The sequence below is a fragment of the Diceros bicornis genome, chromosome 1 (assembly GCF_020826845.1).
Source record: "Diceros bicornis minor isolate mBicDic1 chromosome 1, mDicBic1.mat.cur, whole genome shotgun sequence".
Taxonomy (NCBI): Eukaryota; Metazoa; Chordata; class Mammalia; order Perissodactyla; family Rhinocerotidae; genus Diceros; species Diceros bicornis.
In genome coordinates, this window is record NC_080740.1 from 36,185,036 (window position 1) to 36,460,158 (window position 275,123).

Below are 275,123 nucleotides of genomic sequence, written 5' to 3' on the forward strand. Positions count from 1 at the left end.
GAATTCACAGGGTTTCCACTGTGTGGAAATTCAGTGAGCAATCATTAATATTCTTCAGCAAGAGACACTGATTCTGGCTAACTTTAGCAAGAATATACACTGTAAACACTATTAAAATAGCTTCTAAATTTTTAAAGATTGAAAGAACATGGGATCTCTTTATCACAGACCTTTCTCACTTCACAACTGAAGTTTTCAGCTATTAAAAAAGGGCACCTAACTTTTATATCCACGGGAAAAAAGTATTCAGAGCTCCAAATATTTGATGAATAAATGAATAGCTGTTGATCCCTGAGGGTCTCTTCCAACTTGGTGAGAGGTGAAATAGTAATAAGAGCTTATCTTTGCTGGCCTTCTTGTATAAAGTTGCTCTTCCTTAGATTCATGGTTTTGTATTGGCTGATTTAGGTATTTCTGTGTTTGAAACCAGGAGGTGGGCTAGGTGACACTGAGATTTATTCTAGTGCTGTAACTCTAGTATTTTCCTAATAAAATCCAACTTTTGTACACTCCTAATCCCCAGGGTCCATGCTCCCTGGTAGGGAGAGATTTGGAATTTTGGCCAATTTTTGGTTCTTTTATTCATGTCCAACTATGGCTGGAAAAAAAACAGGTCAACTCTAACTTTTTTTATGTATTTATTTAAAAGTAATAGAAGTACGGAAACTGAGAAATTATTGTCTAATACAAAATAAAATGTTGGCCAATGAAAGATTGATTTATTTATGGTCTTAGTTTTCTACTCTTGAGACAATGTCTTTTCCTCTCATTTACTCATTCATTCCTTCAACAAATATTAATTGAACATCTACTATGTTCCAAGAACTATACTGCATGTGTGTGTGTCTACCGGGGGGGGGGGGGAGTGTGTACAGCTGGAAACAATGGAGACATGGTTTCTGCTCTCATGGAGCTTTCAGCCTAGCAAGTGAAGCAATTAGGGACTTTGCTACTGTTTATTAGACGTGTGATCTCAGACAAGGCACCTGATGTCTTTGTGCCTCAATTTCCTCTAGTGTACAACAGATGAAATAATGCTCAACCAACAGCTGGTAGATGTACTAAATGAGCTAAAATATGTAAGGTTCTCAGCAAGGTGTCTACCACAGGAAAAGCTCAATAAATGAGGGCAGATATATGTATTGCCCTTTTCTGACTCTTTTGAACCAAAACAATCTATAGGACAATAACATTATGAGTAAACCTGAAGATAAATCACTCTGGAAATATTACTAAAGCAGCCCCATTGTCCAGCCTTCTTCCTGCAGAAGATTGCTAGTTTGCGTTTACCGAAAAATCATGATAGTTAGGAGGAGGGAATGAGGAATGACCTATATCCAGGACTTCTGTTCTCCTTTACTCCTTCAGTGATTGCTGGGTCCCTGCAGCAGGGCTAAGGTACGGAGTTCCACTCACCTGAAGGAGAATCCTCATCCAGGTCTGTGGCTGCCATGTTCCTTTCCAGAGCCACCTGGTGGACAAAATCCATCCATGCAACATGGCATGGTGAGACTCGCAAAAGAATCTGAGGTATAGAATATGCATCTGACAATTCCTCCTGACTTTTCACTCTGTCTCCCCCTCGTTTACCCCAATAATTGTGGGGTATAAAGAAAATGAACAGTCTTGAATTCAAGGAACTGGAAATCTGCTTGGGAGTGAGGAGAGAGAATGCATATACTCATGAAAAGTGAATAGCTAAACAAGCAACATTAAATAACAATACTCTATATATTTAACAAGTATTGTTGATTGGGCACTGTTAGGTATTAGGACGTAGAGATACAAATATTTTCTGCTCTCAAGGAGTTTATAGTCTAAACGGGAAGACAGGAATAAAGCAGCAGTCAAAATAAAAAGGCCAAATCTTACTATGTATTTAGCTGATGACAATACTGGAGAGATCATAGGAGAGTACAGAATAAAAGCTAAATATGAAAGAGAGAAATAATTACTCTTCAAGGGAGAGAGACATTGCACTAAGCTGTAACAGGCAGGGGAGGCTTGAGGTAGCCCCTGAAGCATAAACAGTTTAGATAGACAAAGGAGGGGATGTCCTCCATGCTGGTCCCCTCAGCTGATGAGAGAGGCAGAGCAGGCATGGCAGAAGGAGATAACATGGTTTTCAGAGGAAGCCTGAAATGCTAGTGAGATTGCTGTTGGGTCGGGAGCCCGGGTCTTCTAGTCTCGGGCTGGATATTAACTGCTCTGATGGTTTGTGTTAATCTCCTCCCTTCTCTGGGCCTCTCTTCCTTGCCTGTAAAATGAATGGGTCAGGCTAGGTGATCTGCGAATTCCTTCTCGCATCCATGATTGTCTAATTTCTACACTTGGAACACATGGATAATTCAAATGTTAAGAATTTGAGTGAGGAAAATTTTGTCAAAATTTGGAAAATACTATTTCTTTTTGTGCCAGAGCAAGCAATGTGGGAGAATCCACTATATCCTCTTAATGGTATCATGTTAGATGTTTCTATGCATAGGAAATTTGTTATTAATCTCTTGCGAATGTTTCACCAGTATGTCCTCCTACTCATTATATATTTCAGAAGGGACATTTCTCCCCCACACAGCACTTGCTCTTTGTAGTTGTTTTTATTTCCTAGGGAGCCAGTCATCAACTAGGCTTCTCTACAGACTTGGAGAAACAGCTCTGACTGGTGGTTTTATGGATCTGACATTTTGGTGGAACTTGCTCAATCTGGTCTACTTTGTGACAGAAACACTGTTCTTTAGACTTCTCAACACAAAGACTTTCTTTTAGTTTTGAAAGTTAATATACCATATACAGAAGATCACCGTGAGCTGGGGATTGGCTTGGCTGCTCAAAAATATACTGTGTTTGCAGTGATGGAACTGAAATCATAATTTTTGTAAAAGACTGAATTCTGTACTTTTCTCAGAGCACTTTTCTTCAGCAGCTTAAAAGGCTGTGTCTACACAGAATCAAATAAAGTGAAGATCTGTCCATTATACAACTATTCTGATCTTTGTAGATGATCAAAATGCCCAAAACCAAAAGGCTAAAATCTTTCTGTAGTTTTACTACCAGAATATCCTGATTGGTTGCTTGCATTGATTAGATTTAATGGGTGAGTAAAACTGTCCTTCTCTTGTTTTGTGTGATAGTTATAAAGTGAGCCCCATGACTTATTTCTTTCTGCAGTTCAGATGGAAGTGGGAAAAGTTTTCATCTAAGTACTAATAATAAAGGACTCTTTTGTCCAGCCAGGTTTTCTTTCTTTCTCTCCTGCAGTTCTGCAAATGTGAGAACGGTGGTGCTGCTGCCCTATTCTTGTTTCCCTGTTGAAAATAACTGAGCTCAGGGCTTTCCCCTCCCTGGATCATTAACAACTTTTGCAGCGAGGTCGAGGAAGAACAAAGCACCGTGTAACCCCGTGATTTTGGACACAAGCCCATGACTTCTAAGGTCAGGGGAGGACCCGCCAGCATCTTCCTGGCTCATGTGCCCAGTGTCCCACAAGGTTACCAGGTGCACTGGCTAGGACGGTGTCACTTCTACAGAGAAGCATCAGAGGCTGGCCTCAGCTGAGGAGGCAGAGCTGATTGCCACAGACTGATAGTCTAATCTGTGGAGGCAAACCCAGGGCTTATTTAATTCATTTCAGAAAGCTCTCCAATGTTCCCAAGAGCACAGATCAGGTCAGGGAAAACATGAATTGACTGTTGAGGAAAAGCACAAGGAGAGTAGAGCTTTATAAGTGAGTGGGGTGGTTAGGTGTCTGTATTCCCAAAGCTGAGGAATAGAGAAGCTACTAGGTATTTTGCACGGAGGCATTCCAAAGACAGACTAGGGGCGCGCATACTTGCCTCCAGGTGAAGGCTAAATGTGCCTTGGGTGGCCCAAACCAGAGGACAGTTGACTAATTTCTCCCCACTCTGAGGGCTCACTGTTGAATCTATTGGGTGCACAGGGCTCTTAGTATGCCTGGGTCCCCCTCCTCTTCTCTTCTGCAGTCTGAGGGAGGAGAAGTCTTCCCGACCCCGGTGCCCAGAGCTGTCATTTTGGCTCCACTTCTGTGAAACCTGGCCATCAGCAGGACAGGTGGCTTGGGGGCTTGTTTTTATTTACATCACATTTCCCAGTGATCTTTGGAGGGTCTCAGCTTAAGCATGGAGACAGACAGCTTTGGCTAGCTTCCACTTCCCATTAGCTTGTCTACAAGAAAGCATCCTTCCTTGTGTGTGTCTCTGAATTGAGGCAGTCAGTGCTGTTCCAGGGCTAAAATAATAATAAAAATTTCTGACAGCTTTGCAGGCAGACCCTCCCGCTAGTTTTAAATCACAGACGCTGTTCTCGGCCTAGCTCTTTGGAGCAATAAAAAGGAAAAATACAAAAAGGCAGGCTGGGAAGAATCGTGCGCTCCTGTGCGTGGGCGGAATCGTCTGGGGAGTGTTTCCAGGGAACTCTGGCAGGAGGCTTCTTGTTCATGAAGGATTTCCCCGGCACTGCGCCGGGGCAGGATAACAGATGGGCTTCTCTCTACTGCAGGAGGGAAAATACCTTTTATCTTCGCCAATGCCCTTCACTGCAGGCCAGCAAATAGCAGAGCCGTGCAGCACCCTTTCTGTGCCTGGATGCAGTCTCCCTGTCAGGAGGCATCCGATTTTTCTCTGTAAGAATAGAAATCATTTCACGATGTTCTGCTCCTGAAAGCTGTCAGCCGTGAAGAGCGCCCTGTCCTTGTTCAGAGGCGCAGCTTCTGGAAGGCTCGAGCGGAAAGCCACAGGCATGTTCATTTTTAGAAATTGTCAGAAATATTCACAGGCTGTGACCCCCACCCTTCCCGAGGTTGCTGACCTCATTCTTTCTATCTTCAGGCTTGTACCATATGTGGACACCAGAAACGCCAGGACGGGAGATTACAATTTGAAAACATTTCCCTTGTTAGAACCAGACTCTGAGCATTTGTTAAGAAAAACTCAGCCACAGCTGAAATTCTGCAAAGTAGCCTGCAGTTTTTATAACTTTATAATCATCTTGAGTTGTTTTATTTGTAACTTCATACACAATTTGCTAAAAAGAGTAAACCAAACCAGAATTTTTCATTGAATTCTCACAACTAGGTGAGGTAGATATTGTTAGTTTCCTGATTTTAGAGTTGAGAAACTGAGAGTCAGAAAGGCTCAAGTCTTCTGAAAAGGCCAAACGAAAGAGCCATTGGTTGGTGCATTTCAGAAAACGCAGACCCTTTTGTCTTCTGCCACATTATAAACTTGGGGTGAGTGCTGATTCTGCTCCCCCTTCATTTCCAGCTCCCTCCAGCCTCGCAGTTCCTTCCAGCGCTGGTGGTTCTTGATCCTCTGATTCTCCCGAGTAGACTCTAAGGACGAGTTCAAGCTGACCCTGGTTGTTTTTAGTGTAGACTTTGGGCTTATAAATGTGTTATATGCATGCAACATTGGTAACTGCTACCTCTTTTTGAGAGTTATAATCCTTTTCTGCCTTTCTGCCTCCCGCCCTTTCCGCTTCTTCTTTCTTGCTCTGCCTCTTGCGCCCTCTCTGCATGTCCTTTTTTGAGAACAGGGGACTATTTTCAATCCATCCCATAGGTTTTAAAACCAACAAATGACCCACTTTTTAATGTTGTTGTTATTTCTGAGATAGATGTTTTGGAGTATCTGGCCAAAAAAATAAAAGGCTGTATTCTCAAACTACCTGATTCTGAGTCTTCTAATCTATGTCTAATCTAATAGATCAAACTATGAGAGCAGTTTGGTCCTGAAACAGGTGATAAAAACAGCTTCCCCGTGTAGTCATTTGTTACCAGTGACATTATGTGCTTGTGCTTTTGTTAATATTGGGTAAACTGCTACACTGTACTCTCCCATCCTGAATGCTTCTTGGTGGCAAGGATGGTCTCCCTCAATTTTGTCTCCTCTCTGGTGGCTAGAAGACATTTTAGGATTTCAGCTAATTTAATTCTTACAGAAATGTGCATCTGTCAGAGAGCTGGGAGAAATAACTCAGATACAACTGAGAAAGGCAAAACCTTTTCATTTATGGATTTCTAGCTTCTAAACAGTTGATTGGAAAAATTAATCTTTCCAGATACTTATAAATTAGATGTAGAATTGGATCCAGGGAATAATTCCAAGATTCTGTTATTTCTACAATACTGCCAGGCATTTTTAGAGAACATCTGAAAACTCTTGGAAACTTACTAGGTTGTGAAAGGAAATGTCCAGAAAAAATGTTTTAGACATTTAAAACCTTTTTCTTAACTCGCATACAGCCTGATTGGAAAATAATATGTTTACTGCAAAAATGTTTACTGGGGCTTGTGATAACAAAAAGTAATAAGGTCAGTTTTTGAGAGGAACAGAAGTAAGAATTAGATTTTGTGAAATTTTGCCATTTGTATGAAGTCTTTCTATGTAGTGGAGAGTTCTTACTTTTTTCCACCTTCTCTGGTGGGCAAGATATTGAGGACTATGAAGAGAGGTACAAACAATGATTCATTAACTGCCATGATTTTATTATTAAAATTTGTGTTTTGCTTAGCAGCAGATTCCTTTCTAGAAAGAGCTGTGTTGGTTGAGTAAATAAGCTGATAAACTATTGGAGTGAGGGTGTAAGACATCAAAGGGCATGTTCGGGGGCTTAGGGCTTTTTGTTAAATAACTTTCACAGGATGGTGGGTTTAGGTAACTGCAGGGATTTTGTTTTGCTGACTGAAATTTGCAAGCTTGGTGCAAGAATTGAATTGCTTATGAAAAATATAGAATATTTTTAAAAGAATAAAGGAGAGAAGGGTGGATGAAGTGTTTAGTGACTAGAATAGAATGGAAGGAGGAGGAAAGCATTGTCTCACGATGAATTTTTTCAAATGAAATTTTGTTGTGTGTTGTAAATTCTCTTTTCTACCACTCTCTCCCCTCCCCCCTTCAGTCTTAGTAAAGTTTGTACTACTTATTAATGAAGTCAGTTTTGTTTGGTTGTGAGTATGACAAAAGGCTGAGTGTGGCCTCATGGTGGGGCCATGAGCCACGACTCCTCATGGAAGATGAGATATATCTGTATATTCAAGGAAATCAGTTCTTTTAATCCTCTGACATATGTCAGAGATCAGGAGAAAGCCAACTGTATCTATTTAACGGACATATTGCTAGCTACTATTGGATTCTAGTAGGCATCCATTACTTGAACCCACCAGAATATTCTTGTTATCTAAACTTTTGCAGAGAAGATGTGGTAGGCTGAATAATGTCCCCCCAAAGATATCAGGTCTTAACCTCTTAAATTTGTAAATGTTACCTTATTTGGAAAAAGTATCCTTGCAGATGTGATTAAGTTAAGGATCTTGAGGTGAGGAGGTTATCCTGGATTACCCAGGTGAGTCCTAAATGCCATAACATGTATCCTTATAAGATGGAGGCAGTGAGAGATATTCCACAAACACGGAGGAGAAGGTGTTATGAAGACAAGGCAGAGAGAGATTTGAAGATGCTGGCCTTGAAGATTGAAGTGATGTGGCCATAAGCCAAAGAATGTCAGCAGCCATCATTAGCTGGAAGAGGCAAAGAGTGGATTTCCTCTAGAGCCTCCAGAAGAAGCACAGTCCTGCTGATATCTTAGTTTTGGCCTGATTTCAGACTTCTGGCTTCCAGAACTGTGAGAGAATAAATTTCTGTTATTTTAAGCCACAAAGTTTATGATAATTGTCATTGCAACCAGACATTGGTATTTTGATGGTTGTCCTGAGTCTAGTGATTTTTGGCAACTTTTTACATGCAAATGATACACAGCTCAGAATAGTGTCAATAATATTAATTACAAAGTTTCAGACATATACTATCCCACCAATTTAGAACCTAAGCTGATTGCAAATGGCTTGGTTCAGTTCAAATTTTTAGAAGAGTTCATGTTAGTTGAAAGTGACTCCGTTGTCGAACCTAACATGTATAAAGGAAGTAGCTGGAGAAAAAGAATAAGGACAAATTGAAGGAGAGAACTTGAGGCTATACTACTTAGCGGTTTGATACTTTAGTGGAGTAGCAACCTAATAACTCTGTTGTATATTAATCAATACATGTCTCATTTTGGGCAAAGGTTTTTCAGAATTCTTGGTGGGGAGAGGCATAATTATCAACCACAACCCACACTAGAGTGAATGCTTAGTCTGCAATCAGATTCAGTTCAGCTCAAAATCATACTTATATATTGAGCATCTGTAATTTATCAGACATTCTGCCAGGCATGGGAGATACAAGATGGGTATCGCATGGTTCCATTCTTCAGAAAATTAGAAGAGAGTCACATATTGTGTCAATGTTAAGTTCTAAAGTCAGTGATTAAGGTGAAATAACACATGAGGTCAAAATTACACTTGGGAATTCCCTAGGAAGTCACCATGTTTGAAGTCAACATATGATCTCTCAGTCCAACACCGCATGTTTTTCTTCCAGCAATGAATCGGGTAACCATTTCATTAGATAAGCACTTGAAGAAATATTTGGCTTGCATTTAGGGACCATATCATAAAATGATGCTTTTTAACATGAGGGCTGTAGCTGGTGAGACTTGCAGGAATGGAGAGAGACTGGAAAAAGAGTGTAACGTGTCCCATGTTGTATTTACATCAAGGATGTGCCCACTGTGTGAATGAGGGCTGGGATCTCCTTGCCATGTGTAAATTGTGGTCTATCTCTCTGCTTTTTGTCAAGTGTGTCTAGTGAATCTGAGTTAAGTGCTCTGTGATGGGACAACACTTTATGTCATTTTATTTGTTCATTCATTCAACATTTACTAACAGCTAGTAAGGTAGAGAAGAAGGTATTGCTGAGGAAGTTAAAATTGGTAAGGTATGATTTATGCTCTGAAGGAGATTACTGTCTAATGGGGAGATAAAACATGTATGTATTTTGGTAGTGAACATTGTCAATGGAGTTCAGAAAAGGGAAGTTACTTCTGGTGGGGGATGCAGAAAAGACTTCATGGGGGAAGTGATATTTTAGCTGGGTTTAATCTGAAGGGTAGGAGTTGAAGATGTGAGGAAAAGTGGGAAATAACTTTCTAGACAGAGGTAAAGTGTGAGGAAGGCACAAAACGCAAGTAAACTTCAGGCTTTCTTGGGAAATAGCAATTTTAAGAGAGAATGAGAAATGTCCATTACCAGTTGAGGTCAAGTAAAAGGATAAAGTTTACATTTCCACCTGAAACAACTAATAAAGGGGACAAAATATGTAAAACAATAGTTTTCAAGACATCAAACATCAGGCAATGAAGGAGAGTGATCCTTGAGAGACGGGAAACCAGTGAGATGGTCCCTAAGATTGTTTCAGATTACTGACCGGAGAGAGTTTCCAGGCTGTAGTGCAGAGAGAGGTACCCAGATTGAGCCTGGCAGTCTCCTTAAATTGAGGAAATGGAGCAGTGAGTTCAGGGAGGCTAAGAGGGATAGAGTTCTCAAGGAAGAGTACTAGAAAGGAGAAATATGCACAGAGAAGAAACTCTGGAGCTCTGTAGAAATTCTCCTTAAGTATACAGTAGAGTACTGATCAGCACATACGTATAAGGGAACTATCATAGCCGAGAAAGAACCACCCTGAAGATCATAAGGAACAATACAGAAGCTCACCTTAGGGCAGGGAATAGTGCCTGTTCCTAACAGCTATATTGGAAAACCTCATAAATCACAGGGCTTTGGATCAAATACTCAGAAGGATCTTTCCCTGGTAATAGGGCAAAATTAACTTTAGATCACATGTTGCTCTGGTTTTTCCAAACAAAGCTTAAATGTAAGATCTGAAAGGATCAAAATGCTACTAAGAAACTTAACTGTATCCCAGAATAAAGCTCAAGAATATTATAGAAATGGAAAAATATTCAGCACCCAAAAAGGTAAAGTTGATGTCTTGTCCACTGTACTGCCAAATGTATCTCCTCCTCTGTCCTCGCCCATCTCAGAATGGTTCTAGCTTCAATGGTTCTAGCTTCTAGCTTGGCTGCCTGACCCAAGGAAGCCCCAGACTGATGTAAATGGCTTAATTTCAGAAATGGTGGCGCAGACAATTTCTGTGGTAGATATGTTTCCTGATTAATAGAATGAACTAACATTCTATCCATTTGTTCTTGACTTCTGCTGCCCTGCAGAATTTTATAAAAAGTTGGCCCCCAGAGGTGGTGTACTCTGACAATGCTCCAGAAAAGGAACATTTAATTTAGTAATTTATTGGTACGGGATGGAGGATGCTCTGATATAGCATTCTCATTTCCTTTTATTATTCCAATCTTACAAGCATGCAGACCATCTGTCTTCACAAGAAAACCTTAATGTAGAAACCTAAGCAATTATGAAGTAATGAAGATCTTATAAAAGAGCTATCAGTAAACCACAGGAGTGGCGGCACTTGTAAAACTAGAATGAATATGAATCAGCAAAGCCTGCATATGTGTGCTCTTCAATCCTAAGAATGCTACTTAGCTAATTTACAGACTCGTTGGCAATTCATTTCAAAAATATTATGGAAGAGAGAGCAGTTTGAGATATTTTTAAGTAGAATGGTTCTTGGCAGGTAGGTTCTAATAAATCTGACTCTATTGACTATGGGCACACATGAACAGATGCTGAGATAAAAAAAGAGGGGAAGGGGCCGGCCCGGTGGCGCAAGCGGTTAAGTGCGCGCGCTCCGCTGCGGCGGCCCGGGGTTCGCTGGTTCGGATCCCGGGCGCGCACCGAAGTACTGCTTGGTAAGCCATGCTGTGGCGGCGTCCCATATAAAGTGGAGGAAGATAGGCACCGATGTTAGCCCAGGGCCGTCTTCCTCAGCAAAAAAAAAAAAAAGAGGAGGATTGGCAGATGTTAGCTCAGGGCTGATCTCCTCACAAAAAAAAAAAGAGGGGAAGAAGTGCAGAATATAACTGGTGAGTCCAGCCTGGCTTTGAGTCCTTGCATTGTCATTTATGAACTGTGTGATCTCGGCCAATTTATTTAATCCAGCTGGGGCTCAGTTTCCTCATCTGTAAAATGAAGACAATAGTATCTACCTCAGAGTATTGTTGTGAAGATTCAATGAGGTACTGCAAATAAAACACTTAGCTGGAGCCCTTTAATATGTTATCTAATAACAATTATTAAAGGAGAAATCGTACAAGTCCACATTAATTGATATTTTTGGATGGAATTACAATAATAAAAGATAAGGGACTTCAAATAGTGTCTCATGTAATTTTACTGACATTGCCCAATTCAAATTCTCTTGGAACCTGGCTTTGTTACATGCACCATTATAAATAATATAGAAGGGGTAAACCCGGTGGAAGTGCTTTTCTTAAATCTTTGTTGCTTTGCTTTAAAAATTTCATCTTAAAATGCATTGTATTGTTGAGTGGAGCAGGTGTCTGGCCTGTGTTGGTGGCCTAGTAGAGATCCAGGACCTCAGAGATTCTTCTCAGGGCTTGTGATTCAAGAGGAACCTTGGCACATCAGTAAGATAGTGCTTCATCATAGGTGCCAGATTGATCTTTCGACAGTAATTCTGACCCAGATTAGAACTATGAGGAAGTGATAATATGAGATTTCTACTGAACAAACAAATTTCTACTGAACAAACGATTGCCCCTACAGAGATTCAGAAGGGACACTTTCATGAGAGAGAAATGAAAAAAACAAATGGGCCAGGGGACTTGGCATGAGAGAAGGCAGATAAAACATCAGTTTTAAATGTCCCCTGGCATGGTAACAGGTAAGCTTGATTTGGTTGGATCTCAATATGATTTTTGGAAGCTGGGATAAAACTCCTAGAAATTAGGTCAGTTAACTACTTATGTTCCTGGTTATACTCTCTTTCCTGTTTAATATGAAATGACATATTTGGAAGGCAAGGGAAGTTGACCCTTCACCTTTCCATATCTAATTATAAAAGGTTCCAAGGTGCTCACCTTAGAATGGAATCAACAGTGATTCCCTGGCACCTTGCTTCCAAAACTTTGCCTTGGCTGGAAAAGACTTCTGAGAAGAGCAATGAGATTATCTGGGAAATTAGAAAGGTTGGCCTGTGAGGACAAATGAAAAGGATGATTTATTTATAAGTTGTTAACAAAAGATTTATAACTTCTTGAAGTGAGGGAGAGGCATGATTTATTGTGCCAAGAACCAAAGAGCGGAGGTGTCCAGGAGGGAGTGCGGGTTAGTGGACCTGAGGCTGAGGATGAGAGCCTTGGGTATAGAGAACCAGAGTAAGATGTGGACTTCAGGAAACAGCTTAGGCAGTAACAGGACAAGTTTGGCCGGATGGGGCTTGTCAGCTATTTAGTGATGGCTTTGTCAGAGAAAAGCAGGCAGGATAGTAAGTCTAGGGGCTTGAGGACTAGAGACTGGGGCTCAGACTGTTTTGGGAGAGCAGTTCTGGACAGCAGGTGACACTGAAGTAAAGTGCTGCTCTGAAAGCAGAGGCTATTCACTCTCTGGGCCCTGTGTCCTACTTCCTATTGGTCATGACTCTGGGCCCATAGCTGTTAACTGTGGCCGGAAATGGGTTAGGGCCCTCAGAAGAACTTCACCCCTTATCAGGACAAGGGGGCAGAGCTGCATTCCTGCCATCTTTAAGAATCCTGGAATTTGTAAATGGCTCCTCCCTTGAGCCCAGGCTAAGGCGTAAGCGTTCAAGGTTCACTTTCAAGTACTTATATCCAGCTGGAAACCAGCTGACCGTTATTTAGGTCTGGAGTTTGGTGTTTGCAAGAAGGAGTGGAAAGTTTATGTATTTGTTTTAGGTTACAACTTCTATTCTAAATCTTATCTGGTCTGCTTATTATTGTTTGGGATTTCTGGTCCACGCATGTCACTCATGTTTTCCTGTAGCTGTTATTGGTTTTTAAAGAGCACATTTTTTTCTCCTAATTTCTAGGGATTTTAGATATGAGACAAGGTATGTGTCATCTTCATCTAATCTGTTTTAGCTGCTTAAAAAAAGTTTATTTGGAAATAATTTCAAACTTCAAAAATTATAGAAATACTACAAAGAATTTCAGTATATCTTTTACCCAGACTCACCTGTTGTTAGCATTTTGGCCCATTTGACCTATCTGCTCTATCATTTGCTGTCTCATATATTATTTTTTTGGACCCATTTGAAAGTTTCATATAGTATAATTGTTTACCTTTAAATATTTCAGTGTATATTTCTTAAGAATAAGACTGTTTTCTTATTTAATCGTGGTACAGTGATCAACCTCAGTAAATTTAGCAGTGATGCAATACTTTTACCTAATCTGCCTTCTTACAGTGCAATTTTGCCAGTTCACTCTATAAGGCCTTTTATGGTATTTCTGTACGTGTGTGTACTTTTCCATCTGCTTTAGGATCAAGTGTCATGTTTAGTTGTCATGTCCTTTTAGTCTCCCTAATCTGGAACAATTACTCAGCCTTTTTATGATATTGACGTTTTTGAAGAAGCAGTCCCTTTTTAAAGCAGAACATTCCCCATTTTGGGTTTGTGTATGATTTGTCATGATCAGTTTTAGTTTATGTACAACCAATGCGAGTACTAAGTAACTGATATTGTGTCCTTCTCTGTGTATGTCATCCAGAGACACACAATTTCTGCTAGCCTCTCATTTATGATGATTTTGATCAGTGTTGCCTAATTTCTCCAATGTATAGAAACTATTATTTTTCTTTGCTCCTAATACGCAATCTGTGGTGAGGAATTTTAAGATCATGCAAATGTCCTGTTCCTCATCAAAGTTTACTCCCTATATGTCTAGTAGAATGTCTAAAATAAAAAAGACTGACAATACTGAGGATGTGGAGCAACTGTAATTCTCATATGTTACTATGGGAATGTAAAATGGCGCAACCCCTTTGGAAACTATCTGGCAATTTCTTATAAAGTTAAACAGGCACTTCCTATATGACCTAGGAATTTTGCTTTTAGTTATTTAATGGAGATTTGAAAGCATATGTCCATACAAAGACTTGTGCACAAATGTATGTGCCAGCTTTATTCATAATAGCCCCAAATTGGAAACAACCCAAATTTCCATCAACAAGCGACCACATATACAAATTGTAGCATATCTGTATTATGGAGTACTAATCAGTAATAAAAAGGAACAACATTCTGATACATGCAACAGAATGAATGAATCCTAAAAACATTATGCTCCCTGAAAGAATCCACACACAAAAGAATATGTGCTGTACGATTTCATTTACATGAAATTCTAGAAAAGGTAAAACTAATACCTAGTGAGAGAAATCAGATCAATGGTTGAGGCTGGGGGTGGGAGAGAGACATTGACTGCAAGGGGCACATGGGAATTTTTAAGGTGATGGAAAAGTTTTTAATCTTGATTTTAGTGGTTACACACGTGTAAAAATTTACCAAAATTCATCAAACCCTACAAATAATGAGTGCATTTTCTTATGTTAAGTTTTGCCTCTATAAAGTTGGTAATTTCCCTCCTAGATTTCGCATCCATTGATGACTCTTCCCTGACCCAATCCCTATTGTGGTGATTACAAAATGATGATTTGCTAACTCCAACATTCACTCCATGTTTACCACTTGGTACTTGGCAATTCTTCTATAAGCAAGTGTCCACACTTCTCCCTGTATCTGTCTTTCCTTGTTTGTTATTGTTATAGACTCATGGACTTCCATTTCTTCCCCTCAAAGGCTTATAATCTATTAATGCCTTTAATTATTTTGGCACTTAAATTGTCTCATGTTTGGCCTGAGGTCGCCCTTTCAAGCTGGTGCCTGTGTCCTTGTGACATGCCCCATCATTCATTTTTGAGCACTTCCTTACTTTCTGGCATAAGATGAGGTTCCTGGCTCATCTTGTACCTTTTCTGCCCCACTCCTGGAATAGCCATTTCTCAAGATGTCCTGGTTCCTATCAGCTGGGAATGGTAATAGAAACCAAGATCCAGCTACTAGATGTGCTTGTTGCTTCTGGGGTAACTGTGCTTCTAGGCCTTTTGGGAGCTGTTTAGTTTGCTTTCTACTAGAGTCACGCAAATGAGAGGAACAGAGATTAATTACTGGAAACTTCTCCAAGAGGATGAGGAAGAAGAGTGAGAGTGAGAGGGGAGAAAATAATCCTTTAAAAAACTAATTTTCTTACAAAAATAATACATTTATTCTTAAAACATGGCAAATAAAAGAACTAGAAATCATCCAAATTGCAAACTTAAAGCAATAATCACTCAATATTTGCATGCTCTAGACTTTGATTTAGCCCCCTTTAGTGTCACCATCTTGTATTCCTCATTTACTTTGTGGATTTTCATGTTTACTCTCTTGATCAGAAAGCGAATACTGTGTTCCCGTTGGATCCCTGTTGGTCACTACTTCTCAGGAAGGCAGCCACCTCTGTGGTCTGTGTGTGTGTACGTGTGTTGGTGTATGTGTGTGTGTGCATACTCTGTGTGTGTCTTAGGAAGGAGAAGCAAAATGAGCAGAAAATGGAGGTGGGATCTAGGGAAAGTAGGCTTTGGAATTCTATTTCCAAGCAAGGCAGGGCAAGGGTAGAATCTCTTTCTTTAATGATCATTTTTAATTTCACAAGCTTCTACCTAGGTTTAGCAAGGCAGCCTGGCCAAGGCTATATGAATACTAAAAAGTGGTCTTATGATTTTCTTCTTGTTACTTGTTACTTGTTACATTAATGAGTCCAATTTATGGTGTCACTGTTGCTTAATTAGAATCTAGTGAGTTGTGGCCTGGCTGGAAGATCCCCAGGCAAGACCCTATTAGAACTCAATAATAAGGCACAGATGATCTTTCCTCACATTTTAGTGCATTTGTTACGCTGTAGATTCCAGAGAATGGTTGGCTTCTATAACGCGAAATAGATGAAACCCTGACACTTGAGTCATTTAATACTGAACTAAGAGAACCTAGGAGAATACTCTACAGGAAACACTGACAGGAGGTGGGGAGGACTTCTCCAGCTCTAATTTCTATTATTGAATAAGAGGAAGACAGGGATGCCCATTAAGTGATTGGAATGGCTGTCTCAGCTTATGTTTCCTGTTGTGAAATCAAATTTACAGAATGGAAACTCCATTATAGTATTTTCTTTGATTCATCCAACAGACACACTGAACATATTATAATGGAAATTCATCATGGTACTACTAATTTTTTCTCTTTTTCTTCTAATTTTCTCCTTGTTCTTATTTTTCATTTTGCAGACAATGGGCTGTATTGGTTTTGTAAAAAGTATATAAACTTTATAAGAAATTCATGTAATAAAGAAAAGGAAAAGGAAATGGAATGAGGCAAGAACCTGTTTAGAAATGATGTTCCTAATATTTGGTGAACTCTATTTTACAGGTGTTTTAATCCATATATTCAGACGTGATAGATAGAAATAATTTAGAAAACTGAGATCATATGATACATGCCAATTTAAATATATCAAAGCTTTCCTTGACTTTCACTTGACTTTGAGAAAAAAAGACACTAAAATTAAATTGGAGGAATTGCTAAAATCTGGTAAATATTTTTTCACTATATGGGATTTTCTTTCCTAAAAGATCCCCCTATGGTTAAGAAAAAGGATTTGGAAAAATTAAGATGTGCTCATATGTGCATGTCTGTGTGCATGCATGTGGTGCGTGATGTTGTATTTGCATGCGTGCATATTTTGCATGTGCACGTGTGAGTGTATGCCTGTGCGTGTGTGTGCCAGTGTGCAAGTGTGTTTGTGTGCATGTGTGAGTGCGTGAAGGTGTGTGCATGTGTGTGTGTGTTTGTAAAAATGAGTCTTTGGGGCTGGGATCCCTAAATCCTTACATAAATTGAGAAGTCTATCTTGTGAGAGGACGTCTTGATTCAAACTTTGTTTTCCTTGGAAATTTGTAGACATCACTACACTTTCTTTGGATTATTGGTGTAGAGAAATCTAAGAATAATCTGATTTTTTTTCACTTTGTTTGACTTTATTAGTGTGAATGTCTATATGATTTTTATATACTTAAAGCTAAGTGACTTCTTCAATATGTGTTTTAGTGTTTATCCCTCAGCATATCCCTTTTTCCTAGCATATGGTAAAGGCTTTGGAGTTGCAGATTCAAATCTTTCTTGATTTCAGGAGAAATGCTAACATATCTTTGATATATCAACATTGGTTTTGGTAGATAGTCTTTGTCTCTTATTTCAGGAGTTTCCTTCTATTCCTATTTGACTTGGGGCTTTTATTTGAAATGTTGTTGGATTTTATAAATGTTTTCTCTTTTAATTTGATGTTGTAGTGCATTATGTTCATGGATTTCCTAAAGGAATTTTCTTTGCATTCCTCTAATAGAATACTTCTTGGTAATGGTGTAATATTATTTCAATATACTGCTGGATTTAATTTGCTAATATTTTATTTTGAATTTTTGTATCTATATTCATGAGTGGAATTTGTGTACTTTAATCAATATTGGTATTAAGGTGATATTAACTTCATAAATAACTATCCTTTTTTGCACTTTTACTATTATAGGAACTATCTGTTTTATGAAGTTTTAATTTAACATGCCTACAAAGTCCACCCATAAAAATACCTGGGGCAAATGTCTTTTTAAAATGCAGATTTTAAAATTTCTTTTTCAATATCTAATATGTTTATTGGACACTTCATATTTTCTGCTTTTTCTTGGACCAATTTTGGCACCTTCTGTTTTTCTCGAAAAATCATCCATTTCCTCTAGCTTTTCAAAAACCTTAGTCTAGAATTGCAGATGATGTTGTTTTATAAGTCTTTTGATCTCTTCCATGCTTATGTCATTCTTTTTATACCTAATATTGTTAATTGCTTTTTCCTCTTTTTATTAATCAGAGCTCCAGGGGTTGATCTATTTCACTTTCTTTTTTAGAAGCAGCTTTTTAAAATTTATTTATCCTTTCTATTATTTGTATTTTCTCTTTCATTAAATTTAGTTTTTAAAAACTTTTTAAATTTCCTACAAGTTATGCTTATGTTGGATCCAGGTTATCTTTGTAATTCTTTTATTTTTTTCTTCCTCAAATTCTGCCTGCTTGATTTTTGTCGACTTATATTAACTCATAATTTCTTCTTTGAACCATTGAATCTCTTCTTTGAGCTCTTTTTAAAGAATTACTAAGCTTTCTGCAATTTCTTTGAGGCTATAAATGACTATTACTCTGAACACTTTTAGTGTTTCTTTTTGGCAATTCCCCTTTTAAGTGTGTCCTCTAATTGCTCATTGCTTATATATTTTTTCTACTTCCCTCTTTTTCTGCAGATTTTTAATGTACATGTCCAACTTGGTTCCTTTCTGATTGTTACTCATCTCTGAGTTTGCCTGGCCTGGTTTAGAGAGTGTAGGGAGGGAGTGGGTTGGTGGCAAAGAGGAGGAAGAATGATCTGGACAGTCCTAAAAGTCCACTTTGGTTTTCTGTCTTTAATCTCTCCCCTTAAATCTGTTATTTCCTTTTTCCCGTAAGTCTTTTAGGTAACAGACTTTCTGAATCATGATTTGGCAGCTCCTGACTCCTGCCCCTCCCTCATCAGCCTTACCTGTGAGATCTTCCTTGGCTAGGATGCTACATTGCAGGCAGCAGAAGGGCCTGGCAACAAGATTCTTCCTTCAGTCTCACCTCCTCTGCTTTTCTGCCTTGTCGGAATGGGTCTCTATAGGAACAGTCCCAGTTTCTTCAGAATACTGTGCATGTCTCTAGATCTCAGTAATCAATCACAGGATCAGTAGCAACACATGTGATGGCTGTAAACTCACTTTTGAGGAAATCTGTATCCAGACATGGGCCGGTGGCTCTGCACACTCCCTTGTCTTAATCCAGGCCGCACAGAATTTGGCTGGAGGATCACAGAGTTTGTAGTTAGTTGTTCTGGGTTCTTTCTCGCTGGACCTTTCAGAGAGCAGTGGAAAAATCAGCTGAATGTGCTTTCACTATCTGCTGTATTTTCTTTCTAGTGGGAGTGCTGGAGAGAAAGGTAGCAGTGGGGAAAAGAGGAAGAAGCTTGGAAAATCTACTCGCCAGTTCATCAGTCCTCAACTTACTGAGAAATCCGTAGTTACATTAGAATAGAGAGGAGAGGCAGACCATTTACATTGGGAGAAAATGACTTATTCGGATTGGTTTTGTTATTCTTTGAAGTCTCAGAAAACTACGACCCAATTTATATTTATATTTTTTCTGTTACGATGCTTCATGTGATCAAGGTTGTGTTTATTCATCTCTAGCGTCAGCCTCATTGCTTCTGTTAGCGGAGATTTAGTGGGCGACTTGTGTGCTCTGTTTCAACATTAATGACCAAAAGTCCATATCCGTTTCCAGAGGTAAACAAGGTGAATTCTTCAACCAAGCAGCCTCGAGTAGCTGCCAAGCTGGAGGCAGAGTGAACGTGTAGCTGAGCGCTGAGATCAAGTGGGAGAGGGCTGGGTTCTTGTTTCTCAGCTTCAAATCCACCTGTCTATACTCTGCTTTGTAATGCTGGGGCTTGCACTCGGCAAAACATCCTTGTCTTTTGCCTGCTGGCTTTCAGTTAGGTCTGCCTGTAGGAGGCCCCAGAGAATGACTAGAAGGCTGGAGTAGCGAGAATTGACATGCTCTGTCTGGTTTGCTCCCTGTTCCTGCCAGCAATGCCCCTTCATCCTGACAGTGTAGTTAGTTCAAGTTTCCAGCTTTTATTTTCACCTTCTAAGAACCAGCCTCATCGCATCTCCTTGGATGTAGTAGCACCAGCCAGGCAGCGCCCCCTCCTTAGAGGTCTGAGTTCTAAGAAGTAAACTTGGTATTCTGCACACACACACGACATATATATTTTAAGCAAAGTTTATCATTGTTTGAAGTCAATGATTTATCTTAAGTAGTCATGAGTGGGGAACCCTAAAATAGAAAGAATGAAATTAGTAAATATTAAGGGAGAAAGAGGAAGAGGGTTATAGGATTCTGATATTAACACTCTTCTCTTTGGATGTTCTTCAGCTGGTTGTGGTACAAACACAACTGGCAAAATCTTTTAATATTTTTTCTTTTGCTGATAGCTACTAACAATTGTATTGCTAGATTTCTAGAGTTATATTTAATTATACTATGAAACAAATACAACATTGCAGCTGAAGGTGAGTGTAACATGTAGAATAAGAGGAAGAGAAAGATCTAGATTCAGAAACAAAATCCTCATAAAAACTAAAAATATGAAAAGCGTCAGTAATTTCACAGGCCAACTCCCGTGTGTGAAATACTTGACTAAGCACTATAGTCCTAGATCAGGGACTACACATTCTTTCCGGAAAGCATCTGAGAAGCAAAGCCCACCATTTTGTGGTGGAACACTGGCCATCCAGAAACACATCTGTGATGTGAGAAATAATTTGAGGCATTAAGCCCACAGGCCTTATGTGCTTGGGAGTTTGATATTATTATCACTATTTTTTAAAAACATATTTTAAACATTATTCTTTAGAGGTCAATTCTTTTTTTCATCTTTCAGTATATGTGAATACTGCAATTCCACAAGCCTACACTTTGCTTAGTGCTTTTCTCTAGTAACTGGGATATACAGGTTTTATTCACAGTGAAACGTGCCAGATGGCAGTTTAAGGTTTTCACATAATTGGTGCATCTTTCCCTTCAGTATCTAGAATGCTATTGTATTGAAGTGTTGTAACTTGGAAATTCTTCAGTCTTGTATATATGCAGACACAAATACACCTATGTGTTTATTTAATGGCCACTTGATGACTTTCCCAATTGCCTTCCTTTGTTAATACATTGTTGTAATTTAACTTTCCTACAAGACATAGTATTTGCAGGATCCATTAAAGTAATTTCAATTTTATTTCTTTGTAATTTCAATTTGGTGGAAGTGATTTATAAAATGTTCACTTTTACAAAAAACATCCAAATTCAGTCTATGCTGATACAGAAAGAGGACCATCTGTGGTAGTTTCTTAGATCAGCTTGAAGTGTACAGACTAACTGCCTTCATCTGGCAAACCAGGTTATTTGTGTGGCTTATTCAGTGATGTCAATGTGTGGCTAATTTCCATGTCCCGCTCCACTTTGGAGCTTGGGGAGCTGATACCTCTGTTTCTGTATATTGACTCATCTAAATTGTTCAGCCCATGTGATTACATTTGAAATATCTGGAGGATATAGTTTGAATAACCCCTGCTTGTGGATTGTCTTGCTTATATGGATTTCTTTCTTTCTTTTTTTTTTTTTACTGAGGAAGATTAGCCCTGAGCTAACATCTGTGCCAGTCTTCCTCTATTTTGTGTGTGGATCACCGCCACAGCATGGCTGATGAGTAGTGTAAGTCCGTGTCCAGGTTCCGAACCTGCAAACCTGGGCTGCTGAAGCAAAGTGTGCCAAATTTAACCAGTAGGCCACAGAGCTGGCCCCCGATTTATTTCTTAATTTATGCAACAAGTAAGGTGAGTCACTGTCATGTGCCAGGCACTACGTTAGACTCTGGGCAATAGTCATAGTACAGATAAGATCCTTGTGCTCATGGGGCTAACATCCTTGTGGAGAGAGACAGACAATAAAGTAGTGAAAAGCATACTAAAAAGATTAATGATAATTGTAGTAAGTGCTTGGAAGGAAAATAAATAGGGTCATGTGACAATAATTGGTGTGTGAGTAAGAAGTGGTCCGAGGAGGTCTATCTAAAGAGGTAGCACTTGGACTGAGGCCTGGGAATAAGAAGGAGTCAGTCCTGCTGTAAAGCCTTGAGGAAGAATGTTCTGGTGTAGGCTGAAGGAAGAGCAAGCACCAAGGCACTGAGGCACTGAGGCAGGACAGAGCTTGGGCTACTTGAATAACAGAAAGGAAGTCAGGGGCATGGAGTATAGGGGGCAAGTAGGAGCATGGGAAATAATAACCATCATGTAGCGACTTTTAGAAATTTAGATTTTATTCATATTACAGTCAGATCCAATAAAGGAGTTTAAGCTGGTGAATGATAAAATCTGATATATGGCAGCAGTTATGTTCCTAATTGGAATGGTATAAAGTGGATATTTGTCTATTTTTTCATAATCTAGGAATATAATTTTTAAGTTTCTATTGCCTAAAAAGTGCTCAAAATTATTATTTCATTGAAAGTCTAAAATTAGATTAGATGAGATCCTGAAAAATTGAGGATTGCCAATAATACACCAATTGTTTCTTTTCATCCTCTACCTTCTGTCTTTTGTAAAGAGATCCATTCATTGTAGAGCAGTCATTGTTAATGCTTAATAATCATGAATCTGATCAGGACCCCAAGGACTCATACATTAGAGGCCTTGGAGTAAGAAGGCTTATCTGTGAGTTGAATGGGGGGTGGGGGAGGATGAGAAATGGCAAATTTGTCTTCTCATTGGCAGCTGTCCTGGTCTCAGAGTGGTCTCTGACTGGTAGGACTTTGGGTCAGGACATTATATTGACTCTCCCTTTCCTTCTTCCTTCTTCCTCCACTAGCCTGTGCCTAGGCCTTGGAAACCCTTGAACCTATGCTGCAGTGTAGAATGTCATGCAATGAAGACATGGTCTTGTAACCAAACAGTTTCCAGGAATTCTATTAAAAAAAAAATGAAGCTTATTTTATGTTTATTGTTGTCAGGCGTAAATATGCCAGCTGGGCATTAGGGTTAGGTTGTATTGGAGTATTGGGGAGCTGGGGAAAGAAAGAAAGTGACCGATAGTCCACCGCCTAGCTTCGGTATCATGGAAACATAATGGCATTATGGAAACTGTAGTTATAGAGATAGTTTTCTACTATGAAAATAATTTTCCATTATGGAATTCTTTAGTTCTACTTGTTGACACTGGTAAGGAGGAACCCAAAAGATAAACATTTCCAATATATTTAGGGGATGTAAAAGAGACAAGAGCAGTGCAGTTATTCTTTTAGAATAGGGCTTCTCAGCCTTGGTACTATTGACATATGGGGCCATATAATTCTTTGTTTGAGGGGTGAGGCTGTCCTGTGCGCTATAGGATGTTTAGCAGCATCCTTGGCCTGTACCCATTAGATGCCAGTAGCATTCACTACAGTTGTGACAACCAAAAATGTCTGCAGGCATTGCCGAATGTCTTCTGGCAAGCAAAAATCACAGCTCATTGAGAACTACTGTTTTATGTCCTCAGCCAGATTATCCCTAGGCCCTCTTTTTCCTCCTGCATCTTGACTCTGAGCAATCACCTGTGTCAGTGAACATCTAGACCTTTTCAACTTTTTTCATCAATCCCTTCCCTACGGGAATTGTGAAATATGTCTGTGTAAGTACCTGCAGTCATTCCAATATCTCCTTATTTAGTTTATTTTAAATGTTCAAAGACTTGACTTTGCTCTGATTATCAGCTAGGAGAACTTAGAAAAGATTGCTTAGAGAGATGTTGAGTGTTATCTGTGGTAAACATGAGGTGAGAGCAAAGATACCATCAAGAGAATGAGGCAGGGAAGAATCCTTTTTATCTTATCATATAAAGCTAACATTTGGTCATATAATCTCTCAGGGTGAGTAGAACCAAATTTTGTTTTTGTGGACTTCAGTTCTGTCAAATGACAGAAAGAAATAACAACTTGAAAGACATGGCATTTTAAGGTTCTAAAATAATGTTAATAAAACTAACCTTAGCATCCTAATTTTATAACAACAAAAAAATTCATCTATGAGTATGTTTAGAAATTGATGGCATTCAACTGATGACCTTAAATGTGTGCTTTGAGGATATTCTGGAATGGTGAAACGAGCAAAACCTGATTCTGATAAAATGTGATTTGGGCACTTAGCAGCTGGGTGACCTTGGGCTTTCATTCAATTTAGGAAAAAAATGGTTATTTATTAGACATGCATATGCATAATGCTTTCAATTGGGATAACCATCCTTTAAAGACCCTTATTGGAGGTCATATATGTGATATCATTTCATAACTCTTGAATATGTAATAAGATGGAGAGAAATATACATTCTCTATATTTCAGGAGGAGGAATTCAAGGATTTAGGGTCTCATTGACCAAACTCAAACATTGGCAATACCATAGACACAATTTTATTGGATCAACTCAATCAGATCAAACTTCAGTTTTACTACTAATTTTTTTACTTACTTAGTTATCTTAATAGGTATATGGATTTAACTGCTAAGTAATCCGGGTGAGAGATAAATATTTGCCAGTTTCAAGAAGAGGGGGTCCAGAGATACCTGGAGATGCCAGCTACTGTAGGTCATGGTCTCCATGAGGAAGTTTGATATTATGCAAAGGAAGTGTAAATATAAAAATGCCCCCTTCAAAAGCCATGGGGTCTCAAGGGATCTCTGAGGGAAGGAGCGTGAAGAGTTGGGGAGTGTCCCAGGCCCATCTGACGAAACAGAGCTCAGAGGAGAATAGCTGTGGAGACTGAGAGAGTGCAAAGAGAACAGAGGAAGGATTTTAAGTACTTTGTATTTTGTAATTTTGAAGTTTATGCCTTAAAAAAAAGCTGTTTATGTTTTATTAGCTAAATAGACATCTGTTTTTATAAAATTCTGGAGTGGCTTAAGCCCCTGGTCTTCAATGTTCAATGCTAGAAGAGGCTTAAGTTATATGCATTGATTACAGGAGAAACGAAGAGCTAGAGTCAGGGGCCTAGGAAGTGATTACAAGTTCTGTCCAGGACATTCCCTAAAAATCAATGGATGGAAACATGGTGTTTATGGGATACATTCAACTTTGTTAACAGGGAAAGCATCCCTTATTATAAATGCAGAGCTAAGTGCCATTGCGTGAAATAGCTAAAGCTTGCCCCCCTGCTGTGGTGACTGCAAGAGTCACATACCCCCAGGCGTCCACACCATGACCCTAAATATTAAGTTACTGATGGGATAATCTCCACAGTTTTTAAAGCAGACTCCCATACACCTGGAGAGCTATTTGGCCTAATCAGACTCATGACATAGTACTTCATTGATAATACTTTACATTCCAAGGTGCACAGGCTTCCCCTGGGCATAGTACCCAGGAAGACTCAATGACAAGATTCTCTTCTGGAGGCAAAGGGAAGTTCAGGGTCAGCTGATATGTTTAGTCTCCCGTTTCCTCTTGACATTTGAATACTTGAAACATAAAACAGATACAGAGCAGCCAGTGCTAGGCCCCTCGTGCTGCTTCCTCCTCGCGATTTCCTCCTTGCTGTGGCTGGTTCCGGTTCCGGTGGGGAGGAGAGGGCAGCTTGCCCACCAGCTCCTCTGGCGCTTCATTTTAGCATCACTCCCTCTCTCACTCCTCCCTGGAGATCACAATATTCTTGGAGATTCAAAGTAGCTCACAAATCTTCTTTAAGCCTATTCTGCTTTTTTTCACCAGGACCCAAACCACCTACCTCCAGTTGTCGAGCTGGCCAGTGCTTTGCTCTGTCCTCCCCCTCTCATTATGCCTTCTGGCGTTCCTGTTTCTTCTCTTATTTTAATCTCCTGTCAAAACTCGGGTCTGCCAATCAATTCCTCTCTAACTTATTCTGTCAGTCAGCTTTTCTCTTCTCTAGTCTGGATGAAATCTAATTTGTGTCTGAATGCAGATCTTGTAGAACATGTATTTTAAGGACCTTCCTCCCCCCCTTCATAAACCAGATCCTGGAAAAGTCAATTATCTATATATACTCTGCTCTCTATTTACAGCCTGAACCAATATGAACCAATATGCTGTATCATAATTGTTTTTAAGAAAACGATATATCAGTAGCTTGGTGGAATATTTTTTTCCGTCCTGTCAGCTCAATCTTCTGATGAAGCTTTGGATTGATTTTTCCTGAACTGTTATCTACAGATTTAATTACAAGTGAATCCTGTATCATTTTCTTCGGCCTTGCTTGTGAGAGAGTGATGTTTGCTGTCTGCAGGAGTAAAACCACAGGGAAATTCTCTGCTTTGAACAGTAGCAAGATTAGGAAAGGAAGCCACATGCTTTCCAAATCGCAGGAAAAAGAAAGAGAGAAATTTTACCAGACCAAGCGTTCATGTCAACATCGGTACAGTATTCATTAGAAAGAGGATATTTTAGTAGTATTTTTGAAGTTATTTTCTTCTTCATATAATGTGAAGGAATGTATCATGTACTCAGGAATCTGGTCTCTTTCTCCTTAGGCTTTTACAAGCTATGCTAGCTGCTTTTATGGTGATCCTAACAACATTTCCTAATATGTAAAATATTAGGCGATGTGGGAAATTAGCAAGAGAGAGACTATTTTTGGCTTAACCTTTCTGGCCATACAGTACAAAGAGCAGAAGACCGAGAGGAGAGGAAATGGAGTCTCTTCTTCCATCTGTCACTAAAATACTGTGTGACCTGGGTCAAGACATTTAACTTCTTTGAGGCACAGGGTTCATATACATATGAAATTCAAGCTTCCCAAGAATTCTAAAATTGCTATGACATTTGAAAGAGTTAAATTTGTTCTTCAGATCATTTATAGAAGATCTCTTGTTCAGTAGAAGATGTCAAAATGGCCCCTACTTTCAAATAAAAATGTCTTTCTAAATATACATACTGCCCAAGTTTTGGGGAACCCCTTCCCCTGTATCAGACTGCTCTGGTTTTTAAAATCTCATCAAGAATGAACTTTATCTTTTATTTCTTAGTAAGTGCACTGTCTAAATAATACTTAAATATTACCTCCTTGCTTTAAGCCTGTGTCTCAAGTGGAAAGTTTTAACGTTGTCAGCCCACAGCTGATCCTCTACAGGGGATTTCTGGTCATGGAAACTGGTATATTTTTATGATATTTTCTGGGCATCGGAAGGCAGAGTTGCTAGTTTAAAGTTGAAATCTATTCCCCTCCCCTTGGGCTTAAACCCACTGGACAAACACCATCCAAGGCAGTCTTATTGGACAAGCAAAGGAATTCATCTCTTCCTAAATAGAGTAGGGGAGGAAAACATCCCCTAGGGCAATAGTTTCAAATGTTTTTTTCTCATATACCCACTAAAATAATTTTGAAAAATTATGTAACTGCCCCTCAGCATTTTTAAGTGGATAACTCTATTTTTCAATGTAAGTTTAAAGAATTATAATTTCCGGTGCACTGTAATTGCTATATTACACTCTCGAATGTTGAACCACCCCTCCATACCTAGAATAAATCCCACTTGATCATGGTGTATAATCTTTTTAATGTATTGTTGTATGCGATTTGCTAGTATTTTGTTGAGGATTTTTGCATCAATGTTCATCAGTGTTATTGGCCTATAATTTTCTTTTCTTGTGTTGTCCTTGTCTGGTTTTGGTATCAGGATAATGTCGGCTTCACAGAATGAGTTAGGGAGCTTCCCCCCCTCCTCAATTTTTTGGAAGAATTTGAGAAGGATAGGTATTAAATCTTTCAGTGTTTGGTAGAATTCACCAGGGAAGCTGTCTGGTCCTGGACTTTTATTTTTGGGGAGGTTTTTGATTACTGTTTCGATCTCCTTACTGGTGATTGGTCTATTCAAATTCTCTATTTCTTCTTGATCCAGTTTTGGAAGGTTGTATGATTCTAAGAATTTATCCGTTACTTCCAGATTGTCGAATTGGTTGGCATATAGCTTTTCATAGTATTCTCTTATAATCTTTTGTATTTCTGAGGTGTCTGTTGTAATTTCTCCTCTTTCATTTCTGATTTTACTTATTTGAACCTTCTCTCTTTTTTTCTTGGTGAGTCTAGCTAAAGGTTTGTCAATTTTGTTTATCTTTTCAAAGAACCAGCTCTTGGTTTTAACTTTTTCTATTGTTTTTTGGTCTCTATTTCATTTATTTCTGCTCTGATTTTTATTATTTCCCTTCTTCTACTGATTTTGGGCTTTGTTTATTCTTCTTTTTCCAGTTTCTTTAGGTGCATTGTTAGATTGTTTATTTGAGATTTTTCTTGTTTGTTGAGATAGGCCTGTATTGCTACAAACTTCCCTCTTAGAACCACTTTTACTGTATCCCATAAATTCTGGCATGTTGTATTTTCATTTTCATTTGTCTCCAGGTACTTTTTGATTTCTCCTTTGATTTCTTCATTGACCCAATCATTGTTCAGTAGCATTTTGTTTAATCTCCATGTATTTGTGACTTTTCTGATTTTCTTCCTATAGTTGATTTCTAGTTTCATACCATTGTGGTCAGAAAAGATACTTGGTATTATTTCAATCTTCTTAAATTTATGGAGATTTGTGTTGTGGCCTAATATGTGATCAATCCTGGAGAATGTTCCATGTGCATTTGAAAAGAATGTGTATTCTTTGTTTTTTTGATGGAATGTTTTGTATATATCTACTAGGTCCATCTGTTCTAGTGTGTCATTTAAGGCCAATGTTTCCTTATTGATCTTCTGTTTGGATGATCTATCCATTGGTGTAAGTGGAGTGTTAAAATCCCCTACTATTATTGTGTTACTGTCTTTTTCTCTTTTTATGTCTGTTAATAATTGCTTTATATATTTAGGTGCCCCTACATTGGGTGCGTAGATATTTACAAGTGTTATATCCTCTTGTTGGATTGTTCCCTTGATCATTATGTAATGCCCTTCTTTGTCTCTTTTTAGAGTTTTTAAGTCTATTTTGTCTGATATGAGTATTGCTACCCCAGTGTTCTTTTCATTGCCATTTGCGTGGAGTATCTTTTTCCATCCCTTCACTTTCAGTTTGTAGTGTCTTTAGGTCTGAAGTGTGTCTCTTGTATGCAGCATATATATGGGTTTTGTTGTTTTATCCGGTAGGCCACCCTATGCCTTTTAATTGGACCATTTAGTCCATTGACGTTTAAAGTAGCTATTGATAAGTATGTACTTATTGCCATTTTTTAACTTTTTTTTTTCTCAGTGTTTTAGCAGTTCTTCTCTGTTCCTTTCTTCCTCTATACAGAATTGATGGTCTCTTTAGTTTGACCTCTGTCTGAAGGCTCTACTCTTTAACTCCCCTCCTCCTTCATTGTACGTTTTTGATATCATATCTAAATTCTTTTTTGTGCATTTGTATCCATTACCCTCTTATCATGGAAATAGATAATTTTTCCTATTTGTGGTCTTCTCTTTTCCTCTTAAATCAGTCCCTATAACATTTTTTGTAGTACTGGTTTCTTGGTGACAAACTCCTTTAAATTTGCTTGTCTGGGAAACTTTTTATCTCTCCTTCCATTTTGAACAATAACCTTGCCGGGTAGAGTATTCTTGGCTGCAAGTTTTTTCCTTTTAACACTTTAAATATATCTTGCCACTCTCTTCTAGCCTGTAAGGTTTCTGCTGAGACGTCAGCTGATAGCATTATGGGGTTTCCTTTGTATGTAACTTGTCTTTCTCTTTCGGCTTTTAGGATTCTCTCTTTATCTTTAATTCTGGACATTTTGATTATGATGTGTCTTGGTGTGGGCCTCTTTGGGTTTATCTTGTTTGGCGCTGTCTGTGCTTCCTGTATGTGGATGTCTGTTTCTTTCCTTAGGTTAGGGAAGTTTTGATCTATTATTTGTTCAAATAGCTTCTCTGCCCCTTTGTCTTGCTCTTCTCCTTCTGGGACACCTCTAACATGGATGTTAGTGTGCTTGATGTTGTCCTAGAGGTCCCTTAGACTGTCCTCACTCTTTTTAATTCTTTTTTCTTTTACCTGTTCAGCTTGGGTGATTTCTTCTAGTCTTTCATCCAGCTCGCAGATCTGTTCTTCTCTATCCTCTGCTCTGCTTTTGAGTCTCTCTAGTGAATTTTTCATTTCCAGTATTGTATTCTTCATTTCTGACTGGTTCTTTTTTATATCTTCCATTTCTTTGTTGACATTCTCACTGAGTTCATCTATTCTTCTCCCCAGATCAGTGAGCATCCTTAACACTCTTTGTTTGAACTCTCTGTTGGGTAGGTTGCTCATTTCTGTTCCACTTAGTTCCTTTTCTGGAGTTTTGTCCTGTTCCCTTACTTGGAATGTATTCCTTTGCCTCCTCATTTTGCCTCTTTCCCTGTGCTTGTGTCTATGTATTAGGTAGGTCAGCTACGTCTCCTGCTCTTGGATAGGTGACTGTATATAAATGATGCCTTAGGAGGCCTACAGTGTGCTTCCCTCAGTTCTCAGTGTTCCAGGAGTGACCCCTCTGTGGGCTACGTGTGTCCTTCTGTTGTGGCGTGTTTGGTCTCCCTGTAGGCGCCCAGGGAGGCTGAGTTATGCTCCTGGCTGGCTGTTGTAGTGCTCAGCTGCTTGTACTTGTTGTGGGCCTTTCAGTCTCTTTCGGGTGTGGGAAGCCCCAGCACAGTTGGCTGCTAGTTCTAATAGCACATTTGTGTTGCAGTATTTCTTTTAAGTGAGTAGGCCCCCAGCGTGGCAGTGTGTTAGGCTCAGGGGCTTACACTTGCTATAAGCCTCCAGCCTTTAGGTCTCTTGTCAGCTCTCTGAGGATTGCAGCTGGGTGGGGTTGGCCTCAGGCATGGGAGCACCCAATTGTTTCAGGCTTTGGACGGTGGGGCAAACCCCCTATGTGGGTCTTTGAGAAGCACAAGTCTTCTGCAGCTGACAAGCCCTGCCACCCACAGGTCCACACACACAGTCAACACAGTCCTACCCTGTGTGAGCACCCTGACCTCCTGAAGTGGACCCAGTCTCCATGGCGGGAACCCCACACACTCCACCACTGCCCCACACTCTCCACCTGCTCCTTGTGCATGCCCTGCCCCACTGAAGTGGGCTCAGTTGCCAGGCTGCAGAGAATCCAGTCACCAATCTATGCAGGCCCACAAGTTGCCTGAGGGCTTGTTGTTGGGTGGGGCCAGTCCCTAGGGTGGACTGCCAGCCCTGGCTGATCTGGCGTAAATTGGTGCTCTAGTGGGTGGGGCAGACCCTGGGCTAGCAGGCCCCAGGGAGAACTCCAATGGCATCTGTGTCAGTATGCTCATGCCAGGCCACGACAGTGGCTGCCGCCAATGTCCTAGTCCCTGGTGAGGTCTCACCTCTCACTGTGATGCACTCAGAGCCTATCAGGTGAGTCTCTTTTCACCACAGCACTATGCACCTTTCTTTCTGGTGATTTTAGTTTACTTTCTGAAACGGGTGAGTTTGCACATGGGCCCTTTAAGGACTGGTTTTAATTTCTTTGTGAACCAGCTTTTCTGGGGGTAGTCCCCAATGCTTTAGTAGCAGGCAAAGTCAGATATTCTGCCACTTGTCTCAATTGTGCTGGGTCCACAAATTGCCTACAGCAGGGCCACTCCCCGGCTCAGGGCCCTGCTCCTCCAGGGAGGCTGTGTACCTGTGGGCAGCTCCAGGGCGGCTGTGAAGCTGGCGGCTTGTGAAGGCAGAGTTTTTTCTGTCCAGAAGGGAATTTCTGCCTCTTCCACCTCTCTTAGGATTGTCGTTTGTTGCAGGAGTTCCTCTTATCCAGTTTTCAGTTCTCTCTCAGGGGTAATTTTTCCACGAGTAGCTGTAAATTGGCTGTGTCTACGGGAGGAGGTGAGTTCAGAGTCTGCTTACACTGCCATCTTGACTTCTCCTACACTCTCAAATGTTTCCAGTGGAATCTAAATTCCTTGGAGATTTGATACTCTCCCTCATATATTTACAAGATATGTAAGGATTTCCTTTAACAGAAATTTTACATCACTCTAATCTTGGACTTGTATTTCCATTCCACTTCCTGCAGAGAGTTTTATCCCAATGTAATATATTTTATGTTTGGAATTCTTTTATTGATCACTCTATCATATGTCTATGCAACAAAAATATTTATATAAATTGAAATTAAATTGTTTTTCCTAAATTTAACCTTATCATGATATTCTTTCTAAATGATTTTTGAAAAAAAAGCTTTCTCCTGGATTATTACCACAACAATGATTATTTCTGCACAATTAATCAAAATAAAATAATTAAAAATTTTGATGTGAGACTAAAACATAAAAGATAAAATTTTTAAAGAAATTTATCTCCTAATAAAACTAATGGGACTAATGTCCAGTTAGTTGATAAGTCCATAGATAAATACTGCTTATTGCTAGAATAAAATAGGGCTAAGCATCACTTTTATTTATATTTTTGTTTTCTAGATATAAGCACCAAAAGCCATATTCCCAGATAAATAAGTATATAGTGTAGAAGGAGTTTTGTTATATCAATGACAATTTTTGAACTTCTTCCAAATTATGCATCTGAATCACATAGTTATGTTTTATCAAAAATTATTTTTAATTATATATCAGCTAATAACTTGATTAGGACCTCCTTCAATTTTGTTGAAATTAAGGAATGGAAAAAACCACCTATTTTCCAAGGAGATTTGTTATCCAGTCATTAGAGCTAACCTCTTTCCCAGTTTCTAGAACGTACATCAAAAGTTACCAAATGGTTATTAATTATACCCATTATTCTTTAATTTTAGGGAAGCTTGCAGAATAGGATATACTCAGAAAGAGTTGGAAAACAGAAATATTAATGTTAAAACACTTTTGTCAATTCAATACTTTTTACTAAAATGCTTTTATTTCTTCTCGCACATAGATGTATGTGTATATATATATATGTGTGTGTATATACATATATATACACACACATATGTATACAATGTCACAACCTTGTAGCTTTAGATTTAGCTCCTTCAACTTATGGAAAATATCTACCCTATAACCAATGTTCAAAGCCAATTTCCACTGTCAAACCTGTCAAATCAGGCTTTTTCTCTGTAAAATATTTACATGGACTCTTTCATTCAAATACACTTTTTAAATACACATCCCAGGGACGACTATCTCCCTTCTAAATTCTGATTCTAAAATATATAGGCACTTGAGGCAGGAGTGTTTCATGGATTAATGCTCAGATACGATCAGGCTCTGGGATCTGCAGTCTTCTGTGACAGTGTGCTGGTAAGCACGTAAGGGTGGCTGGGAAGTGTGGAGGGAGACGAAAAGAGAATCAGCATGATGTCTCCACTACAGCGACATTCTCAGCTGACCCATTTTTTTTTTTTTTGTGAGGAAGATCAGCCCCAAGCTAACTGAGGAAGACTGGCCCTGGGCTAACATCCATGCCCATCCTCCTCCACTTTATATGAGATGCCGCCACAGCATGGCCAACAAGTGGTGTGTCGGTGCGCGCCTGGGATCCGAACCAGCGAACCCCGGGCCGCCGCAGCGGAGTGCGCGCTTAACCGCTACGGCACCAGCCGCCCCTCAGCTGACCCATTTTTAAAGAAAGAGATAAAAGTCTGGAATTGATTCTCTCAAAACGAACCATGCTTGTGTTCCCTTGGAAAAACTTGGTAGGCCCCCCCAAGCAAGTATGCATTTCCAAGTTTGAAGGTCCCCGCCCTAAGACAAGCTACCAATATCCTTATTATCCTTATTCGTTATTTGTTTTCCTCAATATAAATATGTAATTATCTTTCATAAAAATATTTCGTTTGACCTTTGGCATACTTTGCTTAGGAACAATGAACAACGCTAACAGAATTAATCTTCTCTTGTCTTATGAGAAGGAAAAATTGTCATAGTCCTGGCACAAGAGGGATTTCAGACTCCATGGGGGAAATTTACCCTGAAAATGTCCCTATAACAACATCTAAACTCCTCCCCTGAATGAATGACCACAGTTATAGATAGGAGAGCTCTGCCTAACAGTTCCGACCCTCAATTCCATTCGTTCTTATGACACCTGGGGAATCATAACAAAGCACAATGTCTGAGCAGGACCTCGGCCATCACCTGCCCAAGCCCCTCATGTCACACAGAGTTTCTCACTTGGCGAGTACTGTTTGCTGCGTGACGTTTCAGAAGACAAAATCTCAGCGACTGTGAGCCACTGTCTAGCCATTCTCCACTGCTCCTGACAATATCCTGGGTAAGCTTATTTCAATGAGCTTCTGATTCAGTGATTGTCGAAAATGTTTATTTTATTTTAGAGCAATCAAACCTTTTGTTTTCCCTTCACATGAATATTTGAAAAGATAAAAGTATCACTGTGTCGATGCAAATAATCCATAATCAAATTATAAATCAAAATTGGGGTGAGTTTATTATATGAGCCAGATCTGAGGACTGTAGCAGGGGGCTTCTTTCCACAAGGAAGGAAGCACACCAAAGAAGTGGAGTGTACAGACGGGTTATATACCATCTTGGAACAAAGAGCATACATCACATATGACAGGAATATCTTTTTTACTACTGTCATGAGATGCTTAGCTAGCACAGTAGGTCAGTGGTCACAAGATGAGCACATCAGGTCAGTAATTAATCCTTAGTTTCCAGGAAGAGATGCTTATCCTTAAAGAAATGCCAATATCGAGGAGAAGCTACATCCCTATCTTTAAGGGCATCGTTCTTGTCTTTGGGATATTGTACATGTTTAAAGCAGATGTGCTATGCATGCTCAACATGCCTGGTCAGGCAGAATTAGTTTTAAGCCAAATGGCTTCCTGATATACTCCAATATATCCTATTGCTTTTCATTTATTCATCAACTGCTTTATTATAATCATGGAAGTGGACCTGGAGTCCTGCCTACTTGTCTATCCTTGAGTTGTGGGTGACTAGGTTTAAAAAGCACTGTCTCAACTGGCCTCTCACCTGCCAGTCTCACTTTCTCCAGTACCTTCATCACAGATCACCAAGCAGTGGTTCTCATACTTGGATACCTAGTGAAATCACCCATAAGCTTTAAAAAAATACTGATGCCTGAGTCTAGAGACCCCGAGAGCTTCTGTTAAGTGATCTGGGGACCCCTGGCCTAGCTGATTGTAACGTGTAGCCAAAGTTGAGAATCACTGCACCAGACTATTTTTGTTGTTGTTGTGAATGTAAATTTGATTATGCCGCACTCACTCTTGACATCCTTAAGCCTCTTGGTTGTTCTCTGAGTGTGGTCCCCAGACCAGCAGATTCAGCATCACCTAGGAACTTGTTAGAAATACAAATTATCTGGCCTACCCCCAGACCTATTAAATCAGAAACTCTGGGAGTGGGATTCAGTAATCAGTACTTTAACAAATCCTACGGGTGATTCTGATTCATGCTTAAGTTTGAGAACCATTGACCTACAAACTAAGTCCAAACCTGGGACCCTGGTGTACAAGAATCTTCCCTGTCTGAATGTTGCCCATCCCCCATGTGAATGAACATTTTACTCTAGTCATACCGGTAGAGTACCCACTCTCCAGTCTCTGTTTTATGTTAATACGATTTTATGTTTGTTATAAAGATATTTAAAATCAGATCATCTAATGTAATCACAGGTTAATATATCCAACCTTCTAGTGGTTTCCAAACTTTATTGAGTAAAAGAATCCTTTGGAAAAGCTTGTTTTAAATGCAAATTCTTGAAGCCAGCTCCAGAGAGTCTGATTCAGTAAGTCTGAAGGGGGCTCAGAAGGGCATTTTTAGATGCACCACAGCAGCTTTATGGTTGTAGGCAAAGGCACCACTCTGAGGGTCACTGCTGGACACCACAGAAAGGTGTGGCAAGTTTAGCTCCGCTCTCCTGAAGACCACGTGGGCAAGTCTGTGAGTTAGAGAGAGGACATCTGCGTATCTGCTTCACCCTCTCCCCACTGGGTGAAAAAAGAAGCCTAAGAGGACATGTCCTTCAGCGTTGTAGTAATTGGTGAAAATACCTGGTTACTCTAGCATATTGCTTGAACTTCATTTTATTTGCATTTTGGAAAAAAGCAACAGGAGAGAATGTATGTAAAAAGACATTAAATGTCAAATAAGTAAAGCCTAGTTAAAAAACAAAAACAAAAACAAAACAAAGAAAAAGAAAGCAAAGTCTTTCTGTTTAAACTATGTGAGAGTCAGGTTTAAGGGATGTTTCTTAAAACGGGTTTGTTTTGGAAACAGATCAATGAGTGTGAGGTAAGGATCAAAGCTCTTTATTTTTATTTTTGGCATATCCAATTTTTACAGCATATTTTTGCATTGAGTTACCTTTTCATCTTGGTCAAAATCAATTGCTCAAATATATGTAAGTCTATTTCTTTCTTTTTTGTTTTTTTGTGAGGAAGATCAGCCCTGAGCTAACATCCGTGCTAATCCTCCTCTTTTTTGCTGAGGAAGACAGGCTCTGAGCTAACATCTATTGCCAATCCTCCTCCTTTTTTTCCCCAAAGCCCCAGTAGATAGTTGTATGTCATAGTTGCACATCCTTCTAGTTGCCGTATGTGGGACGCTGCCTCAGCATGGCCGGACAAGCGTGCGTGGGTGTGCGCCCGGGATCTGAACCCCAGCCGCCAGTAGCGGATCGTGCCCACTTAACCACTTGCACCGCAGGGCGGCCCCTGTAAGTCTATTTTTGAACTCTGTTCTGTTGATCTGTATGTCACATCCTCCCTTGATGCCAAATTGTCTTGATTAATGTAGCTTTTTCATAACTCAAATAGTGTAAGTTCTCCAATTTTGTTTTTTTTTTTTTTTTCAAAATTATTCTGGCTATTCTAAGTCCCTTACATTTTCATATACATTTTAGAATCAACTTGTCAATATCTACAAAAACAGCCTCCTAGCACTTTGATTGGAGTGTTGAATCTGTGGATCAATTTGTGGAGAATTGATACCTTAACAACACTAAATCTTTCAATTCATGAACATAACAGATCACTCCATTTATTTAAGTCTTTTAAATTTTCTTACAGAAGTCTTTAGTTTTCAGGGTACAGGTCTTGGACGTATTTTGTTAAATTTATCTCCAAATATTTCTTGTTTTTTGTGGTTGAGTATATTAATAGTATTTTTAAAATTTCCATTCTTAATCAATTTTTGCTAATATATAGAAATATAATTGATTTCATGAATTCGCCTAGTATCCAGTGACCTTGCTAACTTGTATAATAGATATAAGTTTTTGATAGACTTAGGATTTTCTATGTAGATGATATATTGTCTGTGAATAAAGACAGTTTTACTTCTTTCATTCTGATCTGTATGTTTTCTTTTTTCTTGACTTATTGCACAGACTAGAAATTCTAATAAAATGTTAAATAGAAGTGGTGAGAGCAGACATCATCATCTTCTTCCTGCTCTTAGGGGAAGAGTATTCAGTCTTTCACCGTTACATATGATATTAGCTGTAGTTTTAGATAGTCATTATTAGACTGAGGTAGTTCCCTTCTATTCCTAGTTTGCTGAGAGATGTTTAGCACTAATGGGTATTGAATTTTGCAGAAAATTCTCTTTCTGCACTCGAGATGTTTATATGGTTTTTCAGTGTGTGTATTTTTTATTGTTGGTGTTGATGATTTAACAACTTTGCTTGGGTAAGAGAAATTACCTCTGACATGAGGGGAAATTTAAAAAACTGAACTATCATTTATGATCAAAAAAACCCTTTGTGTCATGGAGTATTTCCCTCTGATGTACTTCATGGCTTAAACTATTGCAATGAATAGAGAAATAGTTGATTTTTCCTTTCATTTATGCTAATGCTTTCCATCAGGAATCAGTGAGATTGGATTATCTAAATTTAATACTTGCATTCTTCTAGGAAAAATAATGAAATATAGTCTTTATTAGGAAAGGAAAAGGGAATTAATCTTAAGAATCAACTATTCTTAGATAGGCTCTTTGCATGCAAGTTATCATTTAAAATTGTCCTTATATATATCTAGTAGCTAGGAGTCATCATTTTTCAAATGAGGTAGATTCAGAGAAATTTGATTACTTACTCATACAATGAATCAGATTCATGCATTTTTAGTTTTAAAAACAAAATTAAAACATTACAGAATATTTGGAGACATGAAGGAATGAATCCCTCATCATCCCAGTACCCTTAGGAAATAAGTATTTTTGGTAATAGATATTGATTATTTTTGTCTAAACATCTGTGGTGTCAATATGAAGAGCCATTTTATTAAGTGCTTGTACGTACTCTTCTAGTATTTACCACTTACCCAAGTGTGCATTGGGGAGAACTGTAGGTAAATCACCTGGTACCATATCCATCATGAAAAATGATAGCTATTGTTATCATTGTCATTGTCATTTTGTTTCTTGACCACAGTATGGTCTCCCCAAGGGTGTAGACAATGTTCTCAACACTTTCTGTAATCCCCAATAGTAGTCATCTGAGTGTAGAACATGAAGTAGGGGGTTGAAGGAATACTTGTGGGATCAATGGCTGGTTGATGAACTAGCCCAGGACCTTAGTTTGGCAGAGCAGGAACACAATCTGTCCAACCTGAGCATGAGGAGGAGGCAGAGGAATAAGAAAAACTGAGACATTCTGGTGATGGCAACAAACAGGATTTCGGAGCACATGATGTTGTCTCTTACACAGAATATCGAATTCAGGACAAAGGAAACGCTCAGCTGGTCATGGGAGCAGAACATTATAGCGTGTGACTTCATGCTCCCAACTCATTCCCAGTCCTTAGGTTCTTCCACGCCACAAGCATCATCCCTCCTCTGCTTGAAAATCAGTTCTCAATCCTGACCCACCAGTGAGAGTCCTGTTTCTTCCACAAAGGAGGAAGAAGAAATTGCACAGTGGGAATGCAAATGGGACCCGAAATCTGAAGGTCTGCGTTTGAGTTGTGGTTCTGTGTTTCAGGGCACTTTTAGGATGCTTTTGGTGGCAAGTTAAGATAAAAACTGTAACACACCAAAACTCTTTTAATTGGTTTACCCGTAAGGTAATTCCTCATCTCACAAAATGGGACTTCCAGAAGTGAGAAGGGCTCCAGAGGTGGTTGTTAGCTCCTCAAAGATGTAATCAGGAATCTGGACCCTACCATCCCTCTATTCTTCTGCCATTGTATTAGCTTCATCCTCAGGCCAACAGTAAGGTGGCCACAGTATTCCCATACATAGCATCAGATACAACAATGACCAGGGGAAGAGGGATACTGTGTATTTTTAAATTCTCTCTTAGGAGTCACAAACCCTCTTTGAGCAGGCCCTTGGAAGGCATCCCAACATTGGACAGAATTGGGTGAAGAGTCTGATCCTAATCCAGTCACCAGCAACGGAAATGGACTATCACAAAGTCAATAGGTCTACCCTGGACCTGCGGTGGGACCAGATTTCTCCTAGGTCCATCTATGCACAAATTCCTGGTGTTAAAGAGAAAAAGTGGAGAATGGATGCTGGATAGGAAAGCGTTGTGTGTACTACATGATGCCCCTGCTGAGCTGGGCGTACTTGGGCTAGAGTCAGAGTTGTAAGTGCTTTCGAGTTTCAGTTCATCCTGTCTAATGGAGATAATAACGCCCCTGATGTATGTTAACTAAGATTATGTATTTAAAAGAGCCATGAAAAGTGTTTTTATTGTTGTTAATTCCTTTAGCTCACACTGATTTCCTACCGAGTTTCATAGTTCAATAGTGGTTTTATGTACATTAGTCGTATCTCCCATTAGACTGTAAACATCTTGTGGGTGAGAACCATGCTTATCTTTCTGTGTTCTTTATTCTCTAGAATATTGGGCAGTTAGTATGTTCTAAATGTTTAATTGACAATAGTATTTTCCATTTAAAACATCATTTACAGATAAGAGAGAAAGAGTCTTTGTTAAAAAATCATTTATTCTAGAGTGTTGCAATCTTCTTTCCTTAACTTTTGCAATGTATTGATTCATTTATTAGCACTTTTGCAAATAAGCTCAAAATACATTCAGTTCTCCCGTGATTTTAATGGCTCTGTAAAATTTCCATTAGGGCCGGATGGAGGGGCTGGCCTGGTAGTGTAGTGGTTAAGTTTGTGCACTCTGCTTCAGCAGCCCAGGGTTCGCAGGTTTGGATCCTGGGTGTGGACCTATGCACTGCTCATAGAGCTAAGCTGTGGCAGTGTCCCATATACAAAAATAGAGGAATATTGGCACAGATGTTAGCTCAGATCTAATCTTCCTCAGCAAAAAGAGGAAGATTGGCAACAGATGTTAGCCCAGGGCCAATCTTCCTCACCAAAAAAAAAAAAAAGATGAAAGTACCAGATGGAAACAAGGATGAATAGGCTGAAAAATGATTAAGTTCAGGCCTGAGTATACGACACGGTAAGTTATCCAACCTCTTCTCTAACATTTTAATCCTGGTTAAAATTATGGTTGATGATAAATACGGCTAATGATAAATGTGATGCATAGCACTGGAGGGGAATGAGCTCCCAGAGGAGACCCAGCAGACTGGGGAATGTATGTGGACACAGAGTGGTGGAAGTCACTTTACTCTGTTTCTTATAATCAGAAAACCTTCAGGTTTTAGGCCTTGTCTCTTAAGCTTTTTGTATCAGCTGAGAGCGACATTTCTCCTCCTACTCTCAAAGTTACTATCCTAGTCCAGGGTCATCACCCCATGTCACAGTTTATCTAGTGTTTTCTGAGCTTTGGATCCTTTAAAAAGTTCTTAATTGTTTTTAGTCTAATTTGATACTTATTTTTCTTGGCTACTTTATAGAGCTTACTAAAGTTCCTGGGTACATGTAATAACAACTGCTACCATAATTAATGGAGAGCCTGTGCCAGGTTTGATGTTTAATGTTTATATTCATTTTAAAATGACTTCCACATTAACTTTTATTAGTTCCATTTTATAGATGGAGAAACTGAGGCTCAGGCATTTGAAGTAACTTGTTCAAATTGAGTGGTAGATGAAGGATGTGAATCCAGGTACTTTTGGCTTTAAATCTTCTGCTCTCCTTTGAGTATATCTCAAATGAGACCTTGCTGGGTCCCCATGTCCTTGTATATTAAACTAAAGTTAGACAATAAGATTTCCAAGACTTTTCCATGCCTTGAGACTCTATAAGTTTTATGAGTTCTAAGATTAACTGATCAAAACCTTGCAGGGAAATATAATTCTTTGCTTCCATACTCCTGATTTCAATATACTGGATTAGGTGGGTATCTTTCAAAGAAAAAGGGATTACTTACATGTGAATATGTACATCTATCTATCTATCTATCTATCTATCTATCTATCTATCTATCTATGAGTATAGATATATATATATCTTCTTTAGTATTGAATATTTAGAAGTTTAACCAAGATTTTAAAAGTTGTGAGGTATAGAAAGCCCCCCAAATGTGCCATTAACAGTAGCTTTCCTTGAAAATATAGAAAATATTTTGATTATTGTTTGACAATTGACATTATAAATATTAAGTACATTTCCCAAATGATAGGACAAACACTCTCATTAATGATCATTTCTTAATTGGGTTGATAGGCTTTCCTAAGGGCCAATATTTAAATGCTCTAATTAAAAAAACTAATTTATTTCAACAAATCATTATTAAGTGAATTTCAATTTTTCTGGAGTTTGTGTGAAATAAAATTACGAGCTATTGAGTTGACTTTGGTGGAGGAAGGCAATGTACCCTGCTAACCAAAAACCTTATCTTTCATTTTGAGAAGTAAGTTGGCGAGCAGAGCCAAATTTAAGCTGGAATAACTTCTGTAGTCAATGAAAAAGAAAATACAAATCCTGTGTCCTAGGGAAGTATATTTAGTGATGGCTCAGACGAATGCTGGGGCCTGATAAGAGGGCTCCTTCAGGTTTTTAATTGAAATGTGACTACTACAAGGGGTTGACAGAAATCGCCTCTGATTTCCAGATAAATGCACAAATCCAATGTCATTGAAAGCTGATAAGACAGATTTCCAGAAAAGAGATTTGAAAAGTACCTCCCACTGCCCTGCTTATTCTGAAATAGGACAACTCCAATGCAACTTCGTTTATCTGACAACTGAATTTTTAATGGCTGTCTGGGTGTCATTGGCAGTAGAGTAGGATTATTTCCATTTTCTCAGACTTTTAAAGCCCCTTTTCTCCCTGTAGCTATCTAAATGCGAAGTAATAAGGTCACATCAATAGCTAGTGTAAGGGCCTTTCATCTTAGTTATTAGAGCAGAACACACGTCTCTAAGGTTTTTGGTTCCCCATGGGCTAAGAAAAGTGTCTGTCTAAGCAAGGTCTAATATTTGCAATCATCTCACCCTCACCCATACACCTTGGGACAAATATTGCACAGCACGACATACACGTTGGGAAGGAAGTCGAGTGGGTCTCCCTACGATTTTATTACCCCAGGAATGAAGCTTCTTGTACTTGGTGCAAATCAGAACGAAACGTCTGCATGGTATTCTGTCACTTCCTCTCTTCAGTGTGGCCATGGAGACTACTTTATTTGCAACTGCAGGAAGGAAAATTCTGATTTGGTGGGAGGAGCTAGTTAACTCTGGAGGCCTAGAAATAGGATTCTATTTTGGGGAGAAAGGACTGAGGGCCTCAGAGCCTTTCTCTTCTATTACAAACTGGTTTTCCCACCCATGCCCAGCTGAGATGAATATTGGTGTGTAGATGATTTCTTAGGGAATATTCTCAGGATCAACACCTGGGGGAAGGGAAGGGAATGGAAGGAAGCAGGATTGGTCAGAGGAAGTTGGGCTGTAAGGCAATCTCAAGGACATTCTCTGCTGACTTCATAGGGTGTGCAGAAACTGGGATGTTATTCTGCATTGCAGCAAAGAGGCTTGACGTTTATGTTTCTGTATTGACCAGTCACTGGATGCAGGCTGCCCCCAGGAGGGAGGTGTGGCCTGGGGTAAGGACCTGTCTTCAGCTGAAACACTTTCTGGAGCTAGAGAACTAGTAGCCACAGCACTTTCCAGAGCATCAGATCCTTCAGTCCTGTAGGAAGATCTGTAGAGCATGCCACAGAGTTCAGTTCTCTAGGTTATGGTGGGGCTCCAGAGTCAGTAGTTTTGGACTGAGCCTCAAGGTGGAGGCTCAAGGTGAGTGAGAAGGATGTATTTTTTCCAGAAGATTCTAAATAAAAATCTGGAGATAATCATATATATGAATTACACTTAAGTCCTTTCTATCTTGAGATAAAAGGGTAGAACTGCATTTCCAGGTTTCCTTTCTAATTGCATTATTGTCCTTTCATGACTTCTTTACATTTTCAAGTCTAAGCTTGATATTTGTTTTAACCTAGCTTTACCTGTATGAAAATATTGAGGAAATATAGAGGTTTCTTCTGGGCTTCCCTCCATCCCCAGGGATGTTCTGAGGCCCCTTTGAAGATACTTAGGGGATCTTGGAGCAGTTTCTCATAGATTCGTCATTCAATACCAGAATGAGAAACATCTGAGGAGATAAAATTCTGATTACTGGAATCCACCTCAACACTAAAACATAATAACTTAAGAATGGTAACTGACACTAATAGAAGCTTATGTACATTCTAGGCCTGGGAATATGCATTTAACACATTTTCTAGCTTATACATGGTAAAGTTTGAAAACTACAAGCCCAGAAAAACACTATCTTCTTTAGATTTTTCTGAAATATACGTATGATGGTAAATTTTATGGCTCAATTGGCCATGGTACCCAGATATTTGGTTAAACATTATTCTAGATGTTTCTATGAAGATATTCTTTTAGATGAGGTTAACATTTAAATCGGTGGGCTTTGAGTAAAGCAGGTTACCGTCCATAACGTGGTGGACCTCATACAATCAGTTGAAGGTCTTGATAGGGAAAAGACTAACTTCCCTGAAGAAAAGGAAATTCTGCCAGCAGACTACCTTCAGACTCGAACTGCAACTCTTCCCTGGTTCTCCAGCCTGCTGGCCTACCCTGCAGATTTTGCTAGGTCACAAAGAAAACCTTGATATATTTTTTAAAAAGAAGAAATTGTTGGACCTTACTCTCAGGTCACAATACAATAAAAGTAGAAATTAATGATAAAAATAGAAACAAACAAAAAACCCTTCCAACCAGTTGAATATTCCAGAAAACCAAGAGATTTACTGACCAAGAAGAGAAAATTAAAACTAATATTACAATATTAGGAATACAGTTATAATTATAATATTACATACAGAAACTCATAGAGAAGTCTACCAATGAGTTCAGAGGAGAATTTGTATCCATAAACTCTTACCAAACACTCTTTTATTCTTATTTAAAAAAATGAAAATAAATTAAGCATTCAATTCAAGAAATTTGAAAAAAAAATACCGTGGGAAATCAGAGGAAAAGATGTGAAAAAAAATTAAAGCAAGCATCAATAAATTATAAAAGAGAAAATTAATGGAATTCATAAATAATTTTGAGAACTGTTTGAAAACAGAGAAAAGAAAAATATAATAGGTATTCAACTTGATAGCCTTAAAGAAAGAAGAAATGAATTATCAAACCTGAGGAGGGGATTGTGAGAACCTCTGAACTTGTAGCCAAGTCAGACAGAAGTGTGCGTAACCTGGGGACCGAGTACCTGTGACTGGCATCTGATGTGGGGCAGTCTTGTGGGATTGAGCCCTTAAACCTGTGCGGTCTGATGTTAACTCTAGGTAGTTAATATTACAATAGAATTGAATTCTTGGACATCCAGTTGGTGTCTGGAGAATTGGAGAATTGCTTGGTGTTGGAAAAGACACCCCGTATTTTAGGTCAGGAGGAACTAAACCCTGAATATGGAAATGCAAAAGGCCAAGAAGAGTGAAGAAAATCTTGGTGGTGAACATATGAATGTTTATTCTATTTTTATTTATGATAAAAGGTTGTTATTGAAGTTTTTAAGAGAAATAAAAGAAGAATGGTCTTCCAAATACTAATGTTACACAATAATTATATAGTGAAGCAAGGATCCAACACAATTTATTTTCCCAAATGTATAACAAACTACCTCAACATTATGTATTTAATAATTAATGTTTTTGCCACTGATTTGAAATGCAATCTCGCCTATTTTATATATTTAGTTCCATATATAGTCTCTATTTAACTATTTGTTGCTGTGCCAATATTACAGTTTCAATTACTGTAGGTTAGTAGTATATTTTATATTTGGTAGAACAAGTTATGCCCTATAGTATATTTTGATATTTGGTAGAACAAATATCAACAAATATTTGGTAGAACAAATATCAAACAAGTCATGCCCTACTTCCATCATTGTTCTTTTCAAAAATCCCTTGGCTACTCCTGCATATTTGCTTTGCCGGTTGAACTTTATAAACAACTTGCCCATTTCCTCACCAAAATATGTGTATTAGAATGGAGATTTTGATTGGAAATCTCATTGAGTTTTTAGATTATGATTTGGAGAAGTTTCTATTTTTACAGTAACAAATTTTATCACTTAGTAATCTGGTTCAGACATACTCAGAGATAAGCCTATTTAGGTTATGAGAATTCAACTTTATGAGGTATTTTACATAATAATCCAATTTTGGCTTTTGAGACGTTTTTTCACATTTATGAACAATAATTTGGATGTTGTACATATTTAGAGCGCTGAGCTTCCCTAAATGAGAGATTCTCTCTGGTTTTCTTCACAGATGTATATTGGCACCCGTTGTGTTAAATTTTTCTCCCAAAGTTCTGGTGGCTTACTTTCACTGTTTGCGTTCTTTTTATTGATCTCTGTTGTCTTTACTTTTTGCTGGAAAGTTTTTGGCACTAAAGTAAAATTATTTAAACATTGAATATCTTATGTATGTTTGTTAACTATTGAAATAATTTTGTGCAATTAATTTCAATATTACTTACATCTGTTGGCATGTGAGAATTTGTGTATGAAAGATTTTTCAGAAATGAATCCTTCTCCCGAGGCAGAGGAGGACTGTATATCTCTGCATTTTTCAGGTTGTATTATATGTTGTTCATTAAATTGTTATGAGTCTTCTTATATTGATTTTGTGTTGCATTTATTATCAATTATTCTTATCTCTTTTCATGAAGAATGTTTATAGGGGAACTGTGGGATGGTGGTTTTGAATTTGGACTTAAGTAAGGTGGATCTGGGCTCATATCTTAGCCTTGCCACTTCCTAACCATTAAGTAGCAAGCAAGTTATTTAACCATCAAACCTTCTTTCTCTGATCTATAATATGGGGTAATAGTAGCTTACTTATGAGGCTGCTGTTCTTGCACACACATCTGTGGAAATGAAGCAAACCGACTACAAGCAAGTAGTCTGAGAAACTAATAGAACTGATGGATATTTTGTCTTAAACGTGCCAAATCTTCCCAGGCCCTGCTAATAGGTCCTTAAATATTGAACTCCCAAGCAGACTTTTGGAAAGAAACCCCTTACCTTTTGTCCACTGGAAAAAAGATGTTCATTGGGTGGCGTATCAGTCAGGGTTTCAGGTTGAAATAGGTGGCATGTTCAGATTAGCATAATTAGGGAGAGTTTTTAAAAGAGTATATTTACAAGATGTGGCAGAGGATAGGAAAACCTTAAGGGATAATGCAATAATCTAGAGCTAGTGACAGTGGAGCTGTTCCAATCTCCAGAACCAAAAGAAAGAGGGAGAGGAGTGATGTCAACAAGACGGCAGAATAGGAAGTTGTGGATGCTTCTCCCCCCACCACAAACACACCAATTCAACAACAATTCATGGACAAATTCCGTTTGTGAGAAACCTGGAAGCTGGTGGAGAGGCTTCTGTACCCTGGCAAGTACAAACCAGACACATTGAAGCTGGTAGGGAAATTCAAGAGATATTTTCTGGGCAGAATCCATACCCCTGGCACAGTGCCATATGACTGCAAGGAAAACCCCCAGCTTCTTCCTGGGAAAGGAAAGAGTTGGCCTGTGCTTCCAACACCCCAAGTTTTCCAGAGGCTGCCCAGAGCACTGGCTTTTTTTTGCCAGTCTTGGAGCACTGACGGAACCCAGCATAATCTCGCCACTTGGGGCCAGTGAGAACAAAGATGGTGGTTTGATCTGGCATGCTACTAGTTGCCACAGCCCATCTCCGTGGCAAAGCACAGAGCAAACAGGCAAAAAACCCCCTAGATCTCAGCTTATCCCTGGGCAGGGAAAGGGTTGGGTCATGCATCCAGAGCCTCAACTTTTCTGGGGGCTGCCTGAGGAACTGGTGCCAGTTTCTCTTGTCTAGGAGCATTGATGGAACCCACTATGTGGGTGGTTAATGCGGGCATGGCAGCCCTTGATGTGATGTCCTTTCAGGCTGATGTGGCTTGTAATTGCCACATTTCTCCTCATATTAATTCTTTTAATTATGTTTTCCGGGTCCTTACTGACTATGACATTGGCTGTCATTTTGTCATCTTAATTTTGCAGATTTTGCCTTCAGGGAGATGCTTCTGCAATTTCCTGGTGCTTCTCTGAGGGCTAGACGGAGCCACGGTGATGTAGTACACAGCCAGGCCTCCGCCCACCTGAAGATTTGGTGGGTGGCCTCCTACATGGATTGGAGGCTGCTCCTCTGTATCTTCACACTTAGGAATACTTTTCAATTTTAAATGAAACAACTAAGCTTACCCAACTTTAATAATTTTATTTATTTATTTTTTCCCCCCAAAGCCCCAGTAGATAGTTGTATGTCATAGCTGCACATCCTTCTAGTTGCTGTATGTGGGACACGGCCTCAGCATGGCCGGATAAGCGGTGCGTCGGTGCGCGCCCGGGATCTGAACCCGGGCCGCCAGCGGTGGAGCGCGCGCACTTAACCGCTAAGCCACGGGGCCGGCCCTTACCCAACTTTAAATAAGCTGAGATAATGCTTTTAGAGTAACACTTTATAGAAACTAAATTCTGGGATATAATTGTAATTTGTACCGTGTTCAAGCCACAAAAAGATTATTATTTATTTCTGTTATTTATTATTATTTTATTAATAAGACAATAGATAAGATATTTTATTATTAAACTAATATCTTAATAAATGAAAGAATAACGAAAGATAATTTCTTTCATTTACAGTCTTTTATATTTGTGTCTGTAGTTGAAAAGGGAAGCTAATAGGTTTCTTTTTCTCACCCACAAAATCTCTCTTAGCATTGTGTTAGTCTATCCAGGTCTCTGTGCAAAGCAGGCATAAGAATTAGTTCTTATGCTGCCCTCTACTCTATCTTCTAAAAAAGAGAACCCCCCCTGGAAAATTTTAACTTCATGTGTCTTTGTCATGCATCCTCTCTTCCCAGGAAGAGGAGTAAAGTGCTCAGAGTCATATTGCAGGTGACCATAAATCTCCAGAGTCTTCTATGAATCCTAGCAAAGAATTTTACTTTGTTGTCTTAAATCTTTTTTACTTCTTTGAAAGGCAGTCATTGTCAATCTGTACACTTTGGTATTTTACCCATTTATTTACTTATTCCAGTAATATTTTTCCAGTAATAATATTTAATTATATAAAATAATTAAATATTTTTCCAGCACTTATTAGATGTCAAAAATTGTGCTAGATGCCAGGGCTATGAGTATAAGATGATATGAGATGGAATAACAAGAGGATCTAGCAGACTATTAGTCAGGATGGGCAAAATTATGTTCCAGAGAAAAATGCCCAGGTTTCAGTGGCTTAACACAACAAGGGTTTGTTTCTCACCTGTGTTATAGTCTTACAATTCTACCATCATGAAGTTCTTTGCTTTAAGCTACATAAATGAGAGAACGTGGAGAAGTCCTACCCAGTTGTAACTATTTCAGATGAGAGTGATGTGATCACTCTCAGCCAGTGGACTGAAGCTAGTCATAAAACTTCATCCTACAGCAAGAAAGGCTGGAAAAATGTGGGGGAACACTTGGAATATGTGGTGGACACTGCTGTCTTTGCCACACTTAGTGCAGGAATTGAGAGCTACTTCTCTGAGAAACAGACATTTATTTAAGCTAACATATTAAGCAAAAGAGTAGTCAGACAAGAAATAAGTGGAAAAGCATTTCAGGCAGAGGGAGCTACATATATGGAGGCTGTGAGGTAGGAAAGAGCCTGATACATCTGAGGAATTGAAAGATGATCAGCATGGCTATAACGTAGAGAGAAAGAAGGAGGGTAGTGAGAGCTCATGTTAGAAGATGGACAGAAGCAAGCTTAGGCAGAACCAGATCGTGCAGACGATGTTAAAGATTTTGAATTTACTACCTAGAAATTCGTTTAAGAGTTTTAAACAAGGGAGTGGCATTATGACCTTTGTGTTTTAAAATATCACCCTGACTGCAAGGTGAAGAATTTATTGGAGAGGGTAAGCATAGGTCTGGGAGATCAGTTAAGAGGTTTTTCAAAAGTCCAGGAGAGAGGAGACAATGACTTGGATAAAGGAAGGAGCAATGAAAGTGGAGAGAAATAGGTGTATTTGAGAAATCCAGGAAGTAGAATTAACAAGATGGGTGTCTGACTGGATGTGGAGGATGAAGGAGAGAAAATATCAGTGAGAACACTAGGTTTCTTGCAAGAGCGACTCCTGAGCTAGGAAATGTAGGAAGCACAGCAAGCAAATTTGTCAGGTGTAGGAGTGAGCAGTGAGGCAGTAAGGAATCATATATTCAGTCCTAGACATGTACAGTTGGGGTTGCTTGTTAGACGTCTACATGGAGATGCTGATGAGTAAGTTAGATACATTTTTATGGAGCTTCACATAAAATTTGTACTGGGATTACATGTTGGAATCCTTGGTCGACGTATGATAGTTAAAACCATAGAAGGGGCTGGGAGTGCTTCAAGTAAGAGAAGAGAAGTCCCAAGAGAGACTCTGAGACACTCTAAGAGTTAAAGGTTAGGGAGAGGAGGGAGAAGGGTGGGCAAAAGAGAGTGAGAAGGAATAGCTAGGGAGGGAAGAGGAAAACCCAGAGTATGAGGTCACGCAAGGGAAGGAAGAGTGTATTTCTAAGAAGTGTTCTTTTGGGGATAGCTGATGTGGGCTCAAGTAAGATGAGGTCAGAAAATATCATTAGATCAGGCACATGGAAGTCCTTAGTGACCTGATCAGAACAAGGTACCATTGGTAGACAGCTCTGCTCTCATTTTCAAAGTTAACTTTCTGCTGTGTTTGGTGGATTCCCTGAGCAACTCCTCTAAAAACTGGATTTTTTATAAACTAAATGTTTCAGAAAGTTTTCTATAGAACAGAACATTGTTTAACAGAATTAAAAATTTGCCTGTTTTTCAGCACACAAGAGATTCACACAATTGATATAGGTTTCCAAAGTTGAATATTAGTGAACAATGACATTTCTTAAAAGTTTAAAAATTAGTATGCTATTGGTACAACCGTGATATAAAACTGAAGTCATATATCGTCTTAGTGTATTTTTTATTGGTCCTAAACTTATTATCTCCAGTTTGCTTTTTAATTTAAAATTAGAAAGTGCAAAAAACCAGAGAGGCTAGAACAATGGAACTTATTGAAGAGATGAATTAGAAGAATGGTCCTCTGAGGCAAAATTAATGATGTTGTCTACCCTGTGTAAGAAAATGAGAAGGGGTCACCTAATAATCCTTTAGTCATGGCTATAAAGAAGTACGGAGAGAATGCTGACTAATGGCTCTTCATCCACATGGAGGGCCAATGGAAGAAGAATTGGGTAGAATTGTTGTAAGAGATAATTGGTTTGATAATTGGAGATTTTTTACAGTAACTGATTAAAAAACTGGAGATTATGAACAGAAGTGCCAGATTTCCCATTTTACAACACATTTAGCAAAAGAGTTGACAGTCATGTGGGATTCTGTCATTCTTTAATGGGGTTCTTTGGGAATGGGAGACAATCATACATCTCTGAGGGACATCACTGGTAAGGGATATAAGCAGGTGAAACCCCCGAAAAGGACTGCTGAGCTCTGCTGATTCTTCTCATAGCATCCTTCAATCATGCCTTTGTGAAGTTTAGAGACCCAGAGGGACTCGCTGAGACTCACTTTAAAGCATTTGGGAGGCCTGGGATTTGGGCTGTTGCTGATGCCCTTTTTAGTGAAGTTCGTTCAGTATGCAGTGGATTACATTATAACCTTCTCTTACAGAGCTTGATTATTGCCTTCTGTAAGAACTTTTCTAGTGTACCAATTTTCCCAAGATCTCTAGTGTTTTTGAGTTAACTCTCTCCTTTAATATTCAAATAACAGTAATCTCAATCTACAGCTCTTGTGAGCCAAGGAAGTCTACTCTCCCTTCCAAAGATTTCTAAGGATCCCAGGGAATGCTTACATGTCCTGGTTTTTTGCTGGCCACTCTTCCCTTTGAACCACTGCTCTGGGCATCTCTTGCAAGTTTTTGCTGCCTCTAGAAAGCTTTTCCATATTGTTGAGCTGCTTTCTTGCTCCCCTGCATGCTGTGCATGGATATTAGACCTTCCTTTAAATGTTCCCTACCCAATGGACACAAGAGGTTTTGAACAGACTTTACTGAGTTTCAGGGCAACAAGAGGGATGGGAGAGGTGGATTACACTGCAGAAAAGGAAAACAAACCTGGATATACATATTGCTGCTTCTGGAGTCTATCCACACACAACGTACAGGCCCTCTCCTGACCCTTTTTCTTTTTGGCTCCGGACTGCCACCATGTTGTTGGAGGCCATCCATTGACCTTCCTTTATGAGAGTCTCCTTTCTCATCCCCACTTTCTCATCTCCACTTTCCTGGGTCTTAGGGCCCCAACCTTTTTCTTATCTGCCTTATAAGGAAGCAATAAACAAGTCATCTCCTGTCAACTTTTCGCATTTGTTTTTACAGAGCAATTAAAGTTTAGCTCCTTGTTGACTCAGCCATGTGGTCCCAGAATAACCTTTGCTTTCCTTTGCAAAGTAAAGCACAGGCAAGTGTTCTGTTCATATTTTTCATCAGTAGAACCCTGATTCTTAAAAGGTCCTCAAAATGTTGATATGACCAATTATTCTTAAAGACTTGGAAGGTCCCAGACCAAATTATTAAGCAGCTATGTAGTCAAGTGCTTGAACTTTCCTTTCCCTGAGTCAGTTTCTGCCAGTTTCAGCTAGTGGAAAATTTGTTTCCAAGAAAATGTAGGTGTGTATGAATTTCCAGAAGTTAAAAAAAATTTCTCCCCATTATATTAATATTCCTGATATTACATAACTTACCTTACAGTGGTACTTAGTAGAGGAGAATGTGCAGACAAAAGCGTATTGATACAAGAAAAAGCATTTTCATACAAAAATTTCTAGAAGAAATTGGGGAGCAATTGAAGGGAGTGAACTTCACTCCCGATCTGCTGTATCCATCAATCCTCAAGTCCGGTTGATGCTGCCTCCTTAAGGTCTCTCAAATATGTCTCTTCTATCCCTTCTGCAGTTACCTACCTGAAGGCAGTCTCTGCTATTTTTGTATTCCCAGCTCCTAACCAAGACTGACAAATCAGAGGTACTCATTCGAAGATTGTTGCACCATTGGATGGATGAAGGAATGAACGAGAAGAAACTAGTGATGCTAGAAATTTGAGGGTGGAATCCTAGGTAAGCAGGACTGGAGGGGCTGCCTTTTTTCTCAGCAGAAAGCTGGAAGAGAGCAAGGAAGTAAATGTAGGTTTCACAAGAACAAAGTGAAATGGAAAAAGGTGGAATGTAAAGCCTGCAATGGATTTTTATAAATCAATTAGGCCAGAGAGGGGAAGTGTGGTTCAAGTTCCTGAGTAAAGATAGAAGGTTTTTATTTATTATAAAGCTAAACTTGAGCCATTAACAGGATGAGAGAATAAATAATAACCATTGTTTATTAGATGCTCACTAATATGTAGTATAATACTGAGCACGCCATGAACATCTCATTTAGTCCTTACATCAAGTTTGTGCAGGTGAATATTATTATTCTCATTTTACAGATGGAGAAATTGAGACTTGGAGAATTTAATTAACTTCCATAGGGTCACATGACTAGTGAAAGATGGAGTCAGGATTTGAACCCAGATCCGTCTAAATCTAGATATTGTGCTCTCAGCCTCTGTAGTATATTGTATATAAACACCTCTGGTAGGTTGTATCTCCCTAATCTTAGTGTGGTGTGGCTATCATGTGGAAGAAGGAAGCAGCATGAAGGTGGGAGTGTAAATTTAAAGAAAAATAAAAAAATGCAGGGAGAAGGGGCTCTGAGAAATCTTGACTCAATTTACAACTTTGCCTAGGGTTGCCTTAATTATTCTGGGGTGTGGGCTAAGTTTTTTATGGTGACTATATACCAGGCAAACACTTAATTCTCCCCAAAATTCGTTTCATAGATGAAGAAGCTAAGGTTCAGAGGGCTAGTACCTTGTACAGATTCATGTAGCTAATACCTTAAAACTGGGATTAACCCCCCACCTGTCAGTCTTAAGGCCATGTTCTTGCCATAACTCTGTAGTGACCTTTTGTGTAATTGCAAACATTTATCATAGTTAGATTCATAATATTTTACAGTGAAAGGGTAGCAGAGAGATCATGTAACTCAATTCCTTCATTTTGTACTTGAGGAAATGGGGTATTAAAAGAGGAAATTGACTTTACAGTGATCATAGAGCTAGTCAATCAAAAAGCTAGGCTGGGATCCAGGCTTCTTGGGTTTCATTGAATCTTTTTGACACCAGAATAAACTGCTTTTTAAATTTCAGGGACATTCTTTGACCAAGGCTAAATCTATATCTGTAAACCAACATAGTACTAGGGTGAGTCGTCTGTTGTGCTGGAGCAGCTCTTGCTTTCAGGGAAAGTGCAACACAAAGGCCCCACCCTGGGCTCTGATCCATTTTTTTTTGGTGGTGCCAGGTGTGGGGAACTAGATATAGTTGACTTGCCTGCAGGCTTTCTGTTAGACTTTTGGAAAAAATTTGCCTCTCAGCTGCTTAAAAATGAAGGCTAATTATTCTCCATTCCGCAGTGACAGATGTCGCAATGATGGTGTATTTGCATTCAAATACTGCAAATATTTAACATGCATTATATACTAAATATTTGAATTCACCCAAAGTGTGTTTCCCTGGGATACCTCATATCTGCTGAATTGTAGAATTCAGGGGTTTTATGAAGCAAAGGGGATCCTGATGAAATTAAACTAATTTGGGAACAACAGTCAGACTCCTTTTCAAGGATAATCCTCTGTGTCTAAATTATATACGTATTATAGTCCCTCATTTGCATGACCAATTATAGGGAAGTTCCCTATTGTGAGATGCAATAATTTTATATAATCGCAGCAGCCTCGGCAGTTCTGAAGGAGGTTTCCCTAGCAGAACAGTCTCAGGGAAAACAAATTATGTTGATTTACTAGCAATTCTGCAAATGGGCTGTCTGGGAGAATCAAGGGGAGTCTTTTTATGGAGCACAAAGCAACTGCTCGCTATTTGACACTTTAAATTGCTTGCTTGGAATCTGCAAAACTGCAGACATCTAATTGGGTGTTGTCGCCTCTGAGGAGCCACCATTTTGTGCTTAGGTTTGGAGACTTTCTGTGTGATGAGTAAGGGAGAGAAATGATTCTCATTTACCCAAGTCGTGGAGGGCAGGGCAGAGGCTATGAACACCCAGGCAAAAGCTAAGAAGCGCGAATTTATAGTAAGTTCCTGTTCCTAAGATAGCTCTAGTAACTCTGTGGTTTTACTGAAATAAGCTTATGTGAATGTTGTCACCATTTGAGCAGCATGAGAATGGAAGACACTTGGCAACCTAAAAATCTCCTAGTCTCATAAAATCCAGGACGAGACGGGTTTTAGAGATAATCTAGGCTGCGCTGCTGTTCGCTCTGCAGGCAGGAACCCGAGAGGTTAAATGCATTGTCCAGCAGGCACGCAGCTGTGTGGTGGAGGAGCCAAGGCTGAATCTCGCTGGCAGGGGTTTCAGGTCCCACCAGGGTGGACATTTCCCAGCAGTTTGATGATGTTGAATAGGGTTTTGCAGAATATTGTAAGCTCTGTATGGCATTTTATTTATTTGCTGTGAGATCCAGTGTGGGGGATCAGAACTGGCCACCCCAAAATTTGTCTCTTTGGCATGAGGACTATTTTGAGCTGGTTATTTTTTAAAAAACGGCAGACATGGGAGAAGTTCCAAAAACCAAGCAAAAGTTACCCTTTGAAAGGGACATTTACATTTGTAAGGGAAATCTCCATTTGTAAAGGTGGTTCCCTCTCTGTACCAGGAAGAGGGGGATGATCTTATCTCTACAAACTCTTATCAATGCAGAAGGCAAGGACTTACATCTGTGTAATAACCTTACTCTTGTTTACTGTCCTTTTCTGGTAATCTCCCATAACTAAATCTCCCCACCCCCAACATCCTCCTTTGTCTTTAGCTGAAGATGGTATTTAAGGTGGTGGCTTTGTCCATTCTGGCTGAGTTACTCAGTTTTCCTGGGTTTCTCCCATGTATACATGTTATAAAGCTTTGTTTGATTTTCTGCTGTTATTCTGTCTCATTTCAGTTTAATTCTTAGACCAGCCAGAAGGACCTAGAGGGTAGAGGAATTGTCTTCCTCCCCTACACAAGAAACTGACAATGTTGTTTTTCAGCTGGCCAATTGTGACTAGTTGCCAAAGCAGACCAGGGAGCTGCTTTCTTGACAAAACACCTGCACTCTGTAGATGCCCAGGGGAAGAGGCAAAGGTGTCCTGTGGCTCCCAAAGCTCAGAATGCCCTTCTGTTGTTTTGTACTGAAGATATAAGTGAGGGGATGAGGATTTGGGGCTGCTGCTCTCCTTCTGATTAAATATTTAAGACAACTTGACTTTCTTCAGGGAATTTCTGGCCTGGGCTGGTAGAGTACCAGTGAGAAACTGGTGCATTCTGTCTTTCTTTAACCAGAATCAGGTTTTAAAAATTAAAAAAAATTTTTTTTCATCTGCTGGATGATAAAAAAATGGCAAGCAATAGGATATATTGGAGCATATGAGGAAGCCATTTGGTGTAAAACTAATTCAGCCTGAGTTTATTTTTCCAAAAGGGCCTGTTGCCTTTGAGCATGCATTGTGTATCTGCTTTACCACGTCCCAAAGAGCAGAGTAAATGCCCTTAAGATAAGGATGCAACTTCCTGCACATTGACATTTCCTTAAGGATAAGCATTTCTCCCTAGGCTAAGATTTGATTGCTGCACTCATCCTGTGACCACCCAACTTGAGACAACAGACCTGCCACCAGCCACGCCCATCGAGACAGCAGACCTGCTACCTGCTGTGTCTACCAATAGCTCTGCTGACAGGGCACTCTGACAGGGTGATCTTGTGGCTATTGTAAAAGGGACATTGCAATCATATGTGATACATGCTCTTTGACAGTACATAACCGCTCTGTACACCCCACTTCTTTGGTGACCTTCTTTCCTTAGGGAAGGAAGGCCCCAGGGCTATGTGGTCCTCAAAAGTTGGCTCATAATAAACTCACCCCAATTTTGATTTATAGATTGATTATGGATTATTTGCATCAACATGGATGCTTTAACTTTTTATCTGAATTACTCATATGGGACCTCAATGTGACATTTTTTAATCCTATTTTTATACCAGATTAGAAAATTATAGAGGATAGAGTCTCAGTCTGAAAGAGCTTTCATCTCCTGCCCTGTTCAGCATGGCTGTGCCTTACACAGAGAAGGTTCTCAATATATGTCACTAGATCAATGGACACATCCCGGACCATCTCTGGGCCTTTCACTCCCTCGACATTTCCCAGTACCTGTGGCTGTATGAGTAGGGTGTCTGTTCTCAATTTCTCTTCCTCATAGAAGTGTTGAGTAATGGGCATGAGACCTCTGCTTTATGCCTGCCATCCCCTACTCACCAGTTTTTTCTTCTAGGACTTGTCATGAAGAGAAATCTCAAGGCTGTCCTCTAGACCTGGAGCTGTGTGCACACCAGTTTTCTCATTTCTAAGTTCAGAAACTCATTAAATTTTTTTTTCACTGTTCAAGTACTACAAGCTATACTTATTATATTTCTAGTGAGTTTGCTTAATAGAAAATATAACTGCCACCAATTTTAGAGAATTAGGCCCTTTTTTCATGGGCCTAATGTTTTGTTTTTGTTTTTTTCCTCAAGAATCTTGCCAAAACAATGAACTGTTTTTAGTTTTTCTGAAGCTACCATCATTCTTCTACCCTTAAAATTCAAAATATTATAGAGCCATTATTGTTTTTGGCACTCTCTCTGTGAGGTAGATTTAAGGCTAATATTCTGAAGGCCAATTTTGTTAATTTTATTCTTAAGAAAACTTAGTCTTAGATTTATAAATAAATATTGTAATGAAAAACATAATCTTCCCCAATTCTACATGTATTCTTGTGTACTCCTATTTCAGATGAGAGTCATTTGATGATATCCTTACTCTATAATTCTAAAATAGAATCTTAGTAAGTCAGTCCAATGCAGATGGAGTAGGAGAAATTAGAGGAGGCGATAGAGGTAGACCTGAAGACCAGGCTGGATAAACTAGTTACCAGAAAGAGAGAAGTGAAGAGAGAAACCTGAGATGGAAGAGAAGAGAGAACCAAATGGAGAACAGGAGGAAGGGTGACTGATTCAGACTGTGTGCTTAGGACATGTTAGGAATTACAGCAAGTGTAGGATATGTGATCTGGGAGAGGAAGAAATAAATTTGCCTCTGTTAGATAACTACTGAGGCGTGCAGTTTGAATGGAACCTGGAGGTTGTGTCCAGAGCTCAGCCAAAAAGGACCTGGCATCCTATTAGGTACCTGAGTGTTAAAAATGGTGCAGAACCATTGAAGCCTCTTAGTCTCTAAATGTAAGCAAGACTGAAATCACTCTGTTCTAATAATTTTATAAACCAGAGCATATAGGACTCCCAAAGAATAAATATTCACCCTTGAAAATGAGTTCATGTTTAAAAATTACAAATTACATAAGTGAGATCCAGCAGATGTAACCAACAGAATAATTAGTATCCTAACATGCAACATTTTAAATCAGAAAGAAGCGATAAAATGAGAATATTTATAATGATTATAGAGATAAGAGAATAAATATAAAACACAATGAAAGAATAAAATAGTATGAAAAAGAATAGGTGGATCAGAAAAGGAGAACTAAACAAATGTCTAGGAATAAAAAATACAGTCCTTGAAAGTCAAAGCATGAGAGATGAGTTAAATAGATGATTAGGTATAGAAGAAGAGAGAATTAGGTGAACTAGTATCAATAAAAGAAAATTCCTAGAGTGTCTGAAAAAGAGATAATAAGATGGAAAGATTAAAAAGCTGTTAATAGATATGGATGATAGAATAAGCAGTATAAAGTATGCAAGAAAGAGAATGGAGAAGAGGTAATATTTGAATAATTGAAAATATAAGAATTTTTTATAACTGAAGAAAGATGTGAGTCTTCAACTTGAAGAAAAATCACAATGTGTTCCAAGTAGAACAAAAAACCCTGTCCTTACTATATTTGTTATCTAGCATCATCATCCTCTTTATCACAAACCTCACATTTTTTATATATCCATGATATTGTACATAATGTATCATGAATAAAATACGGACTGAAATAGCCCCTATATTTGGGCAGGTCACAGTCATCATCATCATTAAAGTCACAGTCGTCCTCAACATCATCAGCAATAACAAATATCAAGGGTCAGAAACTGAACTAAGCATTTTAGGTCAATTACTTCATTTACTACTAACATTCTACTTTATAGCTCCACTAGATAACTGGAAGATGACATTCTATATATCTTCTTTTGGATAAGATAAAGGGATGAAAATTGAATTTGCAGTAAAATTTTATATCTTTTCTGACCTTCTATGAAAAAGTTTTTAATAAATATGTTAAATGTAATTCAAATGGATGACCAGCATAATTAGATTAATTTATTAAAAAATTCAGTAGACAAGGTCTGGCCTGGTGGCATAGTGGCTAAGTTCGGTGCACTCTGCTTTGGCGGCCTGGGATTTGTGGGTTCGGATCCTGGGCGCGGACCTATACACCGCTTGTCGGACCACGCTGTGGCAGCGTCCCACATACAAAATAGAGGCAGATTGGCACAGATGTTAGTGCAGGGACAATCTTCCTCAAGCAAAAAGAGGAAGACTGGCAACAGATGTCAGCTCAGGGCTAATCTTCATTACCAATAAATAAATAAATAAATGAATAAATAAATAAATAAATTCAGTAGACATTTATTGGTTGCCTGTATGTAGGCTAAAGTGTATAGATGCTTTAAGGCCTGAGGGTTCTGGCAATTATAGTTTGTTGTGTATCAATGTAACTCAAGATTTAGTGGCTCAAAACAACATCCATTTATTTGCTCATAATTCTGAAGGCTGGCAATATGGGCTGGGCTCAATTTGGGACAGTTCATTTCTGCTCCAAATGGTGATGGCTGGCCTCACACACACATTTGGGCTTTGGCTCGGATGTCTGGGATAGCTAGGATGGCTGGAACAGCAGACATCTCACTCTACATGCTCTTACATCCTCCAAGAAGCCGCCTGGCCTTTTTCATGTGGTGAAAGAGTTCCCAATAGACAAGCACTTTTCGAGCTTCTGTTGCATCATGTTTGCCAATATTCCTTTGGGCAAAGCAAGTCACATGGCCAAGCTCAGAGTCAATGTGTGTGTGTGTGTGTGTGTGTGTGTGGAGTACCCAATGGGCATGGATACAAGAAGACATAATTCACTGGGGCCATTACTATAACCGTTTTTCTCAAGGGTAATTAAAATTTTTCCTGGAGATGAAATCTCAATTAACAAAAGATTGTATGACAAATAAAATTTGAATCTTGCTATTCCTTTAAGATTATAAACCTTAGTGATTACTTAGATCGTAATAGTCCAACTGAAGTATTCACCAGGGGATTTTAGTCTAGGTGGGCAGCCAATCTGAATTCTTCAGGTAAAAGCAGGCTTCCATTAAAACAGCTTCTAAGAATATGCCCATTTTAGCTAAATGAATTGGTCTATGTAGCCCCTCAAATGTGTTCCTTCAGAGAGCTCGCCTTGGAGGCAGTGAATTATTGCTTCTGCGGAAGGATCAAGTGACTAACCTTCCATTCATATCTCACTGCCACAGGCAAAGAATCTCTTGACCTCTTTAGAAGCTGGAAGAAAGATGATGCCCTCTAGTACATTGGACAGTTCAGTCTGCAAGAATATAATTAATCATTACTTTCTGGGTCAGCTTCTGAAACAGCTCCTTTATCATCATCCATCTTTTTCTAGAAGAGATCTTTAAACTCTACTTTGTTAAAGAAAGAATAATGTGGCTGCTTTTTGTGGGGGTGGGATATGAGTTGGGAGGGTTTTTTTTTTTTTTTCTTTTGAGAAAGAGATTTTTAAACATCCGTAAGTATATTTGTGAAAGTCCTAAGGTTTTTGAGGATTCTTGTGTCTTCGGAACATTATCACTTGCACAGACTGTAATGGACATTTGCTGTCAACGACTATTGCTCCTTTATTTCTTCCCAAGAACTCCATATTTCCATGTGGGAATTTGTGTGTTTTCTGGAAAGCTGGTTCTCTCCCTAGCTTTAGAGCTAGAATCTGAGATTGCAATCAGACCATCAATGAATTTTATTCCACTGGCTTCAGTTCAGATGTGGGGAGGTTACCTAAACTATTGTAATTAGATTAGATTTGTGAAAATGTAGGGACAATTAAATTTTCTTTTCTACAAGATGAGGAAGAAAAACAACGTAGCCTGTGGAGCTGCTGATAGCTACATGTCAAGACCACAGAGGGGGCCAGCCCTAGATGAAGAAAACCAAGCTGACAGGCAGAGTGGCAAGACAGGAAGAGATGAGGTCCAAGGTGACATCAGTGAGCTGCTGAAGCAAGCTGTACCTGAGCAACTTTTTGGTCACATGAACCAATAAATTACCTTTTTGTTTAATCTAGTTTTTGAGTTAGGCTGTTATACTATTTGTAACCTAAAGCATCCTAACTAATGTACAGCTGACCTCCAACGTACAGCATATGAAATTCTCATTTTGTAAAATCCCTTGAAGGCTACAGGTTGAGGAAGAGTATACTTTTAAAGGATGATGATGAAGGTGAGGATGATTATATCCTAGAGGAGAAGAATTTTGTCTTATACACTGTTCCCAGCAGAGCCTTGTGTAAGAAGGGTCTCCACAGATGACATTTAATGGTGCAGGAACCATCAATGATGAAAAACATGCAGAAATGGAATTATGTTTTCTTACTGGATAAGAATCATTTTTTGCCTGGGACAAGTCTGCCTTGGCATTCCTTCTACATGCAGAGACATTTGTATAAAGATTAATTTAACAGACATTTATTGAACACCTATTATGTACCAGATGTGTGGAATACCAAGAGTAATAATAATAATCCCTATTTGCAAAAATTACAAAACAGTGAGAAGAAGATGAGAGAGATCCAGTAAAATAATTACAAGTCAATGTAGCAAATTGTACAAAGTGTTAAAAGACAATTAATGGAACAAACAATTCCACCCATAGTCTAGGACAGTCTTCCTAAATGCAAGTCCATGGCATCTTTTTTGTTTTCCTGTGGCAAATTGAGAAAATTAAGAACAACAAAATGAGTGAAATGTTTGTAAGACCAAACTCATGAAATTAAAAAACTTTCATTTATTCTGAGATTATATTCTTCCTTTTTTTTTCCTCTAACTTTTCCTATATATTATGATAGGTGTGTGTATATATGCATATGTGATCTTACTTGGCAAAGTAAAAGTGGATAATCCTATATTAGGACTCTCTTATTTTTTTATATTAATAGTGTCTGCATTATAAAACTTTGGTAATGACTTGTCTAGGATAGAGTTGGAGAAGGCTTTAGGGTAGAGGTTATTCTGAAATGGATCTTGAGGAACAAATACACTTTCAATAGGCACAGGGAGGGTGATGGGAACTCAGCATAAGCAAACACACAGAGATATGAAATGGTAAGGCCTCTTTGTGGAATGGCATGTATTTTGGTGTATTTTAAGAGGATAGTACATGCAAGGAATGGCAAGCACTGAAGTTGACATAATTGGCTTGATTCAAATATTAAGAGGCCTTGAAAGTAATGTAAAGAACTTAGTTTTGATCTAATAGGCACTTGGAGGCACTGAAGCATTTTAAAGTAGGGGAGTAACATCATCCGATGTACGATTTCGAAGGATAATAAAAGTAATAGGGAAATGTGTCAGTTACATTTTTAGTGTATCTAGAAGTAGAAGCTACATTTTAAATATGAAGAATAAAACTCTTAAGAGGGCTCTGATATTTATCAGCAGAAGGAATAGGTCAGTGATTCATGCAAAAAGGTGAATCACAAGCTTGCCTCTTGCTGGTTATTTTCAAACAATAAAGGGAACATCTCTCTTTGTCTCTCTCTCACACACACGCACATGACTTCAGAGCACAACTCCCTTTCCAGTAGTTTCCTTTCCTTCATTTTATCTTATGTTTAGGAGCAGTTTCTTGCCTGATTTGTTGTGTTGAAAGAATATCTGTTGGTCTTCACAGAAGCCAAACTGCGTTTCCATAGGAGCACCATGGGAACCTTTGGAAGGCATCTGGTTACTATTACGGGAAGCCTGGGAGAGACCAGCTCGTGGAGTCTCTAAGGAGACACTCTATTTGGATTAGGAGACAGTTGTTGGTTTTATTTTTCCCATTCTAAATGAAAACAAAATCAAAGAGCAACTAAGCTGCCATTGCACCATCTCGACAGTGGATTAAATTGAGGCATAATCTAGTGGAAAGAAAATACTTTGCAGTTGGAAAGAATTTTGTTGGAGTTCCAGGTCCTTGCTTATTAGCTATGTGATCTTGTTCAAGCATCTTAACCTCTTTGGTCCTCAGTTTGTTCACCTGTCTATTCAATGTTATAAAATTGCTAGGTTTAAGTAAAATGATGTTCCCAGTTCCTGGCCCGTTGTGGATGCTCATAGACTGGTGATTGACTTCTCAGATTCAAATGGCAGGCCATTCTCATTTTACATTTGCAGGGTCCAGCCAAGAGCGCAAGGGAAGCCTGTGTACCACACGTCTCAATGCTTAAAAGTTATAAACTGTTGGGGAAGAGGGAGAATCCCCCTCCGCCCTTTCCCCTAAGGTTCTTATGGCTGGCCAAATAATTAAAAGACAGGTTAGCAGGAGAAAATAATACCAAGTTTAATAATATGTATACAAGGGAGAAACCAGGGAAACTGAGTTTCTCGACAAATGGCGAAGGTTTTCACCGTAAATAGCATATTCAGGTAGACAAAGGAGGATGTTGGGGGGTAGGTAGTAGTTTGGGATTTCAGAGAGGAAGAAGACAATTTACATGGAGAGGGAAATGTAAGTGTTTGTCAGACAATTCTTTACAGGGCCTCCTATAGAGAATGTGGCCAGAGAGACAGTAATCAAGAGTATGTAGATTTAAGTCCTCTTTAAGTCCTCCTTCCGTACTGATAAGAGTTTCTACAGATAAGGCCATCCCCCCCTCTTCCCAGTACACATAGGGATATACCTTTACAAATGTAAATGTTTGGTAAACAGAACTTTGATAAGAATGGGCTTAGCGAGGACCCTGCCAGTCTGTCCATACCCAGAGTTAAATTCTTTTAGGCAGTTAGTGGAGGAGGTCAAATGTCCGTCAGAGAAAATAATCAAGGTAAAGAGATATATTTCAGGGTGGCCAATTTTTGATCTCCCACAAAATCAAGCTAACAAACTTGAAAATAAATGTTATATGCTTCTTGATTGGCAAATATACCTTTATAGTGAAAAGTTAAAAATTATGTGTAAAGCAATAGTTCATAGCAAATAACTGTGGAAAGTGCAAATTCAAATTAATTTTGTGTTTGCTGAAGACCATGATTCTTTCCAGGAAGACTCATTGGCAGCGACCGTCAGGTTGGGGCCAGAGGAGAGGAGGGGAAGGGGTTTCTCTTTCACTTGCTGGCTAGCCCATGTTCACTCCTAGACCCTCTCTGACTTTCTCTTCCTCTTTGTGAGGGAGAGACCCCTTTATCCCTTCCAAGGCTGAACTGTTTGCTCATCTATTAGCTCCACCCCATCCCACCATCCAGCTACCTTGTGTAGGTCCCGACTTTTGCAACTTCAGGATTTCTCTTCACCTCCCTAGTCCTATTCAAGTTACCTCTTACCACAAACTGCCATCAACACACCCACCCACACCAGCATTTCCCTTTTAAGTTCCTCAAAGGAACTTGAAACTGGAAGGCCAGGCTCTCACATCCCCTCCAACCTCTGGCCTATAGTGTATCCTCCTTGTATTTCCATATCTGACTCTGTCCTGAAACAAGGTCTCTTGTGAACGTAGGTGGACACACCAGCCCATAGGTCCCAGCTCTATCCGCATACATGGTAATAGCTGCCCTTGCCTGCAGCTGTATACAGAGCGATGGGTATACAGAGGTATACAGGGGTATACAGAGCGATGGTCTCTCAGAAAGCTGGATTAGGGGAGAGACCCAAGCAGGACCTGGAATTGGAATTAGGACCACTGGGGCAGGAATTTCAGAGCCCCGGTACCCCACGCAGTGTATAGAAGGGGAGGCACAGCCTGTAGGTGGGTAATCACCTTGGCCCCTGAGCAGGAGTGTGGTTGGGGAGGACAAGAGTGGGGCCCTCTAAAGCACAGGGCCCAGTGCAGGGGAGCTTCTTTCCTAGGTCTTAGGGGAATGCTGGTTTTGAGGGACAATTTTGTGTGCTCTCCTCTAACTTGTTATTCCAGGCCCGTTTTCAGTGCCTCTGATTGTGTTTTTCTCTTTGTTTTATCTCAATAGTGTTTTTCCCTTTCTCCACACCCCACTTGTCCTGACTCTCTCTTCCTCACTCCCTTGCACGCCCTGGACGGCTGCATGTTCTCCATCCTTCTGGACTCACCAATGTGGAATTTCTAAAATGATGGATCACTTTTCATAGAATGTTCATAGTAATTACTAAAATATCACTTTTCTTCACTCCTCGTCTCTACCTACAGCTGAGATACATGCTGTTTTACCCTGTGGCCCAGAAATTCCACTCTTAATTATAACACAGAGGGAACATATAGCAGGGTGTTCATTGCTGTGTTGTGTGTGACGTTGGTGCAGGGGAGGCAAGATTAACAAGATTAACAAAACAGGTTAACAAGAGAAAAATAAACAGTTTATTAACTCGCACAGTGCACATCACCCAGGAGAAAACTAAATGAAAAGTAACTCAAAGTGGTGGCTTAAAATTTCACCTTATATGGCATCTTCAACAAAGAACAATGCATTTGTAGAAAAATGACAGGACAAAAGGAAGTGATTTTAGGCTTCCAAGGGCAGCAAACTGTGGGAAGGTAAATATATGGGAGGAGACTAATAGATTAAGGTTTGTTTGCAGGTTCCTCTGGTGCCATCTCTGGACTGATAAAAGTCTGTCTCCAGTAAAAGAATTTATGACCTGCCTTTACGGAGAAAAGGGAGAGCTTTTTCTTTGTTTGCTGTTTCTTAATGACCTTCAGCTGAAAATAGTTTTTATGTCAAAGAGGCATCTTTTTGGGGTGACATATTCTGGTTTCCTTCCATGAGGAGTTGGAGGCAGTTTGAAGTCTATTCCTGGAGGAGTGGACAGACAGGCTGTGCTGGGTACACAGTGTGGTGCTGTGCATCACTTCAAAGTCGCGGCAGAGGTGTACACAGAGCAACATGTAGAGATGATAAAAGTGCCGCGATGCATGAAGAAGCAGCAAAGTAATATTGTTTATGTAAAATAAAACTTCATATATAAAAACAATATAGATTTTATAAGAGCCGGAACAACAGAGGAGCCTCAGGCAGACTTGAGGCTGCCTGTGAACTACAGGCTTGATTAATCAGCTGTTGGCACCTGAAATTCAAGGAAGACCATATCATCTTGCAACGGGCAATCCACATGTGGTCATTGAATTCTCATCTCCTCTGCCCACCAGCCAGGGTCTCAAGTGCTGCTTCTTGCTATTATAAACTCCTCTGCATTCATTGTGCCCTTGATCTTGCACACTTTCACAGGGGAAGTGGGCCAGATTACCCACCGCTGGCTCCCTGAGGACTCTGGGGGTGCTTTCCCCTCCCTGCCTGAAAAGAAAGAATTTGTAGATCTACGTACTGCAAGGTATGGGAATCTCAGGTCCTTGGCCCAGAGTGCCCCTCTTCTCATTTACTAGTTTTAAAATGGTAAGAATAGTTGCTTTGGGTTTCCCTTCTCTCTCTCTCCCTTCCACTTTAGCACTTTGCCCACTAAAATGAAATAAAAATAGAATTGTCAATGGAACCATGATGAGAGCCAACTGATTTAGATCAGTTCTGACATGGTTTTGGGCAGTGATCTCCAAGGTTGGGTGGGTAAGAGAATCCACTGAATTGTTAAGAGGAAGGTAGAAATGTCTATTTACTTTTTATCTTTTTAGTTTTTCAATTTTTAAAATTTTCTGTATTTTTTTTATAATAACCCTAATACATCAAAATATATTAATTAAAGGTGAAGCTAAAAGACAGTTGGAGACCACTGCTTTAAGTGGCCATTTGTTTGCCTGAACCTTATGATCTTTTAAATGGTAATTTGGCATTGGCCCACCACAGAGGAAAATCTTGGCCGTTTTCCGCAAGCTTTTTGGGGAAAATTTGTACTTTTTTGGGAGGTGGGTGAGAAGGAGTTATGCTCCAAACCATTGAATGGCTTGATTGCTACTGTCAGAAATGTAAACTCTTAGTCCCAGAACTTTTCCTCTCAGTCCTGTAATGTTTCTCAGTGGAGAGGAGCTGGTGGAGTTTTGGGAGGGACAATTCTCCCTAGTGTGGGACTTCCGGGTGTCTCCGGGGGGTAGCATCCCTGGCTTCTACCCACTAAAAGCCAAAGGGGCTTGCCCATTCTTGTCTATAACCCAAAATTCCCCCAAGCATTTCATCAGGCCTCTGGGGAGGAGTCATCACCTGCCCTTTTAAAAACAATTCTCCCTGATGCTTTGGCTGCCCTTTCTAGACTTTCTGTAACCACCCAATCTTCCCATACCTCCACCATGGTACCTTCCCTAACTGTACCAACCCACGAACACTACTGCCTCCTGTGAATGCACAATATCATGTATTTGGCCCTTATATATTATCTCGTGGTATCTGTTATATTGTTGTCTGTCATTATTTAGTATGCATATAGTTTATAAAATTTCATATATTACTTTCCCAATTAGCTTATAAACTGGGAGACCTGAAAGGTAGGGAAGGAAAAGAAAAGGCCTCTGCAATGTTTCCTGTTCTGATCAGTGCCTTCCACTAAACAGTTTGCTAGGTTAAAAGCTTAGATTCTAGGAAAGCTTGGAATAATCAGCCCCAAGCAATTTAGGAAGGACGTTAGGAATTTCATTGTGGATTGAGAACTTTACATTTCTGCTGGGGACTTCAGTTTAGCTTTGGGCCATTTTGATAGAGTGTGCTTCAATAAATCCATGTTGGATAAATGAATTAAAAGTTGTAGCAACCTACCACTTGTGAGAACTTGGTCAAAGCAACTTCCTTCCCTCACTATGGTAATTGGAAAATTTCCATCTCTCCATGGCAAGAGAGAAAAGAATGTTCTCTCCCAAAATATCTATGTCTTAACACTGAAAATCACCCAGGATTTTGGTAGCATTTTTGCTAACACCAAAAGCTCTTTTTCCCAGTTTGGTAAGTGAGGAGAAAGGCAGTGATAATTTAAATAATTTTTTTTTCATAAGCATCTTGGAGGAACCTGGCCTTGCTTTGAATGACCTTTCTACAACTTCATGCTTGTTACTTTGCATCTAACAGCCAATTAAATTTGCGTGGGGAAAGAGTCAATAGAAAGCTTCCTGTCGAAAGAACAGAAATGCTAGGGAACATTTAATAGATTGTCATGTATAAATCATAGACCAGGCCTCGCAAGCTTGTTAAGCTTAAAGCAGAATCAGCAAGATTTACTGAGTTTAGGGGTCCTAGCACCTGGGTCTGTGAGAGGCACGAGTCTGAATTGTTGAAGGTACAGCAACAGAGCAGTAGGGTTCTGGTTCTCATTCTGCCAGTGCAGGGGACCAGACTATGCCACCCCAAAATATCCATTTGACATAAGAATTTTGAGCTGGATGAACGAGAATTAACAGATTCAGAAAGATGTCTTCTGAAGGGAGATTCCCTTACCTGACTAAAAGTAGAAATTCCTGAAAAGAGGAGACTGCCATAAATCTCCTGTTCTGGAAAAGTTTTACGGCCACGAAGAAGGTGGAAAGTCTGTGCCAAGATGGACCTTACACAAATAATCTTTATTCCATTAGTTCCCTCTGTATATTTACCTCCCCACAGTTTGCCACCCTTGAAAGCCGAAAACCCTCTTCCTTTGTCTTGTCACTTCTCTGCAAATGTATTGTTTTTTGCTAAGATATAAGCCCAAGTTCTAACCACCCCTTTGGGTTACTCATCTCTTCATACTTCTATGTATGTGTGATGTATATGTTAATAAACTTCTGTTTGTTTTTTCTTGTTAATTTGTCTTTTGTCAATCTAACATTTTATTTTTGTTTTTCTGAGGAAGATTCGCCCTGTGCTAACATCTGTTGCCAATCTTCCTCTTTTTTTTGCTTTGAGGAAGATCAGCCCTGAGCTAACATCTATGCCAATCTTCCTCTACTTTGTATGTGGGATGCTGCCTCAGCATGGCTGATGAGTGATATAAGTCCACGCCCAGGATCCTAACCCACAAACCTGGGCCACTGAAGCAAAACGCGCAGAAATTTAACCGGCCGGCCTTTGTCAATCTAATTTTACATGGCTCTAGCCAGAGAACTTAGGAGGGTAGACGGAAGAAGAATTTTTTCCTTCCCTACACCAGCCACTGGGGTTGGGAGGAAGGGCCTGGGAGGGAGGAAGTGCCGGGTTGCAAGGACTCAGTGATTCTCTGCGTTGGCTCCAAACAGTGAAGATATCTCAAAACTCCCCTACTTTAAAATGTTGGGCCTTGAGGCAGTCTCTTTGTTGTGAATTCCACAGTGCATTTGTTCTATGAAAATAGGCGCACTACTACTAGAAATCACGCTGCCAGGCCAGCAGAGCTGAAACTAAAATAGCAGCAAAATTCTCAGTAGAATATGTATGAGTACAAAACAGTTCTGAATTCAGGGAAGCCAGTTAGTGTCGGCTGTGCTCCATCCGCGGTTCTCTCCTTTCCTAATCTGTCCCAGCCACACTGGCTTCTTTGCTGTTTCTCAGTGCCCCAGCCATGCTCCCACCTCAGGGCCTTTGCATTGTTTATTTTCTCTGCCTTGATGCTATTTGCCCAGATAATCACGTGGCCCACCCACTTCCCTCCTTTACTCAGACAACACTTTCTCAATGAGGCCATCTCTGGACATCTCATCTAAAATTGCCATCCTTTCTCCACTATTTTTCTCCTAAGCTTTTATAATTATTTGGCAAATTATAAAATGTACTCATTAATCTTTTTTCACCACTGTGCACTCCAAAATACAATATTAGCTCCATAAAAGAGAAGCTTTTGTCTGCTTAGTTCACTGCTCTATCCTCCACACTTAGAATAGTGCTGGGCACAGAGAATATTCCCAACAAACATTGAACGAATTGAGTGACTGGCCTCTGTAGCTCCGTGCAGCTCCCCAGTGGTCCAGTTTTCATTCTGCAGGCCTAGAGCCCAGCCTCCACCCCCGATTCACATCCACCTCACCTCGTCCATCTCCTGGGTTCTTAGCTCCCTGGGCTGCCCTCTTTGATGTAAGATGCATGCTCCCCAACTCTCCTACTCTCTCACCTCTGTCTCTCAAGTCACCACACAAGCTTTCAAAGAATTTTTCCTGCTAGTGACTACATAGAAGCACATGGCATTAGCTAAAATAACAAACAGTGCAGAAGTCACCAGTTATAACAAATCTCACAAAGTATAATAAATATCACCCCTGGTTTCCAGCAAAATTTATAGGATCTAGGCTTGCTTAGATCTGTTTTTCTGTCTTCCTCTATTTCCTTATTAGAAGAGTCTATGAAAAATCTATGTCCTTTTAAACTATTTTGTCTTTCCACTTTCTTTTTACCTGAAGTCCTCCAAAATCAGTTTCCCATTCTTCTCTCTTCTACAATCCCTGGGAGAGCCCTGATTATCTTGTTAGGTGAGAATACTAAGTGAAAACATCTCAGGGAAATGTTTCTAACGATGGTCTCTAATGTGAAATCCCCATCCCTCCTCCCCACCTTCTCTGACCCAGCAATTTGACTTGTACGAATCTGGTCTACACATGAAACAGAACATAAAGACATGGCTGAATGCTCAAAGCTTTTTATGGCAGAGTTACTTGCAGTATGAAAAATATGGAAATAACCTAAATGTCCATCAAGACCAACTGATTAAATAAATGATGGCACATTATAGAAATCTATATGCCTGTTTAAAACGAGGCAGATTTTCAAGAAATATTTAAATATCTTTGTCTCATAGATGTGTATCTGCAGAGAATAGCTCTGGAAAGGGAGGGGTATGGGTTGCCTCTGAGGAAGAGTACTGAGGGGTTGCTAGTTTACTGTGTAGTTTTTAAATTCAGGTCTTCTTTTATATCCTTCTAGACACTTATATAAAGTTCTCCGTAAAGGTTTGTACATGTGTTGTTAGGTTTATTTCTAAGTCCCTAAGAATTTTTGATTCTGTTGTGAATAATATTTTTTCCCTTTATCTTTTCTTATTGATATGCTGATATATAAGAATGCTATTCTATACATTTGGTCGATTTTGAATTCAGCACCTTTGGTAAACCCTGTTCTTAGTTCTAACAGATTAGTTCTAATGGAATACATGACTACATTCAGAGTCACTTGAATTTTCTATCTAGCCAATCATATTGTGTGTAAATGACAATTTAGCCTCTTTTCATTCAATCCTCCCTTTCTTTGCTATGTTTTTGTTTTCTTTTCCATTTTTGGCTGAATTAATCAAGTAGTCTGTACCCCTCCTCTTTTTCTCTTTGTTGGCTTGGAAGTAGGGATCTTTAAGTTTTTACTATGTATACTTCTTTATATAATTTCTTTTTTTTTTTGTAAAAACATCCAAAATGTATTTATTTAATATATTCATCACAAGGGCTCTACCAGAGACTTAATTTAAAAAAACAAAAAGAAAACAAAAATGACACCACAGCTTAAGAAACAGAGTCCTAAACATAAACCAAGGGAAGGACAGACCATCTAAGGAAAAAATAAAAAGACAACACAGGGAGAGAGGCTGGACAGCCGGGGTCAGGGCTCTTGGAGGGAGTCCAGCTCTGTGTAGATTTCTTGCAGGTACTTTTTAAAGGTGCAGGTGTTCCCAGATGTTGGCAATATGTGTGTTTGAAGGGCTGTGGATGTTGGGTTCTCCTAGCAGGCTCTGCATGGACAGCAGGATGGTCCTGACGTCACACAGGGCTGACCACTTGTCCTCCAGGATGTCCAGGCAGACGTGACCCTGATGTCCATGTGTCAGTGATGGCTGGGCATGAGGAGCTTTACCGTGGGCCCACTGTGACAGAAGCCTCTGGGGAACTCAGGAAGAGAAACCTCAGGTCTTCACAGTCTGTTCCTGCTGCTCCATGGATGGTCTCCACCCACTTGGAAAGGTTGTCTGGTTCAGGGAAGGTGGAAATTCCCTTGCCGCCAGATTTCATGGGGATCATCAGCTCCTGCTGGAGACTCTTGCTCACAGAGTCCCAGATGGCACCCCCACTGGGCCCATGCGGTTCTGGGATGCCATCCAGGCAGTGCCGGCAGGGAGACAGGAACTTAGAGAACACAACTGCAACTCTTCATTATATAATTTCTAATACAGTCTAAAGTTATTTTGCCCCAAACAATAGGGATTCAGAGGCAACAGCAAAAGAAGGGAACCTCCATCAAAGAGATGGGTCTTAAAGGATAAAAAGAATTTCCTTTGGTCCACAGTGCAGGTCCTTAAACAGTATTTAGGAGGGTCAATGCCTCTGTCCTTGCTAAAGATATTGCTAACAAGGGAATAGGTCGGTGAACAAGCTCACCTGGGTATACAGAAGGAAGCTTGGAAACCAAATTAAAGCAACTGAGATAAGACTCAGCTCAGATGCCATCTTCCCCTCTTCCAGCCACACTAGAATCTCCTTATTCCCATTTCCTGTTGTACTCAGGGCCCCACAGGTAAATCCTTAAGTGACTTCCCGTTGTCTAAATATGTTAGTTTTTCTCAGAGCTTCTTGAGGTTAGGAAACATGTGCTGAGCTTCTGTTTTGTTCAGGATACAGAATCAGAATCTGGAATCAGAAAGTGTATATGCTTTGTTTGAGAAGAGAACTGTGAAATGAAATTGCGTCTTCTTATTTAGCCCTGAGTAGAAGCCAATTATGGGTATTGAGGTTTGCAAAGGAAGCAATTACCTTGTGATGCAATCGCTTTGTGTTTTCAGGTGCTGTGCTGTAAATTGCCTTTCTGTGCACTGATAAGAATGGTGAAGGTTGAAGAGTGTCTTTGACTTAGTGAGCTAAACTCAGAATCATATTAATTGATTAATTAGGCTGAAGAGGTCTTAGATAAGATTAAATTTATCTCTTATCATAAGTTAGAGACTTTCTCTGGTGTTTTCCTGACATTCAGTGCAAAGAAGTAGACTCTTAAGGTCAAATTGTTTTATTACAGCAACAAGGCCTGTCTTAACTGGAGAATGTAGACTTTTAACCCCAAGCCTTGTCTAAAATCCAAAACTTTGTGAACATATATTTACTTGGAATAATAACAAGTATTTATTATAAGGAGTGGTATAATTTCATGAAACATAGATGCCATATTACACGTAAGCTGTACATGACCTACCTCTCTAGCTTTTTTCTCTTTCCCTTCTTTGTTCTCTAAATATATAACTATGTTCCATAAAACTCTGGGAGGAGAGAAATCACTTCCGCTTGCTCTTCTCCCCTGCAGCTACTGGTATTGGAATAAAGATGCCCCTGGCTGTTTCTGATTCAAATCCAACTCAAAGATTTCTTCCTTCCAAATCCTCATGTTAGGCACATGGCAGGTGTTCAATTCATACCTGTTGACTGACTGAATTGAAATTGATTACCTCTCTTTAATAAGGAACCTGGAGACCTGCAGGCATTTTCCTCTGGTGTTTTACATGAGAATATGTCTGCCCCTGCGTTTGGAGTAATCATCTCTACTGGACACAAACTCTGAGGTATGTGGTGAAGATACAATTTCTTGCCCCCAAAATTATACTGGATAAGGTTCCACGGTTCTAATTAAACTCTCTTTTCTGAATTTAAATTAAAGCGAATGAAACACAAGTAGTAAAAAACATTGAAGAGTTATTACCTTACAGGCTTTTATTTTTAACCTGAAGTTTTAGCCAAAAATCTTATGATAAAGAACGTCACTGAAATAGAGGCTGCTGCCACCTCTCTCTCCAGATTCTTGTTTGTTTCCTTAGGGGTGACATTTGGTGTGGCCCAGAGTCACTGTTGACAGCAGGATCCTTCAGGGCAGCAGGGCATTGTCTGACTTGTTTTGTCCAAAAGCTGTTCTATCCCCCTGAAGACTGACAGCAAATAGACTTCTAGCTGAATAACAAGTGGGGGGCGGGTGACAGGCAGACATTCTTCAGAATTTCTACAGTAACCAGTCAATCTGCTGTACCTTGGGCCCTGCTCAACCCACAGTAAAACATTTAGGAAAGCTACAGAAGCCCCGATCCCTGTCCAAATGGAGCAGAAAAGCTTGATTTCAGGAGTGACAGGCAGTTTAAAAATTCTCCCCGAAGTTCTTTTGTGAATTAAATGTGTATACAACAGCAGCTGATGCCCATTACTGAAATGGAAATGTGAAGAAATCAATTTGTTTCTGTTTAGAAAACACTTTCACTTTAGACTTTTAAAATTAAACCTGGGAAATAAAAAGTACTTATTTTTTTCAAGAGCTTGATGTGTCAGAGTGTTAGGTTGTAAACCCAAGGAGAGAGAATTCATTGATTTGGATGGAATTAAAGAGAATGTATTTGAAATTAGTGAGATGTAAATTACTTGAAATCACATGTACATGAAATCATATATATGGTTTTTTTTTTTTTTAATTTTTATTTATTTATTTTTTTCCCCCCAAAGCCCCAGTAGATAGTTGTAAGTCATAGTTGCACAGCCTTCTAGTTGCTGTATGTGGGATGCGGCCTCAGCATGGCTGGAGAAGAGGTGTGTTGGTGCACGCCTGGGATCCGAACCCGGGCCGCCAGCAGCGGAGCACACGCACTCAACCGCTAAGCCATGGGGCCAGCCCCATGTATATGGTTTTGATGGAGGAGGGACAGAGAAGCAGGGCACCAGGTGAAGAGACTGTGCCACTGGTTAGGGGAGGAGGAGCTGCTGCTGATGAATGTCACCTGTGGCTCAGGAATACTGGCCATCAGAAGGGAAGTGGCTACTTTGTGTCTCTTTCCCATTTCCTGATGTTCTTTGTGAACGCTGGGTAGAGAGACTCTACGCAAGAAGGTTCTGAGAGTCAGACTCTTGGCAGGCTGATGAATGAATGGAGGAGCCCCAGGGAATGCCTGACATGGGAAAGACAGGAAAAATCATTGGTAATATCATGTATCCAGCAGAACTTCTTCATAGGTGATGACTTTTTTCTTCTTTTGTAAAAAGATTCATTTAAACAATACTGGGGAGAGAAAGCAAAGAGTAAAAGTCTCTTCTAAAAGTCTCATCACCCAGATAAAAGCACTGTTTGCCTTTTTTAAAGATGGGGGATATTACAGCATGTTTATATGCTGGGATTGATCCAGTAGAGGGAGAAATTGATGATGCAGGAGAGAAAGGGGCAATCTTTGGAGCTTTGTCCTTGAGCAGGCGAGAGAAGTTGGGATCTAGTACACAGCTGGAGGAGCCTTAGATAGGAGTGTGGTCAGTTCATCCATAGAGACAGAAGGTGTATTAGTCAGCGTAATGCTTATTAGATGCTGCAATAATCAGTAGTCTATTCCTTACTCATATCACAATCCAGTGCTTCTCTCCTAGGCAGCACCCCTCTGAGTGGTAATTCTAGAACTGGGGCTCCTTCCATGGTGTGGCTCTGCTATGCTGGGATCCTTCACTTCCAGCTATGCCGGGGTGATAGAGTGTGAGCCAAGAATCTCAAGGTAGATTTTAGGGGGTAGGTATGAGAAGGGCTTATGTTACATTCACCCCTATTCCTTTGGCTACTCTTCATGCCCTAACCCAATGACAAGCAAAGCTGGAAAATGTAATCTTCTTGTGTTTTCAGGAAGGAAAGAGAGAATTAATGAGCTTCTAGCCAGTGTCTGCCATAGGAAGGAAGGCCGAACATACAGATGCACGTGATCTTTTGTTAGTAAATATAATTGTGGGAACGTGTGGAAGTTCTCTTCATTTCTCAGTGCAATAGGAAGTAAGGGAGTAGGGAGGCAGGAGACTTACAGGTTGGAGGAAAGAGGGAATGGTGTAAAATGGTCATCTAAGTGGGTGGGGAGGATATGCTCAGGGAGATGTAGTAGAATACCTCTGAGAGAATGATGGGTGAGCCCTGAGGGGCTGGCTTGTGGCTGCTGTTGGTCAGCAGGGTCAGTGGTGAGGAGATGAGCTGGAAGCTGAAGCCCACCAGGCACTTATACATCTGTCTGTCACTCTCTCTGACAGCCATGACCTTCAGAAGGGACTGGCCACTGCTTCATTTCTGCCTCCTAAATATCACACAAGTTCCTTTTTTGGTTAACTTTAACCAGAAGCCCTAGAGGGAAAGGAATTCTGGGAAATGTAGTTCCCAGCCTTAGACAATGTAACACCAAAGCACAATCCAGTATATTTGGCTTTATTTTTCACCAGAGCACCTATCACATATTATACATGTACTTCCTTTCTTTGTGTTTTGTTTTGTTATTATTATAAAATTTAACTCCGTGAAGATGTTGGTTTGCTTTGTCCTCTTCTATTATCCTCAGCCCCTATAACAATGTCTGGCATAGAAAGTATTTGTTGAAAGAATGAATGAGTTTTTTGAACATCCTTCCAGATGTCTTTCTATGTATGTATACACACAAACAGATATAAGAATAAAATTTTACAAAAATGGGATCATCCTCTACACTTATAGCCCTGTAACCTTTTTGTTTTTTTCACTTGTTATAAAGTCATAGACCTATTTCAGTAACAATAGCTATTGGTTACGATCACATTTTTAGATTGTTATAAAGAATTCCTTCATGCCTATCACAACCTAACTAATGAATTACATTAATGTAATTAACTGGTCCCTGATAGGTAGACATTGTGCAAGCCTATCAACCTGGCTCTAGGTTGATAAGGCGGACTTGATGGAAATCACAGAAGGGTCTCAGTTGGATTCTTTGAAATAAAACCAATACAGTATGACTTTTTCAATATAATCTCAGATTTATTAATCTATGCAAATATGGCTTGGACTTTTACCCAACCATAGATTCCTCTTCAAGGGTTACCTGTGGGCTAGAGGCTAGGGTGGGTAGAATATGGGAAGGTCTTTATTAAATGCCAGACTGGGTAAAGAAGACAGGACAACTTGTCCTTACTTAGCAACATGGTCTAACTTAAAACTTGGCGTGCTCAGACCCACAAATCCTCAGATGCCTACGTGTCTTATTCCTAGAAATTTTCTCCATTCCTCCACTAGTAGGATATCAGAGGAATGGGACAATAAAAGATGAAGCTTATGAGATAAGTGTTTTAGAGTAACCATTTGGAGCCCAACCATTCACAGTCTCCTACTGGGGCTTAAGGCTGGAGGTTTAAATTGGGGAAGTGATTATATAAAAAAGCTCGAGGAAGAAATATGCAAAATGCTCTGAGTTCAGGCCTGGGAAAGTGCAGAATCTCTTCGTTACTTAAGAAAATATCTGGGGCATCCCTGAAAATCAAGAATTTACAATCTTTATAGTGTATCCAAATCACCTAGTCCTCACCGCAGACCAATTAAATCAAGTCTCTGGGAAGGAAGAGCAGACATTGGCCTTTGCAGAATCGGAATAAAGAGAGCATGAAATTCACATATGGATGCATTTCTCCAATTTGTGTCTATGCTTTGAATCAGGGAGTCTGGGGGCCTGTGACTCTGTGAGGCAGAGGAGAGCTGTTTAAACACACAGTTGGTGGTGTCAGTGGCAGCAACTTGGCCAGGGAGTCTAGTTATCAGCTACCAGTGGGGACCTGCTGTCATCCACAGCTGGCACAGCAGCAGCTGGTCAGCTGAATCATGGGAAACAGATCCTCACAGTGTGCTGTGACCCTGGACTCATGATTGTGGCCACCATTCCCCTCAGCTCCGATGGTTTGGTCTCGGCTTACGTGCTCTTTATCTCTCTACTTTCCGCTGTCGCGGATGGTGGCTGGGGCTTCAACTAGCAAACATTTCTAGCAAATAATACACTATGTGCATAGTGCTTATTCCCTAGGTGGAAGTCACTGAGACCTCTTGTAAAGATCATCTTGTAATGAATTTACAGAAATATGAATTTTGTATGTTCTTCATGCAATTGTCCTAAGGTTTTGTTTTGTTTTCCCTAAGTGAGAAAAATATATTGTAGTAAATATATATAGTATAGTCCCATTTTTATAAAACTAAGATTACCAAAGCTTAAAAAATTACTAAATCTTGGTATTTTCATGGAGAAAGGCATGGAATGAAACACATCAGTTGTTAACAATTAGTGTCTTGTGGTAGGCGTGGGGAGCAAGTATGAGATGGGAGAGGGATAATTAAAAATTTTAAATTGCATTAAACACAAAGTGCACATTGATTTTGTAATTTTAGAAAAAGGATTTCAAAAACATTTAAAAATACATAGGAAGATTTTTCTGTCCCTTTGATCTCTTTTTAGCTTTCTGGCAAATACTCTCTATTGTTTCAGTGCCTATTCTGTGTTGTTCTTGGGCATGAGGAAGACAAATCTAAAGAGAAGCCCCTATGAGGTCATAGGTATGGACTGCTTGAAGGTAATACAACTGAAATGGATTGCCTAAGATTCTGAGCCACTTGGTTATGTAATTTATTCTTGCCTTCTGGACCTGCTCAAGCCCAATTTCAAATGTATCACTTCCATGGTACCATGGACTGCTGCTGACCTTATGACTTGGTATATCAGATAACACAAAACTGTTAATAGACACTCAAGTTGTGTAGTTAGTGGTACCCAGTGCTCAGGCCCATAGTCTCTACTGGGGCCTATTAGTTCTTTTTTTTTTTTTTTGATGCATTCATGTTATTTTATTTATTTATTTTTAAATTTTTTGTTTATTGCAGTAACACTGGTTTAAAACATTGTATAAATTTCAGGTGTACATCATTATACTTCTATTTCTGCATAGATTACATCATGTTCACCACCCAAGTACTAATTACAACCCATCACCACACAAGTGCTGAATTATCCCTTTCGCCCTCCTCCCTCCCCCTTCCCCTCTGGTAACCACCAATCCAATCTCTGTCTCTATGTGTTTGTTTATTGTTGTTATTATCTATTACTTAATGAAGGAAATCATATGGTATTTGACCTTCTCCCTCTGACTTATTTCACTTTGCATAGTACCCTCAATGTCCATCCATGTTGTCACAAATGGCTGGATTTCATCGTTTCTTATGGCTGAGTAGTATTCCATTGTGTATATATACCACAGCTTCTTTATCCATTCGTCCCTTGATGGGCACTTAGGTTGCTTCCAAGTCTTGGCTATTGTGAATAACGCTGCAATGAACACAGGGGTGCATGTATCTTTAGGCATTGGTGTTTTCAAGTTCTTTGGATAAATACCCAGCAGTGGAATAGCTGGATCATATGGTAGTTCTATCCTTGATTTTTTGAGGAATCTCCGTACTGTTTTCCATAGTGGCTGCACCAGTTTGCACTCCCACCAGCAGTGTATGAGAGTTCCCTTCTCTCCACATCCTCTCCAATACATGTTGTTTCCTGTCGTGTTAATTATAGCCATTCTGACGGGTGTGAGGTGATATCTCATTGTAGTTTTGATTTGCATTTCCCTGATAGTTAATGATTTTGAACATCTTTTCATGTCTCTGTTGGCCATCTGTATATCTTCTTTGGAGAAATGTCTGTTTAGGTCTTTTGCCCATTTTTTAATTGGGTTGTTAGATTTTGTTGTTGAGATGCATGAGTTCTTTATATATTTTGGAGATTAAGCCCTTATCAGATGTATGGTTTGCAAATATCTTCTCCCAATTGTTAGGTTGTCTTTTCGTTTTGTTGCTGGTTTCCTTTGCTGTGTAGAAGCTTTTTAGTTTGATGTAGTCCCATTTGTTTATTTTTTCTATTGTTTCTCTTGCCCGGTCAGACATGGTGCTTGAAAAGATGTTGCTAAGACCGATGTCAAAGAGCATACTACCTATGTTTTCTTCTAGAAGTTTCATAGTTTCAGGTCTTACATTCAAGTCTTTAATCCATTTGGAGTTAATTTTTGTGTATGGTGTAAGGTAAGGGTCTACTTTCATTTTTTTGCGTGTGGCTATCCAGTTTTCCCAACACCATTTGTTGAAGAGACTTTCTTTTCTCCATTGTGTATTCTTGGCTCCTTTGTCAAAGATTAGCTGTCCATAGATGTGTGGGTTTATTTCTGGGCTTTCGATTCTATTCCATTGATCTGTGTGTCTGTTTTTGTGCCAGTACCATGCTGTTTTGGTTACTATAGCTTTGTAGTATATTTTGAAATCAGGGAGTGTGATACCTCCAGCTTTGTTCTTTTTTCTCAGGATTCCTTTAGCTATTCGGGGTCTTTTATTGTTCCATATAAATTTTAGGATTCTTTGTTCTATTTCTGTGAAAAATATTGTTGAGACTTTGATAGGGATTGCATTGACTCTATAGATTTAGGAAGTATGGACATCTTAACTATGTTAATTCTTCCAATCCAAGAGCACGGAATATCTTTCCATTTCTTTGCGTCTTCTTCAATTTCTTTCTTTTTTTTTTTTTTAATAATTTTTATTTATTTATTTATTTTTCCCCCCAAAGCCCTGGTAGATAGTTGTATGTCATAGCTGCACATCCTTCTAGTTGCTGTATGTGGGATGCGGCCTCAGCGTGGCCGGAGAAGCAGTGCATTGGTGCGCACCCGGGATCCGAACCCGGGCCGCCAGCAGCGGAGCAGGCGCACTTAACCGCTAAGCAACGGGGCCGGCCCCCTCTTCTTCAATTTCTTTCAGCAATGTTTTGTAGTTTTCAGTCTACAGATCTTTCACCTCTTTGGTTAAGTTTATTCCTAGGTATTTTATTCTTTTTGTTGCAGCTGTAAATGGGATTGTCTTCTTAATTTCTCTTTCTGCTACTTCGTTGTTAGTGTATAGAAATGCAACTGATTTTTGTATGTTGATTTTGTATTCTGCAACTTTACCATATTCGTTTATTACTTCTAAAAGTCTTCTGGTGGATTCTTTAGGGTTTTCCATATATAAAATCATGTCATCTGCAAATAGTGACAGTTTCACTTCTTCCTTTCCAATTTGGATCCCTTTTATTTCTTTTTCTTGACTGATTGCTCTGGCTAGGACTTCCAGTACTATGTTAAATAGGAGCAGTGAGAGTGGGCATCCTTGTCTGGTTTCTGTTCTTAGAAGGATAGCTTTCATTTTTTCACCATTGAGGATGATGTTAGCCGTGGGTTTGTCATATATGGCCTTTATTATGTTGAGGTACTTTCCTTCTATACCTATTTTCTTCAGAGTTTTCATCAGAAATGGATGCTGTATTTTGTCAAATGCTTTCTCTGCATCTATTGAGATGATCATGTGATTTTTATTCTTCGTTTTATTAATGTGGTGTATTACGTTGATTGATTTGCGAATGTTGAACCATCCCTGCATACCTGGAATAAATCCCACTTGATCATGTTCTATATCTTTTTAACATCTTTTTAACATATTGTTGTATGCAATTTGCTAGTATTTTGTTGAGGACTTTTGCATCGATGTTCATCAGTGATATTGGCCTGTAATTTTCTTTTTTTGTGTTGTCCTTGTCTGGTTTTGGTGTCAGGGTAATGTTGGCTTCGTAGAATGAGTTAGGGAGCTTCCCCACTCATCAATTTTTTGGAAGAATTTGAGAAGGATAGATATTAAGTCTTCTTTGAATGTTTGGTAGAATTACCAGGGAAGCCATCTGGTCTTGGACTTTTATTTTTGGGGAGGTGTTTGATTACTGTTTCGATCTCCTTACTGGTGATTGGTCTATTCAAATTCTCTACTTCTTCTTGATCCAGTTTTGGAAGGTTGTATGATTCTAAGAATTTATCCATTTCTTCCAGATTGTCGAATTGGTTGACATATAGCTTTTCATAGTATTCTTTTATAATCTTTTGTATTTCTGAGGTGTCTGTTGTAACCTCTCCTCTTTCATTTCTGATTTTACTTATTTGTGCCTTCTCTCTTTTTTTCTTGGTGAGTCTAGCTAAAAGTTCGTCAATTTTGTTTGTCTTTTCAAAGAACCAGCTCTTGGTTTTATTAATTTTTTCTATTGTTTTTTTAGTCTCTATTTCATTTATTTCTGCTTTTATTTTTATTATTTCCCTTCTTCTACTGATTTGGGGCTTTGTTTGTTCTTCTTTTTCCAGTGCCTTTAGGTGCATTGTTAGATTGTTTATTTGAGATTTTTCTTGTTTGTTGAGATAGGTCTGTATTGCTATAAACTTCCCTCTTAGAACTACTTTTGCTGTGTCCCATAAATTCAGGCATGTTGTATTTTCATTTTCATTTGTCCCAGGTATTTTTTGATTTCTTCATTGACCCAGTCGTTGTTCAGTAGCATTTTGTTTAATCTCCACGTATTTGTGACTTTTCTGATTTTCTTCCTATAGTTGATTTCTAGTTTCATACCATTGTGGTCAGAAAAGATGCTTGGTATTATTTCAATCTTCTTAAATTTATGGAGATTTGTGTTGTGGCCTAATATGTGATCAATCCTGGAGAATGTTCCATGTGCATTTGAAAAGAATGTGTATTCTTTGGTTTTTGGATGGAATGCTCTGTATATGTCTACTAGGTTCATCTGTTCTAGTGTGTCATTTAAGGCCAGTGTTTCCTTATTGACCTTCTGTTTGGATGATCTATCCGTTGGTGTAAGTAGAGTGTTAAGTCCCCTACTATTATTGTGTTACTGTCTATTTCTGTTTTTATGTCTGTTAATAATTGCTTTATATATTTAGGTGCACCTACATTGGGTGCGTAGATATTTACAAGTGTTATATCCTCTTGTTAGATTGTTTCCTTGATCATCATGCAATGCCCTTCTTTGTCTCTTTTTACAGTTTTTGTTTTAAAGTCTATTTTGTCTAATATGAGTACTGCTACCCCCAACTTTCTTTTCATTGCCATTTGCGTGGAGTATGTTTTTCCATCTCTTCACTTTCAGTTTGTGAGTGTCTTTAGGTCTGAAGTGTGTCTCTTGTATGCAGCATATATATGGGTCTTGTTGTTTTATCCAATCAGCCACCCTATGCCTTTTAATTGGAGCATTTAGTCCATTGACGTTTAAAGTAGCTATTGATAAGTATGTACTTACTGCCATTTTTTAACATTTTTTTTCCTCAGTGTTTTAGTAGTCTTTCTCTGTTCCTTTCTCCTTCTATACAGAATTGATGGTCACTTTAGTTTGACCTCTGTCTGAAAGCTGTACTCTTTAACTCCCCTCCTCCCTCCTTTTATGTTTTTGATATCATATGTAACCTGTTTTTTGTGCGTTTGTATCCATTACCCTCTTATCATGGAAATAGATAATTTTTCCTATTTGTGGTCTTCTCTTTTCCCCTTAAATCAGTCCCTTTAGCATTTCTTGTAGTACTGGTTTCTTGGTGACAAACTCCTTTAATTTTTGCTTGTCTGGGAAATTTTTGATCTCTCCTTCCATTTTGAATGCTAACCTTGCTGGATAGAGTATTCTTGGCTGCAATTCTTTTCCTTTTAGCACTTTAAATATATCATGCCACTCTCTTCTAGCCTGTAAGGTTTCTGCTGAGAAGTCAGCAGATAGCCTTATGGGGTTTCCTTTGTATGTAACTTGTCTTTCTCTTGCGGCTTTTAGGATTCTCTCTTTATCTTTAATTCTGGACATTTTGATTATGATGTGTCTTGGTGTGGGCCTCTTTGGGTTTATCTTGTTTGAGGCTCTCTGTGCTTCCTGTACTTGGATGTCTGTTTCCTTCCTTAGGTTAGGGAAGTTTTCATCTATTATTTCTTGAAATAGATTCTCTGCCCCTTTGTCTCGCTCTTTTCCTTCCGGGACACCTATAACATGGATGTTAGTGCACTTGATGTTGTCCCAGAGGTCCCTTAGACTGTCCTCACTCTTTTTAATTCTTTTCTCTTTTACCTGTTCAGCTTGGGTAATTTCTTCTAGTCTTTCATCCAGCTCACAGATCCGTTCTTCTGTATCCTCTACTCTGCTTTTGAGTCCCTCTAGTGAACTTTTCATTTCCAGTATTGTATTCTTCATTTCTGATTGGTTCTTTTTTATATCTTCCATTTCTTTGTTGACATTCTCACTGAGTTCATCTATTCTTCTCCCCAGATCAGTGAGCATCCTTAACACTCTTTGTTTGAACTCTCTGTCAGGTAGGTTGCTCATTTCTGTTTCACTTAGTTCCTTTTCTCGGGTTTTGTCCTGTTCCCTTACTTGGAATGTATTCCTTTGCCTCCTCATTTTGCCTCTTTCCCTGTGCTTGTGTCTATGTATTAGGTAGGTCAGCTACCTCTCCTGCTCTTGGATTGGTGACCTTATATAAGTGATGCCTTTGGAGGCCTGCAGTGTGCTTCCCTCAGTTATCAATGTTCCAGGGGTGACCCCTATGTGGGCTACATGTGTCCTTCTGTTGTGGCCTGTTTGCTCTCCCTGTAGGTGCCCAGGGAGGCCGAGTTATGCTCCTGGCTGGCAGTTGTAATGCTCAGCTGCTTGTAGTTGTTGTCGGCCCTTCAGTCTCTTTATCGGGTGTGGGGAGGCCTAGCACTGTTGGCTGCAAGTTCTAATACCACATTTGTGTTTTAGTATTTCTTTTAAGTGAGTAGACCCCCAGCGTGGCAAGTTTTTAGGCTCAGGGCCTTACAATTGCTATAAGCCTCCAGCCTTTAGGTCTCTTGTCAGCTCTCTAAGGATTGCAGCTTGGTGGGGCTGGCCTCAGGCATGGGAGCACCCAATTGTTTCAGGCTTTGGAAGGTGGGGCAAACCGCCTGTGTGGGTCTTTGAGAAGAACAAGTCTTCTGCAGCTGACAAGCCCTGCGCCCACAGGTCCACACACACAGTCAAGACAATCCTGCCCCATGTGCGCGCCCCCACCTCCTGAAGTGGACCCAGTCTCTCTATGGCCGGAGCCCCACACACTCCACCCACTCCTTGCATGCCCTGCCCCACTGAAGTGGGCTCAGTTACCAGGCTGCAGAGAATCCAGTCACCAATCTGTGAAGGCCCACAAGTTGCCCGAGGGCTTGTTGTTGGGTGGCGCCAGTCTTTAGGGTGGGCTGCCTGCCCTGGCTGAGCTGGATTAAATCGGTGCTCTAGTGGGTGGGGCAGACCCTGGGCTAGCAGGCCTCAGGGAGAACTCCAATGGTGTCTGTGTCAGCACGGCCACACCAGGCCACAACAATGGCCACGGCCAATGTCCCAGTCCCTGGAGAGGTCTCACCTCTCACTGAGATGCACTCAGGGCCTATCAGGTGAGTCTCTTTTCACCAAAGCACTGTGCACCTTTCTTTCTGGTGATTTTAGGTGGTTTGTGAAACGGGTGAGTTTGTTCGTGGGCCCTTTAAGAGTCGCTTTTAATTTCTTTGTGAACCAGCTTTTCTGGGGGTACTCCCCAATGTTTTAGTAGCAGGCAAAGTCAGATATTATGCCACTTGTCTCGATTGTGCTGGGTCCACAAAATGCCCACAGCGGGGGCACTCCCCGGCTCAGGGCCCTGCTCCTCCAGGGAGGCTGTGTACCTGTGGGCAGCTCCCGGGTGGTAGTGAAGCTGGCGGCTTATGAAGGCATTGTTTTTCCTCTCCAGAAGGGAGTTTCTGCCTCTTCCACCTCAATTAGGATTGTCGTTTGTTGCAGGAGTTCCTCTTATCCAGTTTTCGGTTCTGTCTCAGGGGTAATTTTTCCACGAGTAATTGTAAATTGGCTGTGTCCACCGGAGGAGGTGAGTTCAGAGTCTGCTTACACCGCCATCTTGAGTTCTCTCCTGGGGCCTATTAGCTCTTCAGGAGCTCTTTTTCAAATGGTGAGTAGTTTTTGCTGTAAGGGTATGCCCCTGCTCTAGAATCCTGGGGATTTGTACTGTAACTCTCCTATTAGGGCTCGTCAGAGACATATGGCAGTTTCATCAGCCACAGAGGTCTCTAATATGGTCATGCTTGCTGGATCATACAGCCCAAGAGAATAGAGCACTTGTACAACAGCTTGGATATACTGCAGAGCTTTCTTTTGAATTGGACCTACAAGAAACTGATAGCCTTTAGTTATCTGATTAATAAGTGGGAGCAGTTTTCCAAAGCCCAGTGTATATTGCCTCCAAAATCCAAAGAGCCCTACTAAATGCTATACCTTTTGCTTGGTGGTAGGATGTATAAGGTACAATAATTTGTCTCTTACTTTAGAAGGAGTGCCCCAGACTGTTGAATCCCTGAAAACCTCACTGATGTGGCACTTCCCTGATGTCAGGTTTGTTGCCAATCCTGTGGCATTCATCTGCCTTACTAGAGCATCTTGGGTGCTTGTCATTGTCTGCTCATCGAATTCAATTAGCATGATGTTGTCAATATAGTAAACTAGCATGATGTACTTTAGGCTGTCAGGATGATTAAGGTCTTTAGAGACTGTGCTTTGGAGGAGACTGGGAGTGTAAACATAGCCCTGAGGTAAGAAAGGGATTGTGGTATACTTTCCTGGCAAAGTAAAGTTGATCTTTGTACATTAGAGTATGGACATCTTTGGGGGGAACAGTACTCTGCCTCTCAAGCCGTAATCCAGAGACTTCCTGCCAAGAGCATTCCATAGTTAAGGACTCTCCTCCTCCTAGCAAATACTATTAGTCTATCTACCAGGAAGATGGTCATCAGCATGATTATAAGCAGAGGAGTCTGGATCACTTATCTTCTTTACTTTCAGTGACTGGGATAGAAATAGACAATGGGCCAGCTGCTGTAACTTCTTCCTTCCCAGACTGATTGGCCTTACATCAGAGGAACCAGAAACCACAGGGGAGGGGGATTGGGCATAGTTGTCGATTGTGGCATCTAACGTCTTTCTAGTACATTTATTACTTCTATTATTTATGTATCTATTAACCTATCCATCAGCTCTCTATCCATCCATCTATCCACCCCTTCATCCATGCATCTACATAAAGTCACTCATAAATTATTTAGGATAATATACAAAGATTTTAGCTCATATATTAAGCATAAATTATTCATGAAACGAAGTAAAACCTGTTGGGAGAGGGAGGCTAGAGCACAGAAAAGTTAAAGGGACAAGGGAAAGGTAAAGAACTCCATCCTGAAGAGACTGTGAAAGCTGGGACTGGCAGCTTAGTGATTATTACTGTATAAGTCAAAATGCACCTCATGGAGGGGATGAAAGTGAGCCATCTAGGGAGAGGTGCCCACCTGAGAGTTCTGTCAGGAGCACACCCACTTCTATGCTATGTTCCCACAGGCGTGGAAAACTCTTACCGTTTGTGAGTTTCCATCTTGCCATCTAAGAACCACCCAAACTGGGCTTCGCATTATCCTTTTTTTCTTTTCTCATCTCTCTTTTATTATTGCGTTGTTTATCAGGTAAATATAGATGTAGGCAGGATGGATAAATCAAACTTGATAAAAGCCTTCCCTCTATATTTTATTTTTGCTCTTTTGTCAATTTTCTTTAGGAAATTGTTTATCGAAAAGGAAATAATCAAGAAATTCAATGAGGAACTTTGAAATTAAAACTTCACATATTGGTCCCAGGCTCCTTTAAAAACAATTTTAGGGGCCAGCCCCATGGTGTAGTGGTTAAATTTGGCGCGTTCTGCTTTGGCAGCCTAGGTTCACGGGTTTGGATTCCAGGCACGGACGTACGCCACTCATCAGCCACGATGTGGTGGGGACCCACATATAAACTAGAGGAAGATTGGCACAGAGCTAATCTTCCTCAGCAAATAATAATAATAGTAATAATTTTAAATATAGAATATTTCAAACATGCTGAAAAGCCAAAAGAAATAATGTATACACTACATACCCATCACTAAAATTAAACAGATGTCAAACTCTTGATATGTTTATTTCAAGTTTCTCTTTCTCTTTTATATTTTACCTTGTAGGAAATACATCATTACAAATGGATCAAAAACCTAATCCTGCTTTCCGATCTTCCTCCTACTCCAGAAGTGTGCTTTTGTCTTTTGCAAGTATATTTTTATGTTTTTATTATACATTTATATATTTATAAATACTATCCTTTTGCTACTTGCTTTCTGCATCTCACATCATGTGTTTTGAGTCTGTTCATGTTGACTCACAGCTCTCTTTTTAATTTTAATAACTATATAGAATTTCATTGTACACTTGAATTAGTTTATCTGTTCTCTGCCTCATTGGTATTTAGATTTTTCCAGTCTTTCTATTATAAACAGTAGTATAATGAACATAAAGACTCTGCTTCTTTGTGAATATTTGTGAACATTTTTCTAGGATAGACAATAGGAGTAGATTTCTGGTCACTCTGGATTATAATGTATATGTCGATCTATATATACATACATCTTCAACTTTGCTAGATATTATCCAATTCCTCTTCAAAGGGGCTCACCCAGTTTACACCCCACCCACAGCATAAAAGATTTGCTGTTATGGATCTGATAAGTAGTTTGTCTCAAACTATATATGATGGTAAAATAGGCCAAATTTGTCTACCAGCGGCCACTCTGCAGAATTCCCATTTTCTTGGTTTCCCCACTTCTGAAGTGCCCAAAACACTCTGGGCATGACCTCCTGATGTTATGCCTCTTAAAAATTTTTCTGCTTTTTCACACATCAATCACTAGGTTTATTAAACATTTTAATATTTTGCTACTCTGATGAATGTAAGTTGTATTTCATTTTGCCACTTTCATTCATTTTGATAGCTATATAGAACTTTCAGTGAATACAATTTCTCTGATTATTAGTGAGGTTAATCATTGTTTTGTATACTCATTGGCCATTTGGATGTTGTCTTCTGTGATTTCCAAGTTCTTATCAATTATACATTTTTCTCTTGGATTGTTTGTCTTTTTCATAAATTTTTATTTGGTATATGTATTATTAATGTCTTCTCACAGACTGTGACTTGCCTTTGTAACTTTGATTTGTCTTTTGTAATAAAGTTTTTAATTTTAATGTAGTCAAATTAATAATTTCCCTTATAGTTGTGGCTTTTTGTGCTGTGTTTAGGAAATTAATTTTTATCCTTAAGTCATAAAGATACTCTCCAAAATTTTAGAGATTTGCTTCTTACATTTAAAACATTAATTTTTACGCATGAATTGGAGATCTACTTTTATATTTTGTTATATGGATTACAAGAATATTCAGCCCCACTTATTGAATAGTGTATTTTTTCACCATTTGATTTGTAATCTCTCTCTGTACTGTACCAGCTGTGTTATGAATATGGACTCCCTGAGCCAATACCACATTGCTTAAATCATTATAGTCCATAGTAAGTCCATATCTATAAAAGGAACCTTCATTTATTCTTTCTCTTAAAAACAGTTTTTGCTATTCTTGGCCTGCTGAGTGAGTTTGAGGATCGGTTTGTCAAGTTCCTTAAAAAGCTATTGTGATTTTGGTTGAAATTATACCAAATACATTAACAGATTTTCTAATGTTAGATGACCCTTAAATTCCTGGAATAACCCTTGTTTCACTATGTTGTATTATTATTTTTTCTATATTGCTGTATTCGGTTTGCAAACGTTTCATATAGGATTTTTTATTTCTGTTTTCACAAGTAACATTGGCCTTTCTTTTTCTTTCTTATCCTTGCCTGACTTTGGTATTAAGGTAATAATTGTCTCATTAAATGAGTTGCAGAGATTCTCCTCTTTTTCTATCATCTAGAACAGGGGTTGGCAAACTATAACCTTCTTGCTGAATTTAGTCCATTGCCTGTTTTTGTAAATAAAATTTTGTTGGAACACAGCTTTGCCCATTTATCTATGTATTGCATATGGCTGCTCTTGTGCTACAGCACAGAGTTGCATCAGAGATTGTATGGCCTGTATGTAAAAATAGAAAAACAGAGTAAACCCAAAATAAATAGGAGGAAGAGAACAGTAAAATTGAAAGCCCAAATTGATGAAATAAAAAAGAAAGAGAATATAGAGAACACCAACAGAGCCAAAAGCTAATTCTTAAAAAATAGTAATGAGGGGCTGCCCCGGTGACGTAGCAGTTAAGTTCGTGCTCTTCTTTGGTGGCCTGGAGTTTGCAGGTTTGGATTCCGGGCACGGACCTAAGCACTGCTTGTCAAGTCATGCTGTAGTGGCACCCCATATAATGGGCATGGGTGTTAGCCCAGGGCCAGTCTTCCTTGGCAAAAAGAGGAAGATTGACAACGGATGTTAGCTCAGGGCTAATCTTCCTCACACACACATAAAAAATAAATAAAGAAAAACATTAATGAAAAAAATTAAGGTCTAGCAAGATTAACCACAAAAATGAAGGGAAAAATAAACATCAGTAAGAATGGAAAAGGGGACATAAAAATAAATGCTACAATTCAGGGATACAAAAATTACAATAGAATATAAACAATGGTATTCCAATCAAATTTGAAAACTTGGATGAAATAGATATTTTATTTAGAAAGTAAAAATTAATGAAACTATTAGTTTTGACTAAAGAATGAATAGGACATCTAATAGATATATAACCATTAGTGAAATTGAAACTGCGGTTAAAAATCGACTCAACACACACACATACACACACACACACACGTATGTACTAGGACCAGATGATTTTATAAGCAAGATCTACCAAATTTCAGGAACAGTCATATATAACGTGTTCTAGACTAGAGGTTGACAAATTAAGGGTATCATTATCCAATTACTCTTTTAAAAAATTATTATTATTAATTTCTAAGCTCAAGGCTTCTTGGGCCATAGCGACAGTATCAAATTAATTCCAAGCCTGTATGAGGCACAGGCTTGTGGTTACAAATTCTTATGGAGCCTTCCCTTCCTTATCTCATCATAATCCAGGTTGAGATAGACTTCCTTGTCGTCACCCTGTGATAGCGAGAAGATTATTTCAAGCCCACCTTTTCACTGAGGGTGTTGGTCTTCAAAGACCTTGGTTCTGACACTTTGCCTTGCTTAGGCTCAAGACCTCAACAGAGAACTTTGTTGCTGAGGCAAACACCCCTCCGGCCCGCTCAGGGCATCTGCCTCATCAGCTCAAAGACACTGACAATCATGGTTTCAGATTCTCTTTAGTTTTGCAAATTAGGAAATCACTTTTATGGGCTGAATTTTGTCCCCCCCTGCCCCCTACTCCCAAATTCATATGTTGAAGTCCTAGTCCCCTAATCCTTAGAATGTGATTGTATTTGGAGACAGGTCTTTAAAGAGATAAGTAAGCTAAAGTGAGGTCATTAGGGTAGACTCTAATCTAATGCGAATGGTGTTTTTATAAGAAGAGGAAATTTGGACGTGGACATGTACAGAGAAAAGACCATGTGAGGACACAGTGCAAAGGCAGCCATGTACAAGCCAAGCAGAGAGGCAGCCACCCAGTCTGTGGTACTTGGTTATGGCAGCCCTCACAAAATAATACACTCACTTTTCTCTGTGAGTTAAAATAATACACTCACTTTTCTCTCTCTGTGAGCTCAACTTTGCATTTAAAACAATATTTGTTATATTTTATCCAGCATTTCTAATTGTAGCTGGAGGGTTTTTAGATTAGTTAGAAAACACATTGTGGGAATGCAAGTCCCAGGCTCATTTTAAGGAGCCAGACTGTGCCTTTTGGACTCTGCCAATCTTCATTAAGGGTCTCACCTGGTGTCTAACAGTGACCACCAGACCAGAGGTCAGGAGCCCTCGGTTTTCATCACAGCTTTCCATTAACTAGCTGCAAGCCACTTAATTACTCCTTCTCAGCTTCAAGGTTCTCATCTGTGAAAGAGTGGTTTTCAAACGGTTCTCAATTTTCACCTCCTCACAACCCCCTCAGGAGGTGTGAGTGAGAAGGCAGAGGGGTGAGTTCTGTGCTGTCAGCCTCCTTCAACCTGAGCGGCTCCTCTTGTCTGTGTTTTGTCTTTGCATTCTGGAAAATATCTTATGTGGACAAAGCCTTGTGGGACTAAAACAAGCTTAAATACATTTTTTTGAAGATAAAATCTCAAGTTCCTGTAGCATCGTTGTAGCCTGTTCTTTTCCAACCATGGCCTGCGTCTCAGCAATCACGCTTGGAGTAGCCCACTGTCTGTAGATAAAACTGAGGGAACAAAGCCCCGGAGGTCAAGTGATTTTTCCAGGTCTTTCCAGGAGTCTGTGGCCAAGCCTGACACAAGACTATAGGCCCCTGATTCCTGGCCCTCTCTTCTCAAGCCAGCGCTCCGTCATATCACAGCATGCGTGTGTGACTGAGGGCATTTGTCTGCATGACATTTATGAGCATAGCACCCCAGGACCTGTTCAGGGCTTTCCTGAGAACTGTGGAGAGAATGATATTGATTCATTTAAAAGTACTGCTTGCCTTGTTATCCTTCCACTTTCCTCCCATTCTCTTGCACCTATGTCAGCTGACAGGACACCTGTCAACTGCTTATCAAGTGGCTGTGAGAAAGTGGTGTGTGACCACACCCAGTGAAAGGAGGCTGTGTAGTCACACGCTCTGGACAGTCATTGTCTGTTGGAGAAATAGTTTATGCATTTCTCTGACTACATCTACTGCCATGACTTCTGACAAGGACACTCACCACGCCCCAGTCTGTAGCCCTTTTGTGTCCCTGAGCCCTAAGAGCTCCTGTGGATCAGTGTCCATCAGAGGTATGGGTTGCAGACAGCAAATGTTTGTTTCACCAGATTCTCTTAGAGCAAAGCCTTTTTGGTGATTGTACAGTATCCAAAAACAAAAACCAAAAATCCCATGGACCATTTTTGGGTTCTAACCTCTTTTTTTTTTTTAAATATTGATCTCTCTCCTTTAATACCAGCCTCAGTTCTTTTAATTATCCTATTTTCTTCCTCCATAAATAATCAGCATCTAATTGCCTTTGGCGATTTTTCTGCTGGAGAGTTTTACCTCATTTTTGCTTTGCTGTGGTTGTTTCCAATAGTAAGGAGGAATGTTCCTTTATATCTTTGTTGTGGCATGGAGTTTGCCTCTCAGTGTCATAATATCAGGATCTGTCTAAGGGTTTTGCCTGAATTATTTATTCCAGAGGAATGCACGCGTTTGCTATGAAGTTTGCCTGGAGTTAGACTGTTGGTAACCGTTACATTATACCTTAGCTCTACTCATCATTCACAAGATATCAGTCTTAAATACTTTTCCTCTTTTAAGAATTCAAATTAATAAGATAAGATTTGAAGTATTAAATAAAAATATTTCACGTGTATTTCTCACCGTTTTTAAAAGAATCTCTTATGGAGTCATACAAATTTGGAACCAGAAGTAAAATTAGTAAAATCATAGTCTATATGGGATATTTCTTACTATTTTTGGTAAAAGCACCTAAATTTCCATTTTGGGACCCATCTCACTCTAACTCTCAACCCAGGTGGTTTGGAGGGAGTTGACTCTCTCTTTCCCTGGCTCCAAGGGTGAACACAAAGCTTAGGCATGGCTAATTAGCATGTTCTATCTCTCTGGCCCCATTAGTTGGCTCAAGGATGGGTTCAGGACTCTTGCTTTAATAGAGAGATTTCTTTTTGTCTCTGGACTTGAACCTGGGAGGATATAGAGTTGAAGCTGCTAGCAGCCAGCCGTCTTGCTCCAAGTTGGAGCCTGACAATGAAGCCACCGTGGAGTAGAGCTGAGCCAAGGAGTGGGAAGAGACCAGGTGTTGGTAGTAGATTAAGTTGTACCTAGAGCTGTTTGTACTCCTAGACTTTTTAGTTACATAAGGCAAGAAACAACCCTCCTCCCTCCCCAACGTATACACATACACGCTGTTGTTGTTTCTGAGCCAATTTGATTTGAATTTTCCTCCACCTGCACTGAAAGATTCTAACCTCTTCATTTGATAGACAAGGAAACTCAGAGTCAGGGACTGGAAGTGACTTGGCCAAGATCACTCAGTGAGCAGATTGATGACAGAGCCAGGACTAGGACCCAGTCCCTGAATCTGACTGTGCATTTTCACCACAGTCTTAGCTGAGTGCCTATCGAAGTGATTTTAGAAGCCAAAAGTGGCTCCTTTCAGATTGGTAGAGAAGTGGTCATAGTTAAATATAGGGCTGGGGAGCATTATGGTTGATGAATAAGATTGACTATCAAATATATGAGGATGTTGAAGTTGAAATAGTATTTTAGAAATAAGTAAGCAACCATTGAGATAAACCGGGCATGCACTAGAAACCACTGTGAATACAAGCATGGTAGGAAAATACATAGGTTAGTTAACTCCAGCAGATGTAGATATAACATAGAGTAAATAAGCATCTTGTTCTTTGCAAAATATGGAACATAGAAACATAATGTTGCTTGTATGCATTTGGAAGAAGACCAACTAATATTATGGTTATTACCAAAATAATGCTGTCTAGGTGCCAAATTTTATCATGGAATTAGGAGCACTGTGGAACCATCCCACCCTAACCACCCCCCTGCTATCCACCCAAACACACACACACACGCACACACACACACACACAGAGGATAGAACAAATTATTCTTACATGGAACTCACTGGAAACCTGAATAGACTCAAAAGAGGAAATAAAGAAAGGAGGATGAGGTTGATTCTGTTTAAAAATGTAAAAATATTATTATGTGTTTAAGAATCTCTCTGGGTATGACCAACTCTGTTGCTGAAAGTATAAGTAAAATTAACATTGCAGATTTGATTTGCTTTGCCCAGTTCCCTCCTAACATTTGCAGGGCCCAAGGCAGAAGTAGAAATGAAGACCAATACTATATTTTCACAATTTAGAAATGATAAATTAAGTGAACTATTCAAGAAATAAAACGTGTTCTATAGTTCTATTTTGGTATGAAGGTAGAACCAGTTTAATGTTGGAATTCTCAGACTCTTAGGAGTTCCATACCAGAATGTGGCATCATGAGGCCCTAATCCATGGCCTGATTCCCTAGCTTTCAGCAGCCCCTACTCCACTGCCTAGCCATAGTGCATGTCCAATGTAGTCTCAAGTCCAGCCCTGTCTCGTGTCGGGAGGGTCGTCCCACACACACATATGGACACCCAGTCTGTGTATCTATGCTCTGTCCTCAAAACTCCTGAAAAAAGCCATTCTTGGGCTGCCGCGTGGGCCCAGAGGTATACACCTAGATTCGTGTTTTCTCCTTAGATGGACAGATTGAGGAAGAGATCTATGCAGTCCCTGGAAGCAGGCTCAGAGAGAAAGATTTCTGGATCCAACATAAGAGGAACATGGTCTTGAAGGAAGGGGGCACAGAGCCTGGGGCACATCCCCGTGGCCCATGGCCTCTTAGCCCTGAGGAGAGGGGCAGGGCCAGAACATGGGGTCCCTCTTGCGTGGGCCTTCAGTGATGCTGGTTTTGCTTCCTCTACTCCTTCAATGTCTAGTTTTGTAAGAACTGGTTCTTGGACAGCGAGATGGGAACACAAAGCAGGGCTTGTGATTTGAATTGGAACTGCGGCACTGCTGACAGCCTGTGGTTATAACTAAACCTCTTTCCTTTTTTTAGGGGCCACCAAAGAGAGTGGAAGAGAGTGAGAAAACAGATTGATGGCTTTGCAGCTTCTGCTGCTTTTTGTTTGCATAATCTCTTCTCTTTCACAAATACATATTTGTGGTTAAACCAGTGGACTGGACTGGGTCTCCTTACTCTATTTGTATGTCACCTAACTACCCTGACTATTGTCTTCTTTAGCTGCTTCATTCTCACCTTTGACCTCTTCCGTCTTCCCCCACCCTACCTCTCATATCTGCATTTTCGGTGGCCTTTGACTTTCTTTGGGTGACCTTTGGAATCCACCTGTGGATCACAGCCGTTGCTCTAATCTTCTTTGGGCTGTGTACTCTTCTACACTGTTCCACCATATTTTTATATGCAGAGAAGTCCCTGGACATCATTCTGCAACCCCACCCCGTCCCTCACACGCCAGCCTGGACAGCCCCACCCAGGTCCACTAGTTCTAACCAGCTTTTGGCTTGGTTCAGTCTCCTAGCTCTAGCAGAAAATACAGATTTATAGCTATAAACATTTACATATACTTGTAGAAAAGGACATTAGAAGTCACCTCTAAGGTTATTCAAGCATCCTTCAGCCCAAATTTCATATTTTATAGAACAGGAATCTGAGCCCCATTGAGGGTCTTGTGAAATGTCACACAGCCCACAAAGGACATAGCTGGGACTTGCACCCAGGCCTTCTGACACTTACCCCACGGCCCTTCCCACTCCTCCGTGGTGACTCCCGTTGTCACATTGAAGACTTTCACTCTTTCTGCCAACCTGTAATTACTGGAACTAACAAAATGTGAGAAAATCCATTTCAAGCTCTGTATTTCTTGTTTTAGTTCTTCTTTATTAGCTCAAGTTTCTCTTCTTCTATGTTTATCCTTATAATATCTTCTGGTCTATGCATATGTGGAGGATCAGAATTTGCCACCCCAAAATGCATCTCTCTGGCATGATTATTTTTGGGAATAAAAGACTCAGGAAGAAACTTTGACCTTCCGCCTAACTGTCTTAAAGAATTTAAGATAGATGGCCTGTCCCAGGAAGGAGCTATCACCATAGAAAACTCTAGGTGTGGTAGACAGGAAGGCACTAGCAAGCCCGTTTTTATCAAAGTTCTCTCTCGGGGTCTCATTGTCTATATAGGGCCCAGCAAACATTTGCTTTTCCATCTCCATGTAAATTGCCTTTCTCTCCTTTGAAGTCCCAAACCACTACCCCCAACATCCTCCTTTGTCCTTAGCTGAAGACGATATTTAAGGTATTGGTTTCTGCCATTTTGGTGAATTTCTCAGTTTTCCTGGGTTTCTCCCATGTATACATGTTATTAAACTTTTTTTTTATTTTCTCCTGTTATTCTGTCTCATTTAATTTATTTCTTAGACCAGCCCGAAGAACCCAGAGGGTAGAGGAATAGATCTTCCTCCCCTACAAATACTAAAACAGATCTGTGACTTGGTTCATATTTGATTCTCTTTCCTTTTAATTTCAACCTTCTGAGAAGAAAAAAAGATAACTTTAAAAAATTTTTTAAATTTCGGAAGCCAGTCTGTGAGTCTGTAACTGCAGGCCCTCCAGGACCAGTTCAGCTGAACCAATCTCTTATCAACAGAGTGATTAAGAATTGTCTTTCAGAAAATGTGCAAAGTCACATAGCCAGAGCGTGTGCAGAAGAAGAAATCTTGACCTGAAATGACTGTAGAACCAAAGATCCAGAACCAAAGGACCGGGACACGACTGGAACTTGAAAGTTGGACTCGTACCAGAAGCCTTATTCAGGGAGAACAAGTGTTAAATTTCCTTCTGCACCTCATCATAAATGTTTAGAACCTCATCATAAATGTTTAAAACCTTACCATAAATGCTTGAAGCCCACCAATCAAAATCTGTCCCACCAGTGTTTCCAGCCTTTCCTCCTTAACCTCTTAAATTTTGCCCCAAATCCTGAATCCAGGAGACAGATCTGAGGGCACATGCCCCCTGTCTCCCTGCAGGTTGATCTCACAGAATAAAGCCGATCTCTTTTCCCAAAGGCTGATGCCAGACTTAATTGTCCATTTATGAGAATTGGGCAAGAGAACCCCAATTTTGGGCTGTAACAACTCCAGGATGGAGACCCGAGAGTAACCCTAGGATGTTAAAGCTGCTTCACATTGGCTTCAGAAAGTGAGAAAATAGTGAAAAAGGTGAACAGATGTTCATTTCTCTAGTTCAATCACTAACAAGTTAATTAATCACATGCTAAGGCCACCTAAGGTCAAGGATATTTTTCGTATTCCCTTACCCAACTTTGTAACACATACACACACATGCACACACACACAGAAACACACACACACGAACTGAATAAAAATAAGTTATAACCTTTTTCTGAATAATCAGACCATCTTTTCAAAGAATCATGTGTTCCATGACTGAGAGCAATCATAGTATATAGATAATAGTTTCTGGGCTGGCCCTGGGGCTTAGCAGTTAAGTGCACGCGCTCTGCTGCTGGTGGCCCGGGTTTGGATCCCGGGAACTCACCGAGGCACCGCTTCTCTGGCCATGCTGAGGCCGCGTCCCACATACAGCAACTAGCAGGATGTGCAACTATGACATACAACTATCTACTGGGGCTTCGGGGGAAAAAAAAAGGAGGAGGATTGACAATAGATGTTAGCTCAGAACTGGTCTTCCTCAGCAAAAAAAAGAGGAGGATTAACATAGATGTTAGCTCACGGCTGATCTTCCCTGCAAAAAAAAAAATATAATAATAAATAAATAAATAAAAAAGATAATAGCTTCTAGCATAATTCAGTTGCTCTGTGTTTATATGTGATACTGAACCTCTTAATCTCAAGTTTGTGTGCCCGATGTGCAGTAAGCCAAATACTGAGACACTTGTGCTTGGAGATGGAGAAAGTTTTATTTGAATTGGCCAAAACGAGAAGATAGGAGCATAGGTTCTCTCAAATTCACCTTAACAGGAGAAGAAAGCAGGGGGTTTTTGAGCTAAGTGGTGTGGCAGGAGGAGTTTCGGAGAAATAGACAAGCCCCTGGGAAATCTGACTTCTGGGTTTCAACAGCAGTTGGGGGGCTGGTTATCTGGTGATCCTTGAAGACATTCTGTTTCTTTTGTAAAACAAGCTTACAAATCCCTGTGACCCTTGAATTACCCCTCAGGTTAAACAGGAAAACAGCAAATTCACAAGATTAACTTCTTTTCATAACAAGGTTGAAAGGTAATCTTATTGAATATTTACAGTAACCCTCAGGCACCTGGCTTCACGTGTATCTTGTGTATGTGTGTGTGTTGCAATGTTGGGAAAGGTACACAATTTAATATGTAATTTATTCAAATCAACCAATTAGACAAGATTGTTTTCTTTGCCTCTGACAAGACATTTTCACATATTGAGGTATATGGGGTAACTGTTCGGGTTCAAAACTGATTCAGCTTGAACTAAAGAAGCCTGATTTATGGCCTGTCAAACATATATTGTACATCTACCTTAACCATTAAAGAATGCACTCTCTTAAGATAAAAATACATACGTCCTCTTCTATGCCTTGTTGGTAACGCCCTGTATGAGTCCCTTTCTCTACATCAGGGTCATGTTGACCCGCCAATTTGCAACTAAATATCTCTTTGAAACTTTGATGAAAATGTATCCTGGGTGTGTTTAATGTATATTCTTTGTTCTAAAAAGATATAAGACTGTACTGAAAACCATGCTTCTCCAGAATGCTTTCTTCCTTTCTGGAAAAGTCCTTCCTGAGTTATAATCCTCACTCTGGCTTAAGTAAAACTCACCTTATTTCTCTTATCTATAGAATGGTTATTGGTTATTTTGCGTCGACACCTCCCCTGTGACTAGTAGTCTCCATATTCTGTGAACCGTATCAGGTTTGTTTTTGCCCTCATGTGACTTGCAGTCTGGTTCATTCATATCTCAGTCTCCTGAAAATTTCAGGTATATAATAGGCACTGAATAAACGAAATCAGTAAACAAACACATGATAAGTTCAGTTAATAAATCTAGTAAGTGGATAAGATGAAATATTTACAGTCAACATAGTACATCAGTTGGTAAACTCATTAATGAGGCAGTCAATGTAAAGAGAATTAATATAATTTCCAAATTTAGATCGAGTGAGAATGGAAGAATTAAGACAGGCTAATTTTTTCTCTCACTATTTGTATAATTCTGGGATACTGGGTGGGAAAAAACCTTTACTGCTCTACATCTCATTTTATAGTTTCTTGGTTACGTTTGTTCATAATCTGTGTCCTTGTAGAATTTGATTAAATATTGGAAACATGAATGGGTATGCAATCTCCACTTCACATAACATCCGTCTAATAGTAAATCTTTATGCTTTGCTGCCCTCGCCAAGGGGAATTCTGACATTTACTGAGCACCTGTAACATACATTATATAATCCAATCATCACAAACACCCTGTGGAATGTGTATGTGTGTGCAATCATTTTCCCCATTTTAAAGGTGTGGAAACTTTAATTTGAGTGGTTCGAGTAAGTTGTGTTGGGTCACAGAACTAAAGAGTGATAGAAGTAGGACTCAGAACTTGATCTGACTGCTAAGTATGTGCCTCATGCATCAAATAATGCCACCTCTCTAAAAGGCTGAGGTGAGTGATACTCCTAGTTAAAGGCCTAATAACACTCTTAATTCTTTTAACTTCACCGTAGAATCCTCTACTGAATCTTCATTGGAAAAGAGAAAAAAACTGGTATAAACTAGGTGCAATGTTTCCTTTCCATAAAGTGTTTAAGCTCCTAGAAATATTCTTTAAACCAAGAAGTTTTTAGTAAAGCCCATCTTCTGGAACCTTTCTGAAAGCTCCACAATAGAAAAGAGCTAAACCTTTAAACAAGATTCCACCGTGCATTATTAGTCAAACAGAGACCCTTAACTGCCTAGCAATAAACATAGCTAATAACATCAATGATAATACCTACTTTGTACCAGGCATCATATTTTGCATTTTATAATAGTTATAGCAGCATTATTCGAATATTTATTAGGTGAAGGATGCTATTTTTTGCATAAATCATATTACATTTATTTTTTTCAATATTTGAATGAAGTAGAAATATTATCTCCATTTTACATATGAGGAAACACTTTCAGTGAAGTTAAGCTGTCTAAAATCACATAGCTAGCTAGTAGCAGAGCCTAGAATTGATTTTCTAACTGGATGATTTTTCAAAACTGGAACATTACAATCAATAGACTATGATTGTCTTCCAAAAGGAAGGGAATAGTTCTGTGGAATGCTCTTTTTTTTTCTTTATTTTGTGAGTAAGATCAGCCCTGAACTAACATCCATGCCAATCCTCCTCTTTTTGCTGAGGAAGACCGGCCCTGAGCTAACATCTATTGCCAATCCTCCTCCCCTTTTTCCTTTTTTCTCCCCAAGGCCCCAGTAGATAGTTGTATGTCATAGTTGTATGTCATGTGTCATAGCACATCCCTCTAGTTACTGTATGTGGGACGCCGCCTCAGTACGGCTGGACAAGCAGTGCATTGGTGCACGCCCGGGATCCAAACGCCGGGCCGCCAGTAGCGGGGTGCGTGCACTTAACCATTAAGCCAGGGGGCCGGCCCCTGGAACGCTCTTTACCAGAAGGAAAGCTCAGAGAAATTAACATCCTTCTTTCCCAAAGAATTTCTGAACACACTTCCTATGTGACAAGCTCTCTGCCTGTGAATGACTTTGGGGGATAGTCACACAGTGACCTTGTTCTAAAGGAGCTTGCAGCCTGCACAATGGAGATTGGACAAGCACACAACAGCCATGTCACAACACAGACAGGATCCCGTGGGAGGCTGAGACAGAACACAATGGGAGTCTACAAAGGAAGGGTCTTATTCAACTTTGTATCTCTCACTGGTATCTAGCAAAAAAAGAATTAAAAACAATTTTTTTTTTTTGGATGAGTAAAAGAAATTGGCAAAAGCTTTGAAAACTAGTTTAGGATTCTTATTAAATGTTTTTTCTGGTTGAATAAAAAATGCCAAAAGCTTTACAAGTTAGTTTTCTTAAAACTGGAAAAATATGAGAGATTCTGAAGAAGACAGAAGGAAAAGGAAAAGAAAGTGGAAAAAGCGAGAAAAGGAGATAGTATGGTGGGTAACAGTAACAGAGATAACAGCTATTGGTTCCAGTTTTAGAAGCAACAAAGAGCAGAAAACAGTACATGCTTGTTTGCTTTCTGAAGGAAATACTCTCAGAATGGCCAATTTTCTGTGAGCAGTAGGTGGCAGCCTTAATGTCTCCTGCAGTAACTCTAAAGCATGATTTAAGAGATGGAACTGTAGCCTTGGAGAAAAAGCCATGATACGAGGAAACTGGAAACTGATGATATTAACACTTGACCTACAATAGCCATTGCTACTTTTCTTTTTATTCAACTAATATCAACTGAAATATATCTAATTTTGTTCTCAATCCTCTGTGTTTTAAAGTAAGGTCAAAGTAGGGATTTTAAGAATGGTGATAAAGAGGGAGTGAAGTTTTGAGTCTTTAGCTTTCTACCAGAGGTTCTGTGAGAAGTGGGAAGAGAGTGTGTCATTTCAGGTAGAGTCATCTATATGCTTGGAATTTGGGTTGACATTAAACTCACATGTATGTACATAAGTGTGTATATACACGTAACTAAATTCTCTCTCTGTATCTAACTCTCTGTCAATATACTTTATATATAGATAGATAGATTTGGGGAGTTCCCAAGGCTTATTGATTTTTAATTCCATAACATCAAAGTTAGTGCTATGAATTGCCTTGCCTGCTTTTTACAGGAAAATTTTCAACTTCAAAAAGCTGGCATTTTACCCACTTCTCTGCACAAAAGCTGCTTTGCTAGTGATGTTCAGAGCCTTTAGAAGATGGCCAATCTTATAATAGCTTCAATGATGGATGAATGAGCTTTGACTATGTATTTAATCAAATTCTGTCTTGATTTCACATTGAAAAAAATATCTTTTTGTGGTTGAGGTCTTTACTGACAGGGGCAGCTTCATTATGGTGTGGCCTTATTATTTGTGTTACAAGGTCTCTATGTTGTGATTAGTTTGGATGAGGTTTGAAGGAGGATTTCCAAGTTTTTATCTGTGAAAACCCATTGTGCCCTATAAATACAACTAGGGCAGCATCAGGGCAGATCACTAATAGCATAGGCCTTGGAGCTTGAACAGTTTGGGGTACCATTTTTAAGAAAAAGTGTTCCCAAATTCCTTAATTTTGTAGTCTACAAAAGCAGATGATCCTGTGAACCTATTGCTAAGAACCTTCTCCCCTCAGAAGCGCCTGAGGAAGTGGGAGTTTAAGCTTCGTTAGCATCACAGTCAATTTGCCTCTGGTTAGCACTTACCACACTACGTTCAAAATGCCTTTTCCTATTTCTTTTGCTCTCGCTTAACTCCAAGTCCCTGGGGGCAGAGGCCATAGCTTTTTAATCTGTGTATATTTAGGATGTTAATAAAATGTTTGTCAAACTGAACTGAACTGGAAAGTGCATTAGGAACAGGCAGCGTTGATATTCTCACACCTTGTCCTGCAGAAACTAGGTCAAAGATCTTTAGTAATGTGAACGAATCCTCACTCATTAGCCTTACGGTGTTTCTTCCCTCGACAATTTAGGGCATGATCTTTTTCTGCAAGGTGTCATGGGTAAAATTTAACAGTGATTATTGTCATAGCAGTAGTGAACAGTAATGTAGAAGTCAAACTGTAAGGATGCTTACAGGGAAATTGTTTTACATAAAAGAAATAACTATGTCTTTGGGCTCTTAGCTGACTCTGTGGGTGAAACTATTAGGAGGAGCAGAACAGAAAGGAAAGAAGGAAGTGATTTACGAAGAGCTGGGATTTGCTTGTATATGAAGTCACCTCTAGCTAACCCTGAAAATCTAGTGGATTTCTGGAGACTAGAGCAACTGAGCCAGGTCAAATCAGGTGTGCAGATGGAAAGGGCTTCACCTCCCTACCGGTCTGCTAAGTTGATCTCACTTTCTGGGCCTTTTGTATGATGGTCCATGGAAGGGTAACCTAGGTAAAAAGTATGAAAGGTAAAAGGAATTTTTTACTACAGAAAAATAAACTGGTTATATTCCAAGATCAAAAGTGCCCTAACCTCACCAGATATACATATCTCTGCTCGATTGATCAACAAGTTATTGAGGGAAGAAGGTGTGAGGTGAATTAAGTGTGCTAATCAAAATGCTAGGTTGTTTAAAAGGATTCTGAGACTAGAACTTACTGAAGACATTCTGGTTGAAACCACAGAAGGTGAAGATGTTTTCTGTGTAATTAAGACCAGTGTGGGCGCCGGCCCCATGGCTTAGCGGTTGGGTGCGCGCGCTCTGCTGCTGGCGGCCAGGTTTGGATCCTGGGCGCGCATCGACGCACTGCTTCTCCGGCCATGCTGGGGCCGTGTCCCACATGCAGCAACTGGAAGGATGTGCAGCTATGACATACAACTATCTACTGGGGCTTTGGGGGAAAATAAATAAATAAAATCTTAAAAAAAAAAAAAAAAGACCAGTGTGGACCTCTCTGAATAGATTAAGCTAAACCATGAATTTTGTAGGAGAGTTTGTGGTATGCAGATGTGTGTACATAAATAAAATCTTATAGTGATTAATACATCTGATGAAAAGTGGAACCTCATGTCCTATGATACTTTGACTTAAAGTCTTATATCCTTAGGGAACGTATAGTATTCCTTTTTAATTTGGCACACTTTCTTTGGCTCTGCTCTTTCTTTCTTATACCCTGACTTCTTTGATCTGATTTAATGATCTGAGCACACAGAGATGTGGTAGATGTGTTTTTTCAAAACCAAGGGTGGTTGGAGGATGTAAGGGAGAAAAATAATTTTTCTTCTACTTTCTTATGATAAGTAATTGAGGCCTGCTAATTAAACTGACAAGACAGATTAACAGGAGAAAAGGCATACACATTTTATTTGATGTTAATCTTTTAATATTCATGTGCATGGACGCCTTCATAGATAAAAAATGAAGACCCCAAAAAGGTGATTAGATTCAGGAGCTTATATACTATTTTAACAAAAGGCAATAAATTTGTGGAGAAGTGACAAGAAAAAGGAAAAGGGGTTAGAGCTTCTAGGGGTGGTAAATTGTGGGAAGGTAAATATATGGGGGGAATCTAATGGAAGATAAAAGTAATTTTAGTAAGGTGTGTTTGTACAGACCCATCTCAGTACTGACTTTCTGTGATGTAGTGGAGGGAGCCCTGCCTGAGAGTCAAAAGACACGGGATCTGGCTCTGGTTCTTCTTCCAGCCCTGTGAAATGGAAAATCACTTTATTGGGGTGTGTGTGTGGTGGTCAGAATAGATTATCATCCTCCAAAGTGTGTTCTATGGAACACTAGTCCTGGGGGGAGCTGCTTCAAATATGGTTTCTTGGACACCTCAGCAAGCAACATCCCTTTTCTGGAGACTCACAAAGCACATTAACACTAAGAATTGCTGGAGTAATCCGTCAAATATTGTTTTATCCAGCATTGCCCAAAATTATTTGACCATAGACAAACTCTCCATTTTGCTTTTTTTCTTTTAAAATAGCAACTTTTAAGTACTTCTGGAAATACAGTTCCATAAAAAATACTTTGGAAAAACCTGAGCTTGATGATCTCTAAGACACTTTGCTGATCTTACCTTTTATAATTTTAAAATTTAATTCACTTTAGGAAATAATCCATTTACACATGTAATGTGTTGAGTACTATACAAAAGGGATCAAATAAAAATGCATTTGTTTTTTTTTTAAAGGCTTAAAGATATTAACACAGAAAAATAAATAATACGCCTGACAGTATACAACTGACATGGTAATATAGACAGAAAAATAAATTCAGCTAATAAGATATTTGCAATATGTTTAGAATTAGCATGCAATGGGTAGTTTGAAGAAAAGAATTATGAGAGTTCTAGTTGGGAGGTGTGTGGGATGTTAGTGGAAATATTCAGTCATATGGGAGAAGCTAGGGAGTGAGAAAAATGGGTGGGGGGAATTAGAGAGCATCTTAAAGAAAAAATCAACAATTAGATTTTGATATTAAAAAAGATGGTAAGACAGCCTTTGAAGTGAGAAATCAAGGCAGTGCAGTGGGCAAGAAGCATTTGAATCTCATAGAAGATGTGTAGTGCTGACAGAGGTAACTCCAAGAGGAGATGTTACAATATTTCATTTAGGCCTACCCGGTGCTGAGCTAAGACTTTAATTGTGGTTACACAGGTAGAGGTAGATGCAGACAGCACGGTGAGACAGAATACGTGTGAGAAATAATGGATCAGGAAGGGTCAGAGATGACCCGGGATGATCCATTGGAATTGGTCCCAAAGCCAAGTTCCCTGACACCAGCCAAGGGCCAACCTAGCATGCAGGGCCTTCTAAAGAGAGCAACTTTGGGCCTGCTAGGTTAACTTTTTCTTCCAGAGGGAGTATATGAGGCTATTTTCAATACAGGTATCTGAGAGGAGAAAGTGTATAGGGTAAAACTAGAATGGCTCAAAGGGATTAAAAAAAAGAGAGAGAGAGAGCAGTTTTCTATTAGAATTTAATGGAATGGCTCAGCTATTTGGCTGATTTTTAAAATTAGAGCCCTTGGTACTTATGGAAATTCTTCATATGACTTTTTGGTAAACGTCATGCACAAAAAGAGAGTAAAAACAGAGTTAAGCTTACTGAACATAAGAAAACTTTGATTTCCTAGGAGTTTTCTGTTTTTAGAAGTGTTTTTTAAGGTGGTAATTTGTCTAGTATAGAGAAATTCAGGACCGGTTATCTACCAAAGTCAACTCTGCAGCTTCTCTACTTTCTCATTTGCCTTCCCCAGGCGGAAATAATTATCAGTTGCTTTATACTTCCTAGCTTTTCCCCTTCCACTGAACACACAGGCCCGGTTATTTTTTCATGTCTGTTCCCCACTAGATATAAGTTCTCTTAGGGCAAAGAGCATGCCTCAGTCATCCTCATGTTTCCCCCAGTTGGTACAAAGGACAGTACCCAGCAATCAAAGAAATATTTAAAAAAATGAATTAAATAAATTAACATACAATTATATTGGATATATTTTATAAAAATTGAAAATTCAATTCTTTATTAATATAAAGAGACTAAAGCTATTCAGTGTTGAATTTCTCCTTATAAGCCATTGGTATATTTAACACTTGACAAAATTTTGTGCATGGGCAGGAATAATTACTACTACTAAATCTATTGAAGATACTTTTCCTAATATTTAATCTTTATTTAAACTCGAATACGTTGAAACTCACAAACTTTATATACCATATTTCCTTAAACCTTGAATGCTAAGCACAAAATTCATCAAAATTTTCCTAAACATTTCAATAAAATTACAAGTACTAGAGGTTAATTTCTCTTACATGTTTTATTCACCTTTAAATTATAATAATTATAAAAGTATAATTAAACCCATTCTTAACAACTGTTTAAAATATCAACACTATGGGTATGATTACTTTCTTCATTATTTGTACATCTATTTCTATGGCTAACTTTAAAGTTATACTTATCCTTAAGAGAAGCAATGCACTCTATAAGAGCTGAAGTTGCGCTTTCTGGGTTGATGCTCGGTGGGACACAGGACCTGGTTGCGTCCTCCAGGGTGATTTAAACCTGCACTAGCATTTTTTGAAGTGGCTTCTTGCTATGGTTAAGGTTCACCTGCTGTGTATGTGAGACTCATAAAGCCATACTTTTCCTTATAAGCTGGTGGTACCCACTTTGGCTCCATATTGGTCATGCCTTAGTTCCAGGATGTTCCTCTTTGGTTCACTACTTAATTCATTATGTCTTATTAGTATTAGACTTTTCACTTTTTTCTGTTTATGGTTGCTGCTACTAATTGCCTGTTTCTGCATATCATTGGCCTCACTCTAAAAGGCCTCCTTAACATGGAGAGAAGTCTAAGGTTTCAGGTTATGCCCCAAATCAGTGGGAACTCTCAACTTGGGGACAGACCTTATTTATTCTTCTAACTGCAAAGAGACAGTTATTTCTGGACCTCAAAGGATAAAAACTGAAAGAGTTTCACAAGGTGTTTTACTCCCTATGAAATGCAGTGTGTGAACAGCTTTTAGATATTACTTATGAAAGTGGGAGCCAGCTCTCATTCAAAGGGTCCTGCATCTGTATTGGCGGAAGGACAACAAGTACACAGAAGATGCTGTTGGCTCTTCTCAACAACTGGAAGGGCTATCTTGGTTACTTTTTATAAACTTTCTTGGTGCTGAGAGGCCAAAGTTTGTAGCTGAAGGAGGAAATCTACTCACAGCCTCCTTAGGTTTTAATGCCATTGGACCTTGCTGGGCAAAGTCCACGCCAGGGCGATCCCTTTTACTTTACATAAAGAAATGAGGCAATACGGCAAGGCAGCAGCCTCCTTAAACAAAGACTTGGCATTTGTATATATCATTTCCTTCCTTAATAAAAAACATATAGGGATATTTATTCAGAAGAGTGTTACTATCTTTGGCATATCTCTTTTAGAAGCAACAGTAAAAACTAATAATATTCTCTACTACAATAAAAACAGCATGTGTTACATTGCTAGTATCAGGGGAATTCTAGACCCCATTGGGAGTGGAGGAGTGGGGACTTACTGAGATTTTCCCAAAACTCCCTATATTCTCTAAGATCGTCCCTTACTTCCATTTTACAAAGGATTTCTGTTAGAGACCTGCGGACGTTTCTCTTAACTTTCTATCTCACTCATTCATTTATCCTTTTCTTCATTCATTTATTTATTGATTCAATTAGCCATTATATAACCAAATTTTATAGAGTGGAATACAGGTGCTAGACATAGTACTAATAACAGAACAGAATGTAATTGAATTTAAAACAAATTTTTCTTATAAAAGTTTCATCTATGAGCAGGGAGAGGGAATTAGAAAGCTTAATCTCTGTATTACTGAGCTTGGGTTACAGAAGGAATCCCATTATACCAGCCTCCAGGTTTAGGAGGCAGAACAGAGCCTGGGGTGAAAGAGAGGAGCTTTTTACCATCAGCAACATGGCAGCAGACACCATTAATCCTATGATTATTTTAACTAGACTCTAATCACCAGAAATATTGGACAGTACTGGACTGGCTTTAGGATAATAAAGAATATAAGTAATTAAAGTTAGAATGCTTTTATAGATTTGTACATTGTCAGGGTGACAAACTTGTTTTCTTATTTCCAGGGAGATACTTTCACAAATATATGAACAAATAGTTAAAGAAACTCAGGAATAAACTACCATGGAAAGATTGTGATGTTTTACTGTCTTCTCTGAAGAATATTTGTTATGTATTCTTCCTAACTCAGGGAAGCCATGGAATGAATTGTCCAGTATTGATAATTAATGATGTTAATGGTAGACATGTCACATGGGCGATGTGTGGGAACACAGGGCAGTATTCTGTTATCACCGTCTCTGCCTACCAGAATGGGAGCCGTCATCAGTTTAATTATAGTATAATCTACCTTTGAGCATATCTTTGTGCGTTAGTGGAGAACTGTCTTGAGTCTAGACCTAACTACATAATTTGTGGGGCCTTTTTTCATTTTGTACCAGTGCAAAATGAAGATGTGGGGCCTTTTTCAAAAAACAGGAAAGAAGTGCAACTAAAGATACTAAAATATAATAAATATATGAATAAAATTAAATTCTGAGTAAAGAAAAATTAAAATTTTAAATTAACATGAATTTTATCATTCATCTTTACATTGTGCAATGCTAGTTTTAAATATGAACATAAGAGCCTTTAACTAAGATGCAGAATTGCTGAAATTACACATTTTGTATTTTGTAGCTCAAACACGCACATGTATAAAAGTAATTCCTTCTGACATTTGGATGGGGTTTCACAGTTCATGGAAAACTTTCATGTATGTTATTTTGTATCCAAGTTAAGATATTAGCCACTACCATTGTTTTAGGGATGATCCAACAGGGGTTCAGAGAACATATTACATGTATATTGTACCTATCAAGATAGAGAATCTTATTTAAGATAATCTATTCTATTTATGCCATATTCCTACCTGTTAAATTATATTGCTATTACAAAAAGTTAGAAATCTATAAAACTGCAGTTAGTTTTCCTCTAGTCAGCACTTGATCAGATCATCTTTTCTTGTGTGGTATCAGGCTTTGGTCTTTCTTTGATAAGGAGCAGTAGTACAGTGTGTCAGAGCGCTGTGCACCCCAATTTCCAGCTCTGCCCCTCACTAGCTGCAAAGCTGTGGCAAGTCACTTAACTTGGGGATGATAATAAATAGCATCTAACTCCCAGGATTTTCATGAAGGTTAAATGAGATGCTGCATGTGAAGCACTTTGAACAGTGCCTGGCTGCGGTAGGCAATTAGTGCAGAAGAGTTAACTGTTAGTACTCTTCTGGGGGGTCGTTTGTTGTTCATTAGCACTTTTGTGGCAGATGGAAGATTAGAGAAAGGGAAACAAATCCAGTATTTATGCGTTTTTATGCTTTCCAGAAATATGGCAAAAGATTTAATTTGGGAACTGATTGAAATAAAAGAATATGAAACTTTTTTTTTATAGTTCAAAATTGCATTTTATTGGTTGAAACTCCACAGGCCAGTCAGTTTTATCTGTTCCAAGGTCCGCAGTTGTACCCCCACTTCATCTGGGAGCTGGTTTACCTCTGAGGAGTAGAAGCATTAGCCTCCTCTGGACCCTGACTCGTAGAAAGATCAAAAAGAGCACATTAGTGAAAACCTCTCATCCCTGGGAAAGAAACAGGCTTTGGGTCCCAGCTTTAGAGTGAATGGTTAAACTGCTCCTGTCCAATTTGAGGGATTTAGAAAGAGACGCAGGCCAAAAAAAAAAATCCCTTAACCTGGAATCATCAATTCTAAAATACACCTCTGAGAGAGGTTATTGCCTCAAATCTCCTCTTTATAATGCAGACACCCCGGGGAGCTGTGCCACTTTTAAGTTGCTAATTTACCCTTCAAAGCAATCAGTTTCTGAGCTCCTCTTCTTTCAAGCTGAAGGGGCTCTGTAGTTTACAGTGGAGAAGGGGTTGGAGCAGTGGGTAAGGCCCAAAATAGGAAATGGACAGTAGAGGGGAGCAGACGACAGGTTTTACCCTGAGGGAAGAGAGCTGATGCGGGGGAAGATCATGGGGCTGGGAGTCAGGCGACCTGGGTCTGCTCTTGTGTTGCCACCCTGAGAAGCCATGAGAAGTCAAAGGGCGAACTCTTCGAGGACCTGCTCTGCTCTGATGGTCTGTGATTCCCCGTCCTTATTGTGTTTAGTCTGGTACTGGTACCTCTCAGTCTTGAAGTGAAGAACAAGAGATCTCAAGAGGAGGTGAACAGTTTCAAACTTTCCCAAATATTCTAGAAGGTTTACTTTGCATGCTGTCTATTTCATCCATTCTAGCCCTCAGCATATTAATCATAGTAGGCATATTAATTATCAGTCTGATAATTCCAACATCCCTACCATAATTGGATCTGATACTTGCTCTATCTCTTCACGCTGTGTTTTTTGCCTTTTGGCAGGCCTTGTAATTTTTTCTTGATAGCCAGGCATGGCATACTGAGTAAAAGGAACTGCTGTAAGTACGCCTTTAGTAATGTGGTGATGAGGTGTCGGGGAGGGGAAGCATTCTATAGCCCAAGATTAGGTCTCAGTCTTTTACTGGACCTGTGCCTCTGGACTGAGATCTTCGCAGGTGTTTCTCAGGTTTTTTCCTCCTTCTTAGGTGGGACAGAATGGCTAAAGGGGACTGGAATTGAGTATTTCCCTCCCCCAGGTCAGTTAGGCTCTGATAATACCCCAGCAGGTTAGGCTCTGGTTAACTAGTTCCTCCTGAGGACAGACCTTATTAAGAACAGAATGCTCTGGTGTATTTCAAAATGGTTCCTTTTCCCCTCCCTCTATTGGAAGCACAAGAGGATTTTTCTCCAATATTTACTGTGAGAACAGGTTGAGCTCCTGGAGGTAAAACTCACAAAAGCGTGGAGGGCCTTTCTCTGACTGGGTCCCCCTGGAGTTTTTCACTCTCAGACTTGTCCACGCTGAGCTTCCAGCAGTTAGTTAATTACAGTTCAGGTTTTCCTGCGTCAGCACTAGTTCCCGCAGTGGTTTCTGCTCTGGTAAGTTGTGATTCTCTGTATTTGCCTGTCTGTCTCTTCAATTTAGAGGGCAGTGGTTTGCCCTGTGCTCTCAATTCTCTTACAGATTTAAGAAGAGTTGTTGATTTTTCAGTTTGTTTAGTGTTTTACTTCTTGTTAGGACGGAGTGGTGACTTCCCAACAACTTATTGTGGAACTGGAAACCAGAAGTCTGAAAGGTTTACTTTGGCATACCTAGTTTCTATTGATCCTAAAGTATGGCCCTGTATTCACAGGATGGTCTGCTAAATCCTCATCTCTGGGTTGATGTTGGGGAACGTAGAATCTCTAGTTTTACAATACCTCAAGGAGTCTCCAGTTTTTTTCTGGGTATGTAACCCATTTTTCAAGTTCTCTAAACAAATATGATAATCAATTTCATATTTAAGAAATAGTGTTTGTGGGTATCACTAACCACAACTTTTGTTCTGGGTCTTGAACTTGCTTGCTTCAGCCCCTGAAGAGCAGATATGGGGCTGCTCTTTGATCTTCTTTTTGGGCTTATAGCTGTTCAGGGACATTTTAGGAATGTGTCCATGTGTATTTCATAGATTCAGGACAGACCTAGGACCTGTGTGTGGATGAGATGTTGCTCCCTTCAAGTGGTAAGTTGTTGATGCACTGGCGCAGATGGGCAGAAGTGCAGAGTGGTCAGTTGTCCTGCGGCCTGTGGGTATTTGTACGTTCTCAGTGTGAAGGCTTGGTGGGTAGCTGTCCAGGACTGGGTCCAGCTTGGCTTTTGGTGCTCACCAGGACTCCCCAGGCAGTGCCCACCCTTAACCTCATTACCAGGCAGGGAAGGGCTGGTATAGGTACAGGACCTGACAAAACCTTTTCTTGAGTGTATTCCACATACTCTTCCCAGGATCCTCCCTTTCTTTTGCTCACACAACTACCCTCTCCCCAAACCTTCTTTGTTCCTTCCCACAAAAGCATTTGTCTTGTCTTTTCTTTTAGGGTAGACCTTCACAGCCCATTAAAACTAGAGCTGAGATCATTATAACCAAAAACCAATCCTCCTTTCCTCTTTCTTGAGGGCAGAAAGGACACAATCTTCAATCATTCCAAAGGGGAAGGCGGGTGACTTATTTACATTTTAGGCCCCCTCTCTATGAGTCCAGGTCTTCCAATAAGCGGGGAAAATTAAGTATCCATAATAAAGTGATTGAAATTAAAAATCTTGTCATTCATCACCTTATGGGGTCATAAAGGCCAAGGAGCACTAATAGGTTGTTAAAATATTTTAAATGTTGAGAATTATTGCTCAAAGACCTACTTTATTATTTTTGTACTTCTAGTAGTCCTCTATAAAAGCTAGGGGGTGATTTCTGCCTTCCAAGAATTGACAGAAGGAAAAAGAGGCTGCATCTCTCAGCTAGCCAGAATATTTTACCTGTATTTAGTTCAGTGAACATTTATTAAGCAACGCTAAAGCTAGATAGTGCTGGAGAATTAGGAAATGCACAGATAAAGAGAATATAATTCTTGTCCTGAAAAAGCTTATAGTCTAGAAGATAAAATAGATTCTAAAGATACATGCAGCATGGAGAGTATGGAACACAGGTGGGAAACATTATACCTTACTTTGTGAATGAGGAAGGACTCCATGAAAGGAGGTGGCATCTGAAGGATTGAAAGATGGATAAGATTTTGACAACTAGAGATACATCCTTCTACTTAGAAGACACTGTGATTGTCTCCCCAGTGTCCACCCCACACATCTATTGGGTCACAGTAATGTAGTTTGAATGAGATTGACCCTATCCCTGCTCCCTGAATATGCTCTGATTGGTCCAACGTAGCCAATGGAACCCTGCTCCCTTTCCATTGTAATTAGTCCAAGTAACCCAGACTTAAAGCACTTTGCTGGACCACAGACATCGGTTAAATTTGCACAAATCTCAGACATTTTTCTTGGAATTCCATGACATTTATGCTGTATTTCCTTCTAGTTGCTATAGTGTATTAATATGAAGCAGGGAACTATAGACTCCATCATGAGAAAAAGAAGCCTAAAGTTGATACAGACTGAGGGGCACGGAGCAGAAAGGCAGAAAAATGGAACTTCAATATCATCTAACCCATACATGAAACTTGAAATCCTTCAATGTCTTGTAGTTACTTACACTGTTAAATTCTTTTAACCCTTTAGGTTCGTTCAAATTAGGATTTCTTTATTTGGAACCAAAAGTATTGTCAATGAAACAAGATGGTGAAGGAGTGAGTATTTCAAGGAATCATAGTTTAGGCTCAAGAAACATCATAATAAGCAAAGGCTAAGAGAAAAGATGTGCCATAATTTGGGGGCACAATGGTCATGAATGGCAGGCTAAATTTGGGAATTAGAATTTTGCAGCTGAACAGAAATGTCAAGATCGTTTGTTCAGCACCCTCCTTTGTCATATGAAGAAAGGGAGGATCAGAGATCCCTAATGACTTTTCTAGGGTAGAGCTGGGAAGTGGCTCTCAGGGTTGGTAATAAAATCTGCCAATTTGTTCCCTGGATCCCATCTGCCTCCTCACTTCTTGCATGATCATAGTCCTGGCCTCCAGACCAGTCTAACTGCCTACTGGATAGCTCCTCTTCAATGTTCCACAATGTTTTCAAACTCAGCTAGGAAAAGATAGGGCTCATTATTTTTGCCTAAACACTTGTTCATCCCTCTATGTTTCCTGTCTTCAGTTGCTCAAGATAGAAATCTGATTCTTTTTCTTCTCATCTAAACATTCTTTTTATGTGATCCACTCATATATCTTCCATTAACACTGATATCCTGATAACTCCCAAATATATAGACTTAAACTCATGATTTTTAGACTCTTGTATACATCTTCTATCTGTACCTGTTCACTGGAAGTTCCTAGAAGTATATCAGACTGAACATACCCCTATGCAATAAATCCTCCCCATCCCCAAAAAGCAATTATAGCAGACAAGTGGGTCCACTTGTCAGGCATCTGGGATTCTCTCTAAATACTTTCTTCTCTTTTAACTGACCTCTCCACCTCCATTATCCAGTTGGTCAACACTATTTCTTTTGAGTCTTTATAATGCCTTCTCTTTTCCCCACCCACTGCCATTGCTTCTATTGAGGTCATCAACATTTACTAATCAGAAATAAAAACAGTTGACCTCCTTGCCCCCATTCTTGCATTACTTCCAGTCTATCCCCCGCAACAGCTGTCAGCAATCTTCGTATAATGGACACTTTAGAGGACATTGTAGTGGCTTTGTATACTGATCTCCCCTGTCACAAGTGTTGTTCTTGTTTGCTTGGCCATTTATTTGTTTATGACTCAGCGGAAATCTATTTCCCCCACAGTGCACAGCCTCTGATGACCCTGCTCAGATTTTCCCCCTTGTTTTTATTTTTAGCCTGGCTACCCAAGGTTCAGCATAAGCCACTATTGGTCAAGGTCATGTTTAAGTCCCATTAGTCAGTTGGATTTTTAGCCTTTACTGGTGTGTGTGGCTTGCTACTATCCAAATCAGGGAATTTGTGTTGTTTTCTGCTCCACGTTTAGGTCGGAAGTAGTATCTTGGAGGTTCCCTCCCTGACGGCTCCTGAGAGGGTGCAGCTTGGGCATGCGTATAGTTTTCCAGACTGCCGGAATGACTGTGCTTACAAATGATATGTAAGCCTGGCTTCCTAGGCGTCACTCTTGGGTCAGAGCAGCTTCTTGTTCACCCAGTGTTTGGTCAGAGGCTGTGCTTGAGCCTTTTGTGCCAATGAGTCTTCCATCCTGTGTTGATGGATCTTCACGCGAGTTGGGACTGCTTTCAAGTCTGCCCCCATCCCACGGTGACTGCCCAGGAGTGAGTGCAGCCTAGCTCATGTGCATAGCCTTTCTGACACCCAGCGTTACCCCCAGGAGGGCTCTTCTTGGCTATCTCTTTTGCTGGTTCTCAATTTTAAACTGGCTGCTCTGCCATTTTGTTTGCTCTTCACCAAGATCTCTATTGCTTTTGACAATGGTCTTAGGCATGGAGTTCACCACTTTCTGTTTCAAATAAGTCAGCCACCTCAGGCAGAGCTACAGAACTTTTTATTCTTATGGCCTTTCTTTCCTCCTGGGAAAAGTCCCTGGGCACCAAATGTGAGCCAGGAGCAGGGACCTGCTTTCTGGGAGTAACACTCTATTTTGTGAGTGGGTGCTGGAGGAAGGTCTTCTCAGCTTGCCCCTCCTTACGTGGGACCTCTGTTCTGGCACATCTGTGAGTGGTGTACACCAAGGAGAAGGAAGATGTGAATGAAGCCATAAGGCTAATGGAGATGTCAATAGACTTACTTGTAGGCAACAAGGGACAAACAGCTAAGACCCAGAGAGCAGCTGATGTGATATGTGCCACTGTCTGTGAATGTCTCAGAGGATCAAGTGTCCAGTCTGAGGCAGAGCAGCGCTGCGCAGCCCGTGGTTTCACACCTGCCCAATTCCAGGTGGCTCTGGATACGTATGAGGAGTTAAACGTCTGGCAGGTCAAAACTGCCTGGATATAGATCACTTATATTTTTTATTGCGGTAACGTTGGTTTATAACAGTATATATATTTCAGGTGTACGTCATTATACTTCTATTTCTGTATAGATTACATCATGTTCACCACCCAAAGACTAATTAGAATCCATCACAACACACATGTGCCTAATCATCTCTTTTGCCCTCCTCCCTCCCCCCTTCCCCTCTGGTAACCACCAATCCAATCTCTGTCTCTATGTGTTTGTTTGTTGTTGTTTTTTTCTTCTATTTATGAGTGAGATCATATGGTATTTGACTTTCTCCCTCTGACTTATTTCACTTAGCATAATACCCTCAATGTCCATCCATGTTGTCACAAATGGCTTGATTTCATCCTTTCTCATGGCTGAGTAGTATTTCATTGTGTATATATACCACATCTTCTTTATCCATTTGTCCCTTGTTGGGCACTTAGGTTGTTTCCATGTCTTGGCTATTGTGAATAATGCTGCAATGAACACAGTATTTATCTTTGGATAAATACCCAGCAGTGGAATAGCTGGATCGTACGGTAGTTCTATTCTTAATTTTGTGAGGAATCTCCATACTATTTTCCATAGTGGCTGCACCAGTTTGCACTCCCACCAGCAGTGTATGAGAGTTGCCTTCTCTCCACATCCCCTCCAACACTTGTTGTTTCCTGTCTGGTTAATTATAGCCATTCTGACGGGTGCGAGCTGATATCTCGTTGTAGTTTTCATTTGCATTTCCCTGACAGTTAATGATGTTGAACATTTTTTCATGTGCCTGTTAGCCCTCGGTATATCTTCTTTGGAGAAATGTCTGTTCAGATCTTTTGCCCATTTTTTAATTGGGTTGTTAGTTTTTTTGTTGTTGAGACATATGTGTTCTTTATATATTTTGGATATTAACGCTTTATCAGATATATGGTTTGCAAATATCTTCTCTCAATTGTTAGGTTGTCTTTTTGTTGTGTTGATGGTTTCCTTTGCTGTGCAGAAGGTTTTTAGTTTGATGTAGTCCCATTTGTTTATTTTTTCTCTTGTTTCCCTTGCCTGGTCAGACATGGTACTTGAAAATATGTTGCCGAGACTGGTGTTGAAGAGCGTACTGCCTGTGTTTTCTTCCAGAAGTTTCATGGTTTCAGGTCTTACATTCAAATCTTTAATCCATTTTGAGTTAATTTTTGTGTATGGTATAAGATAATGGTCTACTTTCATTCTTTTGTACATGGCTGTCCAGTTTTCCAAGCACCATTTGTTGAAGAGACTTTCCTTTCTCCACTGTATGTTCTTACTCTCTTGTTGAAAATTAGCTGTCCATAGATGTGTGGGTTTATTTCTGGGCTCTTGATTCTGTTCCATTGATCTGTGTGTCTGTTTTTGTGCTGGTACCATGCTGTTTTGGTTACTATAGCTTTGTAGTAATACTCTGGTTTCTCTTCAGATTGTATAAATCTTTCACTTTTTACAGATCAATTTTGTTTGATTCTAACCCATTTGAGACACTGGGGTCTACTCTGCACACGGCGCTAACCCACCTTTCCTTTAGAGGTCTGATGATGACCTTGAGGGGAAAGGAGGATCCTCTCTTTTCCCTGTGCTGCACTTGTTTTATTCCTTTTGCTAATAAAGTGTTTGAAGACTGCCACCCCCCAAATAAGCTCTTACAAATGAGCTGGGATGGGGGTGATCAGGGGCCCAGCATTCTGGATCTGCTCTACCTGAGGTATAGCATCTGTCCTGGAAGTGGGGCTGGATGGGGGAAGACAGACTACAGCCTCTTGGCCTGGAATAGAGCTTCTGCAACATGGGGCTGGGGGTGAAGGAAAACACCTGGCAGCCTGCTCCTTCCAGGGTAAAACCATAGCCACACACTACTAGGAGCTGGAGGGAGAAGAAGCCCTCATGTGTCCCCCATCTTTTTGGCTGCACGCACCAGAGATAGAGCTCTTATGACACAGAACTGATTGTGGATGGGTGGGAATGGAGTGGGTCTTGGCTCAAATGCCACAGACTCACTGTTCTTACTGGAATTTAATAATACGTTGTGGAATGAATGCTTCTCCATTTGCTATGTGCCCTTAGGACAATTTCCAGCACCTTTAAAGGATTGTTTTATATATATTTTGCAGCAGGTAAATTGTCTTGGTGGGAGTGTGCTCACTGAGCTCCTTACTTCATCATTCCAGAGGTCCTGCTGTCCATTTTTAACATCCCAGAATCTTCAAAAAATGAAAGTGACCTAGGCTTCTCTCAACTACTGAGAGACCCTGGTTGGTACCCTATAGGAACTTAATCTTTTATCAAATTAATGAGCAAATGAATTGATAGGAATTGAGGGTGTTATGTAAGATGGATTGTAGCATAGAGAAGAAAAATTTTGGAGGTTGTTGCAACCACTGAGGGTATTGTGTTCTCTTTTTCTGCTCACTTCTCGCCCACTCTATTCTCAACCAGAGAATTAGGAATTTAGGCAATTTAGGGATTCTGAATTTTCATATTACATCTCTAGTCACTTGAAGCAGAGGCTCTCCCCCAAAGGGCCCAGGATTAGAAGGATGGAAATTATAAATCTACCTCTGCCTCCTAACTTTTACTTCAGTCCATAGTTCATATCTGTCTCCCCAAACTCTTTGAGTGTAGCAATAAGGACTCATCATCCTTGTATTCACAGCATCCCATCTTGTGTTCCCTAGAAGGCCACAGAGTTAGAAATGGATGTAATGAAAGCAAGCAACACGCCATTCCAAATCTGCAAATAATTAATACTTTGCGGATACTTAGCAATAATTAATCTCTGTCTGGCATGGACAGAGGGAAGGATGGATGGCAAAAGCATTCCACTGAACTTTACAAAGATTCCTTTTTAGAAAAAATGTACAGTTGATCTGTACCTCTATTTAATATGGCTTAGTCCTATTCTGTGAATATCTTTGATTGATGCAACAGGGAAAACATGTGTGACTTATGAATCATTTTCACTAACTAGAGTCACCAAATTAATTAACCATCATATGGCAGTCTATTACAAAGCTTAGTGAATCATTCATTTCCATTATATGCCAGTACTAGATGTTGAGAAACATCCGTATATGATAATAATAGACTGAAGTTACTCTTGGGAAACATTCAATACTCTTTCTTCTTCCCTCTCCCCTCAGCTAATTTCCTCTCTTTCATTGTTGCTTATGAAAATTGGAGATGAAGAGTGAATGTATAAGAACCACATGTGGCAATTATATGTATTTTCAGAATGGAAAATGCTTATTTGTTCAGGACTGAGAAATTTCACAATCTACTTTTATTTATTTATCTCCTGTGGAAACCTGAGCCTACAAGTTGCCCCTTAATATTTCCCTCTCTTTCTTACTAATGGCACGTCAGATTTTTAGCTGGCCATATGGCCATCTAGAGTAAAGACTACATTTCCCAGCCTCCCATGCAGGTAGGTGTGGCCATGTGATTCAGTTTGGGCCAATGAGATGTAGGTAAAGTATCCTGTGAAACTTCTGGCAAATGTCCTTAAAGGGAGAAGCATACTCGCCTCTGTCCCTTTCTCTTTTTTGCTGCTAGAATGACTTTATGATGGCTGGTTATTAAGGAGCTACTTTAACATACGATGGAGCAAAAGTTATAGAATCCTGGGTCCCTCACAATCTGTGGAACTGCTATACAGCCCTCAGCTACCCACCTCTGGGAGTTTTAAATGAGAGAATAAAATCACGTTTTTAAGCCAACATTAACTTTTTTTTTCTTTTTTTTTTTTTTAAAGATTTTATTTATTTATTTTTCCCCCAAAGCCACAGTAGATAGTTGTATGTCATAGCTGCACATCCTTCTAGTTGCTGCATGTGGGACGCGGCCTCAGCATGGCCGGAGGAGCGGTGCGTCGGTGCGCACCCGGGATCCGAACCCGGGCCACCAGCAGCGGAGCGCGCACACTTAACCACTAAGCCACGGGGCCGGCCAGGCCAACATTAACTTGCCTTTACTTTCACACAGCACTGAATTTAATACTAATCTCATCTCATCTATGCATCGCTAAATCAATTTTTAGTTAGAAAGTGATAAACATGGTGTTAGGCTGTGTTTGAAAAAGTGCTATGCCTTTCTGTGATGGAGAGTAGGTAATCCAAAACCATTGTGATATACTGCTTTAAGGAAAAACAGATTTGAAGTATAATTGACATACAATTTACAACTGCACATACTTAAATTATTCAATTTGTTAAAGTTTGACATGTGCACACCTATGAAACCGTCATCTCAATTAAGATAATAAATGTCTACATCATACTCATAGTACTGGAAGTCCTAGCCAGAGCAATCAGTCAAGAGAAAGAAATAAAAGGGATCCAAATTGGAAAGGAAGAAGTGAAACTGTCACTATTTGCAGATGACATGATTTTATATATAGAAAACCCTAAAGAATCCACCAGAAAACTTTTAGAAGTAATAAACGAATATGGTAAAGTTGCAGGATACAAAATCAACATACAAAAATCAGTTGCATTTCTGTACACTAACAACGAAGTAGCAGAAAGAGAAATTAAGAATACCATCCCATTTACAATTGCAACAAAAAGAATAAAATACCTAGGAATAAACTTAACCAAAGAGGTGAAAGATCTGTACACGGAAAACTATAAAACATTTCTGAAAGAAATTGAAGAAGACACAAAGAAATGGAAAGATATTCCGTGCTCTTGGATTGGAAGAATTAACATAGTTAAGATGTCCATACATCCTAAAGCCATCTATAGATTCAATGCAATCCCTATCAAAGTTCCAACAACATTTTTCACAGAAATAGAACAAAGAATCCTAAAATTTATATGGAACAACAAAAGACCCCGAATAGCTAAAGGAATCCTGAGAAAAAAGAACAAAGCTGGAGGTATCACACTCCCTGATTTCAAAATATACTACAAAGCTATAGTAACCAAAACAGCATGGTACTGGCACAAAAACAGACACACAGATCAATGGAATAGAATCGAAAGCCCAGAAATAAACCCACACATCTATGGACAGCTAATCTTTGACAAAGGAACCAAGAACATACAATGGGGAAAAGAAAGTCTCTTCAACAAATGGTGTTGGGAAAACTGGATAGCCACATGCAAAAAAATGAAAGTAGACCCTTACCTTACACCATACACAAAAATTAACTCCAAATGGATTAAAGACTTGAATGTAAGACCTGAAACTATGAAACTTCTAGAAGAAAACATAGGCGGTACGCTCTTCCACATCGGTCTTAGCAACATCTTTTCAAACACCACATCTGACTGGGCAAGAGAAACAATAGAAAAAATAAACAAATGGGACTACATCAAACTAAAAAGCTTCTGCACAGCAAAGGAAACCATCAACAAAACGAAAAGACAACCTAACAATTGGGAGAAGATATTTGCAAACCATACATCTGATAAGGGCTTAATCTCCAAAATATATAAAGAACTCATGCATCTCAACAACAAAAAAACTACCAACCCAATTAAAAAATGGGCAAAAGACCTGAACAGACATTTCTCCAAAGAAGATATACAGATGGCCAACAGACACATGAAAAGATGTTCAAAATCACTAACTATTAGGGAAATGCAAATTAAAACTACAATGAGATATCACCTCACGCCCGTCAGAATGGCTATAATTAACAAGACAGGAAACAATATGTGTTGGAGAGGATGTGGAGAAAAGGGAACTCTCATACACTGCTGGTGGGAGTGCAAACTGGTGCAGCCACTATGGAAAACAGTATGGAGATTCCTCAAAAAATCAAGGATAGAACTACCATATGATCCAGCTATTCCACTGTTGGGTATTTATCCAAAGAACTTGAAAACACCAATTTGCAAAGGTACATGCACCCCTGTGTTCATTGCAGCATTATTCACAATAGCCAAGACTTGGAAGCAACCTAAGTGCCCATCAAGGGACGAATGGATAAAGAAGATGTGGTATATATACACAATGGAATACTACTCAGCCATAAGAAACGATGAAATCCAGCATTTGTGACAACATGGATGGACATTGAGGGTATAATGCAAAGTGAAATAAGTCAGAGGGAGAAGGTCAAATACCGTATGATTTCCTTCATTAAGTAGTAGATAATAACAACAATAAACAAACACATAGGGACAGAGATTGGATTGGTGGTTACCAGAGGGGAAGGGGGGAGGGAGGAAGGTGAAAGGGATAATTTGGTACATGTGTGTGGTGATGGGTTGTAATTAGTATTTTGGTGGTGAACATGATGTAGTCCATGCAGAAATAGAAGTACAATGATGTACACCTGAAATTTTTACAATGTTATAAACCAATAAAAAAAAAAAAGAGTAGAAATATATGGGGGGAAAAAAATAAAAAATAAAAGCATTTCCTCATGTTCAAAAAAAAAAAAAAGAAAAACAGATTTGAAGTATAATTGACATACAATTTACAACTGCACATACTTAAATTATTCAATTTGTTAAAGTTTGACATGTGCACACCTATGAAACCATCACCTCAATTAAGATAATAAATGTCTACATCATACTCAAAGTTTCCTCCAGCTCCTTGGTAATCCTCTCTTCCTGCCTCTTTCTGTTTTCCTGCTCCCACACTCAACCCCAGGTCATCGCTGATCTGCTTTCTTACATTATAGATTGTTGCTGAGTTATTTTTATTGCTGATAGTATTGCATTGTAAAGATGTATCACAATTTGTTTATCCATTCACTAGTTGATAGACATTAGGTTATTTTCAGTTTGGAGTGATTACAAATGAGACTGATATGAACACTTGTGTATGAGTCTTTGTGTGAAGATCTGCACTCTGGAGTGGAGTGACTGGGCCACATGGTAGGTTTATGTTTAACATTTTAAGAAACTGCCAAATGGTTTTCCAAGGTTTTATCATTATATCCCCCCACTAGAAGTATACAACGGTTCAGTTCCTCCACATCCTAACACTTGACATGGTCAGTCTGTTAAAATTTTACACATTCTGGTAGATCTGTATTGGTATCACACTATGGTTTTAATTTGCGTTTCCCTAAGAGTAATAAATTTGAGAATCTTTTCATACTTTTCCTTGCTATATATATATTCTTTGATGAAGTGTCTATTCTAATCTTTTGCCTATTTTTTATCGGATTTGTTGCTTTCTTATTATTGAATTTTGAGAGTTTATATATTTGGGTTACAATTCTTTTATCAGATATATGATTTGCAAATATTTTCTCAGGTCTGTGACTTGTTTTATCTTTCTCTTAACAGTGTCTATCAAAAAACAAAAGTTACTAATTTTGATGAAGTTCAATTTACCCATTTTTTAAATGGATCTTTGTCTAACCAAAGGTTGCAAAGATTTCCTCCTATTTTTTTGTTTTTTTTGGTAAGGAAGATTGGCCCTGAGCTAACATCTGTTGCCAATCTTTCTCTTTTTGCTTGAGGAAGAAAATCACTGAGCTAAAATCTGTACCAATCTTCCCCTATTTTGTATGTGGGATGCTGCCTCAGCATGGCTTCATGAGCAGTGTGTAGGTTTGCACCTGGGATCCGAACCTGTGAACCCTATGCCGCTGAAGTGGAGTGCACAAACTTAACCACCATGCCACCAGGCTGGCCCCTCCTCCTATCATTTTTAATGAGTTTTATAGCTTTAGAGTTTTTTACTTTGGTGTATGGTTCATTTTGACTTTATATATATGATGTTGGGATGGATTGAAGTTCTTTTTCCTTTCTTTTTTTGGTATAAAGATATTTAATTGCTCCTGCACTACAATGTAGATTTGATAAAGTCTCAATGAATTCAACAGGGAGCTCTAGAGCAAAGACTGCATGATAGAAGAGTCTTGCAATTGGGAGAAATGGCCAGACCTGCTCTTTCATTGTCTGGGGGCTGCTTGGGAAGAGCACGGTCTTGGTTAAAAAGCTGAGACAGATCCTGAAGGTTTGGAGAACCATAGGCCTTAAAGATAAATGGGAAGTTTTTTTTTCTAAGGGAGGTCAAAACAGCACACATCTATGGCTGCCAGTTATATTCTATGAAAGTAATTTTAGCCTTTCTTAGTGAATAATTGCTACTAAAACTAAATCTGTACTTTAAGTTAAAACAAAGTATAGTACGTGTTCTTTGTATATTAAACCCAATAACACTTATCCAATCAAGATTTATTGAGTGCCTACTACACCCTCAACACTGTCTAGGTACTGGGAATACTGTGTTGAATAGATATTGCACCTTCTCTCGTAGAGCTTACATTCCAGTGAGGATGCATTCAGTTGAGCAGAGAAGTTATTGACTTTAGGTATCACTCAACCTAGCAAAGAACACATACCGAATTTGAGCTCTCTGAGGGCTTGATGTCATTAAGCCTACCCAGCAGAAGAGGTCTATAGCCAGGCTCCCAAAGACTGCTGACAGCAAATACACATTACTTCTTCCTCCCTCATTCCACTGCTCCCACCCCAGAGCTGAAGAGTTGCCTCTGAAAAAATATTCAAGCTCACCAGCAACCCAGGGCCTCCCTTCCTGGATAGTGAAGAAAGGCATGCTGCCATTCACTAATGTAAGCTTGGCTCCCTCTGAGAATCTGTGCTTTTGGTCTTGGAACAAAGCTTAGGCTATGACCTGACTTCCTAACAAGGACCAAGAGCCAATATATTCAGAGCTCAACTTAGCCCGGGCTCTTCAGATTCTCTGGTATATACTCATTTTATAATGCCAAGCTGCCAGTGCTTCTAATTCCATTCCAAAAGGTGAAAATTTAATCATTTCTTATCTCTCTGGCCCAATCATACACACACAAAGTCTGTGGTTTAATAAAATTGTTTCTGTTACTTAAAAAAAAAGCACTATAACTAGAAATTGTAGGTGATAACAACATAAAAATGTAAAGCAGGAAAAAGGGTTTTATAATTTAATATTGTTATTACTTTTCCAATTCACTTACTATAAAGTAAAGCACAAAAAGAATTGGCTATTTGAGAGGACAAAATTCTTTAAGAATGAGAAGCTATTTTCAGAAACCAAAATGTAAAATGATGAAAATAAGCTTTTGAGGGATAGGGTAATTTGGGGACTAATTTCTAGTAGTAACGAATCATGTCTAACAGGTGTCTTCCTCTCCCTAAATTTTAAAGCTTCTCACTCAGCCACTAACCTACCTGGAAAGAAATGTCAGTGGATGATAAAAGCTCAAATAATGCAATTTTCTATCAAACTCTAGTTGCATATCATTCGTGGACAGAAGGAATTTAGTTTAACACCACTCAAGGGCTAGCGATAGTCTCAGCTCTGGGAAGAGGCAGGAACTCTAGAATCCTAATCTATAGCAGAATCAGGAATAGATTAGGGGCTGGGATATTCCAGTAGAAAGACCTCCCACTCCTCCCCTAAACCCCAGTCAACAATGCAAATATGGATTTGCCCCTTTTTTAACCAGGTTTGGGGCAATGCTACTGAATTGCAGTTTAGTATACAGAAGAAGGCTGAGCCCCCCGGAATCTCAAATGTATAAGGAAATTTCTGTCCCCATACAAATTGCTAAGATAGACGAATACATTCTCTGTCATCCAGACCTTCTTGTAGTTTGACTTGATTTGTATTATTTTAGTATATTCATTTATGAGGATAACAGATTTCAGGTTATTTTTAAGTCTTCAGCAGGAAGGCAACCTTTTGTTACATTAATATAGTAAAATATGGCGGATCTTGGCAGCTTTATGAATTCCATTAACCAGAGCATATAATAGGGGGATATACACAGGACTAACCTAGTGTGGATGGGGTAGGGTGGGGTGGGTGTGGAAGGTTTCACTGAGGAACAGATACTTCAAATATGAGTGGGCAGTGGTGGTTGGCAGTGAGAGCAGTTCAGGTAGAGGGAACACTTTGTGGAAAAGCCTCAAGCTATAGAAACCTTGACATTTTTGAGGAACTAAATCAAACACAGCATAGCTATGAATGAAGAGGAGAACAGTGCAAGGTGAAGGTGCAAAATGAAGCTCGAGTGGAAAGCAGGACGTAGATTACACAGGGTGCTGTGAACTAGACAAAGTACGATTTTGGCTTGAACCTCTTTTTCCCACAAAGATTTTTCTCGCTCCTATTTATTTATTCATTTATTTTCTTTTTGGAGCTAGGCACTGTTCTGAGCACTTGGTATACATTAACTTATTTATTTCCCACAAAAATCTAATGAGATACACGCTGTTATTTTTCCCATTTTACAGATAAGAAAACTTAGGTCAGAAAGGTTAAATAACTTGTTCAAAGTTACATGTCTATGGAGTGTTAGAGCCAGGTTTCTAATCTAGAAGTATACTTCCTCCCAAGAACAATGGGATGCAGTAAAGGATTTTAAGTGGAGGAGAGGAACCATCAGTTCTGTTTTTGAGAGACTGCTTTATGCAAAATGTGGAGAAGGAATCTGGTAAGAGCAGGTAGACCGGTCAGGGGTCTACTGTAACATTCTAAATGAGAAATGATTGTGCCTTGAAGTGTGGCAGTGACTAAGGATATGGAGAGATGAGATTAATTAAGAGACATTTAGGACTTAGACTTGACAGGCCCTGGTGACTGGAGTGTCAAGGATGACACCAATAGTACTGGGAAAATCATATAGGTGGATAGTGGTGGCATTTAATGAATAGGGTGCACTGAAAAAGAAACATATTTGAAGGGAAAGATGGTAAGTTCAGTTTTTCATGTGTTGAATTTGGAAGTAGAACTATGGAATAGGCGTTTTAATGGATGGTCATAGAGCAGATGGGTCAAGTCTGGGCTGGATATATGAACTTGGGATTCATCCTCATATAGATAGTATAGATATTAACTAAAGCCACGGAAAGAGAGGAAATTGCTTAAAGAGAGTGTAGACTGAGAAGAGAAGGCCAAGGACTCAAGAATTAAATAGAAAACAAAACCAAACCTATTTATACCTTTGATGAATCAACAGAGTTGCCTTACTATGGCATAATATATTTTCTGAATTATGAGACAGTGACTACAGTTTGAGAACCAGGTTTATAATTAGAATATTAATTTAAATCTTGGATCCATGGCACCTTAAAAAGCAAGTAAGTACCAGTGGTGCCTGCTATAGTCATGCACTGAAGGCCTCAGAAGCTAGTCTTATCTATGATGCTCCTTGTCATCCCAGAGTAAGGATTAATTGTGCACTCTACTCTGAAGTAGCCCTGGATGATGAAGAAAGATCATCACAGATTAATACCCCATATCACAACGGACAGATTTTTTGTTTCTCTTATTCTTGTTTGTTTTGCTTCCTCTTACAGTAAAAGCTATCTCTCCTTTGGAAAATGTCTTTCCATTCAAAATGTGTATTCAAAATTTTGTATGCCCGGAAACAATGCAGTATTGACTGCATTCTTTCAGGTTTATTGTGTTGAATACACACATGTCAAGGGAAAGGAGGTCTGGGAAGAGATGAGAACAGATGGGGATATGGTCTAGCATATTAACTGGTATTATTCTGTATGGGCACTCAGCAGATCCTCAATAAATACTTTCAGATTTGACTAATAGATTAGAAGATGTGAGTTTTGTGTGCTTACAAATTACATTTACCATTCATTCATTAGCCCATTCACATCATTTATTAATTCTTTTAGAGAAAATCTATCACATTATACACGCTTGTCTTTTGAGCTTTACCAATACTTAAATATGATGTATGTATAACATACCTAAATGGAAATAAATCTCGAATAATATGTTTAAACATATACCCACTTGTATTGCTAAAATGACAAAGATAAACAATTGGCAAAGATATGGTACAAATACTTTTAAGTATCTACGAAAGTGGAATATATGCGTTCCTTATGATGTGTCTGTTATGCTGAATATCAACAGAAATGTGTACATATGTTCACCAAAATATAACAACTAGCAAGGTCATAGGAGCACCATTCATTGTAGCCATAAAACTGCCCAAATGTCCATCAATATTTAAAAAGAAAGTGAAATACTATGTGACAGTAAGAATGAACACTACCACCACACATATGGACAATTATTTTTTGACAAAGGCAGCAAGGTATTTCAATGAGAAAGGATAATCTTTTTAAAAAATGGTGATGGAACAACTCGATATTAAAAATTGGGTATTGGAAAGACCTTACATAATTTGCAAAAAGTAATTTGAAATTGATCATAGACTTAAACATAAAAGCCAAAACTATAAAACTTGAAGAAAAAATAGGAGACTATCTTTATGCCCTTGGTGAAGGAAAATTTTTCTTACATAGGACACAAAAAACACTAACCATAAAATAAATGGTAAATTGGACGTAGTCAAAATTACAATCTGTGCTTATCAAAAAGACACTGTTAAGAACGTGAAAAAGTGAGTCAGAATGGAAAAAAATATTCACTCTACGTATCTGACAAAGACATATCTAGAACATATAAAGAACTCCTACAAATCAAGAATTAAAAATATGAACAACCTAATTTAAAAAATGGGCAAAAGACTTCAACAGACATTTCACAAAAGAAAATATAAACTCATGAAAAGGTGCCCAATGTCATTAATCATATTGGAAATGCAAATTAAAACCATAATGAGGTACCACTTCACACCGACTAGAATAGCTAAAAAAAGACTGGTAAAACTAAGTCTAAGCAAGGATATGAAGCAACTGGAACTCTCATACCTTGTTGGTGGGAGTGCAAAATGGTACAACCACTGTGGAGTACAGTTTGGCAGTTTCTAACAACAATTAAACTACATCTCATTTCTTTCTTTCTTTATGAAATTGGCTAGGACCTCCACTATTATACTAGTCTGAAGATATGATTATAGTTGCCTTCTAGTGTTCTGGTTCTTAAGGAAATGTGTTTAAAACTTCTCCATTAAGTAGAGTTTTGATTGCATGTTTTTTGGATATATCCTTTACTAATTTAAAGGTGTTCCTTTCTGAGCTACTTTGCTGAGACTTTTTATCGTTGTTAAGGATTGAATGAATTTTATTGAATATGCATTCTAAATCAAAGTAATCATAGAATTTTATCCTCTTATCTTTCAAAGTAGTGAATTACATAAAAAAATTTGCCTGAGTTCAACTCTCTTTGCATTCCTGAAATAAACACAACTTGATCACAGTATATTACTATTTTTAGTTAACAGTAGTATTCCATTCAGATACCTAATTTTTTATTTATGATATTCATATGTGTATTCATAAGTGAAATATGAAGGAATTTGAAGGGAAAAGATAAACTTTTATTATTTGCAAATGACATTATTATTTACTCAGAACAACTGAAAAATCAACTTGAAATAAGAAGAGAGTTTGTCAGGGTTGCTGAACATAAGATCTTCCTATAAAAAAAAACGTCAAAAATAACCATCCAGAAAATACATTAAAGTTATTCCATTCCTAATAGTATCAAAATTGTAAGTATATTGGAATTAACTAAAAAAACACAAGACCTCTATACAGAAGTATTTAAAACACCAATAAAGAAACTAAAAGATGAAGAGGTAATCTGTGTTCTTTGATAAGACAAATTAATATAAATGTCAATTTTCTCCTAAATACTCCATAAATTCAAAACAGTCAATCAAAATTTCACTTGAAGCTATTGAGAAATTTGATAAACTTACTCTAAAATTCACATGCAAATTGCTAAGTCAGTTATTAAAAAGAAGAAAACTTGGGCCAGCCCGGTGGGGCAGCGGTTAAGTTTGCGTGCTCGGCTTCGGCGGCCTGGAGTTCCCAGGTTTGGATCCTGGGCGTGCACCAATGCACCGCTTGTCAAGCCTTGCTGTGGTGGCGTCCCATATAAAGTAGAGGAAGATGGGTGCAGGTGTTAGCCCAGGGCCAATCTTCCTCAGCAAAAAAAAGAGGAGGATTGGCATTGGATGTTAGCTCAGGGCTAATCTTCTTCACAAAAAAAAAAAGAAGAAGAAGAAAACTATAAGGAGGAACTAGGCCTACCAGATATTATTGCTACAAAGCTGTGGCAATAAAATATTACAGTGTTGGTATAAGAGAGAAAAATAGATCAATAGAAGAAAACAGAGAACTCAGATTCACAACTCGGTTCCCAGGGCTGAAATCCTCTGGCCTGTGTCTTCTCTGATCGGGTTTTTCCTCCAGGAGCTGCTATTTTTTCGTGTGTGTGTGAGGAAGATCAGCCCTGAGCTAACATCTATTGCCAATCCTTCTCCTTTTTTTTTCCCCAAAGCCCCAGTAGATAGTTGTGTGTCATAGTTGCACATCCTTCTAGTTGCTGTATGTGGGACGCGGCCTCAGCATGGCCGGAGAACCGGTGCATCGGTGCGCGCCCGGGATCCAAACCCGGGCCACCAGTGGCGGAGCGTGAGCACTTAACCACTAAGCCACGGGGCCGGCCCTACTTTTTTTTCTATATGTCCCTGCTATTCTCATGTGATTTCCTGGGCTGGACTGCAGCAGTGTCTCTGAATCTGTTTCTAACTTTCCCTGCCTATGAGCTCTTGCTTAGTGATATTTATTTATTTTTCAATGTTAACATTTTAATTAATTAATTAATTTATTTAATTTTTTGTTTATTGCAGTAACATTGGTTTATATTTAAAGTGAGGCTTTGCTTCCCTCTAATGGGCTCTAGAAAATGTCTGCCACACTTGTAAACCCAGGACCAGCATTGCTGTCTCAGCTGGATGCTTATACATCTAAGGATCTGTGTGAGACAGGGTAGAGCACACCTCAGAACTCTTCTGTCCTAAAGACCAGGAAGCTGGGGTATTCATCTACCAATCTGATCCGTCACTGGATGAGGGATGCTCTCCCTCCTCTCCTCTCACACTTCTAGTTGGTCTCTTCTGTAGTCTGAGCATACTCCACCTGCTAGAGAAAGCCCTAGTCTGTGAGTCACAGGTGCTTGCTGTAAAATGCTGTTTTGTCTCTTATGGGAAGGCTGGGCACCAAAACAACTGCTCTGGTACATTACTGCCATCTTTTTACAGATAGACTGTAGAGAGCTTGGTAAAATCCTGGGGTTTTGGAGGAGCTGGTAAGAAAAACCATAGCTAAACTTGGGTAGTGGTATTCTACTCCTGTTACTCAGAACTCCCTGGAAATGACTTGAGTTTGGGCTAACATCCTCTAAGCTGCAACAATTTGTGTGAAAAGTAGAGTCTAGTTTTTCTTTGTGGAAACAAAGGAAATTATCTCTTCCCTGTGCTGCAGCTGAGTTATGTATAATATTCAGGTTTTCAGAAGACTCTCACTTTGTCTTCCCCTTTTAGAGATAAAGTTCCTATTCAGTTGCCAATATCTCTGATCCACATAAAAAAAAAGTCATAACATCCTAACTCCTGAGGGAATCACCAGCCTCACAGTCACTTTCAGGACCAAGAAAAGGCTCACAGTGTAGAAGTAGAACACTGATGGCTATCAGAAATGAACTGAGTGAGTTCCCTCGGGAGCTATTGCCTGAGATAATGGCCCCATTTTGCAAGCAAAGAGCTTAGTGATAAAGCCCTACCCATGGGTATCCAGTTGAGGGCAGTGCAAAGAGTGGAAAAAGCATTAGACTGCCAGAAGAATAGGATTTGAGAGTCCACTTCGCCATTTATTAGTTGTGTGATATTAGATACATAATTTAATCTCCCCAAGAATCATTTTCTCCTTATGTACAATGTAGGTTAACCTAATTTACAGGGCCATTTTGAGAATCAAATGGAATAAAAATAAGCAATGCCGATATCGTAGAAGATGTTATTGATACAATAATAAGAAAAAATCTCTTCTTACAGAAAATAGATTATACTTGTTCAGGGAGTTTGTTAGTCATTGGTTTTGTCCTTTTTTTGGAGGAGCCATGGAATTAATGCCAGGATTGAGTGAATTACATGTCATCTTAGGGCTGGCCATAGCCAAATTCATTTTATGAATGTTCATTGGTTTTTCAGGACTTTAAGAAAAAAATTCCCTTGTGTCTTTCATTGAAGCCACCTCTACTTTCTATAAAATCATCACATGGAATGAATACTATTTTTTTCAAGTATTATGCTGTTAGATAAAAAATACATTTAAGTGAAAAGAAATCCTTATCAAGCCATCAAGACTTGGAAAAGGAGCACTTCAGAATGCACTTTGCACGTAGATTAAGTAAGAAATGCATTCCCAACCTGCCAGGCAGGTGGAACAGGCCGCCTAGGGGACTCATTCCATTCTGTGAATGGTTTGGCGTAGTGGTGTCAGCAAATACAAAGGAGTAGGAGAAGTCAGAGCCTAAAAAGGAGGGCTGCTGCCTCTGTATCTGCTGTCAAGGAGCAGCAGTGGTAGACTGATGTTCAACTAGGTCGAATCCTGCTATAGCTATGACCAAGCATGTTCAAAAAGAGCATGCTGCCAGGGAAAGAAATTCTTTGAATATATATGCAAGCATAATATGAATCAGGGAGGAGTATAGGCATTGCAGGTTGGAATGGTTGGGAAAGGCATCTGTGGAGGACGTGGATCTTGTGGTGTGTCTTGAAAGGGCCAAGGAGAGAGATGAGGAATTTAGAGGCAAGGAGAACAATGCAGGAAAACTAGATTCATGGGTGAGCATAGTGGAAAGACAAGGGGAGGAACAGCCTTGGCAGAAGTTAAGGATTTTTGTTGGGGGCAATGGGAAATTAGGTTGGTGTTGCAGGAGGTGGTGGGAGATTAGCTTGGTGTTGCGGGCTACTGTCCTGGAAAGCAGACTCTGAGACAGAGATGTGCATGCAGGAAATTTATAGGAGAGTGTTCTTGGAATCACCGTCTGTTGGGAAGTGAAAGCAGCAGGATTGGACAGAGAGAGAAGCTGGGCTTCTTCAACTTTCATTAACATTATATTCATTGGTATAGTTACTCTCGCTTTTTAGTGAACACAACTTGCATTTTTCACTTAGCAATATTCTTGAATGTCTATCAGTATTCGTACCCATATTACTAAAACAACCTACCACATGTATTCCATAGTATGGTTGCTTTCTTAAGCATACATTTAATTTAAGCACACCCACTTGATGGACATTTGTTTTTTTTCAAGTTTTTCAATACTGCAAACCCTGCTGCAGTGAGCACCCTGCATATGTGTTTCTACACATAGGAGAATAATATGAGCCAAGGACAAATCTAGAGATCAAGAATTTAAGTAAAGGAATTTATTTAAGTATCTTAATTATACTTTTTTTCTCAAATGGATAACTAAATTTATCAATATCAATTCTTAAAGTATATCCTTTCCTCTATGGTTTAAAATGGTAACTTTTTAATAACTTAGATTTTCATATAAAATTGTGGCTGTTTCTGGATTGTCAAAATCATTACTCTGTTTGATCTGGCATCAATATTACAATATTTTTACCTTCTTTTCCTTTTAATATATTTTATATCTGATAAGGCTAACCTGCCTACCTTCTTCACACAGTCTGTTATGTTTTCAGAATTGCCGCACAACTCTAGCTCATTTACTGTTCATTACGGAATTTTAGAATCAACTTGTCAAATTTCATGTCAACTCTTCTGAGATGGCATTGATTTTAAGATTAATTTGGAGAAAATTGTCATTTATTCAAGTCATCTTTATATCCCTCAATAAAACATTATCCTTTTCTCTAAAGATCTTGCATGTTACTTATGATGTTTAAATCTAATTACATTATGGCTGTTGTTTCTATTTTGAAAGGAAGAGTCTTTTTTTTCTCATTACACTTTCCACTTGGTTTTGCTAATGGATATTGATTTTAATACATTGACCTTCTAACTAGCAACATTGCTCAACTTTCTTAAGACAGGCAACATGTGGTTCTATGAGTTTGCCTCTTCTTTAAGATCTGGGAATTCCCCAATCTTCCTGGATGTTTCTAACCCCGTGGAGGCATAGACTTTTCCCAAAATAAGCTCTCGTTATCTCTTGTCCTACCTGATGGCAAACACTGTTGCCTAGTCTAATTGGGGATGTGGGGCACTTGTGTGGGCATCTTCTCACCTAGATGATCCTGCTACAGCATGCCAGCTAGAATTCTGTCAGTTGCTCTTGGCTCCTTCTTGCTTCTTGTATTTATCATCTCTGGAGGTGGAATTCTCTTGGTAACTCTTCCAACTTTTTCAACATTAATCTCCTGAATATGTTTTACACTGTAATTAAAATATTCCAACTGAATTCATTAGTTTTTTTATACCCACTCTGCCAAATTCTTGTCTATCGAGAGTCCTACTTCTTATTTGTGAGCACAATAATGTATATGGATATATAGAGAAATATGGAGGAGTCAGACTGTGGCAAATGTTGAAATAGAAGCCTATTTTTTCCCAAATGGATAGTCTATTGTTCCATTACCATTTATTAAATCCTCTGTCTTTTCCCAATGTTTTGAAATGTTGTCTTCATAAAGTGAATTTTTAAGTCTTATTGGAATTTTGATGGAATTTTTTGTATATGTAGATTAATTTAGGTAGAATTTATGTATTTTGATATTATAATATTCTAAATTCTGATGTCTAGCTATGGACATGATATATATCACCATTTATTCATGCCTTCTTTTATATTCTTTAGTAAATTCTTACATTTTTCTTCATAAAGTTCTTACACATTTCTTCTGTGTTTTATTCCTAGCTGCTTTATTATTTCTGTTGCAGTGTGAATGGGGTCTTTTAAAAAACCCAACATTTTCTAATCAATTATTGCCATTATGTAGGAAGGACACTGTTTTTTTCTCATTCTCTTTTCTTGTTGCAATACAGTTTGGATATTTTTATTTAACTATTTTCCAGTTCACTAATCCTTCTTCTGCTAGATTCAATCTGCTGTTAAACCTATATATTGAATCCTCAATTTCAATATTATACTTTTCTGTTCTAAAATGTTCATTTGATTCTGCTAACTCCAGTATCTGGATCATCTATGAGTTTGCTTTTATTGGTTTTTTTTCTTTTGGCATTTGTCATATGGGTCCTGTACCTTGGCATGTCTAGTAATTTGTTATTAAATGCAGGACCTAGTTTACTAAAAAAAAAAAAGTCAGAGATACCAGATGATGCTATTTTCCATCAGAGAGGGTTTGCCCTTTCCTCTACCAGGAAAATAGAGTGTGGAGATTATTCCCTTGATTTAGCCAGGGACTAAATCTGAGTCACATGTGAGCTGCAGTTTAGGTAAGACCCAGTCTAGCTAGTTTTCCCCTGTACCAAGGCTGTGGCAATTCTCGGCTTTCATTTGAGATTGTGACAGTTACTTGTCTCAGGACTGAGAGACTGATGGATTTCTATTCTGCTTTTTAGAAGTTCTAGGCTCAGCTCTTTTTTTCTCCTATCCCATAAAGTTACAGACTTTGACGGTTATTCCAACGGGAGACCAGCAGTGTGTTTGTGGTCTTGCAAATCTCCAATTTTGTCACTCTAGCCCCATTTAACTGCCGAAAGCTCTGTTGGTTTTTCTGTCCCCTGTACTAGGGGCCGAATCTGGATTCTAAGCCTCTACATCGGCCCAGATTGGCATGTTCTCCTTACCAAAGAAATAGTTACAGCTCATCAGTGTGAATTTTCGCTCCATCTAGATTTTAACTCTCTAGGGCTCCTCTTCCTGGCAGGTATTTTTCTCTTAAGCACCAAGAGAATACAGAAAATTCCACTTTGCCTTCAGAGATTTCCTTCTTAGTGTTTTAGTCTCCTGCCCAGCACAGTTTTGGAATTCAACAAATATCGAGGGGGAAATAATCCATGTGTTTGAAGCCCCTCAAGTTTATAATGTTGTCTCTGTTTCCCTGCATGACCACCAGAAGCTCTGTTGGTTTCTCTGTCCCCCACCAGTGGATCTTCTGCCTGGGACAAGCCTTGATTCTCAAACTTTAGCCACATCCAGAATCAGCTACTGCCCCTATTTGATCTTCAGTTCATCACTGAAAGGTTCTCCTCTCTCTAGAATTTTAGTCCCTGTAGTTCTCATTGCTTCCAAAACGCTGGATTTTCTAATCATTCTTAGTGTGAATGTTCAACTACTCATTATTTCTTACCCAGTAGTAGAAATGTCAGGCCATTTTTTAAATAAGTTAACCTTGATTTCAGCACAGTGTTTTCATCATTGTGCCATTGCCATCCCCCCATATGGCCAGAGTTTCCCAGAATTGCTGAAATTTTAGGTCTGGTGGGGAGACCAGACATATGGGAGTAAACTTGGATTGTGAAGTTGGCCGATGTCCCTGAATGTGAGCATTTCCATGGTTTAGGCTAGGCCCATTAGAATTCACTTTCAACAGTGGAGGAACTACTGGTCTTTTTATATAGTCACTTTTGAATTTGTGAACTCTCAGTGCTAATTTATTTATTGATGACCTAATGTATGTCTTCAAGTCTAAAGGACATTTGGATGGTATGTTTTCTGAGCCCTTGTGCATCAGAATTTTTTTCTGCTGTCTTCATATATGAATGACTATGTGGTTTGGTATCACACACCTGAATAATAAACTCTTTGTCCCCACCCTAGGACTCTATAGATATTCCTTCAATGTTTTCAGGCATTTAGTATTTCAGGGGCCATACTAATGTTTCTGTCTTGGTGGGAAGCCTGTCTTTTCTTCCTAGATATTGATACATATAGGCATTTTTTATACACTTCAACTGTTTATATCTTTTGGGTCCAGAAAATTTTCTTTAATTCTGTTTGGCTTTAAAGTAATACTTTTAAAATTAAAAGTTACACACGTTTACTACAAAAGTTTTCCAGCACAATTTAAAGAATATAAAAAATCGTTCAAGTTACGCTAAATTCCACCACTCTGAAGTAACAGGTGTTGACATCTGATCGTCATTCCAGGCAGACTCAATGCATATATACAAATATACAGAGGGACAGATAGATAAATTGGTGCAAGTAATTTCATATGAATAATATCATAAAAATATGCTATTATATATATTCGATTTTATTTTACTTGAGCTTAGAACAAAAGAAAACTAAACCAAAATCGACTGAATTATTGAACTTCAAATTAATGTTTCTTCACTTCAAGAGATATTTATTTCTGAAACAGTCCTCTAATGTTAAGGGAAAAACGTAATAAACAAGTTCTATTTTAGAAAATGTTCATTGACTCCCTGCTATGAACCATGAATTGATTAGCACTCTTATACTTCCTTCTCCTCTCCTCCTGCCACCTCCGTATTTTCTGTTGTTTAATTTTATTTATTTGGCATTTGTAACATTTACACTGTTTTTTTTGCAACCATAATTCCTTCAGTCTTGGTTGAATGTTTAAATAGATTCAATGCTTGCCCTCAAGCCTTCTGCCACAACTTCTTTCTTGCTCTATACTTTACTTCTATTTTTTTCTTGTTTGGCTGGATTTCATTATGGGGTATTTTTTCAAAAAGTGCTTGTGGGTGTTATCATCCTTGGATGTTTTAACATATGAGTATGTCTTCCTGTTGCCTTTATACTTGAATTATAACTTGTCTGAGTATGATATTGTTGGTTCCTGCTTGCTCCCCCTCAGTTATGTAGACATGTCTCCTAATCTTCTGGCATTGATTATTGCTGTGGAGGAAACTGAGGCTGGTGTGATTTCCCATTCTTGTGGATAACTTGCTCTCTATGTCCGGATGCCTGAGGAATTCTTTTTTATCATTAAAGTTTATTTCCCAGAAAGCTTTTTTTAAAAAAATTATTTTATTGAGGTCATATTGGCTTATAACATGGTATAAATTTCAGGTGTACATTATTATATATCAGTTTCTATATAGACTGCATTGTGTTCACCACAAATAGTCTAGTTTTTATCTGTCACCATACATATATGCCCCATTACTCCTTTTGCCTTCCCCAATCCCCTTCCCCTCTGGTAACCACTGACCTATTCTCTTTATCTATGTGTTTGTTTTTCTTCCACATATGAGTGAAATCATATGGTGTTTGTTTCTCTGTCTGGCTTATTTTGCTTAACACAATACTGTCAAGGTCCATCCATGTTGTCGCAAATGGGACAATTTTGTCTTTTTTATGGCTGAGTTGTTCTCCATTCTATGCACATACCACATCTTCTTCATCCATTCATCCATTGATGAGCATTTGGGTTTCTTTCACACCTTGGCTATTGTGAATAATGCTGTAACGAACATAGGGATGCATAAATCTCTTTGAATTGTCGATTTCCTGTTCTTGGGATAAATATCCAGTAGTCAGATAGCTGGATCATATGGTATTTCTATTTTTAATTTTTTGAGAAATCTCCATACTGTTTTCCATAGTGGCTGCACCAGTTTGCATTCCCACCAGCAGTGTATGAGGGTTCTCTTTTCTCCATATCCCCTCCAACATTTGTTATTTTTTGTCTTGTTAATTATAGCCACTCTGACGGGTATGAGGTGATATCTCATTGTAGTTTTGATTTGCATTTCCCTAATAATTAATAATGTTGAACATCTTTTCATGTGCCTATTGGTCATCTGTATATCTTCTTTGAAAAAATGTCTATTTATATCCTCTGCACGTTTCTTATCGGGTTGTTCATATTTTGTTTTTGAGTTGTATGAGTTCTTTATATATTTTGGAAATTAACCCCTTGTCGGATACATGATTTGCATATATTTTCTCCCAGTTGGTGGGTTGTCTTTTCATTTTGTTCTTGGTCAGAAATCTGGATACTGATCCATTTAATTCAAAAGGTGCACCCTTTTTATCTGCAAGTTTAGTTTTTCCTTCATTTCACAGAAATCTTGAATATTTCAGAGTATTTTTGGCACCACTTTTGAGGTTCTTTGCTTCAGAGATCTTGATTATCTTTACATCATATTGTATTTATCTACTATATCTCTCATTTCTTTTCTAATTACTTTAGCTTATATTTTTTCTTTTGCTCTCATTGTGACTTTCTCAATGTTATTAATTTGCTTCTCAGCTCTATTCATTCTTTTTTTGGCTATTTAATATTAATTATTACATAGGTAATGAATGACAATAGTTCATTGTCTTGGTGATCAATTTGTTGTCTTATTTCTGCAATCTCCTTTTAAATTTCATTCTTTATTTAATAGTCTTGTCTTTGAGACTTATTCATTGAATTAAAGGCTTCCACAATCCATTGCAAAAATATACAAGGAATCTCCTGGGTTATATTTACTTTAATTCTGGGCTTTTCTCTCTCTTTTGCATGCTGTTTCTCTTGCTTTATTTTGTTTACTACAATATATATTTCAGTCAAGGTCCTGGTGGGAAATGGATGGTACATGCAAACTGGGATAATTGAGGAAAGTTTAGTAAAGAAACCATTTACAAAGTTAAAGGCAAGATTTAGGAATGCCCAAGCCAACAAAAGCTAATGTAGTATCCCCCAGCCAGCAACAGCAGGGAACCGTTACCACCCCCAGGCCTGAAGAGGCAAAGAGAGGGCCTGGCTCCTGGAGCTCAGAGACGATAGCTACAGAAAAAGCCACCTGATAGAAACTGTGGCCTTCTGTAGAAAGACAAGCTTATCCATGGTCATATGAGGTCATATGAGAGAGGAGGAATAAATACTCCAACCTTTCTCTTCTCTTTTCCTGTAATCTTTTGCAGGTGTCTTCCAAAAGGAAGCCAAAAGGCAAATGTGCATAAAGGTCAACTTTCTAGGGCATAGAGAATGCAGGAGATGGATGGAGAGAGGGTGGAGAGAAGGGCAAATGGGAGACACCCAGCACAGAATATTTGAAGAAATGCCATACACTGTCTTTCGTCTTGCTTATATTTGAGTGATTCTGTCTAGATCTGCTTTATACTCTAACATAATGAGCGTTAATTCTCCTTCACACTCATCACAACTAATATGAGTCTGTTTTCTCTTTCCCTCCAAATCTTATTTTGAGAGTGAGGTGTTGCTTCCATTTTACTTTTCTCTTGCCAGAGGCTATGAGAATAAATATGGGAATATGGAAGTGGGTGGAGTTTAGATACGTGATACCGGATTTTGCTCTCTCTTCTCTGATTCCCATTAAATTCCCTATTTCAATGCCCTCTCTACCAACAAAGGAGTATTTCCATTCCTAGGCTTTGACTCATTTCCCCAAGATTTTTTTCCATGTCTATGATGTCGAATTCTATAACAATACTTCTGCTTTTCCTTCCTTTAGTGAGGATTTTATTCATCTAGTGAAATTTTCATTTCTTTACATTCTTTGCAATGCATTGAGCTCTTTTCTATCCTAATTTAATATCTTTGCAACTCGTCTTGCTGTATTTTCACCTTGCCTTTTACTTCTTGTGATTTTCTTTATATAGACCATATCTTCTTGGATCCTTTAGGGACACATTTTCCAAAATCACTGTCTGTTTCTTGGAATAAGTAATTTCACTCATTTACTATCACTCTGAACCTTTAGGAGAATATTCCTTTCCCCTTATTCTGCACATCTTCTCATAGGTCCAAAGCTTTTCCCATTTTCATTCAAACAAGGCGGGAAATATCTAGCTCTATCTTTGTCAAAAGACTAGATGTGTGGAATCCCCTTGGCTTTACTCATTGTCAACCCAGGTACCAGTCAAATCCCCTTGTCAGATCTACTGTTTAGAGGAGAGATTGATGTGGACAGCATCCAGCCAAATTCCTAAAGTTGAGCAGGCATTTGTCTAATGCAGCTTGACTGTGCTGAGGTGCGAGCTTCCTTTGCTCTGAGTTCTTGGCTGTCTGACACTCTGAACAGATGTAATCCGTGAGAAACTATAATTACAGGGAGAACCACTGCCAGGGCTTTTTCTGCCAGGGAATTTCCATGCCCAACGACAGCATCTCACTGTGGGGTCTACACATCCTGGATTACGCCATGCCTCTGTCAGGACATGCCTGCCCCCCAGGTTTGGTGTGATAATTTGTTGCCTCTGAATGGACAGAGAGAAACAACAAAGGGGGCTGTGATCAGCTTACTTGAGGAATGCGATTACGAACTGACAGACCATATTTAAAAATTGTTTTCAGAGTTAGAGTCTCTGGGCTAGGAGTCACATGGTAGAGCAGGAACACAGTATTTTTTACCTTCTTTCAGACAGGTGGCAAGTCAGAATAGCTTTTGTCAGTCTCACTCCATCACTTCTCATAGTTAATGGAAATTCCTGTCAATTTCTGCAGTGGCTTTTGTGGCAATCTGAGCTTTCATCTTTTGAGGGTCTTCATTGTGGGAAGTTTTGAGTGTGCATCAGAGTGGCCAGAACAATGCCATTTTCCGCTAGAACCCACAGTCTACTGGCCCTTGAAAATAAAGGAAGTGTGAGAAATGTGGATATAAAGTACGCAGTCATCCTTTCTTGTTCCAATGAAATCTCAAAAACTTCCTACACATCTACTCAGACGTTTCTTTGGTGGGGTTGCTGTCGTTAGTTGAAAGAAGAATTCCACAGGTGGTGGGTAATTTCATTTAAATTTGCTTCATATGTGAGTCTAGAGGCCTTATTTACTATGTGCATGAACATTTTGAGTAAATTAAGTTTAATAATAAATTATTGCTGACCGAATGAACCAATAAAGAGAGGTGTGAGTAATAGCTATGGAATTCCTTGCTTGGTTGTTTTGTAATAATGAGATTGAACTACATGTTTAGCTTCTCTGTGCTGTGACTGATGGAAGCAAATCCTATTAATTAATTGTGGGGCCTCTGTGACCTTTCAGTGACCTCACTGCTAACATATGTATAATACACAGAGACCTGAGATACAAGCATGGCTCCTTGGAGAACACATACAGAGATTAACTCTTTTTACTGGCCCCTCCTACCAATAAACATACAGCTAAATTGCACCAATATTTTTTATTTTGGCAGCTAATTTATCTTTTTATTTTTCTGATACTAAAAACACAAATTTTCTCTCTCTTCCTCTGTATATATCAATGTCTGTGTCCATCCTTTCTTCTTGCCCCTATAACACGTGGCTAATCCCCTCATCTCCTCTAAGTATTCCCTTTTCAATAAGCTCTATTTTGACAATCCTATTAAAAAATTGCAACCCAATCCCCCAACTGGACTCCCTCAATCTCCTTTACAATGCTCTATTTTTATCTTACAGCACTTGTCACCTTCTAAAAAACCATAATTGATATATTTATTGTGTTCTTTGTTATTTTATGTCCCCATTCCCTATCAATTTGCTAGGATATAAGCTTCATAAGGGCAGGCTTCTTTGTCTGCTTTCTTCATGGATATATCTCAAGCATCTAGAACAGTGCCTGGCATATAGTAGATGCTCAAAAAATGTTTGTTGAAGGTATGAATGAGTGAGTGACTGCATGATATGTCCCTTGTCCTTTCTATGCTCTTTTCTGTCTGTACTTTAGAGCCTTGTTTCCTCTGGAATCTGTTTATCAGATTTTTTCCCCTTCTGTAATACTAAACTATTGTGATTCCTTTTTCTTTAGACCCTAAAAACATGCTTGAGTCTCTCACATTCCAAAAAATATTTATTGAGCCTGCATCTATCTTTACTGTCCTCTTTCTCCATCCTGACATCACATAACTTCTGGAAAGGGTGCAGCTGTTTTAACCTCACGCCCCCATTCAGTGCTTTGCCATCTAATTTCTCTCTTGACCCCAGAATTGAAATGGCTAATGGAAACTATTGATTGTTTTCTTTTAGTCCTCATCTTATTTCATCTCTTTCTGGGGTTTGGTGATAACTAGTCCCTTCATCTTGAAGGTTTGTCCCCATTGGTTTCTGATATCGTTTTGGTATTCTTCCTGCCCACTGGGCATACTTTTTCTATCTCTGCTCTATCAACTTTTCCACCTGCCCCTTGAGGTGCTGTGTTCTCCAGAATTTTGGACTACCCTTTCTTCTTTCTTTACACACTCTCTGGCTAGTTTCATCACCCCTATCAGTTACCACTGATATCATCCGTCACCACATCCCTCCCTCCCAGCTTCACACTTGTTTGCCAACTTACTATTGAGTATTTTCAACTTGATGTTCAATAAAACATACCTAAAATGTTTCTCGTTATTTTTCTCTACACTCTCCAAACCTCTTCCTTCTGCTTTCACTACCTTAGCTAATGGCAATCCCAACCACATATTTTCCCAAGCTAGAAACATCGGGTCATTAGTGACTCCTCCCTTATACCTAAATTACCCATTCATTTCTTGTCACTGCTAACAGAAATTTATCTACACAATTAGTTCCTTTGTCTCCACTCCAATCTCTGTATGCATTGGTGCTTTATCATCTCTATCTGGATTATTGAAATATTACTTTAATCAAATATTCCTTTGATCTTCTTGGTTTCAGCTTTTTATTATCTAGTCCTAATTCAATGGGCTCATCATCTAGTTCAACTAAAACCTTCAAAAACAACTTCTATTCCAACAAACACTTATTAAGCACCTACTTCAGCCCCATCAGAAAGAAATAATAGTCCCCGCCCTAAGAAGACCGTGTGTTTACAAGATACTCATGCGTAAACAAAATGCAATGTGGTAAGTGACTAAGTAGAATGCTAGAGACATGAACAAAGTGAAGTAAGGTGGGTTCTCTCAGAGTCACATGCACCCATCAGAGCAGAGGCATAGGTCTCCAGATTCCTAGTGTGGTTTCTCTCCACTGTGGCTGTATCATTGACATTTCCTGTAAGCCAGCTACTCTGTAGAGGACATTTCCTCTTTGTTTTGGTGATGGTGGAAGGTGTTTATTGAACTGTGGCTTATTTGGCTCTGATGTTGATGGATAACGAAGTTCAGACTAGGGTGGTGATGAGAAGTGGTCAGATTTGGGATGTATTTTGAAGGTAGAGCCAATAGGTTTTGCTGATTAGTTGGGTATTGAAGTGTGAGAGAAAGAATGGAATTAAAGATGATGTTAAAGTGTTGGAGCTAAGTCCAACAGAAGGGACAGAGTTGTTATTTACTGAGATGGGAAAGACCACAGGAGGAACAAGTTAGGCAGCATGGTGGGGATGGGTTTGGGATCAAGAACTCAGCTTATGATATGTAAAGTCTGAGACATCTATTGGACATCCAAGTTGGACATGTTGAGTAGGCAATTGGATGTCACAGACTGAAGTTCAAGGGAAAAGTCAGGGCTGGAAATATAAATTTATGATTCCTGATTGTATTGATGATATTTAAAACTTTAGGATTGGATGAGACTACTTAGGAAGGGAATGTAGAAAGAGAACGGTTCTAAGGAATTATTCTCAGCGATTCCAATCTTTAGAGATCCAGAAGGTAAGGAGAAGCCAGTAAAGGAGACAGAAAGAAGAGGAGACCTAGGAGAGTGTGGCATCCCAGAGGGCAAGAGAATAAGTAGATGGCAGTGATCAGATGTGACAAACACTATTAGTAGCTCAAGTAGGATGGGAACTGTGACTTGGCCACTGGATTTAGCAACTACAAAGTCATTAGTGACCTTAACAAGAGCAGTTTCAGTGGAGGATTGGAGCGATAAATTACAATTGGAGTAGGTTCAAGAGAGACTGAAAGGAAAGTCTATAAACAACTCTTTCAAGAATTTCTGTTATAAAGAGGATCCAAGAGCTGGAGCAGTAGCTGGAGGGAGGCAAGGATTAGAAAAGTAAAGGGATGAGGCAGACAAGGAAGGGGACAACTAGAGGAGCCATGTTCTTGAGCTGGCACATGGAGATGGCATCCAGTGCCGAAGTGAAGGAGTTGGCCTGAGTAGGAGCCCAGAAACTTGGAAGACCTGGTGAGTGAAATGATATAAAGTTGTAAAGTCAGGCCTTATCCTGAAGGGCTTTGAATAATATTTAAAAGTTTTGAATTTATCATTTAGCACATAGGGAATCACTATATTTTGAGCAATAGAGAGGTATGATTGGATAAAGATGTGGTTCCAACTATGGGCTGCTCTCAGGCCAAAAACTTCAAAAACGAGTAACTCACACTGGTATTCCCTTCTTCCAAGTGGCTATTCTCCAGATTCAGCCTTCTTTTATTCATTCTATTGTAGCCAGATCATTTCTGATTTGCTTTGTTTTGTTTTTGTATTTTGTCCAGAATTTATAGTTGTTATCTGCAAAGATCATGTCCGGTATGCACTGCTTTACCATACTGGAAGCAAAAGTTGAGTCTTTTATATTCTCGGCCAAGTATGACAGCTGTATGAACTATTCCACCTGAGGTACAATTGATAGACCCTTTGGAATCTCCTATGGACTTCTAGATGCCAGCTGTTGATGGACCTCTCAGGTTGGAGAGCTTTAATTAGAACATATTATCATGGTGGTATCACACTTTCCAACCAGATGACATTATCAGAAATTTTACTATACTCTAGCAAGTAGACTGGGCATTGAAAGGAAGGACCGAGGTATTAAAACTAAACTTTTTTTCTAAGTCATCTGGTCTAAGGTAGACCTTGGCTCTGACATTTGATTATATTGCTTTTGAATTCCATAGCACTTGATGTTTCCTTTGCTAATTTGACAAGGTCACTTTGTGTACACATATTAGATGACCAGATTCCTCAATGAATAAAACATTGCTTCAATTCTGTGTCTTAATTTCTCTCCATAATGACTAATAGGTATAAGCCACATATAGAGCTAAATGATCAGAGCATCATTCCTGAAAAAATCAATTTATATTTACTCAGCTTGCTCAATTAATGTTAAATTAAACCAAGTCATGACATAGAAAATGAAAGCTGGATCATACCAAGCCACTGATTCATTCAAGACAAAACTATTTGAGTCCTTCTTTAAAAGGGGCAGTAATTTTTTTTTTTTCTGGTGAATAAGATTGGCCCTGAGCTAACATCTGTTGCCAATCTTCCTCTTTTTGTTGAGGAAGATTAGCCCTGGGCTAACATCCATGCCCATTCTCCTCTATTTTGTATGTGGGATGTTGCCACCGCATGGCCGGATGAGCAGTGTGTAGGTCCACACCTGGGATCTGAACCTGTGAACCCCGGGCCGTGGAAGCAGAGTGCATCAACTTAACCACTACGCCACCAGGCTGGCCCCCGGGGCAGTAATTTTTGATGTTAAATATTCAAGCAACAGCTTAAAAATGATGTTGGTCAGTAAAAAATTTTCCAAGTTTCCTGCATGTTCAACATAGCATGAATACAAAGCATCAAGTCTGTGTGGGTTGTGGCAATAATAGACTAGGCTCTCTAGAATGTGGTGAGTGAAGAATTGAGTGATTATTAACTGACAACTCAAGGGAAAGATAAAAATGATAGGCTTCTTATTAGATAGGACATAATTCGACAATATGGGAGCTCAAAAGCATTATCTTAATGTATTAGGAAGTCCGCAGCATAGCTGAAACACCAATCAGACCTCAGCTCCACAGTTCAGGACAAATAGACCCATAATCAGCATTAGAGCACTGTAGTGTGATTGTCATGGTTCATGACAGGGAACAGAATGGAAAGTGTGTCCTGTGGAAATTAACTCATTAATTTAGCCATTCATTAAAAATATGTATGAGTCAGACAATGTACTAACATGAGTAAGACATGATCTATGGCATTAAAGAACTTGAAATTTAGTTGGAAGTGACAAAATATCACCAAAATGTGTCATCAAGTGTCATAAGTAGCTCCATAGCAGTATACACAGGCTATAGTGGGCTGTAACGGAAGGAGTCAATGTACCTGGAAGGGCTGCAGGACAGGCAGAGGTTCAGGGAGGTCAGGGGATCAGGAAGTAATATGGCAGCTGAGATTAGTAACTGTTTTTCAAGCATAAGTGGCAAGGGAGGGCAATATAGGCATAAGGAGCTGTTAGAGCAAAGCCAGGGTGGCTTCGCTGAGGACATGTCAGTAGTTTGGGATGATAGAATATTGGGCGCAAGAGATGAGATTGGAGGTGAAAGGAAGGGTCATATCAGATGAGGTTATTTAAGAGGTGGAGGAACAGATTCAAATCAGAAGGACACCATAGGACAGGCTCTGCAACGGTTGAGAGTAAGGATTTGGGAGTGACTGGAGTCTCGACTGGCTCTGCCACTTGCAACTGTGTGTGAACTTGGTCTGCTTACTTTGCCTGTTTAAGCTTCAATTTCACAATTCAGAAGAAATACGATGTGGCCCCTGAGTCCTCTAACCTCATCACATCTAACTCTTCCCTCGTTCACTAGGCTCTAACTACACTGCACATCTTTTCTGCCCTCCAAGGAGTAAAACCTGCTCTTGCCTCCAAGCCTTTGCTCTTGTTGTTCCTCAGCTTGAAATGCTCTTTATCCAGCTTTTCAGGGTGCTGGCTCCTCCTCATCATTAAGCTTTTAGCTCAAATGTCCTCTCCCCAGAAGGGCCTTTCTTATCTATTGTCTCTAAAATAGTGTCTCCCACCCTCCATCTCCCGCAGTCAATCTCTATCTCATAATTCTGTCTCATTTCCTTCTTGACCCTTGTTATCATCAGAAATTATCTTGATTTATGATTTATTTGTGTATTGTTTATTTCGTGCCACTAGTATATAAGCGTCAGAAATCTGTCTGTCTCCAAATATTCATTTTTCTGGAGATAGATTCTATAACTTTCATTTGAATCTTAAGGTGGTCTGTGTTCCTAATATAACACAGACATCACTGATTTATATCCTGATAATTCACTCCTTTTATCCAAATAAATTCCTAAAGACTCAAACATTTAGGTATTTTAGAAAATGAAACCATAAAGATTTTGGAATTACACCATCCAATATGGTAGTCACTAGCCACATGTAGCTATTTACATTAAAATTAAATAAAATTGAAAATTCAATTCCTCAGTTTTACTAATTACATTTCAAGTATTCAACACCCTATGGTTAGTGGCTACCATATGGGATAGTGCAGATATAGAATATTTCCATCACTGAGAAAGTTCTATGAGGCAGCCTGGGTGGATTTACTTATAGTCTTATAGAAAAAGCCTTTCAAAGCAGGTCACAAAATCTAAAAAGAACTTTGATAAATTCAGTTATATGAAATTAGAAACTTCTGCATAGCCAATCATATCATCAACAAAGTAAAACAAACTAACAAAGAGGGAAAATATGTGCAACATTTATGACAGATAAAAAGTTAATTTCCTTAGGTTTATAAAAAATTCATATAATTCAATAAGTAAAAGAAAAGCAACTTGATTGAAAATGTTAAAGAAAATAAAGTCAAATGTCAAAAGAATATGGAAAGATGTTTAACTTCACCCATTATTAAAATATATATAAGTCCAAACAATGAGGATGTGCCACTTTAGATCTATTAAACTGGCAAAAATGAATAGTTTTGGTACTAGTGAAGGTATGGGAAATTGCCCTATAAATTAAATATATTATGTATTTTCCTGAATAAAATAGGGGTTCTAAAGGAAAGGATGAAAAGCAGGAAATTACAATATACCAACTGTTTTGGTCAGTTTGGGCTGCTATAACAAAAGTGCCGTAGACTGGGCGGCTTAAACAACAAATATTTATTTCTCACAGTTCTGGAGGCTGGGAAGTCCAAGAAGAAGGGGCCAGTAGATTCGGTGTATAGTGAGGGCCTGCTTCCTGGCTTGTAGACGGTTGGGCTCCACTCTTGTGACCTAATTACCTCCTGACGTCCCTGCTTTCTAATACCATCACATTGAGCTTAGAATTTCAACATATGAATTTTGAGGGAACATAAACATTCAGCCCATAATACCAACATTGTTTGTTACCATTTAAAAATTTCTGTCCAATAGGCATCATGTTATATACATGCTTCCATGCCTTGTTTTTTCATTTTGTGTTAGATTTTTGAGAATTTTCCCTATTAGCCCATAAATATCTAGTTCATTTTTCATGGTTGTATGATATTTTGTTGTATGCATGTGCATTGACTTATCTCTTAGTTGTAGACGTTCATCTTTTTTTGAAGCCCCTGGAGTGGATCATGATTGGTCCTCATCAGTCATGGTGGCTCCATTCCTGCATACATTTCCTCCACCCTGACCCCCCTCTCCCAGCTCCCCTAGTCCCAGCATGTGCTTTAGGAGTTGGTACGTGACCTTGCCAATGAGGCATGACAGAAAGTTAGCCAGATGGCTTCTGAAAAATGTTTGCCTCTCTGATTACAAGAGATGCAAATAGGAAATGGTCCCCTTACTACTGGATGTGATAACTCGAACATTGATAGCCATCCTGGGGCCATGATACAAGCTAGCCTAGAACCAAGCTTATGTGCCAATGATAACAGAGCAGAAATATGGAAAAATTCTGGGCCCTTGATGATGTTGATGAGCACTTAATTAATTAGTCCTAGACCTAACCTACCTTCAAACTTCTTGTTAAATGAGATGGTAAGATATTTCTATTTTTTAAGCCAATTGAATTAGAAATTTTCTCCTACTTGTAGCCAAAAGCATCCTAATTTTTACAGTTGGTATATATGTAACTTTTTAAAAACATTTTATTTTGAAATCATTATAGACTCACAGAAAATTGTGAAAATAGTGTTGAAAGTCCTGCATGCCCTTCTTCTAGCATCCCCCAGTGGTGACATCTTGTATAACTATAGTACAATATCAAAACCACAAAATTGACATTGGTACAATACTACAGATCTTATTCAGTTTTCACTATTTTTACATAAATTGTGTGTGTGTGTAAATTTACGTAATTTTATCCCATATACAGATTTGTACAGCCACCACAATCAAGATACAGAATTGTTCCATCAGCACAAAGGAACTTCTTTATGCTATCCCTTTATACTCCATCCACCCTGACAACCACTAATATGTTCTTAGCCTCTTCAGTTTAGTCATTTTGAGGATATTATATAAATGGAATCATATGGTAAACAACTTTTTGTGACTGTTTTACTAACCATAAAGTGCTTGAGAACAGTTGAGGTTGCTGCATGTATAAACAGTTTGTTCTTTTTTATTGTTGAGTATGTTCCATTATATGGATGTACTAGAATTTGTTTAACCATTCACCCAAGGACATTTGGGTTGTTTCCAGTTTTTGCTGTTTTAAATAAAGCTTCCACGAACATTCGCATACAGGTTTTTTTTCTGTGTGTGTTAATATAAATTTTCATTTCTCTGGGATAAATGTCCAACGGTGTGATTTCTGGGTCATATAGTAAGTACATGTTTAATTTTACGAGAAACTGCCAAACAATTTTCCAGAGTGACTGTACCATTTTATATTCTGACCAGAAATGTGTAAGAGTTTCGGTTTCTCTGCAGTCACCACCATTGGAAATTATATATTTTTTTCTTGCTATTCTAATAAGCGTGTAGTGATATCTAATTGAAAATTTTTTCAGTTTTTCAAAAGATACATAGAAATTTTTAACAATGGTTACACTGAGGGAAATGGTTTGGAAATAGAGGGAAGGGTAGACATTTTATTTGTCGTCTTTCTGTTTTGTTTGGATTTTCTTATGTGTACATATTAGTTACATTTAATATTATGGGCAAGATTATGGGCCATTGTTTTTGGTTTTATCTTTACGTTTCTGTTTTAAAATCCATAACAAATGTTTAACAATTCTGATATTATGTCAAATTGGAAGTAAATGTCTACATACCTCTCCCTGTGTTGACACCAGAATTAATATCAAGAAAAAGCTGCAGGCTTCTACTAATGTTAGCTGTCCTGGTTTCACATTTCACTGTCTTAAAACTCATTTACCCTAACTGGATATAATTATTCCCTTGTGTCTACAAATTTGCCAGATTACATCCTGTTCTAGACATGAATCCATTTGTTGTCTTCTGAAGTCACATAAAGCAGAATGTATTTTCCTCTTAAATGCCATGCTTAATAGCATTTTGGAATTTAATTGCTTGTCTTTTATGCAACTGAAAGAGAATGCAGAAAACATCACACCATACATTGCCTTCCTTGAAGTCTGTTTGTTTCCCCCACAATACTATTTTTACTCTCAATTTGATCATTCTAAGAGGAATGTTTATACTTCATTGGTTTTTTGAGTAAGGTCACATAAGAGTAAACGTGTAAACACTGGTTATCTGCTGTCTGAATAATGAATCTCAGAAAGGCTTGCAAACCCTCTGTATTCACCAGAGTCAGAAAAATTGCCTAATCAAGCAACACAAAAGGAGCAGAAAGAGAGTGAAGTATGACCTGACCGTACCTGGCAGGGAAAGTGCATTATGGCTGGGCAGAATCATTACAGGCAACTTCAAAGTCAGCATCTTTTGACCTGAATGAATTGATTGTGTGGTATACCATGCTGAATGTTCCCATGTGTCAATGCCCTTCAACCAAAGACCACTAGCAGCATATGTGTAGTAAAATGAGTTGGGTTCATTAACCTTTGCAGTGAGGGAGAACACACACCATGGAAACTACGGGTGTTGTGGTAAGAGGATGTTAGAAAGAGCCTATTACAGGATTTGGGCTTTTACTGGGTGATTTGGGAGAGTGTCTGAGGAAGCTGGGATTTTCTCTAAATTGGCTATCAGAAAGCAGGGGCAATTCTATGATTGGGTATCTAAATCTTATCTATAGAGAGGGGAGACTAGAATGCGCATAGAGCTCTAACTGGTAAAGAAATAGCCATCACCCATCTTAGCCAAGAGAGGAGGTATTTGGTATTTTGCGGGTGGCACAGAGACCTTGATTTTGTCTCTGCTTAGAAAAAATTATGCAGTGGCCTAGTTTCATCTCATTTAATTCATAGTCTCAGGGTAACCTTGTCTGAGGTTGGTATGCTGTGAGATTGTTAATGTTCGATAAAAGAATAACATGGGCTAGCTGTGGGTACCAGACCAGCTTCTGAATATCAGTGGCTGCTCCTTTATTATCTTTCTCACATGAGTGAAAAAGTTGAAGCAACCATACCATAGTTTGCTATATGGACCATAACTTGGTGTATGTAATACTCAAGTGGCTTTGAAATGTATTTCATTTATATGCCATAGCTTTTTGACCTGGTTTTCAAATATGTTGTAATTATTCCAAGGTTAAATGCAAACATAAAATGCATGACTCTCCGATCATCCTGGAAGTCAGTCTCTGGAGCCTGTCTGATCCGGCCTTCTGCCTCCAGGCTAAGCTGCCCATAATGATTGTGAAAAATTGTTGTCGTTTCTGCTTTTAATGATCTAACTGAAAGGAAGAAAATTCCATTGTCGCCCTCAGAAGTCCATAGCCTTCACTCTGACTCTTTGAAAATGTTTTTCTACTCCATCCTCCATGGAGATGCTCTGTCTCCTGTGTAACTGAACTCATTTCCTGGAGCAGGCTTTAGAACTAAGGACTCAAAACCAGGCAGGCTTTGCACTGAATCTGGCCGGCTGACCTGTTTTGATTTGTATGCATTGTGTTTTACAAAGAGGAGAAATTTCATCTAAAATTCATCTTTTCATTTCCCTTGAAGAATCAGAATATTTGGCCACACCGGGCAGCAGTCTGGTTGGAGCTGAATAACAGCTGTTCCTTTAGGTTATCCAAAGATTGCCATAGTCCCCTCCGCAGCCTACCCTATAACTGCCCTCTGCCACTCACTTGTGTTTCCTGCTCAGGTCTCATACCATTTGAGTTTTCAACCCTGGCATAGACTTCTTTCCTCTGCTGCTTGTACATATTTCTGAAAACGAGCTATGGATTATAAGGTGGTCTACGGGGTATATTGAACATCACTCAATAAACGTAACAGATCTTTCTGGAGTGTTAATTGTGCTTTAAGGTTTAGAAAACACATTATTTTTATATTAAATCCAATATAGATATATTATAGAATGGAATGGGAAAGGGATTTAAAGATAAATCTAGAAATAAAAAGAAGTCTTGCTTCAGGCAGCTGCCTCAGGCTATGCCCCAGACCAGCCCATGGGGTAGTTATCGATGAGGGATGTGCACCCTTATCTTTGCCGTTGGAGTCACTTTGGTGAAAAAGTTATAGAAGAGCAGTACTAATATAATAATCTCAAGTTTATCTTTTCCTCTTTTTGTAGACTTTCAGAGTGACACACAATTTTTGAAACGGAAGGAAATTTAGACATTAATCTTAACCAACCAGTTTATTGGGAGTATACAAGCCTTACCAACACACAAAGCCTGTCTGGGTAGAGACAGACCCCATATATCCAGATTTCCAGTCTTGTCCTATTAAATGTATAATTGCTAAACATAATGTCAAAAAGAATTATACATGTTATTATATAGTATTACTATCTCTTTGGTTTGATAATTCTATTTGCTATTTATAGAACGGCAGATAGAAAATTTATTTCTCAAAGAAATTCAAGTCTTCCCTGCTTGATATAGTATGACAAATAGTTTCTGTTGATGTATAACACAAATTATCTCAAGTAAGATGCAAATGGAAGTTGCTGTTTATACCAGGAACAATATATTTGATTTTGTAGGTTGACAGCTTTGGATAGTTTTAACTGTGAATTTGCAACAATCTGAAGCACAATAGTTGTGGGAGAGAGAGAGACATGAAATATTCTAACTAGAAATGAATCTGATTTTTCAAATGTGATTTGTAATATTTTCCCCATCTTTAACAGTATAATGAAAATGGCATATTTATAGATCACACTTCATGCTTCTGACTTAATAAGAGTCATACATTTGTTTTTCCCCTTTGTTAATAATCTCTTGAAGCCCATTCTTGTTACGTGGTTGATGATTAGATTGAATTTGCATACCTACAGTTGAATAGTAATTGGTAAAATTTTGAACAAAATGATATTACAACAGAAAGAATTTCATAGATTATTTGAGTTTATGGAAGCTGGAGTTTGACTTGTAGAAGCAGTTAACTGATCTCAGAGGAGCAATCCTGAGTCATACTTGAAGAGTTTATTTCTTGGCAAATCTCCAATGGCGAATTGCTTCTTTTCCAAATTCCTTTAGTTATTTATATCAACTATTATGATGGATCATAATTATTTTAATTTATTTTGAAAGAAAATGATTAATAACTACTGCCAAAAGTACATGATGCATAAAGAGTATTTTGCATCATATGCAACTTTGAAACATGTATTCTTCATAAGTGGCTCTGTAGTATGAAGTACGGATGCTGTAATAATTTTGCTTAAAGAATATTCAGTGTTTGCTTTTTTTATAAAGGCAATAATATCACTCTTGGTTGGACAGGAGCTCCAGAAACATGTTAGATCCAAACATACTTGTTGCCTATTATAGGTCAAGGTGGTTGAATATTAGTAATTTCATATGATTGTACCTCAACTCTCTAATTGCTTTACCTGTCATATTCATAGCACCTCAAGGAAGCTCATACTCAACATATCCAAGAACTAACTCATGATCTTCTCTCCCAAACCTGATGTCCCTGCCTTGGGAGATGTTACCATTGTCCATTCAGCTCAGTAAGCTGAAAACCCGTACTCCATCTTTTACACCTGATGCTGTGAAATTGGGTCCCTATCTATCTCTAGCATTGCTTTCTATGCCTGGCTACTGTAGCTTACTGTCATTTCCCTAGATTGGGGTATGCTATATTTCTTGCTACATCAATCCTTAGTGCATCGTGCACTCCCTGCATGGAATACTCTCTGCATACACCCGTCATTCCCCTCTTTTACCACATAAACTTCTATTAATCTTTCAGAGTCCTTCAGCTTTAATACCTTGAGAAAGCCTTTACATTTTCGCTAACATATGTCAAATTCCTTTTAATATCTCTTCTGGAACTGTGTTCTTTTTCTTTCTAATGTTTTCCTCAATTTTTTTTTTTTTTAGGTACTGGGAGATTCTTTACCTACAATACAATTCATTCTTTATGTGGATAGTGTCGTGAGTTTTGTCAAATATGTAACCACCACTATAATCAAGATAAATAGTATTTTTATTTGCACAAAAATGACTCATGTCCTTTTGCAATCAATCCCTTCTCCTCATCCTTCAGCCTCTGATAACCATAGATGTGATTCTGTCCCTATGGTTTTGCCTTTTCTAGGATGTCATATAAATGAAATATATAGTACCCAGCTTTTATTGTCCAGATTCTTTCACTTAGTGTAATGGTTTTGAGATTCATCCTTTTTTAATTTTGTGTGAGGAAGATTAGCCCTGAGCTAACATCTGCTACCAATCTTCCTATTCCTGCTTAGGAAGATTGGCCCTGGGCTAACATCTGTGTCTATCTTTCTCTAGTCTATATGTGGGACGCCTGCCACAGCATGGCTTGATAAGTGGTGCGTAGGTCCACGCCCGGGATCCAAACCTGCGAACCCCGGGCTGCCAAAGCGGAGCACGTGAACTTAACCACTACACCACAGGGCTGGCCCCTCATCCATGTTTTTGCATGTATCAGTAGTTCATTCCTTTATTTCTGAGTAATAGTCCATCGTATGGGTGTATGATACTTTGTTTATCCACTCAATCAATTCATCTGTTAATGAACACTTGGGTTGTTTCCAGGTTCTAGCTATTAGAATAAAGCTGCTATAAATATTCACATATAAGTCTTTGTATGGACATATGTTTTCATTTCTCTTGGATAAATACCTAGAAGAGGAATTGCTGGGTTGTGTGGTGAATGTATATTTACCTTCATGTGAAACTGCGGAATTGTTTTCCAAACAATTTGGAAATTTCCAAATTTTCCAAATTGGAAATTTCCAAAATGGGCTGCACAATTATATTATTTCACATTTCCACCAATAGTACATAAGAATTCTAGTTGCTCTGCACACTCACCAGTAAATTATCTCAAAAGTCTTTAAATTTAGCCATTTTAGCAGTGTAGTGGTATTTTATTGTGGTTTTAATTTGTGTTTTCGTAATGAGTAATAATGTTGAATATCTCTTCATATGCTTCTTGGCATTTGTGTACCTTCTTTGTAAAGCATATGTTCAAATCTTCTGCCCATTTTTTAAAATTATTTTATTGAGGTCATATTGGTTTATAACGTTGTGTAAATTTCAGCTGTACATCGTTATGTTTCAGCTTCTGTGTAGACTTCATCGTGTTCACCTCCAATAGTCTAGTTTTAATCTGTCACATTTACCCCTTTATCTTTTTACTCGTTTTGCCCTCCCCCAACCTCCTTCCCCTCTGGTAACCACCAATCTGTTTTCTGTATCTCTGTGTGTGTTTGTTTGTTTATCTTACACACATGAGTGAAATCATATGGTGTTTGTCTTTCTCTGTCTGACTTATTTTACTTAGCGTAATATCCTCAAGGTCCATCCATGTTGTCGCAAATGGCACAATTTTGTCTTTTTTATGGTCGAATACTATTCCATTGTATATATACCACATCTTTATCCATTCATCTGTTGATGGGCACTTGGGTTGCGTTCACATCTTGGCTACTGTCAATAATGCTGCAATGAACATAAGTGTGCATGTATCTTTACACATTCGTGTTTTCGTGTTCTTTGTATAAATACCCAGTAGTGGAATAGCTGGATCATATGGTATTTCTATTTTTAATTTTTTGAGACATCTTTATGCTGTTTTCCATAGCGGCTGTACCAGTTTGCATTTCCACCAGCAGTATAGGAGGGTTCCCTTTTCTACACATTCTCTCCAAAACTTATTTCTTGTCTTGTTCATTATAACCATTCTGATGGGTGTGAAGTCATATCTAATTGTAGTTTTGATTTGCATTTCCCTAATAATTAGTGATGTTGATCATCTTTTCATGTGCCTGTTGGTGATATGTATATCTTCTCTGGAAAAATGTCTGTTCATATCCTTTGACCATTTTTTTGATTGAGTTGTTCATTTTTTTGTTGTTGAGTTGTATGAGTTCTTTACATGTTTTGGAAATTAACCTCTTGTCGATATATGATTTGCAAATATTTTCTTTCAGTTGGTGGGTTGTCTTTTCGTTTTGTTGATGGTTTCCTTTGCCTTGTAGAAGCTTTTTATTTATTTTTATTTTTTATTTATTTATTTTTGTGAGGAAGATCAGCCCTGAGCTAACATCTGCCAATCTTCCTCTTTTTGCTGAGGAAGACTGGCCCTGGGCTAACATCCGTGCCCATCTTCCTCCACTTTTATATGGGATGCCGCCACAGCATGCCTTGACAAGTGGTGCGTCGGTGCACACCCGGGATCTGAACCTGCGAACCCAGGACCACAGCAGCGGAGTGCATGCACTTAACCGCTTGCGCCACGGGGCCAGGCCCCTGTAGAAGCTTTTTAATCTGATGTAGTCCCATTTGTTTATTTTTTCTTTTGTTTCCCTTGCCTGAGTAGACATGGTATTCAAAAAGATACTGCTAAGACCCATGTCAAAGAGTGTACTGACTGTGTTTTCTTCTAGGATTTTTATGGTTTCAGGTCTTACATTCGAGTCTTTAATCCATTTTGGGTTAATTTTTGTGTATGGTGTAATATAATGGTCTACTTTCATTCTTATGTACATGGCTGTCCAGTTTTCCCAGCACAATTTGTTGAAGAGACTTTCCTTTCTCCATTGTATATTCTTGGCTCGTTGTCAAAGATTAGCTGTCCATAGATGAGTGGTTTTATTTCTGGGTTCTCAATTCTGCTCCATTGATGTGTGTGTCTGTTTTTGTGCCAGTACCATGCTGTTTTGATTACTATAGATTTGTAGTATATTTTGAATTCAAGGAGTGTGATACCTTCAACTTTGTTCTTTTTTCTCAGGATTCCTTTGGCTATATGGGGTCTTTTGTTGTTCCATATAAATTTTAGGATTCTTTGTTCTATTTCCATGAAGAATGTCATTGGGATTCTGATTGGGATTGTATTGAATCTGTAGATTGCTTTAGGTAATATGAACATTTTAACTAGGTTTATTCTTCTAATCCGTGAGCATGGAATATCTTTCCATTTCTTTATGTGTTTTTGGTTTCTTTCAATCATGTCAAGGTTTTCAGTATATAGGTCTTTCACCTCCTTGGTTAATTTTATTCCTAGGTATTTTATTCTTTTTGTTGTGATTGTAAATGGGATTATATTCTTGACTTCTCTTTATGCTAGTTCATTATTAGTGTTTAGAAATGCAATTGATTTTTGTATGTTGATTTTGTACCCTGCAACTTTACTCTATTCATTAATTATTTCTATTAGTTTTTTGGTGGATCTTTTAGGGTTTTCTATATATAGAATCATGTCATTCACAAATAGTGATAGTTTTACTTTTTCCTTTCTAATTTGGATGACTTTTATTGATTTTTCTTGCCTAATTGCTCTGGCTAAAACTTTCAGTACTGTGTTGAATAAGAGTGGCGAGAATGGGCATCCTCGTCTTGTTGCTATTCTCACAGGAATAGCTTTCAGTCTTTCACTGTTGAGTATGATGTTGGCTGTGGTTTTGTCATATATGGCCTGTATTGTATTGAGGTACTTTCCATTTATACTCATTTTATTGAGAGTTTTTATCCTAGATGGATGTTGGATCTTGTCAAATTCTTTGTCTGCGTCCATTGAAATGATCATGTGATTTTTATTATTCATTTTGTTAATGTGGTATATCACATTGATTTGCGGATGTTGAACCATCCATGCATCTCTGGAATAAATCCCTCTTGATCATGGTATATGCTCCTTTTAATGTATTGTTGTATTTGATTTTCTTCTGCCCCTTTTTTAGGAGTTGTCTGTCTTCTTATATTGAGTTGTAAGAGTTTTGAATAATATTCTGGATACAATATTTTTTAATCAGATTTTGTTTTGTCAAACTGTTTTAGGAAGTTGTCATACTAGTTTATATGTCTGCCAGCAGTATTTGAGAGTGCTAATTACTCCACATCTTTGACAACTCTTGATATAGTCAGACTTTTTAATTTTAGCCATTCTAATAGGTGTGTATGTGTTTTTAATAGAGTTTATTTTTTAGAAAAGTTTTTTATTTACAGAAAAATTAAGAAGATAATACAGATAGTTTCTCTATCATTAACATCTTTCATTAGTATGGTACATTTGCTACAATTAATGAATCAATATATTTTATTTAGATTTCCTTAGTTTTTCCAAATTCCTTTTTCTGTTCTAGGATGCTATCTAGAATACCAAATTACAGTAAGTTGTCATGAATCCTTAGGCTTCATGTGAGATGTTTTTATTGTCTTTAATTTGCATATTCTAATGACTAGTGATATGAACATCTTTTCATGTGCTTATTTGGCATCCTTATATCTACCTTAGTGAAGTATCTGTTGAAATCTTTTGCCCACGTTTTAATTGTTTTTTTTTCTATTATTGAGTTTTGAGAGGTTTTTTTTAAATATTCTGGATACTAGTCTTTTATTAGATATATTCTTTGCAAAGCTTTTCTCCCAGACTGTGGCTTGCGGCTTATCTTTCGTTTCCTGAACAGTATCTTTTGAAGAGCAAAAGTTTGCAATTTAGATGCGATCCATTTATCAATGTTTTCTTTACATGGTTCATGCTTTTTTGTGACTTTTCAAGAAATCTCTGCCTAACCCAAGGTGAAAACAGTTTTCTTCTGTTTCTTCTAGAGGTTTTGTAATTTCAGTTTTTCTAGTTAGGGCAGTTTTTATATTTAGGCCAAGAGAGATCCAGTAATGAGGGTCTCTGCATTTGGAAGTTTATTAATAACAATCTACATAACTGTTTGGATTTTTTACTTAATTTTTGAGAAACTAAACATTTTTTTCAGACCAATTTTACACCCACACAAGTGAGAGGTATATATTTTAAATTCTCGGTGACTCAGTATTCTTTCCTTAGCATTCCTCAGTTCATGGATTGCCTATGATACTAAAAGTTCTTTCCATGCCAGCATTGCAATTCAATTTGTTTTTGAAATATATAAATATTATGTGTCAATCACAGTTCCTTGGTTGTAAGCGATAGAAACTAACTCTGCTTCTCTAAGCCAAACAGGTTAATTTATTGGAAGAATAGGAAGGAACTGAAGAACCAGGCTTCAAACAGAAGGAAATAATTAGCTCCAAAAGGTCTTAGAAGTATGAATTGCTACATGTCTTGCTCAGTCACTTCCACTGCAATAAATGACCTGAAACCATCTTGCTGCCTGGGAAGGGTGGAGGTGGAGGAATATTCTTTTTGTTACTGGTCTCAGAATTCAAATTTGGGAGTAGGAGGGGCTGGGAAATGAAAACTGTCAACTGGCTTAGCTTGGTCATGTGCCCACTCCTTGTCTAGGAAGGGTGCCCTAATCAACAGCCCCATCAGACCATAATCATGCACTGCATAATGACATTTTGATCAATGACAGATCACATATATGATGGTGGTCCCATAAGATTAGTACCATATAGTCTATGTGTTTAGTAGGCTATACCACCTAGGTTTGTGTAAGCATACTCTATGATGTTCGCACAATGATGAAATAGCCTAACGACACATTTCTCAGAATATATCCCTGTTATTAAGGACACATGACTGTATATTCAGTGAGGGAAAGGTCCTTCCCTAAAAGAAGTTTTGGGTGCTAATACTTAAAAGGCAGAATGGATACTAGGCAGCCCCAAACAACAAATGTTCTCTACATACAACGTGTTGCCTTGAAACTCTCCTAGCTCGTGTGTGTGTGTGTGTGTGTGTGTGTGTGTGTGTATTTCATCCCATATGCAGAAACCGAAATTATTTGTAAATAGGTATGTCTGACTAAATGAAGTGATTACTCTGGCCCAAATTTGTCACTGAAAAACAAACTGGTAGTTCAGATTTAAGAGATAAAATATGTCCTAGAAAGAGAAAGAACTGGGAGCAAGAACAACTATATTCCATTTCCCTCTTTGGATATTAACTAGCTGTGGGATCTTGACAAGTCTTTTAATCAGTTTGAGTCTCAGTTTCCTTAACTATAGAATAAAATTATTAAACTACATTATATTTAAGTTTCTTCCTGATAAATTATGTAATTCTAAGGATATCACCTGTGTAAATATTCTCTGTTCTTGTGTTGAGAACAGTAGTTATCACAAGAAAACTGAATACACAGAGAGATACGCATGTAGGCACACTATATTGTGAGACAAAATATAGGAAATCCAGTTAAATTTGAATTTCAGATAAAAATTTGAATCTCAGATAAACAACAAATAATTTTTACTATGTCTAAATAATTTTTACTATGTCTAAAATTATTTGTTGTTTATCTGAGATTCAAATTTAACTGGGTGTTTTATATTTTTACTTGCTACGTCTGGCTACTGTAAGACAGACAGATAGACAGACAGACAGACAGACACACACACACACACACACGCACACACACACACACAGAAAGAATCCATGAGTAGGAAGAACTACAAGTAGGTTCTTGGATTAGCATTGCTTACGCAATTCCTTCTCAATGGAACCTGTAGCAGCTTCAGTATAATTTTTCAATTGAACTCAATGGATTTTCTAGCTATCACTTCATTATAAGACTATCGTGATTTGGTCTCTTTTAGGAAATAATGATTTTTAATTCAAGCAAATATTTCTCATTGAACTTCATGAGTGATTTTGCTAATTATGCTTTCATATACAAGCTCATGCTAGGTCTTCATCTGGGGCATAGAAGTATTTTCCTAAGCAGCTTAATGGGTTACTGGCTGAATGAGTATTTTGCTTTGTTGAGAGCTGAGGTTGACTCTATCAATAAAACCCATTGGCTTTCTTAATCTGCATTGTTTTGTCCTCTTGTACCTATTAATCACACAGAAGCTGCTTATCCTTCATCATCTTGGCTTTGATGGATACTTCATGTAATAAGTCCAGACCTTCAGCACTGAGTAATCACTTGGAGATTCCTGCTTATGAAGGTTCAATAACTATACAACAGTGATACTGTTGATATATGGGCTCTTTGTCTCTCATGCTTTCCCTACTAAATGTGCCAAAATGACAGAATATCTTTATTCTGTCTCTATAATTTGCAATTGCTGAACTTTGACACATAATGCATGGGAGCTTAACTGGAACAAGGACATCTCATTTGTAAGTCATCTTCTAGGTGTTTGAGGGCATGCAGGCTTTTAAAGACAAAATTTAATTAATTAATTAATTAATTTTTTTGTGTGTGTGAGGAAGATCAGCCCTTAGCTAACATCCATGCTAATCCTCCTCTTTTTGCTGAGGAAGACCGGCTCTGAGCTAACATCTATTGTCAATCCTCCTCCTTTTTTTTTTCCCCCCAAAGCCCCAGTAGATAGTTGTATGTCATAGTTGCACATCCTTCTAGCTGCTGTATGTGGGACGCGGCCCCAGCATGGCCGGAGAAGTGGTGCGACAGTGCGCGCCCAGGACTCGAACCTGGCCGCCAGCAGCGGGGCATGTGCACTCAACCGCCAAGCCATGGGGCTGGCCCCAAAATTTAAATTATTGATGAAAGTAAATACTCTTTTGTTATGGCTCCAATACGGTGAGTACATAAGTAATCTCTCTTAACAATCCATGGCTTTGCTGTCAGAAAATGTACTAGCACAAAACTAAAGTAGTAGCAGGAAAAAATAGATCAATTGGCTGCTTAGATAAAAGAAGTAAGTACAGAAGAAAATTGCTTCATTATGTTGGAACTTAACAGAAAAAGTAAATGAATTTTGGGGTAGTGCTCTGGAGGTTTTACAAATCTTATGAAATAGAATTTCCTAGTGGTTTGATAAGTAAATTGAAAATTCCACAATTCCTTCACAAAATTTATTTCTGAAAATCATGGCCAGGAGAAAATGCTAAGTCAAATATTTATACATTTCCTGAAAACATTTAGTAGAATAGATTTCTTGCTTGTCTAAACTTCTTCCTGGTCTATAAAGAGCTTTTTATTACATATTCTCTGGAGTCCTAATATTTTTCAGCTTATGCATTTAGTATAGTCTATTTACGTCTATTTTTTAACTTTTCCATTGAACTTTAATAAGCAGTCTCTTTCTACTCTTAGAAATTTAGTTTATATTTTATTTTTATCATATCAATTTATTCGGACACATATTTTATGTAGAACTGAAAGAAAGGGAAACAAGGGTCATTTCTCACCCTTATAAAGGTGTGTTGTTTCATGTCCTACAAAAGGATCTCACACTCTGGGTTTCCCTCCTAAGAGTTCCACCATCTAATAGAATTGTTTTTTGATGCTTCCCCTCTTTATTCACATATCAAAACTTATCTACTACTGTGACCTTCATTCAATCAAAGTCTCACTAAATAGCTGGTTGGAAGTTTATTCTCAGCTTTATCCACTTCTTTCTGTCTCCACAGACATCCCCCTTCCTCTGCCTGACTTCATCTCTTGCTTGGGCTACTGAAGTAGGCTTCAAGTAGTCTCTCCTCTGCTGCCATCCCTCCTTCACAACCATTCTCCAAAGGGCACCCAATGGTCATTTTAAGGCCTGCAAGGCCCAGTGTGAGCAGCTCTTGCCTGCCTTTCCAACTGCAAAAGTATAATTTTCAAGCATTTATTTAACTCATTAACGAGGAAATCAGTGAGGTAGCAAAGTTGGTTCAAAGAACGATATAAGACACAAATATATTGAGGATCCGTGGAAAAATACAAGCAAAGAAAGTTGGAAGAAGAAAGCTAAGTTAGATATAATATGGGTTAAATACAACAGAGAAATAAAACCACAGGCTTTGGGATCATCTGCTCCACCAGGCAAAAATCAGTTTATCGGTTTCCTGCAAACTAATATCTACCTTTGCAGAGATGTAAAATGCCTGGGCTTCAATCAATGGTAAATAGTAAGTGAGTTACAAATCCTGAGAAATGATTCTTAGGCAACTTGTTAGATAATGTACTAGTGTGACTACAAACATCACACAGTCATCTTTTTGCCTTAAATTCTTAATTATCAAAACTCATGTCCTAACACTCTCCTCTCTGGTCACCAGAGTTCTCACCACACTGACCTCCTTTCCATTTTTTTTAGGCTTTTGTACTTACTATTCCCTGTGCTCGAAATGTTTAGTCAACTCATTCTTCAGATCCCATCTCCCAGATGGTCCTTTTCTCTATGTTCTATCTAAATCCCTCTTCCTCACCTACATCTGACTCATTCTGTGGGTCATCATCTTGTTCCTTTCTTCAACTGCAGTGGTGAAAATCTGTATACATATTTGTATATATGTATATATGTATGTATTTGTTTCTTCACTAAAATATAAGCTATATGAGGCCAGAGACATGATCTCTTTTGTTCATTACTATATTTCTCTTGCCAAGAACAATGGCCACTCATGATAGGTGCTTGATAATTACTCGTTGAATGAATGTCTTAAGACTTGTCGTAATGTACTTTCTAAGATTTTCAGATTTTATTGAGATTTCATATGAACAAGGGCTGCCATGTGTTCTAAAGAAGGCATACCAGTATGAGATTTACTGGGAAACAGAGGAGTTTCCGTACCTGATACATTATACCTTGAGGGTCAGAGCTTCTCTTTAGGTCAGCATGGTCTAAGCCTGAAATCCTTCCTGAAAATGCATTTCCAAAGGTCTGATCCCACCATCAAAATGCCCTGTCCTTGATTATATACAGGACGTCATATGGAATTGTCAGTTATCACAACGGCTTATAGCCCTTGTTAAAGAAGCAGGTTTCTGCCCTCCACTACCCTCAGGAGAGATCCCTATGTGATAGTTTGCCTGGAGCCCGGGAATCTTCATTTTAAATAACATCTGGAGATTCTGACATTGTCGGTTTGTGGACCATATGTTGAGAACCACTGGTCTAGGAAATCCAAGTATCCAGTTATCTGCCTGGATATTTGCATACTACTTTAAGTTGGCCAAACAGAAGCCTGGGAAAACCTGCTTTGGGAGTCTGGCTCCAAGCACAAGGTCCTGTAGTAACCAGTCATGCATTCTGAGCAGGATCAATAAAGGCTGCAGAGTTACTTAGACTAGGAGGAAAAGTTTGCATAGTCTGCAAAACTTGGCTAAAAGCTGCACTAGCACTAATCTGGTAACTATAAAAATGAAAGAGTTTTAAAATTTGAAACTACTTAAGGGACTTTATTCATGTACTGCAGATTTTTTTCCCATGGATTTCAGTATCCAATTTGAAGATTCCAAGGCACTTCTGTAATAAATTTTGGTAAAATACGAATGGCCCTTTGAATAGCTTCTTGTAAAGTTTCCTCTTTTTGCTGTTCACATCTTGCTTCACCCAAGTTCAGATGGACAGAGAACCCAGAGTAATTCAGCAGCTTTAGCAGGAGTCTGGATGATCCTGTGGCCAGAGGACAGAGCTGCCCTATTATCTGCCTGTGCCTCCCACATTCCTTCCCACTTGTCCACTTGTCCTCCTCTGACTTATCCATCCAGGCTGCCAGGGATGTGTATGGCTTTCTTGCTGGGGGAGTACAGAGAAGAAAAGACACCACATATTAATATCGCTGTTCCCACACAGACTATGGGGTGTCTCAGTGGTGTAATAGGCAAAAATAAAAGTAATGCATAACCTCACTTGAAGCAGACTTTATTTTCAATCAGCAATATCTAATATAAAATAAGAGGAGGCAAAAGACAAAAGATTAACTTTACTTTCCGTATAAATATTGGCCCTAGACCAACATGGAATTGGAAAAGAGGACATGGGATGCTCAGAGGGAAGTGAAGAGTCCCAAAAGAGAGCCTATGAGCATCTCCTACCCCTGAGGTACTGCACTTTCTGTTCAGCCAATGAAAGATCCAATTTGTCGTTTCTGATTCTCTAACTACATCTATAAGCTGTTCTTGGAGCAACTATTTTGGTCAGTCAGTTAGTCTATTCAGGCAAACAACCAGTCTGGCTCATTTTGTTTCATGGTATTGACTCAATGTTTCACCAAACTTGGATAAATATCTGGCTGGTCCCTGAACTATGCATGCATGAGGCAGACTCCAAGCACCCCAGCCCAAGCTAAAAGAACTGAATGGAAATTTCATTTGGTGCCAATTGCAGGGGAGACAGAGTTTGCAGATTGAAATCAGCCTAGTTAACTGCCTGATTAAACAAGAAAACACTCAAACAAAAATTGATAATCTTCAGAGCAATATAACAGAACTCAGAGTCTTTATAATGAGTCATTGACAATGTCCATGACATAATCCTAAATTACTTGACAGATGAGAAACAGAAAATGTTATCCAGAGCAAACAAGGATTTTATAAATAAGGAAAGTGACACCATGGTAATATAATTTAGCTAAGTTTTGATAGCTGGTGACAGCCAGTGACAGATCTTGAAATCTGTTCTTCTAACTCTAAATCCTGCTTTCTTTCCACATCTATAAATCTATTCCATCTCTAAAATTCTATGCCAGTGTAATATATTTCGTCTAATGTAATAAAAATATCTTGCTTTAATGAAAGCTGGTTAAAAAAGACTAGTAATCATTTAAGACTGTTATTGTAAAAGAAGATTTCAAAATACTCATTTCTTCTGTTACCCCCTCTCCAAATTCTGTTAGTTGCCTAACCACTCATCTTCTTTTACCTTGCCAGTTGAAGTCCAGTTTCGTTCTGGCTGGGATTTCATCCAGCTAAATACTCACTTTGCTAGTCTCCTATGTGGCTGCATGTGGCCTTGTAGCCCAGCTCTTGCAGTGGCCATTAGTTCTAGTATGTTGGCTATTTCTGAAACTTTTATTGATATTGTCCCCACCTAATTCTTGCATTGAAAATACACATTACATCTGGTCTGCAAGAGAAGCACTCTTACAACCATGAAGTGAAATACTCGAGTAGAGCCAAAATGTAAAAGATTCTGAATCTCTAACATGATTTCTGAGCATTTGAATCAATACCAGTAACTGCCTTCCTCTGGATTGTTTGCTGTATAAAGTAAACAAACCCCTATTTGTTTCATCAACTGTTAATCAAAAATTCTGTTACTTGCAGCCAAATATAATTCAAAATTAGAAATTTCATGAGAGAGATAAAACACAAGTAGGATGTGGTACTTCAATCCCTGAAAGTGACATTCCCTTTGTATTAGATTAGAAAGCATCATTTGCTTTAAGATGAGCCATAGCATTTCATGGGCAACACCAGAAACACTACATGAAATATACATATAGTTTATAAGACCTAGCTCTATTTCAGCAATGTTAAAATGCGTGTGTGAGAGGGGTCGTGAACAGGAAGTATTGCTTAAAACAACGTGAGTTACCACCACACACTTCTTAGAATGGCTAAAAGAAAAATTAAAAAAAAACCCTAAAACTGATAATACCAATTGCTGGCAAGGATGAAGAGCAATAGGAACTCTCATTCATTCCTTGTGGGAATGCAAAATGGTATACTACTTTGGAACACAGTTTTGCAGAATTTTATAAAGCTAAAAATAGTCTTACCATATGACCTTTCAGTTGCATTCCTAGGTATGAATGGAACTGATTGAAAACTATGTCTACCCAAAACCTGCATGTGACTGTTTGTAGCACCTTTATTTATAATCACCAAAAACTGGAAGCAGCCGAGATGTCCTTCAATAAGTGAAAAGATAAACTGTGGTACATCCATATGATGGAATACTATTCAGTGATGAAAAAGAATGAGTGCTGGTCCACATAAAAGCATAAATGAATATTAAATGCATATTGCTAAGCAAAAAAGCCAATCTGAAAAGGCTGCTTACTGTATGATTCCATTTATAGAACTTTATATCACAAAGAATGAACTTTAATATATATAAATTAAAAAAATAAAGAGTTGATAGATCCCAGGATGGAATTCAGAACGTGACAGAAGAAGGTAACTGTATTATAAATGTGTGAAATAACCTAACTGAGGAAGTGGGTTGAGGGGAAGATGTTGACCAAGGTAATTTTGGAAACAAGTGGAGACTGTAAGACTAAAGGCAAAAGGAACCGTATTCTACTTACTAAAGTTGTTTTCTGTGAGTGTATGAATTAACAATTGGAAACCACTATACATACATATTGGGATTGAACAAGTAAGTAAATGAGAAGCAATCTTACAACCATGGGTGGCAGAGACTGGGAGTCATGTTGCAGATAAACAAAGGTTAAGCTCGAATGATCCATGTGGTAATGGATTTGAATTGGAGACATCAGTATGAATTTATGTTTAGCTTAATATTAATATATATGTGGATACAGATAGACATACATATGTGTATATACACAAGTTAGTATACATATATATATTTTCTTACTCTGCCATTTGACAGAGTTTAGAAGCAGCAACACCTTGGTGGCAATGAGCAAATCTAGCATCTAGGTTTCGATTTTCAACAGCATCATCCTACAAAGAGAAACAGCGCTCCTTGGAGAAAGGGCTGATTCTGGGGCTTGAGCTCCTTGGAGAAAGGGCTGATTCTAGGGCTTGAGCAGGGAATATAAAAGATGAGCCTGGAGCATCTTGTGGTGCCAGAAAGTAAGTCAGTCCTCAAAAAAATATAAATTGATGGGGGTGTATCAAAGGGACATAGAAGCCAACTGAAGGAGCTCCTCATGGCTAAAGCTGGAATAATTTGAGAAATAGAATAAATGGCTTAATGTTGGATTATAACCTAAAAATATAAAATAAATACCTATGAGTTCATACTGATGTAAGTTAATAGCTAAATGGATACATAAATAGGAGAATAGACAAATATTCTACATAGGATTCAAGATAATTTATGTAGATGTTCCCCCCTAAAAGAGTGTAGGAAAACTTCCCATCCCTTAAGTGTGGGCTGCACCTAGTGACTTCCTTCTAAATAGGACAATATAGAAAGAGGGAAAAGGAGTAATTTTACAGTGGAGAAACTTGACAGACACTGCCTCAGCCAGTTGATTAAGGTTAACATCATCTACGATAAGTCATATTGATAGCATGCAATCTTGATACGATGTGACGAGAATGGTACTCTACATCTTTCCTCCCAAGAACCCATAAATCTATTTTAATCCTGAGAAAAACATCAGACAAAGCCAAATTGAGGGACATTCTCTGTAATACCCAACCAGTACTACTCAAAATTGTCAAGGTGATCAAAAACAAGGAAAGTCTGAGAAACTGTCATGGTCTAGAAGAACTGAAGGAAACATGTCAACTAAATGTAATATTGTATTCTGGATAGGATCCTGGGACAGAACTATGACATTAGGTCATAACAAAGGAAATCTGAAAAAAGTACGGGCTTTAGTTAAAAACAGTATATCAATATTGGTTCATTAGTTGTGACAAACATACCAGACTAAGGTCAGATATTGGTATTAGAAGAAACTGAGTGTAGGGTATACAGGAACTCTCTGTAAATATTTATAACTCTTCTGTAAATCTAAAACTATTCTAAAAATGTTTATTTAAAAATGCACGTGTATGGGGAAGGGGAGCATTTCTTAAAATCTAGGTAATTCGGTGTTCGGGTTTCTGTTTGGCTCTGTTAGTTTGCCAAAGACAAGTTGTTGGTTCTGAACTTATTAAATGATCTTAAGTCAGTACTTTAATAAGTTATATCTTCTTAGGAGACTGTTTTTGTATTTTCTTCCAACCTGTCAATAATCCCAAGAGTAGGATTAATTTGCTTTGTGTTCAGGTAGACAGAATTAGAAACACGATCAATGTGGTGGTTACTGAAAAAAACTTGACTTTTCCTTACAATAATAGCCTAAGTTCTCTTGACTTGTGAGGAGACATTTTCCCAAGAAATAAAAAGCTTTTATGCTTCATAAAATCCAGAGAATCGTAAGGAAAGGTAGAAATAAAACTTTTTAATCGTTCTCATAAAAAATTGTGTTGGAAGCAATTTAACACATTAAAAATGTTTGGAATTCAACACATGAATATGTTTGTAGCAAAACTGATGAAAGCACAAATAAAAACAGAAGGAATGTCAAAAAACAGGGAGATATAAATACCACAGTACATCATTGAAAAATAGCTCCAAACGAGGACTCTGCTTAGTTAAGACAATGAATGGTCAGCAAGCCTATATTTCTCTTACTTGTCTCCCCTCATAATTTCTTTCCTTTTGACCTTATGGATTCCATTGCTAAGCATCAAATTTTAAGTCTCTAACACCTTAGCTCTTAGGAGCTGTTTGCGAAGCAGAAAGGGATAGGAATGGTATACAAAAATTAGCTGTTTTACTTTGTGTTCATGCTTTTGGTAAGAGCACTACTGTGAAACCAGAAGGATATAGCAATTCTCACCTGTCCCCTATCTATTTGCTGTCAAAAAAAGTGTTGTGCACACGCACACATGCACACACATGTACACACACCATATTGCAAAACACAGACCACACGGGCTCATGTGTCAATAGTCTGAGGGCACAAGAGGGAATGGACGGTGCCACTTAGTCCAGAGCGTCAGTTAAGTGGTGATAAGTTAAGAAAGCTGATGCGTATAGGATACTGTCACCAGCTTTTTCAGCCGAATGTTTGCTGAGACTTTGAGAGAATAGGTACATGGCAGCTAAGTTTTAGCCTAAGAGAGTGATTATGAGGAGGCTTAGGGACCATGGAGAATTGCTCAAGAGGGAAATCAGGATGGGAATAGCATGAGAATTCCTGAACAGGAGTGGCAGGACGGGTCTTTATAGTAAACCTCTACAGGGAAGAATAGAATGCCGTTTCCCAATTTTGTCCTAAGGAACCCTCCATAGGGAAACTCCAATGTAACTCTGTAACCAGAATAACTGGTTTTGAGACTTAAGAGCAGGATATTTCACTGTCCCTCGTCACATACACAGTAGAGAGAAAATGTCATTGCCCGAGGAGTCGGAACCTGCTTCTAGTCCCAGCTCTACCTCTAACTTAATTGTAACCTTGGGGAAAGCATCTTACCACTCTGATCTGAGTTCTCCTTTTTAAGACAAAGCTATTGGACTAGCAGCTCACTAAGTTCCTTCCAAACCTACTTTCCTAAGAGGCTAGGAGGGTGACATAACCATCTGATCAAATTTCTCAGATAGCTTCCCCAGAAATTTGGCTCATTAAAAAAATAGCTTTGGGCCCAGCCCTGGTGGCCTAGTGGTTAAGTTTGGCGTGCTCTACTTCAGTGGCCCGGGTTTGGTTCCTGGCACGGGCCTACACGACTCTTTAGTGGTCAGGCTGTGGTGGCAGCTCACCTACAAAATAGAGGAAGATTGGTCAGAGATGTTAGCTCAGGGTGAATCTTCCTCAGCCAAAAAAAAAAAAACAAAAAAAAGAAAAGAAAAGAAAATAGCTTTGGATGAAGTATACAGAATTCAGATTCTACAACTAAATAGATGAATTTAGCATTTTGTCATTCCTAAGCCCATTTTCCTCTTTTTTCAAGTTGTGAATATAAAGATTATTTTATATTTGACCAAATTGCTTATCTATCCCTGCATTGTCTGCCCATACCTCCCTCTTCCCTTCATACGTTGCTCCTTGTACTTGCAAATGGAGTTGAAGCATGTTCAGGTACTTTTAGGCATGAGTCCAGACTCCAGGGCTTGAGGGCCTCCAAGCAGTAGGGGACATTTCTATTTCTAGTGGCCGTGGCCTTATTCTGCTTCCCGTGCATTATGCGAGCGTTACCCTCAGAAGATTGCAGGAAGATCCCTTATTGTTCTCTGGACTAATCTGACCCCTTGGAAATGTTTAGGATCATACATGTTAACTTCCTAGAAGTGATTTTATGGCTAAATTGTGCTTTTGACTCTGTGGCATTTTGAGTTCACTAAAAATAGTGAAGAAAGTTAGTTCTGCATGGGACATGTTTCCACTTACACACCCTGGAGTGGGTCCCCGACCACAGTGGCAGTAACATCCTCCCTCCTTGCACTGGGCTTTCCGAGGACACTAAGCAGGCTGGCAAGCTATCGGTTTTTCTCTGCCTGTTGTCAGTCAGCCTTGTCACTGGAGCATGGATAGGCATTTACAGGAACACTCTTTTTCACAGGAAGCAGCCATTTGAAAGGGGAAGGAGAAGATTTCTACACATGAGCCATTTCCCGGATTTTTAGGTGACAATTTGTTCAGTAGGATGCAGACAATGTTCTATATGAAGCTCCTAAGCACTGAGTTTTCGACTGACAAATTAACTAGCGGATTTTCTCAGTCATTAACTGCTTGACTGGTTGTCTGAGAGTGCAAACTGCTTTAGACTGATTCTTGGTGACAATCGTGTTAAGCTGTGACACGTCATGTCTCTAATGTCTTCATTCTAGTATAAAATGCTCATGTAAAGTCCATACAAAGGAAATGTCTTTATATGAGGAAATAGAAGTATTTCAGCAGTCTACTTAAAAACTACCTTCACATATTACACATGGAATGATTTTAAATACAAGAGAAAATCAAATATATTAATCAAATAAAATAGACCCCACACTTCCTATAAAGGCAAGCAAAAAATCTGGAATGATAAAATCCTTAAGGGGCCAAAATTTGGTGGTTCATTGCTTTCATTTATATCTCACATCTAACCATAGTGATAATCAAAAGTAGACAAACTTTGAGTTAATTGTATTATTGTTTTTAAATTCTCTGAGGACAATGCCTTTGATAAAACCTTTTGTGCCTGCACCTGAGTGGTGTTTTTCCTCATCCCTCCTCCCCTTCGTATACCATTGGTCATGAAAGAGGCATAATTTTGAGAAGTAGCATAATTTAAGCACGCCTTTCTTCTGTTGGATGGTTCCTAACATGTTGCTTCAAAAAAAGGAACCTGAGCCAGCCCTGATTGCCTAGTGGTGAAAGTTTGGCGCTCTCACCGCTTTGGCGGCCCGGAGTTTGTTTCCCGGTCACGGAACCACACCACCTGTCTGTGAGTTGCCAGGCTGTGGCAGCAGCTCACACAGAAGAACTAGAAGGACTTACAACTAGAATATACAACCATGCACTGGGGCTTTGGGGAAGAGACAAAAAAAGAGGTAGATTGGCAACAGATGTTAGCTCAGGGTGAATCTTTCCCTGCAAAAAAAAAGAACACAATTCCTCACAGAGACTAGTTGGGATACTTCCCCGTTTGGGAGGACAGTGTAGAGAAATTGGTCTGTGTCAAATGAAGCTGATTCAGTTCATTGTCTCTGAGCTGTTTGCCTACTTTCACGAGCACACACTTGTCTCTACTATTTTTTTCTCCTTTTCTCTTTTGTCTCCTATTTCCCTAAGCTTCAGTATTTCCTTGTGTTTCTTACTCCTGCTATTTCCCTTCTCTTGCTGTGTTTCCTCTAAGGGTACAAGGACATAAGCTCTCAGGGCTGGAGACTTTCATTATTCTTTTCTTCTCCTCACCCCGCTAACTAGGAACAGACCAGTATTGAGTTCTTATGTGTGGCTGCTATAATGTTAGGCACTTGATATTTATTATCTGTTAATTTTTTCAGTAATCATGAGCTGTAGGTTTAATTATCTCAAGTTAAAGATTAAAGTTCTCATCACAAGAAAAAAAAATTGTAACTGTGTGTGGTGATGGATGTTAACAAGACTTACCGTGGTGATCATTTTGCAATGTGTACAAATATTGAATCGTTATTTCAATTATTTATCTCAATAAAAAAGATTTAAAAAGTAGATATAGAGAGATTAAGTAACATTCTCAAAGTAAAACCACCAATTAGTAGAATTTAGACTCAAATGCAGATCTATTTGACTCCAATGACCAATATTTTGAATTCACAGATTTATATTAGTTTTCTATGAAGTCTAACAACGTATTAATCTTATACATTATAGAGCATTTACTGTGTCCCAGTCATAATGTGATATATTTCATGTATATTATTCTACTTAATTCTCATAGCCACCACCTGCAGTAAGTGCAAATACTTTATGTAAGAGGTTAAGTGACTTTCCTGTGGGCACACAGGCAGGAAGGGGCAACGCCTTAGAGCACTGCTGTGGAGTCATGTGCCACAAGCTGCTAAGTCTTGGACCAATTTTCTGGGATAAATTTCATGCACAGAACTAGACACATTCGCATATGACCCTGATTGCTATCATCAGGAATAGAGGCAAATGACAACTTCAAATTTATACGTTGTGTGTGTGTGTTTTTTTAAATGTGTTCTTTATGTTTTAGTTTGTTTCAAAAAGGGCCCTAGCTGTATTCAAATTTCAGTTTATTTGGTGACTCTGGCTAGATCTGGCTTGCTATGGCCTGAAAAAACAAGCCTCTGTGATAGCCAAGTGTATTTGAATACCAAATGTGGTTTCTTCCCATTCAGTCATTGGCCAATTGGCCTTTTCTGCCTGAGAATCTGGCCTAGTGTTTCCATCTACATTTAAATAACACTTGCTGACCTAAGAGTTTAAGTAGATCCTGCTATCCTACGATTATAAAGAAGTATATATACATTTTTAATGCTGAATTTGGGGTCACAGAGTGTAACTAGGAGCATTGTGGTGTCGGGGGAAGAGGGAGACTCTCCTTTTGCCCTTTCCCTTAAGGTTCTTCTGGCTGGCCAAATAATCAACAAGACAGGTTAGCAGGAGAAAATAATACCAAGTTTAATAACATGTATACATGGGAGAAAGCAGGGACACTGTGTTTCTCATCACAATAGCAGAAATTCTCATCTTAAATACCATCTTCTTCTAAAGACAAAGGAGGATGTTGGGGGTGGGGGGTGTCAGTTATAGGAGATTACCACTAAAGCACAGTAAACAAGAGTAAGGTTATTATGCAGATTTAAGACCTCACCTTCCACATTGATAAGTTTCTAGAAATGAGGTCATCCCCCCTCTTCCCCAAACAGAGAGGGAGATACCTTTACAAATGGAGATTTCCCTTATAAATGTAAATGTCTGTCTGGCAACTCCTTGCAGGGCCATCCAAAGAATGTGGCCAGAGACAGAACTTCTGATAAGATGGGCTTGTTTGGTGCCTTTCCTATTGTAACATCTATTTTACATTATATTACAGCCATCAGATGGAAGATCTGTTCCAGGAAGGAGCCATCATGTCAAATTCTTTAGGCAGTTAGTGGGGGAGGTCAAATGTCCTTCAGAGAAAACAATCAAGGTAAAGAGATATATTTCAGGGTGGCCAAATTTTGATCTCCCACAGTCCCGCCTTTGAAACTAAAAGTTTCACAGTCCTTTTGAAACTTAAAGAAGTTTCATAGTCCAGAAGCTGAGTTGGTAGATTGTTTCATCTCACTGAACACATTTCTTAGTCCTGATAATAGATCAGTTCAATTAAGTTCCTTTTGGAAGGTAGGTGGTGATGCAGGTGGGCTCTCAAGGTCACGCCTATATTGTGGAAGCAAGCAATCAAATATTTAATAGAAGCATTTCTATAAAAGAAAAACAAGGTTAATGGTTAGAGTAAGTTGTAAAGCAGTTTTTGAGTTTAGAGGACAGCCAGTGAAGAATTTTAGATGTCAGCGTCAAAGCATCTTTTGCAGTTTAAAATGTCTCGGATGGTGTCGTTAGGTCATCTCAAGTTTATATCAAGTCTATCAGCTTCAGTTTGTAAGGCTTCAGGAAAAAGGGCAGGTTCAGTTTTCAGTGATTTCAAATGAAAATGATGGAAAAAAATCAAAAACGTTAGTTTGGACATCTGTAGCCAGATATTTCAGGAGACTAGAAGAAATCAGGATCCAGTCCAGTCAACAGATATAAAACAAAAACCTCAAAAGACAACAAAACTAGGATCTAATATCCGCAAACTTATACTTAAATAGTTTTTACTGAAATATAATTTTTCTCTCTAATATCACCCTCATTTTTATTAAGATAGCCAAATTAAAACTAGTTTGCAAAATAAGTCTAGATCCAATAGAGTTGGCCCAATTATTTACATAAGTACAGCAAGAATAGCAATTGATCACATAGGCTCTTTTAAACCTGCTTTGCTGGAACTTTTATAAGGAATCTCAGATTGAACTTGAAAGGTCTCTCGAGGCCAGGAAAGCCAAGCCAAGGATTTTATCATCAGACGTTGCTTGCAATACCTACAGATTTGGGTGAATTCCTCTCTTCCGAGGTTCCCCCAAAATATTTTGAGGTTCCTTGTACCTGCCAGATAAGTGACATTCTTTACTTATCTTGGTAAGTGCTGCTTGGAACATAAAGGTACCAGGCCAATATTTCCACGTGGCTTTATTCCATAAAGTCCAATCTTCATTCCTCAAAAGCTGTATGGTTATATTGCAAATATGATGTTCCAGTCACAACCTTGGTAATAGACCCAGTGTTTCCAATTGTGTCCTGTTATAAGGAGAACAGATTCTTATTGAACTTATGCAAATAACTATATTGCCATGAAAACAACAATATTCACTCACTAAGAGTTTCCAAATCCTGGAGGGATCAGATAGAGAGAAAAAGAAAAATATTTTAATTTTACTTAAAAAAATATCATTTACCAAATTGCTATAAGTCATAGCTATCTCGGGAGAAAAGAGAAAAAGTTTTCCTTAAATCTGAAAAAACAAAACATTAAAAATTCAGCAATACTTCAAATGAAAAATCATAAAAATTAAAAGCATCCTTATCAGTTTATTCAGTCCTGTGTAATCCATTCTTGATACCACTCTTTTTGTTAGTGGCTTTATGAAGTCATCAGTTTCTCCATCGGATTTCTGTAATATTTTATCAAGTTCAGTTTTATGATCAGAAAGTTTGTCAGAAACCTGTACTCCAGTGTAAATGTCAGAGTCCTTTCCATGAATTTTTCTGAAGTCGAAACATTTTGCAAAAGCATTAGAGCAAAGAAATAAGTCTGTAAACAACAAGACCTCAAAATGGCAATTGACAAGGAAAATTTGGTTAATTTTGTGACATACAACACTTTAAAATAATAATAACCAGAATTATGACTGATAACCAGGACAGATCAGAATTTCAGTAATGTTATACAATTTTAAAACACCTATGTCAATAACATTTGCCCACATAATAGCACCTAAGCAGGCTTATCATCACTTGTCTGACAATGCTTTCCATGTAATTGAACGTGTTGAATAAGCCTAATAAGTCTAGTATCTTTCCCCTTATAGGAAGAGAGCAAATTTCTTTGAGAAGTTCCAGGGCACTTTGAAAATTCCCAAAGAAAAAAGTAAAAAAAAAAACTTTATTTAAGATATGAATTTTGGTGGAGCTTGTCAAAAATATAAACAGTCAAAGCAAACATAGCATTAACAGTCCAAAAAGCCTTAATAGAGAGACCTCAGTCTTTTGAACGTAGGAAATTATTTTAACAGGTTTTTTTTTTTTCTGTCTTTTAGGTAGACTTACTCAAAGGTAAAGAAAAATCTTTTGTAACCTCTTTATCAAGTTTAAGCAAATTATCCTTTTATGAGAAATTTCAATTTTGCACCAGCTTACTTCTGCTATTAAAACTCATTTACTTAATTAAATTCATTTCAATCTTAGCCAACTTGACCATGCAAAAACTCCTTTTCCAGAATTCCTCTTCCACAAACCTTCTATAACTTTCTTTTTACATTCAGAATTTGTCCCATGTCTTTCTTTTCCCTCCTAGTACTTGAGGACAACTTTATCTTTCTTAATCGACCAAACAAAACATTTCCATTCTTTGTACCTTTATACATCTTACTTTCCTTACACACAGACATATTTCTGTTAATCTTTTAAGAAAAATTCTTAATTCAATCACATATATTAATTAGAAATTTTAACCTCTAGAAACCTTAATTTCTAAGTAAAAACTAAGTAAACAATTATAAACATCTTTTACATTAGTATCTTGTGGCTTGGAAAATTTATAAACACTTCATAACTTCTAGAAATATGTTACTTTATAGTGCAATCTTTTAATAAAACACAAGACATGTTTACCAATAGACCCAAAACACTTTTTAGTTTTCCTGTAATGAAAAGCCAAATGTAGACAAATGTACATTTAGCAATCAATGACTAATATGTTATTTGGAAATGATCTACTCAGAAAATTTTTATCATAAAATTTAGCAAAACTCTCAAGTTTTAAGTCACCAAAAAGAGTTTGGAAGCTGTAACCACCATAACACATAATTATTGTTTAAAGTTCACCCAACATTCATCTTTTTCACAACTATTTAGTTACTTATTCCCAATAATTATTTAGATTGCCTATAAGACTTCATAAGACATTAGATAAAATTAGCCATCATTTAAATTACTATTTTTGTTAACCAGTTCTGTAATAGAAATAACATCGGTTTTTTTCCTACAAAATTTCATGCAATTTTCATCACTTCTTATACATTTAAACATAGTTATCATTAAGATTTTTATCAATAGGTCTTGGTCTTCTAACTTTGGACAAGAGAAGCATTCCCAGTCAGACATTTTAAAACATACTCAGGCAAAGTTGATGTAACCTCTTTGTATAAAATTAGCTCAAACATTCCAACCTTTATAATCTTATCAACACTTACACTTTTACATGTTCTCAATTTAATTGTAACCTGAGTCAAGGTCTTAAGACTAGTCAAATTTTTTCCTTCCTTTTTCTGGCCTTAATTCTTAGGTACCAATTAAGCAATTATGTGAGAGCTCTCAAAACATTTTTTTTCCCCCAATTTAGAAGTTTTTCCAATTCAAAGGATCCGTCGTCTGGCCATTGACGAGTAGGATCTTCACTTGTATATTTATTCCAATAGTGACTCGAACCAATAAGCCTTTTTAAGGAAAGACCCGGAGGTAACTTTCCACGCTTAAAATAAATCTTTCCCATGGACGCAAGAGGCGTCCCTGGTGAGGGCGCAGATGATGTAGCCCCCATGATCCACAGAATTCACTCCCAAAGATATTCAGAGAAAGTAAAGACCTTCGTTGCATAGGCGGTAAGGATAAAAGGGTGTCTCCGGTCTCCCACAATAGTGTGGGACGCCTCCAGTCACAGACCCGCTAATCTGTGACACCGGGCGGGCGATACTGGAATGGGATTTTTCCAGCACTAACAAGCAACGAAGGTAAAGACGACAAAAGCCCTTATGGACTGGGCCTTTTATGACAAACTCCCCTGAGAACTTGGCACAGCCGGACAAAGAGACAGTTTGGAACCCCAGTCTACTCGACTGGCCACCAAGGTGCACCCCGGTAAATGCACCTTCCGTATGGTGGAGACCAAGGAGAATATTCTCACTGGTCACAAAGCCAAGTTCTCAGGACATAGAACAAGACAGAGACTACTCTGGGAGGAAAAGGGATCAAGATCAAAACAAAGAGTACTCTACCAAATTTAAACCAAGAGTCACTAAAAGCCCAAGAAACTAGTTTCCCAAATATTTTCTCCTGCCAATCTAAATTTAGAAAGAGAAAAAAATTCTCACCATTTCCTTCCGCCGGGCTCCGCAGATAGAGATTCCGGGAGGCTGACGTGGTAAGAAGTCTTACCTTTTGCCGGCTTTCGTCAGGCGTTCCCGTATCTCATCATCTGCAGTAGTCCAGGGAGAAGGCAGGTCTTCCAACCAGAGAAGGCAACTTACCAGCCAGTGCTTCTCCTGGCTGGCTCGCCAAAACTGTCGGGGGAAGAGGGAGACTCTCCCTCTGCCCTTTCCCTTAAGGTTCTTCTGGCTGGCCAAATAATCAACAAGACAGGTTAGCAGGAGAAAATAATACCAAGTTTAATAACATGTATACATGGGAGAAAGCAGGGACACTGTGTTTCTCATCACAATAGCAGAAATTCTCATCTTAAATACCATCTTCTTCTAAAGACAAAGGAGGATGTTGGGGGTGGGGGGTGTCAGTTATAGGAGATTACCACTAAAGCACAGTAAACAAGAGTAAGGTTATTATGCAGATTTAAGACCTCACCTTCCACATTGATAAGTTTCTAGAAATGAGGTCATCCCCCCTCTTCCCCAAACAGAGAGGGAGATACCTTTACAAATGGAGATTTCCCTTATAAATGTAAATGTCTGTCTGGCAACTCCTTGCAGGGCCATCCAAAGAATGTGGCCAGAGACAGAACTTCTGATAAGATGGGCTTGTTTGGTGCCTTTCCTATTGTAACATCTATTTTACATTATATTACAGCCATCAGATGGAAGATCTGTTCCAGGAAGGAGCCATCATGTCAAATTCTTTAGGCAGTTAGTGGGGGAGGTCAAATGTCCTTCAGAGAAAACAATCAAGGTAAAGAGATATATTTCAGGGTGGCCAAATTTTGATCTCCCACAGTGGCAATAACAAGTACTTTTGGGGAGCTGAATCTCATTGATTTCTTTTATGTAAAAAGTGCTTGACAGCAGCAAAAGAAACTATGACATTATATTCTAAAACTTTGAGAAATCAAATGTGTTGAACATGTTATCTGTGGATTTCTTTGAAAAGCAATTTATTTTGCAAATGTAATTAAAATCCCAACTGTCACATGCACTTCTTCAAGCAGAAAATGCTTTGCACTACCCTAGATTTTGCCCCAAAAGTTATTTCTTAAACCTGGCAGCTGAATAGTTTAAAATTTTTCAGGTCAAATTGGGCTGGTCTTAAATTATGGATGGACTTAACCAAGCATGGTTCATTTATCTTCTACTTGCTTTTAGTGGAGAGCTGAACAGTGGGAAGCCTATCAAAATACTTCATCAGATAGTGATCCCCCACACTAAAAGATGCTGGAATTTCACAACGCAGTAAAATCTCACATAGAACTGCGTAGGGCTCAGCTGTGCATGGTTGACACCCACACAGCTCATTCCAGCTCTGTTCATTGCTATACAGTCCATTTATGGGCAAGCCATTCTCGTGGCTCTTGGGAGATGGGCACACAACCACTGAATCTCACAGCTGGGGATTCTTCTGGAATCCATCTAGGTTTCCATCTGGGGTTTGAATCTTGGATCTACCAGTTACCAGTTCTCTGACCATCAGCAGGTCATTTAACCTCTCTCGACTTGTTTCTCCCCCAATTAAAGTGGATAAGAATACTTATGGGATTATCACGATTTAGCACAGTGCTGGACAAGTAGCAAATGCTCAGTAATTGGGAGCTGTTATTCCTGTCCATAGGCAGAATTCCTGTTTAACCTAGGGAGTTGCGATATTTTTCCATCATTAAATATCATTTGAGATGGAGATTCTACTCGTTTCTAGGTACCTCACTTCCATTTTTAACTTATGTTTAAATTTGTTTTCTCCTGCCACATTAAAGATTTAAGACAAATTATCGTCACCCTGCGAGGGAATCTCAAAGGCTAACTCCTTATTATATGTAAAATGTTAAGCTATGCCTTGTAAAAATTCCTCAGGCAGTTTTTAAATGCCCGCAAATGATTCCTTAAGAGTAAGATCTACAAAATTCTAAGGATCTGGAATGGCACACTTTGCTGTGATACGTCGAGCTGAGGTATGTTAGAAATAAACATGGTTGACGAAACACTGACTTTGTACAAGTCTGTGTTCTCAATAACGTGGATACAAAAATAAACTAGGCACAGTTCTTGACTACTGTTGGGCTGGCTCGGAAACATGTTATTTAGCTTGTCACAAATTTATCGTTTTAATGAATATTCGCTTCTAGTCTCTCATTCCCTGTCTCCCTGCCTTTTTTTTGGTAGTCCTATTTCCATCTAGACATCCAGTCAGTCTCCTACTTACAAGCTACCCAAGGCCTTGGAGAAACTGTGGACTTTTCATTTTGGTCCACTATCTTACCCCCACCACTCATCCCCTCCTGCGTCCCAGAGAGCTTGAAGGCAGGGCCAGAATACTTCCACTTCCACAAAACTGGCTGACAAATGCCCGTGGGTCTAAAACACTTGATTTCATTTCCAGTGATGAATTTCAAACTCCTCAGGCAACCAGGCAAACGGCCATTTGACACTGATCCTAAGGAGAATTCTGTTCCTCTATACAGGCCCCGTAGATCTGATACCATACAGACTGTCTGTCTGTAGATTTTAATGAAGGTCAAGATAAAGCTGAATGAAATGGACAAAGTATTTAGGACCTCTTCATGTTGAAAGCCAATTATTAGTCTTCTTTCTTTGAAACTATTATGATATTAAAGACGGACCTTTTGGTAAAAATGCTTTAAAATTTGATTATTCTGGTTATTTCTAGCTAGAGCTCTTTATCTCTCCATAGTAAAGACTAAACAAGAGAAAGACTTGTCATTCTGGTGCTGGAATTGCAATTTGAAAAACTAGGAGTACTGTGCTTGGAGCACAGAATAGGCTTTTAAAAAATTATTATTCCTTTTTGCGTGTGAACTTGTGATTCTCTATTCTGTCCTTAGAGTAGTATACTTGAAGGAAGAGCTGGTTGCAGTAATGACTCAGAGTTCTCTGCCTGGACTATCGGAAACTTTCCAGTTGGCAGAGTTCTGCTCTTTCTAGATCCCCATAGAGATCATGTGTTCTCAAAACAAAAACAAAACCCAAGAAACACCACACAACACTTGCACTATTTTATAGAGCCTTCAATCTGGCAGATAAGAATGGAGAAAGGCAAGGTTTAGAAATACTCCAGTTCAGTGGCCTTCAAACTTTCATGCTCACAACCCCCCTAAAAGAATTTGGAAAACATACGTATGTTTTTAGACTGGCACAAAAATTTTTGTCATAAGTTTAAATAAATGCTAAGAGTGTAATTTCTGAAATATTGCAAATATTGACATTTAAAAATAGAACATTCTTTTTTGTGTATCCAATAGAATATAATTACAATAGACATTTTATAGCTAGCAGCATCCTTTAAAATATACATGAAAAAAATCTCTAACAATCAGACATTTTGCATTATTTGTTTTTCTTCTTGAAATTGCATTTACATTTCAATTCCTACACAGAATTTTATCCTAATATAGTACAACTTTATTTTTGAAAGCCTTTTATTGATATTGGTCACCCTCTCATACATTTCTGCTGCTATATGTGTGCATGTATGTATGTGTGTGTATGTGAGCGTGTGTGTGTTTTCCAAAACATTTGTTGTCACCACCAAGGTTCTAAGAATTAAAACTTTTCTTCTTGAATGAGTTATTACAATTATTATTAATACATACTTAATCAAAAAAACAAATATTGATAATACACACTGATAATTATTAAGCCCAAAATGTAGTATTTTTTTGAAAATATATCTCAGTGAAGTGAGTAGATTGTCCTGATTGAAAGAGTTGTTGATTTATCCCTTGGTTTGTTGCCCTGGAGATGTATACCTCAGAGAAGGCACTATGTAAGATTCTGGACTGGTGAGGGCCAAGCCTTTTTCTTATAGAAAAAGAGCTGTGATGAGAGGTGGTAGGGGAGGAGAGGGAAGATAACTTCTCAAGCAGATGCGTTTTAGGAAAGAAAATGCATAAAGTTGAGGGATCTGATATTAATTTTCCTAAAACTCTCCATGCCCACTCACTACTTGGAATGTTTTTGAGAACCCGAGGGGTAACTCTGATCCAGTCTACCAACACCTGCTCATTTTACAAATGAGGAAATTGAGGCCCAGAGAAATGAAATAGTTTGTTCTAGTTTCACATAGTGAATGAGTTGCATGTCTGGGACTTGAGTCAAAGCCCCTGGATGTGTATCTCCACGCTCTTTATTCTATGCTATAATAGAGAAGCATCATCACACTGCCAGTGGGAGGTCACTTATGTCCTTTGTGACATAAGCTCACTTGCAGGCCTAGAATCATATTCATGATTCATACATCACCTAATCAGTGTCACTTGGAAACAAGAAGACTTGATCTCCTGGTTCCATGGATCTTGCTGTGATGTTCCATTCGTCATATTATGGAATTTAACTTGTCTCTATGTCTTAAACTCTTATTCTTTTGTCCCCAAATATCCTGAAACTAATGGTTTCCCCGTAGGAGCTGTTATTTCTTACTATGTTTACTTTTTTTAAGAGGGAGGAGCATTTCCATGCTAAAAATCTCAATTATACTAGCCCAGATTAAATGAAACTGTCAACTGGTCTGAACAACCTATCCTCTGACAAATTGCTGCATTATATCCAGTATTACAAAAAGAAACCCTAAAACTGCAAAACAGGTTATGATTTGCTTACAACTTACTTATGATCTGCCTGATAAATCCGAAACTGTGAAATTCATCTCTCTCCATCTAGATACTATACTTCCATCAATGCAACCTAAAACATCACCTTTTATAGCAGGCATTATAAAAATTGAGCTTGTGATCAATAAACTTTCATAAACTTTTCATAAACTTTTATCAAGCCAGATCTCCATCATCTTCTATTTTTATAGTTGCTTAAAGATAAAAACAATCATAAAAATTGCGAAGACCTTATTTTATGTATTTTTTCCCGTTGAATTTGGTGTACTATGATGAATAGTCTATGATTGAAACTATATTATTGCTCTTGCTAATTTTTAACTATTAGTTTTTATTTTCATTATTTAAATATTGTGGTGAATTTTCCATTTTGTTTTAAGCATTGCCTAAGGTTGATGATCTGAGCGTACACTGACAGTGTGCTGAGTAGTACATAGAGATTGGAAGTCTAAGAAACACAATCCTAACGCTTACCTGCCTTAAAATAATATGGAATATGGGTTATTCTGGCATCTTAAGGAAGCCTGAGATTTTCCTGGTTGAAGTTTCAGAACAGATGATAACTTTCGGTACACAGAATTTCTTCCCATTTTTCTCAATATCACTTCAACAAACTTTTAACATAGACAAAATTCCCAGGAAAAATAGCTCCCTTCCTGGCCCCCTCTTTTTCTCCTCTTTGAGGAAATTGGAGGGGTGGCTGGATGCTCCTTCAGTTTTTCTACTTTTCCATCTAGTACAGAGGTTCTCAAAGCCCCCGAGACTTTTACAGATCTGTCTGTGAGGTCAAAACTACTTTCATAATACTAATACATTACTGGCCTCTTTCACTGCACTGACATCTGTGCTTTGGTACAAAAAGAACTGTAGCAGCAGCCATGGTTTCCTTCACTGTCATGCACTCACAGTTAGACACATGCTGGCCTCGTTTAAGAATGTCTTTGCTAAAGCAGTATAAAATTTTGATTATATTATTAAATTACAACTACACACTTTTTAATATTCTCTGTGATGAAATGGGAAGTACTCCTATAGCACTTCTGTTCCTTACTGACCGAGGATGGCTGTCTCAAGGAAGGCACTTGTGAGATTGTTTGCTTTGCAAGCTGAGCTAGCCACTCTTTCCACGGAACACATGTGTACTTGAAAGAAAACAGACAGACTACCTGTGGTTATTCAGACTTGGATATCTGACAGATAATTTCACAAAAATGGTTGAAGTGAGCCTATCATGCTAAGGAAAATAATTGACAGCATTTGTTGACAATCAGGAAAGTGGAAATTTCAAGTGAAATTTAGAATTTTAGAAAACTGGGGCTGCCACTGTGAGTTTGACAGCTGCCCAATTCTTTTTTTTTTTTAATTATTTTATTGAGGTCATATTGGTTTGTAATATTGTGTAATTTCAGGGGTGCATTGTTATATATCAGTTTCAGTATAGACTGCATCATCCTCACCACCAGTAGTCTAATTTTTATCTGTCACCTCTTTCGCCTATGCCCCAACCACTTTCCCTTTGGTAAACACTGATCTATTCTCTTTATCTATGTGTTTGTTGACTTCCACATATGAATGAATGAAATACAGTGTTTGTCTTTCTCTCTCTGGCTTATTTCGCTTAACATAATACTCTCAAGGTCCATCCATGTTGTTGCAAATGGGACAATTTTGTCTTATTTTATGGCTGAGTAGTATTCCATAGTATGTATATACCACATCTTTTTTATGCATTCATCAGTCAATGGGCACTTGGGTTGCTTCCATGTCTTGGCTATTATGAATAATGCTGCAGGGAACATAGGGATGCATAAATCTCTTTGAATTGTTGATTTCAAGTTCTTTGGATAAATACCCAGTAGTGGGATAGCTGGATCATATGGTATTTCTATTATTAATTGTTTGAGAAATCTCCCAACTGTTTTCCATAGTGGCTACACCAGTTTGCATTCCCACCAGCAGTGTATGTGGGTTCCCTTTTGTCCACATCCTCTTCAACATTTGTTAGTTTTTGTCTTGTTAGTTACAGTGATTCTGACAGGTGTAAGGTGAGATCTCATTGTAGTTTTGATTTGCATTTCCCTAATAATTAATGATGTTGAGCATCTTTTCATGTGCCTGTTGGCCATCTGTATATCTTCTTTGGAAGACTGTCTGTTCAGATCCTAGATCCTCTACTCATTTTTTGATTGGGTTGCCCATTCTTTTGTTGTTGAGTTGTATGAGTACTTTATATATTTTGGAAATTAACCCCTTGTTGGATATATGATTTGCAAATGTTTTCTCCCAGTTGGTGTGTTGTCTTTGCATTTTATTCATGGTTTCCTTTGCCTTACAGAAGCTTTTTAGTCTGATGTAGTCCCATTTGTTTATTTTTTTCTTTTGTTTCCCTTCTTGAGTAGACATGGTATTCAAAAACATGCTGCTAAGACCAATGTCGAAGAGTGTACTGCCTATATTTTCCCCTAGGAGTTTTGTGGTTTCAGGTCTTGCATTCAAGTCTTTAATCCATTTTGGCGTAATTTTTGTGTATGGTGTAAGATAATGGTCTACTTTCATTCTTTTGCGTGTGGCTGTCCAGTTTTCCCAACACATTTATTGAAGTGACTTTGCTTTCTCCATTGTATGTTCTTGGCTCCTTTGTCAAAGATTAGCTGTCTGTAGATGTGTGGTTTTATTTCTGGGCTTTCAATTCTGTTCCATTGATCTGTGTGTCTGTTTTTGTGCCAGTACCATGCTATTTTGATTATTATAGCTTTGTAGTATATTTTGAAGCCAGGGATTGTGATGCCTCCAGCTTTGTTCTTTTTTCTCAGGATTGCTTTGGCTATTTGCGGTCTTTTGTTGTTCCATACAAATTTTAGGATTCTTTGTTCTATTTCCGTAAAGAATGTCACTGGGATTCTGATTGGGATTGCATTGAATCTGTAGATTGCTTTAGGTAGTACGGACATTTTAACGTAGTATGTTTATTCTTCCAATCCATGAGCATGGAATATCTCCCATTTCTTTATGTGTTTTTTGGTTTTTTTCAATAATGTCTTATAGTTTTCAGTATATAGATCTTTCACCTCCTTTGTTAAATTTATTCCCAGGTATTTTATTCTTTTTGTTGCGATTGTAAATGGGATTGTATTCTTGACTTCTCTTTCTGCTAGTTCGTTATTAGTGTATAAAAATGCAACTGATTTTTGTAAGTTGATTTTTTACCGTGCAAATTTGCTGTAGTTGTTGATTATTTCTAATAGTTTTCTGGTGGATTCTTTACAGTTTTCTGTAGATAGAATCATGTCTTCTGCAAATATTGAGAGTTTCATTTCTTCCTTTCCAATTTCTTTTTTTCTTGCCTAATTGCTCTAGCCAAAACCTCCAGTATTATGTTGAATAGAAGTGGCGAGAGTGGGCACTCTTGTTTTGTTCCTGTTCTCAGAAGGATGGCTTTCAGTATTTCCCCATGGAGTATGATGTTGGCTGTGGGTTTGCCATATATGGCCTTTATTATGTTGAGGTACTTTCCTTCTGTACCCATTTTCTTGAGGGTTTTTCTATCAGAAATGGATGTTAGATCTTGTCAAATGCTTTCTCTGCATCTATTGAGATGATCATGTGATTTTTTTTTTTTTTTTGTGAGGAAGATCAGCCCTGAGCTAACATCTGTGGTAATCCTCCTCTTTTTTTGGCTGAGGAAGACCGGCTCTGAGCTAACATCTATTGCCAATCCTCCTCCATTTTTTTTCCCCCAAAGCCCCAGTAGATAGCTGTATGTCATAGTTGCACATCCTTCTAGTTGCTGCATGTGGGACGCGGCCTCAGCATGGCCGGAGAAGCGGTGCGTCGGTGTGCGCCCGAGATCCGAACCTGGGCCGCCAGTAGTGGAGCACGCGCACCCAACCGCCAAGCCATGGGGCTGGCCCGATCATGTGATTTTTATTCCTCATTTTGTTTATGTGGTGTATCACATTGATTGATTTGCAGATGGTGAAACATCCCTGTGTCCCTGGTATAAATCCCACTTGTTCGTGGTGTATGATCCTTTTAATGTATTGCTGTATTCGGTTTGCAAATATTTTGTTGAAGATTTTGGCTTCTATGTTTATCAGTGATATTGGCCTGTAATTTTCCTTCTTTGTGTTATTCTTGTCTGCTTTTGGTATCAGGATAATGTTGGCCTCATAGGAGGAGTTAGGAAGTGTTCCATCTTCTTCAATTTTTTGGGATAGTTTGAGAAGGATAGGTATTAAATCTTCTTTGAATGTCTGGTAGAATTCTCCAGAGAAGCCATCTGTCCCTGGACTTTTGTTTATTGGGAGGTTTCTGATTGCTGTTTACTTGTGATTGGTTTATTCATATTCTCTATTTCTTCTTGATTCAGTTTTGGGAGGTTGTAACAGTCTAAGAATTTATCAATTTCTTCTAGGTTATCCAATTTTTTTTTTTTTTTTTGTGAGGAGATCAGCCCTGTGCTAACATCTGCCAGTCCTCTTCTTTTTTTTTTTTTGCTGAGGAAGACTGGCCCTGGGCTAACATCTGTGCCCATCTTCCTCCACTTTATATGGGATGCCACCACAGCATGGCTTGCCAAGCTTCACGTTGGTGTGCACCTGGGATCCAAACTGGCGAACCCCAGGCTGCCGCAGTGGAGTGCGTGCCCTTAACCACTTGCGCCACTGGCCCGGCCCCGTATCCAATTTTTTAGCGTGTAGTTTTTCATAGTATTCTCTTATAATCCTTTGTATTTATGCTGTATCTGTTGTAATTTCTCCTCTTTCATTTTTAATTTTATTTATTTGAGCCTTCTCTCTTTTTTTCTTAGTGAGTCTGGCTAAGGGTATGTCAATTTTGTTTATCTTCTTGAAGAACCAGCTCTTAGTTTCATTGATCCTTTCTATTGTTATTTCAGTCTCTATTTCAATTATTTCTGCTCTAAGTTTTATTATTTCCATCCTTCTGCTGACTTTGGGCTTTGTTTGTTCTTTTTCTCATTCTCTTAGGTGTAGTTTGAGATTACTTATTTGAGATTTTTCTTTTTTGTTGAGGTGGGTCTGTATTGCTATAAGTTTCCCTCTTAGAACTGCTTTTGCTGCATCCCATAAGAGTTGGTATGTTGTATTTTCATTTTCATTTGTCTCCAGGTATTTTTTATTTCTGCTTTGATTTTTTCGTTGATCCAGTGGTTGTTCAGTAGCATGTTCTTAGTCTCCACATATTTGTGACTTTCCCAGCTTTTTTCTTGTAGTTGATTTCTAGTTTCATAGCATTGTGATATGATTTCAGTATTCTTAAATTTATTGAGGCTTGCCTTGTTTCCCAACATATGGTCTATCTTTGAGATTGTTCCATGTGTACTTGAGAAGAACGTGTATTCTGCTGCTTTGGAGGGAATGTTCTATATATATCTATTAAGTCCATCTGGTCTAGTGTTTCATTTAAGTTCACTATTTCTTTTTTGACTTTCTGTCTGGATGATCTATCCATTGATGTAAGTGGGTTGTGAAGTCCCCTACTATTATTGTGTTGCTGTTAATTTCTCCCCTTAGGTCGGTTAGTAGTTGCTTTATATACTTTGGTGCTCCTGTGTTAGTTGTATATATATTCATAAGTGTTATGTCCTCTTGGTAGAATGTCCTTTTTATCATTATATACTGTCCCTCTTTGTCTCCCATTGTCTTGTTTAGCTTGAAGTCTGCTTTCTCTGATATAAGTATGGCAACACCTGCTTTCTTTTGCCTGCCATTTGCTTGGAGTATTGTTTTTCATCCCTTCACTCTGAGCCTATGTTTGTCTTTAGAGCTGAGATATATTTCCTGGAGGCAACATATTGTTGGGTCTTGTTTTTTAACCCATCCAGCCACTCTGTGTCTTTTGATTGGAGAATTCAATCCATTTACATTTAGAGTGATTATCGATATATGAGGGCTTAATGCTGTCATTTTACATCTTGTTTTCTGGTTGTTCTATATTTCCATTTTTTCTCTTCGCTTGTATTTCTGGCTGCCATTTCAGTTTGGTGGGGATTTTTGATGGTTTTCTCAATTTTCTCTTTATTTATAATTTGTGGCTCTGCTCTGATTTTTTGTTTAGTAGTTACCATGACATTTGTGTAAAAGATCTCGCAGATGAGATATGCCATTTTCTGATAGACTTTTATCTCCATTAGCCTAAGCAGGTTCCTTTCCTTTCCTCTTCCCCTTCTGAGTTATTGTTGTCACAAATTATTCTGTTTTGTGTTGTGAGTTGTGACTAAATTGAAGTGTTTATAGTTATTTTTGTTTTTTGGTGAGGAAGATTGGCCCTGAGCTAAATCTGTTGCCAATCTTCCTTTTTTTTTGCTTGATAAAGATTATCCCTGAGCTAACATCCATGCAGATCTTCCTCTATTTTGTTTGTGGGTTTCTGCCACAACATGGCTTGACAAGTGGTGTAGGTCTGTGACAGAGATCCAAACCTGCAAACCCGGGCCACCTAAGTGGAATGTGCTGGACTCAACCACTACACCACTCGGCTTCATATACTTTTAAGTTCAGTTCCTTTCCCAGGTTTGGGAAGTTTTCAGCTATTATTTCTTTGAACAAGCTCTCTGCTCCTTTCTCCCTCTCTTCTCCTTCTGGCATACCTATAATCCTTATGTTGCTTTCCCTAATTGAGTCAGATATTTCTCAAAGAATTTCTTCATTTTTTAAAAATCTTAATTCTCTCTCCTTGTCAACTTGAAGCATTTCTAGATTCCTGTCTTTTAATTCACTAAATCTGTCCTCCATAATATCAGCTCTATTTTTTTTTTGTGTGTGAGGAAGACCAGCCCTGAGGTAACATCTGCCAATCCTCTTTTTGCTGAGGAAGACTGGCCATGGACTAACACCCATGCCCATCTTCCTCCACTTTATATGGGACACTGCCACAGTATGGCTTGCCAAGCGGTGCGTCAGTGCACACCCAGGATCCAAACTGGTGATCCCCGGGCTGCTGCAGAAGAGCGCGCGCACTTAACCGTTTACGCCACTGGGCTGGCCCCATATCAGCTCTATTTTTTATGGTTTCTAGATTATTTTTTATCTCATTAATTCTGTTCTTCAGAACAGAATTTCTGTATAGTTGTTTTATTTATTTATTTATTTATTTATTTATTTATTTTTCCCCCAAAGCCCTAGTAGATAGCTGTATGTCATAGCTGCACATCCTTCTAGTTGTTGTATGTAGGATGCGGCCTCAGCATGGCCAGAGAAGTGGTGTGTTGGTGTGCGCCCGGGATCCAAACCCGGGCCGCCTGCAGCAGAGTGTGCACACTTAACTGCTAAGCCACAGGGCTGGCCCCTGTATAGTTGTTTTTTTTAAAGGCTTTAATCTCTTTGGTGAAGTATTCCTTCTGCTCATTAATTTTATTCCTGAGCTCATCAGACTGTCTTCCTGAGTTTTCTTTTAACTCATTGAGTTTCTTTATGACCACTATTTTAAATTCTCTGTTATTTAGATTATAAATTTCTGTGACTTCAGGATTGGTTTCTGGAGACTTGTCATTTTCCTTCTGCTCTGAAGTGTTACTGTAGTTTTTCACGGTGTTTGACGAACTGATCCTTTGCTGGCGCATTTGTGGTAGCATCAGGTCACAGATTCCACCTGCCACCACTGGGGGGAAGCAGGAGGTGTGTTTCTGAGCCTGCCCCATCTGCTGGAAGTTGTGTGGGTACGCCTGCCCTGCATTTGCATAGGCTGACCACAGCTGCTCAGCAGTTTGCTCTCGTGGAAGTGAGGCCTCTGTGCTCAGCAGGAGGGTTGTGTAGGTGTGAGTTGGCACTGTGCTCACTGGTGATTTGGCTGAGCCATGTGCTTGGTGGGCAGGGCACCTCGTGGGGGCTAAGCTGCAGCCACTCGGTAAGGGGCATTCCCACTGGCAGGGCAGCCACAGCACAGTGGGCACTCCTGCTGGCCAGGCTACCCCTTCGAAGTTGTTCCTGTGCATGCTGGGCTGCCCCCGCTTCTTCTTAGAGTCACACTGGCTGCTATGGGAGGCTCTGCCATCTGGCTCACTGCTGCCAGGGAGGGGGAAGGGTGTGCTCACCTAATTCCACTGCTTCCTGGAGATCCAGTCGTCCCACCCTCAGATGTATAGCTGTGAGGGTCTCTCAGGCATCCTGTTGTGCTGTGTGGATATCCTCTGTCGGTTAATGAATATCCATTTAGTTGTAATTCAGAGGGGGAGAGACAAAGGGACCAGCTCCCTCTACCATGTTGCTGACATCACTCTCGGACAGCTGCCCAATTCTTAAAGACTTGTCTGATGAGATCAGAAGTGGTATAAATAAATGTGATTTTTGTACAATGTATAATGAAATGCATCAATATTTAAAAGATATGGGTAATTAGTGGGCCAATATTTTCCAAATGAATGAAGCATAATTTTACTAACTCATGCCTGGGTAGAAGATCCATTCAAATGGCAAGAGTCACCAAAGGATTTTAATGTAACAAGTACCAAAAGTTCATTGATATGGGTTTAGATTCCACATTGCTACTGTCCTTCGAGAAACTATCTGTTGTTGAAATTTAATGTAGTATCAAAGAATATCCACAGTTGTTTGAAAAGGTGATTAAAATACTACTTCTTTTTCCAACTACATATCTGTGGGAGGCCAGATTTTCTTCATCAACTTCAATCAAAGTAGCATATTAAAACAGAGTGAAGGCAGAAGCAGACATGAGCATCTAGATGTTTCCTATTAAGTCAGACATTACATAGGTTTTCAAATTGTAAAACAATGCCACTTTTCTCACTAAATGTTTTGGTTTGGGAAAATATAGTTATTTTTCATAAAAAATATGTTGTTTACGCTAACATGTAATGATTTTATTGTTATTATTGAGTTAATAAATAAATGTTTAAAAATTTCTTAGTTTTAACATCTACTATAGTAATATCAATAAATAGAACCCATCTAAACAAAATCTCTTTGGAGTCCTCAATAATTTTTAAGAATGTGAAGAGATCTTGAGACCAAAATGTTTGAGAACACCATTCTAGCACAGTGATGCTTTAAACAATTCTCGTGCTTGGCTCCCACGCTCAGAAATTCTGCTTAAGGGGCTGGACAGGTGGTGCAAGTGGTTAAGTGAGTGCGCTCTGCTGCAGCGGCCCAAGGTTCGCCGGTTAGGATCCCGGGCGCGCACCGACGCACTGCTTGGCAAGCCATGCTGTGGCAGTGTCCCATATAAAGTGGAGGAAGATGGGCATGGGTATTAGCCCAGGGCCACTCTTCCTCAGCAAAAAAAAAAAAAAAGAAAAAGAAAAAAAGAGGAGGATTGGCAGATGTTAGCACAGGTCTGATCGCCTCACAAAAAATTAAAAAAAAAAAGAAATTCTGATTAATTGGTCTGGGTTGTAGCCTAGATAAAAGGATTTTAAAACCTGTTCTGTGGAATCTAATGTGTAGCCAAGGTTGAGAATCACTGCCAGGGCCTGTGTGCCTGATGATCCCTGTAGGCATAAATACACACAAACTCACTAGAATACATTTCCCAGCATCTCTGTTTCCAGGGTATAAGGATAGACTACAGCTCTTTTTGGTATCCCTGGGAAACTCTTGTTCCAAGTTGCTCCTGGAAAGCTATGTTTTTAGAGTTGTTTATCTCTGTTCTCCCTTACTAGGGGGGTGGGGGGGAACGGTTGTTTTCATAATCCACTCTGGTTTCTGTTTGCTTGCACCTTTTTTGTTCACTTATGCATGTATTTATTTGATAAATATTTTGAAATGGGCTCTTTCTTTGGTCTGGGATTAACCGATAAAAGATAAGAAGGGGGTTAAAATTGATTGGAAATTAGCTTGGTTATGCTAAGAAGTCGTCACAGGAGGGGTTTCCATTCGAGCAAGGGTTAGAGGCATTTGCCCTGGAAGAATGGTAAGGTCAAGATGTAGGAATGAAAGACCAAGTTCTGGGCAGTGGCAGATAATTGCTTTACTTAAAGTTGTTATTTATCACGTAAGGTTTTGCCCAACTCTTAATGGCTATCTGAATTTAGTGTTGTAATGACTATATTTCTTTTTTCCAGAGATGGTCTTCTTTGGACACACTAACTTCTATTCATTTAAAACAGCTGCAGTGTGGTGTCACTTCTGATATTTAGCTACTAACCAGGGCAAGAGTAATACTCTTCTTGCAAACATGGGTCTTGTTTCCCTATGACCAGCATAGTTCTCCCCTATCTTCAAAACTCCCAAAGCAAGGTTGGTGAGGAGAATATTTCCTGTGGCTCAGTCCTTTGTGATGCCTTGTACTGGCCACCAAGTGTCACTCTTGCTCTTTTTGCTATTGAAAAAAATGTTTTTATTGACAAAGGGGCACTTATTCTTTGTCATATATTCTACCTCCAACTACAGGTGGTTGCATCTTAAGCAGCTTTCTTGTTTGGTGTCACTTGAGCAACTTAGGATTGGTAGTTTGGGTCCTGCTGTTTGGGTTAATGGTATGAAGAAGAAATAGCAACCGTGCATTGATATGATGGATGTGAGCCTTTGTGACCCACTCACCTGGGTGAGCTGAGTTGCAGCTCATTTCTCATCTTGGAGAAATCACTCTGACAATCCTCTGTGCAGGTGACCATTCAAAGCCAGTCACTTGTAGATTCCTGTTGATAGAAATGAAATGCTGGTTATTTATAGTAGCAGAAGCCTGTAATTTCAAAGGGGTAAAAAATGATTGTGAACTCAATTTTCTTACCCACATAAGGCCAATTACAGAAGTAAAATATAGAGCACACTACTGAGAAAAGAATGGATTGTGATAAGGAAACACGTTCTCCCAGAATCTCAATGAGAAGATCCTGTAGTATGTGGCATTTTAGTTCATTCTTTTACATTTTGTCCTATAGATGTGTGTGTGTGTGTGTGTGTAGGGGGGTGGTGGGCTGGGAGAGTCAGTAAAATCGGATGTTAGTAAAACAGATTTTCATAGTTCATGTCAATGTTAACATCAACTTGATGTCCATCTGGGCTTATCAGTGGGACTATGCTTTTGATAAATATGTCCACCAAGTTTTCTAGAATATACATTCCTAGTTCCATGGTCACTAGACAGAAAATGATATTCAGAGCCCTCTCTCAAGGGGTTAATCACACTGCAATTTCTAGCGTCTATTCTCTGACCTTCTGAAATTCGTAAAGCAGGGCTGGAATTGGACCCAACCTGATTTTATATGATCTAGGGCTGTGACTGAGAGATCAATCTGTGCTTACTGCAACTCTCTGGTTCCCTAAATGTTTTTCTTTATTGGGGCAAGCTGAGATGAGTAAGTTGAAACTAAGGGCTAGGATAAAAATGGGGAAATATATTCATTGACACCCTCTCCCCCCAAATCCTCCTTAATAGGCATTAATTTTCAATATGACACATACATCTCTTGGGTTGCTATACTGAAGGAAGGATGAGCATGACCTAGCTAAGAGGCTTAGAGAAATGTTGCTGGCTCTTATGGAAGCCACACCGTGTCATGAAATGAACATGGGCTGTGGATTCCTCCAGTTCTGGGATTTAACCTCTGGTTCTGGCACATATTAACTATACGACATTAAGCAAGTATCTTAATCACTCTCAGACTTAGTTTGTATAGTTTTACAATGAAGAATAATAGCACTAATTTCCAGGGTAATAATTTCCAGGGTTATAATTAAAATGTGTGTGTGTATTCTTTTCTTGAGAGAGAGAGTTGGGTGCATAATAAGCACTCAGTAAAAAATGTAAACAACTGGATGATGAAAAATATTTCTTCGTTCCCCTTTAGAATTTTCCAAGAGCCACATGCCCACCAAATGAAAACAAAAGTAAAAAAATTTAAACAGCCCTGTTAGGTAGCCATTCAGTGAAATAAAGGAAGGTGGCTGTCCTGAAATAACAATTGTTAGTTGATGTAATAGTTTTCTATTGATGCTGTAACAAATTACCACAAACTTAGCGGCTTAAAACAGCACAATTTATAGTAGTTCAAAGAGAATTTAAATTAAAGAAACTTCAAGGAACAGGTCCTCAAAGTGGTATTCCTGGATGACATTTCTCATATGTTCAAGGAGTATAATCTCCTGGGGGTGGGAAGGGAGAGTAACAGGGTAACCCAAAGTATGCAGTAGAATTGTAGTTCCTCAGGTTGTCACAGGTAGACTAGAATAAAGTGTGAAGTGAAATTTTGTCACTGTAGCAACAAAGTGATTTAAAGATGGCAGAATCATCAGCCTTCTTAAATGGTCCAGGAGAGCACACATAGGGAAAATTAAAGGCCAACGACATCCAGTAAAGAACTTACACGGAAAACTCAAAGGTTTCTGTGAAAGCTTTGAAGGAATGCTTTGTCTCCTAATGTTTCAGGGTAGATGTGACTACGGACCAATTCCAGGACAGATTATAAGTGCTGCAGAGTTGAAGACCTTACTAAGTCTCTTACATTAAGGTAAGGCACTGGTGGGGAGGAAGTAGAACCCTGAGAAATAGGAGAGACATTTGGGCTGACCTAGCAAGACCAAAAAGTCTTAAACTTTCCCTAAATTCCCTTTGCCTATTGAGGGACTCCCATAAAAGCCTTTCGATACTACACTTGAGGCACTAGCCTCTCAAACTGATGCCAGTTCTTTTCAGCACCTCTCCCTACCACCTCTTACTGCCTCCAGGGCAGTTATAAGGTTTAGAAATCAGCATAGCTAGGAGACTTAAATAGAAGGGCTGCTCAGAGCAGAGATAGCCTATAGACCAAAAACATATAAGATCCCAGCAATCTATATAAACAGGAGCCTGGCGGGGGGGTGGGGGGGGTGGGAGTAAATTCTAAGGGTGTTTGAACAAGGGGCATGAGATATAAGGCTCAAAAGGCCAAATATATTGCCATGGGTGTACCACCCAGGAGTCAGAATTTGATGTGCTAGTTCAAGCACTTTGAAGTTATATTTATCATCTGCAGGGTTGTCAAATCTAAGCATAAACTCAATGATGGCCTAGATTTTAAAAAGTGGGAAAACTGAAATTTCCCTGAAATATCATAGAGGTGTGAGTCTGAAGACAGGAAATGGGAATGTTGGAATGATCTATTATTTGCAACCTGCTAAGCCACTCTGTAACTATACTCCCTGGGAGAGCCTAGAGTATGTTCTCTTTACTGAGAGATTAATACATGCACTGGTCTTCGACGATCAAAGGAAATTTTTAGATTTTAAGCATAATATTTTACAACTGTAAAACTTCCTTCTTGAGTCCTCTTGTAAAATTTTCAAATAGCGTTTGTTAGAACACTTGTCAAAACAAACTGTGGAAATGTTATAATGCATGGGAATTATTTAGAATACCAGACAGAACAAATTTGAATTGATTATGATGTTATGACATAAGCCAACAGCCTTATGTAAAAATAAGGTGTCATTATTATAATGTTGTCCTCAAAAATAGATCCTCAGTAATGTCTTTTGATACGGTGAACTTAAACAATTAACTTTGCAAAAGCTACTTTTATTTAGATTTGATCACTATAAGTCGAAAGAATGCTGTGAGAGCTCTATTCTTGTCTTTTAATTTAATATAATAATTCTTAACAATTGTATATAAATTTATTTTCCAAAAATATTTTGATGTATTATTCATATGTTATATCGCACCTTTGTTTTCAAATGCATAAACATATGGTTATAATTTAATGAACACTGATAAAGGAAATTCTTATGCAGCCATCACCCAGGTCAAAAAATAGTACACTGCCATCATGCCAAGGCTCCCTGTTTGCACCTAACTGATTATCATCAGAGCCTTCTCCCCAAAGTTAACCACTGTCCTAAATTTATTTGCTTTTCTTTGAAGTTTTGCTACTTACATATGCAATTTTAGGCAATCTAATTCAATTTTGCACTTTTTTTCAAAATTTTTATTTAAAAAGTGTCAAACCAAGAGAAAAGTTGCAAGTATAGTAAGTTAAGGGAAAGCGACATTTCTGTTACAATTAAATAAATTTAAATATGGACTGAGTATTAAACGATATTAAGGAATTTTCATTAAGTACAATGATGTTATTTTGGCTAAGCAGGAAAATATTCTTAATTTTAAAAATGCATACTAAGATATTTAGGAGTGTAATATCAAGATGTCATTAATTTACTTTAAAATATTTAAGTATAAACAAATAAGTTTAAAAAATACATATATACTGTACAAACTGCAGTAGGAGCATAGAGGCTTTAGAGTAAAACCCTGTCACCCTGTGCCAACAAATATTATCTATTTAAAAAATAGTTCCTGGCTTGCTACTGGATCCTGGTAGTGACTGAATGAACGGCTATGGGTCACCAAGTGAGTATGTGACCTCAACTGCCAATCATGAACTGGCATTATCTTATCCATTGAACCATAAAATTGGACATGCACAACAACACTCTATTATAAAATGGAAGTTGAATATAGGGACCAGGTCTGAGCAGGTCCAAAAGGCAAAAGTAAACTGCATAATCAGGTGGCTCAGACTTGCATGGTACCTGCTCCTCATGCTTCACTGCCTCTCCGTCAGCCCACAGCTATGACTTCTTGACTGGTTCCCTCTGGGTGGCTAAAGGAAGAGGGAAAAGCATGGGCCTGTTTATAGGTATATCTGCCCCACATGCTAGGGGAAACAGCTACTATACTACACTCTCACTAGGTGTGCTGAGGATGAAGGGTGGTGGGCAGTGGTGAAGGGAAATTCTCCCTGAAGGGTGGTGCATCTCTTGTCCACTTTGCATTAAAGGAAAGATGGTCTAAGGTGCAAATCTACATTGACTCATGGACGGAAGCTAACACATTGACCTGCTACTCAGGGATTAGGAACAAACCAGAAAATTATTGAGAAAGAGTTCTGGGAAACAGAGATGTGGATGTTCCTCTCACAATGGCACAGAGTATGAAGATATTCATGTTCCAGGTAAATATGTACCAGAGGATAACCACTTTGGAGGAGGCCTTCAATAGTCAGGTATGGACTAGATAACTCATTTTTTAGACATCAGCCTCTTTTCCTAGCCATCTTGGGACCTGCTTACTGGATCCATGTAGTGTGGCCATAGCAGCTGAGATTGAGGCTATCATAGTCTTTTCCTTACCTAGGCTGATCTGGCTACTGCTGTGCTGAATGCGCAACCTTCTAAAACCAGAAGCTGATGCTGAGTCCCCATGTGGTATCATTTACCCAGAGTCAAGCTGGCTATCTAATGGCAGATTAATTCTGTTTCACTGCTTTTATCATGCAGAGTACATCACTTTGTCTTTATAGGAAAGATACGTATTTCACAAGGGATTTGTCCTCTCTACCTGCAAGGTTTCTGATAGCGTTACCATTTGTAGACTAACAGAATGCCTGCTTTATTCATTGCCAAGGTATCCCATGCAATGGCATGGAATCTAAGAAAGTGAGGTGGGAAGTGAATACGTGAGGAGGCAGATGGATGGTGAAAAGATCAGTGGTGGGACCACATGAGCCCGAAGAATTTTTGGAGTCTTAACTCACTGCTTGTACTTAGTATTAAGAAATGTCCTTTTTCTCATCTTGTTTCCATGAATTGCACCACAGGGAGACAGAGCCTTTAAATCCAGTGTTTTCAGGATGTATAGGAGGAGATATCCACAAAATGCTTTTTTGCCCTTGAGGATACTTTTGTTCCTGTTGTGTAGATGAATGCCTTTACAATGTGAATTAGTCAGTGTAAACACAGCATTAATCTTAACGTACAATCTTATATTTATGTAAGTTAAAAGTATTCATTCCACAGAGAAGCAGCTGTGCAGTAACTTCTTTTCATGATGAAAGTGTGACAAGCTAATGGGAGGTGACTTTTGGAATGGCAAAACTATCTTCAGTACTCATTCCATATAAACATAAACACTCACCCGGTGTTAAAAAATGAATGAATAATTTATATAATAAAGAGCTACTTTAATTACCGTTCTGAAGAGAGTCTCATGGTTGTTAGACAAGCTGCCAGGCTAACATATTGGCTTTTAAATTATTTCACCCATTCAGCCAGGAAAATGGTTTTATGTGGTTTTTTCCTTTCCTGAATACAATAAAGAATGAAAGATAGCCAGCCTGGCTCATGAATACATAATGAACAGTGACCAGAGGAGATGAGTCTGGTAGCACCTCAAAGAGTAAATCAACTATAAACTATCCCCTCGTTAATTTGCTGCTCAGTAAGTTGCCATTGTTGTGAATTTGGGGCAACATATAAGACTCGCACCCTCTGGGAAGGCTTCATGCCCTGGTGACCTATGCGGCAGATGTGATGGTGTTGTCATCAGGTGTTGTCTGCACAGGGCAGGTACCCTGGCTGCAGTGTTTTGCTTGTTTTCTGTTTTCTCAAATTATTTTGTTCTCTCCCTCTAAAAAACTGTGTTTTTACTTATTTAGCAGTGCAGCTGAAGTCCATTTTCTATAAGGATTCCTTGAACAGACAGATCCCATACTATTTCCTTCTTCTCAATTAATATCTCATGCTGTATCACTCATTATTAATCTATTATGACTGAGAATCAATCTTACTATATGGTTGTTTTATTTATGTTTCAATTTTATACCATTGTTTTCCCCAATTACACTGTAAAATCCTTGTGAGTCAGGGCATTGTCTGGATACCTCCCTCACTGTGCGTACCACAGTGCCTTGCATTCAACGTCTTTGTTTAATAGATAGATGAGTGGAAAGATGGATAGTGGATGAATGGATGGGTGGATGGATGGCTGAGTGAATCTGCAGATGGCTGCGTGCCTGGTTTTGTGAATGGGTGGGTAAAGAAGGACAAAATATTGACATATCAGGATATACTCTTTTGTTTGTTTTTGCTTTTATGTTTAGTAGTAAACTAGCCAATTTCCCGGTGAATTAAGTATTTTGAATCCAAGTATTAAGAGCTGTAAATCAGGAAAGGCTATATTCATCAAACACTAAATAGTTTAACAAGAATAACAACAACAAGGCAGCTGTCTTTACATTTTAAAATACTCCGACATTTGGTACTTCCAAATACCTTGGTCAGCTCAGGGAAACTCACATAGCATAGAATAGCAACCCCACAAGAAACAAATGCTCTCAGGAGCCTCAAATTATTCCATGCAATTTAGGAAAAATCAGATCAGCAGCAGCCACAATATTATACAAAATATTGCTTTTTATTGTAAAAAGAATCTATGCTCATGGAACAAGTTTTAGACAATATAAAAATTTTAAAGTAGTCATGACCTATAACTCCAACACTAAAAGATGATGGTTGTAAGTATATTGCCTCATATCCTAAAAAAAATTTGCTCTTTCTTTCTTTCTTTGCGTGTGTGTCTGTGTGTACATATGCACACGCATGCACATGTGTGTGCACTATTTTGAAGTGCAGGTTAGGTGTGAGGGCTCAACCATCTGCCACCCTGAACCAGAACAAGGGCAGAAAGGCTTGCCTTTCCTTGAGGCCTGCAGCAAAGACTGTTTTCAGACCCTGCTCTTTCCACAGTCATCTGCTGTCATCTGTCAGCTGTTTTCCCTCAGAGAGTCTTAAAAGTTGTGATTTGCACTTCAGAATTATTGGTGAGGCAAACTTTCTCCTTTACTGCTGATCTTTCTTCTTCCCAGAGCCAAGAAGAATGCAGCCCCATCCAAGATCTCTTTCCTAAATGTGCAGCAGCAGAAAGTCAGGAGTGGGAAGGTTTCAGGCTCAGGCACCCTGGCTGCCATCTTCCCAGAAACCTTGTTTAGAATCTTGATAGGAGGTTTTGTCTGTTTATTATCAGCTAGGCTAAAAAAAGTCAGTAATGTATTTATTAAAATGCTTTCACTTGACTGCTGAAACACCAAACCAATTGAAGCTGAAACACCAAAACTGCTCTAGATCCTGCTATGGTTTCTTCTTGAAACTCCCCTTTCAGGCTTGACTCAATTTGAGGCCTGGAGCAAAGAAGGTAGATTTGTCGGGGCCCTGAGGGGCCGTAGGCAGAGAAATCCTGTTACTCCTTGTTGAGAGGAGCTACCTCAGTAAGGTCCTTGAAGGAGCCTCCCGATTCTTCTGACCCAGGTGGGACTTGGGGGCAGGCTGCTTTAATGGGCAAAATTGCTCCCCTTTTCTGTAGTTCAGAGGGAACTGCTGTCCTTGAGATGTAGAGAGTGGAGACAACCTCCAACTACCTCAAAAGAAAGGTAAGAGGTTTCCATTTTACGTGCCTGGCCTACAAGTGTGGAAAATGCTATATCTGCAGGGTTGCCACGCGGAGAGATCCCGACAGCCTCACCTGCCCGTGTGTGGAAGAAGGACAGGACCATGAGCAGGTGAGGACAATTTACAACCCGTTTCAGGGGACTCGGTAACCTGGAAGAGCAGGACGTGGCTGATCAGAACAGGTGGCTCTAAATGAACTAGAACTAATAGAAGGGAATTGAAATAAAAACCTGTGGGAACTCTCAAGGAGATAAAACTAGAGCGCTCAAAGTACGTAGGGAACAAGATACCATTTCTTCTGCATTTGAAAGTGGAAGAGGTGAACTTAAAAACAGGATGATTTCTCCTGAGCACAGAGTTAGTACTTTGGGAAAAAAAAATCTCACAACAGAGAGCTAAAATACAGAGGTAGATAGTGTGGGAGATCAAAATTGACCACCCTGAAATATATCTCTTTACCTTGATTATTTTCTCTGATGGACATTTGACCTCCCCCCACTAACTGCCTAAAGGAATTTAACTCTGGCTAGGCACAGACTGGCAGGGTCCTCCCTAAGCCCATTCTTTTCAATGTTCTGTTTACCAAATATTTACATTTGTAAAGGTATCTCCCTCTGTGTACTGGGAAGCAGGTACGGTGATCTTCTCTCTTTTCAGGACTGAAGGAGAGGACTTAAATCTACATACTCTTGTTTACTGTGCTTTTCTGGTAATCTCCCATAACTGACTCCCTCCACCCCCAACACCCTCCTTTGGCTTAGCTGAAGATGGTATTTAAGATGAGAAACTCTGACATTGTGTCGAGAAACTCAGTTTCCCTGGTTTCTCCCATGTATATGTTATTAAACTTGGTATTATTTTCTCCTGCTAACCTGTCTTTTAATTATTTGGCCAGCCATAAGAACCTTAAGGGAAAGGGCAGAGGGGGATTCTCCCTTTTCCCCAACAATAGCATGTAGGAAGTGGTAAGAGGTTTGGAGGATAGCACCAGAAGAATTGTGCTGGGGATCCTGAATTCTAAGGATCAAGAAAAATTCCTAATGGATTTTAGCAAGGAAAAAAAAGATGATGTTTATATACGAAAAAATATCCAAATAGCTTAGGATATCTTATCAGCAATACTAGAAACTAGAAGGCAATGGAATAAATGGTGTGGATCACTGAGAGTGAAGAACTGTGATCCAAGAACTCAATTTCTAGTCAATGTCATTCATCTGTGAGGACAGTATGGTGGGCAGAATTGTAAAGATAGGCCCCCAACATACCTCCCCCATTAGTCAAACACTAATCTAGATACTGATTGACGTGAAGGGATTTTGCAGATGTAATTAAAGACCCAAGTTAGTTGACTTTAAGATATGGAGATTATCCATGTGGGCCTGACCCAGTCAGGTGAACCTTTTAGAAGAACAGAGTTTTCTCTGGCTGGTAGCAGAAGATGAAGTCAGAGAATTGCACTGTTGCTGGCTTTGAAGATGGAGGGGGCCACATGCCAAGGAATGTGTGTAGCCTTTGAGAGCTGATGAGTGGCGTGTAGGTCCGTACCCAGCATCCGAATCCATGAACCTGGGCCGCCCAAGCAGAGTGTGAGAACTTAACCACTATGCCACTGGGCCAGCCCCTATACACTAATTTGAATGGCTAAAATTAAAAGACTGACAACCTCAACTGTTGCTAAGTATGTGGAGCAATTAGAACTGTCCTATATTGCTGGTGGGAGGGTAGAATGGTACAACCACATTGGAAAACTGTTTGGCATTTTCTTATCAAGATAAACATGCGCATTTCATATGAGCCAGCAATCCTACATCTAGATAGTTACTTAAAAGAAATAAAAACATATGCCTACATAAAGATTTGCATATGATTGTTCATCGAAGCTTTATTTATTAGACAAAAACTCCTTACAATCCAAATTTTCATCAATATATGAATGGATAAACAAACTGCAGTAGTCCATACAGTAGTATACTACTTAGTAAAAAACAAGATGACTTTTTGATACACATAACAACATAATGAATTTTTAAAATACTATGCTGGTGAAAGAGGCCAGAGGAGTTCATAATTTGTGATTTTGTTATATGAAATTCTAAGGAAGACACATCTAATGTATAGTGATAGGAAGCAGATAAGTTGCTGATTGGGGCCAGGAGTAGAGAGAGATTGGGAAGGGACATTAAGGAAACCCTTTGGGGAGAGGAAAATGTTCTATATTTTGATTGGCTATGTATAGCGGCCAAAACTCATCAAAGTGTGTACTTTAAATGTGTGAATTTTATTGTTTGTAAATAAAGTTGATTTTTAAAAATATGGTCATTTGTCTCTTAAAGGCATACTCTAGCTCACCTTTTATTCTTCAAAGTCAAGAAAAACTTGCCTTTTTAACTCTGCAACCCTGAATATTTTGTGTTCTATCTACTCTGTTGCACTTTCACTTGAAAATCAGCCGATTCTTTTATGAGCTCTTTTTCATTTTACCTTGTCAAATACAGCCTGAATTTGTCTTCTAGGGCTGCTGTAACAAAATACTACAGACTGGGTAGCTTAAATAACAGAAATTTATTTTCTCACAGTTCTGGAGGCTGGAAGTCCAAGATAAGGTGCTGGCAGGGTTGATTTCTCCTGAGGTCTCTCTCTTTGGCTTGCAGATGGCTGTGTTTTTGCTGTGTCCTCGTATGGTCTTTTCTCTCTGCATTGGTCCCTGGTGTCTCTCTCTCTCTCTGTCCCTTCTTATAAGGTCACTGGTCATATTGGAATGGGACCTTACCCTTATGCCCCCATTTATCCTTAATTACCTCCTTAAGGGCCCTGTATCCAAATATAGTCACATTGGGTGTTAAGGCTTCAACATAGGAATTTGGAGGGAGGACGTATTTCAGGCCACAACATTCTTCTCTCTGACTCCCCAAAATTCATGTCCTTCTCACATGCAAAAACATTCAACTCATCCCAACAGCCCCAAAATTCTTAACTCATTCTAGCATCAGCTCTAAGTCCAAAGTCTCATCTAAATTTCGTCTGAATCAGGTATGGGTGAGACTTGAGGTACAACTCATCTTGAGGCAAAATTCCTCTCCAGCTGTGAATCTGTGAAACCAGACAAGTTACGTGCTTCCAAAATATAATGGTGGGGACAGACATAGGACAGATATTCCCATTCCAAAAGGGAGAATTGGAAAGACAAAAGGGGTGATGGGTCCCAAGCAAGTCTAAAACCCAGCAAGGCAAATTCTGTTAGATCTTTTTTTCCCCATTAGATCTTAAAGCTCAAAAATAATCTTCTTTGGCTCCATCCTCTCTGCTCTCCACCCCACCGGGCATGACTCTGGATGACAACACTGACCTCCGAGGCTCTGAGTTATAGCCTTGCCTCTGAGGCACTGAGTCTTGACAGCCTGGCCCAGTGAAAATGAGGAGAAGACAGCCTCGCCCTTTGAAACCATGGAGGAGATGGCCCTGCCCCCTAGGCCTGTGGTGGCAGTGGCAGTCCTGCTGATTTCTGAATTACACTTGGAGTCATTTTTACCTTTTCTTGAACAATAATGAATGTTGGCAGCCAGATAGCTCTATTGTCTCATCCTATAGAATCCCAGAATTCCCATAGCCTTCCTTCATTTCATCCTGCTTCTCTCACCTTTAGTCCATACTGGTAGTGTCCCTGCTGGTGTCTCTATTTCTGGCTTCTGCTGAGATGGCTGATTAAACCTATGAGTCGTACCTGTGATCTCTTTAATAAATGATTTTCCAACCACACCCTTGCTATTCTCTCCAGAACACGCTGTCTCATTTTTTGCAATATGGATAGGCTGAGAATTTTCCAAATCTTCAAGTTCTATTTCTTTTTTGCTTAATGATTACTTCAATTTATCTCTCTCTTCTCACATTTTACTACAAGCAGTCAGGAAAAACCAGGCTGCACCTTCAACACTTTGCTTAGAAATCTCCTCAGCTAAATATCCAAGTTCATTACTTTTAACTTCTACTTTCCACAAAACATAGAACATAATTTGGCCAAGTTCTTTGCCACCTAACTGGCACTGTAACAAGTCTTCAAAAGGCCATTCCACCATTCTATCAAGGCCGCTGCTTCGGGATGGTGGGGAACACGGTAATACCAGTGAATTCTATGAGCATGGGTCCATTGACACTCCATTTGTTGTGAAGTGAGTTTCTTGATGAGAAGCAGGGCTGTATGGAATACAGCAGTCCCCGTTTATCCGTGGGGGTTATGTTCCAAGACCCTCATGGATGCCTGAAACCATGGATAGTACTGAACCCTATACCAAACCCCAAACTGCAACAGTGAATCTGATAACCGAGACGGCTACCGAGTGACTAATGGGCAGGTAGCATATACAGCATGGATACACTGGACAAAGGGATGATTCACATCCCAGGTGAGGTGGAGCGGGACAGTGAAAGATTTCATCATGCTACTCAGAATGGCATGCAATTTAAAATTTATAAATTCTTTATTTCTGGAATTTTCCATTTAATATTTTTGGACCATAGTTTACTGCAGGTAATAAACTGTGAAAAGCAAAATGCAGATAAGAGGGGACTACCGTACCATGACAACAGATAAGGCATTCTGGAAGTCCATAGATGGTAGTTTTGGCGGAAGCATTGCATGCAGGGAAGACAAATCCATATCCAGAGTAATTGTCTCTTCCAGTAAGACCAAAATGTTGCTCTAGCCATGATGGAAGCAGTCCGATGTAATCAACCTGCCACCAGAAAGCTGGCTGATCATCCCAGGCAATAGTGCCATGTTGGGGACTGAGTCTTGGCTTCTGCTGCTGGAAGATTGGGCACTCAGCAGTGGCCATAGCCCAGTCAGCTTTGGTGAATGGAGGTCCATGTTGCTGGGCCCATGCATAACCTCTCTCCTCGCCACCAGGTCCATTTTGTTCATGAGTCCACTGGGTGATAACAAGGGTGGCTGGGAAAAGAGGCTGACTAGTATCTGCAGAACAGGTCATCCTATCTACTTAATTATTAAAATCCTCCTCTGCTGAAGTCACCCTTTGGTAAACATCTACATGGGATACAAATATCTTCACATATTTTGCCCCTTCAGGGAGGTCTAGTCATACAACTCTTCCCCAGACTTCCTTGGTACCAATTTTCCATTGCTGTTTGTTCACTGGTGCATAATCTACCCCCAAGTTTCTGCAGGCAACAACGTTATCAAATATATTTCCATTGTGTAACATGGACATTATTTTTATAACTTCATTATTAGTTTCCTCACTGTCCACAGAACAACTACTTACGCCAACACCACATATTTTAAGATTTTGTTATGGCATCATCCTACTCCTCATGCCAAACTATGAATTAATCAGGTTAGTCTATGAACAATCTCAGGTGCTTAAAGCAGCAAATATTTATGTTTTACTCACATTACTTGTCCAAAATGAGGTTGCAATAGGGCTCTACTCATCATTGTCGCTCAGGGACTCAGGCTGATGGAGACCCCACACATGGCTTCAGGGTGAGAGAGAGTTGGTAAGGTGGTGGAGATGTGTGATCCTTTTTTGTACTCAGAATTAGAGGAGATTTGGATATTGGTGCACCTTAGTATTGTCTACCATAAGAGCACAAGGTTAAACATTAAAATTCATCACTTCCTCCTGATCACTCAAAATCTGTGCAACTCTGTAACCAGAGCACCAACAAAACGAATTACGGTCCTAATACAAAGTCTTGCACAGTTAAAGGGCATAAACTCTATAATGAATATAGGCCTTAAAAAATAAAAAGGTGAGCATGGCTTGATGGAGTTGGTATAAGGAAAGATTGAGGCTGCTGAGTTATGGAGCCAAGAGAAAAATGTACATAGTTTGGAGAGAATCATGCAAGAAGCCCTTCCAAGAGAGAACACTAGGCTAAACTCAACCCAATAAGAATGTGATTGAATGGGTTTCATGTTGTTGTTGTTAGTGCCATCTAGTCAACTCTGACTCCTAGCAACCCTAAGTACAACAGGTGCGTGGTCTTTTTGCACCACCATCTCAGCATCTGGCACTACATCAGACAATGCTCCACTGCTTTTTTTTTTTTGTGAGGAAGATCAGCCCTGAGCTAACATCCATGCTAATCCTCCTCTTTTTGCTGAGGAAGACCGGCTCTGAGCTAACATCTATTGCCAATCCTCCTCCTTTTTTTCCTCCAAAGCCCCAGTAGATAGTTGTATGTCATAGTTGCACATCCTTCTAGTTGCTGTATGTGGGACATGGCCTCAGCATGGCCAGAGAAGCGGTGCGTCGGTGCGCGCCTGGGACCCGAACCCAGGCCGCCAGTAGCGGAGCCCGCACTCTTAACTGCTAAGCCACGGGGCCGGCCCCTCCACGGCTTTTTATGGCTACCTTTTTCTGAAGTGGATGGCTAGGTCCTTCTTCCTAGTCTGTCTTAGTCTTGAAGCTCTGCTGAAACCTATCCACCATGGGCGACCCTGCTGGTGTTTGAAATACCAGTGGCATAGCTTTTAGCATCACAGCAACATGCAGCCACCACAGTATGACAACCAATAGATGGGTGGTATGGAAATGGACCCAGGCCACAGCACTTGAATCTTAACCACTAGACCACTGGGGATTTCATGTATGGATTCATATTCCTCTGTGGCTTGCTGTATTTTTCTGTATTAGTGTAGTTTGCTTTCAACTGCTATTTTTTGTGTAAAACATTAATATGCTGGAGAGGAAAAAAAATCATATATGAACAAATGTGACTTCAACAGCATACTATTATTCCCTATTTGCCAATGACATATGAGTTATCTGTATCCCAGAAATATGCATTGTAGCAGAAAGGCTGTATTAAGCAGAAGAGTGGTATGGCGCCATAGAATCTCTAGTTGTCAGCCTTATTCTAATCAGAAGGAGTCAGGGAAGGCTTTCTGGAGGAAGTGATTGAAGCTAACACCTGAAGGATTTTTCAAGGCCAAGCTGTTGCAAAAGTTGACAGGAAATAGAAGGAAAGTTGACACTTCAAATAGAGGGAAAATTTTGGGAGAAACACTCAGAGGCAAAAGACAAACAAAGATCCAGGACTTGTGCAAGGAGCTAAAAGAAGTTCAGTATTTTTGGAGGTCAGAGAGCAATTGGTGTGAGATGAAACTAGAGATTTAGAACAAGTCCACATCATGCAGGGGCTATTGGCTGGATGAAGGATTTTTTCATAGTAAAAATAGAAGGGAGTGACAAGATAAAATTTGGCTATTAAGTGGAGAATGGATTATTACAGGGGCAAGATGGGAGCAGGGAGAGCGGTGAGAAGGTTATTGCAGTTGTCTAAGAAAAAGTTGATTGTGGTTTGGACCCAACCAATTACAGTGGGAAAAAGCAAACGGATTCAGGAGCTTTCAAGGAGGTAAAACCAGTAACACTTAGTGCTACGTGTTTGCATGTAGTGGGGAGAGATTGGGGAGCATGAAGAGTCAAGAATATAAGGTTAATTTTGGATCTGTTGCACCTGAAACATCAGAGATATTGTCTAGTTGTTGGTCAGATAGGTGAGCCCGGATTTCAGAAAACAAGTATGGGCTGAGGATAATTGTGGGAGTTGATAGCACAAGGTTGGTTATTAAAAACCACAAAGTAAATGTGAGAATTTAGGAAGAGAATACATGGGAGAAAAAAAATTTGAGTTTGGATGGTGCTTGTTTCACAATTTAGTTTTCTACCCAAGAGAGGCTTGTCTGGCTTTTTTTCCTCTTGGTGGGTATAGCTTAGCCGCTGAGGAAACAATGGCTGTGGTAAAGCTGATAATGGAGCAGATCAAGAGTCAGGTTGTGCCCCAAAGAGATACATGGCTGTGCCTTCAGGATGCTTATCCATGTTGGCTGCTCTGTGGTGGAGTGCCATGAAGAACAGGAAGCAACCAGCTTTCTTCTATGCTAGTCTTCAAGTAGTCAGGCTGACTGAGCTGCTGCAGGCGGCATGCACTGGGTCCAGTCCCAGAGGCTGGGCTGCCATAACCGGTTTCTTTGAATTACACATATGAAATACAATAGTCAGGTGCATCAGCTCTACCGTTTACTAATCATGGCACCTTGGGCAACTTCTCTGTGACACGGTTTACTTACATCTAAAATGGCTATAATTATAGTAATTACCCAATTGGGATATTGTGAGGATTAAATGATTTAACACACGTAACGCACTTAGACCAATGCCTAGCATGTAGTAAGCTTTAAATAATCATAAGCTACAATTGTTACTTATCTTTACAGTGCGGGCTTAGAGGTAGTGATCAAGGAAAAAATGGTAGATAAATAATGGAGGATGGAGTTTGGTGGCTTCCCTCTATGAGCACAGCAGGAAATAAAAAGAAGTTAGTGGGTACCACACTAACATACCCATTCTCCTTTATAGTTACATAGCCATCTGCTAAATGGTTCAGGGCCTCCAGCGCCAGGCACTGTGCATACCTATGGTAATTTCCTGAGTCAATGAGTCAGAAACTCCCCTAAAAATGACATTTTCTTGGCTTTTCTTTAACATCTTTATAGGTTACCATTCAGACTTGGAAATCACAGCTCACGAATCAGCTTTTCTGAGTTGAAAGTAAAACAATGTTTAACGAGATGGAGTTTGCTGGGCTAGGTATTGGCAGGACTTGAATCGTTAATCTGTACTCTGGTTGACTCAGTAAGTCTGAAGTTGTCTTTCACACCAAACATGGATGTATCACACCAGTATCATTCATTCATTTATTCAACAGATATTTACTGAGAGCCTACATTGTGCTGGGGTGCCATTCTAGAACATATCAGTGATCAAAGTGACAAAGATTCTCATCCTTGTACAACTTGTATCCTACATTATGAGGAAGGCATGGAGAAGGTATGGATAATTCATGTAAAACAATTTGCATAGGTTTTCTGGAAACAAAATTTCCAATCTGATTAATAAAATTTTTCAATAGTTCATCCTGCCTTTCTGACAAACTTCATTCTGTCCTGGTAAGCACCCCTTCTCTCTGGTTCTCCCTATGTTCTCAGTTGATATCACACTCCAGATCTATAAGTACACTGGAAACCATCTGGTCCCAACTTCTCATTTTATAGATGTGACAACTGAGGCCTAGAAAATTAAAAGAACTTGGCTTAAGTCTTCAGGGCGAGTGGCTGCCTTCAGCAAATGTAAGATTACTTATAACAGATTTCCCTTGAAAATGAGGTGAAAAGAAATAAATAAAATAATTCAGTGATTTTTTTCCCTGACTCTATTGCATGATGCTCTGACTCTTGAGTCTTCCAATTAATGTTTACTTATAATGTATTTCTATGCATAAGACACCATATTTAGATCAGTCAGAAATGTGTTTGGTACAAGCAACAGTAAACACCAACAAAGCAGTGGCTTAAATAAAATAGAAATTGATTTCTCTCTCACATAAAAGAAATATAGAGATAGGCACTCAGGGGTAGTATGGCAGCTGTGCAATCTTCATGATTCAGGCCCTTGCAGCTCACCTCTCCATCATCTCTGGAATGGAGCCCTTGTCCTCAGGTTTAAGTTGGCTTGTCTAGCAATCACATCTGTATTCTAGAGAGCAAGGAAGTGGAAATGGAAAAAAGAGGCAGAGTATGAATGCCACCATACCAGTATCAGTCAGGGTGTGATCACGAAAGCAGGCCCACTAAGAGTGAAGGAGAACAGGGATTTATTTTAGGATCTTGACCTTCCAAACTACGGTCACAGGTTAAACTGTTTATGTTCTGCTGTGTTGACACGGTGCATGGTGCTGGGCCTGAAGATAGCAGGACAGGCCATTTAGAAGGAAAGACGGACATTTTTGTGATCAGTTTTATGTGTCAACTTGGCTAGGCTATCGTCCCCAGTCATTCAATCAGTTACTGTGAAGGTACTGCGTAGATGTGACTAAAGTCTATAATCAGTTTAAGTAAGGATGATTATCCTGGATAATCTGGGTGAGCCTGATTCAATCAGTTGAAAAGCAGAACTGATGCTTCTCAGAAGAAGAATTCCACCTTTGGACTTCATCTTGTGCCTGACAGTTTCAGCCTGCCCTTCTTGATGGCCTGCCTTATAGATTTTGGACTTACCTAGCTGGCTTCCAGTGTAAGCCAATTCCTTGCAATAATTCTCTTAATGCATAACTTCTACTGGTTCTGTTTCTCTGGCAGAACCCTGACTGATACAGACATGATGTGCGAGAGAACACGGACATTCTGGAACCCATGAGGACAAAGTAGAACCTACGCTAATCTCTAACCACTTCCAAACTTCCAACTCCTATGATGCTGGTGCCCTGCAGGAAAAGCTGGCATCCTTTGTCGTGGAGCTAATATGTGCTTTGTCCAGGAGGTGGAGAAGCAGCAGGATCCAGCAGGAGTTGCTGCAGACCCAGCTGCCATGCCATGTTGACAAGATGAGCCAGCAGATCCAAGGTGCATCAGCTGCAACAGCCCCTGACTTTACACTGACCTTCCTAGCATAAACATGGCTGCTGTTTCACTGCTGCCTTCCAAAGCGTGTGCAAATTTCTCCTGTGCCCCGTTCTAGCTAGCCCAGAACCATACAGAGAAGGGGATTCTGGGAAACACTGTTTCAGCTTAGCTAGGTTGACACAGTACAAAACCACCACCACCATCTTGGGGGAGGTTTCTTGGAAGCTTCCACATGACACTTTACTGTATAGTTCATTGGCCAGAACATGCAGACCACATCAGGCTGCATGTCTAAAAGTCAGGGGTTCTCTTTTAAAGAAAGGGAGGATAGATATTGGGGTCAATAACTGACCCTTTCTGTCAGAGTACTGCTCTTTACAGGACCCAGTTCCTACCTTCTAGTGCCTAATTTTTAGGAGGGTAAATACGACACTATACAAACTTGTGTTGAGCTTTGTGTTTTCAGCTAAATAGAAATACTTGCCCTTCACAGTCCCTTGGAAAACTTGAGGGAGTGTTTTTACCTTTAAACAACTTTTCATATATCAAAGCAGTATCCTCAGGACAGCAGTGAACCACTGTGAGTGGGCGATTCTTCACCCTGGGTGTCAGAGTGTGTCTTATATGGATTAGCAGCAGGACTTTTTAAAGGCCTTTTGAGGGGATGTTTTCTTCTCTAAAAGAAAAAATGCAGGGTCAGTGACCAGGGGCCTCCATTATACATGAAATACCTTGGGGGATCTCCTTGAGTACCATGAAAAGGAAACCCACTTATGTCATGGATTTACATAGATAGATAAAATATATTTTATTTAAATGCCTCTTTGTCTATAGAAATTCAATCCAATCAATTCCAGCTCATATTTGTGCAGCAATAATAATATTTAATGTTTATTGAGCTTTGCCACAGGTCAGGCACTGGTCTAAGCAATTTATGTAGATTATCACATTTACTCACAAGAACCCCATGAGGTCTCTGTTCTTACTATTATTCACATTTTACAGATAAGGAACAGAAGCACAAACAGGTAAAGTAAATTCAACAAGATCATATAAACAGCCAGGATGAACTCAGGACATGGGGATACAGAGGCTTTCTCTGGCGTTTCCCTGATGCACCCCTGGTTCCTGACTCATCCCAGAAACACTGCATCCAGAACCCTCTCTGTACCACGGCAGCAAAGTGAATACAGGGAAAAAGCATTTCAACAACAAGGAGTTTCTACTTAGCCCACAGATAAATGGAAAGTGAAATTATTATAAGCCCGTTCTAGGATCATTCTGATTAAATACAGTTAATAAATAATAACCTCTCACTATATTGGGGTCATCTCTAAAAGAAACATCCTGAGACTGGAAGGTAGAGGACAGGGAAGGAAGGGCAGAGGTCGGGGGATTTGACATCCCCACTTCAGACCTGCGGGGGTGCCCCTTGGCGGAGTCTTCAGGCGTCAGAGCCCTCTGAGCTAAATTCTGGACGGCGGGAGCTGTTCGGTGTTCCTCCGCAGCGCCCGGGGTCCTTCAGCCGCTTTGCATTTGCACAGGGGCTCAATAACTGTTTCAGGAAGGAGTACTTGAAGGAAGGGGCTTGGGAGCAAGGTATCAGTTTTAGGACCTTCTAGACTGGTGCAATATGCTCCATTTGAAGCTGCAGGCGACTCCTGGGCAGCAGATGTTGTTTTCTGTCACCAGGATCCACTAGGGCCAGGGACCCACAGGCAGCAAATAACTAGCCTGTTTTCTCTGGGGAGTTGGTGTGAGATTTGACACAGAGACCACCCAGCTGTGTGTGTGATGCTGACAGCCCTGAGGTCCCCAGTAAGCAGGCAGTCAGATGGCAGAGGATGTGATTTTTCATTGCTGTTGAAGTCACTTCATGCCTCTTTTTTGGCCATGTGACTGATAGACAAAAACCCAAACAGGTTGAGTGTTGCAGAAAATGTGAAATGAGGCCGCCGAAGCCAGTAAATGTATGGAGGAATTTTCTTTCCAGGCGTCTGATAACAAAAGATCCCCGGCATGACAAACTGCTGCCTGCAATTCACCTGTCTCAAAATCCTCTTGGCTCTCGGTTTGTTTTTGTTTTCCACTTGGAAATGGAATGTATGAAAGACTGAACAGTAGCAATCAAAATTCAGAAGGCTAGAGACATTTCTGCCATTCACAGAATTTATGAAAATCCCCGGTCTCTGGAAGGATCCTTGAGCTCGAAACGCATAGTGCTGCTGGTGAGTTCCTGCAGCAGCTGGAAGTGGAGCTATAAATAGAGCGGGGCGGGAAGCGCCCTCCGGAGGGGGAGCGGGCGGGAGATTCCCGGCTCTCCCCTCCGCCCGCCCGCGGCGGCGCGTTCTCGGCCGGGGGAAGCCGGGCGGCGGGCGGGCGCCGTTAACCCCCGCGGCGCCTCGCAGCTCCCTGCGGCAGCGGGCGAGGGCGTGATGGCGAGCGCGCTGGGAATGGAAACGAAGACGCGGTCCTAACCTTGTACTGGGAAAACCACAGCCTGCTTTCTCTCCCTCCCTCTCATTTCTCTGAAGCTCTGCTTAACACCTGAAATTCGGCCTTAAAACACACACACGGACGCGCACACACAGAGATACGCACACGAGGGAATTTGTTCCATGTCTTATTTTTTTTTTTCCTTCGAGCGGCTTAAATCCAAACCTTAAATTAAAACCATCCCAAATTTGGTCTTGGGAGTAATGTTGGCTTTCACATGTCAGCGCAGGGTTCCCTCCCCCGTGCTGCTGTATGCTGCTTAAGGACGGTGACTTTCCTCGGGAGGGAACTATCAAGTGGAAACACGGGTGTGTGTGTGTGTGTGTGCGCGTGTGTGTGTTATTTTTGGCGCATGCACACCCCTCAGTAGCCTCAAGGTCGGCAGTACCCTGAGCGTTCCGGGCCCCCGCCGGCCGGGCTCGTCCCTGCCAGCCAAGGACTCCAGAAGGAGGGAGTCCCCAGTCCCGGCGGGGCATCCTGTGAGCGGGTTCAGTATTTACCGCGGTCGGCGCTGAAGCAGGGACAGGCAAGCAGGTCCCCGCAGGTGGACCCCGACCAGCCGCCGGTGGGCAGCGGGGACCGGCTCGGCCCGCCGCGCCCCTCGCCCGGACCCAGCGCCCCCGCGCTCCCCGGCTGGTGCTCGGAGCCCGGGAGGAGCCGGGGTGGAGGGAGGGGCGCAGCGCTCTCCCGGGCGGCGAGCTGTCACGGAATTTGACACCCGGAGAGGAAGCTGGTCCCTGGCCAGGTCTCCTGATCCTTCTCAAATGGAAACAGTTTCTCCCAGTGAAGCTGCCGGAATTCTCAGTGGAATCGCACTTCGGCTTTGCCTCCTCGCTCGTTTAACCAAGGCCGCATTTCCCACTTTGAGGCAAGGAAGGCTCCAAATGGAGTGGAGCTCATGGTTGCAGAAGAAGGTAAGCTCTCACTAAGGTGACATTGGGGGCCACAGATTTAATGGGGACCATCCTCCCCCAGGCAAGATGGTGAAATGAAGTTTGCCTGGGGCTTCCACTCCTCCTCCCCTCTCCCAGGCAGGCCTCTTTCTGCTTTACCTTTTCCCCGCTCACACTTATACCTGAAAAACAAAAATTCCCCTGGGTAGGTGGGTGGGGGTGTGGTGGAAGGACTCTCTTAGGTTCTTATTTTCAGCATTTTAATGTTCTACACTAGAGGCCAGTGCCACAGTGAGATCTGGAATTTCCGGTCTCCCCTTCCATCTCTTCCACCTTCCATCCTTTCTCCTTTGCCTTAGTTCTCTGCTCCCCTCTTTCCTTATCCAGCCCACTTTGTTTCCTTGACATCCTCCTTTCTAACTTCCCTTTCCCCTCTTTGAAAATATGAATCAAAATAAAAAGAGAGAGGGGAGAATGTTGTGACTTTGTGTGCAATGTAAAGCTGGGGTTATAGGCTATAAGGATTGATGGTTTATGAATCATTTCTTCATCAAGCATAGTTGAGTGCCTACTCTGTGCTGTTATTCCACTTCTTCATGTGTGGGATGACCAGAACAGAAAATAAATTGTCCCCCAAACTTTTCCCCAGGTGCCTTGCTCTTTTCCTCTAGGCTATAGGAATGGGCATCTGTAAGACCAGGGGGATGTAGTATGTGCTGGAGAAGGAGCTCATTAGGTCCAGGCTGGTTTAGTGCTTTGTGCTCTTAAGCCATGGAGTAGTAATAACAATAATCACACCTTAATAATAATTGACATTTATTGAGCACTTGCTATGTTGTGGTTTGCTCTAAGAGCTTTACAAGTATTAATTCATTTAAACCTCATAACAACCCCATGAAGTAAGGATTATTGTGTCTTTTGCACATGGAGCAACTCAGGAACAGGTAATTGAAGTAATTTGTTCATGATCACACAGCTGGTAATGGGGAGCTGACATTGAAACTCAGAGCATATGACTCTAGAACACAACTCTGAATCCTTTACATATCTCTGTCATCACATATTCATCCATCCACTCTGTGCTTGGTGTTGTTCTAGGCACTGGAGATGGAGGAGTGAGCAAAGCAACCAAGATCCTTGGAGCTTGTATTTTAGTTGAGGGAGACAGACAATATTTGAGTAGACAAACTAGATAATTCCAGGTAGTGGTAGATGCCACAAAGAAAAGAGAACAGAGTAATGTACTAGAAGTGGCGGCTTTCACATGGAGAGTGGTCAGGTTCTCTTTGTGGTGGGGACATTCAGGCTGAGACCTTGAAGCACTGAGGAGAGGAAATATAAGTAGCCAATGAACATATGAAGTGATAGTTATTACCTTCAGTAATTACGGAAACAGAAACCAAGGCCAAATTGAGATATCCTTCTATACCCATTTGCTTGCCTCCAAATTAAAAAGTTTGATAATGTTAGGTGATTGAATAGGATATGGATCCACAAGACTTTTCAACATTGCTGATGGGAGTATAAATTGGTACAATGACTTTGGAAAACAGTTCGACATTGTATCCTAATTTGAACATTTCATGCCCCTGTGATCCAATAGTTCAACTCACTTCTAGGTTTATACCTATGAGAAACTCTTGCACATGTTCAACAGAAGACATATACACAGATATTCATAACACTCTAGTTCCCAATAATAAAAACCTGGAAAGAACTCCAATGTCCATAACTGGGGAGTGGATCAATAGTGCAATATTTTCATGCAGAGGAATATTATACAGTAGTCAAAATGAATAAACTAAGTGACATGTAACAATATGATTGGATTTTAGCAATATAAAGTGAAAAGTCTAAAAGATTACATATAGCATGGTAATCTCTTATGATATTAAAAAATACTGAAATGAAAAACTATTTAGGGGAGAAACAGGGAGACCATATGGTTAGTTAGAGGCAAGTCAGTGGCAAGGACCCAGCTGTATTTTGGTTGGTAGGGCCAGGTGTGCTTATTGCATTGTTAAAAATAACTAGATAATAATGCAATATGACAAAGCATGCATGGACTAATGATGACTATATGTTGAACCAAATATTAAGACTAACCCTGTTCTAGGTTCTGTGGTCTGAAGTGGAAGGTAGCAAAGAACACAGGGTAGACACCTCAGTCAGAGGAAAGGGAGCTTGATGATTTTAAGGAAGAGAAAGATAACCAGAGTGGGTCAGAGAGGTAGTCTAGGTGGGCCAGCAGGTCAGAGAGGTAGACTGGGATCAGATCATGCAGGGTCTTGTAGGTCAAGGAAGGAATGAAGGGTTTTGAGCAGGGAAATGAAATGACTGCTTTTAAACAAATGATCGTTTAAGATTTTAAGAGGCCACTCTGGATGCTATGTGGAGAACTGACTGTGGGAGGGGCACCTAGGAGGCTGTTGCAGTGGTAGAGAGAAAACGGTGGCAGGAGCCCGGCTGGGTTTCTGCAGGTTATTTACTACGCGGGGCGCCAGACTGGGGGTCAAGTGGAGGGTGAAATCCTCAGCCCATGCTCTGCTTGCCAGCAATCATCCTTGTGCCTGGCTGTGATGGCTTGGAGGAAGGGGACCTTTTTCAAATGTGCACGAAGGACGATCTAGGCCAGCAGCAGCCCAGAGGTGGATCAGGGTGGTGAGAATGGACTTGAGGAGAAGTGAATAGATTCAGGACATATTTTGGAGGTAGAATGGATAGGACTTGATGGATTAGATATGGGGATTAGTAAGGGAAGGGAGGAGTCAAAGGTAGCTTCTGGATTTATATTTGACTGTGAGGATATTGATGCTGTTTACAGAGAAGAGGAAGAGCAGGGCAGGGAAGAAAATTGTATTTTAGACATACTAATTTTGAAATGCCAAGTATAAATGTCAAGTATAAATGCTGAGGCAGAGTTTGGGGCAAGAGACATATACGTGGGAACTATAAGCCTGTAGATGGTGTAGTTTAAGTCCCTCCACTTAGTTGTCCTTGTCAGATTGTGTATTCCTTTGGGGAAGAGATATTTTGTCTTTTTTATCCCCAGCAGAGTGTAAAGTAGAATAGGTCATCGATAAACATTGGTTGAATAGACGACAGAAGGGTACGTAAACCATGTAGATGTGAAGAAACAGAGGGGAAATAGAGGACGTGTCCTAGGTGTCTAGACCCTGCCAGTGTCTAAAGGTTAAGGCTGTGTAGTTTTCAATCCCCCCTGAGGCTGAAGCCAGTCTAATGGTGGTGGCAGCTCATTAGAAGGATGTTACCCAGGGGTCTTGAGGCCAGTGTCATATGTGGGTACCCAGAGCTATTCAGAGCAGCCAGAAATGGCTAGAACTAAAGAATGAAGACACAGAATGTCCAGGAGAGCCCTGAGGGTCAGAGAAGGAAGATGAGGGATCTGAGATAGAAACAGGAATTCAGACCAGAAGGCAGCAGGCCGTGTGGGTGCAGGGATGGAGTGAAATCAGCCAGAAGAGAGAGGACCGAGGCGCTGAATGAAATGATCCAAGGCACTTGGTACGAATGGAGCCACAGGGTTCAGTTTAAAGGCCAGCATATTGCAGGCATATTTGATGAGCACCAGGTAACTAGCTTGGGACTGACCTCAACATTCCTCCCACCCCCGTCCCTACGGTACCTCGGGCTGTGTTGTCCTTTGTGACATCTCATTTAGGAAATGGTTGCTGAGGCCTTCCCATGCCAGATATCCCATCCTGTCACCCTGCTGGGCCTCCTGTGCAGCACTTGCCTTCACAGCACCCTCCTGGTACCAGGCGTGAGGGGCTGGCCCTGCCCATCTACGTTTGCGCCTGACGAGGTTCTCCTATATCACCACATTTCATCACCATGCTGACGTCTAGTTCCCCAGCCACCACCCTCTCATCGCAGTTCACATCTCTTTACTTGTCTGTCTCCTTTCCTCAAATGGCTGCCCCTTGTCTCTGATACTGGGGTATCTCTGGTGCCAGCGCAATGACTGGCTTATGGTGTGTGTGCAGGAATTGTGAGAGGAAGAGAGAGAGGGAGGAGGAAGAACTCTCCTTTTGGCTTGGCTTTAAGATGATCAAGATAAGACTATTCCATTCTCACTAATGATAAAGGCATAAGGACCTCTCTTGCCTCAGACAAGTACAATAATGCTTAAGATGATAGGCTTTGGAATAAAATAGACCTAAAGTTCAGTTTTGGCTCTACCACATATAGCTTGGTTAGGTCACCTAACCTCTCTCCGAGGTTCAATTTCTTTATCTGTAAAATGTAGACAATAACAAAACTTCCCTTATATTGTCATTATGAATTTTAAGTGAGATAATGATGTGAAGCTTCTTAGCACAGTGCCTGGCATATACGTAATAAGGAAACAAAGTTTAGCTGTTATTATTTTCCAAGGCATTTAATTGTCAGTGCTTCCTTTGTTGACTGACTTCAAGGAATGCTTCTAATTCTGAGAATTTAGCTTCCTTATCCAGAGGAGCCAGTGCTCTGGCAGTGAGGTAGGAGCCGTTTTTGGCAGATGAGGAACTATTCCTGGGCACATGGGCATTTGCTGTTTCACTTCTCACATTATGCCACATAGTGTTCCACTACACGTAATTCACGGCCAGCCAGGAGTCTGAATAACAGTGAGGATTCAGAATTTATTCATTCAACATTCATAAACAGTATTGAATGTCTTACTATGTAAATGGAGATGCAATGATGACTAAGACACAGTCCCTGCTTTCAAGGAAATCACAGTCTGGTTAGGGAGGCAGATAAATAAATAGACAATTACGATATACACATTCATGGGATCACTTCCGGTGCAAGCCCCTGACCCCAAGATCCCCCACCCTGTTCTGGAAAGAATGATGTGAACACAGTAGTAGTGATGGTCCCTTGTATTTGCACATATATTTACATTGTACAAATCATGTTCACATATTCAAATTATCAAATTATTATTTCATTTGATTTTCATTTCATATTCATTTATTTCATTTCATTTTCAAATTATTTCATTTGCTTTTCACAACAGCTTTATGAGGTAGGTAGAGATTACTACTCTCATTTTATAAATGAAATCTAAGACTCCATTGAGCAGATACTTTTAAATAAGGCAAACTAACTTATGCAGGACGCTGCCATGATCTGTCTTCCAGCCCTTTCCATTGTCCTTCCATTGTGCTTACTTAGGGGTCTATCTAACTCACCACCCTTGTAAGGCTGGGGTTTAGTTTTGATTCTGAGTTTACCCCCTTGGATTTGATGACCAAGTTTAGCTGCCCTGTCAGGACCTTTGCTCTCTGTAGACTTAAACTGACAACTCATCCCATTCAGATGGCTTTGTGTAACCATCCCGATCTCCAGGACCCCATCTTGGTATTGGCCACAAGGCAAAGCCCAGCTGAGGGTCATGACGGTTCCCCTGAGGGAAGGGATCGGAGATGGAAACTAGGTTGATTAACTTTGCTTGTGCAACTGGGAACTGGAGTAAGTGGCAGAAGAATCTTTTCATTCTTCAGTTTCACAACGCTTGTTCAGTCAGTAGTATTGCTAGATGTTTCTTCTGAAAAAATATAGGAGTCACTTTAGCCTCCTTAAAAATGGAATGATTTATTTACACTTTCTCAGAGATGTTTTAACTGCAGTTGGTCGTTTATGAAATACTTAGAAATCTTCTGATACAGAATACATCAGTGATTAAAATCTGCTTGTGGTTCTTTACATAAGGAGTATGGGTTTTTTCTTTTTTAAAATTTAGTTAGGGAAAGTAACGCTCATAGACTTATTTGTCATGTGATTATAACATGGGAAAGTGAGTTTGTTGCCAAGAACATGTGTTTTCCAAATCTATTGCTGTGTTTTTTATTTTTGTGGAAGATATTATGATAATAGGTATTTTTGCTGCCTACAGAACGTCTGGGTGGGGCAGCTCAGACACCTCCTGCCGGACCTGCAGTGCAGCAAGAGGATGATTTTGACTGTAGCAGTTCAGAAATACTGACGGAGCAACCTCCTTGCACAGCTCTTTACCCTTACCACAATAACTTTGATCGTATTATCTTGTGCAGGGGGAAAATTGGTTAACTGGTCATTTTCTTCGAATTTAAGTATGAAGTGTGTGAAACACATGAGAAATAAGTCTTAATTTATCGAAGGTGAGTTTTGCAAAGGGCTTTTTAAATTCCATTTGCTTTAGTGTGTTAGGGGTCAAGTTATATGTTAATTGACTGGTAAAGAAATCCTACTAAAAATTTTGTTCTGTATGCAGGGGGACTAGTCTGAATTAGTAAAAAGTCTGAATTACAGTGTGTGTGAGTGTTTTAAGAAATACCTTTGTTTTACTTTCAATTCATGCAGTAATAGTACCAACAGAGTGTTTTGCATTGGAGTCTCTTCTTTCATGTGTAGATAATTCTCATATGTAATTATTAGCATCCATTGAATATAAATAGGTAAATCCTTAAAAAAATCTGTTTTTGTTTTAAGGTGGTTACAATTTTAGGGTATTAATTTGCTTGGCTGAACTCTTCCTTGCACTTAGGTAAACTTTAGCCCAAGCTAGTTCAAAAGAGCTTAATTTCTAAATTACTGAAACCTAAATGATTTTTACTATAAATTCAAATTGAAAACCAAGCATCCAGTCACAGATAAAGCTTGATTTTCTGCTTAACTTTGAGAGATTTTTTTCCTTCCAGATTAGAAAAAAATACTTACCACCTGACTTATGTTGATACTTTGATGTGTTCTGGAAAAGATAGGCCTTGCCAACCTCAGACAGCTGTGCTCAGCTCACCTCTCACTCCAGACTCCAATCTCTGTTGTGGATATTAAAATTTTTTATACAGCCCCTTAGATAAATGACTGACAAAAACTAAGCGCCAGATGATGATTATCAAGTATGTGTCTGAAGATGCTGGCTGCTCTTGGTCAAGGCCTCTTTGGCCAATTAGCATTGATTGAATCTTCCTGCTATGCTTTTTATACCTTTATTGAAAAGCAGAAGTCTTATTTTGCCTTATGTGGAACGGTAGTGATAGATGAAGATGAAAGCATGGCAGGCTAGACCAGGGCTTCTCAAATTCATGCTTTTCAAAACACAGATTCCTAGGCTCTACCCCCAGAGATTCTGACTCTGTTAGAATTTCCCCAAATTCCCATTCCTGACTAGCTCTCAGGTCATGCTGATGCTGCGGTCCGTGGAACGTGCATCAAGCAGCACTGGCCTCGGTCATTAATTTTGAGGAAACTCAGGTGTTAACAATGGGCCTGCATTTCAGAAACAAAACTCACCAGAACCTGACCTGTCTTGAAGAGGGAGATAAGGCAATGCTAGGGTGACCAACTGTCCAGTTTGACCCCAGACCATCTTGGTTTAGCACTGAGAATCTCGTGTCCCGGGAAACCACTCAGTCCCAGGCAAACTGGAAAGTTGGTCACCCTACAAGGCATACTAGACTGGCTTATCATGGCAGTTTCATTGTGCTTTGAAGTGATTGGTGTTTCGCTTAAATTTTAAACCCAAGGAAAGCCACTGAGCATACTGTGAAATGGCATGTAACCACATGTAATTTAGGACTGCCAGTTAAACCGTCAGCTTTTCTTAATCTCTTTTCTCACAAGTTGTGGTAGGGCAGGGGTTCCCAAACTTGTTTGCACATTGGAATCACTTGGGGAGCTTAAAAAAAAAAAGAAATGGATGTCTTCTACATCCCCCAATTGTGAGTTAATTGGTTTAAGGTGTGACCTCGGCTCTCGTAGTTTTAAAAGGTCCCCCGATGATTTTAATCTACAGACAAATCTGGGATTCACCATGGTAGATAGTCTCCAAAGATGGCAGCCATGAATACCTCTCCCTTTCTGCACACATGCCGTTTATCACAAGAGGTAGGTCTGTTTCCTGTTCCTTGAGTCATGCAGACTTTGTCACTTGCCTTGAACAATAAAATTCAACGAGTTTCACAGCCTCCATGTGAGAGGTCTGATTATCCTGAGTCCACACTGCTATGAGGAAGCTCCAGCTCAACTTGGGGAGAGCCAGTCGCTGAGTGAAGGAGCAGCTAGGCACAGACATGTGAATAAAGCTTTCTTGGACCTTCTAGCCCAGCTAGGCTAAGAGCTGAATTTGCCTAAGTGAGTGACCCCAGCTGATGCCACCAGGATTGGAACTGTGCAGGCAAGCCCCTCTCATTTTTGCCTTAAGTCATTTCGTTTTGGGTTGCTTGTTATGGAATGATATATAGCCGAAACATAAGTGTATTCCTTGCACTTACTGGTAATAACAATATAAAGAGGGCATTTTGAAAGGTCCTGCGTAAATGAGGAATGATTTGTCATTTTTAGATCAAAGTGCAAAGCAAAATCAAATACTGCTGAATATTAGAAGGGAAAATTATTATTAATTATGTTAATAAAATTATTAGTGATAATGAGCAAAGCGATTTCTCTGTTGTCAACATAGGAGCTTCAACAATGCCTTCTCTTGCATCCTCTTGAAAGCAGAGCCCAAGGCGATGTTCAGAGTGTTGTTTGGGCTGTGCAATCCCGGAGTGTGAGGCTGAACAAGGCAAGAGAGGATGTAATGTGATGCAGTGTAATGCCATGTGTTAACACATTAGCTATTGTTTAACAATAAGCTGTGGTAAGACACATTTTGTCACTCTACGTGCATGCTTACTTGGCATTTGGGGCTTCTCCAGAAGGGTTGCAAGGAGGAACTATACCTTGGGGTAGTTCATGGGAAAGAAAAAGAAAGAGGAACTTAGCTTCCCAGCTCTCTCTTATTTCATTTCTCGTTGATGAGGTTCTACCCCATGGGAAGCTAACTCCATGTACTCCTGGCTCTCAGCGGCTGCTTGGAAATCCAGGCACCATGCCACACAATACATTATTTTTCCCAAGTCCAAAAATGGAGGGGCACCTGTGTGTTGATGAGTTGCTCATCAAGACAGAGATGAGGAAGAAGTTGAGGGAATCTGAGAGAGGGAATCTGAAAAACATAATGTTTTTGTGTGGTTTTTGTTTATTTGATTTTTTATTGTTTTTTTGGTGAGGAAGATCTGCCCTGAGCTAATATCCGATGCCAATTCTCCTTTTTTTTTGCTGAGGAAGACTGGCCTTGGGCTAACATCCATGCCCATCTTCCTCTACTTTGTATGAGACACCGCCACAGCATGGCTTGACAAGCAGTGCATTGGTGCACGCCCAGGATCTGAACCTGTGAACCCCGGGCCACCGCAGCGGAACACGTGCACTTAACCGCTGTGCCACCGGGCCGGCCCCTATTAGTTTTTACCAAAACAAATACTATGAAGTATCTTACTTTGACACTGTTTTGCAAACTACATTCTGAAGCCGAGATTATCCATTAGTATACATTCCCATTCTGCTTTTAGCCATATGCTCAGTATCAATTCCAACATAAATGCAACATTAGTCTTGACTGGTCTTTTCCCTTCCAGTCATCCCACCAAACACAACACTCTCCCTGGACGTTTGCAAAAGTGGTTGCAGCAGCTCTGCTTTCGTCTTCAACTCCAAGGATTTGGTTCTTATTTTACTGTTTTGCAGAGCCAAGTCTTTTCCAGAATAGAATGAAGTGTGCATGCTTCATAGTCTTGAGAGAAGCAAGACACCAATGAGCTATCACTTCTGAACATCCACCCTTTTTAACAAGCTGTGAACTCTTGTCCTAATCAGGTTTCTTTTTTTTTTTGCAATGGGGAAAGAGATTTTGAGTGTAAACATTCTGTCATGTTTAGTTATTTCACGAGGCTGGGTGGTTCTAAATGTCAATGGCTTTATATGACTGATATCAGTATATTTTGCAGCCCAGTCCCACGCTGACTGTAGGAGCCAATGTGTAAGAGAATCAAAAGTCTATTTAACACATTAAAGGGTTTATTGTTCAGTGAATAATTTTTCTTGTTTTCGCTGGTTTCTCAGCAATCTGCTGATGAGATTTTTTTTCCTCTTAATTGTCTCTTGTATATAAGCAACAAAGATTGCCTAATTAACTTCGAAAGGGCAGGCAAAAAGAATTTTGTCTGTAATTAAAGTCTATGAAGTTAATCTAGCCATTGCTTTTCCTGTGGACAGGTAACCTCCCCTCCTATTTCCCGTAACTGAGGTGATTGATTGACTGTGATGATATCCAGCCATCAATTTTCCTTCCCTCCTCAGGGCACCGAGAGGTGAGCTTCCTCTCCTTTTTATAGAAATATTCCTAAGTAGTAAGCATGGAAAGACTCTGAAGGCATAGAGCATTATAAAAAGATCTGTAAAACATGTCATGCTTTTGTTGCCTCTCCATGTTGCAACAGGTGAATGGTTTTTGGAAAAGTCCTAAGCCTGTGGTGTCATTGTTTTCTAGTGACAATTATTAGGTTCACCTTACTCTCAAATGAAGGAGATTTGGCATGCAGCTAATGTCCAGCTAGTCTCTGCTTCCTATGAGGATGGATTTTCTAAATGTCCCCCTGAACAAATAGTACAGTTTGGACCTAATTGTTGCTCTTGAATGGAAGGTATCCTTTGTATGTGGAAGGACAGAGGTGTTGTCTACTAAAGACTCTTTCTTTAGTAAGTGAAAAAAATCCAATTCAAACTGGCTCAAATGAAAAAAGGGAACTGGTTGGCTCAGGTAAGACAAAGGCCATGAGCAGGGCCAACTGTATCCAGGATTCAAGCAATGATATCATCAACAACTCTCTCCGTTTTTCTTTCTCTCTCTCTAATTTTTTCTCTAACTCTTGGTTCTTCTTTTGTCCATGATGGCTTTGTTCTCAAGCAGGCTTTTCTCTTGTGGCTCCGTGACATGCACCAATAGATCTAAGATTTACCTCTACAGCTTAGTTTTGTTTTAACCAAAATTCTAGCATTGAGTTTAAGTGGACAGGCCTTGTTGAGCTTTGGGAGGAATCTGGGAGTAGAAGAGGGATGATTCCCCAGGGGAAATGCAAGATGCTGTATGAAAAAAATGGAAAAGGATGTCGGGCTGGAAAAATAATGAATACCCTCAACTGTGGGAAAGGGCTGGCTACCTACTGGCCAAGAGACTTCAGCTTTGAGAGCTCACATGCCTGCTTTTGTCAGTTATCTGAAAATGGACCCAAGTTTCAGTGGTAGACTCACGTTAACTGAGCTCGGAGAAACTGACGTATAAACTGAGTGCCAGTTTATTAGCTCACAATGAGAAGGACGTTCAAACAACCTCAAATGCCCGTGTTGACAGAGCAGTCCATTATCTCCACTTAGACAAACCACAAGGGAAGCCAGTCATAAGAAATCTGCTAAATAAGGATGGATCAGAACAAGAGGAGATAGTGTAATGGTCCATATTAGGATCTGCCCCAGAACCAGAGGACTGAGTTTCCTAGGGACAGAGCAGCATTGTTCCTGGATAGTATATGGAGAATATCTGAGATTTTGATGTTTTGGAATTCTCTTTTGGCCAGTATCTGTCAAAGTGTGGCCTCAACCGACTGCATTAGAATCGCCAGAGAGCTTGATAAAATGCAGATTTCTAGTCTCATCCAAAACTGCTGAATTGGAATTGATGAACTGAATCTATGTTTTCAACAAACTCTCCTGGTTTAATCTCTATAGTATGCGAGTTACTCCTCTAAGCTGATCAAACCCTCTGTTGACGCTGTCTTTATTCTAGCAGGATATAAATGATTAGATTTCTGCTTAATTTTTAAATATTTTAGTTTTGACTACCTATCAGCTCTCAATTTAAGGTATTTTTAGATTCATTTAAAGTATAAAATTGTGATTTGAAAGTAATAATGCAGAAAGTTGAGAAAGAATGGAAATCTATAAGGAGTTTAGTAAAATCATCTGTAATTTCATTACCATTTATTGTCTTTCTCTTTTGTGTGTGGGAGTCTACACTCCTCTCCTCCCACACAGGGGTCTGTGTATACTGTAAAGAGCATTTGATGCCTGCTTTATTTACTCTAATTTGAGAGCATCTCCTCATATTGTTAGTTTTTCACTTACATGATATTAATAGCTGTTCTCAAAATTTCCATTCCTGTATTTACAGATAGACTTTTTTTCCTGCAGATCATTAATCATAGATATTGTGTGTAGTTTTTACGAGTGTGGAAGAATGAGATATTATGTTTTACTTTAAAATTAAACAGAATCCCATTTATTTTACAAACAAAAGCTTTTTCCAGGAGGGAGATTTTTAGATATGTTTTTAATAAGAGAGTATTATAACAAAGTCACAGAGGTCATGGTTGATGGTTAATTGTCACAAGATGGGTAATATATTTAACCTCCTGTTATTGAAGTTGTTTACAAGTTTAAGTGAAAAAACTAATTTTTACATGAAATAGTCTAACGAATATATTTTCTGTAACAAATGTACTTAGCCTCAAGGTCAATTGTCCTTGGATAATAACTGTTAAATAAATTTCTGAATATTACATGAAAAATTTTGCCTCTTTTAGAAGATGGACTTGGGCAGAAATTCAACTTTGAGCTTATAAATATAGAAGAAATGTAGATTTAACAGAAAATTTATAGTCACATAAAATGTTATAGCATATGGTCTGCAGTAATACCAGACCCTATTGATTCACTATTGCAGGTCATCTTAGCCCTGTCTACACCCTGGGCTTCTGATTAGCAGCCAGAGCTGCCTGAGTATCTGTTTATACCGTTTCCATGAGTGAAAGCCTAGGCTGCTTTTGCTTCTGCTGCATGCATTTCAGGGTCCCCCCACACAGCACCTGCTGACAGAGAGAGACTTCAGAGGCTCTGCCTTCCCCAGTGCTGCTGGAGGGGCCAGGTAACAATCCTCAGTGTGGGGGACTTAATGCTTAATGGAATGGTCTTTGAGCAGAGAGAGACAGGAGAAGAAGAGCCCATGGGTAAATTGCTTGCCTTTCTTCTCCTACCTGCAGACTATTCCAAGATGCGGGAATAATACAGTCTATCTGGAGGTGGTGTGGAAGACTGCACAGCTAGCTTTGTCAGTGTGAAGCTGTCGCCAGCTCAGTTACACACTCCCTCGTATGTACTTTCCTTTTGGTCCTCCCTCACTCTTGCCTCGCTGAGATTACATCCCACTGCCACCACCCCCACCAAAAAAATTAGCGTGCGGCCTTTTGTCTCTCATCTTTTTATGGTAGTAGATAAAGTAGTGATTTGCCTTTTCAAAAGCACTTGTGCCAACATCTTCTCTCCAAATTTTAATTTAAATACTGTTGAGGATTGAAAGCCTTCAACTATAGATATCCAACACTTTTATATCATTTAGGGTTCATGGTAATATTTTTTCTTGCTGGTAAGATTCTGAGGCCAGCCCTATTTTCACTTTCTCTAAATTCTTGGGGTTCTCCACACTGGCCACATATATCACCAGCAATATAATTTTCCAGTTATAGAGTGAAAATCTCAAAATCAGTGAAGATTGTTCTGGAATGCCAGTTGTCTACCTCTGATTCCCTAGACCTGCCTCTAGAGGTCTTAAAATGCCTTTTGGCTGTGGACCACTCGCAGCATTGAGCACCACCCACCTCTCCCCCTACTCCATGATGGGTGCCAGTCCCATCACAGTTGTCATTCCCTCATCAGGTAATCTCAGCTAAAGGTCAGAGTAGTAGCACAGGGGGCGCAGGTGGTAATGCATGTTCCCTGATGTTCGTGGTGTGCCACACCAGTAAGAGAAAGTTTTATTACAATTTTACGCTGAATAACTATCTTTAGATTTATTGAAAGCTTGATTTATTGAAAGTATGAATGCATCCTACTTTTCCTATTTATTCATTTCTGAATGAATTCTGGGAAGACAACACAAACATTTTACATTGTACTCAGATGCCTTTTATTTCCACTGTGTCACTGCTAAATTTAGTAGAACAGCAGTCTGATTAGGCTCTGCTTCCTTAACTGTGTTCATATTTACTCCTTTTCGCTATCCCTCCTCTATTCTGATAGGTTAGGCTGTTATTATTTCAAACTTGGACTCCAGCATTGATCTCCTAACTGGTCTTCCTGTCAGTATCATCAGCTTCTCAAATCTGGGGCATAATGTCCACCACAACCATCTTTCGAAATGGAAATCTTGTCATGCACGCTTCAGTTTCAACCTTTCAGACGTTCCCATTGGCTTCTGCCCTAACTTGCAGCATGGGATACAAGGCCCTCACGGGTTCACTTCTGCTACTCTCCAGCATTTTCTTTCATTGCATAGCTAACGTATTTTTCATGTTTCAGCTACACTTCATTACTTGATATTTTCCCAATGAGCTGTGCCTTTACCTATGCTATCTTTCTTGTTTCCTCCATTCTGGTAATGGCCACTATTCCTTCAAGAGCTAGTCTAAGCATCTTCTTCTCTGAGTAATTTTCCTAGGCTGCCTCTTACAGAGGGCAGTTAGCTGTCAGGAGGGACTTACAAGAGTTAACTTGATGAAGTTCTCACAGACCAGGAACTGGTCCTTGTTTCTGCAGGTCTAGAAACTCGTATTTTGCCAGCGTCTTCAGCAATTATCAGAATCCTGAGAACTGCTGCAACCTAATAAAACTTATGGAGACAAAGACTGAAGCCCCAATGATGAGTTATCAGTTTTATTTGTCAATTGTAACTACAGAGGAATGTGATGCTACAGATATGGATCACTGAGTGAGATAGACTTGGGTTCATGCTCACTAGTGTGTGACATTGCACAGATTACCAAACCTCTCTAAACATGTGTTTACATGTAGAATTGTGGAAATGATACTTTTTATTACTGAGGAGTATGAGGAATTAATGCCCTTTTCTAGATTCCAGTAATTCATACAGAAGTTAATTAAATTTTCCGAGTTCAAAGAGCCAGATGGTGGTAGATCTAGGATTGGAACCCGAGCGGTTTGGCTCCAAAGTCCATATGCTTTACCACCTGTCCCAAATAGTTTCCCTTAAGTTGACTGGTTGTTTTGTAATATAAGCTTCATACAAAGTAGTGAGTGGTGTGACATCATAGGGTTTGATGCACTAGCCATATACATACATATACCTGTGTGTGTGTGTGTGTTATATATATTATATAAGTATAATTAGTTGCAAACAATAGAATCCACTCTAGCTAGTTTAAACAAGAACAGTTTTTGTTAAAGGATGTTAGATAGCTCCTAGAATTTCTGGAAGGCCCAGAGAATCAGCCTTGGGTACAATAATCCAGGAATACTGGCAGCTAAGAATCACACAACCAGGAGAAACATTCCGCACCACTGAGACTGCTTTACAGAAGCACCATTGCTCCACTATAGCTGCCCCAGGACCTTCACCACCCCGACCCCTGTCAGGAAATCTGAACTCGCACTCTTGTCTGCCAAATCACATTATTCCCTCCCACGTTGAAATTTTGTGAAGGCGTGTCTGAGAAAACTTAGGTCACATGCATGCACCGTAGCTGCAGGGGTTCCAGGGAACACTGTTGGAATTTTCCAATGTCTGTAGTAGAGGAAGTCTAGCTGCCAGGGGACTGAAATAGGGGTTAAGTCAAAGTACAGCGTCTGCCACACACAATAAAATTCTTTTAAAAAAACCTCATTGGTATATCACCTGAAATCTTCATATGTATAGAGTGTATGTATCACATTGTGGGGAAAACAAAAAGTGAATGAATCTGGTGCCGGGTATGTAAAACTCTCAATAGGTGGTGATATTGATATTATCTCTGTTCTTCTCTTTGAGTTAGAGCATCTTCTCTGGGCAGCACTAAAAGGACACTTTCCAATTCTTCTCATTGTCACCCTCATGAGTGATACCATATGAGGTAGGATGATGTAGTGGTGAAGCACGTGGACTGGGGAGCCAAACTCGTGGGTACCAATCCTGGATCTATCAATGGCTGGCTCTTTGAACCTGGAAAACTTAATTTTCTGTGCCTCAGTTTACTTGTCTGTATCATGAAGGTAATAGTACCTACCTCATAAGGTAGCAACAAAGATTAATAAGTTAATGTTTTTAAAGTATTTAAAATAGTGCTTAAAAATAAGTGCTATATAAATGTTTGTTAAATAAATTACATGCTGCTAGTAATGCCTATTTTTAGATAATATTTATAGCAGTTTTTATCCCCTGCCTGCCATCTTGTACACAGACAATGCACGGTGACCATTGTTGGTTCACAGTGATATTTCTCTGGTCACCCATGAACAGGAGGCAACTTTTGTTATAATTTATACGGATTGACCCTCTGATATACCATATTTTTTAAATGTGAAATCCAAGACTGTTGTAATAACTTCTCTGCTCCCTTAGACAGTGTCTTCTTTCTGTTTTCTCTTTTGTGCTCTGGGTGGCACTGATCTTATTGGAATATTCCTATCAGTTGTGCCCCAGAGATTTGGTCTGAGGAGTACAGTGTTCCCTCTGCAGCAGACCCAAGGATACACATGTGGGACGCCTTTCACTGGCTTGTTTGCATTGCCCATCATTCATTTTCAAAATTTCTTTACCTTTGAGTAACTTCTCATATGCCTATCCTATTGATATATTCACTCTCTCTCTATAAACCTATATCCCAGACTTTTTCCTGATTGTTCAATTAGCATAGATTTCATTGATGGATCTTTGTTGGTGTTATCGCTATTGTAATTTACTGTTGTAATAACCTTTTTAGAACCTGGTTCAGTGTAGATTCAAAAGAGCCTTACCATTTACAATCCCCCAAGCCTGAATAACACCCCATGTCTAAAGTTTCTGCCTATTCTACCCGCTTCCCATCCCCACCATCTCCTCCCTAGAAAATAAACATACATGTCAGCTAAACATCACATTTAAGACTCTTCACTACTTATATTTGTCCTTGAGACCCTTGAGAGCTGGTCCTAAGGTCTGTTGATCGTTGTGTTCCCATTGTCTGGCATAGTGCCTGACCCCCAGTAGATGTTCAATAACTATTAACAACTAGTAAATTGAATGGTACATACAGATAAAGCTATTTCAGGATAAAAAGAAAGCAATATTGAGTATCCACTTCAGTGATGGAAAATAAGCTACACTTAACATTTGCTTAAGCAAAATTAAAAAATCAGTAGACAAAATATAGTTCCCTCACTTTGTACACTCTAACATAGGGTTTCATTTGAGTATGTTCTGGTGGTAAGTGGGAATTGTTTTCCTTTCATGTTTCTCAAGATTAGATTGTAAGGATAATATCACAACTTTCAGAATTTTGCCTGGGATTTATTGGGGCTTCTACTCACTGCCTCTATTTTATTCTTTAAGGAAAAATTATCTTTCCATTTAAAAAAGCTTTCTCATTAACTTTTATTTTCTGTGGGGATCTAAGAAAGGGATTTTTTTTTTTTTTTTGTGAGGAGATCAGCCTTGTGCTAACATCTGCCAATCTTCCTCTTTTTTTGCTGAGGAAGACTGGCCCTAGGCTAACAACCATGCCCATCTTCCTCCACCCTATATGGGACGCCGCCGCAGCATGGCTTGCCAAGCAGTGCGTGGGTGTGTGCCCGGGCTCCGAACTGGCGAACCCCAGGCCTCCGCAGTGGAGTGCGCACACCCAACCGCTTCCGCCACCGGGCCGGCCCCAGAAAGGGATTTTTTATTGAGATATAATTGACATGTAACATTAGTTTCTGGTGTACAACATAATGATTCGATATTTCCTCACACTGCGAAATGATCACCCCGGTAAGTCTAGTTAACATCTGTCACCACACGGTTACAGAAATTTTTTTTCCTGTGATGAGAACTTTTAAGATCTACACTCTCAGCAACTTACAAATATGCGATATAGTAGTATTAGTCACCATGCTGTGCATTACATCCCCATGACTTATTTATTTTATAACTGGAAGTTTGTATTTTTGACCTCCTTCACCCATTTCTCCACTCCCCTTCCCCCACGTCTGGCAACCCCCAATCTGTTCTCTGTATCTATGTGTTTGGGTTTTTTGTGTTTTTAGATTCCACATATAAGTGATATTTTATGGTTTTTGTCTTTCTCTGTCTGACTTATTTCACTTATCATAATGCCTTCAAGATACATCCATGTTAGTGAAAATGGCAAGATTTCCTTCTTTTTTATGGCTGAATAATATTCCACTGAATAACATACACACACACACACACTCACACACACAACATTTTCTTTATGCAGTCATCCATTGATGGACACTTAGGTTGTTTCCATGTCTTGACTGTTGTAAATAATGCTGCAGTGAATATGGAGGTACAAATATCTTTTAGATGTAGTGTTTAGTTTCCTTTGGATAAATATCCAGATGTGGAATTGCTATATTGTATGGTAGTTCTACTTTTAACTTTTTGAGGCACCTCCATACTGTTTTCCGTAGTGTCCGCACCAATTTACATTCCCACCAACAGTGTACAAGGGTCCCTTTTCTCCACATCCTCTCCAAAACTTGTTACTTCTTGTCTTTTTGGTAATAGCCATTCTAACAGGTGTGAGGAAATACCTCATTATGGTTTTGATTTGCATTTCCCTAGTGGTTAGTGATCTTTTTACCTTTTCATGTACCTGTTGGCCATTCATATGTCTTCTTTGGAAAATGTAGGAATTTTAAACTGATTAACAAAACTAGGTAAAATTCATTTGCTCTGGGATTCTGAGTTGATGGGATCTGTCTTGAGAGAAGACATGTTCCACCAAAATCTCTCTCTTACTGTAGTATCTAAAATTTCATCAATAAAGTTGATGTCTCATAAATATTTAAGGCTGTGGTGTACGTGATAGGGAGGGAGGATCTTTAAAGTAGCCCATTCAAACGAAAACTTCCACAAGGAGACAGCTACCACGAGTTGTTACTAAAAAACAGCAACAAAAAATCCCAACAATTTCTGCAGTTAAAATAGAGAGGAAAACGCCAAGAGCAGCATTGGGAAGGACAGACGGATGAGAGGCTTTACTCATTTCAAATTTGTTGAGGACTAGCATTTGTGGATTTTTAAAGGGAAACATTAGGGGCAATGACACTGGCCCATGTTTTCAGCCCCTCTTCACTGCTCCAGCCTTGTGCAGCAATGACACTGGCCCGTGTTTTCAGCCCCTCTTCACTGCTCCAGCCTTGTGCAGCAATGACACTGGCCCGTGTTTTCAGCCCCTCTTCACTGCTCCAGCCTTGTGTACCAATGACACTGGCCCGTGTTTTCAGCCCCTCTTCACTGCTCCAGCCTTGTGTACCAATGACACTGGCCCGTGTTTTCAGCCCCTCTTCACTGCTCCAGCCTTGTGCAGCAATGACACTGGCCCGTGTTTTCAGCCCCTCTTCACTGCTCCAGCCTTGTGCAGCAATGACACTGGCCCGTGTTTTCAGCCCCTCTTCACTGCTCCAGCCTTGTGCAGCAATGACACTGGCCCGTGTTTTCAGCCCCTCTTAACTGCTCCAGCCTTGTGCAGTGAAGCAAGCTTCCTTTGAAGTATTATCTAAGCGAGAGGCTGGTTCTGTGTAAGAGGAGTTCTTTTCAACTGCCCAAAGAAATGAATGTCCTCAGAAGGAGCTTGAGGACACTATAAGAATTAAAAGTAACTTGGTGACAATTTAACAATGGAACGAAGAAAGTCATTTTTAAACCTTCCTTAGAGGAGACAGATTATGAAAATTAAAAGTGATCTATTGGAAGTTGTTTAAAATGCAAAATTCACTTTAATTTTGAAAATGGAATGAAGTTCTTGAACTGTATTCCTTGCAAAAGTTACTGGTTTAGATTCCACTGAACCACAAGATACTAGAAGGCAGCTTCGTTTCTTCCTTCCCTCCTTCCCTCCTTTATTATATTTAAACCTTTAGCACAGTGCCTAGTACACAGTTAATTGGTAAGAAATATAAATTAAATGAGTGTCAAATGAAACCGGTATAATGCTCAGTTTAATTGCCAGACACAGATGAGAGATTGGAAAAAGTGGTATACATTTCATAGCCATGCACTTCAGAGATTTAAAAATTCTAACTGGCTGTGATTACTCATGAATTTCTTAAAGGTGTCATTGAGTGACTTGCCTGAAGGCATGAGCTCAGAGGGTTGAGTTTTGAAAGGGCAAGAATAATATTAGATGCAGAAACAAATCACCCATGAGGAATTCCCTACATTTGCATTTCCATGTATAACTTTGGACAGAGTCCTAAAGGTTAAGCAAGGCTGACAATTTGCAAAAAAATTTTCCAATTCTTCTTAGATCTTCAGGCTCACAAATTTCATTTCTCCTTGAAATTTTACTGTAAAATATGCTGCTGAGTAAAATGCAGGAATAATTTTACCTATTTACTTGGCTATAGGAACTTGGGAATAAAAATAAGGTCACATTGACAGGCACAAATCTGTATTTCTCTGTGTGATAGGTTGTGTGAATGGCCACAAATTCTTTCCCTCCTTCCACTCATACACATAAAATGTGATATTGTACATCCTCTTGTCAAGAGGCAGAGTCCATGTCCTTACCCCTTAAGTCTGGGTTGGCCGTGTGACCAGTGCTTGCACGCTGGGCTTGTGTTTTGCTGCTGTGAGGACCCATGTCCCTGGTTCTATGTGAAGAAGCCTAGACTAGCTTACTTGATGATGAAAGGACACACAGACCAGCCGACAGCCAGAAGCGGAGCTGCTCAGCTCATCACAGGTGCATGACTGAGCCCACATGAGACAAGCAGAAGAAATTCCCCATTGTGCCCACCCCAAAGTTTGAGTTAGATAAACAGTTGTTTTAAGCCACTAAATTTGGAATGGTTTGTTATTCAGCAACAGATAACTAATATACCCTGGTACTGCTGTGCGGGAATTCCACACTGTCTTAAATTCCTCCTCAGTAGTTCTAGAGGTCCCCAGTGGTTATTACTGATGTTCTCAGAGGTATAATGCTCTTGGCACTGTGCCTCACCTACGTTGCTCCTCTTTGGCTCAGGGTCCCTGTGCTGCTGGTGTTCTCGGTAGTCATCAGTGCTCCGAGAGGCAGCTCTGCTGCTGGTCACGCTGTAGATGACATCCCACTTGGCATCTACCAGAGATGCCCACACTGAAATGTGCAATCCAACTCATGTTGGGACCTCTGCTATATCACATTTAGGGCAAAGTGAGAGGGATAATTAGGACAAAACCAGAGTAGATGTGATTTGAAGCTGGAAGGACCTTGGAGATCATCTATTCCAACTTCTCATTTTACGAAAGAGGATCTTTGCACAGAGAGCTTTGCCACTGGCCCAAGGCCCCATGATATGTAAGTATCAAATCTGGGATCAGAACAGAAGTCTCCTCGTTCCAAATCTAGGGATCATTTCCATTTCATTTTAATCAGTTTGGCTTCACTTATATCATTTGAGATTTTTCCAAAAGAGAAGTGTAGATTATCACTTACTGATAGTGATAAATAAAAAGTCTGGGGTATGGTGAATTACCCCTGGGAAATAATTGATTGCAATGGTAGAAAGATGCCCATTTTCCCTTATAAATTTGTATCATTCTATTTAAATGGCTGTTTCATTTGAGAAGTTCTTTGGAGATGGAGTACGGCTTAGGCAGGCCCTGCCACATTTGGAGACCATCTTCTCCCGGCCAACCAGGGTTGCGTGCAGCTGGAGTGGTGCACTCCATGGAAGCTTACACCACCACCAGTGGGGGTCTGCCTTAGCTCAGATGCTGATTCCATGCTGGAGCACACTTGGTCTGTACGGGGGACCCCAGAACCACCCAACATTACTGAGACCTCATGTGAAGGTGGGGCTCAGTGTGGCAGAGTGAGGCCCGGAGTGCGGTCAAACTGGATCCTATATTGGGGGGTGTTACTATACTGTCAGGGCAGCAGGGCATATAGGATGCAGGGCACTAAAATTGCTGGGGTGCTCATATCCCAAGATCCAAAGGTAGAGGACCCTCCCTGGATCCTGAGGGCTGGCAGCTCTTCTCACCTGTTCTGCACATTCCTGTCGGGTGACAGGTGGCCCTTGGGAAGTATTCCCTTTCCTTTTTACCTTCAGTATGATCATTGTAACTGGCTTTCATTTGCAATGCTGGGGAAACTGCAGAGAAGTAGGGGCTGGAGCCACTGAGGGAGGAGTACAGATCTGTGATCTCCAGAAGGCCCCAAGCCTGCGCAGCACTGGGGCAATAGGGCAGTCACAAATGAGGCATCTTCAAAAAAGCACTGCCAGACACAAAGCAGCTAGGTGAACACAGGAGAAGTAGCGAGAGGCCTCCCTGTGGCACAGGATCAGAGAAGGGGCATGGTGAAGGCCTGCTCCTCCCTTCATTGGCCATTTTGTGCCACTGGAAGTGGAGCCCAGGAGAGACTTCATTTAGTCAGACAAATGTATTTGTCTTAGGCATATTTAAAAAATATTCCCAAGCTTTCCTTTCTGGGCATATTCTTTTATCTGTGTTATTGATTTAATAGTGCTGCTTTAAATAAGATAAATATTACTTGAGGAAAATGATCAGTACAGTTGCAGTACAGATCTGAGGAGACCATCCATTGTACAAATGTAGCACAGAAAAATGAGGGCAGTCTAGTCATAACATTCCAATTTCAATCTGGTGGGTATTAAAAAATGATTAAAAGGGATTTTAAAAAATAATGAAAATTACCTTAAGGGTCTTGCTTTAAATTGGACACCCAAATTGAGAATCATATCACTTCTTTAAGGTAAACTAGAAAATGGAACACATAGGCCCTACAAAGCAATGACCTTGGTGGTGAATTGAGAATAGGGGGCTGACTCATCTCAGTCCTGTTGATGTGCAAACTAGTGGAACTTTGTTTCTCTTCCATATACATAAATTCATGTATTCACTGTTTATTCATTGCCCATTTTGGGTCACCAATGAGCTAGGGACTGGGAATCTAGGGACACAATCCAGCCTCTTTCCCCCATGCTCTGCACTCTGATAAGGACAGATGATGAACACACACCAGACAATTGTGCAAAATTCTTTGAACTGTGTGGAAGGAGAGATCAATTCCCATGGAGGTGGGATTTTATAGAGAAGGTAGTTGAGCCTTACGGGCTGCTAAAAGGTAGAGATGGATATATCTCTAATAGAAGAATGTTTGGAAGCTTAGAGGACTATTTAGAGAGTGGTTTGTTCTCTGTTGTGGCTGAAGCAGAGGTGAGTAGCGGAAGCGATCGAGGGTAGAAGGTGGGCCAAGAAAATGTAGAGTGAACTTCAGCAAGTTATTCACTCTCTCCAAGTCTCAGCTACCTCAACTATAAAATAGGAACAACAATAGTTAGCATATAGAGTCACTCAGGAGCTAGTTGTTGTTTTTATTTAATCCAGTCTGTAATGCCTTAGAACATAGACCATATACTCCATGAGGACAAATTCATGTTTGATTTTTGCTTACTCATTGTCTGCCACATAGTAGGCTCTCAGTAAGTATTTACTGGAAGGAGAGAGAGAGTCTTAAAAATCATCTACTGAAGCAGTTCCAAAATGTTTCTTGCCACAACCATAAAGTCTAAGAGGAAAATCAATAAGCAATAGTCCTATAATGAGAGAAACAGACAGACATGGGGTGGGGGGGTATGATAGGAAATTGATATATAACCAAGATTGTCCCAATCCATTCTCTCTCCTCTGTGATACATGCCTGCGTTTCCAGCAGGCTCACCCCTTGCTCTCCTGAGTTTCATAGGTTGGAATTTATCTATTTTGTGAAGAGAAGCCCTAGAAGGAAGGATTCACATTCAATTGCTATTATTTGAAAGTGGGAAAAGGTGGTAGATCTGCCATGGGGAGCATCTCTCCTGAAGACCTGGCCAGGAAATGAGGCAGATGCTGGTCTCTCCCTCAGGTTCTTCTCCACGATGCCAGAATCTAAGCAAGAATATTCTACTGATTGGTCATGGATGAGAAAATTGAAAACTGGAAAGATAAGGCAACTTGCTCAAGGTCATGCATTTAATGACTAGCAGAGCTTTTTGCACATTCATGTTCTAATTTTGCTATCAAGGGAATCCTAGTCACATAAAAAGAGTTGGGACTTTTTTCCTTTTCATCTATTTTCTTTTTATTTATTTATTTATTTAATTTTTTATTTATTGCAGTAACATCATCTATTTTCTGTAAGAATTTGTGTAAGATCTTTTATATATGTTTGGTAGAATATATTGGTGAAGCCTTCTGGGCCTGGGAATATCTGTATGGGAAACTTTTTATTTATACATACAATTTCTTTAATAGACATGGGACTTTCTATATTATCAGTTTCTTTTGTGTAAATTTTGAGTCTTTCATAGAATTTTCTCATTTTATCTATTTTGGCAAATTTTCTGATATAAAATTATTTATAATAGAGTCCCTTATTGTCTGTATGATTATGTAGGATCCATAGTGATGTCTACTCTTTTATTTTTATTGAGTCTGTCTAGAAGTTTATCTTTTGAAAAAACAATTTTTGATTATATTGATTTTTTTTCATTATTTGTTTTTTATATAGTTGATTTTTGCTTGTATCTTTATTCCTCCTTTCTACTTACTTCATATTTAATTAGTCCTAGATTTTTAAGATAGAAGCTTAGATAATTGATTTTAGACATCTTTTTCTTTCTTGAATAAGGTTTGGAAGCTGTAAATTGCTCTCTAAGCACTGCTTTAGTTAAATCTCACAAGTTTTGAAATTTGTGTTTTTATTTTCATTCAGCTCAGAATATTTTCTAATTTCCATCATCATTTCCTTGTTGACTCATTTTTGGAAGTGTTTTTTTCTAAATTAATATACTATTTCTAGAACAATTTTAAGTTTACGGAAAATTTTACACAAGAATACAGAAGACAGTACAAAGAGTTCCCATATATCCCCTCTCTCCCTTGCTCAGTTTCCCCTTTTATTAATATCTTACATTATTATGGTAAGTTTGTTACAATTGATGAACCAATACTGATACATTATTATTAACTAAAGTCCATAGTTTACTTTAGGGTTCACTATTTGTTTTGTACAGTTCTCTCTTGTATATCCACCATTACAGTATCATACAGAATGGTTTCACTACCCTAAAAATCCCGTGTGCTCCACCTATTCATCCCTCTCTCTTTACCCTAACCCCTGGCAACCATTTATTTTTTCCTTCATAGTTTTGCCTTTTCCAGAATATTGGAATCAAACAGTACCTAGCTTCTTTCAAATTGGCCTCTTTCACTTAGCATCATATGCATTTAAAGTTCCTCCTGGTCTTTTCATGGCTTGATAGCTCATTTCTTTTTATTGCTGAATAATATTACATTGTATGGATGTACTGGTGAGGTACAAAAGGTACTTTTTACCTTTCAAAGGACATCTTGGTTGCTTCCTGTTTTTGGCAATTGTGAGTAACACTGCTATAAACAAATCATGTGCAGGTTTTTGTGTGAATATGTTTTCAAATCAGTTGGATAAATATTTAGGAATGTGACTATGCTTAGTTTGTAAAAAAACCGCCAAACCATCTTGCAAAGTGACTGTATCATTTTGCATTCTCACCAGCAATGAATAAGAGTTCTTGCTCCGCATCCTCGTCAGCACTTGGTATTGTCAGTTGTTTATTTTAGCCATTCTTACAGGTATGTAATGGTATCTTGTTTTTGCTTTAATTTGCAATTCCCTAATGAGATGTGATGTGGAGCTTCTTTTCATATACTTGTTTGCAATCTGTATATCTTTTTTGGTGAGATGTTTATTCAAATCTTTTGCCCATTTTTTAATTGGTTTTTTTTTTTCCTGTATCATTGAGTTTTAAAAGTGTTTGTATATTTTAGATATAGGTCCTTGATCAGACATGTGTTTTGCAAATATTTTCTTCCAATCTTTGGTTTGTCTTTTTGTTCTCTTAACAGTGTCATTCACAGAGCAGAAAGTTTTAACTTTAATGAAGTCCTACTTATCAATTTTTTTCTATCATGCATCATGCTTTTAGTGTTTGTCTAAAAATCACCAAACCCAAGCTCATATAGATCTTCTTTTATGTTATCTTTTAGAAGTTTTCTAATTTTGTGCTTTACATTTATGTCTGTGATCCATTTTGAATTAATTTTTGTGAGAGGTATAAAGTCTATGTCTAGATTAATTTTTTTGAATGTGGATATCCAATTGTTCTAGCACCATTTGTTAAAAACTATGCTTTCTCTATTGAATTTCCTTTGCTCCTTTTGTCAACAATCAGTTGACTTTGTGTGGCTCTATTTATGTGCTGTCTATTCTGTTCCATTGACATATGTGTATATTCTTTAGCCAATACCATGCTGTCTTGATCACTTTAGCTTTATAGTAAGTCTTGAAGTTGGTTGTGTCTGTTCTCCAACTTTGTTCTTTTTCTTCCGTATTGTGTTGGCTGTTCTGGGTCTTTTGCTGTTCCATATAAACTTGAGAATCAGTTTGTTGATTTCCACAAAACAGATTGCTGAGATTTGATTGAGATTGTGTTGACCTATAGGTCAGATTGGAAAGAACTGACATTTTAACAATAATGAATCTCCTAATCCATGCACATGGAATATCGCTCCGTTTATTTACGTCTTCTCTAATTGCTTTCGTCAGAGTTCTGTAGTTTTCTCTGCAGAGATCATGTACATATTTTATTAGACTTATACTTAAGTATTTCATTTTGGGTGCTATTGTAAATGGTAGTGTGTTTTTCATTTCAAATTCCCATTGTTCATTGCTGATATATAGAAAGCAATTGACTTTTGTATATTAACCTTGTATCCAGCAATTTTACTATAATCTCAGATTTAAAAAACTGATTTCTGGTTAAATTCTGTTGCGTAAGAGAACACACTCTGTAAAATTTCAATCCTTTTAAATTTATTGAGATGTTCTATAACCCAGTATATGATCACACTTGGTAAACGTTCCAAGTGCACTTGAAAATAATTTTATTTTGCAGTTCTTGAGTAGCTTGTTCTGTAAATGTCAGTTAAGTGAGTTGGTTGATAGCAGTTTTTTAAGTCTTTTTCATCTTACTGAATTTTATTTTTTATTCCATCAATTGCTGAAAAATGATTATTGAAACTTCTCACAGTAATTATCGATAATTAGCTTGTGCTTACTGGCACATAATGTTGGTTAAACCACTGTCTTGGATAATAGAGTAGTACAATAACTTAAGTTTGAGAAAATTTCCAGAATTTTTCAGTCCTCCTCTTATTAACTTTAAGTACAAATTGAGGATCTGATTATGTTACTTTGTTAAAATGTTTCTTAATACTTTTATTATTTTACAATCTTTTCTTTGTGAGGTTGGAGGTTGCATGGATATTTATTCTCATAGTTGTGTCTCAGGAAAATCTGAAGGGCTTGAATCAGTAGATATTCCTTAATTAAATGGGAAAAATGTAATTTCAGAGTGTGAACTATCCTGTGCTGTCACTCCAGGTATCTTTTTATGAAGTTAGGGCAAAGGCAGTTTCATAGATGTCTAATGATCTAAAATTTAAGAGGTGGTATGTCTTGTAGTGCTATACAAGCTGATGGGTAAGAATTCAGGAAAATCTTTACAGTTTTACAGTGGTCAAGAAGACTTCAGTGTGAAAAAAACATCAGGAGGATATTTTGATTCTCTTCAAGTTTCTTCCATGGCACATCCAGATATCACAACGATGAGCTAAAATTTCCAGGAAAAAAAATGGATCAGTGCATTTATAACTTAAAGAGAAGAATTGGTTTGGTTGCTTTGCAGAGAACAGACATGGATAATTATCTCAAATAGGAAGGCTGAATAAAGTCTTCACAGGTTTATGTGTCCTACTGGAAGGACTGCATCCATAACCATTACTGTGTCTTTGTGCCTCCTCTCATTAAATTTCTTCAGTGAAGAAAGTCTATAGTTTATCCTACTCTTTTTCAACCTTCTTTCGGAAGAAATTCTTCTCTTAGACCTGAACAAGTATTGTGATACTCCAGACCCTATATCTCAAGGTATATTGAGAACCAGAAGCCCATCACTATTGTCTGGAAATGTCTCAAAATCTAAAAGCTGTCTCATAATATTCTTGCTCTTTATACAACACTTAGTATATCTTTACAGTCTTTGAATCTTCTGCTCACACCCTAAGGGATGGATGGTACCTTTGTGGCTGCCTGGCTCTGTTGTAACACTGCCTGTCCTACCTGCTCAAGTTCAGATTCCCACTCTCCAGGTCTTCCTCCCAGAATAGATTATCTATTGAACCACATCCACTAGGCCTGAGACATCTGAAATCTGATTCTGAAGATGATTGGGATGGATCTAAGCTGACCATTTTATCTTAGAATGGGTGTCCACTATTGCAGAGTCTTTCAAAAGACACCCTGTAGTGGACAGGGGAAGGTGGAACAAAGGAGTCTCCTTATTTGTTTCAACATGTGTTAGCTGGCCTACCTGTCCCTAGACAGTCCCCTGCCATCCTGTGAGCCCAAATGGCAGAGCAATGGGCTTAGAATTGAGGGAAAAATACTTCCACATTTTGTGAACAATAAGAAAAGAAAAGCAACAAATAATGTGATTCTTTAAAGGTTAAATACAGTAATACTTCCCAACTCAGCTTTGCTGGAGAAAGAGCTGCTCCATAAGTGAATTTTAGAGAAACACTTGAAGCACCAAAAACTTTATAAAAAACCTATTTTGAGCATTATAAGATTGAAATCTTTCTAAGATGTGTTGCACACTTTCCGTTGCTTTCTGAGTCAGAGCTCTCTTAATATCAACTATTTCCTTAGAGACTTAGGGGCCTCATTATTGATTGTTTCTAGATGACCACACAGTGAAGTACTGTGTGCTTTTTATAATTCCATCCTGCTTTTTTATATATTAATTTTCCTACATATTTTTTAAATTCCAATTTTCTCTGCCAACTGCTCCTTCTTATGGCTGTTACTATGCTCTTTGCCATTGCTTTAAATCTTCTGTTTTATTTTATACCTAGTCTGTGTGACACCTGCCTCTAGCCCTCTTTTATGGAACAGAAAGTGAAGAATTTGTGGCAGCTTTTTCTCTCTAACCACTTAGATATCTCTTCCATTTACCTTTGTTGTCTCAAGGCAGACTTGGTCACAAAGCATCACTGGGTCCCAGGGAGAGAGAAGAAGCAGAACTTGGTCGAAATCCGACTCAATAACTGGCATTTTGCTGACCACTTGTGAGGTTTCTGGCACTGTGCCTTTTCTCATTTAAACTTCACAACAAGACATAGAGCAAGATTTGCCAGGCATTGTGCTAAATGCTTTACATATATTATCTCACTTAGTGCTCAAAACATCCCTACGCACCTCACAGGAGGACGGTAACTAGGAGGTAAGACAGAGCACAAACTTTGACCTCAGTGCCCTGGATCCTGGGACAGATTTGGCAACATGATGGAATTGCAAATTCTACCTTAAAAGATTCTATTTAACAAGTTCGATTTCTCAGGGTCACATAGCAAGTGGCAGAACTGAGATTCATTTCCAATTATTCTGCAGGTCATGCTCTTAACCACCATCCACGTGGCCTTAATTCTGTATCTACATCTTCTATCGTGTGTCTCTGCTTAGGACAGCAGGCTTCCTCTAGGGCTTGTCTTCCTAACTCCTTCTAGCTCTTTTTCCCTGGGATGGAATTCTTCTCCCCGTATATATATTCCACTCACTTGTACACATATCTCCCTATGTCCCCAGTAATTCCAAATTGGGCCCTGTATATGCACCTGCTATATCTTTTTGACATAGTGCCTAGTTAGAATAGTTCAGTTATCCAGATCATTTAAATTTACATTTATATAAGTGAGGGTGTCTTTTGTCAAGCACATCAGCACTGCATATATTTGAAAAATGGTCTATATTATATATCTGGCCTATAGAAAAACACACAGATGATTTTGTAGACCCCTTGCCGTAACTTGATGGTCCCCTGGGTCTGGAGTCTGCAGGTTGAGATCACTGCGTTAGAGCAGCATAATTTAATGGCAGAGAGACAGGCTCAGCAGTCAGACTTGAGTTCAAACCATGACTCTGCAACTCCCTAGGTTCCGTGATCTTGGCCATGAATCTCAACTACTGCCCAACAATACTACCTTTCCCTAAGGCTTGTTGTCACATTTAAATGAGATCAGGCATTAAAAGTGCTTAGCATGTATTATCAAGGCAGCCGTATGGGAGTCCATGGTTTAGAGGTTAAAAGGAGGTGAAACAAATAACTATGCACCAACTTTGACCACAGTGCATTGGATCCTGGGCTGATTTGGTAACAAAATTTGGAATTACAAGTTGTGTAACATAATAAAATCAAACTAAGGACTTGCCTTGTCCAGTTGGTGGACCAATGCATGGTCCATTGAAAAGACTTGTAACCAAGTTATGTAATGATAGCCTATTCCTTACAGAGTCATTCCACAGGGTATCATTTCCCTCCCACCTGTCTGTCTGGGGCTATTGTTCAGAATCTAGACCTGGACTTTCAGACCATTCTCATCTCCCCCAGGTGTGGGTAGTATATCTGTAGCCTCAGGACAGTCCTTCTCTCCCTCCTGGTACTGCCAAGCTCTGCCCCTTCCCTTAGACCTTCTCCTTTAACTCCGTCCACATCACCACCTTGTCCTCAGTTCTCCTGAGGGCTTAGGCTTCCATCACAAAAGCCAGGAAGGCTTTGCAGGCTATTTCTGTTTGGGACTCTGTACAGACCTATACCAGGAATGAGTAGAAGATGATATGCTGTGTGCTTGATGGGGAAGGGAACGTGGAGGGGTAGGGAGGTAAATTCCCCCTAATTTAGTATAAAGAAATGTTATTTAGCCTCTCTATTGGACTAACATGCAGCAGCTCTAGTGGAAGGTGGTGTGGAGGATGCAGAGCCCCACTAGTTTCATTCTTCCTCACCAGGAAGTCCCTGAGACTCTGCCACAGAAACTCGAGGGATCCACTAAGCTGTTTGAAAATCATAGATATAGTTGGAAAAAGGCTCAAAGAGACAACATTCATTTTTAATCTTTTAGACGGTGGCCCAAAATAATAGCAACTAATCTAAGCATACTTTCTATACCATATCCCATTTAATCTTGCCATGACCCTAATGAAGCAGGTTCCACTATTACTTTCATTCTACAGATGAGGAAACAAGACTCAGAGAGACCAAGTAATTGGCCCAGGGTTACCCAGCTAGTAAGTAGAGGAGCACAGATTTGAACTCAGGTCTGTCTGACTCTGTGCTCTGGCAGTTACATCTCTTGCCGTAAAGGGATCCTAAATGGATTAAGCCTAAAGAGTAGACCTAGTCTAATGGTCAGACTTGATAAGAGATTCTTTTGGAAATAAACTTTTAAAAAAGGTGTTTTTCTTTTCCCTAGGTGACATTACAAATTAAATATTGGCCCTAACTTAGTTTCCACATCATTGGGGAGATGGTTCCCACAGAGTCTAGTCAATTTTAGTCTGTTCAGATTACGAACCCTCTGACCTACAAATGAGTTCCAGCATTTAAAAGGAGAATGAAAATAAAGTGTTGCCATATCTGTGCAAAACCATTAGCACTGCTGGAAAACTGACTGTGTCCTATAGTTGGTGAGTCACAAGTGTCGTCTACATATGTTTAACATTCATTTGTGCTTCATGGATAAAGCGGATAAAGTTCCCCATCTATTTAAAGTATTGGAGTAGAAACTCTTGAATTAGAACTTCTCTTTTGCCTGAAGCTCTGAGACTGGCCACTAGCTCACCTAGGTTCATCAAGTGAGTCGCCTTTGTCAAGTACCTTGTCTGCTTCCTCCTTGGTTCCTCCTCTCAATTTTCTGCTAATTGGTGTCCAGTACCATAGGTTTCCTCCAACTTCCTGTATTAGTTTCTTTTTGCTGCTGTACAAATGATCATAAGTTTAGTGGCTTAAAACAACACAAGTTTATTGCCTTACAGTTATGGAGTTCAGAAGTCTGAAAAGAGTTTTACAGGGATAAAATCAAGCTAATGTCAGGGCTGGTTCCTTCTGGAGGCTGTATGGGAGAATCCATTTTCTTGCCTTTCCCAGCTTCTAGAAGCTGTCCTCTTTCCTTGGCTCATTACCTTTTCTCCCTTTGCTTCATTAGTTGGTCCTCCCTATCTGATCTTCCTGCCTCCCTCTTTAAAGGACCCTTGTGATTACATTGGACCCACCTGGACCCCCATCTCATGGTCCTTAACTTAATCACATCTTCAAAGCCCTTTTTACCATTTAAGGTAACATTCACAGGTTCACAGGGATTAGGACATGTCCACATGGCTTCGGGGACCATTCTTCAGTCTACCATACCTCCTTCTTATGAAGGATTTCTCAAAGAAAAGAAAGAGTCTGCAGTGTCGTGAACATGACATGAAAATTGGAGCAAAAAGATTTTACTCTAGTCTTGAATCTGACATTACACTCATTGTCAGACCATGAACCAAGCACTTCGCTTCTCAGGTAGAATTGTATAACTGGGGCTTTGAATTAATTCCCTAATTCCTTCTCAGCTATAAAATTGCCTAACTTGACAAATTTATTTATATTAATATATAAATGACTTGAAGCAATTTTACTATGGATTAGGCTTTTCTTCAAAGGATTGACTTTATTCTAAAAGTAATAGTTAATCAAATATGATATGAGAACTATTTTCTTTAGGCAAAGAAACATATTCAGGACTACTGGAACCACACCGCATAGGCAACCAAGTCCTTCCTTCAGTATTAAGGCTTGTTCAGTCACATATATGAATACGTAGGCCAAGTTCTCTAAGTGTGGTCCACAGATTATTGCAATTGTATCACCTGTGACAGGTGTTAAACGTGGACGTTTATGGGGCCCCAGCAGAGACCTATATTATAAAGGCAGATAATTGGCATATAATGAGTGGCTCAAAGTGAATCATTTGAATAATAAAGTTTGAGAATCACTGAAAAATAGGCAAAATTACTGGTTACAGTTTATAGCATTATAAAAATCGCAAATTGTTAGGCTGAAAAAAGGTATTCCACTCCCTTTTCCCACCTCCATATTCATTTTGCAGATAAGAAAACTGAGGCCTAGAGGAGTGACACTTCTTGCCCAAGTCCCAACAACCACCTTGAGGCCGAGTCAAGACTGCAAATCAAGTCTTCTGATGTCATGTTTAGAGCTCATTGACAATTGAGCTATTTAATTTTTTTCTTCTGAAATAGAAAAAACACAATTTTTTGACCCGATTACTTTTCTTTTAATATAGTAGCCTCTACTTTTCGAAAGATACTTAGTCAAAAAGGTTGTCTATAGAATGACTGACCATGGATATTGTTATTTTCTGATTGATTTCCATTATTGGTGTTAGACAGGTCCTCACACACAAAGGGTTTCTTTTACATAACATATTTAAAGAAAAAAGTTGGCTTATAAAACATGAAAAACAATATTCAAGTAAATTATTAAATATATTTATGCTTTAAAATGTAAAATATCATGCTTGTAATGTGCTCCTTTGATATTAATTCCATAAGAACATGAGAAACCCCATGTATTACTTCACAAATTACAATTTATCATTTTATCTTTATTCCTAATTTAAGCATCCCTATAAATCTCAATCTTGTAGACCATAAGTAAATGAAATTAATTATCTATAAGCAGTGGATGAAAATAGGGTAGAAAGGAATGAGACGTTGCCAAGTATAATTTTAATGTGGATTTGACTTTTGAACTATGTTAATGTTTTACATATTCCAAAAGGAAAAATGAATTTAAAAGGATGGGGAAAATCCCCAAAGTTAAATGACTTTAAATATATATTAACTATATAACCACAAAGAAGAAAAAAAATAGTCCAAGTAACTTTTATATGTGGTTCTGACTTTGTCCCTTTAGTGGGATATATTTTAAGAGCAAAATGAATTCCAGAGAAATATTAATTTGGTAAGTTTTTTGGAAGTGGTATGGGTGTAGTATTGCTGAATTTCATGTGTTATATGATTAATCAAAGAAGTAAATATACTGTTGTTGGAAACCAGTGTTCTAACTACGGAGGAGGGAAAGCAAAATATGGAATGAGCAAAGGAGAGGGGGAATTCTCTCCTTGGATACATCAGTATAAATATGTTTATATATATGAGTAGGTATGTATATTGCATGTGTATGTGCATGCATATATATACATATATATATGTTCTATGTACCTAAAGGGCCTAGAAGCAATGAGCCCTCAGTGGCACTGAGATACCTAGAGCCCAGACCTTGGTTTCTAAGTGGAAGAAACTAGTGTTTCTTGCAGAAATTATGGATTCTGGGTCTGGGAGACGTATAAACTAAGCCTAAAGTATTTTGTTATACCATAAAGTAAGAAGTACCCAAAAACTGATGCAGAGATGTCAAAAGGTTCAGGAAAGGACTCCCAATGGCCAAATTTGGACAATTGAAATATTGAAAGAACAGTAACAATAATAAATTATTAAACATTTAATAAAAAAATCTATAAGTCCATAGTGATAAAAAATTTTACATAATATGTCAACCTTGTAGATCTTTTTAGAAAATGCTTGCATAATATTTATTGTTTATATAGGCATATGTATCTACTTATATTAAGTGCTTCAATAAATATTTTTCACTATTACTGTAACTTATATTTCATATTATTCTATATTAAAACTGAGTATGCATATAAATTCTAAACTGAATATTATTTGAGGCATGTGTAAGTTTTGTGGATGTAATTTGGCAGTTTTTATACTTTATGCTGGAATCTATTTTGTATATTTTATGAATAGTCATAGAATTTTAGAATTAGGAAGGTCTTTAGGAGTATTCAGTTTAATATTCATTCCCACAAATATTTATTAAGACTTTTACGTGACAGAATTATAGTAGACCTGGTACAGGTGTATACTACACATCTCTAGGGGGCGCCATTCACATAATGGTTTATGCAAATAGCACCACCTATGGTTTGCAAAGCACAAAGTGTAGTGCATTTGTTTGCAACACGGAGATAAAATAATGAAAAAGACAAAACAGTCCCAGAACTCTGAAACTTCTCAATCTAGAGAAGAAAATACACATATGAATAGGCAGATATACGAGTGATAAAAGCAACATGACGGGTTTCTATGGAAGCTCCCAGGAGGGTCTCCTACCTCAGAACTGAGGGACGGGAGGAGATTTCCAGAGAAAATGTTACATCTACACTGAGGTCTGAGTGAAAACGGCTGCGCAAAGCAAAAGAAGGGGGATAAGAAGGAGGAAGAATGTGCAGGTCGACTTAATTGCAAGCTCTTGAAGGTGAAGAGAAAGGATGGTGTTCAAGGAGTGGAAATAGTCCTGCTGCAGGAACAAAGAAATTCTCAGAAAAGCTGGAGGCTGCAAGAGGTTAAGTGACTTGCCTAGTATCCCCTACTCTATCTTCTCCTCCGTTTCATTAATGAACGCGTTAAATTACAACAGATTTACTCATCACAAGTACTATGATATACCCTGGGAAATGTTCTATCAGCATCTATGCTACAGTGTAATCTCAGATAAATCCTCACCCTAGACTAGAGCTTGTCAGTTCCAGAGGGTAGCAACTAGATCCTGCTCGTCTTTGCCCAACCACAGAGTCCATTTATTGTTTGCTCACAGTTCATCTTCAGAGATGTTTTGGTTGAGTTGTTGAAGTCTCCATCAATATAAATAACGAAATATAAATAATTATTACAGAAAGATGTTTGCTCTGGATATGAGGTATCTGAATGTTCAAAAGCTAAAAGCAAAGATGCTAAGAGCAAAAAGCACACCAGCTTCTCTGACAGTGTCCTGTGTGCTAGTCCTGTGTGCTTCTGGTATGCTTCCTGTTAGCAGGCAATACAAGTCATCTGTAAGTCAAAATTGAATTGATAAAATGACATGAGTCAATCTTAAGACAGTCTTCAAAAATCGAGATACATTATGTTCCTATTTATAACAATGTTTATGTAATACTGCTTTCATCCAGTCAGATTATCTTGTAATTTTATTTTAAAAAATCAAATATATTTCACATTATTTTTTGCTGTCAGAATACCAGGGTAATTTGTTGCTAATGGAGTATCATATTTGCTTTCTTCTTTTATTAGGTGCATGAAATTTTCAGGAATTAAAGTTAGTCCTGAAGGAAGTTCATGAATAAGTAAGTCCTCAGTCCTCAGCTGGTTTTACTTGGCAATATATATTTAGTTCCTTTGTCTGAGTCAGTTAAAAGCAGAATTTGTCATTTTCATCCATGTTATGATTTTTTGTTATGGTTATTTTAAGGTATATTGTTTCTATCAGTTAAATATGATCATTTATTTATTATTTTTCCTTATTGTGGTTATGGTGTAGTTACTCACCCTGTGTTTTTCTTTTGAACTGATCGTGCTGCTGAAATATATCATTAGTTCTAATCTTTTTTTCCCCAACATTTTACTGTGAAAAATTTCAAACATACTGGAAAGTGGAAAGTATTTTCAGTGAACATCCACGAGCCCAAGATCTAGTTTCTACTGTTAACAGTTTGTCATACCTACTAATCCTTTTTAGTTGAGTTTTTAAACTTAATTCTCTTGAATTTTCTTGATAAGCAATTAAGTATTATGCAAATAATAATTTTTATCCTACTTATCAATATTGTACCTTTGGTTTCTTGGCTTAATTCAGGAAATGCTTTTTAAATCGTGACCATTGTTGACTTGTTCCCATGAATAGGAAGACTGTGTCCAATAATTTATTGTTCTGCATAATATTGGTGATGATTTGGTTTAGATGTTCTTTTTCATGTCAAGGAAGTGTTGTTATTCATAGTATAATAAGATTTCCTCATCAGGGATAGAGGTTGAATTTCTTCAGGTAACTTTGGACATTTATTGATAACCATAGCTTTTCTCCTTTGATTTTTCTGATTGACTTAATTGGTTTTCGTATTTATTTTATGAAATATTTATTAAATCCTATTTTGTCCCAGGCACTATGCTTGTAGTGAACTTATAGTGATAAAAAAACTCTGAAAGTCTTGGTTCCTGCCTTCTAGAGTATTATACTCTGGTGGAGTTTGTATGAGCTGTAATAGCAGATGTCCTGCTGTTAAAACATCCTGTTGGGGCCGGCCCAGTAGTGTAGCGGTTAAGTTCCAGTGCTCTGCTTTGGCGGCCTGGGATTCATGGGTTCAGATCCTGGGCATGGACCAACTCACCGCTCACCAAGCCATGCTGAGGTGGCATCCCACATAGAGGAACTAGAAGGACCTACAACTAGGATATACAACTATGTACTGGGGCTTTGGGGAGAAAAAAGAAAAAGAGGAAGATTTGCAACAGATGTTAGCTCAGGGCCAATCTTCCTCAAAAAAGAAAAATAAATCCTGTCATTAATTGAATAAAACCTACTTGTCTTAGTATTTTATTCTTCAATATATGGATGAGTTAGATTTTCTAATATTTTATTGAGAATCTTTTTTTTTTTTTTTGTGGTGAGGAAGATCAGCCCTGAACTAACATCCATTGCCAGTCTTCTCTTTTTGACGAGAAAGATTAGCCCTGAGCGAACACCTGTGCCTGTATTTCTCTATTTTGTATATGGGGTGCTGCCACAGCATGGCTTGATGAGCGGTGTGAATCTTTGCATTTTTAATTCACAAATAGGATTTATCAGTAACTTTTGGTTTGATTTGTTTTTGTTAGCCTGAGTTTGCTGAATTCTCACACACAGGTTATGCTTGCTTTGTAATTTGTCTTTTTCTATTACCTAGAAATTTGCATGGTGTAGATGGCATGAGAATTTTCTCTTCTTTGAAGCATTTGAAAGAATTTGTTCAGGCAAACTTCCAGGTTAATTCTTTTTAATTCAAAATAATTTTTTTCCCAGAAATTCACCAATTTCACTTTAACTTTTAGATTTCTTCACATTGAATTGCACATAAAATTCTCTAAATTTTTAAATCTCTATTCATGGTTCTGTTTCCTTTTTCATTTTTAATTTGTAAAATCTGCAAAACTGAAGCTCTGTCTGCTTCCACACTAGATAAATGCTATATCCTCACCAGGGACTGGTGATAGGTTTTCAATACCCTCCTAAGAGTAGACATAATAATGATTCCCTTATAAGCAAAAAGGATATATGTTCTTTTCTCTGAAATTATATACGTGACTCAGTTAACAGTGGCTACCTTTGCAGAAAGTAGGGGCTGGGAAGAGTCTTTCCTTTTAATTTTATACTTTTCTGCACTGCTTTACTTTTGTTACTGTATGCCTTCATTCCTATTTTATTAAACAAAAGTAAACAAGAGGGCCAGCTCTGGTGGCCTCATGGTTAAGTTTGGTGTACTCTGCTTCGGTGGCCCAGATTCGGTCCCTGGGCACGGACTACACCACTCATCTCAGTGGCCATACTGTGTCAGCGGCCCACATACACAATAGAGGAAGATTGGCAACAAATGTTAGCTCAGGGTGAATCTTCCTCAGCAAAAAAAAAAAGAAAAAAGTAAACAAGAGTTTTCTGAATAACAGGATAATGATTGTTAATGATTATGGGCCATAGTACTTTCTTTATACTTTTCTGTATTTTAATAAATCTAGCCAATTTTATTTTAAATCTATTTTTAAAGAATTATTATGTTAATTTCTCTTTGAACTCAGAAGGAAAAAAGAACAATAAATTAGGGTAATGGCTGGCAGAAGCACCTAGATTCATGAATGTATACCTCTCTATTCATTTTGTAATAATATCAATCCTTGTGAGTTAAAGGGAACAGTAGATTTAGAAGTATGGTTGTCAAAAGATTCTTCTCCAAAGTGAAAGGAAACTGTTATGGAAGTTTGCAGGCTCAACGAATCACTCCATTCCCTCTGTTTCTCTCTCTATCTCCTAGAATGTAGGAATGAATACTCAGGAACTGGTAGTTCAGAACTCTGAAGGTCAAATATAGACTTTATCTTCAGAATAAAAAAAGTAATTTTTTTCTTAAATCAAATGAAAATTTCTTTTAGAACAGAGAAAACTGGAGTCTTAGAAAAGCCATTGCATTTACTTTATAATAAATTATAAGCAGGTAATTAAAGGTCGGGGCACAGTTTCCCTGTCAATCCTACGTTGCTAGAGGCAAAATGTCCAAATGTCTGGGAGCAGTACATGAAACTTTCAATCTTCAGGATCATTTCTGGTATAGTTTGCTCCCTATGCCCATGTTCTTCCTTTTGAAATTCAATTATAGTCTCTGTCAAGGGCAACATATGAATATCATGGCAACACTGCTCAGTAGTAGGTGCAGGATGAGCGAGCTGTGGCCATTTTTGGGAGGAGTAATGGTTTGTATATGTTAGTATGTATCAAAGTAAGCTAGAGGGCTTGTTAGAACAGATTTCTGGGCGTCACTCCCGAGTTTTCTGATCCAGTAGGTCTGGGTGGGGCCTTACAAGTTCTTTGGTGGCACTGATGCTGGTGGTCTGGAGACCACAGTTGGGGAATTCGTGGTTCATGGCCTTTATGAAGCCAGCTGGTGGCTTACCTGGACCTTGTTGAATGGATTATAGTTTGATCCTCCTTTGTTTGGCGGGTGATTACAAGCCTTTAGTAAGACCCAAACCAGTAGTTCTCAAACTTGAGTGACACTAAGAATAAGAATCAGCTGAGGAATTGTGCTTTAGGTTTCCGGGGCTTATCTCCACGGGAGTGGGAGGAGCCCAAGCATTTGAACTTTTAATAAGCATCACAGATGTTTTTGATACAATGGTCCAAGAACTTCCATGGTTTGATTAAAAACTACATTGTTGTCATTTTGAGAGGTTGTAACATCTTGCTCTAAACTTTATTATTCCCTAATGTCAGTAGCACTTAGTCAAAGGCTAATGCTGATATAGTATAAATAAAGAATAGCAATTTTGTTAAGAAAAAACAGAGTTGAAGAGAATGATATTCTCTGCCTTCCTCACTTGGTAAAGCCTAGCTAATCATTCCCTGCATCCTTATCCCAAAACATCACTGTGTGACTGGTAGCCTTGCCAAAATAAAACCACAGTGTCCTAGAAGGCATCAAATTTATATGGCTAGCTTTGCAAGACCAAATTTGTATAGAGAAAATGCAACTTGGAAGTTGTGGGCAGGTAGTGGAAACAAAAGTAGAAGAAAAACATATTACCACTTAATGTACATGTGTAGACATAGGCATAGAGAATTGATATACAAATTGGAAATAGGATCCATTTGCTGGGACCACGAGGCTGAGGTTTAGACATCAGACATTTATTTTGTCAAGTAAACATTTCAAAAGTTTGAGTCAAAAATAAATCGATCCATTTAGCTTTATTTTTTTTCAGTACAATGCCTGTAAAACTATGGTATTTTAGGCCCTTACTTTAGAACATCAATGGTCTGGCAGTCAAGATTCAAAATTAGAAGCTATTTAAATCTACACAAAATAACCCACAGTAAAAAAAAATAATAAAATAAATCAGGCACATTTTTGTGAAAAATGAATTTAATCATTTTCTAAGCTTAATAGCACAATTGTCAAGTACAGAGGTAACCTTCTGTTTGGGCCGTTTAGTATTTAGTTACTCCATTTGTGGAGTAACTTGCTATAAACTCTCTGAGACAAGGTGGTGATGGTGTAAATTCCTTTAATGACAATTTTTTTCTCCAAAGTAGTTGTTCTTTTAATCACAATTTTTTCTCCAAAGTAGTTGTTCCATCATTCATCCTCCAAGAAAATGTTGCGATTCATATGGAGGTTTGAAAAGGGAGAGAGGATTGATTCTGCCAAGATCCTAGGCATTTGACAGCACATCAGTCATTATGCGTCTGGCTTCTGGGATGATTTACATTTTTTTCTGGTATACATTTTAATTGAAGTGTAATGTAGTAATATGCAAAAGATGGGTTTTTACATGAGTATAATCAGTGTAACCACCACTCGTATCAAGAAAGGGAATATCACCAGCTCTCCAGAGGGGTCCTTCATATTCCCTCCAGTCAAGAACCCCCAAAAGGGAACCACTATTCTGCAGACTTCTGTCAACAGGGATTAGTTTGTCTGTTTTTGAACTTAATATAAATGGAATTATAAGAAATGGCCTTCATTGTATTTGGCCTCTTTAGTCAAGGTAATGTCTATTAGGTTTATACCTGTTGTTTCATGTTGCAATACTTTGTTTCATTGCCGTATAATATCCCATTGTTTGAATTTTATTATTTATCCGTTTTACACTTCATGAACTTTTGGGTTGTTTTCAGTTTTTGTCCATCAGGAAGAGGGCTATAATAAACGTTCCTGTAGAAGTCTTTTGTCATATACACATGTAAATTGACGTAGGATATGTATCTAGGAGTTGAATTGCTGGCTCATAGGATTAACACACATACAGCTTTAGTATAGACTGAGTTTTCCAAAGTGGTTGTATTAATTTCAAAGTGGTTATATTAACTTAAAATCATAACAGTAGTATATGAGAATTGTTGTTGCTCCACATCTTCACTAACACTTGGTATTATTATGTTTGTTTTGTTTTAAGCTATCTTGGCAGGTGTAGATCATATTATTGGTTCTTTAATTGAGGTTTCCCTGATGACTAATGAAATTAAGCATCTTTATATTTATTGATTTTTTTCTTTTTTTTGTGAGGAATATCGGCCCTGAACTAACATCTGCCAGTCCTCCTCTTTTTTTGCTGAGGAGACTGGCCCTGGGCTAACATCCATGCCCATCTTCCTCCACTTTGTGTGGGACGCCGCCACAGCATGGCTTGACAAGTGGTGCGTCGGTGCACGCCTGGGATCCGAACCAGCGAACCCCGGGCCGCCGCAGCAGAGCGGGAGCAGTTAACAGCTTGAGCCACCAGGCCGGCCCCGCATCTTTATATCTATTAATTGGCCATTTGAATATCTTTTTTCGTGAAATTCCTGTTCCATATTTTTAGTCATTTAAAAAATAGCTTGCCTGCTTTCTCTTATTGATTTGCATAATATCTTTATATATTCTGTGAGTCTTCTGTCAGATATACATATTGAAAATATCTTTCACTTGGTCGTTTGTCTTCTTACTCTCAATAATAACTTTTGATGAACCTTAGTTTTATATTTTGATGAAGTCCAATTTATCAGCCTTTGTTTATGCTTGATGCTATTTCTGCCTTGTTTAAGAAATCTTTGACAATTGCAAGGTTATGAAGATAGTCTATGTAATCTTTTACAAATTTCCTAGGTTTACCTTTCACATTTAAACTTCAGTTCATCTGGAACTGATTTTTACGTATGAAGTCTAAGGGCCAGGATTTTGTTTTTTTGCTCCCATATGAATATCCAGTTAATCCAGCACCATTTATTGAGAAAACCATTATTTCCTACCGCACTGTAGTAGCATCTTTATTATAAAATAGGTAACCGTACACGTGTGGGCTAGCTTCAAAACTCCCTGTTTTGTTTCAGTGGTCTATTTGCCTATTCTTGTGCCAATACCAACTGTTTTTGTTATTATATCTTTGTAATAAACTTGATATCTCATAGTGTAAATCCTCAAAGTCTGTTCTTTAAGATTTCCATTCTTAAGGCAAAGATTTCCTTTCTTAATGCAAAATGCAAATGATAAGACAAATCCTTTGTGTTATCATTTGCATTTTAGAATGAGCTTGCCAATTTCCACCAAAAATAAAACTGCTGATTAGGATTGCATCGAATCCATACATCAATTGAAGATCAATTGAAAACTTGACTACAACATTGTGTATTCCAATCTTTGAACATAATGTAACATAAACCTCCACTTATCTAGATCTTTAATTTCTCTCAGTGATGTTTTGCAGTATTTTTGGTTAAATTTCTCTGATTGGATTTACTAAAAAGTATTTGATGCTATTTAAAGCTATTAGATATGAAGTTGTTATGAAGTTTTGTTTTCAATTTTGGCATATAGAATATCCAGTGGCCTTACTCAAGGTTAATTTGTATCTTATATGTCATCTACTACTAACAATAGATTTATGTTTTGGTTTCTAATCTCTATAGCTTTTAGTTATTTTCCTAGATAGGCTCTCCAGAGCAGTCTTGAATAGAACCAGTGTTCTTGTGAATATGAAGGCAGGGGAAAACTCAAAAGGAAAGATTTCTGTATTCTATCAATAAAATGTTTTCTGTAGATTTTGTGTGCATGTGTATGTGTGTTGTTTTTTTAACTACACTATGTTAGATTCATGGTTTGCATCTATTTGTAGTTTTCTGAGTTTTTTTTTCCAGATGGAAGAAATTGTTAATTTCATCTAGTCGAATTTATCTCCATAAAATTGTTCACAGTGAATTTTGTGTGTTTTTAATTGAGGCAAAATTTATGCACAGTAAATTATACATACCTTAAGTTCATAATTTGGTAAGATTTGCCCATGTATTCAACAATATTATCAAGACTTAGGATATTTTCATCACACCAAAAAATTCCCTTGTGCTCTCTTCCCATCAATCTCCAATACATTTTTGACTTCTTTCACAGATTAGTTTTTCCTTTTCTTGAACTTTACATAAAGAGAATATATAATTGTATTTTTTGGAGGAGGATTCTGGTTTCTGTATCTCAACATAATGTTTCTGAGATTCATCCATGTTGTTTCATGTATCAGTAGTTCATTTTTTTAATGTTGAGTAATATGCCATTGAATGAATAGACCAAAATTTATTTATCAATTCTATCAGTTGACACTTGGGTTGTTTTCAGTCTTGAGCTTTTATAGTTAAAGCAATGTTATAGTTATAAGCAAACTTATAAATATCACTTTGTGGACATATGTGTTCATTTCTCTTGGGTAAATAGAACTGGAAATACTGGATCACAGTGTAGGTGTACATTTAAAGTTATAAGAAATTGCCAAAGACTTTTCCAAAGTGTTTTATGTATCTCACAGTCCCATCAGCAGTGTATAGGATTTGCAGTTGCTTCACATTCTCATCAATATTTGGTGTTGTCAGTCTTTTCAATTTTAACTATTTAGGGTTGTAAAGTGCTATATCACTGTAGTTTTAATTTGCATTTCCCTCACACTAGTAATGTCAAGCTCCATTTCCTGTGCTTCTTGGACACTCGCATATTTTCTATTTTGTAGTGTACAGGGTTTTTGCCCATTTAAAAAATTGTGTTGTTTTTCATTTCTTTGTTGATTTGTAGAAGTTCTTAATAATATATTCTAGATAAGTTCTTTATCACATATATGTATTGTAAATATTTTCTGTAGAAAAAGTAAGTTTCTAGCTTGCCTTCTTTTTGAAATACACTTTTTATTTGAAAATAGATTTAGATTTACAGAAAAGTTGCGAAGATAGTACAGAGTTCCCATATACCCCACATTCAGTTTCCTCTATTATTAATACCTTACATGAGTAGGGTACATTTGTCGTAATTAATGAACCAATGTTGACACATTATCATTAACTAAAGTCCATTATTTTACTCATATTTCCTTAATTTTTACCTAATGACCTTCTTTCTGTTCCAGATCCCATCCAAGATATTATATGGCATTTAGTTTGTCTTGTATCCTTAGCCTTCTCTTGGCTGTGATGGTTTCTCAGACTTTTCCTTGATTTTGATGGCTTTGACAGTTTTGAGGATACTGGTCAGGTATTTTGTAGTCTGACTCTCTATTGAAATTTGTCTACTGATTTTTTGTTTTTTTTAATGATTTAGACTCTGGTTATGGGCTATTGGGAGGAAGACCACAGAGATAAATTGACCTTCTTATCACATTATATCAAAGATACAGACTATTAACATGACTTATTGTTGTTAATGTTAACCTTGATCACCTGGCTTGAGGTAGTGTTTGTCAGGTTTCTCCACTGTAAAGTTACTCTCTTATCCTCTTTTCCATACCATATTCATTGGAAGAAAGTTACCAGGTGCAGTCCACAATTGAAGTATAAAGTTATGCTCCGCTTCCTTAAGAGTATCTACGTAAATTATTTGGAATTTTCTGCACAGGTGATTTGTTGATTATCGTTTATTTAATTATTTACATCAATATAGTCTACTATATATGTACTGTATACTTTGGGTTATAATCCAATATAACTTTATTTATGTTTTGCTCAAATTATTCCAACTTTAGACATTGAGTGCTCCTTCAGTTGCCTCCTGTGTCCCTTTGACATACTCCCGTCATGTGGAGTTCTTTGTTATTGTTGCTATTTGTTTGTTTTTTAGCAATTCCTAACTTTTTGGCACTACAAGATGCTCCAGGCTCATCTTGTATGTTTCCAGCTCCACTCCTGGAATCTGGAGGGTCAGGGTATGTCAAAGAGAGAAAAAAGGAAGCTGAAATGGGGTCCACTTATGTTGCTAATCTCCCTGATGCCTGTATCTAAAATATACAAAGACTCTAAAAACTCAACAATAAGAAAACAACCCAATTAAAAAATGGAAAAAAGGTATGAACAGATAGCTCAATAAAGAAGATATACAGCTGATAAATAAGCATAAGAAAAGATGCTTAACAGCATTTGTCATTAGGAAGTTAAAACAATGATACACAACTACATATGTATTAAAATGTTTAAAATCCAAAATTCTGACAGTACTAAATGCTGACAATAAGAACTGTATGCAAAGCAACAAGAATTCTCCTTCATTGCTTGTGGAAATGCAAAATGGTACAACCACCCTAGAAGACAGTTTCGTAGTCTCTTACAAAGATAAACTTAGCCTTACCATATGATCCAATAATTGTACTCCTAAATGTTTACCCAATTGATTCAAAAACTTATGTCTACACATAAACTTCTATACAAATGTTCATAGAAGCTTTCTTTGTAATTGCCAAAAACTGGAAGCAACCAAGATGTTTTTCAATAGATAAGTGGATAAATAAGCTGTGATATATCCATGCAATGGAATACTACTCAGTGACAAAGAAGAATGAGATACCAAGTCATTCAAAGACATTGATGAATATTGAATGCATACTGATAAGTGAAAGCAGTCTTAGCAGGCTACACACTGTAAAATTCCGTTTATGTGACATTATCACAGACAAAAAACCATGAGACAGTAAAAAGATTACCTATTGTGGGAGATTTGGGGGGCTATAAATGAAGCATAAGAAATTTTTTTTTCCTAGTAAGGAAGATTAGCCCTGAGCTAACATCTGTGCCAATCTTCCTCTACTTTGTATATGGCATGCTACCACAGCATGGTTTGATGACCGGTGCATAGGTCTGTGCCCGGGATCCAAACTCGTGAACCCCAGGCCGCTGAAGCGGAGCATGCGAACCCAACCACTACGCCACCAGGCCGGCCCCATAAGGGAATTTTTAATGTGATAAAAGTATTCTGTATTATTTTGTAATGGTATGTACATAATATTGTGCGTTTGTCAAAACCCACAGAACTTTCACGGAGAAAGAGTGAATTTTAATGTATGCAAATTTAAAAAAATCATTTAGGTGCTCAGGGAATCCCAGAGTGGAATGCAGATTATGACAAAAGAATCTGTTTTACAATTGTATAAAGCTGAGGGGATTAGGGGAAGAAAGTACCAATCTAAGTAACTTCGGAAATGAGTGGAGTTTGTGAAACTAAAGGCAAAAGGCATTGCATATAAGCACTGTCCTCTAGTGTAGGGGTATAGGTAAACAATTCTGAAACCACTGTTCATGTATACTGGAGTCAAACACTTAAGTAAATGGATGGCTGATGGTGGGAGCCAGGTTTCTCCGTGTTGGAGTAGGAAGTTACAGAAAAGCATGGAGGAAAGGCTAGAATGATCCATATGGTATAGAATTAGAGTTGGATACATCAGTATGAAGTCATGTTTAGCTTAATACAGATACAGAAGGATATCTAGATCTAGATATGTGTATATTTATGGGTTCTTATACATACACATATTTTATTTCTTTGTCGGCCAGGAGGACCTAGAAACAATGACACCCTGATTGCCCTGAGCATAACTCACTCCCAGTCTTGGTTTCTAATTACATTTTCTCTCTTTTACATACCATCTCCAGGGTCTAAATACATTTCACTCTAGCTCCCAAGGGCGTTTCTATTTTAAGTCTTCTTTCAAATAATGTAATAAAAGGGCTTACACCATAGTCTTGGAATTTCAAATATCCTGGGAGAGTTAGAAGAGTTACATAGGAGAGCTATATTCTGTGTCTATTTCTTTCTGAAATCATACCTACAGATAGCTACTTATCCTTTAATGAAAGGTCATCTCTCCATTCACTCACTGAAGGATTATTTGTTGAGCACCTATTGATGCTATGGACTATATTAGTGCTGGAATAAAATTGTGAGAAAAAATGCACACTATTCCTGCCTTCAAGATCATTTAGTCTAGTGAGGTGTCAGACTCATCAATGATTCACCCACACGTGGTAAAGTTTGGGCTCTAGTTAGGGCACAGAAAAGGGGACACATGACATCCTAGTCGTGGGTCCTCATAGACCATAGGGCTTGGTCATGGGGACTGTTTTATGCCAGGTTAAAGATATTATTGTTTTTCCTAAAACATTATCAGGATGAAAGAGGCATATTTTGGTTTTAAAAGATCACTTTGCTTACGGCAGTCAAGAATGGATTAAAGAGGGGCCAAGAGAGAGTTCAGGGAGACCAGTAGGATGGATATTGCAGTAAAAGATGATGTACCTGGACTAGGATGGCTACTGGAAATACAGAAAATAAGCTTTAAAGATAGTTTAGGAGGTATAAATCAGCAGGCCTTACTGAGACAGTGCTTACTGAGACTGGCTTGCACAACTGGATGGATGGTAGGTCCAGTCCCAGAGACAGACGTCACTGGAACAGGCCAGTGTATCTCAGGGAAGGAGAATTTAGGAGCAGATCATGAGTTAAGATTTAGATTTGTGAATTGTGACAGGCACTTGAAATGTCTGAGAGAGAATGTCAGGTGAGTTACTAGATGTGTCTAGAACTCAGAGTAAAGGTTTGGGCTATAGGTAATTATGATAATTCTTGGCAATTCCTGGTCATGGATGATATAACCTAGAGAAATGCATGGAAGGAGAAATGTAGGGAAATAATAGAGATGACCAGAATGCTGTGTATACTTTAAAAAGACTTCTGGGTCACATGGACTTTGGCAAAAACACATTGATCTAATTTGATTTTTTTCACCAATTATTTATAGTAAATTTGGGTCTGGAACATTTCTCTGGGGATAGTCTAGTAAGTATATAAACTGAATAAAGCAGTTAATCGCAAAGATCTGTAAGTTTAAAGAGCATTTTTTATATTACAATTCTAATTAAAAGCTGAAAATGCAAATAAGTGTGTGGGTAGAGAAACAGGAAGAATCTATATTAAATTGTATTTTATTTTCCAGGCTGAATTAAAATAATTTCTGAAAAGATAAATAACACCAGTTTTGCACATGGGAGTGAGGGCATATTACTTCACAATGTGTATGTCTGTACAGGGCAGTGGCATCTCTCTCCATCCTTTTAGTTCAGAGAAAATAATTCCTCTTATTGGATAATTTTTTTATACCTGGAAACTTGAAAGACAGAAATTAATTTAATCAATTAGCCAAAGTCTGAATTGCTTTATGTTTTGACTTCAAATACTGAGACAAGAATGTACTTATTAAGGATGGAGAAAGAATCAGGATTTGGAGGCCAGACAGGACCCTCTAAAACTGTTGAAGACAGGTCTCCTTGGGGGATTTTGTAAAACTTGGAAAAAGTTTTGCTTTTTCTGCTTTAAAGATCTCTAAGACCATTTTATTACCCTTATTTGGGAGATTTTCAATATCTAATCAGTCTGAAGTTCTTTCCCATGTTTAGTCAAACTCTTTCTTGCTGTACTTTAAGGCATTTTTTCTTATCCAGAGTGACTGGCAGCTGCCTAGAATCATTCATACAATAATTCTTCATGTAAATGAGAAGGTTAATGAAGTTGTCTTAGCCTCATCATCCAAGATCACCAATTAAAGGAGCAATAGACAATTACATACTTATCGTGGAGGAGAAAAAATAAAAGATGCCTAGACAACCAATTAATGACAACCCACAAGCAGAAACAGCTCTAGTCAAACCAGTCCTTTTCTCAAAAGTCTCTTTTCCAAACCTTTTATGTATATATATAAATATATTTTTTTTCTTCTGGTTTCTCTATTAATTATTTGGATTAGAAGTAGATATGTAGAAGGATGGTTCTGTGTGTGAAAAGTTAAATCTATGCAATCTCTTCCCATTGTCCTGGACTACATTGGTGGAATTCATTTGCTCATTTAACAGATGCTTATCCATCCAATCCCAAACCTGTGCCAGGCACTGTTAAAGGTTCTATGGATGCAGCTGACAAAGTAAAATCAACAACCGACTGAAACGGAATGATTGTTTGGGTGATTCTAGAAATTGGAAACTGGGTTATTCCTTGCTAATCTGGTTATCTTCAGTTAGCACATTACTGTTGTTGGTTTTATAATCAATTGCTTAAACAACCTTCATTGAGTGTCCACTCATGCCAGGCATTGGGCTTTTATGGAGTTTGTAATCTAGCTAGGAAGAGGAAGCCAAAACACAGATCATTACATGACAACCTAAGGCAATCAAAAGATTTTGCAAGTCAACACAGGATTAACAGCTGAATGAGTGGTGAGGCTTCTGAGGAGGTGTTTGCTAAATTATGTCATAAAGCATTTTTTTCCCCTTTACAATGTTAGTTGGCGAAATATACATAATGTAGAAATAATTTGATGTCTTCCTGCATTCCTATCAATTCATAAAATCTCTTTGGTAGCATGGTGTGGAGAAGTTCTAATTCTCCTTCATTCTGGGAGTCTCTTTGCTCTGAATCAATTTAGTAATATGTCAGGCTTTCGCTATGTTCGCTAAACCTAGTGATTATTCCATATGGTTAAGTTTATTAAATATATGCTTCTAAGCAGCAAAATGTGGACAATAATTTAGATGTTCCAAGAAACTCCAAACTTTTCTAATTTATGCAAATAACGTTTTTCTTTGTTAACTTGCCTGTTAAACATCATATTAAATACCAACCTTTTGTCACCTGTGAAATACTTTGACTATTCTTCAGACTCTGGCTAGTATTGTGGAAATTATAAAGACAACAAATTAATATTCTCTGCTGTGGATTAGCTACTGGAAATCTTGCATGAAAGCATCTGAATATATAAGGCTGATGATAAAGCCCTTGTGAAAATTCTGCCTAATCGCTTAAATAGCTTTCATCATCCTTTATGGAACACGACTCCAATGCCGTGATGCTATGGAAATATCAGATTCTCTTTCTAATAGATGTTGGTACTCAGACTTCCAAAGTTTTGCCACCTTATTTGAATCATGGTAGGCTATCTGTTATTTGAGAAATGAACATTCTCAGTGACTTGGGAAATATTGGCACATTGGGGGGAAAAAAGTTGTGATTAAAATGGAATAAGAAGATTGCAGTAGACAAACTTTGGGGTATCACCCAGCCAGAGAGCCTGCCCTTTTGGTGTTTGATCCTAGGTTTCTGAGGAATGGGCCACCCAACTTGGTACTCATATAAGCCCCTATACTCTTGGGAATAGCTGCTTGGTCCAGTGGTAGATAAATAAGTACTTGTTGAAATCTCTTGATCTTCTGGAGTTGAGATACAAAGGCACCTGGTAGGTGTTTGCATGAGAATGGGACTGTGAAAACAAAACTTTGGGCCTGTGGAGGCACCATATTCTGCCATGTGGGTAAAGGAGTAGAGACTGAGAGGAATGAAGCAGAAGGTAGAATAGAAGACATAAGAGACGAGGGAGAGTCTGGTTGGTTCCAGTTCATTCCAGGTAAAGTGGCTGTGAAATGCTCACTTAGGAGCCAAGATGGGAAGTCAAGCTCCCCCAAGTCACAAAGAGTGAGAGTGGGAGAGAGGTGGATCCACCACAGGGAAAACCAGAGAGTCATTGTCAGAGGAAGGGAGAATGAATACCAGGAAAACAAAACAATAGGTGTCCTCTGCAGTTAGAGAGGCAAAGGGAGAATTTTTCAATAATTGGAAGTTTTTCTGATAGTCTGATGAAAGTGACCCACAAATTACATGGGAGTCATTGTAGAATTTGGCTTTTTTTTTTTTTTTGAATTCTTAAAAGTAAAGGATAAAGTAGATCATTATTTTCTTTATCTCCCTTATATTGATTTTGTGATTATTTGACCAAGATTAGGTTGATATTTGGCTCACATAGTGTATAAAGAAAGAGTTCACTGGCAAATTAATTGTCAGAAGAGAATTGCTATTTACCCACTTAAGCAAATGCTTTAGGAGGTTGTTTAGTGACATCCATTACTTCATGCAAATATTGCTAATGATTATAAATGCATTTTTCAAGCGCACTTCAAAACTTAAAACAGTATTTAGTAATTCATACTTACAGGTGGCATTTACCCCCAGTTATTTGAATTTGGTAAATTTCTACTTGGAACTTCATCCATTTTTTTATTCTCTGGCAAGTTGTAGGAGCTTTAGTTTTGAACAATTATCAATTTATTTATGCTGTTTAAAGAATTATTCTTGGATTTTAGAGATGAGGACATGTCCTCATCTTTTGGTTCCCTGGACAATTACTCACCAGTTTCTGTGATCCATCATAAAATTACCATCTGCTTCCATGAGTATGAGAAGTCATGCAGGGAGAGGGGCAGACAGCTCTTGTTTGATAATGGTCTCTTGTTGCCTTCTCTGCTTGTAAGAAGGCTAGGAGGGCTCTGTGACCTTCACAATGGTAGACATTGAGCCATAGAAGCAATAGGAATAGAAAGCAGGAGTACGTAGAGCCGAGAGTGGAATTTAATTTCTGGCTTTATATTTATAGGAGAGATCAGGACATGACTAAGCATATCAGGAAAGCTTGCTTAAAAGTAGCCAGAAAGCTGCAGACCAAGGACCCAACTGGAGACATTCTAACTCAGTCACTTTGGTGTGACTACTCGGAGAGCCTCAGGAGCTATTTTCAACAAGGCTTAAGGAGGATAGCCTGTATCTTATCCATCCTCCTACCTAACCCACTCTAACTGCTCTGGCAACCATCTGAGTGCCTTGGCCTTTCTTTTTCTACTACACATAGCGAATGTCACGGTTTAGCCTCTAACACCTGGGAGTAGTCACAACAAGTGCCTGGGGTACTCTTTCTTCAGCAATGGAAAATGCTCTTGGGTGACAGCAGTCTGCCTGTGAAATGACTGGAGAACAGTGAAGTACTTCAGCCTGTGGGACTATCTGTAAGTATGTGTGTACCCAGGCATCCAGAAAAGAGACAAACCAAGGGACCTGGAAGAAATGACTTCACCTGTCCTGAAAGGCAGAGGGAACATTGAAGGAAGTCATTGAGAAGAAGAGGGGAAGCTCTGAGTGGGAAGAACCACATGAACCAAAACAGAACTGGAAATAACAACATTATTAATAGTCGTTGAGCCCTCATATTGTGCAAGACGCTGTGCCACATGTTTGACATGCATTATCTCATTTAATCTCCACAGATAGGTATTGTTACCGTTCTTATTTTCATGCTGAGGAAAGAAACTCAGGGAGGTGAATTAGCTTGCCCAAAGGCACAAAGCTAGTAAGTGACAGAGGCTGGAGTGCATCAGACAGATATATTTGTAAAGAGGATGAGAGGCTGGCCCTGCTGTCACTGAAGGTTTGTGTCATATTGAGCTGCTCTGCACTGATAGCCTTTAGCTGGAACAATGGTACAGCTATGGAACTGGAGAACTGTAAAAGGAATGGCTTACTCTATGGGGTTTCCCCAGCCTGTACAAAGGCAAATCTTTGACTTTCATGACTCCCAGGAACCTTAGTACTGTGGTGAGCTATTTGGCATTCTTCCTCTCCACCAACACACACAGCACGTGTTTATTATGCTGGAAATATTGATATGTGAGAGAAAGCCATCCATGTATACCTGTTGGATAACCTTGGTCTGTCAAGCAAAACCAAAACCACATTTTCCAGGCCACAGTTGATGGCATCCTTCTCACTTTCCCACACTCAGGAACATCTGGAGGAGGTGGCACTTCTGGAGACAAGATGGAAGCAGGATGGTGGAGGGATTGAGGGTATAGACCTTGGAGTCTGGCAGACCTGACCTCTGATCCCAGGGCCTCGGTTTCTTCATGTGTAAGATGAGGGTAATAATGGTGATCTTACAGGGTGGTTGTGATGAGTAACATGCAAAAAACCCCCAAAGGGTTGATGCCTTAATGTGGAGACATTAAGTGCTCAGTAAATATTACTAGAAGCCATATTGGCAGGAGAATCAATTTATTCCTCTCTAAGTTTGGTAACCATAATTTTCCAGATTTAGCCAAAGCTATGAAGTGCATTGGCCCAGGAGCTGGTCTTACAGCCTGGTGTTCTGACTTGTAGACCACTGACTGTTGTCACTACCTCACGACCCATTATTCAAGAGGACCACAGAGAGATACTGTGTTCAGACAATCAAATCATATACGAAACTGATACCATGTCAAAACCTGATAAATTAGAGGAAAATTGTATATTATAGAGTTTTCTCATTTAAAAAGCATTCTCCACTGGCTGCCTTTTAATAAAAAACTTTCTTTGTGCTTTAACTTTTTTCAACTTATAAAACATGAATTTGTGTACACCAGTTTTCTAATCTGACGTCACCATATCTAGCTAATGTTACTTTTAACCACTATTAATTTACACACCAACTAATGCAAGTAGGCTGCCCATTTCTCAGGCCCTCTCTATTTTCTGCGAAGGTCTTACCTCTACGCCTTGAGCACTCTAACCCGCGCTCTTGGAACACCCTTCTTTCTCCTCTGTCTGGTCACACCCTCCCTTTTCTTCAAAGCCCGGTTGAAGATCTGCGTGTTCTAAGAAGCCCTCATTGTGGACCCCCGTCCACGCTGATATCTCCCTTCTCCTCTCTATTTGCTCTAGTCTTTGAGAATAGCATACAATGTCCTTGAAATCTGGAGAGCTCCAAAAAGTCTTCACCACTAAGCAAAATGCCTGTAGCCCAAACACTCCGTTTGGGTGGCCATGCTTATCGAAAAAGACTGAGGCAGGTCTACTATGTCTCATTGTCTAGGATAGGTTTTGAGGACAATTGAGATGCTAGAGATCATCATTATGATGCCATTAGGAGATGGAAAGTCACTAAGAGTAGAAAGAAGCACACACACACAGTCAAAATTGTTTATTTACTCAGTAAAGAGCGTATAAGGAATTTATGCCAGGGAAGGTCAACAATAGCTATTTTAAAGTGAACTTCATTTAGGGCAGTACTGCAGTCTTTGATCACCATTTAGCCAGGAAGCTCTTAATTTTTTTTTTTAATAAATCCCCAAACATTATGGAAATGTACCTGCTGTCTGAGGTTTCATTAAATTATACTTAAGTTCATTTTTCATGTGGAAAATGAGCTTCAGGCTTCAATATGATGAATCGTTTCCTCCTGTGTGACAGTGGTGGAGGAATTTAATTTAGTGCTGCTGCGGTAGTCTTGCTTGTCTCCTATTTTTTTCCGGGGCCATTGTGATTAATAGGATTACATTGGCGTGATCACAGCTACCTATTTGTGTATCCCATCACTGGGGGCAGTGCCGAGGCTCCTATTTCAGGATTCTCTTGGTCTCGAAACCTAGTTTGTCATGTTTGTAATATTGTAAGCTTCTTCTTTATCTTCGCCTCATGGAATGTTGAACTGAGCTAAGTGAGCTCTCAGAGCCGTCCATGTTATGGGAATTTGGGTCATTTGTTTGGAAAGTATTGATTGAGCACTGGTGGTGAGCAATATCTCATACTGTGCAAATCAAGGCCAGTGCACTGGATGCAGTGGGGAGGCCATTTTCTACTTTGGAACTGATTAGTGGCAGAGAGTGAGCAGCAGGGTGTGGAGCTGGAGGTGAAATGGCAAGTGACTGATACCTTACTTGGCTTTGATATCGCCAATAATAAATAGTAAATTAGATTAAATGATAATTATTTTCCAGATTTGTTCAGATCGTGAAACACCTTGCCATTTTGTGGTATGTCAAGACATATTGAAGTATTTAATTTAATGTAAATTAGGAGACATTATATGTATGTGTACAACTGCACGATTCTGGGCATGGCATACTTAAAACTCTGAGCTGCTGTGTCTGGGAGCAGTCCTACCCTTAGACTTGGGCAAGTGGGGCCCCTGCACCAGGCCTCATGACTTGAGGTGCCCTGTGCCTTGACTGTGCATTCCTTGAAATTTTCTAAATCGTCCTCTGATGTCTGGAACTGTCCCTGGGGCTTTCAGTGCTATCTAGTCACGGTGCCCAGGGCCTGGATTGGGATGTTAGTGAGCCCCAGTCTCATTTTCTCCCATTTGGGGTATCTGCAGCTCTTCACCTCATGTAATGGGTTCACCAGATATCCTGAGGAACTGTGGAACTTGCACCTATAGGATCATTCCAGGACTCCGTGGCTAGGCTTGTATGGCTGGGCCCTGGTTCCAGAAGGATAGCCTGATGAGCTGATCACTCCTGCTGGCCAGTGCAGTATTTCTTTTGTGAGCTCTCAAAGAATGGTACTCACATAATCATTTTGATTAACTTTCACATGTGTTGGCCATAGGATGAGTTTGGGTACCTATGGTCCACCACTATCCCTTTGGCTTGAGTCATTTATGTGAACCCATGTATTGGCTCTTGCCTGCCTGTGTTGTGACTGCAGGGTCACCTCCAGTCTGTAACACCTGAGGGCAGCAGGATTGGAGGCATGTCCTTTACCCATGAACCCCTGCTGCTGGCATCCAGGGCAGTTGCCCCATTTTCTCAACAGGCTCCATACCACACATTGGGCTGCCCTTGGGGATGGCTGTGCCCATCTCCCTTCAAGTATTTCGAGACTGTTGCTTTGCAGTGCCAGTGGACCCTTCCACCTGATGTCCTCTCTTGCCTCTGATTAATATGGTGATGTCATGCTCTCCCCGGTTGCTGGACAAGGGAGAGACCTTCTTTGCCCTAATGGGAATGCTCTTTTCATCCTCTCCAATGGTGGAAGTGTGTGGAAGGCAAGGATGAGGTCAATACTGAGAAAGATCACATTCTAGGAATGCTGTATTATGTCTTAAAGAGTTTGAAGAAAGCGTGGGTTTGGAGGATATGTCATTCTATATTTATACCATATAATTCTGGACAGTAAATTTAACATGACCAGCAAACAAATTATCATTTGCATTTTCCTGCATCCTCTATGTAAGACTTGCATTTGTGTACATTGTCAGCACAATGAAAACTTTTGTGAGAGTCATTGGAAGCCAATATTCAAGGGCAGCGTGATAGATGATATAATGTCAGGAGTAATGATGTAACTAGCATTAAATAAATGGAATTAGGGATCTGCAGAGGCAAAAAGACCTACATTTTTTTCAATGCAAACAGGTTCTGAAGAGCCATGGCATTGTGAATAATAATAGCATTGCTACATTTTTCTCACAGTGGGTGATGTGAAATTAGCCAGGAATGATGCATATGGCAATAAACAACATGAATTGATGATTCTGGGACCTGGACTGGGAGAGATGGTGCCTGGACACTAAGAAGAAACTTCACATTGGAAAATAAACCAATATGTAGTTCTACCTATTATTCTGTCTCTTCACTGAAAAATCACTATACTTTACGTGAGCCCATGAATTCTGTGTTACATTTAAAAAATCAAATTGCTAGAATTAGACAAGGGGCCCACAGAATTAGTTGCCAAGGGCCCCTTACACCCTAGGGATCGCCCAGTCGGGGAGGGTATTTATTAGTGGTACTCAGGAAATAAGATATTCTCTGCACTGTCCACTAGAGGATTTCTGTTGAGCTTAGACACAAAGCTAGAGTTCACTCTCCCCAATAAAAAGAAGGGGAATATGAAGCACCCTATTCTCAGCAGAGAAAGAGTACAAAAGAGAGAGGAGAGGATGCGGAAGAGACGCCTGCCACGCTGTAGACATAGAAAGAGAAATTGCCCCTGGGGTGAGAAGTTACTGGCAGGAGATATTTAGTTAGGAACACTGGAGGAAAGCAAACTCTTAAGTAGAAGATGAACACCTGTCTTTTAAAATATGTGTTGTATGTATCTGGGGACACAAAGAGTCAGCATTTTCTGCAACTAGTAGTTAAGAACTTTTGGAGAAGGACATGTCCATCCGTCATGGAGCAGGCTTATGTGTGACAGAGAAGAATGTGAGAGATGTGGTTTAAGGATGGCACAATGTGGACAGTGCAACACAAAGATAAATCCAGATTATAAGTGAACCAGGCAGTACTCTTATTAATTGAGGCCGTGTTTTCTTTTCTCCAGAGATTTTTTTATATCTCTAATTCACCTAATTTTCCAAATAGTTATTGACAGATTCTTTAACTACATTTTCAAGCTGTTGTTATTTTCTCCATTTTTTCCTCTGTGCTTGGAGGTTTGCATATATTCAAAGCAAGCAGGTGCATTCTTAGCATAGCCTCATCTATACTAAGATGAGTTCCAATACTCAGTGAGGTATATTTTCTCAGTGCTTTCTGTCGGGTCAAATAAAAAGGTAGCTCATATTGTGTTAGGCATTTTTCTTTTTTGACTTTGACTTCTGGACACTTGGAAAGATTCACGCCACTCGGTTGCATTTCTCCTAGTCTGTACGCTCCTGCTTCAATTGTTAACAAATGCCTGTGAAATCTTGCCCCCTCAGGGACTCCCTGTGCAGCTACCCTGGTTTCTGGATATTTCTTTTCCTTGTTCTTACTAATTGGAATTTTTGGCTACACCAGGTCTTGTCAGTCACAGTGCTGCTTGTTCAGCTCATCTGATCCTTAACTGCCTTCTTTCCTTCCCAAGTTTTTGCAATAGAAATGTTCTCTTATATTGAAAAGTCTGTATCTCAATAATCAAGGTGTCACAAATATCTCATACTTATTATAGTTTATAAAATATATATTATGGGTATACATTTCATTGAACTTCTGCTAGTTTGGTCAGCTAAGGTGCTTGCCATAAAAAAGACAATATTGAGGTGAAGATAAGTAGATTGAAATTACTAAAGGGACAGCTTCAAAAGTTACTGGACATTCAAATAAAAGAAAAAGAAAAGGACCTACAAGTCACTCTTCATAAAACAAGTTTTCCCCCAATATCACAAATAATTCTTGAATATTGGCAACTTTTCTTCACAGACCCAGAAAAGAAAAATCACAGAACTACATGGATATTTGAAAACTGGAATTCACTGTGGACATTAAGATAAGGGACATTGTGACCTTTGGAAATTACTACAAGCAGAAACTACAATCTCAAAAACATCTGCCCTCTGGAATTTACTGTGGGTAGTGAAGTAAGGGATATTGTGTGTGCCTTTGGAGAACATAAATTATTAAAGTTGAAACTATAACCTCAAATAATCCCCCAACCTCACCCACAGTTACATGTCCAGCCTCGTCTCCTATTACTGTCCACGTTGTTCTCTCTGCTGCATGCAGTGACCTCCTCCCTGGTCTTCAGCAGACACTCTTCCCATAGGAAGGTGCGATCGATGTTTCCTCTGTTCTGAAGGTCCTCCTCCCAGAAACCTGTGTAGCTTGCTTCTTCACTTTCTTTCAGTCTTCTATCGGATCTTTTCAACTCAGTGTGGCCCTTTGGCACATGCCTGCAGCGCGCGCGCGCGCGCGCGCACACACACACACACACACACACACACACACACACACTCTCACTCTATTTGTCTTCTCTGCTTTATTTTTCTTCTCAGCATGATCACATCCATCATCGTAGATATTTTATTTATCTATCTTGTTATTTATCTTTCCCCTTCACCAGATACAGGCTTTGGAGGATGGAGATTGTTTTCTGTTCTGATCTCTGCTGTATCCCCAGCACTAGAATAGGGCCTGAGACATAGTAGGCCCTCAGTAAGTATTTGTTGAATGAATAAATGAGACCTCAATTCAACAGGGTACTTGGTTACCTGGAATTTTGCTCTAATCTGTATATATTGGAGAAATAGTGTCATAAAAGAATACATTAAGCTCAGGGATTAGTTATCAAAAAACCCCAAATCACTTTTTATACCTTCATGGTAGGTATTAAGCTAAAAGTTAAAAACAAAAAACAGCAAAGAGGTTTTAGCCACCTGCTTGAAAGGTTATACTAACTGATCTGGCACCTTTCATGGGAAGATGGGACCACTTTCCTCTATGTTGTCTTGGGATCTCAGCTGAAATCAAGGTAGAAATTTCCATGTTTATATCCTGTTACATTAGGATTAATGTATATAAAAACTCATTCTAATCAGCATCATTGGTGTTAAACTGAATAAAACAGTGAAAATGAAATTGGAGGGAGTGTTGCTCCCAAATATATTATGAAATAAATAGGAAAGATGCTCCTTTCTGTTACCTATGCCTTCCACTCTACAGATTCCTAAAAAGGGAGGGTTCACTTGTTTAATGGTTTCTCTCCATCTCTTTAAATCTGAAGCACAACCAAAAGCAGAGTCCTGAAGTCAACCCAGAATCAGCATGGGGTAATTTTATTAGCAGTTTGCATTTGTTGAACAATTACCATGTGCCAGCTATGGTTCTAAGCACTTTATGTGTTATGACTAGAAATCATTACACATCTCCTGTAGGTTAGGAAATATAATTATCCCACTCTGCAAATAGGATTCTGAGGTTCCAGAGAGTTTAGGTCACTTGTTCAAGTCACAGAGTCCTCAAGTGGTTAGAGCCAGGGTAGGCTTCCAACTGCAATAGAAGAAATGTTGTGTTATGAGCCAGGGTATCTGGTTCAAATTGTACTTCTGCATCCATCTATGTCTGTGGATGTGAATAGATATTTTTAACTTCTCAGAACATCGGGGCCACATCGGTTAGTGAGAGATTTGAGAGGTGGGCTAAAAGTGGAAATTCAAGTGTGTTTAAACCTGATCACAAATATCTGTTTGATATGTGTACATCCAGATATAGTTTTTGGTAGTTTATTAATTAAAAGTCAGGACTTTATTTTCTAGAACTCCTACTATAGAAAAGGAAAAGTGATTGTATTCATTTCCTAGAGCTGCTGTAACAAAGTACCACAAAGTAGGTGGCTTAAAACAACAGTTTAATGTCTTATAGTTTGGAGGCCACAAGTCTAAAAGCAAGGTGCTGGCAGGGCTGGTCTCCCTCTGAAACCTGTAGAGAAATCCTTTCCTGTCTCTCCCAGCTTCTGGTTGCCCCAGGCATTCCTTGGCTTGTACCTGCATTGCTCCTACCCTCTGTCTTCACATAGCGTTCTTCCTGGGTCTCGGCACATCATCCTCCCCTTGTATGTCTCTGTGTCCAAATTTCTCCAAATTTTATAAGGACACCAGTCATATTGGATTAGGGCTTACCCTAATTACTTATTTTAACTTGATTACCTCTGTAAAGATCCTCTTTCCAAATAAAGTCACATTCTGAGGTACTAGGGGCTACAACTTCAACATATATTTTTGAGAAAAACAATTCAACCCATAACAGTGGCTCTATTGATTCGTGTTCTCTTTGGGACTCATGTTAAGATTAGGCCTGGGTGCTCTG

At 39.0% G+C, this 275,123-nt stretch overlaps 1 long non-coding RNA gene and 1 pseudogene across 1 annotated transcript; one reads left to right on the forward strand and one right to left on the reverse strand.

Moving 5' to 3' along the window:
• Positions 1–70,766: 70,766 nt before the first annotated feature.
• LOC131404145 (ubiquitin-conjugating enzyme E2 C-like) lies at positions 70,767–71,182 on the reverse strand (annotated as a pseudogene).
• Positions 71,183–84,044: 12,862 nt separating this feature from the next.
• Positions 84,045–213,054, forward strand: LOC131404225 (uncharacterized). The gene is made up of 3 exons (XR_009219757.1): positions 84,045–84,218; positions 200,965–201,034; positions 211,087–213,054. It is a non-coding gene; the product is annotated as an uncharacterized LOC131404225 (long non-coding RNA).
• The last annotated feature ends 62,069 nt before the right edge of the window (positions 213,055–275,123 follow it).